Source organism: Haliotis rubra, unplaced genomic scaffold (assembly GCF_003918875.1).
Source record: "Haliotis rubra isolate DU_JTF1 unplaced genomic scaffold, ASM391887v1 Scf288, whole genome shotgun sequence".
NCBI classification, from domain to species: domain Eukaryota; kingdom Metazoa; phylum Mollusca; class Gastropoda; order Lepetellida; family Haliotidae; genus Haliotis; species Haliotis rubra.
Window position 1 is genome coordinate 590,520 of NW_025766955.1, and position 234,219 is coordinate 824,738.

General features: G+C 42.2%; 4 protein-coding genes across 4 annotated transcripts; 3 read left to right on the forward strand and 1 right to left on the reverse strand.

Moving 5' to 3' along the window:
• Positions 1-262: 262 nt before the first annotated feature.
• LOC124281681 lies at positions 263-26,732 on the reverse strand. The gene is made up of 7 exons (XM_046717632.1): positions 26,563-26,732; positions 25,614-25,679; positions 6,112-6,517; positions 5,103-5,282; positions 4,221-4,510; positions 2,332-3,068; positions 263-1,658 (listed from the first exon to the last, which is right to left on the reverse strand). Exons 2-7 carry the CDS (start codon positions 25,658-25,660, stop codon positions 1,375-1,377), a joined length of 1,944 nt encoding a protein of 647 aa, XP_046573588.1. The 5' UTR covers positions 25,661-25,679; positions 26,563-26,732; the 3' UTR covers positions 263-1,374.
• Positions 26,733-48,527: 21,795 nt separating this feature from the next.
• Positions 48,528-64,115, forward strand: LOC124281700 (sodium- and chloride-dependent creatine transporter 1-like). The gene is made up of 7 exons (XM_046717651.1): positions 48,528-48,738; positions 52,644-52,775; positions 52,902-53,181; positions 60,363-60,495; positions 61,628-61,778; positions 62,426-62,529; positions 63,990-64,115. The coding sequence occupies exons 1-7, from the start codon at positions 48,528-48,530 to the stop codon at positions 64,113-64,115; spliced, it is 1,137 nt and encodes a 378-aa protein (XP_046573607.1).
• Positions 64,116-66,549: 2,434 nt separating this feature from the next.
• On the forward strand, positions 66,550-215,869 carry LOC124281701 (sodium- and chloride-dependent betaine transporter-like). Its single transcript, XM_046717652.1, has 7 exons — positions 66,550-67,110; positions 68,416-68,528; positions 69,827-69,958; positions 213,821-213,920; positions 214,034-214,134; positions 215,032-215,169; positions 215,738-215,869. The coding sequence occupies exons 1-7, from the start codon at positions 67,065-67,067 to the stop codon at positions 215,867-215,869; spliced, it is 762 nt and encodes a 253-aa protein (XP_046573608.1). The 5' UTR covers positions 66,550-67,064.
• On the forward strand, positions 75,465-77,094 carry LOC124281686 (sodium- and chloride-dependent glycine transporter 2-like). Its single transcript, XM_046717638.1, has 3 exons — positions 75,465-75,560; positions 76,291-76,464; positions 76,546-77,094. Exons 1-3 carry the CDS (start codon positions 75,471-75,473, stop codon positions 76,678-76,680), a joined length of 399 nt encoding a protein of 132 aa, XP_046573594.1. The 5' UTR covers positions 75,465-75,470; the 3' UTR covers positions 76,681-77,094.
• Positions 215,870-234,219: the final 18,350 nt, after the last annotated feature.

The window sequence follows — 234,219 nt, forward strand, 5'->3', positions numbered from 1 at the left end:
TGTTACATTATTGCATTGAATAAACAGGAGTTTGTTTTCTTTGGACAGAATATATTTTATGTTGCAATGTTAAAAAAATATGAACTGAACCTACCACTCCTTTATCAGACGAGTTCAATTCGCCTCTCATCCCATGCCGGATTACGCAGTGTCTTCCGCAGGACGAGGAAGTTCGATGTTAAATCGGTTATGGTAGAATGGAGATAAACATACTGTGTTTGGAAATTAGATGAATGTTAGACCGAGTTGATAGTCTCTAAATTAATCATTTGAAACCTCACGCTACGCGTTCGGCTTCAAATAAAATTTAGAGACTATCAATTCGGTCTAACATTCATCTAATTTCCAAACACACTACGTTTATCTCCTAACTGAATTACGTCTCTGTCTTTGAAGGTGTCTTTAACGGATCTTCAGCGCACCATGTTTTAACAGCTAAAGATTGGGCGCAGGGAATTGATACTCAGAGAATGGAAGCCTGGTATTTACAATCACGAGAGAATGGAAGCCAGGTTTTTACAATCACGAGACAATGGAAGCCGGGTACTTACAATCACGAGAGAATGGAAGCCGGGTATTTACCCAAACGGGGACGGTGGGGTAGCCTAGTGGTTAAAGCGTCCACACGTCACGCAGAAGACCCGGGTTCGATTCCCCACATGGGCACTATGTGTGAAGCCAATTGGTGGTGTCCCCTGCCGTGATATTGCTGGAATATTTCTTAAAGTGGCGTAAAACCATTTGATCACTCACTCATCTCCGAATGGACGTGGGGTAGTTATTATCACAAAATAGAAGCCGGATAGTTATTATCACAGAATGGACGTCGGATAGTTATTATCACAGTTATATATTTGGATAGTTATACCAATATATAATCACGGAATTAGCGCTTATACAAAATAAAAACAACAAAAACATATTAACCAAAAACAAAAACCAAACCCAACATTAAGGTAACATACATGAGTAATGTTGAAGAGAAGGATCCCCCTTGGCCTTAGACTCAGGTGTCTTTCCTGTTGATGGTAAATATACTTAATTACTGGCTGATTGAAATACATTAAAGCCGAATAAAGCCAGACTCACTGACTTGGTAGAACATGTCATCGTATCCCAATTGCGTAGATTGATGCTCACAATGTTAATGGCTGGAATGTCCACACTCGATTATTTACAGACCGCCGCCGTATGGCTATGATATAACAACAAACAATCGCCACCGAGTTATGTCCCTTGGTATGTACATGTACAAGCTCAAGCAAAACATGCGCCACCTCCTTTACCCTGCTGGGATCACCGCTGTCACCTGTGAGGAGCTTGGTACATGTACATACATACTTCCGGTAGTAGGAGCCACACGGTACTTCATGTCTACATGGCTTTGTTCTTCTTCACCGCCTTCGTGAAGGATTCTACCACTTTCTTCAGTTTGGCCGCCTTCAGAGCAGATGTTAATTCCCCTACAGCCTCGTCTGTTGAGGTCTGTTTCTTCGTCCATTCCTTCAGGAGTTTGAAGACAGCCGCCCTTTGGCTTTGGCTGCCTTGGCTGATAGCATCAAAGTCGTCTGACATGCCCAGGTGGGCTGACAGGCTCATGCCGTCGTCGGCCTGTTTGATCATCTCCGACATGTTGAAGAGACTGCCTTCATTCAGAGCTGAAACAAGGTGACGGTGATTGTGTGAGTGAGTAAGTAGGGTTTAACGCCCTAACAGTATACAAGTTATATCACGGCTTGTCAGCTAGATTTGGGAGGAACGCGACTGTGATGTGTGTAACGACTAGAGGGTTTTCTGATTATGATCAAACTGGAAGAAACTAGTATTGCACTGCTTGTATTGATACATTGTATCATCTGGACCAATGGTTTTACATACTCTGATCCTAGTCTGAGTCCCTTCTCCAAGACAGGGCACTGATACAGGCACTGATATAGGAGACAGCTTTTTGAGAAAGCTGGGGTGCACAGTTTGTTTTCACCCATTCTCACGAGAGTTTAAATGGGTTCAGTTACCTTGGGGTCTGCATCAGTTAAACAGAATATGGGTGGATATGGAGGGTAACGAATTAACGCAACCCTCCCCCACCTTCGACAGACCGTATTTAATGTGTATGTTCTAACTTAGGAAACTAATATTAGTTTCGCCTGAGGAGTTGAGTCGATATTGTCTGACTCCGGAATCAACATTGAAGTAATAGCTCAACAATGATGTCGAGTTTTACCAGACAAACAAATGGTTGACAGCAAGGCCAACAATCTACCCTTCATTAAGTGAGCCATCTTCCAATCTATTCTCAATGCCGTTTCAGTTCCAATATGACCAACCTACCTGGACACAGAGGAGCCTGTGACATCAGAGTGGCTGCAGACCCGATCGAAATATTAGAATTTTGACGCACCAACTCATGTGGTTGGTTTCCATGGTAACCGGAAATTGCAGACGCAGCGTCATTGCCGATGGATGAGTTGGAAGCATGTCCACTGAAGCCAGACATCATGGAGAGTTCATCCCCACCAGAGGCGAGTCTCTTCTGCCTTGGATGCCGTTCATGGTCAGTCCGGTACATTTTATCAAAGCCCACCACAGTGTCCATCTGAACAGAGTGAACACATTGTCGGCGAGGTCCCTTGTCGCAGTAGAAGTTGATGATGCCGATGCTGGTGTGGATTTCGCCTTTTTTCTCCACCGTAAACATTTTGTGATTGTCTTCAGCTACATCCAGATAAGTCAGAAGATAGTAGCTTTTCGGTACATCACGAAGCCCTTTCAGATTGCCGACGATATCAATACGCATTCGGTACCCGTCGAACACCTTGATGTCCTGGGACCGGCTGTTCTCGAGCTCCACAAGCTTCTCCACCTGGGTTCGTTTCTCCACAACCCTATCGACGTTGATCTTGTCCACGATCTCCACCCACAGCTTGGGGAACCCAGTCGGCATGACCTTCCTCTCACGAAATATAAGAATTTTGGCGATGTAGTTCTTCCCAAACAAGAGCCGAATCTCTGACTCAACCGCTTTAGGGTCACCAAGGGCATCGTTTTTCACGTAACTTGCAATATATCTGAAAGTACGTATTGAAAACTCAATGACAGGGAATAACTTCATGACAGTCGCACGTGAAATGCATATTTATAGTCCAAATATACACAGACAGGAATAGGTGCAATAAATGAGCACTACTTAAGGTATTACCTGGTCATTCAGTGCGACCCAAACATCTGTAACATGTTTTATTTGTGATTACTCTTTCCCAGTAAGTTGTTGTGTTGAGTCCGGGATTCGAACCCACACCCTCAGAGTCAGGCACCTAATCGCCAGCACACAAAGTCAGCCGTCTAACCCACGCAGTCAGCGCGGCTTCCACGGCTAACTGGTGGGCGGATAAATACAAATGTCCAGTTATATCCATGCATACCATATTGATGTGGAAGTATTTAGGTATATCGATGCATATCAGTTTATATTGAAAGTATTTCAGTAATATCCCTGCATATCAGTTTAAGTTGAAATTATTTCATTTATATCCCGGCATATCAGTTTAAATTGAAAGTAATTCAGTTCTATCCCGGCATATCAGTTTGCACTGAGAGTATTTCAGTTATATCCCGGCATATCAGTTTGCACTGAAAGTATTTCAGTTATATCCCGGCATATCAGTTTGCACTGAGAGTATTTCAGTTATATCCCGAAATATCAGTTTGCCCTGAGAGTATTTCAGTTATATTCCTGCATATCAGTTTGCACTGAGAGTATTTCAGTTATATCCCGGCATATCAGTTTGCACTGAGAGTATTTCAGTTCTCTCCCGGCATATCAGTTTGCACTGAGAGTATTTCAGTTATTTCCCGGTATGCTTCAGTTTGATCATGGCGTCAGCTTGATGTGGGAAGCCAGTCCAAGTGGTGCAGGCATGAAATATTACTTTGGAGAAACCAACGAACTTGGGGATGGTTCCTACTAACATAGAACCATACTGACGAACCATGATACAGAGATCAGTGGCTTCAGTGATATTCCTGGCCTGTGAACACACATCATGGATATTCCTCTCCATGTTCTGTATTTTCGTATTCTTCATAAATATCATAACTTTTATTTCATGCAATTTTATACTACTCACAGTTACGTTTTCCGTTTGTATATTACTGTACACTCATTTCCACCCACCATTGTATAAATAGGTATGTCCTTTCTACACCTGACAATGACTTACCCACTGAAGGCCGACACTTGCAGGTTACACACGTTGCCTTCATTCATCGCGATCTCCGTACTTCTGTCCATCATCGTAATCTCATTGCCAACCATCCGGAACATAACGAGTGTGACGTCATCATCCACAGGTTTGTTGTCAAATGGGAGTTTGACAGTCACCGGTTTCTTGAAGATGACGGCCTTGGAGCTCTCCCCATACATGCACTCGGTGACCCCTACCACCGATTTACATACTGGGTCCTCACCGGTCAGGTACTTTTCCATGGCTGTCGCGTCTGGGGGGATGATCTGGGGAGACAGAACCCGCCTTAAAGTTTGTGTTACAGTGAGTTACTGCCACTGCTGCTGCAACGGGTGCAACGACCGTCTGATATACTGAAGGCCAGCCACAAGTACACAGTTGCTGCTGCTGCTACAACTACAGCTACTACTTCTACTACTACTACTACTACTATAACTTCTTCTACCACCGCTGCTACTGTTACTACTACTGTTTCTGATTGACAATAACTACTGCTAATATTACCCCAACCTAACCACCCCCACCTAACCACCACCACCACCACCAATCAACCAACAATGATGCAATAATGATTCAACAATGAACCAACAACGATGCAATAATGATTCAACAAGGATTCAACAATAAGCCAACAATGATTCAACAGGAACCAACAATGATGCATCAATGCTACAATAATGATTCAGCAATGAACAAACAGTGATGCAATAATGATTCAACGATAAACCAGCAATGATGCAATAATGATTCAACAATGAACCAACAACGATGCAATAATGATTCAACAGTGAATAACAATGATGCAATAATGATTCAACAATGAACCAGCAATGATGCAATAATGATTCAACAACATACCTGGAAATCTAAGTCTTCATCAGCGTCTACCGCGCCAGCTGGAATTTCGACCTCCATCTTAGAAGATTCATCGACCTTGACCGTCATGCCCTCTGGGGGGACCTTGACCTTCTTCGTCACCACGTCGCCCACAATCACGAAGTCCTGAACTTCAGAGGTTCTAAACTCAGCACAGCCTTTCTGTGAAAAAAACAAAACAGAACATTATCTCCGGGTTTAATTTCGCCTCCTGACCGATTGTTTGACAACTACAACTGCCCTTTTCCTGTTTCCGTCCAACGTACATCTCATGCACAGTGTGCACAGTGTCCATGAGGTGTACGCCGGACGAAAATAGGAAATGCACAGGTGTATTAATTATATGGGTGTTTTCAGAATGTTAAAATATTCCTTCAGGAAAACCCAATGTTAAACCCAGGTTATACTTGAGGATGGAATCCTTCGCAACGGTTGGCAGGAGACAAATAAAAAATAAACACCTCGTGAAACTGTATCAGTAAACTATGCAGCTGTGATAGAGATCACGAAACACTGTGCAGCTGTGATACTGCCCTAGTTTCAAAGCACACTATCATTTATAGCATGTTTCACCAATTTTAGTTTTGCCTGACATTGGCAAAGCGTCAACAATGGCAGTGGAGGAGTTTCCGTGACCTGGCTGCGTGTAGTGTGAGTGGTACTTGTTGTTGCCTTGTCTGACGCTAGAGGATAACACAAGGACTGGGCGGCTAAGTGTCAGTACACATTGTCTAAGTGGGGTAAACTGTGGCCTGGTTTCATAGTGGGTTAGCGTCTTTAAACAGGCCACTACCCGTACCAGGACCCACTCACATATATGGATATGGGAAATACAACGCGACATGAAAGGTGACGTTATCATTTCACCCTTTCTGACAATTCTGTTTCCACTAGAATCTTGACGTATACGTGTACGGGTCACTCTTTCTATCACTCACTCACTCGCTCTTTCCCTACCTTCTTGGAGAAGGTTATTAAGAGCAATACCAACCTTAAATGTTGCTTCTTCGTTGTTCCATGCCCCATTCTTGTGCATCTTGACCTTGACCTTGTGTCTTTTAGAAATATCCTTGCCGAGTTTAACAACAACCGTGACAGTGTCAGTCAAGGTCAGATTCGGCCCCGTCACGTGATAGATGTCGCTGGCGATAAACTCATTCTTCTCCGTCAGTATCTCATCTATCTGCTTGTTTCTCTCATCCATTGTCCATGTTTCGATCTTGCACTCATTTATGGCGAGGGCGTCGTCTTTGTTCACGAAGCTTAATTTTAGGCCAAGACCTTTTAGCTCCTTTTGCTTCCAACTGTTGTCGACCTTGACCTTGACCTTTTTCGGTTTCCTTGTTTCTTCCTCGCTGCTGGAATCCGACTCTTCCTCCGATTCTTCCTCATTGAGCCTGTCGACAGTAAACGGTTGTGTACAGAAGGAATTCACCCAATACATCATACACTGAAGGAAACAAATCTCGGACGTGCTATATTACGCTGTAACAAAGCCTTGATAACAGAGTTGTCTGAAAAACAGTAATAGGAATCTCATCCTTCACACAGTACGGTGCGAAACTAAGCGCCGCAGCATGAACCCAGTCAGTGCTGTATGGATCCAGGCCTGTACTATTCCAGGACTTAAAGAACAGCATATAGAGGGAGAAAGTTTGGCTTACTGGTTTTTAAACTAAAATCAGATTGTTGACTTGAAACTCAAAACAGCCAACACACGTGTTGATGAAAACAAATAAAGGTGTACTACCACAGAAAGCAAATGCGTGTTTTGAAGGAAAGGTATCTTGTCAAAGCAAGGAAATCATATGCGACATCAGGAGACTTCGCTGCTGAAAGGACAGTCAACTATCCAATTTCGACTACGCCATACGGATAGCGATGATACCGGGTGTTCGAGATTGGGTCAGGGTATCCTCGTCCACCCGTCACACAAGTTTCAGTGACAAGAACACGGTTCACCTGAAACCAGACAGACAGACAGGCAGATATACAGACAGACAGGTGGATACACAGACAGACAGACAGGCGGATATACAGATAGACAGGCGGATATACAGACAGACAGACAGGCGGATATACAGACAGACAGACAGACAGACAGGCGGATACACAGACAGACAGACAGGCGGATATACAGACAGACAGGCGGATACACAGACTGACAGACAGGCGGATACACAGACAGACAAACAGGCGGATATACAGACAGACAGACAGACGGACAGGCGGATACACAGACAGACAGACAGGCAGATATACAGACAGACAGACAGGCGGATACACAGACAGACAGACAGACGGATACACAGACAGACAGGTGGATACACAGACAGACAGATAGACAGGCGGATACACAGATAGACAGGCGGATACAAAGACAGACAGTCAGGCGGATACACAGACAGACAGACAGGCGGATACACAGACAGACAGGCAGATATACAGACAGACAGTGAGGCTGATACACAGACAGACAGACAGACAGGCGGATACACAGACAGACAGACAGGCGGAGATACAGGCAGACAGACAGGCGGATATACAGACAGACAGGCGGATACACAGACAGACAGACAGACAGACAGGCGGAGATACAGACAGACAGACAGGCGGATATACAGACAGACAGACGGATACACAGACAGACAGACAGGCGGATATACAGACAGACAGGCGGATACACAGACAGACAGACAGGCGGAGATACAGACAGACAGACAGGCGGATACACAGACAGACAGACAGGCGGATACACAGACAGACAGGCGGATACACAGACAGACAGACAGGCGGAGATACAGACAGACAGACAGGCGGATACACAGACGGACAGGCGGATACACAGACAGACAGACAGGCGGAGATACAGACAGACAGACAGACAGGCGGATACACAGACAGACAGGCGGATACACAGACAGACAGGCGGAGATACAGACAGACAGACAGGCGGATACACAGACGGACAGGCAGATACACAGACAGACAGACAGGCGGAGATACAGACTGACAGACAGGCGGATATACAGACAGACAGGCGGATACACAGACAGACAGACAGGCGGATATACAGACAGACAGACAGGAGGAGATACAGACAGACAGACAGACGGATACACAGACAGACAGGCGGATACACAGACAGACAGACAGGAGGAGATACAGACAGACAGATAGGCGGATACACAGACAGACAGACAGGCGGATACACATACGGACAGGCAGGATACACAGACAGACAGACAGGCGGAGATACAGACAGACAGACAGGCGGATACACAGACGGACAGGCGGATACACAGACAGACAGACAGGCGGAGACACAGACAGACAGACAGGCGGATATACAGACAGACAGGCGGATACACAGACAGACAGACAGGCGAAGATACAGACAGACAGGCGGATACACAGACAGACAGACAGGTGGATACACAGACAGACAGGCGGAGATACAGACAGACAGACAGACAGGCGGATACACAGACAGACAGACAGACAGACAGGCGGAGATACAGACAGACAGACAGACAGGCGGATACACAGACGGACAGGCAGACAGGCGGAGATACAGACAGACAGACAGGTGGATACACAGACAGACAGACAGACAGGCGGAGATACAGACAGACAGACAGACAGACAGGCGGATACACAGACGGACAGGCAGACAGGCGGAGATACAGACAGACAGACAGGTGGATACACAGACAGACAGACAGACAGGCGGAGATACAGACAGACAGACAGGCGGAGATACAGACAGACAGACAGACAGGCGGATACACAGACGGACAGGCAGACAGGCGGAGATACAGACAGACAGACAGGCGGATACACAGACAGACAGACAGACAGGCGGAGATACAGACAGACAGACAGGTGGATACACAGACAGACAGGCGGATACACAGACAGACAGACAGACAGGCGGAGATACAGACAGACAGACAGACAGACAGACAGGCGGATACACAGACAGACAGACAGATACAAAGACAGACAGGCAGATAGACAAACTTGTGTACTTGGTGGTGGTAATACAGTTGGGTTCCATGAATTGAGTATAGCAATAAGCTGAATTTCTAGAAGAACATATGCAGTTACACTTGGTTAGTGCAATAACCTATCTGCCGACGTAGGTACGTACAACACGTACTCACACTAACTTACCCAATGTTTTTTTTCTTTATTGATGTTACACACAAGAATACTCTTCTAAGCGGCGTTATATCAAACACACTCATTATAAAGGTATGATACAGGGATTAGGCAACACACACACACACACACACACACACACACATATATATATATATATATATATATATAAACAAGTGATTTTTGCAGGTGTATAAGCAATAAATATATAAAATATGAGTCCAGATATTTCTTCTTGTCAAATCTCCTTTATATCTGCACAAGATCTTTCGCCGTTCAACGGCCTCTTCAGGTGTTTCGAAAACGAAAATCATATAACCTAATCTATTTATAATTGTTCTAATTGTGATGCGTATAAAATATTGTCCAGAAACCATCCATATATATCTAACCAGGCCTAACCTGTTGTGAGTGAGTGAGTATGGTTTTACGCCTCATTTAGCAATATTCCAGCAATATCATTGCGGGGACACCAGAAATGGGCTTCATACATTGTACCCTTGTGGGGAATCGAACCTGGGTCTTCAGCATAACGAGCGGACGCTTTAACCATTAGGCTACCCCACCGCCCGTTAACTTACCAAAAAACAAGTGAATGTCTGGATGTATCAATGTCACAACACTGATTGTGGACAAGTGAATTGTATCAATGATGTCGGGACCAATGGAAGACATTTGATTACAATTCCAGTGTCCCACACGTCGACAAGGCTGACACATTACTTGTTCCCCGAAGAATGACAATAGAAAACTGAGACATGTCTTGAAACAGGAATCACGTGTTCTGCTGGGAAATGATGGTGTGGCAGCAGAATACATATGTTGTCCTGACCTAAAGTGTGAAACGTATCCAGAGCTTTTTACTGGAGCATTGCTATATACGTGTGTTAGAAAGAACGTTATAAACATCGACGGAATGATTTAATTAACAATATTTTATCATGAATGTATTCTGTAACATATGTTATATTTGGGATTACGCTTTCTTAGTAAAGTACAGATTCTAGTACTTTTGTTTGGTTGAGTCCCATCCGGGATTCGAACCGTAGTCTAGACTACCAGTTGTCCGACTTCCATTTTGTGGAAGTCGCCGAGGCTGAGCGGGGTATGCGGCTGACTTTGTGTGCTGGCGATTTGGTGCCAGACTCTGATGGTGTGGGTTCGCATCCTGGATGGGACTCAACCACTTTCTAAATGGCATAAAATGTTTTGAAGGTTATTTGTTCATATCATTTGATACATATTTGATTGCCTATTTTGTTATCCAAACCGAATTTGAAAAGCTCAGTATAGTTCTGGTTTATTCTGGAGAAACTGTTCTATAATGTAAACAAACACAAATGCATGACGAGGGTGGCTGAACAGTCCAGATCCAACCTGAAGCAGTTACTGTGCGGGCACCAAAGTCACTAGGTATTCTGTTTAGGTGAAAATAGATAGGTTTGGATAACGCACTGTCAGCAACTGGCCTTGGACTCATATTCGACCGCCACCTGACATTCTTACCACACATAAAATATTTGAAAACAAAGTGCTTGAAGGCTCTAGACTTGCTAAAAGTAGTTTCAAATACAGAGTGGGGAGGGGATCAGACCACCCTCCTTCACTTGTACAGATCATTAGTTCGCAGTAAACTAGATTATGGCTCCATTGTCTACGGTGGAGCCTGCAAAAGCAATTTAGAAAAATTAGACTCTATCCACCACCAAGGACTGAGGCTCTGCCTGGGAGCTTTTAGGACCTCTCCGGTAGACAGTCTATATGCAGAGGCCAATGAACCTTCCCTTGAACAACGCCGCATTAAACTCTCACTGCAGTATATCACTAAATTACGTTCAAATGAGTCCAGTCCAGCATACAATTGTGTTTTCAACCCTCTCTATGAAAACTTATTTCCTAAACTGCCAAGCCTGGTTCCACCACTTGGAATCAGGATCAAACCACACATAACTGCAGCTAAAATTGATCTCGACATCATTGCACCATACCGACTTCTATCCTCACCACCATGGCAAATGGTGAAACCACAGGTCGATCTTACCCTCACCAAACTCAAAAAGTCGGAAACAAATCCCCTGGTGTTCCAACAGGAATACAACCAGTTACGTTCTAAGTATAACACTCACAGATCCATTTTCACAGACGGATCCAAGGACGATGGCCAAGTTGCCAGCGCTACAGTCATTGGAGCCAAGACTGTTTCCTCTAGGATCCCCGACAACAGTTCCATTTTCACCGCTGAAGCCAAAGCTATCTTCTCAGCTTTGACCTACATTCAACAGCAAAATCAGTCCAAAAACTTCATCGTATTTACAGATTCATTATCCTGCCTTCAAGCACTTCTAAATGTGACTTCAAGTCACCCAATCATCCTGGACATATTAGAACTGTACAACGACCTTTCTACTGGCCAATATGACATCATCCTCTGCTGGTTGCCGGGTCACGTCGGCATAGCAGGTAACACTAAGGCCGATGCTGCAGCAAAAGCAGCTCTCGAAAAGCCCCTATCTCCACTGCTAATCCCATACAGTGACTTCAAACCCACTATCAAAAGCTATACTCGGGACCTGATGCAAAAAAGGTGGGACACTCAAGTAGGAAGAAACAAACTCCATGAATTGAAGCCAACAATCGGTTATACCTACTTGGGTTGTCAGTCAAGACGCGATGAGGTAATTTTACGACGATGTCGTATTGGCCACAGTCGATTTACACATGACTATCTGCTGAAAACGGATGGAGATGGACCCCCCATGTGTGTCTCTTGCGATGAGGTGTTCACCGTCAAGCATATCCTGCTTGAATGCGTGGACTTATCGCCTGCAAGGGACTCACATTATGATGCAACAAACCTAAAAGATCTGTTCTCACGCGTGAGCGCTCATCTGATACTGAACTACCTGAGGGAAGTTGATCTGTATCATAAATTGTAACTGTGAAATATAACAACCATAAATTGTAACTATGAAATGTAACAATCCGCCTGCTTTTAAATTTGATGCTATGACTTTTTTCTGCTTTTGAATGACAATATAATCAATAAATGTCTTTGAAATAAAACTCATTCCGAGTATGTACTTACAATATTTACTAATGCAAACTTGTTCTCGTCACTATATGGCTGGAAAAATGCCGATGTGACGTAAAGCTCAACTCAACTCAACTCAACTCAACACAACAACTGGCGCCATCTGAGGGACCCCTAAAGGCCAGCCATAAGACATGTTAACAGTGAGTGAGTTGAGTTTAGTTTTACTCCGAACTCAGCAATATTCCAGCTAGACGGCTGTAGTCTGTAAAGAATCGAGTCTGGACCAGACAATGCAGTGATCAACAGCATGAGCATCGGTCTGCGCAATTGGGAACCGATGACAGGTGTCAACTAAGACAGCGAGCCTGACCACACGATCCCGTTTGTCGCCTCTTACGGCAAGCATGGGTTACTGAAGATCAATTCTAACCCGGATCTTCACGGGTTAGACATGGTAACAAGTATACGGGGAAGATGTTCCTCAGCCTTAGGTTCAATATATGTTAAATCATCCTAGACTTGACTAGAACTCCTGTTTAATTTATTCTCTAGGGCCTGGGTGACAAACGAGATTATCGTTGATAGAAGTATGCAGACCTGTTTGGGATTATGTAATTAACAACCAACTCCGTCAAGGCAATCCACCATTGTTTGGATCAGGCTTTACTCTATAGTAAACAAACCCGTTATGCCATAAATGAATAATAATTCGGATAGATACGTTTCGATACAGGTTCTTGTATCTTGTATCGTTTTCAAGTAAGAATCTTACTTGAGAACGATACAAGAACCTGTGTCGTAACATCGTGCTCTAGAATAAAAGAAGTTGTCTTCCATATATACTTGTTCTATCTGACTTTCAACTTCTAAAATGCCACTCAAAGAAATAATAAATCATAACAAACTCATAAATATATATAGATTGGAAGAACTATCTCAAACAGATCATGGTGTCATTGAGAAGGGGCCAGCTTTCGTGTGACGGGAAGATACGAATGGTTTGGAATGCCCCACTGAGTCACGACGAGAGATCAACTGTGTGATTCCTGTGTTCGCTTGTCAGATGTCATTCCTAAAGCAATTGAGCAAACGCCGTTCTACATGCAAGCAGCAGAAATATACTTGAAGGCTATCTTCCGAAGTGTGTTTAAAGTCTGTTGCACTTGTAACACAGAGAAGATTGTTTTGTTTCAAAGCATCTGTATATTTTCCCTTGCGTGTACTTAACTTTGTCAGAGACAGGGATCTATCGCATACTATGTCGAGCTACCGGATACCACTCGATAAGATCAGTGTTCCGGCGCTGCCCGTGAAACAAACACCAGCTATTTTATGCTAGCCCCCACTACAAACGACATGTCTATTAAAGGTCACATGCAAAGGTCACATGCAACGTAAAACACAACTTTGCAGATTCTGATACCTTTCGGTATGGACTTACGGTAACAAATTATCAAAAATGCAAATTCAACTTATAAAGTTGAAAAATAACGCGATGAGCACATGCAATTTGAACTTAACACCTATCAGGCTTTACACCATAAACAAAACGCATTGATTTATGGCTCGTGCGCCTGGGTTCTGTCTGTCACATTATATAATTACACAGAAAGGCAGGTGTGATACTTATACACATGACATGTTATGGTGTCTGTGGTTGAGTCCCATTTCGCCTACATCCCATTTCGCCTACAGTAAACACGTAGGCGAATAGGGAATAGACAATGCACCCCTATTGAGAGAATGGACTTGACTCAATATAATAGATTATTGTATTATATTGTACTATGATTTGCCACGAAAATTAAAATATGGAAGAAGAACAATTTTTTGTATTTTAATGCAAAAAGTCATGTTGTCTACATTGGCCACTAATCAAATTAAAGGAAAACTAAGGGAGATTCCATTTATATCTGAAGGGGGTAAACTTATTACTCATGCATGAAATAACAGTCACCGGACCATGAATTGTTGTTTTAAGACTGTAGGCGAAACCAAACATCTCCACACACACGCACACACACACACGCACGCACACACACACACACACACACACACACACACACACACACACACACACACACACACACACACACACACACAGCCTTGAGTGCATCGGCAAATGAACCAGCCAATGAAAGGCTTCGTTACACTTCGTTCGCGATTGTACGCTTATAACTATTGAATGAGTGAGTTAGTTAAAGGTCACATGCAACGTAAAACACAACTTTGCAGATTCTGATACCTTTCAGTATGGACTTACCGAAACAAATCGTCAAAAATGCAAATTCAACTTATAAAGTTGAAAAATAACGCGACGAAAAAACCCGCGCGAAATCGGAGTTCAAACGTTTCACTAATTTTCCCCCGACTTTTCGGGGGAAAACTGGTTTCAACAGCTGGGCTGCGCTCATAGCACGTGCGCAGTGAAATAGGTTCGCGCAGCTTGGAAGCGGTTTGTCCGGTGAATACTCGGTGAAGGCTTTGGTGTGAGCTATTTTTCTAATGTTTTGTTGATATCTCACAGGCACGAGCTTTTTATATGTTATGACAGTAAATTAACTGTTTATATAATTTCATTTGTCTATTTCACCACACGTTCTTCTTACCGAGTCACTTTCTCAGTTCGATACTTAAAAGCAATGGCATTATTTAGCGTTGACAGAATTTCTAACTGTGATATAGATATGTCGTTGTCACAGACAAAACTCAATGTCTTGTTTTATTGACACCTGTGTGTCTGCCTGCCTGTCTGCTAAAGACAATGTTCAATACACAGCTGCTATCACTGACCACATGCAATTTGAACTTAACACCAATCAGGCTATACACCATAAACAAAATGCATTGATTTATGGCCTGAGTTCGGTCTCTGTCACATTATGTAATTACACAGACAGGCAGGTGTGATACTTGAACACATGACATGTTATGATGTCTGTTGATTGTAAAATGTTATACACAAAAAATGAGCATGTATTTACAAAACCCAACATCTCTATATGTACACACACAATGAGCCGTGAGGGCATCTGCAAATGAACCAGCCGTTACACTTGAGTGCATACCCACCCGCTCTGACTGGGTTCGGTTGTATGGTTACGATGACATGTCAACCAAGTCAGCGAGCCTGACCACCCGATCCCGTTAGTCGCTTCTTACGACAAGCATGGGTTACTGAAGATCAATTCTCACCCGGATCTTCACGGATAAAAAAATGTTGCAGAACCTGATGTTGGCTGTATTCACGTTTGTCTCGAACACCGTTACCTCGATCTATTGTTTAACTCGATATCATACACGGGAGTTCGTAATCAGTGGAATAGTGAGTGAGTGAGTGAATGAGTGAGTTTAGTTTTACGCCGCACTCAGCAATATGCCAGCTATATGGCGGTCTTCTGTAAATAATCGAGTCTGGACCAGACAATCCAGTGATCAATAGCATGAGCATCGATCGGCGCAATTGGGAACCGATGACGTGTGTCAACCAAGTCAGCGAGCCTGACCACCCAATCCCGCTAGTCGCCTCTTACGACATGCATCATTGGGTTACTTACTGAAGGTTCAATCTAACCCGGACCTTCAATGGGTAATCAGTGGAATATTACGGAGAATTCATTCATGTTTCAGTTGTGTAATGTAGCCAGTCAAACATTTCAAACTAGTGGACGACAGCATGAACACCGATCTACCCACATCGCGACGAGCTAGTCCAGTTGAAATGCATTGGAAATGACCTACTCTGATCGGAATGCTTGATTGTATCCGTCGCATTCTGTGCACACGAAGTCAAACTTGCCAAGTCGCTTTTCTCTAAAAACATACCTAAACCATTCGAGGGAATATGCGATGTATTCTGGCTTCGTAAATAGCATTGTATCGTCTGACTGAATTGGGCTGTACACATAAACTTAAAGACGTACCGTCTTGTACCTGAGTACAATAACATTCAATAGGCTGTTAGTGTTGTATTAGTGTTGTATTTATATTGTATCAGTCACGTGAGTCAGTGAGTGAGTGTTACTTCAACCCAGTATTAACGTTATGGCAGAGTATGCCCCATTACTTTGGGAGGATAGTTTATCGACAGATGATTTAACCTAGCAAAAACACTGTGACTCGGGGTGAGAAAGTTAACTCAGTTTATCTTATCTTCCTGTCGACTGACACATGACCAAGAGCATAACAATGAGCGATTCAGGAATTACCGTAAAGCATCTAGATAGTTCAGTAAGGAACAGGTAAATATCAAATAAATGTTTAACAAACAAAGAAGTTGCTATCTGAGTACTCATGTCAACCACAATGTACATCTCATAGCAAACGAGGATGGCTTCTGATATTCAACTGTGACCAAACAATTCCTGAATGTCAGAAGCTTAGTAATACACACACCACCGTATCACATCCTGTACGTGTGTTTCAAGGTGTCAGTGGCATAGAGGCAAAGGAACAGCGTCTCAAGCCCGTAGATTGTGTCCTGTTTTCAATCAACACTTTCCTGGTATGATCTCCTTTACTACTAACGACGGTTATTCTGTAGATCCTCAGGCTGACTACTGCTACACGCATCAGTGCCGACCATTGTAATACAATGCCTGGATGTTTGTTAGAAACACGATATTGCTACACATCATTCATGACAAACAGAGAGAAACATTTTAAGATAAACACTTTAAAATACAAACCCCCACCCCCACCCCCACCCCCCTGAAACGAAATGACAAATAATTCGCGACCACAACTGAAGGCAAACAAGGAGCCATGCAGTTCCATTTTACATCCATTTTATACACCTCAACAGTAAATGCTAACTCCTGATGTTGCCACTAGTTTGTACATACGGGTCACTTGCACAACCGTTTGACCACTGTTTCAAGATAACTGTCGATCGTACAATCAAACACCAAGGTGAGCGCTATACTACTTAGCATCAAAACCATTAATCGATCATTGGAGGAGCATTGTCAGCAGGAATACAGCACCTGAACCAAACCGTCGTTGTGATCTTAGTATATTCAACAATAAACAGACCAGCCTTCTCAAAGATGAACTTGAATCGAGCATTAGCGATCTCCCGCAATCCACCACGGCAAAAAACGAATTCTTTGAAAAACAGATAAAACAATATACTGAAATATTAACAAGTCAAAGAGTGCGTGAATCGGCCGAGGTTACAGGAAACTTTAGCTTGCACAACATTTACAGGTAGCGGATTCCAAAGAGGAGCAGTAGAATTCTCATCCTTCCGTCTAATGGAACCACAGATTCCAAAGAGGAGCAGTGGAATTCTCATCCTTCCGTCACATGGAACCACAGATTCCAAAGAGGAGCAGTAGAATTCTCATCCTTCCGTCACATGGAACCACAGATTCCAAAGAGGAGCAGTAGAATTCTCATCCTTCCGTCACATGGAACCACAGATTCCAAAGAGGAGCAGTAGAATTCTCATCCTTCCGTCACATGGAACCACAGATTCCAAAGAGGAGCAGTAGAATTCTCATCCTTCCGTCACATGGAACCACAGATTCCAAAGAAGAAGGTAGAATTCTCATCTTCCGTCACATGGAACCACAGATTCCAAAGAGGAGCAGTAGAATTCTCATCCTCCCGTCACATGGAACCACAGATTCCAAAGAGGAGCAGTAGAATTCTCATCCTTCCGTCACATGGAACCACAGATTCCAAAGAGGAGCAGTAGAATTCTCATCCTTCCGTCACATGGAACCACAGATTCCAAAGAAGAAGGTAGAATTCTCATCTTCCGTCACATGGAACCACAGATTCCAAAGAGGAGCAGTAGAATTCTCATCCTTCCGTCACATGGAACCACAGATTCCAAAGAGGAGCAGTAGAATTCTCATCCTTCCGTCACATGGAACCACAGATTCCAAAGAAGAAGGTAGAATTCTCATCTTCCGTCACATGGAACCACAGATTCCAAAGAAGAAGGTAGAATTCTCATCCTTCCGTCACATGGAACCACAGATTCCAAAGAGGAGCAGTAGAATTCTCATCCTTCCGTCACATGGAACCACAGATTCCAAAGAGGAGCAGTAGAATTCTCATCCTTCCGTCACATGGAACCACAGATTCCAAAGAGGAGCAGTAGAATTCTCATCCTTCCGTCACATGGAACCACAGATTCCAAAGAGGAGCAGTAGAATTCTCATCCTTCCGTCACATGGAACCACAGATTCCAAAGAGGAGCAGTAGAATTCTCATCCTTCCGTCACATGGAACCACAGATTCCAAAGAGGAGCAGTAGAATTCTCATCCTTCCGTCACATGGAACCACAGATTCCAAAGAGGAGCAGTAGAATTCTCATCCTTCCGTCACATGGAACCACAGATTCCAAAGAGGAGCAGTAGAATTCTCATCCTTCCCGTCACATGGAACCACAGATTCCAAAGAGGAGCAGTAGAATTCTCATCCTTCCGTCACATGGAACCACAGATTCCAAAGAAGAAGGTAGAATTCTCATCTTCCCGTCACATGGAACCACAGATTCCAAAGAGGAGCAGTAGAATTCTCATCCTTCCGTCACATGGAACCACAGATTCCAAAGAGGAGCAGTAGAATTCTCATCCTTCCGTCACATGGAACCACAGATTCCAAAGAAGAAGGTAGAATTCTCATCTTCCGTCACATGGAACCACAGATTCCAAAGAGGAGCAGTAGAATTCTCATCCTTCCGTCACATGGAACCACAGATTCCAAAGAGGAGCAGTAGAATTCTCATCCTTCCGTCACATGGAACCACAGATTCCAAAGAAGAAGGTAGAATTCTCATCTTCCGTCACATGGAACCACAGATTCCAAAGAGGAGCAGTAGGGATTCTCATCCTTCCCGTCACATGGAACCACAGATTCCAAAGAGGAGCAGTAGAATTCTCATCCTTCCGTCACATGGAACCACAGATTCCAAAGAGGAGCAGTAGAATTCTCATCTTCCGTCACATGGAACCACAGATTCCAAAGAGGAGCAGTAGAATTCTCATCCTTCCGTCACATGGAACCACAGATTCCAAAGAAGAAGGTAGAATTCTCATCTCCCGTTACATGGAACCACAGATTCAAAAGAGGAGCAGTAGAATTCTCATCCTTCCGTCACATGGAACCACAGATTCAGGCAACATGAACCTCGTAAGGCACAACAGGAGCATTGTGGGTCTCCATAAAACACCCAAGGTTTGAAAGTAAATGGGACAGGATTCTTCAAATGGTGCTTCACATCGTTGCATAAGATAAGGAATTTCATAACGTCAAGCAGATTGGTCGTGCGATGTAATTTGTAATGCTATTTGTAGCTCAGGCCTAGAAGCAAGATGACCTCCTGAGATAAGTCATAATCACTCTAGGGTGAACTCGTAGTGAGCCCATAGTGATCCCACAGTGATCCATAGTGATCCATAGTGAGCTCATAGTGATCCCATAGTGAGCTCATAGTGATCCCATAGTGATCCATACTGAGCCCAAGTGATCCATAGTGATCCCATAGTGATCCCGTAGTGATCAATGGTGATCCCAAAGTGATCCCATAGTGAACTCATAGTGAGCTAATAGTGATCCCATAGTGATCCATAGTGAACCCAAGTGATCCATAGTGATCCCGTAGTGAGCCCATAGTGATCCTCTAGTGACCTCATAGTGATCCCATAGTGATCCATACTGAGCCCCAGTAATCCATAGTGATCCCATAGTGATCCCGTAGTGATCCATAGTGATCCAATAGTGATCCTATAGTGAACTCATAGTGAGCTCATAGTGATCCCATAGCGATCCATAGTGAGCCCAAGTGATCCATAGTAATCCCGTAGTGAGCCCATAGTGATCCCATAGTGAGCCCATAGTGATCCCATAGTGATCCCGTAGTGATCCCGTAGTGAGCTCACAGTGATCCCATAGAGATCCCATAGTGATCCCGTAGTGATCCCATAGTGAACCCACAGTGAGCCCACAGTGAAGCCATAGTGATCCCGTAGTGATCCCATAGTTATACCATAGTGATCCCGTAGTGATCCCATAGTGATCCCTAGTGAACCGATAGTGATCCCTAGTGATCCCGTAGTGATCCATAGTGAGCCAATAGTGATCCATAGTGATCCATAGTAATCCCATAGTGATCCCGTTGTGACCCCGTAGTGATCCCATAGTGATACCGTAGTGATCCCATAGTGATCCCGTAGTGATACCGTAGTGATCCCGTTGTGAATCCATACTGAGCCCATAGTGAGCCCATAGTGATCCATAGTGAATCGATAATGATTCCATAGTGATCCCGTAGTGATCCCATAGTGATCCCGTAGTGAACCATAGTGAACCCAGAGTGAGCTCATAGTGATCCCATAGAGATCCCATAGTGATCCCATAGTGATCCCGTAGTGATCCCATAGTGATCCCATAGTGAACCAACAGTGAGCCCATAGTGAACCCATAGTGATCCCATAGTGATCCCATAGTGATCCCGTAGTGATCCCATAGTCAACTCGTAGTGATACCGTAGTGTACCCATAGTGATCCCATAGTAAGCCCATAGTGAGCCCATAGTGAACCCATAGTGATCCCATAGTGATCCCATAGTGATCCCATTGTGAACTCAAAGTGAGCCCATAGTGATCCCATAGTGAGCCCATAGTGAGCGCATAGTGAACTCATAGTAAGCTCATAGTGATCTATAATGAGCCCATAGTGAGCCGATAGTGATCCCGTAGTGATCCCATAGTGATCCAGTAGTGAATCCATAGTGAGCCCATAGTGAGCCCATAGTGGCCCATAGTGATACATAGTGAGCCCATAGTGAGCCCATAGTGATCCATAGTGAGCCCATAGTGAGCCCATAGTGAATCCATAGTGATTCCTTAGTGATCCCGTAGTGATTCCATAGTGATCCCATAGTCATCCCTAAGTGAATCCATAGTGAGCCCATTGTGAATCCATAGTGATCCCATAGTGATCCCGAAGTGAATCCATAGTGAGCCTATAGTGGCCCATAGTGATCCATAGTGAGCCCGTAGTGAGCCCATAGTGATCCCGTAGTGATCCCAATAGTGATCCCATAGTGATCCTGAAGTGAATCCATGGTGAGGCCATAGTTAATCAATAGAGATCCCATAGTGATCCTAAAGTGAATCCATAGTGAGCCCATAGTGAGCCCATAGTGGCCCATAGTGATCTATAGTGAGCCGGTAGTGATCCCATAGTGATCCCATTATGCTCCCGTAGTGATACCATAGTGTTCCCATAGTGATCCCGTAGTGAATCCATAGTGATCTCATAGTGATCCCATAGTGAGATCATAGTGATCCCATAGTGAACTCATAGTAAGCTCATAGTGATCTATAATGAGCCCATAGTGATCCCATAGTGATCCTGTAGTGAATCCATAGAGAGCCCATAGTGCGCCCATAGTGGCTCATAGTGATCCATAGTGATTCCATAGTGATACCGTAGTGATTCCGTAGTGATCCCATCGTCATTCCGATGTGAATCCATAGTGAGCCCATTGTGAATCCATAGTGATACCGTAGTGAATCCATAGTGATCCCGTAGTGATCCCATAGTGATCCCATTCTGATCCCGTAGCGATCCCATAGTGAGCGCATAGTGGCCAATAGTGATCCATAGTGAGCCCGAAGTAATCCCATAGTGATCCCATAGTGTTCCCATAGTGATCCCGTAGTGAACCCATAGTGAGCCCAGAGTGATAGTGAGCCCATAGTGAGCCCATAGTGAATCCATAGTGATCCCATAGTGAATCCATAGTGATTCCATAGTGACCCCATGGTGATCCCGTAGTGATCCCATAGTGATCCCGAAGTGAATCCATTGTGAGCCCATAGTGAATCCATAGTGATCCCGTAGTGATCCCATAGTGATCCCATAGTGATCCCGTAGTGAATCCATAGTTAATCATAGTGAATCCAATTATCCCACAGTGAATCCATAGTGATCCCATAGTGATCCCATAGTGATCCCGTAGTGAATCCATAGTGAACCAATAGTGAGCCAATAGTGAGCCAATAGTGAGTCCATAGTGGCCCCATAGTGAACCCATAGTGAGCGAATAGTGAACCCATAGTGAGCCCATAGTGAGTCCATAGTGAACCCATAGTGATCCCATAGTGATTCCATAGTGATCCCATAGTGATGAGGCCCAAGTGAATCCATAGTGAACCAATAGTGAGCCCAGTGAAGTCCATAGTGGCCCCATAGTGAATCTATAGTGAACCATACTGAATCCATAGTCATCCCGTAGTGATCCCGTAGTGAATCCATAGTGAGCCCATGGTGAGCCCATAGTGAATCCTTAGTGATCCCGTAGTGAATCCTTAGTGATCCCATAGTGAGCCCATAGTGATCCCATAGTGAACCCATAGTGATCCTATAGTGAACGCATAGTGAGCCCATAGTGATCCAATAGTGAGCCCATAGTGATCCTAGTGAAGTGAACCCACAGTGAGCCCATAGTGAACCCATAGTGAACCCATAGTGAGCCAATAGTGAGTCCATAGTGGGCCCATAGTGACCCCATAGTGAGCCCATAGTGAGCGAATAGTGAGTCCATAGTGAGCCAATAGTGAACCCATAGTGAACCCTTAGTGATCCCATAGTGAATCCTGAGTGATCCCATAGTGAACCCATAGTGATCCTATGATGAACCCATAGTGATCCAACAGTGAGCCAATAATGATCCAATAGTGAGCCCATAGTGATCCGATAGTGAACCCATAGTGAGCCAATAGTGAGCCCATAGTGATCAAATAGTGAGCCAACAGTGATCCCATAGTGAACCCACAGTGAGCCCATAGTGATCCCATAGTGATCCAATAGTGATCCCGTAGTGATCCCGTAGTGAGCCAATAGTGAGTCCATAGTGGGCCCATAGTGAACCCATAGTGAGCCAATAGTGAGTCCATAGTGAACCAATGGTTAGCCCATAGTGAATCCATAGTGAGCCCATAGTGAACCAATAGTTAGCCAATAGTGAGTCCACAGTGGGACGATAGTGAATCCATTGTGAACCCATAGTGAGCCAATAGTGAACCCAAAGTGGGCCCATAGTGAGCCCATGGTGATCCCGTAGTGAGCCCATAGTGAGCCCATAGTGAGCACATAGTGAACCCACAGTGAGCCCACAGTGAGCCCACAGTGAGCCCACAGTGAGCCCACAGTGAACCCACAGTGAGCCCATAGTGAGCCCACACAGTGAGCCCACAGTGAGCCCATAGTGAACCCACAGTGAGCCCATAGTGAGCCCACAGTGAGCCCACAGTGAGCCCACAGTGAGCCCACAGTGAGCCCATAGTGAGCCCATAGTGAGCCCATAGTGAGCCAATAGTGAACCCATAGTGAGCCAATAGTGAACCCATAGTGGGCTCATAGTGAGCCCATAGTGAGCCCATAGTGAGCCCATAGTGAGTCCATAGTGATCCCATAGTGAACCCATAGTGAGCCAATAGTGAGTCCAAAGTGGGCCCATAGTTAACCCATAGTGAGCCCATAGTGAGCCCATAGTGAACCCATATTGAACCAATAGTGAGCCCATAGTGAGCCCATAGTGAGCCCATAGTGAGCCCATAGTGATCCCATAGTGAGCCCACAGTGAGCCCATAGTGAGCCCATAGTGACCATAGTGAGCCCATAGTGAGCCCATAGTGAGCCCATAGTGATCCCATAGTGAGCCCATAGTGAGCCCATAGTGAGCCCATAGTGATCCCATAGTGAGCCCATAGTGATCACAATAGTGATCCCATAGTGAGCCCATAGTGAGCCCATAGTGAACCCATAGTGAGCCCATAGTGAACCCATAGTGAGCCCATAGTGAGCCAATAGTGAGTCCATAGTGGGCCCATAGTGAACCCATAGTGAGCACATAGTGATCACATAGTGAACCCATAGTGAGCAAATAGTGAGCAAATAGTGATCCCATAGTGATCCCATAGTGATCCCATAGTGAGCCTACAGTGAGCCCATAGTGAACCCACAGTGAGCCCATAGTGAGCCCATAGTGATCCCTAGTGATCCCATAGTGATCCGTTAGTGATCCCGTAGTGATCTCATAGTGATCCCGTAGTGATCCCATAGTGAACCCATAGTGAGCCAATAGTGAGCCCATAGTGAGCCCATAGTGAACCCATAGTGAGCCCATAGTGATCCCATAGTGAACCCATAGTGAGCCCATAGTGAGCCCATAGTGAGCCTATGGTGAGCCCATAGTGAGCCCATAGTGAGCCCATAGTGAACCCACAGTGAGCCCATATAGTGAGCCCATAGTGAACCCATAGTGAGCCCATGAGCCCATAGTGGAACCCATAGTGAACCCAATAGTGAGCCCATAGTGATCACATAGTGAACCCATAGTGAGCAAATAGTGAGCAAATAGTGAGCCCATAGTGATCCCATAGTGAGCCTACAGTGAGCCGATATAGAACCCACAGTGAGCCCATAGTGAGCCCATAGTGAGCCCTAGTGATCCCATAGTGATCCGTTAGTGATCCCGTAGTGATCCCATAGTGATCCCATAGTGATCCCATAGTGATCCCATAGTGATCCCGTAGTGATCCCATAGTGATCCCATAGTGAACCATAGTGATCCCATAGTGAACCCATAGTGAGCCAGTAGTGATCCCATAGTGAACCCACAGTGAGCCCATAGTGAACCCATAGTGAGCCCATAGTGATCCCACAGTGAGCCTGTCACAAACACATGCAATTCAAGTGATCTGCCCAGGTGAACAAAGTAGTGAACACATGGTATAAGTCAAATTACAGAATTTAATCTCATTTCAGCTAGTGATGCGTCAAATTTGAGTGAGTGAGTTAATATTTAACGTCACATCGGCAATATCTCAGCCATATCGTGACGAAAACAATTATACAATAAAAAAGAAAACATTTTGGAGAGTAAAACCTGTCGACGATGGAAAGTAAAAACACTAGAGTATCACAGATATGAACATAAAACTAGCATGTAAAACTAAAAAAAAATAATTTAAGAAGACAATACACTATAAAACACGGACCCTAGCTGGATTTACACCATCTCTTCAGCCGCTGCGACGGTAGGAAGATTAAGCCAAAATTAAAATCACAAAAATACTACGATTAAAAAGTATGGTTGAGCGAAATTGACTTGGAACGTTTTTGGGACTTACGTATGCGTCAAATTTGAAATGTACTATAAATGTCTACAATTGAATGTTGTAGCCCTGATCAAAAACCTCTGGGGAAATCATTATGTAAAGTACAATGCATCAATCAAAGTTTGATGATAAATATAAATGTTACTTACTTTTTCTCGACTTCCAAGACAGGAAGCGCCGAATCGATGTTACCCATGATACAACTGTCTCGTGTGCTGGGAATACAAACGGTGTAATGTACATACACAATATGCATCTACTGTAGATATCTGCGGATATATTTTCAGTTCATATCGCGGAAAGTATACTTATACATACCTCTGGATATATTGTTCTGAACATATCACAAAGTGAATGAAGAAAATAATCTAATTACAATTCATATCATACAATATATTTTCCACACACACCATAAGATATATTTTTAACGTGACTGATATACTTTACATAGTTCATAAGAGATATACTTTGGATGTCCTATGACTGATATCATTTACAATACCTATGACCGATATCCTTTACAATACCTTTGACTGATATCCTTTACAGTACCTATGACTGATATTCTTTACAATACCTATGACTGATATCCTTTACAATACCTATGACTGATATCCTTTACACTACCTATGACTGATATCCTTTACAATACCTTTGACTAATATCCTTTACAACACCTATGACTGATATCCTTTACAATACCTATGACTGATATCCTTTACACATTCTATGAATGATAGCTTACACATGCTATGACATAAGATCTATATATCCTGTGACATATATACTTTACATATTGTACAAGTCATATACTTTACATATTGTACAAGTGATATACTTTACATATTGCACAAGTGATATACTTTACATTTCTTACAAGTGAAATGTTTTACATATCCTATAACCGATATACTTTACATATTACGGAACTTTACATATAACAGTGGTGATTGCAACTTCTAAATGCAATGTGCTGACAATTGTTTAATAAACACATCGCATAATATTAATTGTCTCCTTATATACTCAAAAATAGAACATCGAGGACCTCCACAACCTCAATCATTAGGAATGTAGTGAGACAAAATTTACACTCACCCACCAGCCGCCAATGCGCAGTACTTCAGCCAGACACTGAACACAGTCTCAGCAGGTCTGTCTCACCTGGCCTGTACGTGCACGCAGTTGTATAATAGCTTTCATACGACATTACTGGAATTTGACACTGTTGTGTAACGGGTGGACGTGTTTTGTTGAGCTGGAAGGGGAATACGGGACGTAATCTGTCGTCAATACCCCCGTGAAGAATTCCGATATCGATCTTACCCACAAATCCCTGGCCTTACCCACAAATCCCTGGCGTGTCGCCAGTGACATTATCTTTAAGTCAGAATTGTGAACATATACAGTGCATGTTGGATCAACATTTCAGTAATTGAAACGAAATTCAAAAATGTATCCAAAAGTCAAAGCAAAACAAAACAAGACAAAATCGAACAGAAGAACAAGACCAAAGTATTCACAGTACAATAATAAGGAAAGACAAGTACAAATAATGGACACACATACATATGTTCATGCTCTGGTCTGATGAGTCACATGTCCGACCTTTAACCTCTGTCGACTATTGACACGCGTTCCCTGGCAACCATCCCGGACCTTTAAACCCTCACGGTAGAGGGTATTTTGTAAGTAGGAGTCTCTGTATGTCAACGTAATGTTATAATGAATAAACAATCTACGACGCTTTATTACCAGGGAGAGGACGCGGCTGTTCCTGTCAACAGCACACAACTGCAACCCCAGGCATGCCACGACCTCGTCTGCAGTTCACTTCGTCTACAATGTTATCGAACAAAGTACTGCACCGGTGATTAGAGGGTCGATAAGCTAACCCCTCCACACAAACAGTAGACCAGCTTGTGTAGAATATGAGAAAGTGTGTGAGTGTGTGAGTGAGCGGGTTTAGTTTTAGTTTCGAGTCTGGACCAGACAATCCAGTGATCAACAGCATGAGCATCGATCTACGCAGTTGGCATACGATGACATGTGTCAACCAAGTCAGCGAGCATGACCGCCCGTTCCTGTCAGTCGCCTCTCACGACAAACATGGGTTACTGAAGATCAATTCTAACCCGGATCTTCAAGGGTAAATATGAGAAAGACGAAAGAAAGACGAAAGAGAAAGTTATTCTTAAACACTGGAGTTCTGTAACTGCAGCGGCAAACACTTATTATACAATTATTTTTATTTTATTTTATTTATGAAAATAACAGTTATGATATATAAAGCACTACATCTAATATTGCAGCAGGTGAATAATATGTATAGTTCAGCCAAGTTTTCACTAAATGTCCTGCCACATCTTGGATTTCCAAAGTAGACTTCAAGACTCCCTCTAAGTGTTCTGTCAGCCTCTGACAACCTATGGTCAATTTCCCAGTACGCATCCATCTACGCATTTAGTTTTTGGTGGTACATACTTCACTGATCCAAGAGGATGTTGGTGAAGGGAATTGCCTGTGAGATGTCCGGCGTGCAGTCCATGGCATCCACCCACGTATCTTGAACTTGGTTGAGAGGAAGGAATGACAAAGTAGCAGGAGGCTGGTTGGCTGACTACGATGCTGTCCTTGTAAACGTCACCGTATCTAGATTCTGTACCTTCTTCTAGATGACCTGCGTAAAATGAAAGTAGCAGCCTCGACATAGGACATATATCATTAACGCCAGTGCCAGTTACAGTGTGTCTGAATGACCTGTGGGTGGAGTCGCCTCTGTCAACACAGGATTCCGTCTCTAAAACCACCTCGCTTAGGTTTCATGGCGTTGATTAGGAGGAAGGCAGAATGTCAACTGCGTCACCTTGCATGCTGTAATGCCATGCATTACGTACATATGGTCCCAGAGTAGAAGACAGGAATAAAGAGTTACAGCCATGTAAAGTTCCTCCAACTGAAGCATGTGGCGAACCAGAAACAGCTTGTCATCGACACAGTCAGCCATGCAGAGGAAGCGTTGACCACGTGTAGTGTTGTTCCACATATCGGGCAGATCAACCTGTGACAAGGACTACGACAGGTGTAGTTTTCCAACGACGACGATATAGGATGATTTTGATGATCGGGAAGGATTGGACTATCATTTATTTCTTCAGTGTATATACAACATGTTTGGGATTACAATTTCTCAATGACGTCCAGATTTTAGAACAACTTTAGGTTGAGCCATCCTGGATTCGGATCCACACTCCAAAGGAAATCACATTATCGTCAGTATTAAAAGAGAGCGATCTAACCCACTCAGCCACCCCTATATGAAAGTCTGACAACTGTGCTCCCCTCTTACAATCAATGTACATGGCCCGGACGGCAGTTGTTCTCGCATGGACACGCTCACGGGCAGGTGGGCAGGTGGGCAGGGCAGGTGCCTCGCCTTGCTTCCTGGTCTTGTGTGATGTAATGTTTCTGTTATCAGTACATTCTGTATCTACACACCTCCAGGGCACGGATGTCAGATGCTGATTATTTAGTCAGATGCTTTACTTAGTATAAGCCAGTATGAAAGATTTGGCTTCCTCCACATTGGAACGTAACATACTCTATGTCCCACTCTTACAGATATAAACAGCTACACATCCTCAGTTGTAGTAAGTTAATAACAACACATCTCGTAATATCAGAGCCTGAAGCATGTTTCAGACATACTTTCTATACTAATATATCATATGACAGACTACTCAGGAGGAGGGATAGCTGGGCTTCTTGATCGTTGTTCTTGTCAAGGCCATAGCGACTTCCTTACTGACAGTTGTATAGGCGGGGTGACAACATCTCTACATTATGTAAGCTGACCGAACCGATGTGAAATACTCTTTCCTGTCTTCATTTGTGTCAGATGTGTTCTCATGCTTCAGTTCAACATCTGCAAACGCCTTGTGACGAGAGCAGGATGCGCTAACTCCTCAGCGAACACCCGGTGTCCCTCCAACTGCAAGCGTTACACAAAGTCGGAATCCTTGTGTATCTGTGTCTGTGTATGGGTCTGTGTCTGCACCTGTGTTTCTGTGTCTGTTTCTGTGCTGAGGCTTCCGAGGGTTAGAGGAAGGGTTTAGCTGCTTCTGTTTGTATAGATGTACTCTCTGCCAGAAGTATTGTGTCCTTTCACACTTTCCGTTTACAATTATACACTCCTGCTCCGTACTGTAGTGAAGTAAACTGGACGTATACTGCACCATGGCCGTTTACCGCTGGTACAAACATAGCCCCGTTATTTCACTCCTGTCCCCGGTGTCACGGAAGTAGCCGAGTGTACACGAGCGATTCTAGGCACTGGTTGTTTACGTACGCTTCTATCGATTTGGCTGACGGCTTGGTGAGTGAAGGGAGGCTATTCCCTACATTTACGCCTCCGAACGGACGTCCCGGTGGGTGAGTGGGTCAGGTCGCACACTTCGGGTGTTGGCGATTAAGTATGAGTCTACCTCCTCAGCGAACACCCGGTGTCCCTCCAACTGCAAGCGTTACACAAAGTCGGAATCCTTGTGTATCTGTGTCTGTGTATGGGTCTGTGTCTGCACCTGTGTTTCTGTGTCTGTTTCTGTGCTGAGGCTTCCGAGGGTTAGAGGAAGGGTTTAGCTGCTTCTGTTTGTATAGATGTACTCTCTGCCAGAAGTATTGTGTCCTTTCACACTTTCCGTTTACAATTATACACTCCTGCTCCGTACTGTAGTGAAGTAAACTGGACGTATACTGCACCATGGCCGTTTACCGCTGGTACAAACATAGCCCCGTTATTTCACTCCTGTCCCCGGTGTCACGGAAGTAGCCGAGTGTACACGAGCGATTCTAGGCACTGGTTGTTTACGTACGCTTCTATCGATTTGGCTGACGGCTTGGTGAGTGAAGGGAGGCTATTCCCTACATTTACGCCTCCGAACGGACGTCCCGGTGGGTGAGTGGGTCAGGTCGCACACTTCGGGTGTTGGCGATTAAGTATGAGTCTACCCAAGTAAGTTCTAGAATCTCGTCTTTCCTGAAAAAGTGTAAACCTACACAATATGCACGTTCCGTCGCGTGTCCTGTTGTCCATCCATACTTTGCCAGGTTATGGTTGAAGGTTTTTGCCCCTTCAAGTAGAATGTTTGAACCAACAACTGAACCTCACAACACCAATATCCCTTTCTGGCCCCTTCCTGCACCAATAGTTTCACTGAAGCCACAGCAAGACGACACGGGATTTGTAGAACTCTGTACGTTGTGTGTACGGTGTATTCAGACATGTAACAGGTCGGAGGTTGTTAGGATCAGCTAGGCCACCTTTAATTGGCGGAAGTACTGGTTGGCCTTTGCCCTACCACTACACGTCTCCTGCAGCCACGAAGGAATTGGAACAGTACAGTGATGGTATTGGACGTACGGGATGAACTGTTACCGGTTTCAGGTCCTGTTCGGGTATTAGGGTTGAACGTTTTAATCACAATCAGGTGTAAATAAACACAACAATGGTCAATACACTATCACTGTACTCGTCTACCCATGGTTCCTCGAGGTGGTACTTCCAAAACATTTCACAGGAATACTTTCCTCAACTACTTCAACAGTTTGTGTATGTGTGGTGCAATTCCGTGTGATGTGTGTGTGTGTGGTTTCAATGTGATGTGTGTATGTGGTGTGTGTGTGTGTGGGGGGGGGGGGGCAGTGTGTGGCATTTTTGGTGGGCCATTTTCTTTTATCACGTCACATAGGTGTGACCTTTGTGTGACCTAATCGATTGTTGAACCCTTAAGCCCCACCCTCCTTTGGGAGTCTCCTTTCCGGCCCAGGTGTGTGTGACCTTCAGGTTGACCTTAGTGGTCTGTGATTATTATTCAATTATTTTATGAGTGGTATGAGTTTGCCTACTCGAGTGTTCACACAGCAAAATCTTTTTTCATCGTAGAATTAATATCACACTATGAGGGGGTATTTAGCTGCTATTTATTAGGTCAAATGCTAAATCATTTCATCACTGTAAAACCACTTGACACCCTACTTGAGATATTCAGTGACCATCAGTCCTCAACTGCTTACTATTTCCTGTATTTAATTCCGGTCAGACACATTATCTCCATACATAACGGAAGCTGACCACTTGTGACTATACATTCATTGTAGGCTGTGCGCCATCACGCTGAAAATTATCAACAACCATTTCATGTACACATGATTACAGTCTGACCTTTAAATTACAAAAAAACAATTTCTGGTCAACTTGAACCGGCTAACTTTGCGAGCACACGAAGCCACACACAGGAAGCTGAACACATCAACCCTCCCAGGTCCGCACCAACTGTCACCTACTTGAACATATCTGTACACGCATAAGCATAAGTGATACAAATGGCAGCATTAAATACTTAAAATGGTGGTTAGTTTTAATGACTGGATGGAGGTGCTTTTAACAAACATAACACCTTACACTATTTCATCCAATCACAGCTGTCACATGTCTCTTCAGTTACGCCCCAGCGAGCAAGCGTTTCTGCTATTAGTGCATAGACAGCGCCCCATTCACGCATATCATACACGGGCCCACATGGCGCATGAATTTTAACAGCTACAGCCGTTTATTGTTGACAGATATGTAAAATAAATTCTCAGAACTTCAGAGTTGTTCCTTGTGTACCAAATGACAGCGTATTTTAAACTGGCTAGAGATACCTTTGATTTAACAACATGCGCTCTGATCTAGCATTTGACCTAATAAATAGCAGCTAAATTCCCCCGCATAGTGTGATATTAATTCTACGATGAAAAAAGATTTTGCTGTGTGAACACTCGAGTAGGCAAACTCATACCACTCATAAAATAATTGAATAATAATCACAGACCACTAAGGTCAACCTTAAGGTCACACACACCTGGGCCGGAAAGGGGGACTCCCAAAGGAGGGTTGGGCTTAAGGGTTCAACAATCGATTAGGTCACACAAAGGTCACACCTATGTGACGTCATAAAAAAAAAAATGCCAACCCACCTTTTCAACATTTGTAGTGCGATGTGATGTGTGTGCGTGTGTGTGTATGCTATGGTTGTGTGCTTTTATGTATGCTTACTTGAGTGTATGAATGTGCGCGCGTATGTGTATGCATGAATATGCATGTGTGTGCGCGCGTGCGTTCATGTGTGTATATGTTTGTGTATGCGTGTGTGTGCGCGCGTGTGTGTATGTGCGTGTGTGCATGTTTATGTGTGTGTGCATGCTTGTGTGTGCGCGCGTGCGTGCATGTGTGTATGTGTATATCGTATGTATATGCGTATGTGTGTATGCGAGTGTGTATGTGTGCATGCATGTGCGCGCGCGTGCGTGCGTGCGTGTGTATCTATGTGTTTTTGTATGCATGTTTGTATGTATTTATGTATGCATGTGTACGTGTGTGCATGTATGTTTCTTTATGTATGTTTGTGTGAGTATGTGTGTATGTTTGTAAGTGTGTGTATGTATGTGTGTATGCGTGCATTGTGTGTGTATATGCGTGTGCGTGCGTGAATGTGTGCGTTCGTGTATGTGTGTGTGTATGCGTATGCGTGTATGTATGTGTATGTGTATGTGTGAGCATGTATGTGTGGGCATGTTTGCATGTGTGTTTGTATGTATATGTATTTGTATGTAAATATGTGTATGTTTGTATGTGTGTGTACATATGCGTGTGTTTGTATGCTTATGTGTTTCTTATTTTGTGTGTTTATATATATTTGTGTGTATGTGTTTGTTTATACGTCTGTGTGTTTTATGTATGTGTATGTATGTTTGTGTGTGTGGTTGTATGTATTGTGTGTGTATGCGTTTGTATTTGTATGTATGTGTGCATTTCTGTGTGTGTGTTTTGTATGCATGTGTGTTTGTTCAACGAAGGACAGTAAAATAGCTAGAGGATCACAGATATGGATATAAAACTACTATGGAAAACTTGGAAAACTAAAACTTTAACTGTAGAAGACAATACAATATACAGACAGGCTCTATATCGCCAACAACTGAAGGTAGATCACCATACTAGGGACAGTGGGGACTTAAAGTACCTTTGCTACCTGCATGGACCCAAGCTGGATTTACACCATCCCTTCAGCCTTTAGCAATTCAGTCAGATCTAGCCATACATTAAACATGACACATATTCTACGACTAAAAAGGTGCTAAGAACAATTTTACCTTGAATGTTTTGGGACTTACGCACCCTCTCAGGAGGACAATCTTTGATACTAAATATAGTCACGGACAAAATATTGATCTTGGTTGTAATTACCAGACAGGGTAGAACCCGCTCGAACTTGAAATTGTCTGTCGTTTAAAAAGTTGAATATAAACTGAGGCAAACGGCCTCGCAATCCAAAATCACGAGCATCTTTTAAAATGCCATGTTTCCAGGTAGTGACGTATGCTTTTTCTAAATGCAAAAATATCGACACTGCATGTTGTTTATTAATTACGGCATTTTTTGTAAAAGATTCCAAACACACTAAATGATCGATGGTACTTCTGATTTTACGGAAACCACATTGTATATTAGTAATAAGGTTATTTGTTTCCAAGTACCAAACAAGTCGATTATTTATCATGCGTTCCATGGTCTTGCAAACAGAGCTAGTTAGTGAAATCGGTCGACAATTGGAAGGATCTGTATGATCAGGTTTAGGTACGGGGACAATTATAACATCACACCATGAAGAAGGAATCTATCCAGACGTCCAAATGTCATAAAAAATATTTAAAAGGGTCTCTAAACATGATTCTTGCAAGTGCTTCAGCAGCTGATAATGTTATCAGCTCCTGTAGCAGTATCATGAGCTTGTTCAAGAGCAGTATGAAGCTCATGAATAGAAAATATTTCATTGTAATCTTCCCCATTATCTGAATTGAAAGTTTTCTTTTCCTGATGTGTTTTATATTTTTGAAATTGACGTTGTTCGTTATTACATTTAATTATTGTAGAGATGAGTGTCTGGCCAAGGTTTCTATGAAGTTTATTTGCTTAAATATTATATTTGAAAATGCAAGTTAATAATCCGTCAATCAATTTGAGATGGTTAATGCTATATTGAGAGCCCTTACCTTTTATTTTCTGGATCATATTCTATACCTTTGATATTAATGCATTCTTAAATTTGTTCGCTATATCCGTTTGTTTTAACACATAATTCTCGCCAGGATTGGCGTTTACTTTACTTGCAATATTATAAGTACGCCGTGACTATATTAGCCGTTTACTTTTATTTTCTGGATCATTTGAATGATATATTCAACTTATGCATTGGCGTTTACATAGGATGGCGACAGAATTAATGCTCAGCTTTTTCTGTGCCTTCCTAGCCTGTTTGTACTCATCGTTGAACCATGGTTTGTGTATGTGTGGAATTGCAGAGGATTTTGGGATACACTCATCAGCTGTCAGCAAAATCCTTTATGGCATCAGGAACCTCTATGAAAAGTTCAGGTTAAAGTCTATCGCAATACAGAGTTTGATATAAATACCAGTTTGCTTTTCATATTGAGGATGGGATAATATCAGAAGGGTTCGCAGTGTGTAAGATTGTTGGAAAATGGTTTCCCGCAGACATAAAGCTGATGGTTTAAAGTCCTGGACCAATAATTGAAAATCATTAATAATTGTATATAATCCTCTAAAATTCCATTGAACCAGTGTTTGAGAATGAATGAGTCATCTCTTGACTGGAGATCTAGCTCGCCCATTTCTTGTAGGCACCAAACTAGCAGTTCTGCGATGGATGGTTTCTGAAGCGTCCATCTCCTCGAGTGATCCAAACTTGTTATATACTTTGATTGGATCATCTGAACCTTTAGGTTGTCTAGGTAGATTAGAACGAGAAAATGAATCTGTTTTATACCTTATTTTAACAGTTTGTCCTTTTCCAGAATGTGCTTTTGATGACTGTGATTTTGTTTTAGTTGTAAGAGAGGGTGTTTTATTGTCACAGAAGGTGTTTTATTGTCACAGAAGGTGTTTTATTGTCACAGTAGGTGTTTTATTTGTCACAGAAGGTGTTTTATGTGTCACAGAAGGTGTTTTATTTGTCACAGAAGGTGTTTTATTGTCACAGAAGGTGTTTTATTTTCACAGAAGGTGTTTTATTTGTCACAGAAGGTGTTTTATTGTCACAGAAGGTGTTTTATTGTCACAGTAGGTGTTTTATTTGTCACAGGAAGGTGTTTTATTGTCACAGAAGGTGAAGATTCAGATTTCTGTGTCGCTGGAATTTCAACCGTAGTCTGAGTAGCAGATTCCGATTGCACAATTGGCTGGGGGTTGACAGAAGTCACCCATGTCAAATCTGTCTGACACTGAATTGATGCAGTCGATGTTGACACTGCGTGTGTTTTGGTCACAGATGCGTATGTCTGAGTCTGTTCATTACTTGGCACAAGTTTCTTTGCTTCCATATAAGTGATGTTTCTTGTGCATTTTAGTTTGTTGATGTCCATTTCTCTTTCCCAGACTGAACACGATTTACTGGAGGAAGAATAAAATCCAGAGCAGTTCTTACACGTTTTGACATCTACAATGTGCACGTGTTACATTATTTTTGCTGAAAAGCCATGTTTGTATGAATAAAGTTTCATCATCCCCACCCGCCACCGAGTGCCAAGAAAGACAGATACTAGGGATATAGGGATGATATACACCAGTAGCAAATACTACCAGTTTGGCCCATGAATCATCGCCTTCTGGGACCAGCATTTAGGCAAATTGTATCAAATTTGAAGCTCTATGCATCATAGTACATACACAAAAAACAAAAAGGTAAATAATGTCTTCCAGTGGCATTTAGAAGTTGTACAAAGATGTCCAAATTATTTTTATGGATTAAACTTCTTCTGTATATATACTTCTTCTTTTATATTTCCCTCACGACGTTTCGGGACCATTCCAGAAATTTCATCAGGTGCACTGACTGCGTTATGACGTCACAATACATGTGTCATCACAATACACAAGGAAGAGTACAGTATATGTGAAGTTGAAAACTTGAAGTGTTGATTACATAATGATGATAAACATTATGGTCAGCTAATGATGTAGTTGACCTCTTCACTAACATCCCCTTGCAAGAAGCCCTCAAAATTCTCCGAAACAAGCTCCAGACCCGTATTAAAGAACTTGATACCAGTCTCACGATAGATATCATAATCAACCTTGCTACCACCTGTTTTGATTTCTCTTATTTCACATTTGATGACAAGATATACAGACAGATACATGGTCTACCTATGGGCTCACCATTGTCACCTCTGATCACTGAAATATATATGACCTCCTTTGAAGAAGGATCTGCTCTCTCCACAGCACCCTTTCAACCTTTGTGCTGGTATCGCAAAGTAGATGATACGTTCACAACCATAGACAAGCAAGATGACCCAGCACAGCTACTGCAGCACCTCAACAACCAACATCCGAGGATAAAGTTCACAATGGAGACTGAGTAGAACCGGCAACTTCCTTTCCTAGATGTCGCCCTCCACTCTACGAACAAAGGTCTCGTCACTTCTGTGTACAAGAAAGCCATCTCACACGGATCAGTATATCAATTACAACTCCTGTCATCACCCACAGATCAAACAAGCAATTATTGCCACTCTCAATGCCACTTGATGTAACTTTAAGACACTCCTCCGGCCAAATGGAAGAGGATCTAGCAATGGATGTCCTAGCCCTAGAGGATGTATATAGAGGATCTAGCAATGGAAGTCCCAACCCTAGAGGATGTATATGCCAAATACCATGCAGTTATGGCGATCAATATATTGGCGAGACTCTCAGGCCCATCAACACCCGTGTTGCTGAATACAAGTCGTCAGTATGTAAATAAAATGATAAGTCAGCTATATCGGAGCACAAGGCGAATAACCCAAGTCATGTAATCATGTGGACTGACATCAGGGTGCTTTCGAGCAACAACAACAACTGGCGTCGGATGATACTACAGGAGGCTGTTGAGATAAGAAGACATAAACCTACAATGAATCGTGATCAAGGTGTCTACCTGCCAAGTGCGTGGGACCTCCTGATTAACTTTTGATGAACTTTTGATAAATGCCTATTATCTATTCATTTGAAAACCCTACTATTAATTTTTGAAAGCCTGCTATCAGAACTTTTATTATCATTATGTAATCAACACTTCAAGCTTCCAACTTCACTTATACTGTACTCTTCCTTGTGTATTGTGATGACACATGCATTATGACGTCATAGCGCAGTTATGACGTCATAGTGACGACGTCATAGCTCAACTGTCAGTTCACCTGACGAAGGGACCTGTAATGGTCCCGAAACGTCGTGAGGGAAATAAAAAAGAAGTTTAATCCAGGTCAATAATGTATCCAAAAACCAAGCCAGATATTGACAGAGCAATGAAATTTCAGTGCTCAGAGCTCGGCATGACCAGCTGATTGATAGAACCGGGCCCATTCTAGGTGAAGTAAGGGGCGAAGTGGTGTGTTGGGCAAAAGGACGCTCATCCTAGAACCAGTACCCTCAACCACCAGACTCCCGTCGTCCACCGACCCAGGGGCGCAACCAACGGTAAACAGGTTACCCAATTCGGTATGTCTGTATGTATGTATGTATGTATGTGCGTATGTATGTATGTATGTATGTGTGTATGCGTGTATGTATGCGTATGTATGTATGTATGTATGTATGTATGTATGTATGTATGTATGTATGTATGCATGTATGTAAGCATGTATGTTGAATTCAAGATAAAGGTGGGTGTCATCGGCGTGCACTGGAAGCAGATGGAAACTCGGCGTACAGATGGAAACTGGTCCTTGCAACGTCTTCAACAGGGATAGTGTATACAGTGAAAAGTATTTGGGCCCAGGACAGAACCTTGAGGTACCCCATACCTAACTAGTGGAGACCTCTCCTATCTGTTCCAAGTATCAATATCTTGCATATGCAACACAAATCATACACCTCGTATCTGCACCCATCTTCTAAAAAAAACGAGTAAACAGACAGGCAAAGTATGGAAATTCTCTGTTTTCTGTTAATTGTTGATTAGCAGCGATGTGTGTCATCGTTAATTAAAACGCTTAGAAACTTTCACCAAAACATGCACATTGCATATACGAGGTTTTGCATGGAGGCGGCGAATAAATTATACGTCATACCTCAGTTGTGGAAGTTGAAGAGGAGACCGCGAGACAGACATGCAGAGATAGAGAGACAGACAGATAGACAAAGAGATATAGAGACAGACAGACAAACACACAGAAAGACCGAGAAACAAACAGACAAAGAGATACAGACAGAGAAACAGACAGACGGACAGACAGTTTATTCAGTGTTAATGACCATATGACCTCAGTTCAGTGTTGACGAGATGCTGAACATAAGATAATCATCTCAGTTTACATACATGTTTTCAATACATTGCGATAGATTTAGTAACATCTTCATTGAAATTCAACGACAACATCATAAATTGTATGTCTTTGTGAGTAATATTCAATCGAAAACTTAGAATTTGTTATTTAGACAGAAACATGATACTCGTCTTCAGCTTGGACCAGTTGCTACAGGGTCAATACCTTCTGTTCTACGACCTTTGTTGACATAGAGCGAGCGAATGAGTGAGTATGGTTTTACGCCGCTTTTATTCCAGCAATATCACGGCTGGGGACACCAGAAATGGGCTTCAGACATTGTACCCATGTAGGGAATCGAACTGGGTCTTCGGCGTGACGAGCGAACGCTTTGACCACTATGATACCCCAACGCCCCCTATTGACATGGATGTTTGGGAAAACCGTCATGATGTTATCGTGAACAACAGCTCACACTGGTTCAACGCCAAAATATTTCGCTGTCGTCTGCTGTCCTGATTGAATTAATTAGGATGTAACCATTAAGTCGTAATTTCACATTCAGATTTCACTGTCCATCTGATACCTCCATTGGTATTTGATCAGCAACTCAAATCCCTGTGGTATCAGTGGACCACTGTACAAACGCCCCTCACTAAAGCTCTGTATTTAGTGATATTCTCAGGCGTTAGACCGATGACAGCATGTTCCTTGTATCCCTTACAGATAAGGGATAGAAGAGTGACTTTTAATATCCTGCAAACTGTTGCGTACAAACAATATCGTGTATAAACAGTCGTCACCAGCTGTTGTTGGCGTATCACCTATCACGGGGTATTATATTGATTGAACTATTACTTACAGGATGCGGATGTATTCAAATGTAAAATACAGTCTGAATTGTAATTTTAGAATAGTATGTACCGCACCGTGTCAAAATAATCATGGTGTCATGAACTGTAAAACACCATCCATTTAATTTGATCGACAACTGCAGTGAATATTCACATTGCATATGCACCCATGTGATCAAATTGCACTTAACAAGGTATTACACATGTAAATGAGTTCTGGGAACAGAAAGAATTTATAAATATTGTAATGTTGCCTCGGCTGTTGTTATAATATTTCAGTGTTAAAGTGTTGTTGATCAATACCATTGATAAACATTGGTCACAATTGCGCTTACAGCTTGACATAATGATGATATTAGTATGCAACATGTGGCCTTTGTTAGAAATTTCCACATCAAATCAGTCCTGAGAAATAAACATCACATTTTATCCGCATGAAATCCATGACATAAACCAGATACCGATAACTTTTGCAGCCATATTGTGATGAGAACACACGGTTAATTAGGATTAGCCGACAGTAAAATAGGAGTTCAGTGTCACAGTTTATGTAAAACGAACCATTTCAAATGCTAAAATATTCTACTCAACACATACATCTTTCGAACATTTAATCCTATCAAAATATCATATCTTGACCACCAGCAACCAAAGCTAGTCACCATGTGTGACATTTACAACCCTTCAACTGTGGACACCTTCTCAAGAGTTAGATTGGAGCATGTTGTCTCCACCTCTGCCTACGTGAATGTATTCGCGTGTATAATTAGGTTCTTACCAAATACCGTAGACTGAAACAATATTTGTAACAGCGATCTTTATTCAAAGTCAGAAATGAATGTTACTTTTCAAGGTACTGAAATTGCACAAAATGCCGATGATATTCACATATTGAAACATTTTGTGAATTTTGGAATGTACATAATTACAAATATAACATTCAATATATTAATGATTTGCTCAAAATGACAGTATTTGAGCGGGACATTCAGATATGATTGTAATTCACCTTATTTGTTAATCGCTGTAAATGCAAGTTCACTATTGTACAACGACGAAATAATAATGAACATACAGTTTGTCATTAAGCGGTGTAACGTTACACCTGTCTGAAATAATTTTACACCTGTCTGGAGTAATGTGACACCTGTCAGAAGAAATGTGACACCTGTCTGGAGTAATGTTACACCTGCTGTCTGATGTAATGTCACACCTGTCTGGAGTAATGTCACACCTGTCTGGAGTAATGTCTCACCTGTCTGGAGTAATGTCACACCTACCTGGAGTAATGTCTCACCTGTCAGGAGTAATGTCACACCTATCTGGATTAATGTCACACCTGTCTGGAATAATGTCATACCTATCTGGACTAATGTCACAACTGTCTGGAGTAATATCACACCTATCTGGAGTAATGTCACACCTGTCTGGAGTAATGTCACAACTGTCTGGAGTAATATCACACCTATCTTGAGTAATGTCACACCTGTCGGTAGTAATGTAACAACTGTCTGGAGTAATATCACACCTGTCTGGAGTACTGTCACACCTGTCTGGAGTAATATCACACCTGTCTGGAGTAATGTCACACCTGTCTGGAGTAATATCACACCTGTCTCGAGTAATGTAATGTCACACCTGTCTGGAGTAATGTCTCACCTGTCTGGAGTAATGTCACACCTGTCTGGAGTAATGTCTCACCTGTCTGGAGTAATGTCACACCTGTCTGGAGTAATGTCACACCTGTCTGGAGTAATGTCACACCTATCTGGATTAATGTCACACCTGTCCTGAGTAATGTCACAGCTGTCTGGAGTAATGTCACACGTGTCTGGAGTAATGTCACACCTGTCTGGAGTAATATCACACCTATCTGGAGTAATGTCTCACCTGTCTGGAGTAAAGTCTCACCTGTCTGGAGTAATGTCACACCTGTCTGGAGTAATGTCAAAACTGTCTGGAGTAATGTCACACCTGTCTGGAATAATGTCATACCTATCTGGAGTAATGTCACAACTGTCTGGAGTAATATCACACCTATCTTGAGTAATGTCACACCTGTCGGTAGTAATGTCACAACTGTCTGGAGTAATATCACACCTGTCTGGAGTAATGTCACACCTGTCTGGAGTAATATCACACCTGTCTGGAGTAATGTCACACCTATCTGGAGTAATATCACACCTGTCTGGAGTAATGTCACACCTGTCTGGAGTAATGTCACAACTGTCTGGAGTAATGTCACACCTGTCTGGAGTAATGTCAGTCCTATCTGGAGTAATATCACACCTGTCTGGAGTAATGTCACACCTGTCTGGAGTAATGTCACACCTGTCTGGAGTAATGTCACACCTGTCTGGAGTAATGTCACACCTGTCTGGAGTAATGTCACACCTGTCTGGAGTAATGTCACACCTGTCTTGAGTAATGTCACACCTATCTGGGGTAATGTCACACCTATCTGGAGTAATGTCGTACCTGTCTGGAGTAATGTCACATCTGTCTGGAGTAATGTCACATATGTCTGTAGTAATGTCACACCTGTCTGGAGTAATATCACACCTGTCTGGAGTAATATCACACCTGTCTGGAGTAGTGTCACACCTGTCTGGAGTAATGTCACACGTATCTGTAGTAATGTCTCACCTATCTGTAATAATGTCACACATGTCTGTAGTAATGTCACACATGTCTGTAGTAATGTCACACGTATCTGTAGTAATGTCACTCCTCTCTCTGGATGTAACGTCACGGATCCTATGCTGTTAACAGATTGAGCAACATCTGATTACGTTGGTCAAGGCTGACCAGGAGATGCCATGCAGGTCAGTATTTCACGTGGTACTGACACCGGTAGTTCCCAGTTAATGGTACAGACTGTTCCAGGTTGAAACAGGTTGTCTATTATTGTCCGACATTAGCATCATTTAGCTTCTTTACATCGCGTGCTACAATTGTACTTTTGGTTGATTTACGTGTCATGAAATGTATCTCTTCTCTACGTGTAATTGTATAAACAGATTCACCATGTCCATCCTTACAAGCTGGATAATCACATTGTTGTCACATTCTATTAATTTAAACTTGAATCAGTGAATCTTAGCAGTAACACGTGACCTTAATCTCCCCTTCCTGGTTGGTTGTCTGTATATAGTGGAACATTCCATAGCAATGTATATCTTATCTAATTCACTGAATCAGCACATTGTGGTTTGTGTTTTAGTCTGCAGTCTGTTGTGTTGATGGAGACGCGTACGCGACTGACCACAGCACCAGCTCCTGTCACAGAAACATGTAAGTGCATTACAGCTGATATGACACAAGTCCCTTGACCAGCTCCTTACGCCAGGTGGTGATAAGGTTGTGTCGTGGAGATGACCAATAGACGTCCTCAGTTTCCATACAGCAATGGGCGAGAGGCCTTCTGATTGGACTGTCCAGTTTCATATCCCACTTCACAGCTGGTGTATAACATATTAAAACTAAGTTATGTGGATGTTAGTCGCACAAGGGTAAATTTTCATGTTAACTGCAAAAGCTATTAGTTAAACAAACAAGGGGAAAGGTTCCCATAGTTTGTAACTAAAGTTTACTCTCCCATAGTCATGTGTACGCTCTCATAGTAAGCCGAGCTGTCTCTGTTCCATAATATGCAACGTTCTCATGTTACCAAAACTGATCGCAGAAATACAGCAGATGGAGACAGCACGACGTCATTAAGTAACCAGCTTTTGGTTGGTTGAAAATGGGATCTAACCGTTTTCAACAATTCCTCATTCAGCTGGTTTGGAAAACTAACACATATCAATAAGAACACAAATAACATTATATTTTAATTCAAAATTGAAGAGACAGAGTCACACCATCTTTCAAAACTAGTTGAAGATCTCGCGGGGAAGAAGTTCCATCTTGGATTACAGTAGCATATTCAGTGGCGGGTTCAGTGGCGGATGGAGGGGCGAAGACCGAGAACGTGGGCGACGATGTCGTTGATGTGGCTGTAGCTGCAGCTGTGACAGATGGGCGTTTACTCTGTATTATGTCATCAACCCCGGCCTCCATCTCATATGATGTTCTCTGCGTTAGGAAAACGTGAACAATATTCACAGAAGCATATCATGATCTTATATTAAGGACCTTCTGGTAAATATAATATAGGCAAAGCCTACTATCTGAAATTTAGGCGACAGTTTGAATAAAATAATCTTAGGCAGACGAATTGCTATTTACAAATCGATATGCACAAGGACGTGGCCCAAAAAGTTGAAATGTGGAACATTTGTGCCAACAAATTATATTTAAAGTAGTTACATTATATTTCGCCCAAAAAACTATTGATGTAAAAGGTCTTTTGGGGGCGAGTTTATGATAAAGAATAACTGTATACACACCCTGTAACTCGTAATGGCTACAGATGTATGCCCCGTCCTCTCTGCAATAAGCTGTTCGTCTACACCGGCGTCGTAGAGACGTGTAGCTGTTGTTGCTAGAAGTAGTGGAGTATAATCCTGCAAACCCAGCAAGTTTGCATATTCGCCCGACTGTTCCTCTCAAAGGAGAATAGGACAGTCAGCAAACCACGTGTTATCTTTCACAAACCTGAATGGTCGGAGATAGAAAGCAGAACACTTGCCATCTCTAGGCCTAAAAGAGAAATAAGAATTTGTAATATAGATATCATCTTGCCCATTCAATGACAATTTACAATAATGCCACTACATTTTAACAGTAATTCCAATATTATAAACCAAGACAAAAATAGAATTAATTATTTCTGACAGTCGCACATGTCATGCCTTCTTGTGTATACCAAATATCAGTGAGAGTGAGCTTGGGTTTAACGTACGTTGATAACCAGTCAGGTCTAAGCAGCGAGCGAGACCTAACTCAAGTATTTGAAAACAACATAACAAATCAAACTAAAATATTCACATGTAATATTATGATAGTAATACTATTTATTACTCACCGAAGTGACATGTACTTTTGGTAGAGACGAATTAGGCATCTCTCAGGTCGCTCTCTGTTGACGGATATGCTTATTGATTTCTTTTCCATGCGCCTGTGTTTTATTCCTCCTCTGTTTGTTTTGGAAACATCCTCTGTGTACCTAAGAGTTTTACACCCATCTTCGGTATCGGTCAGGTAGAACTGTGAATTCGGTCCCACCCTTAGATTTATGTGCTCATCCCCAGCTCTTAATGCACAGTGCAAACCAATCAGATACATTAGAGTGTCTAGGAGTTTCTGAGTGGTGTCCTCACCTAAAATTCCCTTTTTTCCACAACACATCCTCCTGTTCAACACTTATCACAGCAGCCTGTCTCTTATCAATCCCAATTCCCTGTCTCGCTAGAGATTTCATTTTGGCGTCCAAAAGAGTTCTAAGTCCGGAGAATAAGAGAGATTCGTAAAAGTTTATTTGAATTCCATTCCGACGAATAAAGTATTGAAGTGAGGCAAAAAATACATTAATGTTTCGTTCAATTCACCTTCATTCACTGCTAATTCCAAAATGTTTGAATTTAAGTCAAAACCACTAGGGCCTTCTCTTGCTTCCTCTCGTCTACCCATGCCTGATAGAGTCTGACAGCCCACATACTTTTGTTTTCAGTATTTGTAGAATAACATGAATTACATAACTTACTGAAGTCAGAATCTGTCAACCGTTTGGCAAAACGGGATCTATTTTCAGCAGTAACTATTTCCGGAACCAATGGCTGCAGTTGCTTCTGTAGAAGGGGCCCAGATGGTTTACGTTTGTTAGACAATGAATTATTATATAAGCTTTCTTCAATAGCCTGACTTGCTTCAAACAAATAATCATCTGAACCAGAAATCGAAACGTGGGGTGTCTTTTGGTTCTGAAATAGTGGTATTAAGTAAATCTTCAAAGTCAGAATTGATTACAACTTCTGAATTTTGAGAAAAAATGTTTTGCGTAATAAAAATGTCCATATCGGAATCAGAGGTTTCCATTATGAACCCAACAAACCAACAGTTCAAGCAAAAATGCATGATGCACGTGCCGTTATCAATTTTCATGCGATTAACACTCCCGTAGTTTTGTTCGTGTTAAGCTGCGTTCAGGCGAGGTGTACACACGTTTCCAGACCATGGCAAGCATTTGATAGTAACATAGACATTAGATGCGTACGAACAAGTAGTCGAACTTTGTTTTAAGTAGGAGAAAGTTCTCAAACTCGCGATTAGTTTCGCACGTGAAGCAGGTCACGTGCGAAACTAATCGCGAGTTTGAACATTCTCCACATATATACTGCTGTCACTGTAAAGCGGAAGGGAGTTGGTTCCAAGGAACATTTAATTTACAGCAGGGTAAGTTTACATCTTGAAGATGGCGTCACGTAATGTGCAGGGCCTAGATTTTCGAAGCTCTCTTAGCGCTAAGATAGTCGTATGTTAATGTTAATGTATGACACTTACGACTATCTTAGCGCTAAGAAAGCTTCGAAAATCTAGGCCCAGGTTATTAGACGTGGCGAACGTGTAAGAAAGAAAATCTTCGACTTCTTAAACCATCGGAACTTGGGGAAAGTAACCATAAATATGTATCCAAACGTCTAACACGTAATGGCTTGTGTGCGTGCAGATTGGCGTGGAGACGGGTGTGCAGATGGGTGTGCGTTTGTCTGATAATTGTCTGAAGTCTGGAACATGCCAATTCATGACCCGGAAAATATTAAGTCCAGACTTGACAATCAGTTTAGACATCTCTGACAATCAATGTCAGGTTGAGATGGAATCGTTCCTGGGTTACATGCTGAGTGAACAAAGCCTACATCGTCGTGTGGTTCACCCGTTGTGACTGTACAGTAATATTCATTCATCGGGTGTGATAGGGAACGTTCCTACTTCTCACTGAGTGTTGGTTATCACGGACTGTGTTGGACTGCATGTGTTGTATGGGGTATAGTTGACCTGCTTTCTTAAAATAAATTTGAAATTCGTCCAGAATATATGTCTATGAGTGACACATGTCCAGAATTAACTCCCCCCATACACGACTCGTAACAGCTGCAAGCATGTCACTGAACAAGGGCAGTCAACTCAACGTGCCAGTGAATAGTTATGGCTCGTGGTTTTCTTTGCGCTGAAATCACGAACGGCAATGTCACAGTTTTCTAGGACAGTGCTTACTTGAGTCCTTTTGCCACAGACATATTGTTCTGGATTTTTTTTATTGCAGTACGTTATGTACGACTGAGTGATAAACGTGAGGATTTCACTTCTCTGTCTGATCTAGAAGCATAGGACAAAGCAGTTGTAGATTTCCCTCCCTTGTGTTCATGCACTCTGCATGATACCTTTTGCATGCATTATATCCCACTGATCTGTAGCACATATGCTGAATCTGCTTGCTCGTATCCTTTTCTTTGCTCTTCAGAAGGGTCGTGGACAGTGCCGCTGCTTTGTCTTGTGCTGGGTGGTTGACAGGTCAACTTTGTGGTAGGGTTACTAAAGTGTGGCGTCGGGCAACAGGCGGTACTTGCTTTTTGTGTAAATAGCCTGGGTGGGACCTCCACGTTAACACCTGGTATCATCGCTGAGTTTCCACGGTTCATTCGCCGGATTGGTTCTGTTCATTTGCGTTTTACACTTATTGGTATGTATCTATATATATATTCTATTTCCATGTCAAATGTTCTCGTCACGATATGGCTGCAATATTGCCGATGTGACGTTAAATAATAACTCACTCACTCACTCAATTATTGGTATGTGAAATATTTCATTCATTTTCTGTTTTTTCCCCCACAGTATTAACAATTGTAACTATGCAAATAATAACTGTTTTACAAACGCCACACACAAAGGAACAAACGCAATGATTTTGATATTAATATGGATGCTTGCCAGTGGGAGGTTGTTTAACTCATGGGTAACAGCATTGCCGAGTTCCTGTAGAGTTGGGGCGATGGGGTAGCCCAGTGATTAAGGCGTTCGCTCGTCACGCCGAAGATCCGGGCTCGATTCCCCACATGGGTACAGCGTGTGAAGCCCATTTCTGGTGTTCCACGCCGTGATATTGCTGGAATATTGCTAAAGGCGGCGTAAAACTAAAGTCACACACTCCTGTAGAGTCGGCGGGTGGAGAAGGCGCGGAGATCTGCAACTCGTGCTACAAGTCTCTGTTAGGGTTGAGGTCTGCTGACTTTGTTGGCAACAGTCATGAAATTCGTATTTTCGTGATTTAGCGATTTTATACGATTTGTGAATGGTGTCCTTCGATAAATGGTAAAAACACGTAAAACAATCCTTCACAAAAAACACTTAGCATTGCATCCCATTATAGCCGTGGGTCTTTTCCAGACGCGAATTATGTAATTTTGAGTATCTCCAACTGCGATTACTGTTTATCAATGACAGTAATAACAGTAATGATTATTCATAATGTGTGAAGCCCATTTCTGGTGTCCCCCGCCGTGATATTGCTGGGATATTGCTAAAAGCGGCGTAAATCTAAAACTCACTCACTCAATGCATAAAAACTACACAATGTTTTAAGAGCCTAGGCGTTGAGACTCTCAATGTACTGGTCACTCAGATGCCTGTCTTGTACCCTTCAGACTCATCTCTGTTTTATAAGAATGTTTTACTTTGTTGCTGTTTCACAGTAGCGCATTTTCACCATGGCTTGAGTTGATATCCGTCAGGCATATACTAGTATATACTTTAAACGCAAAGACTCAGAACGTTAACCTAGGTTTCAGTTTTAACCTTGGCATACATAAAAACTACACAATGTTTCAAGAGCCTACGGGTTGAAACTCTCAATGAACTGGTCACTCCGATGTTGTCTTGTACCCTATAGACTCCATGGTTAAAGGAAGAACCAAGGAAGAAGATGCTGCAGACGCAGGGCTTCCCATGACACAGGTCCAGTCCCCAAGGGGTACAACCACGGATCCCCCACAAGCCAGGGAGTCCTGGGGCAGACATCTGGACTATATGCTCACAATGGTAGGATACAGCGTGGGGCTGGGAAATCTGCTGCGGTTTCCCTACATCTGCAACAGGAACGGTGGAGGTAAGATACCTGTGACACCTCATGTCGAGTCACATCGGCAATATTGCAGCCATATCGTGAATATAATAATACATACTTTAATAATAAATGAAGTTATTTCGTAAACTCTGTCAATAAAGGACAGTAAAACAACTAGGTTATCACAGATAGAAATATAAAACTAGCAGGTAAGCATTAAAACATTCATTACAATACAGCACAATACGATATAAAAGCGGGCTATAGGTCACCAACAACTGAAGGTAGATGACAATACTAGGGGCCATGGGACTTACAGTACCTTTACTACCTGCATGGACAGAAAGCTGTAGTAGAGGTTAGGGCTTCCACGGGTACTCGAGTACTCGAGGACAAGTCGGGTTTAGCTGGACTAGAGTCCATTTTCAAGGACTCGAGGACTCGAAAAGGGGAGATAACTCGAATGATTGACGTTGACGGACTGTCTGCCATGTGCTAAGCATGAGCGGCCGTTAACGTCTAATATTAAGAAAAAGATATAACTTTATTATCCCAGAGGAAATTCTCATATATCCAAACTGTCTCAAAATGAATATATACACAGTTCACAAAAATATACACAATAATTACATGTTCAAAAGGAATGCTATTTACAAATAAAACTGACATGATATAATTCAATTAACCACATAGGTGAAGAGGCTGAATAATTCTAGTTCTAATCACATGATGGTGATTCAAAATATTTGTTGCATTCACGAATACTTGATGGTATGAAAGACTGTCGAGCTCTGTTTTGAGGGAAGGTAATCGACAGCAGCGTCCAGAAGGAAGTAGTTCAAAATGGTGAGATCAAATATGTCATCTATCAAATCAAATTTTAGCTGCCTTTTTGAATATACTCGAAATACACTCTAGAAATTTTGCAAGCAGTATTAACAATTTTGAAAAGTCTGTTTTTGTCGCGATGAGACAGATCCCCATACCAACATAGAAAATTGTAGGTCAACACACTTTGAAAAAAGGTTTGATAAAAAACTGTCATTACGGTTTTGTCAATGCCTTGACGATAATAATGTTCAGAATCAGAAATTAGGCCAGTAACAGTGGCGTCATCTGCAAATTTCACAGTAAACAAGTCATATATTGACAAGTAACAGTCATTGGTATACAAAACAAAGAGTACGGATGAAGTAACACAGCCATGTGGATCTCCAGTAGAGGTTAGGGCTTCAACGAGTCCATATTTTTGGACTCGAGTACTCGAGGGGTGAGACTCGACTCGGACCCGAGTACTCGAAATTCATACCTTTCAAGCAAACGATCAATTGTCAAGATAGTTACCTAATCATTTTAAGAAGTGAAATCTCAATCGATGTATAATATTTACTCTCATCTGCAGACTTGTAACAACTAATACCATACAGCCACACCGTGTGAGGAATAAACTATTTAATGTAGGTGTTAATAAAAACATTATCAGATGGGTTAAAGAATTCAGGGTACATAGAACTCAGTATGTCAGTGTCAATGGCTATCAATCTTCTTTTCTCTCAACCTCTACTGGAGATCCACATGGCTGTGTTACTTCATCCGTACTCTTTGTTTTGTATACCAATGACTGTTACTTGTCAATATATGACTTGTTTACTGTGAAATTTGCAGATGACGCCACTGTTACTGGCCTAATTTCTGATTCTGAACATTATTATCGTCAAGGCATTGACAAAACCGTAATGACAGTTTTTTATCAAACCTTTTTTCAAAGTGTGTTGACCTACAATTTTCTATGTTGGTATGGGGATCTGTCTCATCGCAACAAAAACAAACTTTTCAAAATTGTTAATACTGCTTGCAAAATTTCTAGAGTGTATTTCGAGTATATTCAAAAAGGCAGCTAAAATTTGATTTGATAGTTGACATATTTGATCTCACCATTTTGAACTACTTCCTTCTGGACGCTGCTGTCGATTACCTTCCCTCAAAACAGAGCTCGACAGTCTTTCATACCATCAAGTATTCGTGAATGCAACAAATATTTTGAATCACCATCATGTGATTAGAACTAGAATTATTCAGCCTCTTTACCTATGTGGTTAATTGAATTATATCATGTCAGTTTTATTTGTAAATAGCATTCGTTTTGAACATGTAATTATTGTGTATATTTTTGTGAACTGTGTATATATTCATTTTGAGACAGTTTGGATATATGAGAATTTCCTCTGGGATAATAAAGTTATATCTTTTTCTTAATATTAGACGTTAACGGCCGCTCATGCTTAGCACATGGCAGACAGTCCGTCAACGTCAATCATTCGAGTTATCTCCCCTTTTCGAGTCCTCGAGTCCTTGAAAATGGACTCGAGTCCAGCTAAACCCGACTCGTCCTCGAGTACTCGAGTACCCGTGGAAGCCCTAAGTGACTGTCGGTGACAGGAGGCGGTTTGGTATTCTTGTTTCTAAAAACAAACGAAGGAGTTTAGAAAACTTAAGGCTGGATATGATTGATAGAGGAACTGTGGCTGTCTGTAAGGAGACAATTAGAACTGAGCTGCATGCAATGGGTTGGCAGAAAGGTTGAGGAATTCCATCACCGATCATGAATTCTGAACAAAAGGAACAAAGGTTGAACTGGTGCTTATAGCATAGAAATTTTAACTGGGACAATGTGATTTTCTCAGATGAAAGTTCAATGTGGCTGTTTCCTAATACACTGAAATTCTGGACCAAACAAACTGAAAAACCTTTGTATCAGCGCCCAAAGTACAGTCCGAAATTTAACGTGTGGGATGGCATATCTGTGTTAGGGGCAACGCCCCTCTGTGTATTTGAAGGGAATATGAACAGTGAGCGGTACACAGATATTCTCGAGGGACATTTACCTCCATCTGCTCATGTGTTCTATGGAAATTGTTGGATTTTCCAGCAGGACAACTACCCAAAACATCGATCAAAGCATTGACAGGCCTGGTTTCGGACATTATTAGATTGGCCAAGCTATAGCCCTGACCTAAATCCAATAGAAAATGTTTGGGGACTTATGGAGGAAAGTGTCAATAAGGGAAATCTGACAAATATTGCTGAAATGAAGGAAGAGGTGGTCCGATATTGGGACAGCATGGACCATGACTTTCTAACTTCTTTGATGAGCAGTATGCCCCGCCGCATTGAAGCCTGCATTGCTGCCCATGGTGACTTGACAAAATACTAACTGTTCACCTGTCTTTGAAACTTGAGTTATGTTCTGCTAACATTCACATATAATACGTAAGTAATGAGTGAAAAAAATACAAAAATACAAAATGTACAATCTTTAAATTCTCAATAATTTCTATAAACATACATAAATACATACATACATACATACATACATACATACATACATACATACATACATACATACATACATACATACATACATACATACATACATACATACATACATACATACATACATACATACATACATACATACATACATACATACATACATACATACATGCAATTGTAAAGCGCTAGTATCCAGTGTTAGCTGCTCAAAAGCGCTAGTGTCTGAGATGATTGAGAGGGTCACTGAAATGCCATATTGAAAAATAACGTTTTGAGCTTCATGATTTATGTGCACATCTCTCTCCAACCCATTCCCCCTACCACCCCCACTCCCACCCTTTCTCCAAAATCCTGGATCTGCCCGTGAGTATATAATTGTACACGACTGAGGCAGTAATTGGCCTAGGTGGGAATGGGTGAATAGGCCTTTCCACACACCGAAACTATGTTTCAGTGCAATCAATTGTTTTTCAAATTGCACTGCTGTTGGTAACAATTATCATTCGCAGCGTGAGTCTGGAAATGCAGATCCTGTGATTCAAAGCTCAGAACAACATGTTTCTTGTGCCCTTAGCGATGATTATCATACTTTTATGTCTTTATTTTCCTTTCAGGGGCTTTTGTGATCCCATACATCTTTTGTGTTCTCATTACTGGGTTTCCAATGATGTTCCTCGAGTCATCAATGTCACAGTTCTCGCGAAAGGCTGTCTTGCATGTGTGGAGTTTTTGTCCAATGTTTAAAGGTGAGTACTAAATAGGTGATACATATATCAAAGTAAGAATTTGAAATAAGTTTAGTTAAGAGATGCTTAGTCTCCAACACTAACCGTACGAATTTGTTTACACGAACATTTTCTGTCTCTCAACAGGAATTGGTATTGCAAGTGTGGCAATTACGTTCGTCTACAGCACCTTTTACACTCTGTATCTGGCCTGGCCCATCTACTACTTGGTGAAGTCCTGCTCCAGCGTCCTGCCCTGGACAACTTGCGGCAACGTCTGGAACACCGACCTGTGTGTGGAAGACGTGAATACAATCTACGACAGTAACATTACAGTTGGTGGAGTGAATTCAACAAATACAATCTTTGCTGTCGATCGCTGGGAAAATGTAACCCTGGCTCACACACCTTTCGAGGAATTCTGGCAGTAAGACATCCAACGTCATATACTACCCCCGTCCCCCAATAGATATTTACAGCCTGATGCCGCACCGGAGCACTCCTACCATGTGAAAGTGGCCTGTAATCTTCAGTCAAGTAATCGATAAATCAGAAATTCCAGTTGTTAATTTTGAATTGAATTTTTGAATTATCAGAAAAAAAGATTTGTTATACAACACAATTTGACAAAAATTGTTCCAGACCACAGAACTGTTCCAGACTACAGAATGACAAACCCTAAGGAAGGCTGGCGAAACAATGTAGAAAATAGGTTGTGACAATTTGCGTCCATACAAGCGAAGCTCATTGAAATTGTTTTAAACCGCCTGGAATCTCGTTCTGTATGTTGTTCTGTATATTGTTCTGTATGTTGTTCTGTATGTTGTTCTGTATGTTGTTCTGTATATTGTTCTGTATGTTGTTCTGTATGTTGTTCTGTATGTTGTTCTGTATGTTGTTCTGTATGTTGTTCTGTATGTTGTTCTGTATGTATGCATGTTGTTCTGTATGTATGTTTGTATGTATGTTGTTCTGTATGTTGTTCTATGTTGTTCTGTATGTTGTTGTGTATGTTGTTCTGTATGTCGTTCTGTTCTGTTGTTCTGTATGTTGTTCTGTATGTTATGTTGTTGTTCTGCATGTTGTTCTATGTTGTTCTATGTATGTTGTTCTGTATGTTGTTGTGTATGTATGTTGTTCTTTATGTATGTTGTTCTGTGTGCATGTTGTTCTGTATGTTGTTATGTTTATTGTTATGTTGTTGTTCTGTATGTTGTTCTGTATGTTGTTCTGTATGTTGTTCTGTATATTGTTCTGTATGTTGTTCTGTATGTTGTTCTGTATGTTGTTCTGTATGTTGTTCTGTATGTTGTTCTGTATGTTGTTCTGTATGTTGTTCTGTATGTTGTTCTGTATGTTGTTCTGTATGTTGTTCTGTATGTTGTTCTGTATGTTGTTCTGTATGTTGTTCTGTATGTTGTTCTGTATGTATGTTGTTCTGTATGTTGTTCTGTATGTTGTTCTGTATGTTGTTCTGTATGTTGTTCTGTATGTTGTTCTGTATGTTGTTCTGTATGTTGTTCTGTATGTTGTTCTGTATGTTGTTCTGTATGTTGTTCTGTATGTTGTTCTGTATGTTGTTCTGCATGTATGTTGTTCTGTATGTTGTTCTGTATGTTGTTCTGTATGTTGTTCTGTTATGTTGTTCTGCATGTTGTTCTGTATGTTGTTCTGTATGTTGTTCTGTATGTTGTTCTGTATGTTGTTCTGTATGTTGTTCTGTATGTTGTTCCTGTATGTTGTTCTGTATGTTTGTTGTTCTGTATGTTGTTCTGTATGTTGTTCCAGGTGTTGTTCCTGTATGTTGTTCTGTATTGTTGTTGTTCTGCATGTTGTTCCTGTGTTGTTCTGTATGTTGTTCTGTATGTTGTTCCTGTATGTTGTTCTGCATGTTGTTCTGTATGTTGTTCTGTTCTGTATGTGTTCTGTATGTTGTTCTGTATGTTGTTCTGTATGTTGTTCTGTATGTTGTTCCAGTACGTTGTTGTGTATGTTGTTCTGTATGTTGTTCTGTATGTTGTTCTGCATGTTGTTCTGTATGTTGTTCTGTATGTTGTTCTGTATGTTGTCTGTATATTGTTCTGTATGTTGTTCTGTTATGTTGTTCTGCATGTTCTGTATGTTGTTCTGTATGTTGTTCTGTATGTTGTTCTTGTATGTATGTTGTTCTGTGTTGTTGTTCTGTATGTTGTTCTGTATGTTGTTCTGTATATTGTTCTGTATGTTGTTCTGCATGTTGTTCTGTATGTTGTTCTGTATGTTGTTCTGTATGTTGTTCTGTATGTTGTTCTGTATGTTGTTCTGTATGTTGTTCTGTATGTTGTTCTGTATGTTGTTCTGTATATTGTTCTGTATGTTGTTCTGTATGTTGTTCTGTATGTTGTTCTGTATGTTGTTCTGTATGTTGTTCTGTATGTTGTTCTGTATGTTGTTCTGTATGTTTGTATGTTGTCTGTATGTTGTTCTGTATGTTGTTCTGTATGTTGTTCTGTATGTTGTTCTGTATGTTGTTCTGTATGTTGTTCTGTATGTTGTTCTGTATGTTGTTCTGTATGTTGTTCTGTATGTTGTTCTGTATGTTGTTCTGTATGTATGTTGTTCTGTATGTTGTTCTGTATGTTGTTCTGTATGTTGTTCTGTATGTTGTTCTGTATGTTGTTCTGTATGTTGTTCTGTATGTTGTTCTGTATGTTGTTCTGTATGTTGTTCTGTATGTTGTTCTGTATGTTGTTCTGTATGTTGTTCTGTATGTTGTTCTGTATGTTGTTCTGCATGTTGTTCTGTATGTTGTATGTTGTTTCTGCATTGTATGTTGTTCTGTATGTTGTGTTCTGTATGTTGTTCTGTATGTTGTTCTGTATGTTGTTCTGTATGTTGTTGTTCTGTTCTGTATGTTGTTCTGTATGTTGTTCTGTATGTTGTTCTGTATGTTGTTCTGTATGTTGTTCTGTATGTTGTTCTGTATATTGTTCTGTATGTTGTTCTGCATGTTGTTCTGTATGTTGTTCTGTATGTTGTTCTGTATGTTGTTCTGTATATGTTGTTCTGTATGTTGTTCTGTATGTTGTTCTGTATGTTGTTCTTGTTGTATGTATGTTGTTCTGTATGTTGTTCTGTATGTTGTTCTGTATGTTGTTCTGTATGTTGTTCTGTATGTTGTTCTGTATGTTGTTCTGTATGTTGTTCTGTATGTTGTTCTGTATGTTGTTCTGTATGTTGTTCTGTATGTTGTTCTGTATGTTGTTCTGTATGTTGTTCTGTATGTTGTTCTGTATGTTGTTCTGTATGTTGTTCTGTATGTTGTTCTGTATATGTTGTTCTGTATGTTGTTCTGTATGTTGTTCTGTATGTTGTTCTGTATGTTGTTCTGTATGTTGTCTCTGTTATGTATGTTGTTCTGTATGTTGTGTTGTATGTTGTTCTGTATGTTGTTCTGTATGTTGTTCCTGTATATTTGTTCTGTATGTTGTTCTGTATGTTGTTGTATGTTGTTCTGTATGTTGTTCTGTTGTGTTCTGTTTGTATGTTGTTCTGTATGTTTGTTCTGTATGTTGTTCTGTATGTTGTTGTTCTGTATGTTGTTCTGTATGTTGTTCTGTATGTTGTTCTGTATGTTGTTGTTCTGTATGTTGTTCTGTATGTTGTTCTGCATGTTGTTCTGTATGTTGTTCTGTATGTTGTTCTGTATGTTGTTCTGTATGTTGTTCTGTATGTTGTTCTGTATGTATGTTGTTCTGTATGTTGTTCTGTATGTTGTTCTGTATGTTGTTCTGTATGTTGTTCTGTATGTTGTTCTGTATGTTGTTCTGTATGTTGTTCTGTATGTTGTTCTGTATGTTGTTCTGTATGTTGTTCTGTATGTTGTTCTCTGTATGTATGTTGTTCTGTATGTTGTTCTATGTATGTTGTTCTGTATGTTGTTCTGTATATTGTTCTGTATGTTGTTCTGTATGTTGTTCTGTATGTTGTTCTGTATGTTGTTCTGCATGTTGTTCTGTATGTATGTTGTTCTCTATGCTGTTCTGTATGTATGTTGTTCTGTATGTTGTTCTGTACTCTGTTCTGTATGTTGTTCTGTATGTTGTTCTGTACGTTGTTCTGCATGTTGTTCTGCGTGTTGTTGTGTATGTTGTTCTGGATGTTGTTCTGTATGTTGCTCTGTATGTTGTTGTGTATGTTGTTTTGTAAGTCGTTCTGTATGTATGCTGTTCTGTATGTTGTTCTGTATGTATGTTGTTCTGTATGTATGTTGATCTGCATGTTGTTCTGGATGTATGTTGTTCTGTATGTTGTTGTGTATGTATGTTGTTCTTTATGTATGTTCTGTGTGCATGTTCTGTATGTTGTTCTGTATGTATGTTGTTCTGTATGTTGTTCTGCATGTTGTTCTGCATGTTGTTCTGGATGTATGTTGTTCTGTATGTATGTTGTTCTGTATGTTGTTCTGTATGTATGTTGTTCTGCATGTTGTTCTGCATGTTGTTCTGTATGTTGTTCTGTATGTTGTTCTGTTTGTTGTTCTGTATGTATGTTGTTCTGCATGTTGTTCTGCATGTTGTTCTGTATGTATGTTGTTCTGTATGTTGTTCTGTATGTATGTTGTTCTGCTTGTTGTTCTGTATGTATGTTGTTCCGTATGTATGTTGTTCTGTATGTTGTTCTGTATGTATGTTGTTCCGTATGTATGTTGTTCTGCATGTTGTTCTGTATGTTGTTCCGTATGTATGTTGTTCTGTATGTTGTTCTGTATGTATGTTGTTCTGTATGTTGTTCTGTATGTATGTTGTTCTGTATGTTGTTCTGTATGTATGTTGTTCTGTATGTTGTTCTGTATGTTGTTGTTCTGTATGTTGTTCTGTATGTTGTTCTGTATGTATGTTGTTCTGTATGTATGTTGTTCCGTATGTTGTTCTGTATGTATGTTGTTCCGTATGTATGTTGTTCTGTATGTTGTTCCGTATGTATGTTGTTCTGTATGTTGTTCTGTATGTATGTTGTTCCGTATGTATGTTGTTCTGCATGTTGTTCTGTATGTTGTTCTGTATGTATGTTGTTCCGTATGTTGTATGTATGTTGTTCTGCATGTTGTTCTGTATGTTGTTCTGCTTGTTGTTCTGTATGTATGTTGTTCAGTATGTATGTTGTTCTGTATGTTGTTCTGTATGTATGTTGTTCCGTATGTATGTTGTTCTGTATGTTGTTCCGTATGTATGTTGTTGTGTATGTTGTTCTGTATGTATGTTGTTCTGCATGTTGTTCTGTATGTATGTTGTTCTCCATGTTGTTGTGTATGTATGTTGTTCTTTATGTATGTTCTGTGTGCATGTTCTGTATGTTGTTCTGTTTGTTGTTCTTTATGTATGTTCTGTATGTATGTTCTGTATGTTGTTCTTTTTGTATGTTCTGTATGTTGTTCTTTATGTATGTTGTTCTTTATGTATGTTCTGTATGTATGTTCTGTATGTTGTTCTGTATGTTGTTCTGTATGTTGTTCTGTATGTTGTTCTTTATGCTCTGTTCTGGATGTATGTTGTTCTTTATGTATGTTCTGTATGTTCTGTATGTTGTTGTGCATGTTGTTGTGTATGTTCTGTATGTTGTTCCTCATGTATTTTGTTCTGTATGTTGTTCTGGATGTATGTTGTTCTGTATGTATGTTGTTCTGCATGCTGTTGTGTATGTTGTTCTGTTTGTTGTTCTGTATGTTGTTCTGGATGTTGTTCTGTATGTTGTTCTGTATGTATGTTGTTCTGCATGCTGTTGTGTATGTTGTTCTGTTTGTTGTTCTGTATGTTGTTCTGTATGTATGTTGTTCTGCATGCTGTTGTGTATGTTGTTCTGTTTGTTGTTCTGTATGTTGTTCTGTATGTTGTTCTGTATGTATGTTGTTCTGCATGCTGTTGTGTATGTTGTTCTGTTTGTTGTTCTGTATGTTGTTCTGTATGTATGTTGTTCTGCATGCTGTTGTGTATGTTGTTCTGTTTGTTGTTCTGTATGTTGTTCTGTATGTTGTTCTGTATGTTGTTCTGTATGTTGTTCTTTATGCTCTGTTCTGGATGTATGTTGTTCTTTATGTATGTTCTGTATGTTCTGTATGTTGTTCTGCATGTTGTTCTCGATGTATGTTGTTCTGGATGTTGTTCTGTATGTATGTTGTTCTGTATGTATGTTGTTCTGTATATATGTTGTTCTGGATGTTGTTCTGTATGTATGTTGTTCTGGATGTATGTTGTTCTGTATGTTGTTCTGGATGTTGTTCTGTATGTTGTTCTGCATGTTGTTCTGTATGTTGTTTTGTATGTTGTTTTGTATGTTGTTCTGTATGTATGTTGTTCTGTATATATGTTGTTCTGTATGTTGTTCTGTATGTATGTTGTTCTGTATGTATGTTGTTCTGTATGTATATTGTTCTGTATGTATGTTGTTTTGTATGTGGTCCAACGATTTGCCGAACTGAGCTACAGTGAGCGGCTGGTGAGTGCGGCATCTCCATGGTCTGTGGCGGAGACAGCCAGGGCACGGTGAGAATGAGACATAGTGAGAGTGATCCAAAAGTTGATATCGCTTAGAAGATACAGACAACTGTTGCACAGTTTGTCTACAACACCAATGTCTTGTAATCAATGGTATTCACAAGGTCTATTACGTATGCCATGTTTCGTGGGCGTCGGTTGCCTCTCGGCCTCCTCGAAAGTGTCGGTGGTTAGAAACGCATGGGTTTACATTCAGGCAATGTTTGTTTGTTGTTTCACGTCACATTCGAGCTATCAGAGTAGTCGCTAAACATTCGAGTTATCAGAGAGTAGTCGCTAAACATTCGAGTTATCAGAGAGTAGTCGCTAAACATTCGAGTTATCAGAGAGGAGTCGCTAAAGATTCGAGTTATCAGAGAGGAGTCGCTAAACATTCGAGTTATCAGAGAGTGGCCGCTAAACATTCGAGTTATCAGAGAGTGGTCGCTAAACATTCGAGTTATCTGAGTGTAGTTGCTAAACGTTCGAGTTATCAAAGAGTAGTCGCTAAACATTCGAGTTATCAGAGAGTGGCCGCTAAACATTCGAGTTATCAAAGAGTAGTCGCTAAACATTCGAGTTATCAGAGAGTAGTCGCTAAACATTCGAGTTATCAGAGAGGAGTCGCTAAAGATTCGAGTTATCAGAGAGGAGTCGCTAAACATTCGAGTTATCAGAGAGTGGCCGCTAAACATTCGAGTTATCAGAGAGTGGTCGCTAAACATTCGAGTTATCTGAGTGTAGTTGCTAAACGTTCGAGTTATCAAAGAGTAGTCGCTAAACATTCGAGTTATCAGAGAGTGGTCGCTAAACATTCGAGTTATCTGAGTGTAGTTGCTAAACATTCGAGTTATCAAAGAGTAGTCGCTAAACATTCGAGTTATCAGAGAGTGGCCGCTAAACATTCGAGTTATCAGAGAGTGGTCGCTAAACATTCGAGTTATCTGAGTGTAGTTGCTAAATATTTGAGTACGGATAAGATGTGACCAATCATAATGGCAGCAACTGAACGTCCCGAGATTTGTATGTTAGTCTGTACTTACGAGATATATGAATATCAACTGAGAGACTGTGACTGGTGTTGTTTGCCTTCCAGGTACAACGTCTTGAACGTCTCTACCGGCCTGGAGGACGTTGGGTCTGTACAGTGGGAAATAGTCGGATGCCTGCTCGCCGCAATAACTATCATATTTGTCTGTATCGTCCGTGGTATCAAATCTGCTGGGAAGGTTTGTTAAACTGAAATACAGTCATGGTAATTCCGAACTTCTGAGGTTCCCAGCATGCAATGTGTACCTTGACAGTGTTTCCGTTGCTTCATCGTTACTTCACATAACAAAACACGTTTTGGAGAATTCGGAAAACCGACATAATGTTTCTCAATGAACTCATTTCTGAGATCTGTACACCGGACATATTTGTAAGAAGGGTTTTTCATTTTCTACGTTGTTTAGATTATAAAAAAATGACAAATTCTGTTTCCTCTTAAGATCCACTTACATCTTCCCGTATCTTTCGTTAATGATATTAGAACTTGTTCACTGGTCACGAGGGGTACATGGATTGATGTACCCTCTATGTTTGTTTATGCTCCCGCTCAACCCATGGGCATGGGTACAATGTGTGAAGCCCATTTCTGGTGTCCCCCGCCGTGATGTTGCTGGAATATTGCTAAAAGCGGCGTAAAACCAAACTCAGTCAGTCAGTCAACCCATGGGCCCTGTGGGACCAGTGAACAACGTTTTTATCTTACCGAACACCTCAATGTTAAGTTTGAACTGTTTGAGTATGGAGTGAGTGAGTTAAAATTCCAAGTCACATGGACAGTATTTCAGCCATATCGCAACTATAAAAGTTATAAATGTATAAATGAAATAAAAACAAACTTATATACTTCCCTGTCTGCAAAGAACAGTACAATAACTACTCTATCACAGATTTATTCTTAAAACTAGCATATAACCATGACACACCTTTAACAGTAAAGTATAAGTAATGGGGTATAGACCACCAACAACTTAATGTAGATTGCCATACTTGGGACAATGGGGACTTTCAGTGCTTTGGCTATCCGAGTTTAGAGTTATCTCCTTTCCATCGATTTGCATTCGCAAAACATCGGTAATTTTACATGGCTCAATTATTGGAGATAAAGAGTTACTAACACGAAGTACCAAATGAATTCCCACAGTTCGTCATTCCCAGCGGGTAACGTAGAAAATGTAAGCGGGGTACACAGAAAATAATAGAAGAGCTCTCAGCCAATTTATGTGTAAGGTAAGACAAATGTTACATACGTGAGTTAAGATAAATGGTGTTCTACATAACAAGGGCTACATCCTACTGTTTGCCTGACTGCAGGTGGTGTATGTGACCGCACTACTGCCGTACTTCCTGCTCATCGCCATCTTCATTGCGACGCTGCTGCAGCCGGGAGCCTCAGACGGCCTCCTGTACTACGTCGTTCCGGATTTCCCCAAACTACTGGAAATACAGGTGGTATTCTCGGCTGGTTGGTTGGTTGGTTGTTTAACACCACACTCAGCAATATTCAAGCTATTTAGAGACAGTATATAATTGATCGAGTCTGGACCAGACAATCCGGTGGTACACTCGGTTGACACTCACAATTGTTCCTGTAAATATAACAAAGGGACAGCTTGTGGATAAGGTGAAACCGATGGAAACGTTTCTCTGTGGGTAAATAGCTCTTCCTATACACGTCAGCATCCAACAATGTGCCTGGCGCTGTGTTTAGCGTATTAAAAAAGTCTGCTAGAATATTACACGCGTCTGTTGCTATGACTGCAGGTGCTGTGTGTAGCGTATTACAAAAGTCTGCTAGAATATTACACGCGTCTGTTGCTATGACTGCAGGTGCCGTGTGAAGCGTACTACAAAAGTCTGCTAGAATATTACACGCGTCTGTTGCTATGACTGCAGGTGCTGTGTGTAGCGTACTACAAACGTCTGCTAGAATATTACACCTGGCTGTTGCTATGACTGCAGGTGTTATGTAGCGTACTACAAACGTCTGCTAGAATATTACATCTGTACGATGCTATGACTGCAGGTGCCGTGTGAAGCGTACTACAAATGTCTGCTATGTGTTTCAAAAGTCTGCTAGAATATTACACCTGTCTGTTGCTATGACTGCAGGTGTGGGTGGAGGCATGTCTGCAGGTGTTCTACTCGCTGGGCCCTGGCTGGGGAATGATTGGCACGGCTGCAAGCTACAAACAATTCAATCGACCATGTCTCAAGTGAGCAATAGTTTTGTTTAACTCGCACTTAGCAACACCTCAGACATATTGCGGCGGTCTGTAAATAACCTGGACCAGATAATCCAGTTAGATGCATGTCCCATGCTGGCAGCATTCACTGAGCCGCGTGTACAATGTATATAGGTGTCCATGTCGGGAACACCCGGTGTCGCGTCGTATTTATAGTGATTCATAAGCGCCTGTCCGTGATATGCTCGACGAGAAGAGATTTGCTGTGGATGTAGTGCGGGTGTTTTCGATTATATTTACATTGAAACCCCGGTGTTTCCATGTGTACATATCTGTTCAGATCGTGTTGGTGGGGTTTATGGTTACTATTGATTGTTTACTCTGTACTCTGATAAATATAATAAGTATGTGAAAAGTTGCAGAATGAAGACGAATGAGGTGCAAGACCAACAAATAACAGTAAAATGTGACTTACGTTACTTAAAAATACAATTAATAATAAGTTGTAATAACAAATCAATGTAAATTAGTACGAAGGAATCATCTTGACAGATCAAAATAGCGTGGCAGTATAAATACAATGGAAAGACCATGTACAGAAAAACCAGTGGTTATAGACTCTGTTGATAATATTCACCTAGCTGCAGCAGTGTCCCAGCTCACACAATAGGCTTAATCTGGGCATCCTGGGAGAAACGTGATCGTCACAGTGCTAGTGTTCGTGGAATGTGATGTGAGATGATTGAGGCAAGAGTGACCCATGCATAAAGCTTTCAGGAGTTTCATTTCTGGTACTCTCTCTTAGCCCTTGTCCTGCTACCCTTTTTTGCCTGCTTCTACCTGTTACCCTGGGCCTAGGAAGCCCAGTCACACCCTAAAAGTGTTTACTCCCTAAGCATATTTTCGCACAAGGCCCTATGAACAGTAATTGCTAGTTCACAGAGAGAAGAAACAATGCAGACACTCCAGTCAACAATTAGAGCTCAACAGTAAGTATGTAATAATCACAGTTAAGTTTTATTGATAAAATTATGTTTTCTAGTTTTCTAAATTTTTACGATTTGTGAATACAATAAAATGTCATGTATCATATTTATGAAATTTCTTTTTTCAGTATCGTTACAAATTTCAGATTGTACCATCGCAAAGAACATTCAAACATTTTATATATGTCACGGACTGCTGCAAATGTATCCTTCTGTTTTCGGACTGATTTTGTTTCCTTGTTATCAAATCGCAGTAAATCCTCTAGTTCCTGAAAGCTCCGTTGTGACATTGTGGCTCTGATGAGTGAAATTCCATATTCCTTGACCACAACACAGAAGTATCAATCATGTTTTGCCTTAAGTGACCACATGTGATCATTGGCAGTGCAGTCCCGGAGGGCAAAGCTTGATGCGTCAGGTGAGGTTTCTCCTAGGGTTGTGATCGGCGCCTGGTGTGGCTGTACAACTCAATTCTGGAGTTAATGTTGGATGACTATGTTGCAGTTTGTGCAGACGAAGCAGGACAACTGGGAAGAAGCAGAGACTGCTTTCTGTTGGCGTGCTCGTTTCTCTGCTGCCTGCTGGGTTCTCTCCTCCTCTGCTTGTCTGATTCCACTCTGCACCATTTGACGCCAGCAGCTGTTTCCCAGGCATCAAGGTCAATGTTCACACTTTCATGTCACGTTTGCACACAACATTGAACCTGCGAGTTGGACGTCCTGTGCGTCTGCTACCAGTGGCAAGTAGAGTAGGTTCCTGGGAATCTTCCATGAGTCCAAATTCTTTGCAGGCATATACAACCTTGTCCACCAGTCTCTGCAGGGCCTCTTCAGTGTGTGAGGAGATGGAGAAGGCAGGTGAGCAGGACCCGTAGTATATAACTGTGCTCTTCATGTCCTCGTGGAAGGAAATCACCATGCTGCGTAGCTGAGGAGGACATCCCGTCTTCTCCAGGAGACGGAAGAGGCCCTTTCTGCTGACAAGGTCAAAAGCCTTTGTTAGATCGATGAATTACAGATACAGTGGCTTGCCCTGCTCTCTGCACTTCTCCTGAAGCTGGCGCACTGAATAAATACCGGCCTGAGCTGAAGCTGCACTGCGACTCTGGGTACACTCGGGCAGCCAGTGTCTGGAGCCTGGTGAGGAGGATGCGGGCGTATACCTTCCCGACTATGCTCAGGAGGGAGTTCCCTCTGGAGTCACTGCGGTCGCCGTTGTTCTTGTAGAGAGTCACAATGGAGGCATCACGTATGTGGGACTGCACCTCCCCTGCAGCACAGGCAAAGCAGGTCGAACAGTGGCTGCAGCACTGCTGACTTCCCAGCTCTGAGTAGTGTTCGACCCATCGCTTTATCTGTTGATCACGGTCAGTCATTGTCTCGCCTGTTGCAGACTTTAGAGGAGCAGTTTTCTTCACTTCTGGTCTAACTGCCTTCTTGATCCCATCGAACATACCACGAACATTTCGGCAGTCAGCTGAACGCTGGATGCCCTCTCACAGTTGCAGCCAGTTGTCATTGGTACATCGTCATGCAACCCTCTGTGCGTTGCTCTGTGCAGTTATAAATGCTGCCCAAACAAGTGACTTGGCTACTGTTACAGGATTTGTCAACATCCTCAGCATCTATGCCCTACTCTGAGTAGTCCAGAAGACATATATGACCTTTTCTACGATGAGCTGGACACCCAGGTTGGCAGGGTACCGAAATTGGAGCCGCTGTTCCTTCTTGGCAACTTCAACGCCCGGGTTGGATCTCATCACCAGTCGTGACCATCTTGTATCGGTCACCACGGCGTCAGAAAGATGAACGACAATGGGCAGAAGTTTCTGAAGCCGTGCTCATACCACAGCCTTTGCATCCAGTCCAAGCGTGATGCTATTCTGGTCACATGTGATAAGAATCCCCAATCAGGCATGCATTTCATCAACATCTGTAACTTTCCATGCAGTTTCTGGCTTTCCTTTATCTCTAGCACTTTTCTTTTCTTCAGCGTTTGTAAATGTAGCAATGTCATTTACCATTTCCTCTGAAATATACAGCTGAAACATATGCACTTCATTTGCCACATGATCCACGTGGACAACTTTCTGCAGTGGCCCTTACAAAATGTTTGTCTGTGCAACACGTCCATGTGGTGGTGGATTCAAAGACCAGATCTATGCTGCCATCTTTGCTTGATAGGCTTCTTGATCCACAGTTTTTTAATCAGACACAGAATCTTCACTGTCAAAAGACGTTGATTCAAGATCAGAATCATTTTGTACAGTTTTGTACATAGTAACTGTCCGGAACAACTGTCTTCAGAAATTTGCATGTGAGCATCATCCTCGTGAAGATGTGCTAAAATTGGCCTAAAAGTACCGGTTTTCCATCGCCTTGACGCTAATTCCACAGTGACTGCCTGATAACTGTAGTATATGTTGTCATACCCACATGGACAATTTGATAGCTAAATTGATATATCGGGGGTATGATTGGGCCTTTGAGGCCCATGGTAACAGTTAGTGCATGTAGATTTCAAAATTAATAATCTTTATTAATTTGTTATAAATTGTTGTTTTTAAAATTAACTGATGTGTTCAAGACCTCAAGTGGGAGGATTACATGGAAACACAGCCCTATCCGATGTACAGTTACGTTTTTATGTGTAAGCAAAGTTTCATTCGGGCCTCTCAGGCCCCCGGTAGCAGGACAAGGGTTAGAATATCAGATTTTTTCACGTAAGAACATTCTGAATGCACCAGACTTTCAGATCAATCTTATCTCACATTCTATTATTTCATTTAATAACCAGCACACAACTGCCCTTAGACTAATATCTACTCTCTGAAATGAACATATTTTACTGAAAAAACACTTTCTAAATTATATAATTTCGAAGTTCGAATGAATTAATGCAAATAAGTAAGTAATCGACTCTCGCGCTCTCTACCAACCGAACATTATTTCAAGGTAGGTAGGTAGGTAGGTAGGTAGGTAAGGGTTTATGGCGACCTTGGGCCTCAAAAGGCCTATATGCGCCCAAATTATTTTAAGCGAACTCCATAGAGTTATTTCCCTTAGAGCGCACTTTACGAATATCCTGTAACTCAGCTTGTGATTGAAACCAGTTCGGCAAACACCGACAACACTGCATGCGACAGTTTTCGATGTACGGAGCAATTGTTTACATTCCCTATATGGCAAGTGTTCTCTGTTTGGAAGCTGTTCACCTCAAAGTTCCAGTTATCAATTTCTTTCAAGTCGTATGGGATAATAAGTCTTATATTGCATCAATAGGAAGCTGAAGTGAGTGCATATACCCCAATTTATATAATATAGGCCAAAATATTGTCGAAAATGTGTGACATTGTGTCTTTAATCAAAACAATGTAACGTAATTGCAACACTTTCCCACAATGGCTAACGGTGTCTCCTACCAGTACATGTGTGAAGATACATATCACTGAATGAGTCACATGTAAGTGGTCAAACTCCATGGCAACTTGACCTTCACAGGGACTCCCTCATACTGTCCATAGTGTCCGAGGGCACCAGCGTCTTCTCCGGCCTGGTCACATTCTCCATCCTCGGTGTGATGTCACAGAAAACGGGCGTTCCTATTGCAAACGTGGTTTCGTCAGGTATGTACGTAGTCTGCCATGGTGGCTCCATCTCACGAGCCTGCTCTTGGCTTATAGTGCAACAGTGTCTCCTCGTCATCTTTCCAGGCAGTTGATCTACAGTAATTGTTCTCTGGCCGTGACGTTCTTACAGTATTGTTCTTCTAGTGTAACATGCTAATCTTTGTTTTAACTCTTGAAGATCTCGTTTGTTTACATTTAGTGTTATAGGTAATTGTTAATCTATAACACAGAAGGCAGTCTCCCACCAGGTCAAATTCATACACACGTATATCTGTACCTGTTGTTATTCTGCCTGGAAGGAAGAAACATAGACCGGTCCGCCAGTACTCAGTATATTGGGTCTGATTACGGTGACCATGTTTTTTAATGGCGCTCTGGCATTTCAGTCGGAAAACACTGGAAAACCGGCATCAGTCTCAATGCAAGGGAGGTAACTTCCCACAGATGGCCAGTTTCCACCCTTACCGAACAAACGCACTTACACATCAACATACACACACCAACAGACACGGATTGTGCGGTAGCCTAGTGGTTAAAGCGTTCGCTCGTCACGACGAAGTCCTGGGTTCGATTCCTAACATGGACTCAATGTGGGAAGCCCAGTTCTGGTGTCCCCCGCCGTGATGTTGCGGGAATTTTGCTAAAAGCGGCGTAAAACCAGACTCACTCACCTACAGACATACACACCAATAAACACACTTACATGCAGACACACACCTGCACACACACATTGCCACAATATGGAGTGAGTGAGTAAGTTATTATTTAATGTCACATCAGTACCTTTGCTACCTGCATGGACCCTAGCTGGATTTATCCCTTCATCCCTTCAGCCGCTGGCGATTGTAGGAAAATTTAGCCGAAAGTTAAAAGAACAAAAATTCTACGATTAAAATGTGGTAAATGCACATCTTTACTTTGAAAGTTTTGGGACTTACGTACCCTCTCAGGAGGAGCCAATGATTTTACAGTACTTTACCCCCCTTTGAGGGTACACTTCGATTACAATATGGTAAAGTACATGCGTGGTTTTACGTGTGTGATACCAACACATCACCTTGTCACACAACCTTGATCATAAACTGACCAGGTGCTGTCTATAACGCACATTCATATAGGAACTAAAGTGTTTGGTTCAACATACTACAATCACTTGCGCATCGTCTTAATGTGTTTACAACAAGACGGTTATACGGTTCCCAGTCCTAGCAAACAAAGAGACAAACATGACAGAAACCAACCTATTCAACAATGGCCAGAGATGTGTTATATGGATAAATATATTCGATGTTTCTGTTGAAGGCCCAGGTTTGGGATTTGTAACCTATCCACAAGCTCTGGCCCAACTTCCGTTCCCTCAAGTGTGGTCATTCCTGTTCTTCCTGATGTTGCTGATGATTGGCCTGGACTCACAAGTACGTAAACACTGTGTAAAACTTGTAAACCCTGTACTCACAGGTACGTAAACACAGTGTAAAACTTGTAAAACCCTGGACTCACAAGTACGTAAACACAGTGTAAAACTTGTAAAACCCTGGACTCACAAGTACGTAAACACAGTGTAAAACTTGTAAAACCCTGGACTCACAAGTACGTAAACACAGTGTAAAACTTGTAAAACCCTGGACTCACAGGTACGTAAACACAGTGTAAAACTTGTAAAACCCTGGACTCACAAGTACGTAAAGACAGTGTAAAACTTGTAAAACCCTGGACTCACAAGTACGTAAACACAGTGTAAAACTTGTAAAACCCTGGACTCACAAGTACGTAAACACAGTGTAAAACTTGTAAAACCCTGGACTCACAAGTAGTACGTAAACTCACGTGTAAAACTTGTAAAACCCTGGACTCACAAGTACGTAAACACAGTGTAGAACTTGTAAAACCCTGGACTCACAAGTACGTCAAAACAGTGTAAAACTTGTAAAACCCTGGACTCACATGTACGTAAACACAGTGTAAAACTTGTAAAACCCTGGACTCACAAGTGTAAAACTTGTAAAACCCTGGACTCACAAGTATGTAAACACAGTGTAAAACTTGTAAAACCCTGGACTCACAAGTGTAAAACCCTGGACTCACAAGTACGTCAACACAGTGTAAAACTTGTAAAACCCTGGACTCACAAGTACGTAAACACAGTGTAAAACTTGTAAAACCCTGGACTCACAGGTACGTAAACACAGTGTAAAACTTGTAAAACCCTAGACTGATGTGACGTTCTTGTTTTGGCTTATCTATTAGGGTTTTTTAAGTGCAAGGTGGTTTGTTCTTACAGCTTGTTCAGCTTGATCTGATCAAGTGAATACTAATGCATTGCGTGACCGTGTCACAATTGGTTGGGTCTATTACTGTGAAGGGGTGCACCTTTGTTAGTTGATTGTCAACCTGTCCGAACAGCCGAGACCAGGTCCCCTTTTGACACTCTCTGCTCCCCTATTTAATGAGGTTAACTCGACCTGCCGTTTGTGCCATGTGACCTCCCGGGTCATGCATATGTAGAGTAGCTCAGGTCAAGCTGAACAAGCTGTAGTTATGTATTCCTTTGAGTCCCTGGCAGGGAATGACATATTTCATTTCTTGAGAAACGTTAATACAATTGTTGGTTCAAGTACTGTATTGACAGAGCTGAACAGAAGAGATAGTAAAATGTATATAAAGGGCGTTTAGTCCCTTCGGACTCTATTCTATTCCATTCTCTTCCTTCTAGTTTCTGAGTATGGAGGTAGTCGTGACCGCGATGGTGGACCAGTATCCACAGAGACTCTACAAGTGGAGGTGGCTTGTAACATTAGTCTTTTGTTTGATATCCTATCTTTTGACAATCGGTTTCTGCACACAGGTGAGTTATATCTAAAACTGTATTACATGTATTTCATTGTTGTACAATCATTATATCATACAATACAGTGTATACAATCTATGCCGAATATAGGGATATTTTATTGTCAAAACCAGTTTTCAATGCTCAATCACAGCAAAGTTTCGTGTCCTGTCAATCCGGTATTCTACCAGACTATGTCGACGACATCAGCACTGACCTCATCACAGGTCAAGGCGTCTGACGCCTCAAGTGACAAGGATTAACAAATGACACTCAAATATGGATTTCAGAAGCATTCAGCTTTATGGATAACAGTTTCCTGTTAATTACACAGAGATTCATACCCGGTCATCAAGCTGAAACGTAGAAATAGTAGAATCAGTAGTAGAAATAGTAGAAGTAGTCGTACCAGCAGTAGTAGTAGCAGTAGAAGCAGTAGCAGTAGCAGTAACACTAGCAGTAGCAGTAGTAATAGTAGAGTAGCACCAGCAGCAGTAGTACCAGCAGCAGCAGTAGCAGTAACATGGATGACACCCAAACACATGGATGACACACAAACACATGGATGACACACAACACACATGGATGACACACAAACACATGGATGATACAAACACATGGATGACACCCAAACACATGGATGACACCCAAACACATGGATGACACCCAAACACATGGATGACACCAAACACATGGATGACACCAAACACATGGATGACCCAAACACATGGATGACACACAAACACATGGATGACACACAAACATGGAACAAACATGGATGACACACAAACACATGGATGACACACAAACACATGGATGACACACAAACACATGGATGACACCTTAAACACATGGATGACACATGGATGACACACAAACACATGGATGACACCACAAACACATGGATGACAAACAAACACATGGATGACATAGACAAACACATGGATGACACATGGATGACCAAACACATGGATGACATGGATGACCCAAACACATGGATGATGACACACAAACACATGGATGACATGGATGACACAAACACATGGATGACACACAAACACATGGATGACACCCAAACACATGGATGACACACAAACACATGGATGACACCCAAACACATGGATGACACACAAACACATGGATGACACAAACACATGGATGACACACAAACACATGGATGACACCCAAACACATGGATGACACAAACACATGGATGACACCCAAACACATGGATGACACACAAACACATGGATGACACCCAAACACATGGATGACACACAAACACATGGATGACACACAAACACATGGATGACACCCAAACACATGGATGACACACAAACACATGGATGACACACAAACACATGGATGACACACAAACACATGGATGACACACAAACACATGGATGACACATGGATGACAAACACATGGATGACAAACAAACACATGGATGACACACAAACACATGGATGACACCCAAACACATGGATGACACACAAACACATGGATGACACCCAAACACATGGATGACACACACACAAACACATGGATGACACACCAAACACATGGATGACACACAAACACACATGATGACACAAACACATGGATGACACCCAAACACATGGATGACAAACACAACACATGGATGAACCAAACACATGGATGACACCCAAACACATGGATGACACACAAACACATGGATGACACCCAAACACATGGATGACACACAAACACATGGATGACACCCAAACACAACACATGGATGACACCCAAACACATGGATGACACCCAAACACATGGATGACACACAAACACATGGATGACACCCAAACACATGGATGACACCCAAACACATGGATGACACACAAACACATGGATGAAACACATGGATGAACAAACACATGGATGACACCCAAACACATGGATGACACCCAAACACATGGATGACACCCAAACACATGGATGACACACAAACACATGGATGACACATGGATGACAAACACATGGATGACACCCAAACACATGGATGACACCCAAACACATGGATGACACCCAAACACATGGATGACACACAAACACATGGATGACACATGGATGACACAAACACATGGATGACACACAAAACACATGGATGACACCCAAACACATGGATGACACACAAACACAAACACATGGATGACACCCAAACACATGGATGACACCCAAACACATGGATGATAACACCCAAACACATGGATGACACACAAACACATGGATGACACACACCAAACACATGGACAAACACATGGATGACACAAACAAACACATGGATGACACAAACACATGGATGACACACAAACACATGGATGACACCCAAACACATGGACACACAAACACATGGATGACAACAAACACATGGATGACACACAAACACATGGATGACACAAACACATGGATGACACCCAAACACATGGATGACACCCAAACACATGGATGACACCCAAACACATGGATGACACCAAACACATGGGATGACACCCAAACACATGGATGACACCCCAAACACATGGATGACACATGGATGACACCCAAACACATGGATGACACCCAAACACATGGATGACACCCAAACACATGGATGACACACACAAACACATGGATGACACCCAAACACATGGATGACACACAAAACACATGGATGACACACAAACACATGGATGACACTCCAAACACATGGATGACAACCAAACACATGGATGACACCCAAACACATGGATGACACACCCAAACACATGGATGACACACAAACACATGGATGACACATGGAAACACATGGATGACACACAAACACATGGATGACACCCAAACACATGGATGACACACATGGATGACAACAAACACATGGATGACACCCAAACACATGGATGACACCCAAACACATGGATGACACACAAACACATGGATGACACCCAAACACATGGATGACACAAACACATGGATGACACCCAAACACATGGATGACACAAACACATGGATGATGGATGACACACACAAACACATGGATGACACCCAAACACATGGATGACACCCAAACACATGGATGACACCCAAACACATGGATGACACACAAACAAACACATGGATGACATGGACAAACACATGGATGACACACAAACACATGGATGACACACAAACACATGGATGACACAAACACATGGATGACACAAACACATGGATGAACACATGGATGACACAAACACATGGATGACACCCAAACACATGGATGACACCCAAACACATGGATGACACCCAAACACATGGATGACACCCAAACACATGGATGACACCCAACACATGGATGACACACATGGAACACATGGATGACACCCAAACACATGGATGACACACAAACACATGGATGACACACAAACACATGGATGACACACAAACACATGGATGACACATGGATGAACCAAACATGGATGACACCCAAACACATGGATGACACACAAACACATGGATGACACAAACACATGGATGAACACAAACACATGGATGACACAAACACATGGATGACACACAAACACATGGATGACACAAACCCACACATGGATGACACACAAACACATGGATGACACCCAAACACATGGATGACACCCAAACACATGGATGACACACAAACACATGGATGACATGGATGACACCCAAACACATGGATGACACACAAACACATGGATGACACACAAACACATGGATGACACACAAACACATGGATGACACCCAAACACATGGATGACAACAAACACATGGATGACACCCAAACACATGGATGACACCCAAACACATGGATGACACACAAACACATGGATGACACCCAAACACATGGATGACACACAAACACATGGATGACACACAAACACATGGATGACACACAAACACATGGATGACACCCAAACACATGGATGACACCCAAACACATGGATGACACACAAACACATGGATGACACCCAAACACATGGATGACACCCAAACACATGGATGACACACAAACACATGGATGACACCAAACACATGGATGACACACAAACACATGGATGACACCCAAACACATGGATGACACACAAACACATGGATGACACCCAAACACATGGATGACACCCAAACACATGGATGACACACAAACACATGGATGACACCCAAACACATGGATGACACACAAACACATGGATGACACCCAAACACATGGATGACACCCAAACACATGGATGACACCCAAACACATGGATGACACACAAACACATGGATGACACACAAACACATGGATGACACCCAAACACATGGATGACACCCAAACACATGGATGACACCCAAACACATGGATGACACACAAACACATGGATGACACCCAAACACATGGATGACACCCAAACACATGGATAACACACAAACACATGGATGACACCCAAACACATGGATGACACCCAAACACATGGATGACACACAAACACATGGATGACACCCAAACACATGGATGACACACAAACACATGGATGACCAAACACATGGATGACACCCAAACACATGGATGACACCCAAACACATGGATGACACCCAAACACATGGATGACACCCAAACACATGGATGACACCCAAACACATGGATGACACCCAAACACATGGATGACACACAAACACATGGATGACACCCAAACACATGGATGACACCCAAACACATGGATGACACCCAAACACATGGATAACACACAAACACATGGATAACACCCAAACACATGGATAACACACAACCACATGGATGACACCCAAACACATGGATGACACACCCAAACACATGGATGACACCCAAACACATGGATAACACACAAACACATGGATGACACCCAAACACATGGATAACACCCAAACACATGGATAACACCCAAACACATGGATGACACACAAACACATGGATGACACCCAAACACATGGATGACACCCAAACACATGGATGACACCCAAACACATGGATGACACACAAACACATGGATGACACCCAAACAACACAAACACATGGATGACACAAGATGGACACCCAAACACATGGATGACACACAAACACATGGATGACACACAAACACATGGATGACACACAAACACATGGATGACACACAAACACATGGATGACACCCAAACACATGGATGACACCCAAACACATGGATGACACACAAACACATGGATGACACCCAAACACATGGATGACACACAAACACATGGATGACACACAAACACATGGATGACACACAAACACATGGATGACACACAGATTCTGGCAATGCGATCCACGGTGACCTGTATAACCCAATAATGCTGGATATATTCTAGCCCGGAATCCTTACAGGGGAATTACCCATAGCAAAATCAACCTTCAAACAAATAAAACAAAATAAATAATATATTCGTTCTCCAAGGAGATATTGTTCAGCCAGATTCTGGATATTGTATAGAGATATATGTTGATAACGTCCTGGTCAAATCTTGTCTCAGGTATCAAACAGATGAGTAGAGATGTCGAGATGATGACTGGAAAACCACTGTCCGCCCCAGTGAAGATCCTCTTGACCTGTGTGACGCCGGCTGTTTTGATTGTAAGTAATACAGTTTACAGAGGTCGCGATCCATCTTAGTATTGATGTAATGTGGCCCTGGTGTCCACAACACAGAGATGACCACCCGAGTATCTGCCGGATACCAGGAATGAGTGAGTGAGTTTAGTTTTTCGCCGCACGCAGCAATATTCCAGTTATATATCGTAAACACTCAAGTCTGGACCAGACAATCCAGTGATCAACAGCATGAGCATCGATCTGCGCAATTGGGATACGATGACATGTGTCAACCAAGCCAGCGAGCCTGACCACCCGTTCCTGCTAGTCGCCTCTTACGACAAGCATGGGTTACTGAAAATCAATTCTAACCCGGATCTTCACGGGTAGGATACCAGGAATGACACGGGCATGATCTGAAACGTGTTGTAGCTGTGTGGGATGTATGACAGGCACGAGAAGAGTTACCGCTCCTTACGTTCTCTAACATTGAACAATGTGTCGCATCGAGCCATATATTTTGTGTATTGTTATGATCCCAACGGCTCATTAATACACTATAGTGTATTATCCTGCTGGCTATTCCTACTGAGTGTGACCCTCCCCAGGTTGTTGGTGTGTCTGTTGATTGTCAAAGAAGCCAGGATCAGGCTGTGTCTGTGGATCCCATCGTCTAGCCGCCATGAAAGTTCATTGCCCTGGAAGTTCAACTTGTTTTCTTATCTCCGGTTCTGTACTTTGTCACACTGTGTCCTCGATATTGTTGCATCAGATCGTGTTCATCTTGACCCTTCTCCGCTACCAACCACCGACCTACGGCAAGTACGTGTTTCCCAGCTACGCCCCTGTAATCGGCTGGATCATTGCAGCGCTGCCCCTTCTCCCCATACCTATCTACATGGTGATGACTGTCAGGAGGCACATGGCGACTCGTTCCTTCAAGAAGGTAATGTGCTTTCCTGTGATTCCGATGAAGGTCGAGAGTATTCATTCAGTTATAATGCGAGTGATTTTGTTCCGTTTTCAGAGTGTGAATCTTGCCTTGAGTCCTGCTGATGACTGGCTCCCTGCCGATGTCAGATACAGGGAGGAGTACAGGATGCACCACCTGGCTCGAAGACCAACCTTCAAGTCCAACATCGTGGATATCTATAAACAGTAAACGGATGGCGTAGCATCTTATTGGTAAAACGTTCGCTCATCATGCTGAACTCACGTGTTCGAGTCATTAGATGGCTAAAAACATGTCCACTGCCGTAATATTCCTGGGATATTGCTAAAAGCAACGATAGCTCTATTCAGTCATAGGCATGAATGCTTCAACTTATGGGGTGAAAGTCCGATCATTGGAAACCTTGGAAACATCATCGGATTTAGAACCATTACGACATAGACAGCATTCATTAACCCTTAACTGGTATGTATAAACACGCATCCACACACTGCAAACACACTAGTTAAACACAATTTACAATTTGACTTGTATTATCAGATTGCAGACATATTTTGTTACAACCGGAGAACCGGTATTAAACACAGTATGCTGTACCTGATCTCAAATAAATGAAATATCACATGATTGCGTTTGAAGAACGTCATTGGCTAGCAAGAAACCAGACATTACAGCTATGAACAGTGAGTAGGTGAGATAATATTTAACGTCACATCGGCAATATCTCAGCCATATCGTGACAAAGCCAATTAATAAAATACAAAAATGAAAACATTGTGAAGAGTTAAACCTGTCGACGATGGACAGTAAAAATACTAGAGTATCACATATATTAACATAAAACTAGCATGTAAAACTAAAACAGTGTAATTAAAGAAGACAATACAATATAAAACACGGGCTATAGATCGCCAGCTTCTGAAGGTAGATCACCATACTATGAACCATGGGGACTTACATTACTTTTGCTACCATCATGGACCCTAGTACAGCTGTTGAACTGAAATTGAGTATGAGTGAGTGAGTGAGTTAATATTTATCGTCACATCCGCAATATTCCAGCCATATCGTGAAGAGAACAATTGATAATTATATTATAGGTCAATAAAATTAGAAAATAAAAGCCTGTTGACGAAGAACACTAAAACAACTCTTGTATCACAGATATCCATTTAAAACTAATTATTAAATCTAAAACATTATAAAACAATTAAAGACTTCTTGTACAACTGGCGTTGGACATAATGTATGTTGAAGCCTTGCTAGGCAGCTACAAAAATATTAAAAATCAATATTGGCAGCAAAGAGGGTTCATGTGGTCCTGGCACAGTCAGGTTGGCCAGGGTTATAGTCTAACCCACCTAGAAAGTTTCGGAGAATATGAAGACTCCCCTACTCCACCGCCTTCTGCATTACAGTGAGTGAGTGAGTTAACATATCAGCCATATCGTGACTACGAAATTTGTACATTTGTAAATGTATGCATGAAATAAAAACAAACTTATATACTTACCTGTCTGCGAAGGACAGTAAAATAACTAGTACATCGCAGATTTATACTTAAAACTAGCATAAAACCATAAAGCACTGTTTCTAAGTCAACGGTACAATATACAAATGGGCTATAGACTGCCAACAACTGAAGGTAGATCACCATACTAGTAACCCTTCTGCACTACAAAGAGCGTCAGAAAGGCTGTGCTCCAGTTAGCAACAAACCCAAGTTGTCTCCCAAAGTCAGTAAACAAAAACAATTTCGAGTCGCAAAAACTGTCACTTTAGCAAGCTTGATATTTCGTAAGCAAGGTTCGCGAATTTTCCATGTTATTTCGGAATCTTGTCAAACACGATACTGTGGCACTAGATTTATCAAACATGACAAGATCAGCCTTGTTGGCTTGGGTACGTCTTAGGCTGTACATGGACCGATTCCAAAGGATTTTGTAATTGCCATTTTCCATGACACCTTCCACATATTCTGGGTTCTACCATGCATGGATGGACCTAGGAGTCAAAACCACCTGCATTGCGACGACGGTAGTAACATGATGTGACCACGCTATCATGTCGCTTTAGATACTGTAAACGTTGGGTATCCAATGGCAAGGTGTTGGGCAGTCTCACCATTTGTTTATTTTCTCAACAAGCATTAAGGATTGCTGAAGGCTTCCTAGATCAGAGGCAACATTAGAGCTTTATCCTACAAATTGGTTATCACTTCTGCCGATAGTTGATCAAGTGAAGCAGCGCTGATGGATAAGACAAAGCTCTCCTGCCTGGTGTAGCTGATGTGTCTCCGTGACTTGTGTTGGGGTCGAGTCCCAAGCGGCGAATATCGGGAGTCTGTCGTGATGTCCTGTACATGCAGTGTACTAGTCCCAAATACATATACATCAGGTATTGTCGATTACACGTCAAGTATCATTGGAAGAAAGAAGTCCTAAGATGAACCAGCTGGTTTTCTGTCCTCACTGTTACAGGTGGAAGACGACTCTCTGTTTATCTCTGTAGTGAGCTGGCATTATATATCATGAACACGTTCTGCAGAAAATTGTCAAATCTAGTTTGGAAAATGATTCCCTTGTTCGTATTATGAAATCGGTTCAAACCGTATTTGCATAGATTGTGAACCTACACATATGCGACGGATAGATCGTTTATATGAGTGTGACTCCTGTCGCCATTTTTGATCCTTCATATGCACAAAGGTAACAACGACCCTTTTACGTAAAGGGCGTGGGTTCAAATCCCCGATGGAACTCAGCCAAAATAAATCTGTACTTTACTGGGAATGTGTAATTACAAGTATAACATATAGTAAATTTGACCGCTTTCTAAATGGCATTGTATAGTCCATGGGAGCAGTGCCAATTTACGCTTATCAGCGGGGTACAAAAAGGCCGTGGTCAAGACAATTATTTTCATTTTTGTGGAAATGGCGGTGGCTGAGCGGGTTAGACGACGGCCTTTGCGTGGTGGCAATTAGATGCCTGACTCTGAGGATGTGGATTCGAATTCTCAACTCAACAAATATGCTAGAATCTGTACTTTACTGAGAAAGTGTAATCTCAGATATGACATGCGTTACGTTATGGTTGTTCATGTTTGCCAGTGATGTTTGTATCTGATGTAGAATCTGCGTTACAGAAGCAAATCAATACTTTAGAATCGTGAGGGTCAACAGTACATTTAGACAAAACAGATATTGTAGTATTGAGAAGAGGTGGACCATTGATGAAAAATAGGTGAAAATGTTTTTCAGTTAATTCTGACAGATACCGAGGAATAACTGTGTTATCCACAGGATCTGCTTGCACGAAGCTTCCCAACTTTGGTCGTAGAATTAGAAGGTAATTGTACATGGAGAATGTGGCCGATACCCTTTATGTATAAATGATGTCTGTAGCTGTATAAAATACTGACAAACATATCAAACTACACGATGACAGAACCCTAAGATAGGCTGTGAGATACTTATTTTCTATGATAACTGTGGATATTCAGCCTATGATAAACGTATGTTCTATGATAACTGTGGATATTAGGCCTATGCTATACTTTTGTTCTATGATAACTGTGGATATTAAGCCTGTGATATACTTATGTTCTATGATAATTGTGGATATTAAGCCTATGCATCTGCTGTACACACTTTACTGTTCTCAAATGTATTCGTGTGAATTTCCTAATGTGTTGGCAATAAATTTACTTTTCACAAGCATTTTCAAAAAGTTACAACCGATACGTATCACCAGTCCAGAAAACAGTATAGAAAACAGCTGGAGATACCTGGTGTATAGACAGTTAAAGGCACCTTTGTAGACTCCTGTGCTATGCACATATGCACTTTCCCTGTTTAGGGTTAGGTGTCCATCATAGGAATTATAGGTTTGACTTTGGCTTCAGTACGCGAAATAGCCACTGGCTTGCTAGCCCATGGCTAGTGAATTTTCGTGGGGTCATTTTGTAAAGCTATCACTCTCTCCGACTTGTTAAAGCTTACATTTAACGAAAACCACAATACTTATAAACTGAACGCCAAAAGAATTGTTACACCTCTGAACATAGAATATCCTAAAATGTTATATTGATAGAAGACTTTGGTTTGGTATGTTTTAACAACCAATCGTGTAACTCTATTGAGTCAAAAACATCAGACTGAGGAAGTCATTGATAATTAGGATATCGACATGTTTGTTTAGGTGGGGTCCATTGTCCTATTTTCAATAAGGTAAAAATTCAAATAAAAAGTGTGAAAAACAGTTAAAAATGGGTCCAAATGGTATTGTTTATGATGATAATGCATGCACATTGACAAAGAGTGATAAAGTTGGGTTTTGGATATGAAAGAATGGTTGTTTACCGTAAAAAAAGGACCCAATGCCCAATTTTCTTCTATTTTCATTTAGTTGTATCTTTATTAAGTCTTCAAATTCATCAGCAAGTTAATTTGTCCAGTAAAGTAATTTTTTACATTATTTTTCTAAGTATAAGTTCATATAAGAATATTTATTAATTCTTCATCTTAAGATATTAATATTTTTCTATTTCATTTTAAGTTTGAATAGGTTTGTGCATTTGTTCCTTAAAAGTTATTAGTTAAACGGAGATAATTTCCTATCATTTCATTTTCATTCCATTATTAAGGGAGGTAATTCAGGGTGGATTGTATTTTAGCCCTTGTTTTTAGTTCTGGGAACCCCGGTTATTATCCATATCACATATGACAGAGCACATGGCAGTTTGTCAATGTCCATGAAGTTTGTCAAGTTGAAGTTGAAGTTAAAGTTATCTTTATGGGAATACAGTAATGGTGAGCTATTTCTATTTACTTTGTAATTTATTATTTTATGTATAATAATTTGCTAGGGTATTTTTATGTATGTATATTAAACTGTTTCGCTGTTTGCATTTCTTGGAAGTAACTTTTGATATTACGCTGAAATAGGGTTTTATGTTATAAGTATTAAGCTCAAGTAGCAAGTGTATATTGTCAATCTATTTGTCATAAGTATTATGTTTGCTGTTTAAATATTTTGTCTGTCACTTTTTAAGATAGTTTTACTTTATTGTTTGCAGTTAATCTGCTAGTTCTGACTAAGAAAGAAAAGAAGAGAATAAAGTCAACATTAAGTTTAAGTGGATTTTGTTGGTCCTACACACCACACGTTCTTCACCCGCTCTGACTGGGTTCGGTATCTCGGGTGCTTCGTTTCGAGGGTAGTAAACCCAAGTACAAACTATAGCACTTTTGATTTGCGATTGTACGCTTATACATTTTTTGTTTGTTTGTTTTGTAAATAATCAGCAATGTATATTATATGTCATGAACAAATGATAATTGTGTTTTCATTATGTTTATTTCTTTTGTTGCATCTTAACTTTACGTTATAGCACATTTTTAAAACATGCAAGGTTATGGCCTGATAAAAATGTTCATCATATAAGCAGCTTAATGATGAAACCAGTGTCTTCATTGAAATTTCGGACTAGTGATCATATTTTGTTGGCTACTAACTTTCAGGGATAGCTAGCCGAATAGCTAGCACAATTTGAAAACTATTTCTCACAACGTTTGGCTTAGTGGTCAGTGATGTAAGCAGCTGATAGCAAGGGTCTGAGGTTAGGATAGCTCAGTGATCTAAGCAGCTGATAGCAAGGGTCTGAGGTTAGGATAGCTCAGTGATCTAAGCAGCTGATAGCAAGGGTCTGAGGTTAGGATAGCTCAGTGATCTAAGCAGCTGATAGCAAGGGTCTGAGGTTAGGATAGCTCAGTGATCTAAGCAGCTGATAGCAAGGGTCTGAGGTTAGGATAGCTCAGTGATCTAAGCAGCTGATAGCAAGGGTCTGAGGTTAGGATAGCTCAGTGATCTAAGCAGCTGATAGCAAGGGCTCTGAGGTTAGGATAGCTCAGTGATCTAAGCAGCTGATAGCAAGGGTCTGAGGTTAGATAGTTAGGATAGCTGATCAGTGATCTAAGCAGCTGATAGCAAGGGTCTGAGGTTAGAATAGCTCAGTGATCTAAGCAGCTGATAGCAAGGATAGCTCTGAGGTTAGGATAGCTCAGTGATCTAAGCAGCTGATAGCAAGGGTCTGAGGTTAGATAGTCACTGGATTAAGGTGCTGGATCTCAGTGATCTAAGCAGCTGATAGCAAGGGTCTGAGGTTAGGATAGCTCAGTGATCTAAGCAGCTGATAGCAAGGGTCTGAGGTTAGGATAGCTCAGTGATCTAAGCAGCTGATAGCAAGGGGTCTAAGTTCTAAGATGCAGATAGAGGTTAGGATAGCTCAGTGATCTAAGCAGCTGGATTGTTGCTGGTAGTTTCATGTTCTAAGATGCAGAGAGCTCAGTGGATTAAGTTGCTGGTAGTTTCCTGGTCTAAGATGTAATTTGTTGAGCGGATTACGTTCAGAGCTCTGTAGTTCAGTTGAGGTAATACAATGGCACTGCGCCACTTGGACCACACAGTGGAAGTATTTGAGAACTCTGTTTAATGGTCCACTTCATGCTGATGTTTAAAGAAATTTCTCCAGGTGTAGTGTTTGTATATTTTTAAGGACGCCCTCAACAATATTCTGGCAACATGTAAATAATTGAGTCTGGGCCACCGTGAGCATCGATCTACTAATTACTTGTGATTCGAAGACGTACATAGCCTTCCACCCAATCCCGTTAGCTGCCTGACGACCAGTAGGACCAGGGAGCTAGCGTATCAGTTGGCTTGAATCGGTGGGGCAACACTTGTGACATCCGAGGTAATACAGACTGTCTGCTATTTCATACATGCTATTAATAAATGAAGTTAGAATACCAATTTTCAAAAGGTAAAACTGCAATGGAAACCAACACACATTATATTGTCAGTTTCAGACATGGATGAAAGATATGTCCTTGTAGTTATATCTCGCTTTGCAGGAAACTAAGCAATTAAACAAAAATCATGAATTATGAAAGACATATGTTACTTGCAAACCAATGTTTACAGATGGATCCAAGGAGGGTGACACAGTATCCAGCGCCACCGTTACTGGATCCGGGACTATATCTTCAAGACTTCCTGATAACTGGTACATTTCTACGATCGAAACAATCTAAATATATACAATTTATCATATTTGAAACTGTTTATCTTGTCTTCAGACAATAAAAAATCAGTCTTGTAACCATCCACTTGTAACAGAAAGTATTGAATTATTAAATGTCCTTGCTACTTGCCAATACGACATTATCTTTTGTTGATTACCCAGTCATGGAACCCAATGTCTTGTGTGGCTGCAAAAGCAGCACTCAACAAATTTGTGGCACCACTTCTGACGCCATACACTGATTATAAACTTTTGATAAGATCTTACATCCGGGATCTAATGCAAAAGAAGTGGGTCACCCGAGTCCGTATTAGTCACTCGCGATACCCTCATGAATATAGGTTAAAAGGTGAAGATCGATATCCTCTATTCTGTATCCCTTGTGATGAAACTGAGTGAGTGAGTTAAGATTTTAAGTCACATCGGCAGTATTTCAGCCATATCGTGACTATATCTAGTTATATATATTATAATAATTATAGGTAAAGTATAAAAACCTTTCAACGAAGGAGAGTAAACCTTTTGATGAAAGACACATGCCCTGCTTGATAGTGTGGATTTTTCTATGAAGGCTTTTGTGATATAAATGCTCATTTAATGATTTTTGTTATTATTTTTTTTAACTCATTCACAGAAAAATGTTTTGTCTGTAATATCATTTTTATGATTGGTCGAACGAAAACATTTAATAACTGTGATTGTTTGTGGGCTGTAAAATTATTGTCCCCCTGAGAGGGTACGTCAGACCTCGCCATTCTCAGCATACCTATCCGTACCATGTTTATAATCGTAGTGTATGTGTTCCATTAATACATGGCAAAATTTGTCAAAATCGCAAACATCGGAAGGGATGGTGTAAATCCAGCTAGAGTCAACTCAATAGTGAGTGAGTGAGTTTTGTTTCAACCGCACTCAGCAATATTCCAGCTATATGGCGGCGGTCTGTAAATGATCGAGTCTGGACCAGACACTCCAGTGATCAACAACAGGAGCATCGATATGCGCAATTGGGAACCGATGACATGTGTCAACCAAGCCAGCAAGCCTGACCACCCGATCCCGTTAGTCGCCTCTTACGACTAGCATGGGCTATTACTGAAGGTTCATTCTAACCCGGACCTTCACGGGTGTCAAATCAATAGAATAGTTTATTTCTTCTTCAGTCAGAGTGAGTGAGTGAGTTAATATTTAACGTCACATCGGCAATATTTCAGCCATATCGTGACGAGAACATATTTGACATTGAAATGGAAAATGTGTACATTATAAAAACCTGTCATCAAAGGACAGTAAAACAACTAGAATATCACAATTACAATTAAAACTAGTGTAGAAAGTTAAAACTAATAGCACTACATGTATTAGGACAATACAAGATAAAAACAGGCGATAGATCGCCAACAACCGAAGGTAGATCACCATACTAAGGTCCATGGGGACTTACAGTGCCTTTGCTACCTGCATGGACCCTAGTTGGATATACACCATCCCTTCAGCCGCTGGCGAATGTAGGGACATTTTAGCCGAATTTCAAAGGAACAAATATACTACGTTTAAAAATCGGGTAAGCAAAAATTTAAGTTTGAAAGTTTACGGACGTACGAACCCTCTCAGGAGATCAATAATTTTACGATACTTTAACCCCCTTCCAGGATACAGCCACTAACAATCGCAGTTACTAATTTATACTATCATGTTTAAAATACCATTTATCTATTTACAAATCATTTAATAAATCTAAAACTTTTGAAAATGCAATAATTAAATGAGAACTGACATTACTAAAAAATATCCTTCATAGTTCGTGATTTGAAATAGATGTCCCTTGTGATGGAATATTCAACACAGTCAAGCAGGACATGCTTGACCGTGATTCTCTCATCACAAGGGATACAAAGCGGAGGATCCTCACCTTTTAATAGGTACTCATGAGTATATCTTGTGTGGCCAATACGACATCGTCAAATCTGGACTGACAACCCAAGTAGGTGTAACCAATATAGAGTATAATCTCATGTAATTTATTGATACCTACCTGGGTGTCCCACTTTTTCTGCATCAGATCACGGATATAAGATCTGAGTATGGAATAAGACGTGATGTCACGGATTTGTTGAGTGCTGCCTTAGCAGCAAGATCAGCCATTGTGTTACCAGAAATGCCAACGTGGCTGGGTAACCAAAGAAATACGATGTCGCATTGGCCAGTAGCAAGATCATTACATAATTCTATTATTTCAATTACAAGTGGATGTTTACAAGAAAGATTTTTTATCGCATGAAGGCAAGAAAGAGAGTCAGAAAAGATTATATATTGTTTATTTAAGGCTGTTAAGATGGCGTTGGCTTCTGCTGTGAACATAGAACAGGCAATCGAGAAGATATTGTTTTGGACCCAATGACAGTGGCACAAGGGCACAGCGCCACCATCCTTGGATCCATCTGTAAATAAGGATTTATATGTATTATATTTATTTCTTAATTGAATAAATTCTTGTTTATATTGTAATTCATTAGTTTCTGATTTTTTAAATGTGGTCTATGTTAGGTCAACATGGGGCCTAACCAATTGCCAGGGGGGGGGGGGGGATAAAGAAGACGGGAAGGAGCTATATTGTCCGGCAGCAAAAAGGAAAGGTTTAATTCCTCTTTCTAGAGGCGGAACATGATTTCTTGGTGTATAAATCCTCATAGAGGGGAATGAAGACACAGTTATATGCAGGATTAGATGTGTTAGAGTACAGTTTGGTAATATACTGTAAAGATAGTTTTATACGGCGTTGTGCAAGAGATTACTCATCTGCCTCGACATAGAGACTGTCAACAGGAGAAGTTCGAAAAGACAAAGGCTTAGGCCTTGGTGGTGGATAGAATCAAGTAGTTTTAGGTTGCTTTTGCAGGCTCCACCATATACGATGGAGCCATAATCAAGCTTCGAGCGTACCAGTGATCTATATATAGATGAAGGAGGATAGATTTAAAATGCCATATTTCCACGTAGTGTCAAATGCCTTTCAAGATAAAAAAATATAGACACAGCGTGTAGTTTAATTAGAGCGTCTATAACAGAGGATTCTAAACGTACTAGGTGATCCACAGTACTTCTGTTTTTATGGAAACCACATTGTATATCAGTTAAAAGGTTAAAAGGTTATTTGTTTCCAAGTACCAAACAAGTCGATTATTTATCATTCGTTCCATGGTTTTGCAAACAAAGCTAGTTAGTGATGTTCAGTCAGAGACCACAGACCCATACGGCATGAAATACATGTAACAATAAACAAGAAATAGGTATATAACAAATCACACAGATGTAATACACTAATGATAACCATTGCGCACACACACACACACACACACACACACACACACACACACACACACACACACACACACACACACACACGATATTTGTGTGTATATACTCAAATATCACACACATGTGTGTGTGTGTGTGCAATGGTTATCATTTGTATATTATATATACATATTAAGAATATTATTATATTATTGGTATATATATGAGTCATTCTCAAACTGAAGTCAAAATACTTTTTTTATGGTAACCAATCTTTTCTCAGTTTACTCTACACTTTACAGGAACAAAATTGGGAAAAAATACTTTTATATTTATTCTAAACCCCATTATTTTCTCAATTTTCATGTGTCACAACTCCAGTGGCCGACGTGCATTTTGATTTTGGGGTCTTTTTCATGTTTTTCAAAAGAAATCTTTTAACATATCAATATTAATGATGTTACAGCTACATGCTTGGCGTGGTTAGGCCTTGTTTGTATGGAGTCTGTGAAGGGCATTTAGAAGTGATCACATAAAGGCAAGGCAAGTGATATCGGAGGGTTTTGCATGTCCTAACCGTTACGGTTGTTACCGCTGAAACAAGTTAATTTTGTGACGCCAGAAAATGCCAAGTACCTAGAACAGTAGTGGAAATCATTTAAAACCATGTGCTCAGTAAACTTTGGGGACCAGTTATTGTTTTGAAACTGAAAGTGTTAGTGGCTGTCACTGCCGTTATCATGGGTTTTGTTATGGTAAAGACAGATTTTGTGACGGCAGTGATTTTTTTCTTGTTTAATGTTATTTGTATCGAATTTTCAATTCAAAGATATCAAATGTTTTCGAATCTTATTTAACATAAAACTTTTGTATCCAATGAATAAAATCAATAAGCATATAAGTATGATTTTGTTGTTACGGTAAGGACAGGGTAGTGTAACGGCTGTGACAAAGAAGAACACGGCTTAGATAGGGCCGTTACGGTAGTGTCATTATATACCGTCACAATGGCATACCGTAACATGTAGCCTTTACCTGTTTTTCACATGACAGGGACATCCATCAGTAAATCTTTTTACCAAGATCATATTCTTCAAACATTCTGAAATATCTGACTGACAAATTTCATTAAATTATCTTTTAAAATAAACATACAAAACTGGCTATTAATAAAAATGTCACTACCGTTATTGTGTCACTACCGTAACAATTAATGCCAACATCCATGCCATAACATTATCATTTTCCTTATTTAACTAAAACTGATTTATCTTTTTATGTCTGGAATTTGCAGTGCAGGTATCTCTGGTAGTCAGGTAAGCATAATGTAATTCATATGCTCCTTTTGATTTTTTGCTACATATTACTTTATATTTGCAAATCAGAAAAGAAAGGAACTGATGGCACACTCAAGCGGTAACATTATATATCATGTACCACCTGATTGTCCCATTGGCCATCGCTTTCTTTGCAAATTTAAAACATGCATATTTCCAAATCAACTTCAGTTTGATAATATCAGACTATGCCAAGGCCTAAAGTGAAAAGACAGTTTAGAAAGGCAATATGTGCAAATACAAAATCATGCACAATCTTTGGCATGAGTTGCCGATTGATATAAGCTAGCCCATTATACAACATGTATAGGTGAAGTCAGAGTGAAAGTGGTGTGTTGGGCAAAAATATCACGGTTCCTTTCTTGTATACCCTCATCTACCAGATTCCCCTCATCTACCAGATTCCCCTCATCTACCAGATTCCCCTCATCCACCAGATTCCCCTCATCCACCAGATTCCCCTCATCCTCCAGATTCCCCTCATCTACCAGATTCCCCTCATCTACCGACTCACTGCTGCTTCTTAAAGGTGAAGTCTGGTTTTTCTTCACATGCAGCATGTCAACATCCTGCACACAGTTGCCAAATATAGTTTGGAAATAAAAAACAAATGATTCCGTTCTGTGCGTACTGACGTCCGTTCAAACTGTATTTACATGAACTTTGCACATATATACACACATGATAAGGATACGTTGCTATACTCATTGTAAATAAATGAGGTTTTGATATGGGTACTTCTAGATTTCACAGTGTGTAAGTGATACATGTGCTTTTCATTGGCTGTTGAAAAGGTGTTACCGATATGTACCATCAATCTTGGAACGGAAATACAGAAAACAGCTCAATATCAATGTTTATAGACAGTTTGATAGCTTAATGGAACCCTTTTAACGGATAGAAAATACGTGCAATGCAATATGTTTATAAGACTGAGAACGAGGTTATTACGTTTGAAAGTTAACGAAGGAAGATGGCTGGGATTTGATTTAAGTTTACATTTAAGTCCTCTTTGTAAACTCCTGTACAAGGCACATGTATACTTTCTATGTATATGGTAACATGGTTTAGTGGTCAGTGATCTAAGCTGCTGGTGGCAATGATCAGGGGATTAAGTCGCTGGTTAAAACAGATCTCCAGTGTTTGTATATGTTTTGACAATGACCTCAGCAATATTCTGGCAGCATGTAAATGATTGAGTCTGGGCCACCATGAGCATCGATCTACGTACTATAGTGCCAAGGTTGCTATATTAGGTACAGCTGAGATAATATAAATTGTGCACTGCACCACTTTGGCGTTACAATAGAATCATTGGAGATGATTCATTATACTCTTCAGCATGACATCTGGTTAAAATATATCTCTAGGCGTAGTGTTTGTAGACCCGTGAAGATCCGGGTTAGAACTTGTCGTAAGGGGCCACTAACAGGATCGGGTGGTCAGGCTCGCTGACTTCGCTGACACACCGTATCCCAATTGTGTAGATCGATGCTTATGCTGTTGATCACTGTAAAGTCTGGTCCGGACCCGATTATTTACAGACCGCCGCCATATAGCTAGAATATTGCTGAGTGCGGCGTAAAACTAAACTCACTTTTTGTATATTTTTAACGACGACCTGAGCAATATCCTTGTAGGAGGTAAATAATTGAGTCTGGGCCACCATGAGCATCGATCTAAATAGGGCCGGGGAACTATCTCTTTTATATTTTGCACACAAAGTCGCAGAAAATGGAGTAAGACTTAGGGCATAGATACGAATTATTGTCAAAAGTTGAAACTGCAATTGAAACCATCACATCTTATATTGTCAGTTTCAGACATGGATGAAAGATGTATTTCCATGTACTTATGTGTCGCTTTGCAGCAAACCAATCAGGTGCAGTTAAATGTGTAAAGTTTTGATTTGGTAGGAACAACTGACTGCTTTCTCTGCATATCGACCGCATTAGTCGACGTTGTGGCTGTAAACTCTTTGACATTGACGTCCCACACCGTGGACTGTGTTCCCTGTGGTAATCTCCAGGTACTGGTGAAAATATTCTTACATCACTGTGTTCCCTGTGGTAATCCCCAGGTACTGGTGAAAATATTCTTACATCACTATGTTCCCTGTGGTAATCTCCAGGTACTGGTGAAAATATTCTTACATCACTGTGTTCCCTGTGGTAATCCCCAGGTACCGGTGAAAATATTCTTACATCACTGTGTTCCCTGTGGTAATCCCCAGGTACTGGTGAAAATATTCTTACATCACTGTGTTCCCTGTGGTAATCCCCAGGTACTGGTGAAAATATTCTTACATCACTGTGTTCCCTGTGGTAATCCCCAGGTACTGGTGAAAATATTCTTACATCACTATGTTCCCTGTGGTAATCTCCAGGTACTGGTGAAAATATTCTTACATCACTGTGTTCCCTGTGGTAATCCCCAGGTACCGGTGAAAATATTCTTACATCACTGTGTTCCCTGTTGTCATCCCCAGGTACCGGTGAAAATATTCTTACATCACTGTGTTCCCTGTGGTAATCTCCAGGTACTGGTGAAAATATTCTTACATCACTGTGTTCCCTGTGGTAATCTCCAGGTACTGGTGAAAAAAATATTCTTACATCACTGTGTTCCTGTGGTAATCTCCAGGTACCGGTGAAAATATTCTTACATCACTGTGTTCCTGTGGTAATCCCAGGTACTGGTGAAAATATTCTTACATCACTGTGTTCCCTGTGGTAATCTCCAGGTACTGGAAAATATTCTTACATCACTGTGTTCCCTGTGGTAATCTCCAGGTACTGGTGAAAATATTCTTACATCACTGTGTTCCCTGTGGTAATCCCCAGGTACTGGTGAAAATATTCTTACATCACTGTGTTCCCTGTGGTAATCCCCAGGTACTGGTGAAAATATTCTTACATCACTGTGTTCCCTGTGGTAATCCCCAGGTACTGGTGAAAATATTCTTACATCACTGTGTTCCCTGTGGTAATCCCCAGGTACTGGTGAAAATATTCTTACATCACTGTGTTCCCTGTGGTAATCCCCAGGTACTGGTGAAAATATTCTTACATCACTGTGTTCCCTGTGGTAATCCCCAGGTACCGGTGAAAATATTCTTACATCACTGTGTTCCCTGTGGTAATCCCCAGGTACTGGTGAAAATATTCCTACATCACTGTGTTCCCTGTGGTAATCCCCAGGTACCGGTGAAAATATTCTTACATCACTGTGTTCCCTGTGGTAATCCCCAGGTACTGGTGAAAATATTCTTACATCACTGTGTTCCCTGTGGTAATCCCCAGGTACTGGTGAAAATATTCTTACATCACTGTGTTCCCTGTGGTAATCCCCAGGTACTGGTGAAAATATTCTTACATCACTGTGTTCCCTGTGGTAATCCCCAGGTGGAAAATATTCTTACATCACTGTGTTCCCCCAGGTACCCCAGGTGAAAATATTCTTACATCACTGTGTTCCCTGTGGTAATCCCCAGGTACTGGTGAAAATATTCTTACATCACTGTGTTCCTGTGGTAATCTTACATCACTGTGTTCCCTGTGGTAATCCCCAGGTACTGGTGAAAATATTCTTACATCACTGTGTTCCCTGTGGTAATCTCCAGGTACTGGTGAAAATATTCTTACATCACTGTGTTCCCTGTGGTAATCCCCAGGTACTGGTGAAAATATTCTTACATCACTGTGTTCCCTGTGGTAATCCCCAGGTACTGGTGAAAATATTCTTACATCACTGTGTTCCCTGTGGTAATCCCCAGGTACTGGTGAAAATATTCTTACATCACTGTGGTTCCCTACTGGTGAAAATATGGTTACATCACAGGTTCCTGTGGTAATCCCCAGGTACTGGTGAAAATATTCTTACATCACTGTGTTCCTGTGTGGTAATCCCCAGGTACTGGTGAAAATATTCTTACATCACTGTGTTCCCTGTGGTAATCCCCAGGTACTGGTGAAAATATTCTTACATCACTGTGTTCCCTGTGGTAATCTCCAGGTACTGGTGAAAATATTCTTACATCACTGTGTTCCCTGTGGTAATCTCCAGGTACTGGTGAAAATATTCTTACATCACTGTGTTCCTGTGGTAATCCAGGTACCGGTGAAAATATTCTTACATCACTGTGTTCCCTGGTCCAGGTACTGGTGAAAATATTCTTACATGTTCCTGTGGTAACTCCAGGTACTGTGAAAATATTCTTACATCCTGTGTAACCCACACATTGGTGAAAACAGTCTTGTGCGCAATAATAAATAATGAGAGAGGAAATGTCATTATCAGACGTTTGAAGCTTCATGCGTCCTTTTCCACGGCAGTCGTTTATTAATAATAATAAGATATGCTTCAAGGCGCAACAATGACAACAATTAAAAGAGTCTCCTACATTTATACAGCAATATGTACACGTCCAAAATAGAGTTCCTAATAATACATTGAAAACAGGTATGTTTTGAGTCCTGACTTGAATGTGGCAATACTATCAGAAACTTTCAGATTGTATGGGAGTGAATTCCACAAGGTTGGGGCTGCATATAAAAAAAGTCCGGTTTCCAAAAGTTTTAAGCTTGAAGTTTGGCACTAACAGAAACTCCTGATTGGATGATCGAAGGCAGCGCTTGTTTGAGTAAGGAGTAAGCATGTCAGAGAGATATGGGGGAGCAAGTCCGTGACGGGCCATGTAGGTCAAGCAGAGGATTTTGTAGTCGCTTCTTGCCTTGATGGGGAGCCAGTGCAACTGTTTAAGAACAGGTGTGATGTGGCCATGTTTGGGAATGCGACTGATAATACGTGCGGACGTGTTCTGCACCTTCTGTAACTTATCCAATAGCCTCTGACTGATCCCAAACAACAAGCTGTTGCAGTAGTCGAGCCTTGAAATCACAAGCGCCCGGACTAAGGCATGGGTGGCTTCAGCTGTAAGATATTGACGGATGTTGCTGATGGAGCGAAGATGGAAATAGCAAGTCTTACAGATGTTGTTCACCTGTGTTTCCATTGACAGTGATGTATCAAAGTATATGCCTAGATCTTTGAGTAGAGCTTTAGGACAAGCATCGGCGATGGAGGTTCTTATGAAATTTGGGAACAACTCAGTCATCATTGAGGCGAGTTGTCATCCAGGACTTGATTTCCCTGAGATCTGAAGATCTGAATTAAGATCTGAATCAAGGAAGACCAAGACGGAGGAAGGATTTGTCAGTCTTCCAAGGAACCATCCCGATGTAAGTAAAGGAAACCCTGTACAAAATCTCTACCAACGCCAAGCTCGATCCCGAGTAATCTAAGTGTTTAGAATTTGACATATGGATGATATCAGGTGTTTTTGTCATTGTTAACCTGAAGGTTCATGATAACATAAAGTCAGTGAAACTCCCTCGTGTTGAAATTTCCACTCTGACAAGACATTCTTTTGTGAAAAGAGAAACACGAGCAAAGAGGGAAAGACAATCAGTGCTTAAAGGCCACGTCCATTTCTAGGTTAAATATTCTATCCGTGTATGAAGCAATTCTAGCTACGTCACGAGTTAAACAGGTGCAACATTATGATCGTGATACATGAGGTATAAATAAAAACATAACATACGATTTCTTTCTCCTGTTTGGAGGTACCGACTGGTTCCTGTGCATCCAGGATGTGCAGTGTTGGGCAACGATGTTTGAAGACTCGATCTGGAAAATCTGTCTGTGTGCAAGGTAACGTGCGGTATTTTAAGCATTTCTCTGGGCTAGGTTTGACAGCACTCGATATTGTATGTACGGACATCACTGTCGTGGCAATCTCTGTCCTAACCAAAGAATCTTATAGCATAATATTGTCAAACTAACGCTGAAAATAAGTTGTTGGATTTTAACCTTATATCTGAGAGCAACGCTAAATATTGGGAGTTTCAAGGTTACCTTACACCTACTGGGTGCTTCGTTGTCACTTTCCACCTGAGACCAACGCTCAATATAACTACACTCGATCTACAATCCACGCCGGGGAGGAGTGAGTGAGTGAGTTTGGTTTTACGCCGCTTTTAGCAATATTCCAGCAATATTACGGCGGGGGACACCAGAAATGGGCTTAACACATTGCACCCATGTGGGGAATCGAACCCGGGTCTTCGGCGTGACGAGCCAACGCCTTAACCACTAGGCTAGCCCACCGCCCCACGCCGGGGAGGAACACCACATGTATATATATACAGAGATCAATGCTTCCTCTTGCCAATATAACTACACTCGATCTACAATCCACGCCCGGGAGGAACACTACGTGTAGGGAGCTACAAGATCAACTTACACTGAGATCAATGCTTCCTACTGTCAATATAACTACACTCGATCTACAATCCACGCCGGGGAAGAACACTACATATATGGAGCTACAAGATCAACTTACATCTGGATAAGTTCACCTTTTCGCTCACCTGCTATCGTGGCTTTTTGATACTGATTCATAAATACATGCTCATGGGACACTCGGAACTGTACAGTCAAGATTATCTTAGAGATATCTCATGGATATGGAGTGAGTGAGTGAGTTAAGATCTACAGTCACATCAGCATTTACTCAGCCGTATCGTGACTAAAACAAATAAAAAATTCACCATAAATACATATGAATTATTAAATGCCTGTCAACGAAGGACAGTAAAACAACTAGAATATCACAGAGTGAGTGAGTTAGTATGGTTTAACGCCGTTTTTTGCAATATTCCAGCAATATCACGGCGGGGAACACCAGAAATGGGTTTCACACATTGTACCCATGTGGGGAATCGAACCCGGGTCTTCGGCGTGACGAGCCAACGCTTTAACCACTAGGCTAGCCCACCGTCCAAGAATATCACAGATATGAATATATACATAGTATATAAATAAAAACAGTTTAACTATAGAAGACGGTACAACTTAAAAACAGGTTATAGATGGCCAATATCTGAAGGTAGATCACCATACTAGTGACCATACTAGTGACCATACTAGTGACCATAGGCTTACGGTACATTTGCTTCCTGCATGGGCCCCAGCTGGATTTACACCACCCGTTCAGCTGTCAGCAAGTTTAGACAATTTAGCCATAAATAAAAATAACATATATACTACAGCTAAAAATAATGGTATGTTTAAATTTACTTTGAGTGCTTTGGGACGTACCCCCTCGTGGATGTGGAAGGGGCAACAGGAAAGTGTGCAGACTGTGTAGTTATGAACAATACGTCTGAAGTGTACATAGCATACACATGGACATACCACCAAGATTCTCTTAAGCGTCCATAACACCAGATATGATTTGTTATGATAATTGTAAATGGTTTCAAATATCTACAATCAGAAAACCAGTGTTCAAGTTTCAATAAACACCACCAGTGCCATTGTTCAGAATGTATTTCGGCTGCAATACGAGAGATATTCATCAGATGTAAAAGGCAGACTTTGCATGGGAACTTCCAATTTCCAGCTGATGTTCATGAGTTGCTGCTTACTTTAGTTCTAGCTAATATTATGGCCCAGAATAGTGAGTGAGATTAGTTTTACGCCGCACTCAGCACTACTCCAGCTATATGGCGGCTGTCTGTAAATAATCGAGTCTGGACCAGACAATCCAATGATCAAAAACATGAGCATCGATCTACGCAACTAGGATACAATGACATGTGTCAACCAAGTCAGCGAGCCTGACCACCCGATCCTGCTAGTCGCCTCCTACGACTAGCATGGGTTACTGAAGGTCAATTCTATCCCGGATCTTCACGGGTTGGCCAGAATAAAGTGGAGTAGTTATGATGCGCCAGGGCGTCCAGTCCTTTACTCTACAAAGCCTCCATGTCAGATTTTAGCTTCTAAGCTCAATTAAAAGGAAACGCTGGCACACAAATTATGTTTGTGGGAGCAACTTTTTTTCCTGCACATTATGCACAGGTGGGTTTTTATTCTAATTCTGTTATATCTTACAACAAAAGTTGCTACCGAATTGACGTCATTGTATCATTATCATACATACCTTCACAGATGAGAAGAACTACCCTGAGAAATCTCCTCAGCATGAAGTTGACGAGGAGGATACAATAGCGAGCAGTCCACTGCAAAAGGCCTACAGGAAGGGGAACCTGACTCGAGTGCATCCTGACCCAGGGTTTGGTCGACATCAACAGTAGAGACGGAAATCACGGAAAAACACCACTCATGGTAGCAGTACAGGAGGGACACTGCATAATAGTGTCTTGTCTTATTAGAAAAGGGGCTAACATGACACAAGTGAATAATGTTGGGAAGAACTTCCTTCACTGGGCCTGCAAGGGTGGCCATGTGGGTATGGTGGAGTGTTTACTCCCACAATATCGTCTTGACATTAACAATAAGCAAGTATCCCCACTTCTGCAGGCTGCATGGCGGTGATCCAAAGATGTTTTTGAGTTTCTCGTGTGTATGGGAGCTAATGTGTCACAAGTTGATGATAGCGGGGACAACGTCCTACACTGGGGCTGCATAGGTGGACATCTGGATGCGGTGAAGTATCTACTGTCCCAGTGCAGTGTCGATATCAACAATAGGGGGACATATGGCAAGACCCCTGTGATGGCCGCTGCAGTGTGGGAACACACAGACATTAGTCAGCTCCTCGTGAGTAGGGTAGCTCGTGAGTAGGGTAGCTAATGTGTCACAACTTGATAATAATAGAGACAACGTCCTGCACATAGCCTGCAAATTCGGTCGATTAGGTCTGACGAAGAGTCTTCTCTCACAAGGCAGTGTTGATATAAACACTAGGGGAAAATATGGAAGGACGCATTAATGAATGCAGCGTATTATGGTAAAAGAAAAGTGTTTTACCTACTTGTGAGTGAAGGTGGTCTAACTCATCTAGTGGATGATCAGGGTCACAACATCCGTCATCTGGTCTCTATAGGTGGACGTCGAGAGATGGTGAAGCACATAATCTCACAGAACATGGCCGACGTTAACGCCCGAGACAAGAATGGGAAAACAGCAGCCATGATAGCAAAGCGTACAGGAAAGAATTACGTGTATAATCTTCTTGTTTCGCGGGTCTGTCCAGTGAAGTAGGTTCTGTTTGTGTGTTTATGCCATACATCATGACACGTTAGCGCTTACCAATAGCAGAATGTGGCAATAACCTTATTATTATCTTAGGCTTAGTCGTTCTGAGCAATGAGTGAAAGATGCCATGCTGTTTTTGGACAGAAAAATTAGATAGAAATTCTCACTTGAAACTAGATGATTTCGGTTGTTTTCGGATTCTTTTGTCCAATGAGTGAAGAATACCTTGCAGGGAATGAGGAGCAGATGGCATTTGTGTTAGCTTACTTGTTGTTTTCTGCCAGATGTGAAGGATACATTGCAGTTTATGTCAAACAGCCAACAGATATTGATAACTTGGGTAAGTTTAGTAACGCATATTGATGACGTCACAAGACACAGTTTCATACACACGTTTCATCGTAAAAATCAGCGTAAGTGAAATACATTGACACAGGTGCAGATTGACAGAAGGTTCGGGTGTACGTCACTGACGGTATCCAGGCTTCTGCAACGTTACCGGCAGACAGGAAGGACTGAGAACAGGAAGACCACCAGTTACAACCCCACAGGAGGACCGACGAATACGAACCATCCACGTAACGTAAGGAACAGATTTGTGACGGCGACGGTAGCGGCTGCAACAGCACTTGGACACCGCATTGGTCAGCGTACAGTACTACGCTCATTTCGTAGACTTCATGCTGCTGGAATTAGAGCCTACCGTCCGGGGGGATGTTCTTGACACCGACTCCTTCGACTTCGATGGGCAAGGCGAGTTCTGGCAGGTGGCGCCGAGTGTTGTTCACAGACGAGAGTCGTTTTAAATTGTTTCAGAAAGATGGCAGAGAACGTATCGACGTAGAGGTGAACGACTAGCTCCTCCATGCATTCGACAGGTCCATCCTTTCGGTGAGGGAGGCGTCATGGTGTTGGGAACAGAACCCTGATCTCGTTATTGTGCAGGGAAACCTGAATGCTGTGCAATATAGAGACCGGGTGCTACAACAAGTTGTTCTCCAATTCATTCAGAACCAACCACAGGAAACAGTGTTTCAGTACGACAAAGCCAGACCCAATACAGCAAGACTGGAACCTGATCTTCTCAACCATCAAAACATTGATGTTCTTCCATGGCCTGCCAACTAACCGGATATGAATCCGATAGAGCATATGTGGGAGAATCTAAAGAGACATATAAGAAATCGTCAACAACCTATTGAGACCAGACAAGAGCTGGTGCGTGCCCTGATGGAGGAGTGGCAAAGGATTCCACGAAACGTCACCACACGTCTGACCTCATCGATAAGTCGACGAGTTACGGCATGCATTGAGGCACGTGGGGGTCATACTAAGACTGTAATTGTTTCTTACATGAACTTCTAGCGAACGTGACAATCATGTTTGACTGTTTACATATCGCAGGAAAACAACATTTTCGAACCCACAAATGTTCAACTACTACTTACAAGTCACGTGTTGTCAGTACCTCGTTCAAAATGTCAGTGAATGGTCATCCGTAACAATTCTCCATGTTATATTATGCTTGAACCCAACGTCTTGTCTTTTGTCTTTTTACGGATCATCAAACTGGACCTATGCTTTCTTTTGCCGCCTAGTTTATATATATTTTGAGGCTATGGATAAAATCCAGGGGATGCTATAAAATTTCAACTCGGAATGGTTCATCTAGCTTTGACTTTTGATTGCCTTTAAACATGACACACCAACAGACAATATGATGAAAGCCATGATGCCTTTGGATGACCTATGAATGCATTGCAAAGCTGATACTAGAGCCTGAGCTACAGTCGTAAGAATGGAGCTTCCATCAGTTAGTCAGGAGTGAGTGAGTGAGAAGTTTGCGTCACATCAGCAATACTTGAACCACACCAGGACGACAGAAAGTGAGTGAGTGAGTTTTAGTTTTACACCACTTTTAGTAATATTCCAGCAATATCACGGTGGGGGGATACCTGAAATGGGCTTCGCACATTTTACCCATGTGGGAATCGAACCCGGGTCTTCGGCGTGACGAGCGAACGCTTTAACCACTAGGCTACCCTACCGCCCCCGACCACAGAGAGTAAAACTACCATGAAATCATTTTAAAATGCTGAATTATTGTTCAACAAAACAATATTAAATCGGATTGAAGATTGCCAGTAGCCAGCGACAACAGAGATTTACTATTGAAATCACTAAGGACGGAGATTGCCAGCGACACATCCGAGATGTTTCAGTGATACTTGGACAGCATGGCCAAGGTGGTGCTTGACTCATAAGCCATGTTGGCGAACCTCTCGGTGGACTATAGATTACTATCAACCAAAGTAAGGCTAGTTTACTGGGGACAATGGGAACTTTAAATATACTCTCACAAAAAAAGGAAACGCAATGGTGATATTGATGTATGAATTTCCAAATATCTTTCAACATTGGTGAGTGGTTGAGTTACGATTTATCGTCATATCGGCAATATTTCAGCTATATCGTGACGTTAGAACCTCATACATCAATAACAAGTGTATGAAATACAGTCGAGCACCGTCTTGTCGAACTCTGACAACTCGATATTTGGGTTGTCTCGATATAACATCTTGGTCCCGGCAAAATCCTTCATAATTTATAATTATTCAAGCACTACGGTTTTAACTACGGATGTCTCGATATTTCGGATATCTCGATATAATTCCATGGTCCCAACAAGCAAAATTACCCTATTAACCCGATATTTGCAAAGAAACTCGATATTAACCTACTTTTCATGGGCAAGTATCCCTCAGCTGAGGTTGTTTCCACACTTTTCCACACGGTGCGGCTTGAATCAAAGGGATGCGGAATTATAAACTAATTAGGCATAATTGTGTTGAAGGTGTCACTTGTCTGTTATTTAATTAGGATTAATTAAGAAGTAATTAATTAGGAAGTACTCACTGTTACGAGTAACGGATTATAGTTTCGAATCAAAACATACTTAGAAGCGTTTTGTTTTCTTTCATAGTGATATGTCATGATATGCCCTGGTCGGATGTCTCGAAGTTCGGATAACTAAATAATTTTTCTTAGTCCCATGAATATCGAGATAACGATACCCGACTGTATATCCAAACGGTTTAAAATCCTGTCGTCAAAGGAGAACTATTTATTTGAATACTAAACACACAGAACACGGGGATCACGCACACCACACACACAACACGGGGAACATGCACGCCACACTTACAATACGGGGAACAGGAACGCCACACACACAACACGGGGAACAAGCACGCCACACATACAACACGGGGAACATGGACGCCAGACAAACAGCACGGGGATCATGCACGCCACACATACAATACGGGGAACACGAATGCCACACCCACAATACAGGGAACACGCACGCCACACCCACAACACGGGGAACACGCACGCCACACCCACAAGACGGGAAACACGCATGCCACACACACAACACGGAGAAGATGTACGCCACACATACAACATGGGGAACACGCACGCCACACATACAACACGGGGATCATGCATGCCACACACACAGCACGGGGAACATGCATGCCACACACACAACACAGGGAACATGCATGCCACACACACAACACGGGGAACATGCACGCCACACTCACAACACGGGGAACATGCATGCCACACACACAACACGGGGAACATGCATGCCACACACAACACGGGGAACATGCATGCCACACACACAACACGGGGAACATGCACGCCACACACACAACACGGGGAACATGCATGCCACACATAATAACAACAGGGAACATGCATGCCACACACACACACACGGGAACATGCACACACACACAACACGGGGAACATGCATGCCACACACACAACACGGGGAACATGCATGCCACACACACAACACAGGGAACATGCATGCCACACCCACGACACGGGGAACACGCACGCCACACTCACAACACGGGGAACATGCATGCCACACAACACGGGGACACACATGGGAACATGCATGCCACACACACACACACAACACAGGGAACATGCACGCCACACACACAACAACACGGGATCATGCACGCCACACATACAATACGGGGAACACGCATGCCACACACACAATACGGGGACACGCACGCCATACCCACAATACGGGAAACACGCACGCCACACATACAACACGGAGAAGATGTACGCCACACATACAACACGGAGAAGATGTACGCCACACATACAACACGGGGAACACGCATGCCTCACCCACAACACGGGGAACATGCACGCCACACATACAACACGGAGAAGATGTACGCCACACAAAAACACGGGGAACATGCATGCCTCACCCACAACACGGGGAACACGCACGCCACACTCACAACACCGGGAACACGCATGCCACACCCACAACAAGGGGAACATGCACGCCACACACACAACACAAGAAACAAGCACGCCACACACACAAAACGCGGAACATGAACGCCACACACACAACACGGGGATCATGCACGCCACACACACAACACGGGGATCATGCACGCCACACACACAACACGGGGGTCATGCACGCCACACACACAACTCAGTATATGTAGTATTTAATAAGGGAAACACACGGATGCATTACACGCCATCACACAAAACACATGTCAACACACACACCTCACCTGTCAACACACACTGAAGACAAGACAAGACAATCGGTTTGTTTGTATTTTAGGTCACCGGCCCTGATACAAGCGAGTTACATATATTAAGACATGGTTAATTGTAAGTGCTCGTTACGACGGATAAAATATATTTCTGTTACACTTAAGAGTAAGTTTAGGTCGTAATAGAGTTTTAAATGTTCTATATAATTCGTAACGAGAGCTACTTTCTAAAGTGAAATACCATTCCTGATAAAACATATTTACCGCTCGATCACGAAATGCTTTCTTCAACACACACAACACCTATGAACACACACACCACACCTGTCAACACATACATCACACCTGTCAACACACACATCACGCCTGTCAACACACATACATCACACCTGTCAACACACACATCACACCTGTCATCACACACACCACACCTCTCAACACACACACACACACACACACACACCACACTTGTCAACACACACACAGCACATGTCAATACACACATCACGGCTGTCATGACACACACACCTGTCAACACACCACACATCACACACACACACACACCTGTCACACACACACACACACACCACACCTGTCAACACACACCACACCTGTTAACACACACACGGCACCTGTCAACACATACATCACGGCTGTCATGACACACCACACCTGTCAACACACACCACACCTGTCAACACACACACCACACCTGTCAACACACATCACACCTGTTAACACTCATCACACCTGTCAATACACATCACAACTGTCAACACACATCACACCTGTCAACACACAGATCACAACTGTCAACACATATCAAACCGTGCCACATACTTGCCACATACTTGCCACACACGGACAACACCCAAAACGATAAAATAACCTTCATGGTGCATAAGACCATATATTTAGATCAGCCCGATGTTTCAGATCCCATTGTCAAAATATATTTAAGTGACATACTGCATAATATCCACCCTCCTTGAAAAAACAACCATTATGACTGGAATAAGACGAATCATCAGAAGATGACAAGTCCCGTCCTTTCCTCACGGCCCAAACAAATGTGAAAGAACAAATCATTTTATTCCATTTTAATGAGATGAGTTCTAATGTTTGTGTGCAAGATTTATTCATCTATCAAGCCAATACCTTGGACTTCTTAGAAGATACACATGGTTTAAACATATTTATTTCAAAGATAAGTACAGATATATTATAGATATAAATCGTACGGAGAAAACATGATTAAACAATAGCTTTCCGGAAACGTAACAATCACGGAAAATTTTAACGTTAGAACCATTAGTGTTACCATAAGATACACATGAACATAAGTCACAAGCAAAATTGATTGACACGAAAAAACGTATACATTTCAGAAGGCCCTAATTATTAAAAAGCACCAGTCTTAAACCTGTTCTTTGTGCTCAGCTTCATGAAAGAAGACATATTAGTTTCAGAGACATGGTCTTTACGACAACACACGACTATGAACACAGTTAAAGTCAAACTCAATGCCATGGGCACATCAAACAATTCCTCAGCAGTAAATGGCTCCTCTTCAGCCCTTTATAAATACATGCCCCGAGTGTGAATGAAAAGTGTTGGATAGTTTCAGTTCTGCTCAAGAAACGACATCTAACTCCTTCTGATTTAAATCAAAGCTGCTTCCATGGAAACAGGAACACAAAACAATGTAAATTCCCAAAATAGCAAAAATTCATTATCTGTTTGAAATATCCACCACGTTTTCACGAACTGATGCTCCGGAAACGAAACTTATTACGGACGGACGGACGGACGGACAATGTGTCGACTATATCCAACCGCATGTTATGCCTGTACTGATAATAAGACGATACCATCAATGTGTGTTACCTGCGCGTCATGAAAGTAGATTGTCTGCTATTGGTAATTGCTGACAGCATGGCACATGACATTAACCCTCAATCGTCACCTATTTCACTGGACAGCCCCGCGAGACAAGAAAGTTTTCGACGCGACGTTTTCCGAAAAGCTTCGCTAACATGGCTGCTGTTGCCCGAAACTTGTTCCTGGCGTTAATGTTGACCATGTTCTGTCTGATGATGTACTTCACTATCTCCAATTTGCCAGCCACTGAGGCCTTGTGAAGGATGTTGTTTCTCATAACATCAACTTGTGACAAATTAGCTCCCTTTCTCACGAGGAATTGAAAAATGTCTCTGTACCCTTTCCTTGCAGCCATCATCAAGGGGGTCATAGCTCCCTTTCCGCTACTGTTAATATCAACACTGCGTAGTGAAAGTAGATACTTTACCATACCCAGATGTCCCCCTCTGCAGCCCCAGTGTAGGACGTTGTTTCCGTCATCATCAACTTGTGACACATTAGCTCCCATACACACGAGGAACTCACAAACGTCTCTCTGCCCTCGCCATGCAGCCTGCAGAAGTAGGGACTTTTGCTTATTGTTAATGTCAAGACGATATTGTGGGAGTACACACTCTACCATACCCTCATGGCCACCCTTGCAGGTCCAGTGAAGGAAGTTCTTCCCATCATTATCCACTTGTGACATGTTAGCACCTTTACTGATAAGAAAAGAGAATATTCTGCAATGTCCCTCCTGTGCTGCCACCATGAGTGGCGTTTTTCCGTGATTCCCGTCTCTACTGTTGATTTCGAGCAGACCCTGGGACAGGATGCTTTTCACCCGATTCAGGTTCCCCTCCCTGCAGGCATCATGAAGTGGGCTGTTCACAAATGTTTCTTCCTTGTCAACTTCATGCTGAGGAGATCCCTCGGGGTAGTTCTTCTTCTGACCTGTGGATGTTAAATGACAATGACACAATGACGTCAGATTGTTAGCATTGATTACAGTAGTTACTAGTTAGTAATTAATCTAATGAATACCCCTCGTATTACAATCCATTCTGAACGGCACTGTTGCTGTTTAATGAAAATTGTCGTTTCCTGATTTGAGATGTTTGAAACAACTATCAGGATAATGAATGATTCTGGTGTTATGTTAAGGATAACACCCTCACCCTCGGGCGTTCTAGTAAAGAGAGGCCCTTGACCTAGGGAAGAAAGGACGCGTTAGCGCTCGGAGGTCTATCCGTAGGCAAAGGCCTCTCTTTACTAGAACGCCCGAGGGTGAGGGTGTTATCCATTTGATATACCGAAACCAATCACTGATGATGCCTTCGTTGATGATTTTGGTTCAAAATTGTCTGTCGCTCGGACTCTATTCAATCCCGTCTGAAATCCATACCCCTCCTTAGAAATGACCATGCCAGGTTGCATGTGCATGTGAGGTCGGTATATCCTTGGCTGGCGAGCGCATGCGGTCCATTAAGGCGGTGCATCCAAGCGCATCTAGTATAACAGGGTAAAACGAGCTGTTCAATTTCGTCAGCTCGGTAGCACAGAGATAGAGTGCAGGATGTATGATGAGATACAGGCATTTAGTGGTTCGATCCGACCACTTGATAAAGAGCTTTTCAGTTGAGAAATAAATTCTACAGATATTTTACAGGGGGGCTTCTAAGCTTACAACATTGAAAGTTATCGAGTTAGTGGAAAAGTTAATTAAACAGCCAAAACGAGGCAGGGCCTTCCAACAACCAGATGACAGCCTGCTGGGATTGTATTACAAAATCTGTAATGAATGTTGTAACCCATATATTTTCCCAGTGCACATCAGATCACACTTGCTTCAGTTCTAAACGACCTGGCCCTGTATGAGGGAATTTTATACTTTTTGCCTTAAGTAAACCAGCATGGTTATGATTGCATTAATTATTTCAAACACGTACTGTGAAGATAACGAAAGTCCTTTCGTCACTAGACCTGACAATATATATTTCCTTGGACCAATCTTACGAAGCTTGGCACACCAGTACAAAAGTGAGGAGCTCCTAAAGAACTGGCGTTGATTGTAGATTGGGTGTGGTCATACTGACAACAGAAAACGTTGATCTCAGATGTAAGGTGAACTTGGAGCTCCCTATATTTAGGGGCTGTAAGGTTACAACCCAGCACTTTATTGTGGGCGTTGGTCTAACATATGCTATAAGATGATATGGTTATGACAAAGATTGTCACTACAGTGACGTACGTACATAAAAGATCCATTGCTGTCCAACCCATTCCAGGGAGTGAAAAAGAGAAATACGAAAAATAGCGACCACTACCTTGCACACAGACAGACTCTCCAGATCGAGTCTTCAAACATCGTTGCCCGAAACTGCACATCTTGGACGAACATGAATCAGGTACCTTCAAACAGGAGAAAGAAACCTTATGTTATGTTTTTATGTAATATAATTATTTGCACTTCATGTATCAACAATATTTTTTCCTGTTTTTGTTTTGTTCAAACACAATATTTTTTTAAATAATCTTTCACGTAGCTGAAATTGTTTATTAATGATATATGCACAACGGACTTAGCGATTTCTCTTTCTCAAAAACGTTTTGCCAAAACAAGAGGGTGTCACTAAGATGTTCTACTTGTTTAAGCCTGTGGTTGGCATGTGAAGGATACTAATACAAAAGCAACAGTAACTACGATTGCCTCCTGGGCAATACTGACGGTCTTCAGACTTCCCCATACACTCCCCGTGGCTCCCTTTACTTATCCTGTTTCTTTGGACACCAACTGGATCGCCCATTACAGTATTTCTGAGATAGAATTACCAAGAAAATATATATTAGTTAATGTGAAATGTTGACGCCGATTCAATTTGGCGCTGATTGAATGCAGCTGACACAAAATGCAGAAAAACAAACAGGAACGCACAGCCAAGCACAGCAAAGGAAATGAGCAATATATACAGACATATACTAAAAGTGAGATTACTGGCAAAAGTTGCCGATTTTGTTGTTATGAAAATGTCAAGTATGATCCTGTCACAGTAACTCAACTCAACTCAGGCTGGCAAACAAACTGCTGGAGAGATTAGATCCTGGCAATTCCAGAACACTAACTCTTTTGACTGTAGACCTAAGAAGAACGGAGCTACGGCCTGTTAAAGAGGGAACTATTTCTTTGGGCATTGGAAAGCCAGGAAGTGGTGATTGTTGCTAGAATTTACTGGCGGTTCCTTCACCTATCTAACCAGCTATCTCACCACTAACAAAATGCGACAAATCCGAATGTTCGTGTTTGTGTCGTAATAGTGACGTAATTATTGACTTTTACATGACAATAATGTGAAGCAAAATTGTTCCCCTTTCAATTATCTACAGTTTGAAGGACGAAATCCATTTGTGTTTTCGCAGAGCTGTGACATTTTTATGAACCCTTTGAACATGCGTCTTAGAAGCATCCACCAACTTCCAAGGGCGATAACTCCGAAACCATTCAAGATATCGATATTCCTTGTGCAAAATGTGTAGTCCGGAGTGTGGGCTTTCCAAAGACGTATCGAACACGATTGTACTATTTGCCGTTCTGGAGGAGAAGATTTTTAAACGTGAAAATCGGCAAAAAAATACGTTTTTGCAAATTTGCGGAAAACTTCAAATAAAGGATAAAAAAGGATGATGATGTCTACATCGAGTGAAAATTTAGTCAACTTAACTCTTTTAGTTTTGGAGATGTTGGGGGTCAAAGATTTTGACGTTTTGGGTTATCTGAGTAGTGTGCAACGTCTCCCTGGCCCCTTTTTTCAAGATGGCGGCGCCCATAGGGCGCGGCCATCTTGGATCCGGTCACTTCCGGTCAGGGGGAGATCACTCGGGTTCCGGTTCCGGTGGTTCCGGTTCCGGTGGACGCGCACGTATGGCGATGACGTCACGTCCGGTTCCGGTGGGTGCGCGCGCATGACGATGACGTCACCTCCGGGCCAAGATGGCGGACGCGTTTCAAGAGGGCGTCCCATCCGGTGGGATCGCGTGAGATCTCGCGGGATCTCGTGGATTCTCGCGGGATCTCGCGAGCGTAGACGCCTTTCAAGATGGCGGAACGGACGAGCGGCGGACGGGACAGGACGGAGAGGGAAGGGAAGGGGAGGAGAGGAAAGGAGAGGGAAGGAGGGAGAGAGGGGGTGAGGCGGACGATGGCGTGGCTAGACAAGTGTGTGTGTGTGTGTGTGTGGGGGGGGGGGGGGTTAAAACACATTGGATGTAGCATTCTTTCGAGCCATGTGGGTGGCCCTGAAAAGGGCCGTTGGTATGTGAACCAGGCAGGTTAGCATTCACAGAGGAGCTGGAGACCCCCGAAAAATAAATTTTCCGGGGCACACATCATCGTGTTGTTGCTGACCTCTCTTGATGATGCCTTCCCCACAGTAGAGGCATATGTAGAAGTCTGCTCCTGGCACGACATCAAAGCGATTTGAAGGATACGCTTTAAAACAGGTAGGGCAGATAATGAGTCGCCATTGGGATGACCATTTTGGTAATGTTGTTGTTGTTGTTGTTGGTGGTAGTGGTGGCGCTACCGTGTCTCCTGTCGTAGGTGGTGGTGGGGCTGCCGCTGCTTCTGTTACCGTTGTGGGTATCGGTTCTGCAGGTGTTGTTGCTGCCTCTTCCCTTTTGATGTCAGCCTTCCCTTGTAAGGTAGGGCTGCATCGCAAGCATTGCCGTCTACCACAATCTTTCCGGTAAGGCACCGGTCGCATGACTTTCACTTTTCTTGTATCCATGTTGCATCAAGATAGCCCTCACTGATCCATGCTGGAGTTTATATATGGGCGACCAGACAGCGATGACGTGTCGTCGATGACGTGGTATCGATGACGTCATGGTCGCGCGTGAGGGTAATGACGTGGTATCGATGACGTCATGGTCGCGCGTGAGGGTAATGACGTGGTATCGATGACGTCATGGTCGCGCGTGAGGGTAATGACGTGGCACCGCTGACGTCATGATCGTGAGCTCTCACCATATAGGATGAGCGGGGGATGATCGAAGCAGTGTTACAACCAGCAATCATGTCTGGAGAAAACTGGGATCTGGAACTCATGTCGTTGGAGACACCATCGCCACCCCCCTTGCCGGCATGGCAGTGTCAACGATGTCATGGCTGCCTGCCTGTTTACGCCAATGGGACTGATGACTATCGTGGTACCTTTCAATGTGTCTACTGTGGCACTGTCTTGAAGGACACATACATCAGGCGCTTGACTCATGGGAGCAAGTGCCCCGTCAAGACAAAGATGGCCATTCATCCCTGCCAATGTAGGTGCCAGCTCTGGTCCCTGGAGTGAGGTACACTCCGAAAAAACGGCCCTTTTCAGGGCCATCCATCTCTCCCAAAAGAAAGGTTCGTTTCAATGCCAACAACAATAACAACAACACTAGGTTGACATTTTTTCAAACGTTTTATTTCCCCCGCTAACAAGAACACTTTGACAAAAGAGACAGGATTAGGGGCGTCCCTGATCTTTTGTTTACAAACGGTATGAACTGTAACATTAGAACTGTAACATCAGAACTGTAACATCATCACATCAGAACGATAAGGTTGTGTCCTTTGGCAGGGGTGTGGATCATGGTCAGCGTTGTTGTTGTCTGTCAGGCGTGTGGGTTGAAACCAACGTCTTACACGTTCTTCATTGACGAGGGTATCGTAGGGATCAAACTGTTCCATCACTTCGTCAAAAGACCATCCACGGGCACGATGAGCCAGTACATACAAACAGTACATTCCACAAGAGGCACTGAACCAGGGTTGAAGTGACTGGCCATTCCACTGTTGTTGGAGCCATCCGCGAAGGTCATGACATTCCGAAAGTCTGGATGCTGTTGATAGGGATGGAGTCCATAACTGTCAAAGTAGTCCATGGCACCTGGTACTGGACGATACACGCACACTTAGTGTTGTCCTGGGAGATGGCTAGGGTCCGTGTTGACAATGTAGGCTTTAGGATAATGTCCCTCCTGCTGTTCACACAGCACGGTGGTGGCAAAGTGATCTCGGGCAAAGGTACCTTGGTAGAGGGGTCGCAGCAGGGGATCCTGTTGTACGTAGGCGTTCAAGTGTCTGGTCGTCAAGCCACTGTCGCCGTCGTCCATCCTTAGACCATCAGGCGTTGCGGAACCGATCAATTTCAAAAGCGGCTTTCAGTATTCCTCGTAGCAGACGAGCGTGACGGGACGTGGTAGGGTTCTGCAAACTGAAGTTCAAGTCCCAACTTGCCCGTCTGTCGTGGGTAGTTATACCCTTCATCTGCGCCCAGATCCGCCGTCAGATCCACCACCCACCACGGTGAATCCGTTCCTGAATTCGTCCAGGGTGAGGTTGCAGGGATGTTCTTGCCACAGGTGTCCCGTGTTGCGGAACAGGTTCATGTACAACTGTTTGGCGAGGCACTGTTGTTCTGAAAGTCGCTTTTGATTTCGGTGCCATGCACTTCTTGCCCATTGAGTTTCAGCTTGAGGCTGGTCACGTTGTTGTGCTTGAAATGGTAAGGGTTCTTTTCCTTGCTGCCGGCAAAAGCATCATTGTCCACCAATCCCAACACCACTCGTTTGGGCAGTTGGCCTCCAATCAGTTGATCTTTGTGGAAATCGCGTCCTCCTCCTGAGATGTGTCGTGGGCTGTGACTTGGACTCGGGTCAAAGGATATTTGGCCGTGACTCCTGGTGACATGTGTTTCGCGTGTTGTTCCCCGTATGGCAGGATCAATGTTGACTTGGCGACGTAAAACTTCGGCTTTGGTCAGTTCAAATCGGCACTTTCGGCGTCTCCAGCACTCATCAAGTAGAAATCACTTCGGGCTGCGAATCAGTTCTAGTTTCATGGGGACTCCATCCACCAGGTACCGGTCTTGGAGAAACAGGTCACAGTGGAGACGTCCTGTCAGTTCCACGTCTCGGGTGGGTAGAATGGCCCTCGTCGTGCGACAAGTCCGGCGTTGGCATTCTGAAGCCAGCATTAAAGTGATCCATTTTTCCAGCTTCATCGGTGTACCATCCTGGACACTGGAGATGGGTCCCTTTGGCTGCCTTCCCATAACTCAGCAACGTTTCCAAATAGGCTCGGTAGGGATAGGTACCCATGGAAGGAGTAATTTCCAGCTGGTTGTGTCCCACTTGTACACGCACTTCACGAAAGAGGGAATGCATCATGTTGTTCACCGTGGACACGGCGAGTGCGTCATCGCCATCATGAACTGCATTCGTACCATCTGTATTCTTGATTTTGAGGCAGATGCGGAGGTAACACTGGCTCAAATCGATGTAGGCATTGACAGGGTTAGCAATGTTAAATTGGAGGGGACCCGCGACCGAAGGGGGTGCCAGAGGGCTGTATCGAATCCACTGACCTTCTTGGACGGACGTCACCACAGGGGGCACAGAAAAGAGATCCAGTTGGGCCTTGGAGCATTCACAGGCATCTCGGCGCATCATCTTGACCGCTGATCTGGACCGCTGATCTGGACCGCAGGTCTGCACAACAGGTCTTGACCCTACGGTGTCTGGTGTTGAACTGAACTCCTTTCCCATCGGGGTGGGCCTTTATCTCTTTCTCTCAAAACAAGGGTTTACGTTTCTTGGTGGATCCCACGGGCTGTTTCCGTTTTCGTTTGCGAGCAGGTGATCCTGGTGGTGGGTGCTGTCACAAGGTGGCGAGTAAGGCTTGTTTCCCATGATGTTTCAAACTGTCCCCCACACTTCGGTGTCCTGAACGGATATCTTGCACCAATCCCGGCAACATCTTGACGCCTGATTTGAGAGCTGATTTTCCCACCGTCTTGAGGATGGAGAGCGCTGAACGTCCCAAGTTTCCCAAGATGTTACCGAAACCTCTCCCTCGTTGATGAATCGTCCTCGGTACACGGTTAAGCCACCTCCTCCTCGCTGCTGTCCACCCAAGCGCTGCCGCTGCGAGTCTGATACACTGGTGTCCTACCATGCTGATTCTCAGTGCACGTACCCAGACGGCGAGGGGACGGTAATGAAGTGTCACGATGGTCTTCCCACTCTGGAATGGCACGAGGCGTCCCTCGTCATCCGTTAAATAGATTCGAATGGCATCCGTGGTTCCCTGGCGCAATCCCATGTAGCGTAGGTGCTGAGGGGTTTTGATCACGGCGCTGTCTTCCATCATCTGGCGCGACACGGGACATACATCAGTAAAGGGAGCCATGGTATCCCCACGATTTGATCTTCCACTGCATCCGAGTAGAAGCATTACGGTATCAAAACCAGCCAGATGGTGTGCTTCCTGTTCACCCACGACGAGAGGTCGGTCAAACACAGCCACTTGCACAGGCTGAGCAGAGACTTGGCTTATTTCTTCTGCTTCGTCCACCATGGGGAGCTGTATGAATCCCAGCATACGTACTAAAGGAGCAGGCAACACCAATCGGGTGGTGTAGGCAGACCTGATGGCATCATGGTCAGGTTGACTTGCGGTTCTGCAGGAGGAACCCGTGATGGCTCTGCACATGTCTTTCGGGGTGGGAGCATAAAAGTTGACATGCGTTTTGCCACGCATTTCAAATCGGAGGTCTTCTTTGGGGTAGTTCACGGTGGCGGTGAAAGCGAGCTCTGGCATCCGCTTGGTAAACATCTTGCGTATGCTTATCCAACAGCCGTGCACAGGTGTGTTGAAGCAGGATGTTCAGTCTCTGGACCAGTTGGCGACAGGAATACACTCCTTCTGGAATAATGACCTTTTAAGCTGGCGGCTCTGATGATGCCTGGGTTCTCTTCTATCGCGGTCGCATCGCGTTCTGCTGAACTGTAAGTCCGGTCGATGCGTTCCAAGTTCACATGAAGGACAAACCAGTTGAAGGGGTATGACACATTGTACCATGTCATGGGGAAATGAAGTTCACTGACGCCGACTTCCCACTCCTGACGATTCACTTGAATGGGAAAGGGTAGTTTGACTTCGTAATGATTCACTCTGTTGTCGGGATGAACATCCATGGACGCATCGCTGGGTAAGGTCACATAAAAGTCCCGCTTGGAAAACACAGACACCGACATCTTTCTCTCTCTCTCTTAGGGAACCAGGCTGGATACAGAGGGGGTTGGAGATGCAGTCGAGGAAGGTGGCAACGTGGATGATGACGACGACGACGACACCAACGTGGGTTGTGGGAGCAAGTACCCCAAGCTACTGGCCAACAAAGCTGTCCACAACTGTTTCTCACCGTGGTCCAATGCCAACTGAACCATGCTCATGATGACCACGCCATATATCAGAAACACTTGGGAGAAAAACACCACTTCACTTCGTGGCAAGTCCATGCCAAAGCAACACCAGCGTGGGGATGGCTTGCCGCCCTCCTTGCACCTTGAGATCGGTTCACTCTGCATGATGGTGGAGGCTCCACTGACGCTGGGAAACTGGAGGCCACGCTATTTAAAGACCAGATGAGCCGCAGGGATCCATGAATCAAAGCTGGCAGGGTATCCTGACCATCTCACCAGCACTTCATCCTTTTTTTGACGACGTCGTCGTTCCAGGACCCGATTCCACTGTGTACACGTCATCCGTTTTCTGAATGGGTTGCAGTTCTTGCGGGTAAAAGGTGCCTTGCAGCACTTCTCAATGATCATCTTTCACTTGGTAGACAGGAGGAACACGCCCTTTCACCACCCGATCCACTGTGAACAGTTCGGTGGTCCAGTTGGGAAGGTACCCTTTGTCAAACGTGCCCTTGGTCTTGTTCAAACGGACACGGGTCCCGGGTAACAAGAGAGGGTGTTTCTTCTTCTTCTTCTTCTTTGTCTTGAGTTGGCGCTGCTTCTGCTTCTTCTGTCGTTCCATGTGATCCAACACCCGAATTTCATCATAGGGAGCGTTAGGACGTACATCCACGGGGCGTTGTCCAATCGTACGATGGACGCGATGATTGTAGGAATGCAACAGTTGGGGTAATGCCTTCAGGTAGTGGCGTGTTCCCTGTTGGGTGAAGTAACGCCACATACGGTTTTTCAACGTCCTTTGAAAACGTTCCACCACAGGGGCTTTGGTTTCTGGGTTTTGACTGGTGTAGAAATGAATACCCCGTTTCTTGAGGAAGGCTTGAAAAGGTGCATTGACAAATTCAGTCCCTTTGTCTGTCTGTAACTGGGATGGTACACGTCCTTTGGCTTGTTTCAGGATCCGTTGAAAGGCCTCTATCAAAGTGGCACCGGTCTTGGCTTTCATGGGCTGCACCCAAGCCATTTTGGAGAAAACATCGATGACACACAGCAAATACCGGTTGCCTTGGTTCTCTTTCTGATACGCAAGGAGATCGCTCAGATCGGCTTGCCACAATTCATCCACACCACCCACACAGTAATGATCCCTGGGAAACGAGCGTCGGGCTGGTTTGTGCAAGGTGTACGTGTCCTGGGTTTTCAACCATTGGCGCACCTGGCGTTGGGTGGGCCTTGGCCCCGTTTTGCTTCCCCCCTTCCTGGGTCCTGCTTTGGCTTGATGTCCTGCTGCTTGCCACAAGGCAAGCCACCCTCCATAGCCTGCTGGGTGTTTGGGACCGTAATAGGTGTGGTGGAGCCATCGTGTCCATGCAGGTGACAAAGACGATGATGATGCTTTGCTGATGTTGTTGTTGTTTCTCTTTGGACGTCTCATGATGACACTGTCGTTGGCATCACCCTCTGCTCCCTTTTATTTAAAAGTGAATCCACTGACGAACTCGGTTGAGAGGGGAGGAGGGGGTCTCTGCAGCCTTTTTCTTCTTCTGGGGTTCCAGAGGAAGGTTGGATGCGGGGGGTGTCAAAAACAAGTCAGTGGGTGGAGGGTGTGGACGCTTCACGGGGGGTGTCAGGAGGCTGGGTGGATGACCCTTTGGTTTTCATCATCCAGGACCAACGTAGAGGGTTACCAATCAGTTCATGGGGTACGTTGCTGGAAGCGAGATACTGACCCAGAATATTCCAACCCCGTGGAGGGCCTAATTTGGTACGTTGTCGAACAAGATCATTGATGAGATCCACCATGTGCGTCCCAGGCATGGGTTCCCCTTCCACCACGAATTGACCCGTCTCATTCGAACCCAAGTCGGGATGAGCACGAATACGGGCCATCAACTGCCTGGCCTTGGCTTGTAGCGTTTTGGGAACCGTTTGCACGACTTCATTCAGAATGGCTTCGACATCATCGGGTTCTGAAACAAAAAAGAACAAACAAACCATGAGCCACTGCTCTACGACCGGCTTCGCGGACTCCTTCTTAGGAAGGCGACCTCTACGCGGGACGAACACGAGTGTGACTCAGTAAGTAAACTGTACTTACGGTGAGGAGATCCATCCCTGGGTGTTCCAACCCTGGGGGTGCCCCGTCCTGGGGGTGCCCGTGGCCTCTAAAGGTCGTGGTTTGACAGCGGCTCGGTCTTGAAACGCCAAGGTGTGTTGCAACAAGGTGTTATACTGCTGCTCTCGGTCACTAAAGGGAACCGTGTCATCACGGACGAGGGTATCCATATCGTGAAGCGTGTGCACACGTTTCTGTTCCAACAGGTTGGACTTGAGCAAATGCCGTTGACGTTTTTCTTCTTGCAGACTTTGCCATACCTCTTCTGGGACCATCACCATCTTCCGTGCATGCTTCATCTTGGTGGTAGGACGGTGCAGATGCAACTAACCCCAATCTAGGATGTGTCCTCTATTTATGATCTTCCTTGAGGATCATCTACCCAACAGGCCAGACACCAAGGGACCCACCACCGATGCCAAGGCAGACAAGAGACCCAATCCCCTTCCTTTCTGCTGTAAAAGTTGACGTTTCTTGGACACAGACACCTTCTTTTTCATCAGTGACCCATGCTTTTGTAAACGTTGACGTTGCTGTGGTGTCATAGGAATGTTGCCTCCATACAAATTCACAACGCATTCACAGATGGCTTGAATCAGTTCCGATGGGGCCTGTTTCAAAATAGCCTGTCGCATGGTTGGTGTCGCAGAAGGACTACACACATGACAGAGCGCTTCTTTGTGACGTTTTAAACGTGCCGACATGATGATGGTGTCGTCCCTGCAGCTGCTACCGTTGAACTGACCAGGATGGGGGTGGGAGGCCTCTATTTATGGTAATGTCGCTGGAGGGAGTGGGGGTAATGCTGCTGTTGTCTTCTTCTTCTTCTTTTGACTTCGTAACACCATCCGGGTCAAGGCTGCACCTGGGGCTGAGGGTGAAGTGACCCTTTTCTTCTTCTTCTTCTTCTTGTTCTCTTGTCGGGTGGGTGACTTGCGACGCTGGGGTTGCTTAGAGGCACGGCGGCGAGGGCGAGGTGCTGAGGGCTTCTGCTGTTTTTTCCTGTAGGTAGGACTGCCAGTTCAGCAAGATACGGGTCAACACACCAGCCAACGTACCACTTCCACTGCGTTTCATCAGGTAAGTCAGGCGTTCATCCATAGGTAGCCGTGGATTCGCAATCTTGGTCAGCACGTCTTGGTGCCTCAACAGCCAGGTCTTGTGCTGCGTCTTCAAAGGAACACGTCCTGCTCGCAGATTTCTCACGGCAATGACAAACCATTGCAACAGTCGATGACGTCCTTTGACAGCCACGCTCGTTTCTTCACGATGATGGGTTTGACTTTTCTGCGGGCGGGCATGCTTCTGTGGCTTCCTTTGCGTGGGGTGCCCGGGCTGGGGCGTTTAGCACCCGTGCGTTTCTTGCTGGTGCGTTTGGTGCTGGTGGTACGAGGTTGGGTCAAGGGTTGAAAGGGTTGGATCATGGTGGGAGAGAGGGGAGACGATGGAAATGAAGGGGGAGAGGCCGGAAAAGAAGAAGGGGGGAGAGAAGGCAGCAGGAGAGGCACGATACGTACTGACAGGGACAAACGTGTTCATGGTGGGTGCTGTGGGGTACAACTGCTTTAAGGAACGTCTTTGTTTGGAGGAGGAGGAAGCAGAGGTAGGAGGAGCACTTAGACTTTCGTACAGCCGTTGCACACCTGACCGATGTTGTTCGGTGGGATCACGACCCAAGGTGGTCAGGAGTGTTTTATGGATCGGTTTAAACAACCCTGTGGCAACAGCACGTTTCGCGGGGCTGGGTCTGTTTCCGTCTGTCTCCCATGGCAGCTCTGGGTCAACTGACCGTGGGGTAGACGATCATCTCTATTTATCACGACTTGGGAATGTAAAGGGTGGTGGGGTTACGAAGAGATGGGACCGTTACACGGTGCTCTTTGGCCGTGGTCGGTTTCAAGTCCAGAAACAAATAGGAATAAGGAGCCAAAGTGGCATCCTCATAGGCTTCCCGAAGGAAGGCCGTGTGTCCTGGAAAGATTTGTCTGGCCAAGTGATCCATTTGCGAGGCGTCCCTCGGGTTTTTAAACAGCACCATGTAGTGGGCATTTAAACTAATGGTGCGATGATGAGGCGATGAAGCAAAGAGGTTTTGCGTCAAGTACAACACGGACATGTTGCGATGATGACTCTTCTTGGTAAACCATCGCAGGACTTCGGCTTCTTCCTCTTTGGTATTGTCGCCCAGCAAATCATCAATGATCAACCAATGGGCGTAGGCAAACCCTTCTCGGCCTTACCCCAGACCCTGCAGGTAACTGCGTGTTGGCTTCCCCATGGTTTGCACAAACGTCAGGGGTATCCCTAACCTCGAAGTCAGAACTTCCAAGTCCTCATGCATGGGTTGCCATTCACTGTACACCCACACGATGCCCTGAGGTGGAAGATCAAGGATCCCCGGTTGAAACACATGTTCCATGAAGGCTTTGACAAACGATGTTTTACCTGACCCTGTAGGGCCTGCAATTAACATGGTAAAGGGATGACGTAACGTGAGTGGGGTGACCATGGCCTCCACCAGGTCTGAGTCTAACACTGTCCCTGATAGTGTCCCTGACATACTGACACATGCGTCTTACCACCCTGCGGGTTGCACCGGAAATGACCTCTAAGAGCTAAGATCCCTGAAGATATAGAAGACACAACCCTTTGAAATGGAATTCACATTTTATTGAGGAACAACATCAACATGGCAAACAGATCAACAATAATGATGCATTAACAGATCAACAACAACAGGTCATCCACAGATCACCACCAGTTCAGGTGATCCTCGGGATTGCAGGTCGAACACCGTAAAAAGTCCATTTGTCCGGGATGAAAATGATTTTCATCGTTAAACATGGGGATGTCGGCAAAAGTCTCTGGCTCCTCCTCTGGAGCCGTCACTGAAGCCATCACCAGATCCGTCTCTGGAGCCCTCACTGGAGTCGTCTCTGGAGCCCTCTCTGGAGTTGTCTGCTCTGCTTCCATGGTGACAGCCATCGGGAGTAGATCATACAAGTCTTGAAGATCTGGAGGTAACTCTGCCGGGGGGATCTCTTGGGGGCTAGCAGGACTGATCCCTTGACCCTTCTCGCTATCCCACAAGTCAGTCATCTCCAACTGTTTCTTCGGAGTCTGGGGTGCTTTGAGACTCTTAGGCTTTGGGGGTGCCTTCTTGGTGAGTGTCTTGGGAGGTGACGTCTTCTTGGTAGGTGTCTTGGTGGGGGCCTCCTTGTTTGACTTCTTCTTCTGTTTCTTTGGAGAAGTCGTGGCCAGGGTCCCCTGGGGAGGTGACGTCATCTTGGTTGGTGCCTTGGGAAGGGGCGGGGTGGAGACCTTCTTCTTCTTCTTCTTTGGAGAAGTCTTGGCAGGAGTGGTCTTGGGAGGTATTCTTTTTCGAGGGACGGGCTTGGGCGTCATGTCCGTGACCTCTGGATCGTTGGAGAACAAAGGTAGAGTGCAGGTGGCATATCGAAGACTATAGCTGGGTGGGTGAGGCCAGAGTTTCACCTGGAGTTTGTCCAGCAGCTTGCTGTACAGCACACCATGGTCATAGGTCATAGGACGCCCATTCCTCAACTTGAACACGATGTGGAACAGCTTGTTGAGGAAGGTCTCCCCTGCATTTTCCTTGGCATAAGCATCGTTGATACCGATGAGGATCAAGCAAACAGAGTTGTTGGCGCTGTCGGAGAGGATACGCAAGTGGTCTTGGTGATACGCCATCCAGTAATAGTCTTCCTCAGTCAACTCACAGAAGCGACCCATCATTCCATACAGTGTTTCTCTTTTTGGGATGAATATCTGCCAGCTTGCGGATGATCGACGGCAACTTTTTGTTCCATCACGCGCTTAACCGGTCCTGGAGATCCATGTAGTTGGTCTTGTATAACTGGCTTTGAGTCATCATGGTGTTGTGGAGATGGGCCATGTCAGGAGCGAGGTCCTTTGCCTGCGAAGCCAAGTTGACGAAAGAAGAAGGGAGGTTGCCTGGAGATGCCATCTTCAACGACTGAGCTGATGCAACTGATGACCCGCTCGATCGATCCTGCGTTTTTATAGGCAACACCAGCAGCGCGAGCTATGACGTCACTTCAAATGACGTCACGATCGTGTTGTTTCTGGATGGCCTCTTGCACTGCTTTTCTGAACTGTTCTATAAAGTGTCTCTCTTCTAGATAGGTGGCAAGCACAAAGAGCAGCGTGAACAGCATGATGACGAATACCGATGGGGTCAGAGTCTTTTTATAGAGATACACAGGATGACGTCACGTGGCTCGTGCATGGATGACGTTACGTGGCTCGTGCATGGATGACGTCATTGGAGTTTGCCCATGGATGACGGCACTCACAACAACAACAGCGTGTCACGAAGATGCATGAGCGCTTTTCCCAACTTGTTTTTCCCCGACCATGTCCAGGGTTTGTCAATATTCGGATGAGAAACACCCATTCCTATTCCCCATCTTTGATCATAGGGGCTAGCTTCAGCTAACGACTTAGGGTAGGATTGAATCAATCTCTGTTTCAAGTCCTTGTTCTGGGAAAATTTAGCCGTGATCGCCTTGGTCATCACCTCAAGACTGACCCGTGTCCCACACTGTTTGAGTGAAACCTTTCACACATCGCCCCAGACGTTTTGCTTTGCTGGAACAGTCTCTTGCAGAATCACGCGATCGCACTGTCGTCATCTCCAAAGTACATGGCTTTAGAGTACATGTAACACTGTTCAACACAATTAAATGTAACACCATCCAAGGTAAACACAGCTGGATGAAAGTTGCTGAACGGTGACTGGATTCCATAGAAGAATAGCCAGTGGACTGTCACTTGTGACTGTGCCTTGTCCGTTGGAGTCTTGAGACCCAGCAAGGTCATGGCTTCTGTTTCTCCACATTCCTCCAAAGCTTTGCAGAAGAGGGAGTAAGCTTGGGGTCCACGTCGGGGAAGCATGTCTAACAATTCTCTGACACGGTCAAAGGAGGTCCGAGGTTTTTCGATAATCTCTGCCTTCATGAGGATGGTCAGGACTTTAAACATCATCAGTTTGTCGACCACGGCTTCGACCTGCTTGATAGCGAGCACGAGACCACAACGATTCTCCCTAAGTCTATCGCGGTGAACGGGTTCCATCCTTCTCTTTTCTTAGACAGCAGAATCTGTAATGACTCTGACAGAAACGTCTCTTTATATATATATAGACACAGGGTCGTGATGACGTCATAGGGTGTGTGACGTCAACCCCCACTTCAAGGGGGTTGTATTCCCAAGAAAGAAAAAAAAGAAATACAGAGCAGAGCGTGGTTTCGATCCACGGGCCTCTGGGTTATGAGCCCAGCACGCTTCCACTGCGCCACTCTGCTCTCCCTTCCCTTTTTTTGTGACAGTACCTATGACATGGTAAACATGACCGTGGCCTCCACCAGGTCTGAGTCTAAGAACAGGGGACAACAGGGTTGAGGGTGACCATGGACTCCACCAGGTCTCGCCCTGAAGAGAGAGAGAGACGACATAACACAAGAGTACAATACAATCACAATTTATTGAATGATAGAACAACAAATGAACAAGGCAATCACATTTTATGGGTTAAACATCAATACATCAGAGCATGTCTGCATCAAAGTCCATGGGAGGGATGGGTTCACTCTTTATAGCCATAGGGGAGAGTTTCCCTGGGGACACCTTGGGGGTCGTACTGCACTCGGCGTTTGGTGTAGACCAAGCGATAGGTTTTGGTGGTGTCCTTGGACAGCAACACGTTGCCCTGACGAAGTCCTCCGCGAATGATACGGTGTGGGTACGGGACCGTGATGTTGGCTTGATCCCTCTGACAGACGAGGTTCTTCATGCTGTCAAAGTGGACATGCTGGCTCGCCCTGTGATTTAAAGTAAATCCCCGGACCTTGCTGATGCCCACACTACCGTCAGATTGAGGATGGCGTGGCTTGTAGCCATAATTCTTGGGTCCTGCGAGACAAAGGTTTGAATGCTGTTGCCCCCTCCCAGTTCATCAGTCAGCTCCCCAAGGTATCTCCCAGTGGCGGGTTGTAACCGTGGGACGGTGAATGTAGATGATACTGTCCGTATCAAAATAGAGGACCACGACGATCCAGCGGTTGCAAATAAGAATACAACTTGAGACGGGCTTGCGCTGTCACCCAGGCTGCAATGGCCACATTGTGGGCTGGATGAGGGTCATGAAAGTCTGCCTGAGGTTCGTGTGTGACACAGATGAGGTCTTCATTGATGATGTTAATGTCTTTCACCACACGGCGCTCATCCCGGAGGAGGGCAAAGTACCTCTCAGGGGAACTGATATATTCCGTCTTGGCAAACCCAGCGTTGACCAAACTTGCCCCAGTGATTGTTCAGGCAGGCCTTGGCTAAGGCACGTAGTCCTGGGTTTTCGCGAATCGCGAGCAGGATCCAAGGTGACTCCCTCTTTCTGCTGTATCTCGTGGATGTAGGCGCTTGGGTCTGGACAACCTTCGGGTAGCCACTGGCCTCTTGCTTGATCTTGAAGAAATTGTTGACATACTTGGCAAACAGTCCTCCCTCTTGGGTGTCAGGGTCGTAGGTGGCGAGCGTGTCAAAGTGCCAAGCCTCAAAGATGTGAAGCACTTGATAGCGCGCTTTTCAACAGCAAACTGAAGCTCTTTGCTCACGTAGGTACCGATCCATGCCCGGTCTTCATCCCGTGGGGCAGGGGAGCATCCAACTGCTCTTCAGCACACGTCACGGCACAGAGGAAAGAGCAGTTTGCCTTGACACTTGTAAGGAAGAACAGGATGATAGAGGTCGGTGGGCGGCAAGACTCGGCACTGGATCAGGCCGTGGAGCTCAAACAAGTCAGACACGGGAGGATGATCTTTGATCTCGGGATGTCCCACGGGAAAAGTACCATACTTGCAGATGTAAGGGTACAGCGAGCAAACGTCCACATATTTGATTTCTTCATCTTCTTTGGCTTCGTAGTACAGTTTGGTGGCGTTGGTACGACCTCCAAAGAAAGCATCTCTAGGATCTAATGGGTCAGGCATGTAGGCATGGGGTCCTTGCAGGGTAGTCAGGAAGGCTCTCAGATCACCGTTGTCTTTCTGTTGTTTCAGAAAATCGCATTCCCAGAGGGTCACCACTTGGTCGATGTCGGGATGTTGGCGTAACACACCCAGTCGGTACATGGTATGATGGTATCGTACATCCATGCCAGAAACAGCCCAAATATTCATACACGGTGCGTGTCTTGGCGTCGTAACCATCCACCATGTAGCGGCTACCGTCAGCACTGTCAAAACCTACTTCTCCACCATTCCGAGCATGTTGGATGTGGACCCCAGGGTGTTGATGCATGACCCAGTTGAGCCAGTGGAGACACTGAAGCGAGTAGCGACGCTGGGAGCGATAACCTTGAGTAGGTAGGATGGCGATGGTACGGGGTTCCAAAAACTGTTTTTGGAAGGTGAGCATGCAAGCCATGGGTAGAGTCACTGCTTCATAGAAAGGGTCCACGTTGCTCTGTTGAATGAATATGTTTCGGAATGCAGCACAGCCTCGACGCAAAATGTCCACATCACTCTGACAGTAGGTCAACAATTCTTCATCCAGATCAAAGACAGTCCCTTCAGCCACCCGTGCATCGTACCAGGCCAAGAAAGCTTTACGTTCGGCAGGAAACATGCTGTCAGGATCGTAGGTAGACACGGGAGGATAAGGACCCATATAGCCTTGGTGAGCTTCGGTGTTGAAGAAGTGAGGGAAGTAACCTTTCTTGAGTTCCGTCAATGCAAACGTTTTTGGAAACTGCTTCAGAGCCATCGTGAGGAAGTTGAGGGAATCCTTGAAAACAAGACGTCCCACGGTCATCTGCAAGATGTGATTCCCTCGAAGTGTGACCTGGGGTGCTTCCACGAGATGTTGATGAAAGTACTGTTGGAGCAAGTGTCCATCATACCCACGGTAGTTGTGAGCAATGACCAACACGTCGTCATCATCAATGGTAGGAGAAATGTCGTCTTCGTCGTCTTGTTCTTTGTCGTCATCTTGTTGTTCTGCATCATCATCGGGTTCTGGTGATACCAGTTTGGGTTGTTTCGAGGCACGGCCTGACGACTGCTGCTGGGATGCCTTACGTTTCTTCTTCTGCTTCTCTTTCTTTTCCGCCAGGGACATCAGCCAGTCGCCCATGTCCTTCAAGGTCGTAGATCCCCGAAACACTTTGATGCGACTAGGCCCTTCTCCTTCTTTACGCCAGGGGCACTTGTCACACAACTGATCCGAAGCCTCGGAAATACATTTTCCACATCCTAGATGCACCACGCACAAGTTGGGAACATGAGTTCCTTGATCTTGAGTACATTCAAAGTCGTAGAAGATGAACTGACGCTGTTGTCGTTCTTTGTCTTCATCCTTGTTTTCACCGTCTTCATTTTGTTTCGGTGGTTCGATGACGGACATGTAACACTGGTGGTTGGGTTTCAAGGGTTCTTTGCAGATCTTGCAGTCCCAATTCGTGCCACACTGGTGGTTGACCATGCCCTGGATTTTTCTCACGTTGACTTTGGCATAGCAACGGTGACAGGTGTGAATGGTGGAACAAGTGCTGGGATGCTTGGCGGAGGCCATCCGATGCCGTTCAAAGCAGTACGAGTTTCGGAACCACCCGCCACATTGGAGACAGGAGAGCCCTCCCCTGACCACGTCGCCACAGTATCCAAGACATTGGCACCAGTAACATCGAAAGTCTCGGGTGCAGCGATGATCTTCAGCGTGGGCGTATCCTTGGTCACACGTTTCACAATAGTAGGGATACCCTGTAAAAGCTGGCATGGATGTAATGACATCATAATGCTGATGGTGATGATACCAGTGAAGGATCTTGGTGGGTTGAGCCACTTCACTCTTGTACAGGAGACGATTCATCACCTCTTGGGAGTAGACTTTGAGCTGATAGTAAGGTGCCAAACGTTGACTGAACAGTTCCCACGTGGCATGTCCTGTACAAGGACCTTCGGGGATCTTGAGTTGACGAAATAAACCCTTGGCAGCCTTCAACTGCGCTGGTCTTTCTTCCTTACGTATGTATTTCCATTCCTTCGTCCATTCCTTGGTCACAGGATCGGGTTTGTGTGAATGGTGACTGGCAACGACCAGGGCACGGGCAAAGCAGAGCTGATCCTCATTCTTGATTTGAACAATGCATTGTTTCTTTTCCAGGAAAGCGTTTAAGCCAACGAGGTGTGTTGCCCGGCCGTGCCCCTCACCGATACGATCAGGATCCTCTACATGCAGTAAGAAAATGTCCATGGTGTCATCGATATGTAAGTCGTGGTTGCTTTGTTGTACTTTTTCCACTTCGGCCATGATGTGTTCCCCCTGGAGGTCACCCATCCGCCGAAACGTGATTCGAATGTCTGTATCCAGGGCGGGGTGTTCCAGGGCCAATCCCACGCGATCACCATCCTGGCCACCCACATCGTCTCTCAAATCTGCTAACACGGCATCAAACTGTTCTCTGAGAACGACGGGAAGGTCTTCAGGCTGTTGACGCTGCAGCCAAACAGGGTTGAACTTCAGGTTGTAGCGCTGGGTACCAGTCCGGAATTTCTTGGTGGTTTTTTGGGTCGTCCGCTCCAACTCGTAGGACACAGGCTCCTCTTCAAGTTCATCTTCGTTCATTCGTGGTGACGGCATGGTGAGAACTGGTAAGACCCACGCTGAGCCTGGTTTATATACATCACTTCACCCTATGACGTCACAATAGGTTGTCCTAAGCGTAGCAGTGCGCACCATGAGCTCATGTGTTATTTATAGGAATGATGTCATACCCCATGACGTCACACTAGCCTGTTGGGTCAGGATGAGAGTGGTGCGAACCGGATGCAACCGGTGCGAACCGGATGCGTCAAAGTGACGTCATCAACCCCAGCTATATAAATTCAAGGTTTTCCAGCACTCCTCATCAGTTGCTCACTGAAACTGGAAGCAAGCAGTCGTCTCCCGCCTCCGCCTCCGCCTCCTTCCGTTGCCGCCTGTGCGAAACAGATGACCACAGTTATCTACACTGTCCCAAGGTGACCTGTACCGAGTGTGGTGCTCAAGGTCATCGCTATTACGTATGTCCCAAGAAGACCAAGGACAACAACAAGCACGATAACAACACCTGCTACAACTGTGGAAAAAATGAAGGTCATCTCAGTTACGCCTGTCCACATCCCTGTCGCCACTGTGGTCAAGAGGACCATAAGAGTATGAACTGCTCTAACAAGGGTCAGAAACGTCCGGCATCAACCTACCAGCCAAGTGAACCGCCAAAGAAAGTGAGTAAACGTGAAAGTCAACATTTACTGGCTCTACTCCATGACAAGGTTCTCCTCGTTCAAGATCACATAGACACCATGTACTCTCTACTTCAACGCATCTTGGAGTTTGTCGAACCCATGGACGATTCCAGCAGCACGGCCTCCAGTGCACCACCATCACCACAATAGATACCACGGTGATCTCTCACCCACCCATACCAACGGCCCTTTTCAGGGCCACCCACCTGGCTCGAAAGAATGCTACATCCAATGTTTTTTAACCACCCACACACACACACACACACACACACACACACTTGTCTAGCCACGCCATCGTCCGCCTCACCCCCTCTCTCCCTCCTTCCCTCTCCGTTCCTCTCCTCCCCTTCCCTTCCCTCTCCGTCCTGTCCCGTCCGCCGCTCGTCCGTTCCGCCATCTTGAAAGGCGTCTACGCTCGCGAGATCCCGCGAGAATCCACGAGATCCCGCGAGATCTCACGCGATCTCACCGGATGGGACGCCCTCTTGAAACGCGTCCGCCATCTTGGCCCGGAGGTGACGTCATCGTCATGCGCGCGCACCCACCGGAACCGGACGTGACGTCATCGCCATGCGTGCGCGTCCACCGGAACCGGAACCCGAGTGATCTCCCCCTGACCGGAAGTGACCGGATCCAAGATGGCCGCGCCCTATGGGCGCCGCCATCTTGAAAAAGGGGCCAGGGAGACGTTGCACACTACTTATCTGCCCTTACTTGAAGCAGTAAGTCGGGATTTTTTCAACATTGAATCAATTTCAGTCTACAGGCTATCATCCCTGAAAGTTTCATAGAAATCGACCAAGGGGTTAGTTCAGGAGAGCTGGTACAAAAAACGTACAAATAATAAGAATAAGAATATTCGGATAAGAACAGTAGGTCTTCCAGACTGTCGTCTGAAGACCTAATTAAACCTATGTTATTATTATTATTATTATAGGATATTTATATAGCGCAAACCTGAACTTTTAGGCTTAGAATATATTTCCTTTGCACCTGTTCAAAAACACGTGATATCAGTATTTGACATTCATAAACACTTACTAAAGTTTAGTCCAGAATGCCGTAGAGTAGAAATGTTATATAATTATGGACAGGGTTTTTACGCCTTTACTTACATCTGAATGACTCCTTGCAAGATTGACATATCCTTCCTTCGTCTTGGTCTTCCTTGATTCAGCACTTAATAAACGACAGGTCAAAGTGTCACTACTGTATTGAATGCTCAAACATTGACCATTTTCAGCACATTTCAGCTGGCACAACTTGATGCCAACGTTCCTGATAATGACAAAACCATCCCTCTCAGTCGTCGTAGGTTTACACTGCTTCGAGTGTGGTGTTGGCAATAAGAACATCAGCATAACCATTACTTGTAGGAGCAGTTTCACACAGTCTCTCACATACCTAGGTATCATGTTGGAGTGCTAACAGACGGTCGGATGTTGTGTCGGATGGTGAACAACTACTACGCAGGGCAATACGTTTTCACCGATGTGTAGTGGCTACCTCTGAACAGATTCCGCAGAGAGAACACAGTGACAACTGTGATCAATATGCAGAGAAAGTCAGTCAGTTGTTCCTAACATTCCAGGACTTAGTTTGCAGCCAAACGGCACATAACTACAAGGACATAAATCTTTCATCCATGTCTGAAACTGACAATATAATGTGTGTTGGTTTCCATTGCAGTTTTACCTTTTGACAATAATTTTCATACTCCATTTTCAGTTTGCATAAATATTGAAAATATAAATAAAACAGCAGATAAATGTCGCAAGTGATGCACCACCCTTTCAAATCCACTGATGTCACAAGAGCTAGTTCCCCGGGTATTACGAGCTGTATTGGGAAGATATTTGACAAATGCGAATTCAAATATGTTTTTCCTTTTTAAGGGACAATAATGGCTTAATAAATTTGCAATTAGGATTGTTTGCCAGGCGATTGTACTGGATCCAGATTTTATCAAATATTCCATGCTCGCCATGAACGCTCATTGTTTTCTTGGACATATTTCAAATATTCTGAAATGAGCATGTGGGTATCCATGGGAAGATTCTATCCATTACTTCTTTTTCTAGCCCAGTTATAACTTAATAAGATCGGATAAATATTTCTATACAAATGGTGTCCCACTTCTTTTGCATCAGATCACGGATGTAAGTTCTAATGCTAGCTTTGTAATCAGAGTATGGAATAAGAAGTGGTGTCACATATTTGTTGAGTGCTACCTTAGTCGCAAGATCAGCCATTGTGTTCCCAGAAATGCCAACATGTCTTGGTAACCAACAAAAGACGATGTCGCATTGGCCACTAGCAAGATCATTATATAAGTCAATAATTTCAATTAAAAGTGGATGTTTGCAAGAATGATTTTGAATAGCCTGAAGGCAAGACAGAGAGTCTGAAAATATGATATATTGTTCATATTTAGGATGTTTTGTTTAATATCTTTAAGAGCTGTTAATATGGCGTTAGCTTCTGCTGTGAAAATAGAGCTGTTTTTTGGTAATCGAGAAGATATTGTTCTGAATCCAATGACACTTCTAGCAACAGAATTAATCAGCTAATTGTTGACTTTGTTCATAAATACATACTATTTCTATGAATCATTGAATGTAGTTTTGTAGATATTTTACTATTATCATCCGTTTCTTTCCTTTAGTTAATTATTGATTGCATTCTGTCTTGTTCATGTCTTTCTAGTCGTCAGGGCAACTAACGGGATTGGGTGAAAGGCTCGCATCCTTGGCCTCTGTACGTCATCGTACCACAAGTGCATAGATCGATGCTTTTTGGTGGCCAAGACACAATTATTTAAATTCTGCTACAATATTGCTGAGGTCGTCCTTCAGGAATATGCAAACACTACGTCTAGAGATCTATTTTTACCAAATGTCATCCTGTAGAGCATAATGAAACACCTCCAGTGATTCTATTGTAACGCCAAAGTGGTGCAGTGCCCAATTTATATTATCTCAGCTGTACCTAATATAGCAACCTTGGCACTACAGTACGTAGATCGATGCTCATGGTGGCCCAGACTCAATCATTTACATGCTGCCAGAATATTGCTGAGGTCATTGTCAAAACATATACAAACACTAGAGATGTGTTTTAACCAGAGACTTAATCCCTGATCATTGCCATCAGCAGCTTAGATCACTGACCACTCACCCAGTTTACCATATACGTAAAAAAGTATACATGTGCCTAGTACAGGGGTTTACAAAGAGGACTTAACTGTAAACTTAAATCAAATCCCAGCCATCTTCCTTCGTTAACTTTCAAACGTAATGACCTCGTTCTCAGTCTTATAAACATATTGTATTCCATTTATTTTCTATCCGTCAAAGGGGTTCCATTAAGCTATTAAACTGTCTCTATATATTGATCTCGAGCTGTTTTCTGTATTACTGTTCCAAGATTGATAGTACATATAGGTAGCACCTCTCAAACAGCCAATGAAAAGCACATTTATTACCAACACACTGAAATCTAGATGAGTATAGGCCTTTGAGTGAGTGAGTTAAAATCTATCGTCACATCAGCAATAATTCAGCCATATCGAAACATGAAACAAAACAAAAAAGAAACACCCCAAAACAAATGCTCATAATATAGTCGGATCGTTTACTATCGACGCTGCTTTTCCATTCTATGGGATTCCTTGTCTATTTTTAAAAACTCAAGTCAATATCGTGTTTTGTAGTCAATCATGTGACGGTCTTTTGACCAATCGTGGTACAGGAAAAATACTACCTATATAATAATACCTTATATTAGACAGGTTCTTCGCCTGTGTTTCTGGCATACTTTGTAATGGGTATCAGTTTGATATTTGCCATGAAACACTACAGACCAAACACAATTATGATATCAGGGATTCATATGACTCTGGTCCGAAGACTTGTGACATGTTGAAAATGAGGCAAAGGGCCTCGCTTTGATCAACGTGATTGTTCAAATTACTTCGATTTGAGACTCTATAAATAGACTTTAGGTAGGTAGGTATATATAAATAGATATAAGTACAATTCGGGATACATGTGTGACGTTTAAGTTGTTTTGGATGGGTCCGAGCCGGATATGTTGTGAATGGAGAGGGAAACGGTCTTCACGTTCACGGGCCAGTTACCTTTACATGTGTCATTTTGATATTTAAAAAAGATATTTAGGTAGATATAATACTAATCTATGGATTTAAACATAATTCAAGATACATGTGTGAGTCCTGGGCTGCTTTTGACAGCCCAGGCCAAACCGAACCAAACAATTGTGACAGTGTTGGAAAAGGACCGTTCATTTAACTGTGGGCATGCTTTAAATACGATGAACAGTGAACTTCTCAGGTAGTAGTTGGTTGGATATATATATATATATTTGCTTGGACCTTTCCGGGCCGACAGAAATGTATATCAGGATTTACTGAAGTATTTAGTCCTTTGAATCCTGTTTCGTTTAGCGATTTCTGTTCTAGACGTAACCTTTCTTAGTCACTTTCACAGGCTGCTCGTCTTCCTGAGTTTTATGCGATTTACTCGTAATAAGTTTATTATAATACGCGTGTGTGGATTCTTGCTACCCATATTGTCATGGGTGTATGCTGGATTAATTAATTGTAGACATGGCTTTCGATAATGGATGTAGTAGCCAATTATATACTTGGCTCGCCATGACCCGGCTCGGGCGGCCCGAGTTTTAGGCCATCCCCTTCTCGTTGTTTCGAGAATTTTTCTAGTTCCTTCAACTTTCTGTCAGAAACTTGAAGTAACGAGTAAATACTTGGAACTTCAAGTTTTGTAAAGAAAATTGAAGCAACGAGAAAATACTCGAAATTTCATGTTTTTGAAAAGAATTGAAACGACGAGAAAATAGTGGAAGCAACGAAAATATAATTGAAGAAACGAATATATACTCGAAATTTCAAGTTTTTCACAAAAATTTGAAGTAACGAGAAAAAACTCGAAGCAACGAAAAAGTAATTGAAATAACGCGAAAATATTCGAAGCAACGAGTAAATACTTGAAATTCCAAGTTATGAAAGAAACTTGAAACAGCGAGAAAACACTCGAAGCAACGAAAAATTAATCGAAGCAATGAAAAATAATTGACGTTACGAGAAAATAGACGAAGCAACGAGTAAATAGTGGAAATTTCAAATTTTTCACTGAAACTTGAAGTAACGAGAAATTATTTGAAATTTCAAGTTTTTGAAAGAAACTTGAAACAGCGAGAAAATATTGGAAGCAAAGAGAAATTAATTGACGTAACGAGAAAATACTCGAAGCAATGAGTAAATACTGGAAATTTCAAGTTTTTCACAGAAACTTGAAGTAACGAGAATATTTGAAATTTCAAGGTTTTGAAAGAAACTTGAAGCAACGAAATAATACTCGAAGCAACGAGAAAAGAACTTGAAGGGACGAGAAAAAAACTGAAGCAATGATAACATACTCGAAGTAACAAGTAAATATTCGAAGCAACGAGAATAGTAGCATAAAAAAAATATTTATACTACAATAGTGGCAGCATTAGTCTTTCGTAGCATCGGTATATTTGCCTCAGATGCTTCGGTAAAACTGCTCTAAATACGCCCACGTCAAGTACAGCGTCCCGCTCCTGATATTTACTCAGTTTATTGATTTATTGTTTCAAAAGCAAAGTTTTCCTGCCAACTTTATCAATACCTACTAAGAAAAATTAACAAACGTCTTAAGACTCAGGTCTTACAACATTGATTAACATCTGGACACAATCATTTCTTATATCCCATGTCACAATAACTTCAGCTTCTGAGTATACTTACTCCTGAAAGAGCCCTGGCGCTTTTGGGCTTTTTTGTCTTCTTTGGGTCATTTCTTGACAAACGACAAGGTAAATGTTTACCATTGTATTTAAAGTTAGAAAATAGAATGTTTTCATTACATTACAGCTGGCACAACTTGATACCAAGGTTCGGGATATTCTTCGGTTCACACTGTGTCATGCCTGATGTGGAAAATACACAGATGAGAATAATGGGCGATCTCTTTGAATTTATCTTCCCTTCACTAATCCGCTAGGTGCGCTGATCCGGACGGTCCAACCTTAAACTCACAGCGTATGTCGTATGCGCGATGGGAGCTGTTCGTGTTACTATTACACTTAGAGACAGTTAACCAGTATAACCTTCACCTTCACAGGTAACGTTCACGCTGGTGCATGGACAGTATGTCTTTTCCCTTTTACGATGACATATCAAGCGTTATGTCCTTAAATATTTATTCCACGATTCTATGATAAACCTGGGATAGCCCTGGTTGCTTATATTGCAATAATAAATCGCGAAATGGCCGTTCGAAGCGAGGCGGTGGAATCAGCTGATCGTTTTCAGGTCATGTTTGTTGACGCTTTGCAATCGGTAATTTAAGTCTGGCACTAGATGTATGAACATCCCACTTTTTAACCTGTAGTGTATTTTCATTGTATATGTACTCAAATCTCTTTCGTATGACGGCCGATTAGGCTGCATTCATGTAATTCAGTACGACAGGGAGCTGATGTGAAAGTCTTGTTATGCAACGTGTGATTTTCGTCGGGTATTTAGCAGGTACAGGACGTGAGAAACAATGGTCATGTAATTGTAAAATAACAGTAACGAACATATTGTGTCAATCATCACCTACATGTAGCCAATGTTCAAATACGATAAACATGGGCATAACTGAAATTGTAGTGCATGGAATATAAAATACTGTATGGATAAATGGTGGATATATATATATATATATATATATATATTATATATATATATACATGTATATATATTGCAAATTTCTACAATGTCTGCATTTTAATTATCCTGAATTAAGGATATACATTAAAATGTTTTGTTTAATTAATTTTGAATAGAAGGATAATGATATTAAAATATTCGTTTATACAATGTAATATTTCAGGCACAGAAGAAGCAATACTACTACTAGGAAAAGTACATATTCCAGGGCTCTTTTCAAATTCAATGTTCCATTATATAAATAAAAAAAACCAACATATTCATATTAATTCGAATTTATGTCATAAAAATATATTTGATTTTAAACACATTTTCTATGTTAATTCCTAACAAACAGACATAACCTAAAGTTTTCTTGGAGAACTGTTGAATGAAAATCAGAATATAAAGCTATAGTTAGATAGTATATGGTCTGTCATGTTAAATACTTTGTCAACATAATGTTACCAAAACAAGATAGAATACACGTCCTCTTGGGTGGTCAGAGTTATCTGTTTGTTGAAACAAATCTCTGCTAATTACTATTTATTTTAAGAGCTTTAAGTGGTAGTAAACTTTTGTACGAAATGAATCAATAAATCAACATATATAATGACTCATAACACTGACTGATGGACATATTTTATAAGTGATACATCTTCTATTTCAAGCTATGAAGACTGGTATTTCTGCTACAACAGACTAACTGCTTGGATAGTAGGTGTGTGGTACTTAAGTAAGCATAAAAAATATAGTGTCAGAATTTAAAAACAAAATGAAATCAGATGTGTGAAGAACTGCTGAGGAAAACGTAATTGATATATTTATACCTAAATGTTACATTCTACACGGACTTTCTTCAATCATCAGGGATGTGTAATAATCACAAAGACCTTCAAGGGGATACCCGTTGGTTGGAGGCTTATCTCGAATTTTATCACAATCCATGGGTGGTAGCATGAGAACTATTTGTAATTTGAACTATTGAATGCGGCAATAGCTGACGAATTGCCGTTGGAAATAGCATAAGGGTTTGATAATATATATAGTGAGTTTTCATTATTTCATAGCTGCTATTAAACAAACGATGCTTTTCTAAACTAAAAATCACCGCAAGACATGTGTCAGTTAACGGTTTTTCGTCGTAAACGATCGTTTTTTCAATGAAGGTGCAACAGGGCAACGCGTATGCTGGGCTCTATCTTTACATTAGCAAGTTGTTGCGGCGCACATTGAGTCGGGAGCCAGACCGGAAGCGAGAAGTTGGACCATCGCTTATATCATTTCAAAAAGAGAGTTATCGCCCCTCGCAACAAAAAAATCGCCCATTGGTGATTCCAGGAGTAAGTTCACAGAGTAACTCGAATCATCTTGAGTGTTCCAGGAAAAGGATGATGGTGAACTACCTGAGTCACCAAAACATGTAGACGGTGATCACACAAGTATCAATACCAACACCTGGAGCTCAAAACAACGTAGACGGTTGTTATGACCCTACGGCTACTTTAATCGTGAACTGACAACAGGTAGACCATAGAAGACTTGAGGCAATGAATCACTACCGCCAAGTCGATAAACCGACCGAAACCGGTACAACCAGAATATCCCGGTGTGGAGCAAACACAGCGACTGCTGTCATAGATATGGGACAAACACAGTTTGCAACTTCTGACATATACTGGAATCGAATGTTTGACATTGACATCTTCTTAAATCTTTCCACAATGTCTTCGTATTAATACCGATAATACATGAGCCATACCTTTAAAACTACTTCTAACACATGCGTCAGCTTTTCGAGTCTTACTTGTCGTCAGAGACAACTAACGGGATTGGAGCAAAAGCTCGCTTTCCTGGGCGATGCATGTCAAATAATACTGTGCTGACCGCACCTTAACTCACATACCTACCTTCCTCCACCTCAGCCCGCTGAGCTACTTGCACCTGATAGCACTCAGTATCCGAACCTAGAAAAATGCGCTACCTGTTGCTTCCGCGACCCATGCGTTTCTTACATTAACAGTTACCTCACAACATTGAGGGGTAGGTCCATAGATCCCCGGGACATTCACGTCAAAACTGAGACGTAGAAATCTCAGTGAATCACCATATAACCAGTCAATATTGCTTTCAAATGTAGCATGGCACCCGTGAAGAGCCATCTCGTCGTGGTGGGTACTGGGTAACGCTAAGAGATCTTCAAACTCCCGTGTGGACCCGGGGGCATATTTGGTCCACAGCACCCCATTGCTGGTCGTAAGACCGAATTGGGCAACCCGTTTGCCGTGGGTTGCGCCCCGGTGTCGGTAGAGGACGGAATTCTGGTGGTTGAGGGCACTGGTTCCAGGAACAGTGTTCCTTTGCCCAACACACCACTTCGCCCCTACTTCACCTAGACGGGTGGTTGAAATTTCATTGCTCTATCATTATTTGGCTTGGTTATATATGAACACAATATTGACATGTTTTGTTTTGTATATATATATTATGATACGTAGATTTTCAAATTTGAGACACTTTGCCTAGATGCCAGTGCCAGAAGGCGGTGGCTCATGGGCCAATCCGGCAGAATAATTAATCTTAATTTTTCTGCTGGATTATATCATCCTGGTATCCCTTGTGCTGCAAGTCCGAGATCCACTTGTTTTTAGCACCGTGTTTATGACACTCCGTGGTGAGTGGGGAGCTCGGATGATGAACAAATATGAACTAAACATGGCGTACCAACAAAAACCAAAAACCAAAACGTCGACTCGACATTGATGAGGAACAGCGACCTTGTAATTCGAGTTTTGATTATGGAAACTCCGGATAAGACTCCCTTGAAATTTAATCCTTTTGCGATTTCTAAAGGTGTCAACGGAATAGCAGGAGAGGTAAAAAAAACCTCAAAAGCTTGCGTTCAGGGTCCCTTTTAATTGAATGTAACGAAAAACAGCAAGCATCCAACCTGCTATCGTGTATGCCCATAGAACACTAAGTACCGGTGAAGGTATAATCAGAGACAGAGATCGACTGTTGGCTGATATGTCTGAAGTAGGGGCGGTGGGGTAGCCTAATGGTTAAAGCGTTGGCTCGTCACGCCGAAGGCCCGGGTTCGAATCCCCACATGGGTACAATGTGTGAAGCCCATTTCTGGTGTCCCCCCGCCGTGATGTTGCTGGAATATTGCTAAAAGCGGCGAAAAACCAAACTCAGTCAGTCAGTCAGTCTGAAGTAGACATTGTTTCTGAAATGAAAGACCAGAGAGTACTATGTGAAATGGTTTGACGACGCGTAGAAACAATGAAACCATTCCAACCGTTACCTACCTCTTTATCATTCTCTTATCATCTATACTACCCATCAAAGGTTTAGACTCACTAGTTTAAATGTAGCCACTTACTTCAGTCAACTGTTCTAAACTAGATTTTGTAAAATATTCCATACTGTTTAGAGGTACTGTCTACACTTGAACTGATTTATAGTGAAACAAATTCGTAACATTGAAAAGATTATTGTCATGGCTTCAATAAATGATGAAACTCAGTGAAAATTGGTGAATTCTTAACAAAACTTTACACCAAAACGCAGATGTTCACATGCATGATATTTGCACATGCTTTTCAGCAATTTGATGCATGATCCTCATGCAATTCATCTGCATAACGTTTGCAGTTGGTTCCCCCAAGTTAGGGGAGAAATTCATCCTCGATGTAACCATGGATATATACATAACACATAGTGAGTGTTTTAAGTGAGTCTAAACTTTTGATGGGTAGTATATATCCCAAATCCTTTGAGATGTTTTAGATGTCAAAAATATGGCCACAGTGTAAAACAAAACCCACTGCAGTGAGACTACCCATGTTACAAAAGACTGTACTAGTAACCAAAAACAAAAAGTGCACAAACTGTACAGGAAGTCATTCTTCTCAAAGGACTGCCCAGTTTAGAAAAAAAACAAATGGAAATTACTAGAATTAAATTTACCCCAAACATTAGCTTTGCTGATGCCAAAAAAATCGTTGAATCAACAGCACCAGGTGATTCGTATGCATCAGTTGTAAGGACGTCTTCGGACACCACCCCAACAGTAAACATTTTATCAGTAACCACACTGTCAAACAGACTGGACGTGGGTCAAAACCAACAAGCCTCAGTTTGTCACACCTGTACAGTCAACTCAGACTTTGAACTCTGGAAATAACGTGGAGATCCTGTCTGACGTTCCATCACAGACATCTAGTCAGGATTCATCTGTATTCGGGGAACATTAATCATCTCAATAAGCCCAACAAACTCAAACAAAGCAAATTCAAAAGGATACTTTTCAAAGTACTACTAAACCAAGAACAGAATCATTGAAAAATGTGGCAGACCCCCAAAGGTTTCAGAAAAACAGATCGCTTGAGGATATGGAAATGTCCCAAACTCCCATCCCAGGGCACATAGCCCCCGAAGAAAGTGAGGGGTAGATATTCTATCAATCCACCTAAAAGATAGGCCTTTTTACCAATATCGTGCAGTGGAATTGTAGAGGTCTGAGGACTAATTTGAATGAAGTACAGCTATTACTCAAGGATCTAACACCATCGGCATTCTGTCTGCAAGAAACGTATCTGAAACAGACGGATAATTTTACTTTACGCCAGTTTACAGCCCATCATTATTTTTCTCCTCTGGGTGATAGGGCCACTGGAGGATCTTCTATTATTGTACGGCAGCTCTCTTACACTAAACACTGATCTCTAAGGTGGAGCCTGCAAAGGCAACCTTAAACAACCTTAGATTCTGTCCACCACCAAGGTCTAAGACTCTGTCTGATGCCGGCATTGAACTGTAAAATACAGCTCCTTTCCGTCATCTTTCTTCTCCTCCTCGGCAACTGGAGAGGCCAGTGGTTGACATATCACAGACAAGGTTTAAGATATCAGAAACTAATGAATTACAATATAGACAAGAATATAATTAATTAAAAAGAAACTACAATACATACACATCCATATTTTCAGATGAGTCCAGGGATGGTGGCGCAGTGGCTTGTGTCACTGTCATTGGATCCAGACCACTATCTTCTAGATTACCCGGTAATTGCTCTATTTCTACAGCAGAAGCAAACTGTATTAACGGCTCTTAAATATATTTATAGACATCCTAAAGATAAACAATGTAATCTTTTCTGACTCTCTTTCTTGCCTTCATGCTTTAAACAAATCTCTCTTGCAAATATCCACTTTTAATAGAAATAATCGAATTATGTAATGATCTTGCTACAGGCCAATACGACATCGTCTTCTGTTGGTTACCCAGCCACGTTGGCATTTCCTGGGAACGCAATGGCCGATCTTGCTGCCAAGACAGCAAATCTGTGATCCCACGTCTTATTCCATACTCTGATTACAAAGCTAGCATTAGAACTTACATCCGTCATCTGATGCAGAAGAAGTGGGACACACAAATAAATTACATGCAATAAAACCCTATATTGGTTACACCTACTTGGGTTGTCAGTCCAGATTTGAGGAGGTCGTCATGCGATGATGTCGTATAGGCCATACTAAATATACTCATGAATACTTGTTAAAAGGTGAGGATCCTCCATTTTGTGTCCCTTGTGATGAAAGAATCACGGCCAAGCATGTCCTGCTTGTCTGTATTGGATATTCCGTCACAAGGGATAACTATTTGAAATCACGAACTATGAAGGATCTTTTTTAATAATATCACTTATCATTTAGTTATAGCATTTTAAAAATAATAGATTTGTTAAATGATTTGTAAAAAGTTAAATATTTTATGATTGGAAGTTTGATTTAGTAACTCAGCTTGATAGTGGCTGCATCCTCAAAGGGGGTAAAAGTATTGTAAAATTATTGTCCTCCTGAGAGGGTACGTAAGTCCACAAACATTCAAAGTAAAATAGAACTCTCCACTATTTTTAATCGTAGAATATGTGTGTTTTTAAATGTATGGCTAGATTTGTCTACGTTGCTAACGGCTGAAGGGATGGTGTAAATCCAGTTAGGGTCCATGCAGGAAGCAAATGTACTTTAATACATAATATTGTGATCTACCTTCAGTTGTTGGCAATCTATAGCCTGTTTTTTTCATTGTCTTGTCATTTCTAGTAAAAATGTTTTATATTTAATTACTAGTTTTAAATGGATATCTGTGATACACTAGCAGTCTTTCTGTTCATCGTCAACAGGCTTTTATTTTCTAATTGTATTGATCTCTAATATAATTATTAATTGTTCTCGTCACGATATGGCTCAAATATTGCCGATGTGACGATAAATATTAACTCACTCACTCAAATGTAGTACAGATTTGCGTTCATCATATTTTCTCACCGGAGACAAATCGCCTGTCACAATATCTGCGTTGTATGTTACAAATAATGAAAACAGACAATGTCATCGAAAGCCACAGCGACCTAGGTTCATGTCTGACACTAACATAATTTTCCAATGAGTCTGTAACAATTATTTCCTTACGTGTATCAGTGTCAGAAGCTCAACCGTTTCCTGACAGCTGCATTCAATATGCATGGAAACGTGTGCTGCATTAACGTGGACCAGATCACTTGCAGTGTATGCTTCGTCTTCTGAAAAGACGATTTATTACAAGAGAAAAACCATATTCCTTTCCTTTCTGCCACGTTCTGTGTTTGTGGCGAACATGTGATTTCTTGTAACGAATACGCCATTCTTTCTTGATTATTTAAGAATCCGATGCTCTGTGTCCATCCTTGTCTCACAACTAACAGTTACCCGTACCTCACAACACTTAGACATAGTTCCACTGAGATACTGCCAAGCACTGAACAACATACCGTATAATAAGCTTGACACCCAGGTCAACACTGAGAAACGAAATGGAAAATGTATGTTGAAACAGACTGCAATCCATGTGTGTTATTAGCAAAATGACATTGTAACAATAAACAGCGATGTAGTGATGACCACTGCAGACGGTTCCTACGATGCTCGAAGGTCAAGGCCATTCCACGCAGCGGTCGGTAGGCCAATACATGCCAGCAGGACGAAGTCGTCTTGTCATTGTGAATCGGCTTACGCGATGACCCAATGATGTGACTGCTGATGACGTCACCGTCAACATCCGGTTGAGTAGGTGAATAACCCACAGATAGCGATCCTGTTGGGGTGTTGAGGCTCTGGGACGTCCACTTCTAGGTCGATCACATGTCTGGCCTGTCATATTGAAACGGTTAAACAGCCGAATTATGGCTTGTCTTGTGCAACCCAATGTCCATGCAATATGGCTGTTGGAAGCACACGTTGGTGACATTCCTGTGGCCCATTCTCAATGCGCCGACTTCCATCTCGGCATTTTCTCGTGAGATTTTTGTCAAGTGACTGTTCAGTCTTCATGACAAACAGGTTTTGTACCCTATTTACGTGCATAAAGTGCTCGTGCATAAAAAAAAATAATTACAATTTTGCGAAAATTCGAGCAAAACACGTACAGATGTTTTTGGTTGCATTTTGGCACATGAAGCATGATGGTTGCGTTCTATTCAATCAGTGTTCTCCTATAATTTCACAGGTTAGAACGCACATTTTGGATTGCAGCATCAATTACACATGTGTACTTTCTTTTCCTCGTCAGCTTATCTGCGTTGTATGTTACCAATAAAAGCAATGAAAGCAAAAAATAATGTCGAAAGCAAATGCAACTTGGGTCCAACTTTTACACGTTCATGCTTTCAAATTTGACTGTAAAGATGATTTCTTTAAGTTGTATCAGTGTCAGAAGCTCAGCTGTTTCTAGGCAACTGAATTCAATATATATGGAAGCTGCACGTCTTCGGAAAAGATGATTTATGATAAGAAAAAAACCCCACACATTCAATTCCTTTCTGTGGTTGTGTTATGGCGTATATGTGATAACTGACTAATAGGCTATTTCTTTCTTCCGATGTCTTCAATGATCTCAGATGTCAGAAATGGAAAAACGTCTCCTTGAGATATAGCATGCATTTGATAGCTGAAAGCTTGGAATCTCTTATTTCCCTTCACAAAGAACACTAGTGTTATATACTAAGCAGCAAAAGAAACGTCAGTTTGGAATTTTCCTTCGCAGAAACGGATGACTGTAAACTCATTTAATGTTTTGATTGTAAATTGTTGACATCTCCAAGTTTACCTGAGCAAAGACATTCCTTCCCAAACTCAGAATGGAACCCAGGAAATGGTCTCAAAAACGCAACCTGATCTCGGAGATGGTATGGTGTTCTCCACGTTTTTCATGCAACTCATGCTGCACGTGCTATTCACAAGGGCCAACCCTATAAAATGCACCCCCAACCCTGGTTGAAACATTCACATTAGAACGTCACTAACGACAGCTCAGAGGAACCAGGTGCTAGGAACACTTGAAGCTCGCCACACTTCACAAGCCGTTGCCAATCACTTTCAGGTCAACGTTCAGACCATCTACAGGCTGCAGCAACGTTTCCGAGCCACCATGCTGGAAGTACACCACAAATGATCGCCCCCATACTGGCAGGCCAAGGGTGACCACAAGACGACAAGACCGACATGTTGTGCGACAGCGTGTACAGAATCCCTTCATGCAGGCATCCAAAACAGCACTCCAGACGGTGGGAACACACGGAAGACCAATCAGTACTGATAGAGTGCGTCGACGTCTTAACAGTGGGAACCTCCATTGCCGTAGAACTTACCGTGGACCTATCCTCACACCTCGGCGGTAACGTCTACAGTTTGCCCTACAACACCAAAACTGGCGATACAGGAAATGGAGAACTGTTCTGTTCATAGATGAGAGTCGGTACTGCATATAGACTGCAGAACAAGAATATGGCGATGACTTGGCCAGCTTTACTCAGACCAATGTGTTATGGAAAGAGACTCATGGGGAGGGACAAGTATCATCGTATGGGGTGGAATAGGCCTGAAACAGAGAGTGGGTCCTGTGGTGTTCCAGAACCTTGGTCCAGGGAGAGGAGGCGGTATCACAGCGTTGCGCTACATCGACCAAGCTCTCAGACCCCACGTCATACCACATTTCGCTGGTCACTGGAACAACATTTTCCAGCACGATAACGCCTGGGCCCATACTGCCAGAGCTACACGGGACTTCCTACAGCAGAACGGTGTCAACATTATGCAGTGGCCAGCCCTTACTCCCAACTGAACATCTTTCGGATGAAATTGAGCGGAGACTGAATAATGTCATACCAAGGCCGAACACAGTCGATTTATTGCGCTAGGCCTTTCTGTGGTTCAAGGTGCCAATGGCCTTCATCAATCGATTGGTGCACTCCATGCATAGACGCTGTGCTGCAGTTATTGCCGCTGGTGGTGGTCACACTAGATACTGAAGTCATGGGTCTGAATGGACTGCAAACGTTCACGTAATGTCTTAAAATTGTGCTGAGTTATCCCATTATGTGTCAAGGTATTGTGCACAAAAAATGTATTTGATCCGCTTATTATGATTTGATTACAGTGCCTATCTAATTTTGAATTCGTACTGACGTTTTCTTTTGCTGCTGAATATATATTGAGGGATAAATCTTCACTATGAACTGAGGCGGAAGACCAAGAATCGATTCCCCACTGGGTACAATGCGTGAAACCCAAATATGGTGTCCCCTTCCATGCTAAAAGCGGCGTAAAACCATACTCACTCACTCACTATGAACATATACTTTATAACTTTGGAGAATGCATGTGTTAATGTACTGCTCCACCGTAACACGGTCAAAGTTCAAGGTCACAGCAATCGGATTTGTTAATATTATTGCATCAAATTCTGGTTTATCCCGTATCGTAACTGGTCAGTGTTATTAAACAATATTTGTCCTCAATTATTTTCAGTAACATTAAATTCACAAAGCGCAGTAATACAAAGCGAATGTGTACCCATCCAACCCCAAACGAACACGTGTACTGAATGTATCAAAAATAGTCTTCAGAATAATCTACATTCATGAAAAGAGACAAAAGACACATATAAGGTTATCAAATGAGCATTTCTTTTTCGTCATAATGAGAAAGGAAAAGGTTGTTTTTACCATTTACTATAAGTTACAAGTTTATTCTTGCAGAACATTCCAAGTATACAATGTGTTTTATACATATTTTTCTCCTCTTTACTGTGAGTTTTAAATTGTTTTACAGGAATGCAATAACTCATGCTTTTTTGTCGCTAGACATTGCTTTCCAAGAATATTGACAGGTGCCATCCCGCATTCTGCATAATGAATACGTCGGCTACTACAGAAGACAGCTCTGTAGTAACTGTAATATCGTTATAAATGCATGGATCATTATTTGGGATGAAATCGTCCAGTAATTTACCTTTGTCGGTGATCTGCCTTCAGTTGTTGGCGATCAGTAGCGCGTTTTTATAATGTATCGTCTTCTACAGTTAAAATGTTTTTGATTTAAGTACTAGTTTAATTTTATACCTGTGACAGTCTGGTTGTTTTACTGTCCTTCGTTAACAGGTGTTACTTTGAGTGAGTGAGTGAGTTAATATTTAACGTCACATCGGCAATATTTCAGCCTTATCGTGACGAGAACACTTTACATTGTAATGGAATATGTATATATTATAAAACCTGTCATCGAAGGACAGTAAAACAACTAGAATATCACACTTAGATTTAAAACTGGTGTGGAAGGTTAAAATTAATAGCACTATTAGGACAATACAAGATAAAAACAGGCTATAGATCGCCAACAACTGAAGGTCGATCACCATACTAGGGACCATGGGGATTTACAGTACCTTGGCTACCTGCATTGATGGACCCTAGTTGGATTTACACCATCCCTTCAGCTGCTGGCGATTGTAAGAAATGTTAGCTACAATTAAAATGACAAAAATGCTACGTTTAAAAATCCTGGTAAGTTTAAATTGACTTTCGAAATTTTGGGACTTACGTACCCTCTCAGGGGGACAATATTTTTACGATACTTCAACCCCCCTTGAGAGTACAGCCACTAACAATCTAAGTTACTAATCAAACTACCAATTATTCAAACACAGCTATATACAGAACATATTAATCAAAATTCATTAAGGAAATCAATTTCTTTTAAAAAACCAAGAATTAAATGAAGATGAACAGAATTAAAAAGATCCTTAACAGTTTTAACATTGAAATATTTATCCCTTATGATGGAGAATTCAACACAGTCAAGCAGGAGATGCTTGACTGTGACTCTCTCATCACAAGGGATACAAAACGGAGGATCTTCACCATTTAACAAATATTTGTGAGTGTACCTTGTATGGCCAATACGACATCGTCGCATGATGACCTCTTCAAATCTGGACTGACAACCCAAGTAAGTGTAACCGACATAGGGTTTTATTTCATGTAATTTATTGATTCCTACTTGGGTGTCCCACTTCTTCTGCATCAGATCACGAATGTAGGTTCTAATGCAAGCTTTGTAATCAGAGTAAGGAATAAGAAGTGATGTCACAGATTTATTGAGTGCTGCCTTGGCAGCAAGATCGGCCATTGTATTCCCAGAAATGCCAACGTGGCTAGGTAACCAACAGAAGACGATGTCGCATTGGCCAGTAGCAAGATCATTATATAATTCGATTATTTCAATTAAAAGTGGATGTTTGCAAGAGAGATTTTTAATAGCCTGAAGGCAAGAAAGAGAGTCAGAAAAAATTATATACTGGTTATGTTTTGGATGTCTTTGAATATATGTAGGAGCTGTTAAGATGGCGTTTGCTTCTGCTGTAAATATAGAGCTGTTATCGGGTATTCTAGAAGATATTGTTCTGGCTCCAATGACAGTGGCACATGCCACTGCGCCACCGTCCTTGGACCCATCTGTAAATAAGGATTTGTATGTATTATATTTGATTTTTAATTGATTATATTCTTGTTTATACTGTAATTCATTAGTTTCAGATTTCTTAAATTTTGTCAGAGTTAGGTCAATTTCAGGCCTCACCAGTTGACAAGGAGGAGAAGAAAGAAGACGAGAAGGAGCTATATTCTCCAGCCCAATGCCGGCAGCAGTAATGAATGGCTTCATTCTGAGCCCCAAGGGCGGAACAAGAGAAGATTTCTTGTTGTACAAATCCTCATAAAGAGGGTTAAAGATACAATGAAATGCAGGATTCGATTCGTTAGAATATAGTTTTGTAAGATATTGTAAAGATAATGTTATACGTCGATGGGAAAGAGAAGGCTCGTCTGCTTCGACGTAGAGACTGTCAACAGGAGAAGTTCTAAAAGATCCAAGACAAAGTCTCAGACCTTGGTGGTTGACAGAATCAAGTAGTTTTAGATTGCTTTTGCAAGCTCCACCATATACGATGGAGCCATAATCAAGTTTCAAGCGGACTAATGAGCGATATAGGTGGAGGAGGGTAGCTTGATCCCCTCCCCACTTTGTGTTGGAAACAACTTTCAACAAGTCAAGTGCCTTCAGGCATTTAGTTTTGAGGGATTTAATATGTGGCAGAAACGTTAAGTGCGAGTCAAAAATAATACCCAAGAACTTGGCCTCCTTCACAACTTTAATGGGTGTGCCATTTAGAGAGAGTTCAGGGTCTTTATGCGGTTTGTATTTACGGCAGAAATGTATACAATTAGTTTTGGATTTTGAAAATTTAAAGCCGTTTTCAAGACACCATTTATTTATCTTGTTTAAACACAACTGCAGTTGCCGTTCAATAGTATGCATTTTCTTACTGCGACATGAAATATTAAAATCATCCACAAAAAGTGATCCATCAATTGAATCGTTTAAACTCTTGGATAAACTGTTGATCTTTACGCTAAATAAAGTGACAGACAAAATACTGCCTTGTTGGACACCCTGATCCTGATTGTAATGGTCAGACAGGGTTGAACCCACTCGGACTTGAAAGTGCCTGTCTTTTAAAAATTGTGAGATAAAATGAGGCAAACGACCTCTTAAACCGAAATCATGCAAATCTTTCAAAATGCCATGCTTCCAAGTAGTATCATATGCTTTCTCCAGATCGAAGAAAATTGATACTACGTGTTGTTTATTTACAATTGCATTTTTTACATAGGATTCTAATCGTACCAAATGGTCGATAGTACTTCGTTTTTTCCGGAAACCACATTGAATATTAGTAATGATATTATTGGTTTCCAAATACCACACTAAACGATTATTTATCATTCGTTCCATAGTTTTGCAAACACAGCTAGTCAAGGATATAGGTCGATAATTAGATGCATCTGAATGGTCTTTGCCAGGTTTAGGTATAGGAACAACAATAGCATTTCGCCAAGAAGGAGGGGAATTTCCCTGAAGTCCAAATTTCATCAAAAATGTCTAAAAGCACTTCAAGACATGATGCATGCAAGTGTTTTAGGAGCTGATAGTGAATATTATCAGCCCCTGTTGCTGTATTATGAGCCTGCCCAAGGGCAGCTTGTAGCTCATGTAGTGAAAATACTTCGTTGTAATCTTCTCCGTTTTCGGAGTGGAAATTATTATTTTTTCTTTTCCTCAGTTTTCTGATATTTCTGAAATTCGGGAAGATAGTTTGATGAAGCCGAGTGTTGAGCTAATGTTTCGCCAAGTTTGTTTGCAATATCGGAAGTATCTTCCAGAAAGTGATCTCCTTCCTTAATATGTTTAACACTCTGTTTGGAACCTTTGCCTTTGATCGTTTGGACCATATTCCACACCTTTGATATAGGTGTGCGGGAATTAATCTTGGAGACGTAGGTTCTCCATGATTGACGTTTATTTTGTTTAAAGGTACGGCGAGCTTTAGCTCTGGTTACCTTAACGTTATTCAAATTGTGTACAGTTGGATGCTTGCGGAAATATTTTCCCGCTTTTTTCCTATTTTTTCTAGCCTGTTTGCAGTCGTCATGGCTTACGAATGTGTGGATTTGCAGAGGACTTAGGAATGGAATCGGTAGCTATAGCATTCAGTTCATCTGAAAACAACTGAATGGGGTCAGCAATATTCTGGAACTTTTCATGTTTCAATTTCTCAGTACATAATGAACTGAAGTGAGACCAGTTAGCCTTTGAAAAATTCCACCTTGATAAGGGTGGAACGCCAGATGGGTTATTTACTGTTAGAAATGTAGGAAAGTGGTCACTTCAACATAAATCATCATGAACTGACCACGAAAATTCATGTAGAAGGGTCGCAACTGTGAGTGTAAGGTCCAAGGCAGAATAGCTACCCGTCGCAGGGTGTAAATATGTATGAGTACCATCATTAAAAATGCAAAGACTTTCGTCAGAAATGAAATCCTCCAATACTTTACCCTTGGTATTAATACCATTACCTCCCCATAAAGGATTATGTCCATTCAAATCTCCCATGAGTATGCAGGGCTGAGGGAGCTGGTCATATAGAGACTGAAGTTCAGATTTCTGGAGGTTTGAAGATGGAGGGATATACAAAGAGCATACAGTAAATACAATGTGTAAAGTTAGTCGGACTGCAACAGCCTGAAGATTCGTAGTAAGTTGAACAGGGCTGTGTATTATGCCCTGCCTCACAAAGATAGAAGAGCCTCCATTGGCTTTGCCACCCGGGGGTGAAAAGGAATGATGACAATTGTATTGACGTAAGTCAAATGTATCTGTCTGTTTAAGGTATGTTTCTTGGAGACAGAAAATTGATGGCTGAAAATCTTGTACTAATAATTGTAGCTCAGTTGAATTGGATCTAAGTCCTCTGCAGTTCCACTGGATAAGTGTATTACCCTGACTCATGTTATATTAGGTGGTAGTACAGGGGATCTGTTCCTCGACCGTGGCGAATGACTATTGTGACGCACACGGTGGTGTGCAGTGACATCCATATCCTCCAGAAGTTGATATTTGTTGAATATTTGTACCGGATCCCGTTGACCTTTCGGTACTCGATCCGATTTTTTAGAATAGTTGACTGACTTGCTGGCATTTACTATTACAGGTGATGGTGAACGAGATTGTTGACGCGATGGTGATTTTGTTTGCGTTGATGCAACAGTTTGCGTTTCACGTATTGAATATTTCACAGACTTCACCCAGGTGATATCGGTCTGGCACTCTACTGATTTAACAGTCTTAGTAGGCTAACGGTTAACTACTGCAGAGTTTGATACAGATGCCGTTTGAGTGTTAGCAGATGTTACCAAGCGTTTAGCCTCTGCAAAAGATTTTTTTTTCATGCTTCAGTTTAACAATCTGATGTTGTAGTTGCCAGATTGGGCAGGATTTTGATGAAGCAGCGTGGTCCCCAGAACAATTAGCACACTTAGGACTGTTTGGGCAGTCTAAAGTGTCATGCGCAGGTTCTCCACAACGGTGACATTTCTTGCTATTGGTACATGATTGGGCACCATGACCAAACTGTTGACATGAGTAACACCGAAGTGGGTTTGGTATGTACTTGTCTACACCGATATTACAGTAACCTGCTTTGATGGATGGTGGTGGAACTGGAACAGCAAAGGTAAACAGATAAGTATTCAACTTAATAGTTTGACCATTCTGCCTGCTTGTAAAACGTTTTACAAACGTTACACCCTGGTCGTTCAGTTCAGAAGCTATCTCATCCTCAGACATGTCTGCAAGACAACGTTCTCTATCTCTGACAATGCCCTTGGAACTATTGAGAGTTTTGTGTGGTGACACAGTAACTGAAACGGAAACAAGATGTTTGACAACCAATAGTGTAGCTGATTGAAAGGCTGATTTACATTCTAGTAAGATACAGCCAGATCGCACCCTTTTCATAGACACAACATCACCAGCGATACCATAAATTGCTTTTGATAGAGCAAACGGATTCAATTTCAATGGACCATCATCCGGAGAAGAAATAACCAAAAATCGAGACCAATGGTCAGATTTGTTTTTTGAGACGGTGTCATCATCAGAAGATGTGCTATCCTCTAAAGTACGTTTGAGTTGTTTTGGAGGTATCATGGTAAGTTAATAAAGGTTCATCATCCCAGCTCCCCACCCACCACGGAGTATCATTAAGACAATGCCATATGCCAGTGGGTATCCAACTAGCAGCACCAAGGATACTGGGATGATATACTCCAGCAGAAGTATCAATTCAAGATCAATAAATCCACCAGATTGACCCATGAGCCATCGCCTTCTGGGCATTAAGACTCTAGGTAATTACATTTTGTTCTATGTAGAATCAATATATACATTGCAGGTCTGTAAGTGAATTGACCAAGACCCCATGGCAAGCACTAGAAAATATCCATGTTGTGCAAAAACAAGTAACATGCACAGGGCTCGGCATGACCAGCCGTTTGGTAGAACCGGGCCCATTCTACCACCCGTCTAGGTGAAGTAAGGGGCGAAGTGGTGTGTTGGGCAAAGGAACACTTTTCCTGGAACCAGTGCCCTCAACAACCAGACTCCCTTCCTCCACCGACACAGGGGCGCAACCCACGGCAAACGGGTTGGTGGACCAAATATGCCCCCGGGTCCACAACGGGGGGTTGAAGGGCGCTTAGCGTTACCCAGCACCCACCACGAGGAGGTGGCCGTTCATGGGTGCCTGTGTTACTTTGAATTATTATGGATTCTGTAACTTGATTTACTCACGATATGGCTGACATATTGCCGATTTGACTTTAAATCTCAACTTATTCACTCACTTTGTTGTAGTAGTGTCACCCCAGAGTGGGTTGTGGCCATTTAAATCACCCACGATTTGACTTCTTAAAGCGGCGTAAACCTATATTCACTTATTTGAAACAAAAGGATAAGTTCGAATTGCGTCAGTACCATTCTTATCATTCTTTTTCACATCCTGGTGAGGAGTGAGTGAGTATAGGTTTACGCCGCTTTTAGGAGTATTCCAGCAATATCATGGCGAGAGACACCAGAAATGGGCTTCACAACCCTCTTCGAACAATAAAATGTTCGACAATGATAACACACAAACGGGTTATTAATTGTTTACTAAGTATTACATATAAAGACACACTCACTAACATCTAAATTTTTCATAATTTACACAAAATATATTTGTTAAGGATTCATACCAATGACAATTAACAGCGGCTTATACAGCTATCTTTGAATGCCATGTAGATCATAAACGATCGTACCATTCCTGATAACATTACTTCTTCTGCACCGATTAACTTCAATTAGAGTTTCCAGATATTTTGAGGTTTACCATATCCACAAAATTAATTCGGAATCACCGCCAATGAGGACAAGATCCCTTTTCCTTCCATGTACGTTTAATACTCCATGAAAACGCATCGGAAACCATAAACCGGAACAACCGGGTAATACAAAAACAGAACTCAAAAACAGCATCAAAAATGAAAAGAAACTCATATAATGGCGCAACCAGTTTTTCTTCTCAGATTGAGAATAGTCACTGAAAAGATAAATGGTAAGCTGTATGCTACACAGATTCAAACAATAATGAGATTGAGTTCAGTTCATGATCCAGTCTCCAGAGGTACGCCATGCCGGGGCTCTGCGAGGACGGGATGACACCCTGAGGGGCGTATCGATATCCGGGGCAGTGTTGTCAGGTTGTTGAGTAGGCTCAGCTGCAATTGATGGTTCATCTTCATGAACCTCAGTGTCACAGGGTTCATCATAATGACAGTTTGAATCAAAGTCTCTTTCTAGTGTTTGTAAGCTAGGTAGAGGTAGTCTTCTCTAGTCGGGTATTTTCGTTCAATACCTCTGACGGGTCCAGTAGTCGATATAGTGGTAGGTTTCACATGATAGCAATCTGATGGTCGAACAGTGTACAGCTTGGAACGAAACTGTGACCTAACGAACTTCCTGAGCAGGCATTTGTCTTCTGAAACTCCAGTGACCAAATATTTGTCACTGACATGTATCTTTTGTCTCTCTCCTTTGAGGAAAACCAGGTCACCAACTTAAAATCTAGTACCATCCAGGTGGGTGTTCCCGTAAGCTTGAGATTTACTGCTATGTGGGTGGTTCAATGTTCTGGCGAGATTCTGTTGTAGGATGAATTGCCTGTCTATGATGGGTAACTGTTCTCCAGGTAATTGATCACGTTGTGTGACCACTTCTCGGGATGTCAATCCGCCCTTTCGGATTCTGGAATTCAAATTGCCAGTGGCCAAGGCGAGGTTAACTGAAGACAAAGGACCACCTTCTGGACACAGATGTAAGCATTCAATGCCAGGTTCCTCAATGGCACGTTCTGCGACTGGGTTTTTGTTGACATTCTTTGGAGAACCAATTTCCAAGTAAATAGCATATGCCTTCAAGATGGAGTCATTTGCGAGAGAAGCAAAGCCTGGTGCCGGATCAACTCTTATTGTTGTACCAGAGTCACCAAGATGTCTGATGCCAACACAGAGTGAGATGATGGCATGGCGCAGGTCTCCACGTCTTTCACTGTCGATAAGACATGTCAGTGTGAATGATGACATCGTTTTGCGTAGAACAAACACAAGTTGACCATAACGTTTCATAACGTCAGCTGCAAAGGCTGTGCCTACAGACACAGGAAGGGGGGTTGCTGGATTGTGGGTAGACCTGGTTAGGCACGGATCTCAACGATACGCAGTGATGACAAGATGAGTCAACAGCTTTCAGGCATTTGTCCAAGTCCAAAGTGAAGAAGTAACGATTGTCTGGTTTGAAACGCTGATGGAGGATTGAATCTGATGTGAAATGCTGTTAGGAGACCAACCAAAACAGCCCTGGGAACCACAATGCGCTCACGCACAGACTGGAATGGTTGACTGTCCACTGAGTAACGTCCCTTGGTAACGACAACACGAGCTCAATGCTGAGGACAATTTACGAAAAATATATTCTCATATATGATTTATGAAGACTGAAACTGAAGACAAAGTTGCTCTTGGTGCACAGTGAACATTCTTTGTGCAAAAATGGTGTCTATTGATGTCTATCGGGCCAGAATTGGATCTTTCTCCCACCCCAGGGGAACTCGACAAGTAATGCTACAACATGAGAGTGAGTACTTGCCTTTCGTGTCGGGGACAGATGTCCACTTCAGAATACTCATTTGTGCATTTCTGTTTTCTATACATCTTTTGACATCATATGCTGTAATTGACTGTCTTGAAAAAAGTGAACTTTGGCAGTTTTTTACCCAAAGAAAATATCCTTTTGTGTACCCCACTTCTACCTGTGACCCGGTTTTGTCTATACACCAGACTCGGATTGCACTTGGAATGTGTCTCCTCGGAGGTGACACGCGACCAGGGAGTGTTGTAACACAGATTATCATGTGTGCAAACGATGTTGAGTCGAACCCCGGGCCTACCTCACTTGAAGAAGTTAGGGACGCTATCTTGTCAGAATTACGTGACGTTAAATCAGATCTATCCTCGCAAATGAACGATTTGAAATGTGAAGTGAAAACTATAGGATCGAGATGTGACAGGTTGGAAGATTCTGTGAAAGAACTAAAAACAACTGTTGAAACAACCAAACATGACTATGACGTTATGTACGATGATCTCGATGCTGTCTCGGAAAGAGTTGAGAGTTTTCAGGAACGTCTATCCAAGATGGATGATGAAATTGATAAACTCGAATCTTTGAGTCGTCGTGACAACATTGTAATACACGGTGTTCCTGAAGCAGAAGGCGAAAAGTCGATGGCGTGTAAGGACACAATTATGTCTTTATTTACTAAGTACTTGACCTTTAAAACCTGGCAAACTTCTGACGTCATTAGAGCCCACCGCCTTGGAATTAAGCGACATGGTGCGACAAAGCCACGCCCTATTATCGTTAAACTGCAAGTTTCCGAGGACAAGGTTCGAGCCCTCAAAGCCAGACCGGTGCTAAGGGAGATTGGGTACGGCATATCAAGCGAGCTTACAATTCGCCAACGCCAACAACTTCAAGCCCTTAAGGAGACAGGACAATTCGGCTATTTTAAGAATGGAAAGCTTGTGACAGTTCAAAGTGATAATAACCAGGGTTCAGTCCGTCCCCCACTTAGAACGACACAACGTCGACCCCAAAAAGAAACTGGCACTAGCATGAACTGGACTCAATAGGATAGCGGCCAAGGCCCGGATAATTTTCGAACGCCCGAACGCGAACACCGGTATCACTGGCTATAGTTCGGATGATGATAACGACTCAAGCTTCACGTTTTTGTTTTGGAATATCAATGGGTTATCTGATAAAATCGATGACACTGATTTTATTTCATATCTTCGCAAGTTTCATATTATTTGTCTCATGGAGACATTTGTCCAGGATAAGTTAAATATTAATTGGTTAGATGGTTATGATATATTTTATAGCCCTGCAATCAAATTGTCTAAATATGGACGTCTTTCAGGTGGCGTATGTATATGTATTCATAAACGTTTTAGAAAGATGTACAAACAAATGACATGTGACGTAGATAATTTTATTTGGTTAAAACTGTCAAAACAATTGTTTTCCACTAACAAAGATGTCAATCTATTTTGCACCTATATCCCACCAACAGGTTCAAAGTATTATAAGAACAAAACTTCCAAATGTAACATCCAACAGCTTGAACAATTCTTTTTAGACAATATACAAGAACTATCTTATTCATATAACGTTTTATGTGGAGATATGAATGCACGTACGGGTGAGTTGAACAATGTACCTGTCACAGTTGATGATGATGATGATAACACAAACAATAACATGCATTTTATTGATGAAGAATATTATCCCATTGATGATCGTAAATCTCATGACACTGTTGTTAACAGCTTTGGTCAAATGCTATTAGATGTGTGTTATGCACTCCAGTTGTATATAGTGAATGGTAGAGTATACGGTGATATTAGTGGTGAATTTACATATTGTGGCCAACAAGGGTCTAGTGTGAATGATTATTTTATTTGTTCACCAGATTTTTTCCAATTTATAAACATGTTTAATGTTGGAGATCGAGTAGATTCTGATCATTTTCCTTTGGAAATGACTTGTCAATTCAGTAATGTCAACTCTAAAGTCAATGATTCAGTCAACAATGTCAAAGAAATACTTTTTGGAACGATTCATTTTCAACAACATTTTTGAGTAACCTAAAGAAACTGATAACTCCTTGCTATGAACATATCCTCGAGAAACTTGATTTTGATGTTAATGGAGCTATTGATGATCTTGTTCGTGTGTTATTAGACTCAGCAGATTGTATGAAGAAACAACTCAGGTCATCTCAGCACCCAAGTAAAATACAATTAAGTAAGGAATGTAAAACTGCCAGGAGAGACGCCCGTAAAACCTTGAGGGTTTTTCGGTGTAGACGAACAGACCATAACAGAAAATATTTTTGCAAAATGAGAAACAAGTATAAAGCTTGTTACAGAAAATATAAGACTGATATTTCTATACAAAAGGTGCAAAAACTTACTGACTCCATACACTCTCCTTCTAAATTTTGGAAATTGCTTCGGACATTTCGAAAAACGTCAAGTCCAAGATCAAACATTTCGAAAACAGAATGGCTTACTCATTTCAAGAATGTTTTCTCGAATGAATCAGTTTTTAATGGCATTGATACACAGCATGATTTTATGGACGATTTGCCTGACCCCGATAATGATTTAGATATGCATATTTTAGACACCCCCATTTCAGAAATCGAAATAAGGGAAGCTATATCTAACTTAAAGAATGGTAAATCGCCAGGTCCTGATCAAATTATAATTGAAATGATAAAATGTTCGACGACAGAGCTTTTACCTTTTCTCCAAAAATGTTATAATACCATATTCGAAAGTTGCATATTTCCAAAAAGCTGGTCGTGCTCAATTATAATTCCAATACACAAGAAAGGCTGTTTTGATAATCCAGATAATTATAGAGGAATCTCCTTAATGAGCATCCTTGGAAAAATATTTACATCAATATTGAATACAAGAATTACAAAATGGTCTAATCTGCATGATCTAATTCCAGAGGCTCAAGCTGGCTTCAGAAAAAAATATTCTACTTGTGACCATATATTCACCTTATACGCAATTATCCAAAAATGCTTAACGCGCCGTAAACATAAATTGTATGTGGCTTTTGTTGATTTTAAAAAGGCGTTTGATTCTGTTTATCGGCATAAATTATGGTTATGTTTACGAAAGGCTGGTTTTAAAGGCAAAATGTATAATATTCTAAAATCTATGTATTCCAATATAAAATCACGTGTACGTTGTGGGGATGATACCACCGACTATTTTGATTGCCCAGTTGGACTTCGACAAGGCTGTATTTTAAGTCCAATTTTGTTCTCTTTCTTTATAAGTGAATTGTTTTTGAAATTACAAATTGCGGTAAACATGGAATACAAATGTTTCCTGACATGATTGAAATATTAATTTTGCTATTTGCCGACGATATTATCCTAGTATCAGATACTATTGTTGGACTACAAAATCAACTTAACATCTTAGAACGTTATACACATGATTGGAAACTGTCAGTTAATTATGACAAAACAAATGTTGTCATTTTTAGAAGAGGAGGCCCTGTTGCAAAAAAATGAGAAATGGTCCCTAAATGGAAAGTTGATTACTATTGCTAATCACTATACTTATCTTGGTGTACTGTTTACCCATACAATGAATTTCAAGAAAAGTGTTACTGATTTGACATCACGAGCCAAGAAAGCATTAATCAGATCTCATGACTGTATCCCAGAACTTAGGCGTTTTAACACATAGTATATACTTTAAATTGTTTGATTCTCAAATTCAACCCATAATGCTATATGCCTCAGAAATTTGGGGGTTCCAAAAAACATGATTGTATTGAAAAATTGTATCTTTTAGCTTGTAAAAGATTTTTATCCGTTGGTAAATCAACGCCAAATTGCATGATATATGGCGAGTGTGGTAGATACCCTCTTTTTATCAACTCAAAAATAAGATGCTTAAAGTATTGGTTTAAGATTCTCGGAATGCACGAACGACGAATTCCAAAATTAGCTTATAATATGCTTCTCAATCTAGATAATATTGGTAAAACAACATGGGCGTCACATATAAGAAACCTTTTATTTTCTCACGGTTTTGGGTTTGTCTGGTTAAATCAAACAGTTGGCAATGTTGCCCTATTTCTTAACCAATTTCGAGAACAATCAATCAACATGTATCATCAAGAATGGCATTTCACATTAGAAACAAGTTCACGTTATGATCTATATAGATCCTTCAAGAGTCTCATACAACCAGAAAAATACTTATCGGTGCTAACATCCAAAAATCTCAGGCGCAATTTTATTCAGTATCGACTTGGTCTTTCAGACCTATTTGTAAATAAGGGTAGAAGATTGTCAATAGAGAAATGTTTGAGATTATGTCCTTTATGTCATTCAGCCATTGAAAATGAAATCCATTTTACATTTGTCTGTCCATTTTATGTTGATCTAAGAACCAAATATATACCAGTGCAATATCAGTCAAAATATCCCGAAACTGCCTTTGTGTCAATTTTATCCTCAAATAATGAAAACGTTATACTCCAACTTGCCTTATATGTAAAACATGCGTTATCTTTAAGAAATGAACTGCTAAGCATGGATTAACTTTATTCCTTTCATCCTTGTATTATTGTGATCATTAATATATGAATATCATGTATTCTCCTTGTATGTGGGCCGGAGGCCTTAAATACAATAAACACTTTAACTTGACTTGACTTGACTACCAGCACTACCAGCACTACCAGCAAACCATCCGAAGCAATGCAGACCTCTCTTAGATACCGCTTGACATCCGGAACATCGGTGTGCTTCTTTGAGGGACGAGTTCCCTGGTAAAGGTGGGAGTGTGAGATCTGAACATTCATGTTGAGTCGCTTGCCATGCTGCACTCAAACTGCGAATAACTGATTCTGTATCACCCTGGATGAATATGCATATCTGGCAACTCTGACCCGAGCATGAACTCGGGTGACGGCTACAGTAGTCTGTCGGGATATTGTTCACTCCAGATATGTGGATCACAGAGACGTTGTACCGACTGATTGTTGCCAGAAATGTCGTGACTCGAGAGCTTGCAGAGAACTCACCTCTGTTGAGTTTGTTGTAAGCCTGCACACGAGGACGGCTATCAGTGAGCCTTTGGAGTTGAAGCAGTGATGAATGGAGAAAAATGTTTTACGGATGATCCGATAGCAAGAGCCTCCAGCTCACAAGGAAGCCATGCAACTTGATAAGTCTCCAGTTTGGCATTGAAGAAGCCGGCCAATAATGGTTTGGTATCAAGACAAGCATATAATATTCCCGCTAAGCCATGATTCTTTGATGATGCATCTGTGACGATGCACAGAGTATCACTTGGTCTCGGAATAGTGCTTGTCTTGTTGTCCGACAAATTTTGTCTTTGGACTCTTTTCCGGCCGTGGCCTTGTCTAAAGGTTGGAGGAGATCTGCATATCCATGGAGGACACGACTGAGTGTCTTATAGGCACCAACAAAGGACCCAAATCCCTGTACTGTCGGTGGTGGTGAGACAGAGGACAGTGATGCAATGCGATGTTTACTGGCTGTAAGGGTTCCGTTGGACCATATCCAACCTAATATTGTTGTGGATTTGGGGCAGATGACAGTTTTGGGGCCTGAAAGTATCTCAGATTGTTTTCTCTTAAGGCGCACAATACGCGGCGCCATTTGTGTAAGACATGGTCAAGGTTGTCCCCACCACAGAAATGATAATCGGCCAATTTTGCAACACAACCTTCTTGAATGAGTGTGCCAAGAACTTGAGACATGAGTTCCTCCAGGTATGTTTCAGATGCAGGCCTACCCATGGCACAGCGGGTGTATACTCTGATGCCTTTGTATGGAGCCAAGACTCTACAGTCCTTCATTGAAGCCCGAGACAAAGGAATTTGGTAGAAGGACTTCAGCAAGTCTGTTTTGATGATGTATTTCCAGTTTCCAAAGGCTCGCAACACATTGTCCACATTTGGCTTGAGAGATGGCTGAGGCTTACAATATTGTCCTACCTCGCCAAATGAGGTTACCAATCGAAATCCGACTGCAGGCTTGCGAACCAGAAAAGAGAGATTCCGGTATTCTACAGTAATGTTCATTTGTTCTGGTATAGCAAAGACGCCCATGTCCTCCAGTTCATCAAGTTTCTTTTGAAGCTCTGTCAACATCTCTCTGTTGTAGTGGGGTAAGCGTCCTTTCCTCTGAGGGGGAGTGTAGGACCCATGTTCACCACAGATTCGAGAGGCCCACTGGATCTGTTGTACTTGGATACACGTGGGTTGAAAACGTCTTCAAATTCTTCAAGCAATTCTCTGAAAGCGGCACTGAAATCTGGCGGCAGAATGTTGTGAGGGTCGATTGTTACTGTGGCTGAGTAGGTGTCTTGTAACGGGTCCCCAAGCCTCCTGTATCATTTTCCAGCTGACTTGGTGCTGAATCAACAGCAGAGATGCTTCGGATTTGACAGATATGTTCATTCCTTTTCAACAATAAGGGCTCGTCAGTTGTGTTAGTAGCCTTGATGATATTGGCAACTGATGACACCTCCTGTACACGTGGCCAGGCCATTTCCAGTTTTAACCGCATGTTGCTAGGGGAATCAAATCGTGGTTCAAATGCCCATGATGCATCTTGTTGGAGCACGTCGGGGGTAACAAGTTCAACATAATCCCAGGGTAGCACTGGTTTTTGATATGGAGGACCACGTAGAACAAAATCCTGGGCCCGTCTCGCTGTAGCATTACTGCAAGGTTGTTGTCCGTAATAGACGATAGTTCTACCACCAATTACAATCTGCTTCTTAGCAGGGCGAGTTGCAATGTCGTTACTAACGAGGAAGGGGTTCCCGGCTAACATGTCGATGTCAAGTTGTTTCACGACCAAAGCGTCAAGCTGAAATGTGTTGTTGTCCCTGGTCAACTGACAATGGACTTCCCCAACTACGTCTAGGGGTGTTATGCCATCTGCCTGACGAGCCATCTGTGAAGCCGGGCGTATTAGTAGTTTGATAGCCTGAGCAAAGGAAGCCCTGACCATGTTTGTTGTAGCAGCACCTGTATCTAAAGTCAGTCTCACAGGGTGTTCGTGATAGAATGTATTGAGGAACGGCGACTGGATGACGTCAACGCGGCCAATAACGGCCATACATCTGCCGTCTGTCAATCTCAGGTACCCTGTGCCGACATCCATCATCCTTGATAACATTGATCTTTTAATTCCGACTCTTACAAAAATCATCAACATTAGTCTTGAATATGGAATTATGCCGTCTTCCTTTAAGTCAGCTCTAGTGAAGCCACTCCTGAAAAGGCCAAACTTAGACTTTGATCTGCTTGGCAACTACCGGCCGGTATCCAATCTCAGTTATCTTTCCAAGTTAGTTGAGCGTGCTGTATGCACACGACTTTCTGAACATCTTGATAAACATGACCTTCATGATCATCTACAGTCCGCCTACCGTAGCCATCATAGCACCGAGACTGCATTGCTGAAAGTGATCAGTGACATTCGGCTTGGCATCGATAACAAGAATCTCGCAGTCTTGGCACTTCTTGACCTAAGCAGTGCATTTGACACCATCGATCACTGCAAACTCCTGGAACGTCTGAGGTTGGAATTTCTCATCGATGGAACAGCTTTAGAGTGGTTTAAATCATACCTGTCCGATAGAAGTCAGTGTGTAATCATTGACAAGTTGTCATCTGACCCATCATATCTTACGTGTGGGGTTCCACAAGGATCCGTCTTAGGACCGGTTGTTTTCACCTTTTATATAAAGGAGCTTGGAAGTGTCGTGGAAAGACATGAAGCTGACAGACATCTCTATGCTGATGACTCTCAAGTCTACAGATCCATGGAGTCAAGGCCACTTCAGGCGCACAGGGCTTTGAGTGAATTGAGCACTTGTTGTGAAGACATCAAGGCGTGGATGCATTACAACAAACTAAAACTGAATAGTGACAAGACGGAATGCATTGTCCTAGGGCCACAGAAAAGGAGATCACAGTGTGGTCTTACATGTTTTAGGTTTGATAATACAAACATCCAAATCGCAGACAAGGTCAAAGACCTTGGTGTGATTATCGACCTAGATTTGTCACTGGACGATCACGTTTCCCATCTAGTCCAGAGCTGCTTTGCTCAGTTGCGTACTATTGGACATATCCGACCATATCTCACCACCGAATCTGCCACCACTCTTGTCCTGTCTCTAGTTATGAGCAGGATTGATCACTGTAGCTCCCTTTTCGCTGGTGCCACTAAGACACAGATAAGGAAACTTCAGCGTGTTCAAAACGCTGCTGCACGTAAAGTGACCCAGTCACGTAAATCTGATGACGCTCTGAAACTCCTACATTCTTTGCACTGGCTGCCCATTCACTATAGGATTCAATTCAAGCTTCTGTGCCTCACTTTCCGCTGTCTGTCTGGATCTGCCCCTTCGTATCTGGCCCAGTCCCTCACACAGCACCGCCCATGTCGCTCTCTCCGTTCACGGGATAAACGTTTCCTCGTTATCCCCACTGTTAGGACTACTACGTATGGTGAAAGGTCCTTTTCGTATGCAGCCTCTACAGCCTGGAATCAACTACCTCAATATCTACGTGACTGTACAGAACTTTCTAATTTTAAATCTTTACTAAAGACTCACTTTTTCAGATTAGCTTATGAGTGTAAACGAAAAATTCATTGCATTGTTTCCATGTATCTCTCTAATCTTTTATTCTCTCCTATAGTCTATTTGTATGTACATCTATGTCTTGCGCTTTGAGCATGTTGTACATGGAAAACAGCGCATTACAAGCATGCTATTATTATATCTACAGTCCTTTAAGTAATGAGTATTGTATGCTTGTCTCCCTGCTGACTTGCACAAGACACACTTTTTGTTGACGACGAGGCTTGAAATTGTTACTTTTAGGTATGTCACTAGAAAATGCTGCGGCTCTCGTAGCTTTCGTGTCCTCAATGCTGTGAAGCTCATCCATCAATGGAGAGATAGCCTGGGAGATTTCTGGTTTCAGAGATGCAAGCGTCTGATTTTTCAATTCAGCTCCATATTTTTGCTCTCTAACTGGGGGAGTTGAGGATGGATAAGCTGTAGCCATAACACAACGACCATGTTTTCTAGTGTTGGGGTGAGGTCTTCATCTTGGTCAACTTCATCACCACGGTGAGTGATACCAGAACGGTTAGTAAGTAAATTATCTTCTGTAAAAATGCCATCAGATGCTGATAGAGATCTTCATAGCGCTCATTAGGCTGCATCTTGATGTCAACAAGGATGAGAAAATAAGCTCCCGTTGACTGGAATCAGTAGTGGAGTCTAATCGTTTGCCAGATATCTTGAACAGATGTTGAATTCTTGATTATGGAGTTCCTGCTAATGATAGTACAGTAATTAGCTATCTGCCCTAGCATAAGTTCGAGGTGTATCTTTTTCTGTTCAGCCGTTTTGCGCTGATTTTGCTGTACATCTTCACCATCATTCTGCAAACCTCTCAATGGGTTAGCTGCAGTTTTCTTCAGCCATGCGCTGCCGTCAGCGAGGAAGGGAGCAAAATGTGCATCTAAAGATAAGATGTACACTAAATTCTGCCTCCAGTTTTCAAAGGAGTTAATTGTCTCATTCTTTGTGAGTTGCCACTGCTTCGGGGCTCGGACGTTAGCCATGATGGCAAGATTTTACTAGAGCTTCTATTAGTAAGGTAACGATACACGTGGCTAGAGTGACTGATGCGTTGTTAATGGTTAAATTCGAGGTTTACACACCTGTACCTGAAATGAGAGGATAAGCGAACTTGTATTGTGATCTCTGTGTGTTGAAATATGTACTAGCGTAGGTTTAAACCGCTGCCAGCACGCCAATGAGGACAAGATCCCTTTCTCTTCCATGTACGTTTAATACTCCATGAAGTCGCATCAAAACCATAAACCGGAACAACTGGGTAATACAAAAACAGAACTCAAAAACACCACTGTTACGATAAGACCCTGGCTGAGATGGTAGACTATTCAACGATCCGTTTACTAAAACACTTGAAATTTTACTTGAAAATGAGCGAATATATTGCTTCTTCTAACAATGTTTTTCAAATTACAGGGCAGAATGGAAATATTTGCAGCAGCACATTTGTTAAGTAGAGTGTAACATGTTTTTATTGTGCCCGTAAAACAGTGACCTCCGCCTCAGCAATAGCCGAAACAACTTTCTCACAGTCGCCTTGGAAGTAGGTCATTATGTCAAGCTTAAATGTGATAGCCTCGCTTTAATAGCGTGAGAGCTTTACGAACAAGACCGTGTTGCTTTCAGTTCTCTTTCAGTGGTGAAGATATCACAGCGCTCTCTGTTCGTTCTTTCCTGATATCCCTCCAGTACTAACATGGCTGCTGTAGTACCCAAGTACACCGTGAAGAAAGCAACCCGAGCTGACATTGGTACAATTAAAACCCTGACTGACGCAGAGGGGTGGGAAATACCACTTGGCTTATTGTATTGCGTGTTTGATATGGATTCAAGGGCTTGGTTCGTAGCTGAATCGGACACGGGCGAGATAATCGGTGAGTGACACACTGATATGATTCCTTGGATTTTTGTAATGAGACATGTACACTGTAATAGTTACATGTGGTAACTATATAGCGGTATACGTCTCGGGGTTTTGGTATTAGCAGAAGACTGTGTGTGCTGTGCTGTGCATCACTCTTGTGTTAACATTAAACACGGGACAACTAGGCGCTGCCAACAGATCACGACTCCTGATCTTAAGGATTTTACCCTTTGTGGAATGCTGCCACATGACAGTGGGTTACAGCAGCATCATACCAACACGTGTTGCACGATTTGGTACAAACATTTAAGGCAGCATAACATGTCTACTCTGCCTTGCGGGCCGCAGCTGTTTCCCCACATGAGATGACATACAGCGACTCCGACAACATGATCTGAACCAGCTGGTAAGCTGGCCCAACATAGCCAATCATGTTACCTGTAGACTGACAATCAGGCTGGTTTCAGTTACGTGCTAAAATATATGCGTTAAATCAGCCTAGGCTGTATCAACGCCAAAAGAGGTCAGCTATGTACATCGTTTTTCGAACCGTTAAACCTACGCCCTCATTGTGTAGGGTGTATCTCTCTGCCTACTGGTAGTATATATTATTGTTGCCAATTAACATTTTCTGAAGAGAGGCCAGATATCAGAACGTTATGTTCAATTAAATAATATATGTATGTGCAGAGTTATCTTGTTCCGTCAGTACATTCCACAGCAATGTCTTTCCTGCACGTAACAGTAACATCTATAAAGCTTGCACAGTACACTACAGCTTAATACTGTGTTCACAGTCTTGGTGCCCGACAAGCAGTTAGTGCAGCCAGACTATGTTAGTTCTCTGCACACTCTTGGCTTATGGGAGCTGATCTACCTGTTCTGGGTCGTTCCAACCTGGTTCTTCTAGTTGTGGTGCTTCATCCAACCCCCGCCTGGGATGCTGTGCTTCTCATTGATGGATATATTTTGTTGTGGAATGTTATTCATATGTATTCCATAGCATGCAACGATTCTTGCTTCTGTCACTTGATACTTGACATATATCTAGTAGAAAACCTCTCCAGTTTGTCTATAGATGAGGACCAATTGGTCATGGCGGTAGTACGGTGCAATCAGTTAACAATATATTGGGGCTAGCTGCTATTTAACAGGAGTAAGGTGTATGTTTTCACGAGCGATGTTTTGACGACCATAGAGCAACAAATGCCACAATTATACTCTAGGCTAGTAACCCCTTTAGATCCTTATACCGTAGATCAACAGCTGGTTTTGACATATCGGGTTTAATTTATAAAATCGCGTGTTATGGCTCATTCTAAGATACTTCGCTAAAAGATCAAAGGCGCTGACAGTACTTTATCAGGCGATAAGTATACATTTTTGTATTACGTTACACTGTATTGACGTCACTACGCTATTGTCTGCCCCCTCGTAATGAAACGTACTCTTGGTAGCTGACGTCACGATGCATGTCAAATGCCATCGCCTAGTACAGTCTTCTGCGGTAAGCTATTCCGTACCATCCCGTTTCTTGGGTAGCAGTTGCTTCTCTCGGCAAACATCACTGGTGGAAACATAATGTTTAACCTTTTTCAACGGATAAATGTCTAAGCTCGAATCTATCTAACAGCAACACGGTAATGTTCGCTGACTGAGCCTATGTCCACAGTCCAACAATGCATCCGTGGAATGTGACGTGACGCCAACCTCATGTGGATTTACTGTTGAAACCAACCGTTGGTAGTAGAAGTGCGACCGTAACATTTTCTAGTGTGGTTTACGATAAACACAGTCGTAACTAACATATTATGGAGAACATATTTAACCCGAACGAAATCCGTCCGCAAACTTATCAAATGTATTCACGGTAACGTGCGTCTTAGCGTGTTTGTCTCTGTGTGTGTGTGTGTGTGTGTGCGCGCGTACGTGTGCGTGTGTGTGTGTGTGTGTATGGAACAGGAGTGGGGGGGGGGGGGGACTGGCGCAGATATTGTTGATTCAGGTCACCAACAGGTCGCTCTTCTGTTGGTTTCTGCCTAGAATAATTCCTGTTTCTATTAAATTTGGCAGATTACATTAGAAGTACAGTTTGCTCTAGCCCCAGGTATAGTGTAATAAAGTACACTTTTGCCCTGGACCATTATAGTTAAAGTACGAGGTCGCTGGTAGTAGAAATGCGACGCTCATTACAACATACATAGGGGTAGAACGAACTGTATTTCTTAATTATACCCATCATGTTTATAATAATGACTATCCTCTTCTCTCGTCAGCTCTCCGAGTCTTTGTGTACTTTAACGAAGAGGCAGCGGAAGGCGGCCTCTATATCGTCAGGAAAGATCTCAGAGGCAAAGGTATCGGACGAGACGTGAACTGCCATGGTCTCGCAGCAGTTGGTGACGCAAACATCACCCTCTCGGCAGGCGTGGTCAGCCTTTACGACAGCAATGACTTCACGTTCTACTATGACGTACACCTAAGGCGTGGACCAGCGGAAGTCATCTTGGAGACCATTCCTAAAGCAGGAACGACCTCGGGTGTCACTACAGTCCCCTATGAAGATGCCATGTATACGGAGCTGAGGGCGTACGATGAGAAAGTATGTGAAAGCCAGAGGGATTACTTCTTCAGAAACTGGATCATCAGCCATGCAAAATACGTTCTTTTAGCTCGCTCACGTGCAGGACGTGTAGTCGGATATGGGTGTTAGCGGGTGACAGAATACTGCAATGAGATTGCACCGTTGTATGCTGATAGCGACATCATTGCGTGGGCACTCTTGAAACAACTCTTGCAATACCTGGACCCAAAGGAATCTGTTCAGATGTTTATCGTCTCAGAAAACAAAACAATGATGGAGAATATCGGCAAAGCTCCCCTGACAAACGCTGTTACCCTTCACAAAATGTACACTAAAACACAGGTGCCCCAAAAACTGGAGCAGTTGTATTCGTTATCCGCCATTTCATTATCTGTTGCATGATGTATTTCCACTCCTAAACAGATCTGTGTAGCTACACGCTCTTTGAACCAATAAATGTATGTAAATCAAAAGGGTTTGACCTTAAGGTAGATGTTATGCGGTGATTGCATGTTTATGATTGGTAAAACAAACGGCAACGTGTAGACATTTTGTAGGTATTTCTTTGCATTATTTTCATTTGAAAATCATTCTCATGTGTTAATATAGCTTATTCCTTTCCATAATGAGTTAACCACGACTGGATTCAGTGTTAAGTCAACAAACATATATGATACAGTGGTACATATTTATAGTCTTCTACAGTTATGTTTGCTAATAATAACATGATCTAAATCGATACACTGTCGATATTAAAATTTAAAACCTACAGGTCAATTTCTTTCAAACCCCACCCAACTAAACTCTGAAATAGTTACCATGTGTGATGGAAACTCAGCACAGTCAACACAACATTATTCTGTCATCTCGGGGAATACAAAACAGAGGATCAGCACATTCTAACAGGTATTCAGGAGTACATCGAGTATGAAATCATCGGTTTGTGAATGCATTATAGCAGAATCGGAGATTTTCTAATTCCCTTGGTATTAATGTGTTTGATCATGTGGACAAAGAACCAAGGCGCATTCAACAAATTTCAAAACAAAATATACACACATCGTATTACAGTTACATAGGTCGATTATTATGGGTTTCTGGAGTCGTATCATGATCCTATCAATAATAAGAGGACGACAATCTCCCTTACATACTTTGTATTGTTCTATTTCTTGAATATTTCTACAATATCTTGTGCAAACTGAAACATGAGTCTCATTAACATATTCAGACAATGACCTACTTTCCAGCCGATCCGAATTTTCCCGTGTGAAAGTGAAAACAGACATCACAAACAACTATGGTTACACTGGATTCCAATTCCTTGTTTCATAAGAAAATGGTATATAAAAATGATTTTTAATTTTAAAATTTAATAACATCGTATTTCTATATTTTATGGCGAGGTGTAGGCAGCATGACCTTAACTAAGACGTCACAGACTGCCCCTGTTTGATGAGGTCGTAAAATGATTCACAATGCATCTAGCTCACTGGTTACACCTGTTTTGTGTTTTTTGCGCTTATTCAGTGTAGTTCTGAAACGCACAATCTGGTTGATTTAATATAAATTCCCTACCAGACCGCCAAACTGTTCTAGCGGCAGAGTCACGTTTTGAGATTTCCACGATTTCCAGGTTTCCGTTTGTCAGAGCCCGCTGTACAACAGAGCACGCTGCATGACGTGTTTGCAAGGATTAGAAGGAGCGTAGTGTTGCAATACACAAGTGCTTAGATGTATCAAATAATACTGATTAATATTTATGTATCCGGCTAAATGAATTGGTCTCAATTCGGGACTGGTTATTGTACTAAGTTGCGCAATTGGACGGAACCCAGTCAATAGGAAACTAGACTGTTGAGTAATCAATGTTTTGACTTGCGCGCTCGTGCGCGTGGGAGTGGGAGTGAGAAGAGTGATTGACTGCAATAACAACAGAAAGAGTACGATAAACAACTGAAGCAATGTACATCATATAGCAGGAAATTAACATGAATTACTTGTCTTAACTAAGTTAAGCATATATAAAATGACACTTCCATAAATTGGGATAGTTACCGTTTGATAACCTCTATGTGTGGCATTCTTCATTAGTGAGCACGCTAAGGCTACAAAGGGCTAGAGTTACTTCCCTTTCTTTTTGGAAAGTACCAAAATACAAAACGACATTTTTCTGATCTTAAGATATAAAAAAACACCCACACCTCAAAAAGAAACGAAAACAAAACAAAACAAATCAAACCAAACAAAACCAAACAAACAAAACAAAACACAAACACAAACACAAAAAAAAAGGAAAGAACGAAAACAAAAAAAACATTACAAAAAACCCATAAAAACAGCCTCAACGCTGAATCTGTATATTGCACCTATTGCGTGGAATGAGATCCCCCCGCCTGACACATGGAACATACCAGCACATGATGGCCTTTTGGATAAAATGCTTAATTTCGTTGTTTAACACAACTATCACTATAGAAACAGATGGTACCAGTGGTTGTGCTATGTTACATTAACCAGAGAATATGCAAGCTGCTGTAAAGATTTTAATTTATTGGATAAAAGTTTGTCAAAGGGTTCATTCAAATAGCATTCTGCAATTTGCATCGTACAGTGAATTATATACTGGAGGACTGCATAAAGCTGTGATACTTCAGTGAATATTCAGTAGAGTGGAGTTGAGATGAGTTGAGCTTTACGTCACATCGGCATTATTCCAGCCATATGGTGACGAGAATGAGTCTGCATTAATACACAATGTAAGTACAAAGTCAAAATTAGTTTTATTTCAAAGATATATATTCATTACACTGTCATTTAAAAACAGAGAATGTCATAGCACTAAATTTACAAGCAGGCAATTCGTTAGTCACATTACACAGTTACAATTTATTATATAGATCAACTACCCTCAGGTATTTCACTATCAGATGAGCACTCACGCGGGAGAACAGATCCTGCAGATTTGTTGCATGATAATGTGATTCCCTTGCAGACGATAAGTCCACACAGTCAAGCAGAATATGCTTCATGGTGAAAACATCGCAAGAGACACATATCGGGGGTCCATCCCCATCCGTTTTCAGCAGATAGTCATGTGTAAACCGACTGTGGCCAATACGACATCTTGACTGACAACCCAAGTAGGTATAACCACTTGTTGGCTTCAATTCATGAAGTTTGTTTTTCCTATTTGAGTGTCCCACCTTTTTTGCATGAGGTCCCGAGTATAACTTTTGATAGTGGGTTTGAAATCACTGTACCGGATTAGCAGTGGAGATAAGGACTTGTCAAGAGCTGCTTTAGCTGCAGCATCGGCCTTTGTGTTACCTGCTAAGTCCTGTAAGTCCACACAGTCAAGCAGAACACTCGTGTAACACTGACACCATGTCGATAGTGCCTTGGCATCGAACTGGAAATAATGTCGTGACAAAGCAAAACAAACTAAGACTTAGGGATCTACCTTCAGTTACTGGCGATCTACAGCCCGTTTTAAGATTGTATTATTATGTAGAGTAATATAATCTTATCGAGTTAGTCTAGCTTTTAGAGGCAGTCTGTGATAATCGAATGAGTTCACTTTCTTTCGCTGACAGGTATTCATTGCATCTGAATTTGTTTTTATATTCACGATTTGGCTGAAATGCTGTTGATATGACTTTAAATATTGACTCCGTCAATTAAAAGAAATTAATATAAGTGTACAACCGGATTTATCTTTTAAACGTTTGTTCCATTCGTTTGTGAGACACAGACATGTCACGTTCACTGACGACCAGAGATTCCGTCACCAAAGTAGGTCAGTTAGACATCGGGCTTACCAAGTTCGGAATTACGAAGCAGCGGTCTTTAGAAGTCATGCCATTATCCGGGGCTGTTTAGAGGGGATAACTGTCTCTTCGAATACAGGAATCCATCAGTGGGTCCACAACTCTTTATTCATGATTCAGTGTGTATATCTACATGGCGGCATCCGGGAGGATATGGTCACCCAATCTGCCTAGCGGCTGTCTCAGGGTCAAGTCCCGACTAACACAAAGCATTCTCAATTTATGTCGTATTTGCGACAGATGTGTGGTCAGCCTACAGTATCCTGCATCTCATTCACAATGTGACAATTTACTGCGGCATATATACTGTCGTTGAATGATATGTAGATCATGATTATCTACACATTTCTCATTTCTCCTGATAAAATCCTATCTACTGCACCGATTAACTTCAGTTAAAGTTTTCAGATATATGAGCTTAACCATATCCACAAAAGTACTTCGGAATCACCATATTACGGAGTAGGGTAAAACTATCCCTCGGAGGTTGACCATCCTAGTAAGCTATAGTAATATATAGTGGAGAGTTATCGTAACGTATACCCTGGAGATTATCAAGGATTGAAGTTGACAGGCTGCTTGTAGTTCAGGGCAGATAACCTGTCACGGTATGGTCCTGGCTGGGCTTCTAGACGGCACTGACTGTTCACCGATGCATTTACAAAAACCTTTGAAAATGAGCGAATATATTTCTTCTTCTAGCAATGTTTTTTAAATTACATGAGAGAAAGGAATATTTGCAGCAAGACATGTATTCAATACAAGGTAACATGTTTTTTTTATAGATATAACACGTATGTATGGATGACAACTTCTTTTATTCTAGAGCACGACATTTCGATACAGGTTCTTGTATCGTTTTCAAGTATGAATGGTACAGGGAGAGAACTGGTGATATACATACAACAAGACGGCAAGGCCAGACGGAATAACACTGGTGATATACATACAACAAGACGGCAAGGCCAGACGGAATAACAATGTGATGATAACAAATGAACATGTTTTCATTGTGCACGCAAAATTGTGACCTCCGCCTCGGCAGAAGTCGAAATAACTGTCGCCAAGAAAGAAGGACATGTCAACCTGAAATAGGATAGCCTAGTTTTGATAGCGTGTGAGCGTTAATAAAACATCGACACGGCCTCCGTGCTTTCTGTTTACCATCAGTCGTGAAGGTATCACAGCGCTCTCCGTTCGTTCTCTCTTGACAAACCTCCAGAAGAGACATGGCTGCTGTTGTTCCCAAGTACACCGTGAGGAAGGCAACCCGAGCTGACATTCTATGATCCACATGGGTCCAATATGTGAAGCCCATTTCTGGTGTCCCCGCAGTGATATTACTGGTTTACTGCTAAAAGCGGCCTAAAACCCAACCCTTTGACTGTACATTTCCAGAGAAAGTACTCTTCCAGAGCAATATACTTGTACATGTAGTTGTAACGTCTTGTAGTATCCTGACAAACAGTTAGTGAAGCCAGACTACATTAGTTCTCTATCAGCACACTCCTGGTTTACGGGAGTCTGATCCCCCTGTCTTGGATCAGTCCCTTTCGTCATGGAGGTTCATCCACTGGTCAAAGAGCTCCCTGCAACAACCCTGGGATGCTGTGCTTCTCACTATAAGAAGATGAAATATTTTGTTTTAGAATGAATCAAATGTCTTCCCTTGTATACAAACTGTTTTAGCACGATTCAAGTGTCCTCCCTTGCATTCAAAGATATTCTGGCACCCATGAAGGGCCACCTCCTCGTGGTGGGTGCTGGGTAACGCTAAGCGCCCTTCAACCCCCCGTTGTGGACCTGGGGGTATATTTGGTCCACCAACCCGTTTGCCGTGGGTTGCGCCCCTGTGTCGGTGGAGGAAGGGAGGCTGGTGGTTGAGGGCACTGGTTCCAGGAACAGCGTTCCTTTGCCCAACACAACACTTCGCCCCTTACTTCACCTAGACGGGTGGTAGAACTGGCCCGGTTCTATCAATCGGCTGGTCACGTCAAGCCCAATGCATGGTAAGTATTTTTGCACACTTTTGACTTTTCGAAATTTTATTGTTTGGTCTTGGCAATTTCCTATTTGCTAAAAGCACAAGTTATTACTTTTGTAATTTGCCTAGAGTCCTATGCCAGAAGGCGGTGGCTCATGGGCCAATCTGGTAGGATCTATCTTTTCAAGGTATTTTCCTGCTTGAGTATACCCTCCTAGTATCTTTGGTGCCGTCTGTAGGAGATCCACAGACGTACGGCATCGTCCTCGTTGATACTCCATGGTGGGTGGGGAGCTAGGAGAGTGAATCATATTCAATACAATCATGGCACCACCACTTAAAAAACGTTCACATGAATCAGATGACTCATTCTCGTCGGAGGACGAGGCTGCTACAGCTCTCACAAATCCTGCAAATTGCTCTCGCTTTCTTGTAATGTCTGATCCAAATGATGATCCCCTTAAATGTAATCCTTTTGCTTTTGCGAAAGGCTTAGAAGGTTTGGCTGGCGAAGTCAAAGAAGTTAAAAAATTACGATCTGGATATCTTCTTATTGAATGCAAGAAACAAATACAATCACAAATTCTGCTTTCAACTAACTCTCTGGCCAATGTTCCTGTAAAGGTTTCATCTCACAGGACACTCAACAATAGCTAAGGCATCGTCCGTGATGTAGGACGTTGCTTATCTGACATGACTGAAGCAGACATTGTTTCAGAGTTGCACTCTCAAGGAGTCACTGCTGTACAACGGTTTACGTATAAAAGAGAAAATGAAATTCTAAAAAGCAATACATACTTGTTTACTTTCTGTTTTCCGTCACGCCCTAACTCACTTAAAGCTGGTTATTGTCACCTAAGGGTCGATGCCTACATTCCGAATCCCCTGAGGTGTTACAATTGCCAAAAGTATGGCCATGGCTCCAAATCCTGCCATAATCCAGCTGCCTGCAACCGATGTGGAGGGCAATGTGAAGACAATACCCTCTGCAACAACCCGGCTGCTTGTGTAAACTGTTCTGGAAGTCATTCCTCGTCTTCCAGAGAATGCCCGACATGGAAACTCCAGTCAAACATTTCAAACATGACCGAAATATCACCTTTTTTGAGGCTAAGAAATATATCATGGCTCTGGAAACTCCTGGCCCGTCTTATGCCGCCGCAACTGCTTCAACTTCTGCTTCAACTTCAACACCCAGATCTATTCAATGTAAATCGGTTGCTTGCCAGACTGAATACACTTGGGCAAAATCTTCTGCTCCAACTTTGATATCTGCCACAGTCCATGCGAAACCTACACAAACATCCAGTTCACAAACATCAAATCAGTCTACGACATCTAGCGATAAGGATTCGTCCTCATCTCACACAAAAACATCATCTGCAAAATCAAAATCAGACAACAATGAAAAACAAATTGAAAAAATCAAATCCAGATCTAGAGCTGAAACAATTAAAGAGAATCAAAGTGGTAGAACCCCGAAAGGGGCTAATAATCCGGTCCAACTATTTAACAAGTTTGGATCACTCGAGGACATGGATGTGTCCGACCACAACCATGGTAGGACACATAGCTTGTCACCTTCGAGGAAAGTAAGGGGTCGATCTCCTGTTAATCCCCCGAAGAGATAGTTTCTTCACCTCTAATACAGTGGAACTGTAGAGGACTCAGGACGAATTTGAATGATTTACATCTTTTAGTTCAAGATTTTAAACCGTCAGTATTCTGCTTACAAGAGACATATCTAAAGCAGACTGATCATTTTTACTTACGTCAGTATAATGCATATCATTGTTTTTCTCCTCTGGGCGATAGAGCCACTGGAGGATCTTCAATCATTGCCACAGCCCGGTTGTACTTAAAACAAGTCTCCAGGCCATTGGAGTAAGACTTACTTTGCATGTTGCAGTTACTCTGTGCTCTCTGTACATTTCGCCTTCATCATCTGTTCAGCAGGTTGATCTTCAGGCTCTGTATGATAAACTCCCTAAACCTTGTATAATCATGGGCGATTTAAATGGGCACAATCCACTCTGTGGCAGTACTAATACAAACACCAAAGGTAAATTACTGGAGGATTTCATTTCAAATAACGATTTATGCATTTACAATGACGGTTCAACTACGTATTTACATCCTGGCACAGGAACATATTCAGCTCTTGATTTATCTATTACTGACTCCAACCTATTGAGGGAATTCGAATGGTCAGTCCACGACGACCTTTGTGGAAGTGACCATTTCCCAACGATACTAAAACCTGTGAATCAATCTGACGTTCCTCCATCATCGAGATGGAATTTTAAAAAGGCTAACTGGCCTTTATACGAATTTTTCTGTGCTGACAGACTCAAGCCTGAACCTTTCACTGATATTCCTGATGCCATACAATGTTTTTCAGATGAACTAAATACCATAGCTGACGAGTGTATCCAAAAGTCCTCTGCAATTCCACACGTACGAAAACCACGCAACGAATGCAAACAGGCAAGGAAGGCAAGGAAGAAAGCTGAGCATTATTTCCGTCGCCATCCTATGGTCCACAATTTAGACAAATTTAGAATTTTAAATGCTAAAGCACGACGTACTTTCAAGCAAAATAAACGCCACTCTTGGCGTAACTATGTCTCAAAAATCAGTTCGCACACACCTATATCAAAGGTGTGGAATATGATCCAGAAAATCAAGGGTAAGGGCTCTAAATCTAGCATTCACCATCTCAAAGATGGGAATCAGTTATTGACTGATAAATCAGATATTGCAAATAAACTTGGTGGGACGTTGGCCAAACATTCTTCCTCATCTAATTATGTACCTGAATTCCAAAAATATCAAAAACAGCAAGAAAAGAAAGCTATTAATTTCAATTCAGATAATGGGGAAGACTACAATGAAACATTTTCGATACATGAGCTACATACTGCTCTTGACCAGGCTCACGATACTGCTTCAGGGGCTGTTAACATACATTATCAACTCCTGAAGCACTTACCGGAATCATGTTTAGAGACGCTCTTATCTATTTTTGATGACATTTGGACATCTGGACAATTTCCTTCGTCGTGGCGTGATGCTATAATTGTGCCCATCACTAAACCTGGACGTGATCATACTGATCCTTCCAATTATAGGCCAATTTCATTAACTAGCTGTGTTTGCAAGACCATGGAACGCATGATAAATAATCGACTTGTTTGGTACTTGGAAACCAATAACCGTATAACTAATATACAATGTGGTTTCCGTAAAAACCGTAGTACCATCAATCATTTAGTGCGCTTAGAATCTTTTGTGAAAAAATGCCATAATTAATAAACAGCATGCAGTGTCGATCTTTTTCGATTAGGAAAAGCATACGACACGACATGGAAACATGGGATTTTAAAAGATTTACATGATTTTGGATTACGAGGCCGTTTGCCTCAATTTATATCCAACTTTTTAAATGACAGGCAATTTCAAGTCCGAGTGGGTTCAACCCTGTCTGACCATTACAATCAGGATCAGGGTGTCCCGCAAGGCAGTATTTTATCTGTAACATTGTTTAGTATCAAGATCAACAGTTTATCAAAGGTTTTAAATGATTCAATTGATGGATCACTTTTTGTGGATGATTTTAATATTTCTTGTGGTAAAAAACATGCATACTACTGAACGGCAATTGCAGTTGTGTTTAGGGGCGGTGGGGTAGCCTAGTGGTTAAAGCGTTGGCTCGTCACGCCGAAGACCCGGCTTCGATTCCCCACATGGGCACAATGTGTTAAGCCCATTCCTGGTGTCCTCCGCCGTGATATTGCTGGAATATTGCTAAAAGCGGCGTAAAACTAAACTCAGTCAGTCAGTCAGTGCAGTTGTGTTTAAATAAAATAAATAAATGGTGTCTTGAAAACGGCTTTAAATTTTCCAAGTCTAAAACTAATTGTCTACACTTTTGTAGAAAATATAAGCCTCATAAAGATCCAGAACTGTCTTTAAATGGTACTCCCATCAAAGTTGTTGAGGAGGCCAAATTCGTGGGTCTAATTTTCGACTCCCATTTAACCTTTTTGCCACATTAAATCACTTAAAGCAAAATGCATGAAGGCACTCGATTTGTTGAAAGTTGTTTCCAACTCAAAGTGGGGAGGGGATCAAGCTACCCTCCTCCACCTATATCGATCATTGGTCCGCTCGAAACTTGATTATGGCTCCATCGTATATGGTGGAGCCTGCAAAAGCAACCTACAACATTTGTAGAGAATGCCTCATCTCTTCTCCAATCTCAGAGCAACCTTCACAATCAAAGGACCAACACAGTCTATTCCAGTGGAATAAAATGCTGGCTTGAATAATCGAAGTCGTGCTGACGGTAAATCAGCCATCTTGGGAGCCTCTGGCTTGGCTCTCCATTTCTGGCATGTACTGCACTTGCGCTGATACTTGCGAATTGCCTCTCTTCCATGAATGACCCAGAATGTTCTCATTTCTGCAAGCACCCACTCTGGCCCATAGTGTTTAAGACGTTCATCATACTCCTTTATAAGAAGCTTGGTTATGGTATGCTTTGGATCTAACACTACAGGGTGTTTCAAGTCACCAGGTATGTCTTCAGATCGGTTCAGTCTTCCGCCAACACGGATAACCTTGTGTGTTGAATCATATACAGGATCAAGCTTCAACAACCTACTACTGGAAGGTAAGTGGTTCCCAGATTCCAATGCAGTAAATTCATCTGGAAAGCACTGTCGCTGAGCAAGGCTGTAAAGATGCATTTCAGTTTGTGTCCTAGTCTCAGCATTATCAGCCGCCCCATGAAGCACCTCCATAGTTTTGGTGACGAGATCGTTCCAATCTGTACAACTGTTAGGATCAACAGGCAGATCAACATTCAATCCATTCAGTTTTGACATCAAGCACCTTGTTTTCAATTCGCTTTCATCTAAAGTGTCCGGCTGAAATTCATTCGGCCACTGGTCATGAGGTAGATGCAAGAAAGTTGGACCATTTCTCCATCTAGATTGTTCATCAGTTATGTCTATTAATTTCCTGCCTTTCAAGTCATCTGCCGGATTGGATGCAGTGTTGATATAACACCACTGATAGGATTCAGTGAGGGTTTGTATCTCAGCAATACGTGTTCCCACAAACACTTTGAAACGACAAGAGTCAGATTTGATCCATGTTAATACTTTTGTTGAATCACTCCAAAGAAAGATTCTTTGATTGGCAATGTAAGTTCACTAGACAATACATCTGACAATTGAGCTCCAGCAAGAGCTGCACATAACTCCAACCTAGGCATGGACAATTGACGCTTAGGTGCAACTCGCATACGTGCTTGCAGAAATCCGACTTGAATATAGTCACCATCAACAGTTCTCATATATGCAACAGCTCCATATGTCCGCTCGGACGCGTCACAGAAGATATGAATTTCCCGCGTTGTTCCTTTGGGATCAGTGGTCAATGTAGAAAAACAACGTGGAAGTCGCACATCACTGACATTTGGAAGCTGCAACTCCCAAGTCATCCATCTGTCATATATCGCACCTTGTTCAATACTTGCATCCCAGTCTCTCTTGACTGCCCATAGGTCCTGAACAATACACTTAGCTACAACTAAGAAGGGCGCCAAAAATCCAGTAGGATCATACTGTCCTGCAAGTATGCGATAAATCACTCTCAAGGTAAGTGAGGCATATTCTGTTAGCTTCTGCTTGTAACCAAGCTCATCAGTATTGATGTACCACAACAAACCTAAAGTTCTCTCAGACTGATCATCTTCACTTCTGTTCAACCACATCTCGCATGAATCTGAACGGTCCTCGGATGGGACATCTCGCACAACCGAAGCATCATTACTGGTCTATTGTCTGACATGAAATCCTCCATCATCCAATAGTTCCCCAATATCATGAAGCAAGGTTCTAGCATCTTCACTAGTTGGCACACTGTCTAGGCAGTTGTCGACATAGAAAGCCTCCATAACAGATCTCTTGACATGTTCTTTCCCAGAGCTGTGATCCTTCATATGCCTCTGTAACGCATAAGTAGCACAAACTGGACTGCATGTTGTTCCAAATGGCAGTACCTGCCATTCATAAATATCCGGTTCACCATAGCATCTCATGTCACGCCACAGAAAACGAAGAAGTGATCTGTCCCTTGGCAAAAGTCTCACCTGATGGAACAAAGCCTTTATGTCCCATGCCGTATAAAATTATCTTTACAATACATTACTTAACTATATTTTAGCGATTCTAACCCTGCATATAACTGTGGCTTCAATCCCCTCTATGAGGATTTATACAACAAAAAACCTTCTCTTGTTCCGCCGCTTGGTCACAGAATTAAGCCCTTCCTGTCTGCTGCCGGCATTGAGCTGGAAAATATAGCTCCTTCCCGTCTTCTTTCTTCTCCTCCTTGGAAACTGGTTAGGCCTGAAGTTGACCTAACTCTGACAAAGTTTAAGAAATCTGAAACTAATGAATTACAATATAAACAAGAATATAATCAACTAAAAACTAAATATAATACACACAAATCCTTATTTGCAGATGGGTCCAAGGACGGTGGCGCGGTGTCATGTGCCACTGTCATTGGATCCAGAACAATATATTCTAGAATACCAGATAACAGCTCCATTTTTACAACAGAAGCAAACGCCATCTTAACAGCTCTTAAATATATTCAAAGACATCCCAAACATAAACAATATATAATATTTTCTGACTCTCTTTCTTGCCATCAGGCTATTACAAATCTCTCTTGCAAACATCCACTTTTAATGACGGCATGACGACATCGAGTCTTTCGTGACGTCACGTGGTCCAATGCCTCTTATTGGATGGAATTATATTCAAAAACCAATCGCTACAAACCCCCTCACCCACGCAACCGTTTTGGACCAATCGGCTTATGCCAAGTTTTCAATCGAATCATCCTACTGGACACATGACGCGATCGATTTCTATGTGACGTCATCAGATGAAATCATACGATACCAATTGAACCAATCAACGAATACCAAATATCGAATTCAATGATCTGAGGTTAACCGTTAATTTCAAAAAAGAGAATAGCCACCGTTCTGGGCCATGCTAGGCTGGTGATAATCCTATACATTTTATAATTAGCCTCATGAATTAGCCTCACTGACGTACCAGGGGAATTCCCCGAGTAGGTGTCCCTGTTTACACTGTTTACATGGTTATAACTAGAGCTAGCTGCTTGAACTGTCAATACTTAATTAATACATATTTTTACCACCTAAGACCGATTCTCTCATCCATCATACCAATACTATATATACATGAGCTCATTAACCATTACGAAATAGTCCAATAGACACGTTTTCTAACTGTAGCGGCAAAGCTGTAACAACACAGAGCTCGAGTGAATAAAGGTCAGGCGAGTTGAGAATGAAATTATTCAAATATGGTTCACCTGCATAGTTTATTCACATGATATATATTTCAGCCATATCGTGACTAAAACTTGTCATATGTTAATAATAGATGATGTTATGTCATAAAATCAAAGGACAGTCGGACATCTAGAGTATCATTGTTAGAGATAGAAAACTAGCATGTAACTCAAACATTGTATCACTTTTTAGGACAATACAACATATAAACGGGCTATAGATCGCCAGCAACTGAAGGTAGATCATCACACAAGGGGCTACTACTTACAGTACTTTGCTTCATGTACGGACCCCTGCTCCCCACCCATCACGGGATGTCACAAGAACAGTGTCAATATGCACCGAATATCCAAGACGGTAACACCAGGAATACAGGGATGTTCTATTCAAGAAAATGTAACACAAATATATGCATTTGTCTAGTACCATCTCAATGCCAGACTGGCTCAACACATTACAAGAAATATTTGACAAATACAGCAGTACAAAACAACAGTCTTTAATCAGTGCACCTCCGTCAGTGTGCAATATTTGTCTTAACTGAATATTTTGCATACGTCACGTGGTCTCGCCTTAAATCCAGGAATCCATGTGATGGAGGCGGGAAGATAGGTGAACGATAGCGATGTTTTGTAACAATCTGTACGAAGCTCCCTACAATCACCCTGGCCACCTCTGTTGCTTGTCTGCTCTCTTGAACTGGGCTGGAATGAACAGAGCTACCTCACTTACGTTTTGCTCACTCTGTCCACTGCTATAGTTGTCTCCAATGACATCATGTTTTGGTCTGAATTACTGAAGAGGGCGACAGATTCGATACAGACGAGGACCAACATGTGTCAACCCAGTCTGATCCCGTTAGTCGTCTCTTACAACAGGAATGGGTTACTGAAGACCAATTCTAACCCGGATCTTACACATATTATACACAAAACAGTAAAGGACCTTCTTAATAATGTTTATTCTCGTATAATTTGTTTTTTGTTTAAAGAAATAGGTCTCATTCATAAATTTTGATGTACAAAATGACGTATCTTATAACTTGGTAGAATATAATCATTAATATATATTGATGGTGGCCGTGCCCTCGACGTAATATTATTGTCCCCTTCAAAGGGTATATAAGTCCCATTTCATTCAAGTATTTTTATATCTACCATTGTTTTTTAATAGAGTATGTCTTCTTTTAACGTTCGGCTGAATGTCTCAGTAATCGCTAAAAACCTGAAGGGATGGGGTGAATTACCTAATGGTCCATAGTATGGTGATGTGTCGTCAGTTGGTGGCGATCTGTAGCCTGTTATTATACCGTACTCTCTAATGATATCTTTTCAGGATAACATGCTAGTTGTAAGCCAACTCTTTGATAATATGGTAGTTTTTAGGGGCGGATACAGCTTTTTGAGAAAGGGGTGGATGAACAGTTCACCCGTTTTCAAGGGTCATTTATGAAAATTTCAGGACAAAATTTGGGTGCATTCGTTCGAGGCTGGAGAATAACTCGTTGAACAGTGGGAGCGTTACGTGAAGTAATTGTGACAATCAATAAGAACGCGTTTAACACACGTGACATTGTGAGCTCAACGGGCTACCCACTTATACAGGTGCAGGTGCATACAGGTGCAACGTGTGTGCCACTGACCGGTAATCACCAGTCCATGAACCTGCCAACTCGAAAAGTAGTTCGGTTTAAATACCTCGGTGGTGATGGTTTTTTGACGTTATCTGTTTGAGAGAAAAGTTGTCATTAAGTACACTGGCAAACACGGGTAGTATATATAGAGATTACAACACGAGTGGGTGTTGAATATGGAAAGTGTTATAAATATTGAATTGGAATATTTTCCATATTCAACATCAACGAGTTTTGGGATCTATTTATTACACACAGGGCGGTAAAACAGTGTATTCAAAGAACCCAACACAAAACGTTGAGTGACATTACCGCGCAATAATACAAGGTAACAGAGGCGTACATTGGCCCCTTTGTCTCAAGAATGTGCATAAAAGATAGGTGAAAGCAACAGAAAAGTCCATAATGAGTATAATTTAAATTTGTATTTTCAAAAAGATTGGCGTACATCATAGATCGCAACGTATTTACATTTCTCACTGAACACTGAACACTGAACTCCATCACTCAAACACTGGACGTGTGTCACTGCTAGACAACGACGACTAGCTGTGAATAAAACAACACCGACTTAGTCGACTTATATTTAAGAGAAGTTAATTGTCATCAAGTCTCATCAAGTTTACATTAATGGTACCTGCATAGATAGGGGCGGAGAAGATGGACTGCCCCAACTCGTTACTCCTGTAGCTTGTTGTCTGATTGCTCGGAGTTGTCAAGTCCACAACAGCGGTGGAAGGGAGGCTACTCTCTTTTTGACGTGATCTACCAAGTGCGAGAGAATGTTCAGAAGTGGATTGGTGGTTCCACATTTGACTCAAGTCCTTGTGGCGGTTCATGGACAACGAACTGTAATTGTTGATACTCTGGACGTTTCTGTGCCCTGATTTTTGCATAATATCAGTTGGGGGTATGTTACCATCAGCGAGGTTTTGAACGAGATACTTTCCAGCTGAGTGATTAGTAAACGTTGGTTTTCTAATCCGCCATTTTTGGCCATTCGTCTCATGATGGAGCCCAGCTTGTTAACTCCAACTGGTTGTCGCTTAAACCAAGTATGTATGGTGGACGCTTGTCTGGTGTTGGAGGCGAGATAAAACGGCGAGTCAGAAAGTGAATATTCAGCTGGTCGGAGTTGGCTATATCGCTTGAACAGTGCAACCGGACAACGTTCATCACCAGTAGCCCAAGCTTTGGGATTTACGTTTCGAACACCATCTGTCACCCTGGCAAGTTTTGGACTGTCTTTCCTGAAATTCAAGAAATTCAGTTCACCAGGTGTTCGAGAACGAATGGAGACGGCACAGCACAGGTTAATGAATAAATAACTTTGTCTGTGAACGTGCCTCTCGAACACCTGGCTGTCCCTTTCTCTGCACTCCTCCCTCGTAACAAACAGTGAACTGTGTCAATATTTTAATGATAGCTTGTTAAACAACTTTTTTATTTTTAGGACAAAAATTCTGCAAAAACCTCACAGAGTGGGTATGATGTTTTGATTATGATCAGTGTTTCATTGAGTATTTTATGTTTATTAGTTTTCGAGTTAGATTGCAATTCATCGGTCCTCTTTTGAGCCAAACGGACTGTAGTATGGAACCACCAAGGTGAATTCAAAATAGCTTCAGGATTGCTCACTCCAAGTTGTCCGGTTTGCCCACATCTTCATCAGACAGGGCTTCTTAACGCTTGGTTAAGTTGCCTTTTCCGTCTCTCTTGAGAACCTTCTGTTTTGTTTTCAAAACATCAGCCAGCTTAGAAAATGCAGCGTCACTGAACAGCGATGCACCGTAGTTCTTTAATTTCAGGTGTCTGTCAAAGCTTGAAATCATCGCATTCAAAAATGACGGCTCGTATATTGTGCCGTCAGTTTTAGTTACAACAATGACGAAAGAGCATTTGTCGCATTTTGTTTGGTTTTTGAATGTATTCACGTTTCTGTTGTATAAGTATGTATGACGGATCACACGTGACCAGACTGCACTGGGATCACAGAACGTGCAAGGAGTGCCGATGTCGCGCATGTAGCTGAACTGGCCCTCCCCGACGTCGCATTCTGCATCAGCGCAAGGTAAGTCTGCTTGTTGGTGGGGATAGGTTGATATTGAATCTTTATTTGGAAATATCTAAGTTGCGTGTCTTTCAGGATATTCATATACTGTGTGAAATGTACCGTATGTTCATGAGCATAGTGCTCGCAGAAGTTAACGTGCAAGAAAATGAGTACAATCCAAAAATATATTTCAACTGATTCAGGACGTCACTTCAATTGTATGTATACACGTTCATAATGAAGCAAAGGAATTAATGGATAGCAACTTGTTTATTGTTTAACCTGTTAATTGCAAAGAGGGACGTTTCGGTGTAGGTTTTAGCTTGAAAACGGTGTAAAAATCTACACCGAAACGTCGCTCTTTGCAATAAACAAGAAGTTGTTATCCATGAAGATGCATATTTACTCACCAACTTCTGGAATGCCGGTCCCCCTGAGAGGGTACGCAAGTCCCAATACATTCATGGTAAATTTAAACCTACTACTGTTTTAATCGTAATATATATGTTATTTTAATGTATAGCTAGATTTTTATATATGGCTAACAGCTGAAGGGATGGTGCAAATCCAGCTAGGGTCCGTGCATGAAGCAAAAGTACTATAGGTCTCCAGGGTCCCTAGTATGGTGATCTACCTTCTGTTGTTAGCAATCTATAGCCTGTTTTTATATTTTCTTGCCATCTATAGTTAAAATATTTTATTGTTAATTACTAGTTTTAAATTGAAATCGGTGATAAACTAGTTGTTTACTGTCCTTCGTTGACAGTGTTGATAAATATTTTTAATCATTAAATATCTATAACTTGTTTTAGTCAAGATACAGCTAAAATATTGCCGATGTGACTTAAAATCTTAACTCACTCACTCACTCACTCTGGAATGCCGATCACACAATGTTTTCAAGTTCGTTATTACCTTTTTGAAATGTTGATGCCGTGTCGCTCATTCTGTGTTAAGAGTCGGACTGATCCGGCGATAATTCCGATGTACGTCCGATACTGTCTGTGCACAGAACGGAAGCCCATTCCTGTTCTCCGGTTGAAATATATATCTAAAAGCGGAGCAACCGGACCCCTTATCGGGATCACTTAAGTTGTTATAAATGACCTTCCTCGATGGGTTTGTGCATCTATAATAATTTCGACATCTTGCATCTCTGGCCAGCTCTATAGGGATAAATATTTCAATGTGTCAAAACAGTTAAGGATCTTTTTTATAATGTTAATTATCATTGAATTGAAGTTTTAAAGGAAATATAATTATTACATAATTTTTAACAATATGCATTGGAAATAAATGAATGATATTTTAAACGCGGTAGTATAAATTAGTAACTGCAATAGTTAGTGGTTGTATCCTCAAAGGGGTTAAAGTATCGTAAAATTATTGCCCCCCCGCCCCTGAGAGGGTACGTAATTCTCAAAACATTCAAAGTTAAATTAAGCTTACCATATTTTTTTAACCGTAGTATTTGTGTTCTTTTAAATTTCAGCGAAAGTTTTCATCCAATCGCCAGCGGCTGAAGGGATGGTGTAAATCCAACTAGGGTCCATGCAGTTAGTAAAGGCACTGTAAGTCCCCATGGTCCCTAGTATAGTAATTTACCTTCAGTTGCTGGCGATCTATAGCCCATTTTTATACTGTATTGTCCTAATTCCAATTCCAATTTTAGAGGGAGATGCTAGTTTTTTTTTGTGCCTTGATACTGTGATATTCTAGTTGGTTTTACTGTCCTTCGATGACAGGTATTTATAATTTACATGTATTTATGGAGTATTCTATACTTGTTTTAGTCACGATATGGCTGAAATATTGCCGATGTGACGGTAAATCTTACCTCACTCACTCACCCAATAACAGAAGGAGGTGGCTCATGGGCCAATCTGGTGATGTTGACCTCCAAGAGATCATACAGATCCTTCCAATTACAGACCAATATCTTCAACGAGTTATGTCTGTAAAACCATGGAACGAATGATAAATAATAGATTAATGTGGCATCTGGAAACCAATAACTAAATAACAAATATACAATGTGGTTTCCGGAAAAATCGAAATACTATTGCTCATTTAGTACTATTGGATTCCTGTGGTAAGAATGCTCTTGTAACTATACAACTTGCTTTGATCTGGATAAAGCATACGATTCTACTCAAAGGATTTCAATGATTTTGGTTTGCGAGGTCGTATATCAAAGTTATTAACAGACAGGCAATTTCAAGTCCGAGTGAGTTAGGATCAGTGATTGAGTTAAGATTTCTAGTCACATCGACAGTATTTCAGCCATATAGTGACCAAAACACGTTGAACAATCAGGATCATGGTATGATGGATTTGTATAATAAATAGAGGACATAATTGCAGTCGGGCTGTAACACTGCTCATTTTCAGTCAATGCATGCTAATCTGGCTACTAGCCAGGCTCATTTACATTTATATGTTGATCATGCTCAGTCCCGTTGTTTATGACACTGACACTGAGTGCGATCTGAAACCAGCCACACAGTAACAACCGAGATAAGGCACGTGTAGCAGCAAGGTAGGAGTCCTTGGAATTGTGTTTCAAACTTAAAATGACAGCGAAGTACAGACAGAAAATTTAAATGTACCTTAGTTTTGTTTACTATTCACTTACACATTTTAATAGGGACTCAATTTCGTGATTAATGACATTTTGTGTGTGAACGTCACTGAATATCTCAAAATATAGTTTTCATAAAGCGGGTTTCTGTGTGAAATAACAGAGGTCGTGTACGTTTATCATTTTGTGGATATGGTATGTTTTGGGTCCTGACTTGAATGTTGTAATACTCTCAGAAACTTTCAGAGTGTATGGGAGTGAATTCCACCAGGTTGGGCCTGCACGTGAAAAAGTCCGGTTTTCAAAAGTTTTAGGCCTGACGTTTGGCACAAACAGAAGCTCTTGATTAGATGATCGAAGGCTGCGTTTGTTTCAGAAAGGAGTAAGCAGGTCAGAGATATATTAGGGAGCAAGACAGTGACGGGCCATTTAGGTCAAGCAGAGGATTTTGTAGTCACTTCTTGCCTTTACTAGGCACTTAAAACATTAGAAGTAATGCCATGGAACAAGTTACCTAACTACAGTATGACGTGATGTTGCATAGTAGATGATTTGAGAATACAGAAGCACTGAAAAGCATCGTTTTTTACCACCAAGGGCATAACACTGGTGAACGAGTTCAGGATGGAGTGATGACTGAAAATATTGTCAGAAATGCAACAATCTGCGAATGAGTTCTATCATTTTTATGTGATATGGCTTCATAGAACAAGAACACATATACTATAGTTTGGTATGAAATGCATGTGGACCCATTTTTTTGTAAATATCTCTTCATCCAATGATCCAATCGATCTCAAACTGTGCAAGTGGATGTTTTGTCAGACAACCTAATCACATTGTAAATCACCGATTTTATGCATTTGTATTAACGAATCTGTCTATGTAAGTGTCAAGAAAATAAACAGCAGAACGCAGACGGCTTGTAGAGGGAGGGAGCCAATGACCTGTAACAGCGGCAGTGTTGGGTCATAACGTTCGTAAATATAGGTCAGCTATGCACGTGACAGGTATGAAGAGGTGTCACTAGGGTAAGGTTACTACCCCAAAATACAAAACAACAACAACAACTGAGTATTAAGGGAATTTTAAATGGGAGGCCGAATTATAAAGGTAAAAAATATGAAATAGGTAAGGAGTAATAGAGATTTGGAATTTAATATAGATGTAGTATAATACATGGTTATTGTTATTGCTTAAAAACATATTTATTAAGTGAATAATGATGAACGTATAAAAAGTTAAACGATGACGTTGATTAAAGAGATAACTCTTTTGAAATGTTACAAGAACATATATACATTTTTATAACAATTTTTAAAATTGTAAAAAGTGGAATTATTGTATTATTGGTTTTGTTGCTAGATTGTTTGGTATAATTTTGTATGAATGAGATATTTAGTCAGTGGTTTAATTAATTTGGGGTTGGTTAGAATGTGCTTGAGATCAGAAGAGTTAGCATCATTGAGGTATTGTTTTAAAGCAATGGTAAATGGGGTTAATTTATTAGGCAGCCCAAACTGTGTAATTAAGGAAAGAAGTCAATATACTGTCACTTCTTGCCCAGGACGTCACACTTCACCACTCACGAGCTAAGGGCCTTGTCAAACCTTCTCAAAAAAGGAAACACAGAGCATCAAAACTGTGTTTTTATTCTACGTGACACTCGGTATGTCGTCAGTAGTGAACAACGTCTCCCTGGCGGGGTTTCAAAGATGGCGGCGATCACGTGAATCAAGATGGCGGCACTTACGATTCGCGCGATCCAAGATGGCGTCACTTCCGGTAAGGCGGGGGTCTGGTTCCGGTGTATGCACACGCTTCGCGATGACGTCACATCCGGTTCCGGTGCGCGCGCGCATCGCAATGACGTCACATCCGGGCCAAGATGATCTCGCAAGGTAACAAGGGGATCGAACACGTCACCCCAGTGAGCTTCACGGCTCATTGGTCCAATTCCCGTGCGTCTCATTGGTCAAAAAGCCTTACGTCTCATTGGTCAAATCGGTGTCAATCTACCCGTCTCATTGGTCAAAAAGCCTCACGTCTCATTGGTCAAATCGGTGCCAATCTATCCGTCTCATTGGTCCAATTCCCGTGCATCTCATTGGTCAAATCGGGTCTCAATCCACACACTGCATTGGTCCAATTCCCGTGCGTCTCATTGTCTGAACTCTCCTATATGATGAGGGAGAGACAGGGGGATGCTATCACTTCACCATAGAGTAAATCATTACGAAGACAAACAAATCATGGCAGAAAACCGGGAGTCAGAGCTGATGTCTTTGGACACACCATCACCCTCACCATCGCCACCCTTGCCGGCATGGCAATGTCACCAATGCCGGGGGTGTCTTCCTGTCTACGCCAACGGGACTATACTGAACAATGGCACATTTCAATGCGTCTATTGCGGTACAGTATTGAAGGACACCTACATGCGACGGCTGACTCATGGTAGCAAGTGCGTCGTGAAAACAAAGATGGCCATCCACGCCATCAATGCATGTGTCAGCTGTGGACACTGTGATCGAGGTACACTCTACAAAACGGCCATTTTCAGGGCCATCCATCTCTCTCAAAAGAATGCTACATTCAATGCCAACAACACTAAAAACAACGATAGGTTGACATTTTTTCAAACGTTTTATTTTCCACACTAACAAGAACACTTTGACAAAAGATGCAGGATAAGGTGCGTCCCTGATCTTTTGTTTACAAACGGTATGAACTGTAACATCAGAACATCATCACATCAGAATGATAAGGTTGTGTCCTTTGGCAGGGTTGTGGATCATGGGTGTTGTTGTCTGTCAGGCGTGTGGGTTGAAACCAACGTCTTACACGTTCTTCATTGCCATGGGTATCGTAGGGATCAAAGTGTTCCATCACTTCGTCAAAAGACCATCCACAGGCACGATAAGCCAGTACATACAAACAGTACATCCCACAAGAGGCACTGAACCAGGGTTGAAGTGATTCACCATTCCACTGTTGTTGGAGCCATCCGGTGAAGGTCATGACGTTCCGAAAGTCTGGATGCTGTTGGTAGGGATTGAGTCCATAACTGTCAAAGCAGTCAATGGCACCTGGTACTGCACGATACACGCACACCCAGTGCTGTCCTGGAAGATGACAGGGGTCCGTGTTGACAATGTAGGCTTTAGGATAATGTCCCTGCTGTTCACACTGTATGCTGGTTGCGAAGTGATCTCGGGCAAAGGTACCTTGGTAGAGGGGTCGCAGCAGGGGATCCTGTTGTACATAGGCGTTCAAGTGTTTGGTCTTCAAGCCACTGTCGTCTATCCTTAGACCATCAGAGCATTGCGGAACCGATCAATTTCCAAAACGCTTTCCTATTTCTCGTAGCAGACGAGGGTGACGGCACGTGGCAGCGGTTCTGCAAACTGAAGTTCAAGTCCCAACTTGCCCGTCTGTCGTGGGTAGTTATACCATTCATCTGCACCCAGATCCGCCGTCAGATCCACCACCCACACAGTGAATCTATTCCTGAATTCGTCCAGGGTGAGGTTGCAGGGGTGTTCTTGCCACAGGTGCCCCGTGTTGCGGAACAGGTTCATGTACAACTGTTTGAGCGAGGCACTGTTGTTCTGAAAGTCGCTTTTGATTTCAGTGCCATGCACTTCTTGCCCATTGAGTTTCATCTTGAGGCTGGTCATGCTGTTGTGCTTGAAATGGAAGGGGTTCTTTTCCTTGCTGCTAGCAAAAGCATCATTGTCCACCAATCCAAACACCACTCGTTTGGGTAGCTGACCTCCTATCAGTTGATCTTTGTGGAAATCGCGTCCTCCTCCTGAAATGTCGTGGGCTGTGACTTGGACTCCTGGTGACATGTGTTTCACGTGTTGTTCCCGTATGGCAGGATCGATGTTGACTTGGCGCACGCAAAACTCGGCTTTGGTCAGTTCAAATCGACACTTGGCATCTCCAGCACTCATCAAGAAGAAATCACTGGGGCTGCGAATCAGTTCTAGTTACATGGCGACTTTATCCACCAGGTACCGGTCTTGAAGAAACAGGTCACAGTGGAGATGCCCTGTCAGTTCCACTTCTCGGGTGGGCAGAATGACCCGTCGTCGTGCGACAAGTCCTGCATTGGCATTCTGGGCGACAGCATTAAAGACCACCATTTTTCCAGCTTCATCTGTGTACCATCCTGGGCACTGAAGATGGGTCCCTTTGGCTGCCTTCTCATAACTCAGACACGTTTCCGAATAGGCTCGGTAGGGATAGGTACCCATGGAAGGAGTAATTTCCAGCTGGCTGTGTCCCACTTGCACACACACTTCACGAAAGAGGGAATGCATCATGTTGTTCGCCGTGGACACGATGAGTGCCCTATCGCCATCATGAACTGCTTTCGTACCTGTTTCTGTATTCTTGATTTTGAGACAGATGCGGAGGTAACACTGGCTCAAATTGATGTAGGCATTCACAGGGTTAGCAATGTTAAATTGGAGGGGACCCGCAACTGAAGCGGGTGCAAGAGGACTGTATTGAATCCACTGACCTTCTTGGACCGAGGTCACCACAGGGGGCACAGAAAAGAGATCCAATTGTGCCTTGGAACATTCGCAGGCATCCCGGCGCATCATCTTGACAGCTGATCTTGACAACAGGTCTGTACAACAGGTCTGCACTTGACCATACGGTGTCTGGTGTTGAACTGAACCCCTTTTCCATCTGGACGGTCCTTTATGCTGACTGATCAGTGCACTGCCCGACGAGTTGAAGCCAAATGCCGGCTTCTCTCAATGCTTTACGTTTCTTGGTGAATCCCACGGCCTGTTTCCGTTTTCAATTGCGCACTGGTGATCTTGGTCGGTGCTGTCGCATGGTGGTGAGTAAGGCTTGTTTCCCATGATGTTTCAAACTGTCCCACACACTTCGGTGTCCAGAACTGATATCTTGCACTAATCCCGGCACCATCTTGACACCTGTTTTGAGAGATGTTTCCGAAACCTCTCCCTCATTGATGAATGCGTCCTCGGTACACGGTTAAGCCGTCTCCTCGCTGTTGTCCACCTGTGGTGTCTGATACACTGGTGTCCTACCATGTTGATTCTCAGTACGTACCCAGACGACGGGGACGGAAATGAAGTGTTACGATGGTCTTCCCACTCTAGAATGGCACCAGACGTCCTACGTCATCCATTAAATAGATTCGAATTGCATCCGTGGTTCCCTGACGCAATCCCATGTAGTGTAGGTGCTGAGGGGTTTTGATCACGATGCTGTCTTCAATCATCTGGCGGACACAGGGACATACATCAGTAAGGGAGCCATGGTATCAAAACCAGCCGGATGGTGTGCTTCCTGTTCACCCACGACGAGAGGACGGTCAAACACATCCACCTGGACAGGGTGAGCAGAGACCTGGCTTATTTCTTGTGCTTCATCCGCCATGGGGAGCTGTATGAATCCCAGCATACGTACTAAAGGAGCAGGCAACACCAATCGGGTGGTGTAGGCGGACCTGATGCTATCGTGGTCAGGTTGGGTTGCTGTTCTGCAGGAGGAACCCATGATGGCTCTGCACATGTCTTTCGGGGTGGGAGCATAAAAGTTGACATGCGTTTTGTCACGCATTGCAAATCGGATGTCTTCTTAGCGGTAGTTCACGGCGATGGTGTAATATCCTCTAGAATCCGATTGGTACACATCGACTGTATGCTTTTCAACAGCTGTGCACAGGTGTGTTGAAGCATGATGTTCAGTCCCTGGACGAGTTGTCGACTTCAATACACTCCTTCTGGAATAATGACCTTTTCGCTGATTGCTCTGATGATGCCTGGGTTCTCTTCTGCCATGATCACATCTAGTGGTGCTGAACTGTCAGTCCTGGTCATGCGTTCCAAGTTCATATGAAGGACAAACCAGTTGAAGGGGAATGACACATTGCACCATGTCATGGGAAAATGAAGTTCACTGACGCTGAATTCCCACTCATGGCGATTTCCTTGAATGGGAAAGGGTAGTTTGACTTCGTAATGATTCACTCTGTTGTTGGGATGAACATCCATAGAAGCATCGTGGGGTAAGGTCACATAAAAGTCCCGCTTGGACACCGACATCTTTCTCTCTCTCAAAGGGGAACCAGACTGGATACAGAGGGGGTTGGGGATGCAGCAGAGGGAGGAGGCAACGACAACGGCACCAACGTGGGTTGTGGGAGCATGTACCCCAAGCAACTAGCCAACAAGGCAGTCCACAGCTGTTTCTCACCATGGTCCAAAGCCAACTGAACCATGCTCATGATGACCACGCCATATATCAGAAACACTTAGAAGAAAAACACCACTTCACTTCGTGGCAAGTCCATGCCAAAGCAACACCAACGTGAGGTACCAGGGGGTGATGGCTTGCCACCCTCCTTGGACCTAAGCCTTGAGATCGGTTCACTCTGCATGATGGGGGATGTCCAACTGACGGTGGGAGACTGGAGGCCACGCTATTTAAAGACCAGATGAGCAGCAGGGATCCATGAATCAAAGCTGGCAGGGTATCCTGACCATCTCACCAACACTTCATCCTTCTTTTGACGACGTCGCTGTTTCAGGACCTGATCCACTGTGTACAGGTCATCCGTCTTCTGAATGGGTTGCAGTTCTTCCAGGTAAAAGGTGCCTTGCAGCACTTCTCCATGATCATCTTTCCCTCAGTAGACAGGAGGAACACGACCTTTCATGACCCGATCCACTGTGAACAGTTCGGTGGTCAAGTTGGGAAGGTACCCTTTGTCAAAAGTGCCCTTGGTCTTGTTCAAACGGACACGGGTCCCAGGTAACAAGAGATGCAGTTGTTGCTTCTTCTTTGTCTTGAGTTGGCGCTGCTTCTGCTTCTTCTTCTTCTGACGTTCCATGTCATCCAACACCCGTATTTCATCGTAGGACGTACATCCACGGGTCGTTGTCCAATCGTACGATGGACGCGATGATTGTAGGAATGCAGCAGTTGGGGTAATGGCTCAAGGTAGTACCGTGTTCCATGTTGGGTGAAGTAACGCCACATACGGTTTTTCAACGTCCTTTGAAAACGTTCCACCACAGAGGCTTTGGTTTCTGGGTTTTGACTGGTGTAGAAATGAATGCTACGTTTCTTGAGGAAGGCTTGAAAAGACTTATTGACAAATTCAGTCCCTTTGTCTGTCTGTAACTGGGACGCCACATGTCCTTTGGCTTGTTTCAGGATCCGTTGAAAGGCCTCTATCAAAGTGGTTCCCGTCTTGGCTTCGATGGGCTGCACCCGAGCCATTTTGGAGAAGACATCCATGACACACAGAAAATACTGGTAGCCTTGGTTCTCTTTCTGATATGCAAGGAGATCGCTCAGATCGGCTTGCCACAATTCATCGACCCTACCCACACAGTAATGATCCCTGGAAAACGAGCGTCGGGCTGATTTGTGCAAGGTGTACGTGTCCTGGGTTTTCAACCATTGGTGAAACTGACGTTTTGACCCCGTTTTGCATTCTGCTGCTGCTTGCCACAAGGCAAGCCGCCCTCCATAGCCTGCCGGGTGCTTGGGATCGTAATAGGTGTTGTGGAGCCATCGTGTCCATGCAGGAGACAAAGAGGACTCTTTGTTGTTGTTGTTTCTCTTTGGGCGTCTCATGTTGACACTGTCGTTGACATCACCCTCTTCTCCCTTTTATTAAAAGTGAATCCACTGACGAACCCGGTTGAGAGGGGAGGAGGAGGGGGTCTCTGCTGCAGCTTTCTTCTTCTTGGGTTCCAGAGGAAGGTTGGATGGGGGTGGTGTAAAAAACAAGGCACCTTCCCCTGAGGGGTGTTGATGCTTCGCAGGGGTGGCAGCTGGCTGGGTGGATGACCCTTTGTTTTTCATCATCCAGGACCAACGTAGAGGGTTGCCAATCAGTTCATGGGGTACGTTGCTGGAAGCGAGATACTGAACCAGAATTTTCCAACCACGTGGAGGGTCTGATTTGGTACATTGTCGAACAAGATCATTGATGAGATCCACCATGTGAGTCCCAGGCATGGGTTCCCCTTCCACCACGAATTGACTGTTCCCATTCCAACCCATTCCCATGGCAGGTCTTGGTCATCTGACCGTAGGGTAGAAGATCATCTCAATTTATCACTACTTGGGAATGTAAAGGGTGCTGGGGTTACGAAAGAGATGGGTACGTACACGGTGCTCTTTGGCCGTGGTAGGTTTCAAGTCCAGAAACAAATAGTAATAAGGAGCCAAAGTGGCATCCTCATAGGCTTCCCGAAGGAAGGCTGTCTGTCCTGAAAAGTTTTGTCTGTCCAATTGATCCATTTGAGAGGCGTCCCTCAGGTTTTTAAACAACACCATGTAGTGGGCATTTAAACTAATGGTTCGGTGATGAGGCGATGAAGCAAAGAGGTTTTGCGTCAAGTACAACACGGACGTGTTGCAATGATGGCTTTTCTTTGTAAACCATCGGAAGACATCAGCCTCTTCCTCTCACCCAGCAAATTATCAATGATCAACAATGGGGCGTAGGCAAACCCTATGTCTTACCCCCAGACCCTGCAGGTAACTGAGTGTTGGCTTCCCCCATGGTTTGTACAAACGTCAAGGGTATCCCTAACCTCGAGGTAAGAACTTCCAAGTCCTCATGCATGGGTTGCCATTCACTATACACCCACACGATGCCCTGGGGTGGAAGATCACGGATCCCCGGTTGAAACACACATTCCGTGAAGGCTTTGACAAACGATGTTTTACCCGACCCTGTAGGGCCTGCAATCAACATGGTAAAAGGATGACGTAACGTGAGTGGGGTGACCATGACATCCACCAGGTCTGTCCCTGTCCCAAACAGTGTCCCTGACATAGTCCCTGACACACGTCTTACCACCCTGCAGTATACACCGGAAATGACCACCAGGTCACCAGAACAACACATGGCGAACAGATCAACAATGATGCATCAACAACAGTACATCAACAGATCAACACTAAATCATCATGACCGTCATCAAACCACCAGATCCCCAAAGAGGTACCCTGGAGGTAACACTTCCTGGTGGTTACTATTCCTGGACGATCATGGAGTCCTGGCACTTCATTTTCGAGGGACGGGCTTTGGCGTCATGTCTGTGGCCTCTGGATTGGGGGTATAATAGCCCATTTGACCATCTGCTCCTGGATGAAAATGATTTTCATCGATAAACACGGGAATGTTGCAAAAAGTCTCTGCCCCCTCTGGAGCCATCTCTGGAGTCATCACTAGATCCGTCTGCAGAGTCATCACTGGAGTCGACTCTGGAGCCATCTGTGGAGCCATCTCTGGAGTCATCTCTGGAGCTGCCTGCTCTGCTTCCATTGTGACAGGCATTGGGAGTAGGTCATACAGTTGTTGAAGATCTGGAGGTAACTCTTCCTGGACTTCACTTCACTTCATTCAACCCATTGGGGGCATAAGCAGGAGGGGGCACCCATTCAGGTCCATAGGATGGATAGTAGAATGGATGACACTCCATCAGCTCAGGATTCTTTGGCTGAATCTTTGGGGTTGCCGCCTTGGTGGGTGTCTTGGGAGACGCTGTCTTGGTGGAGACCTTGGTGGGCGCCTCTTTCTTCTGCTTCTTCTTTGGAGAAGTCATGGCAGGAGTGACCTTGGGAGGTATTCTTTTTCAACTGACAGGCCTTGCCATCATGGTTGTGACCTCTTGATCTTTCGATTTTGGCTTACGAATTTCGTAAGTGATACAAAAGTCCCCATCGTAGATGTCTACGTCCTCCACCCGATAACGTTCTTCCTGGAGGATGGCAAAGAACCTATGAGAGGAATCCGTGTATTCCATCAACATGATGTTGTGGAGATTGTCGGTGATAGAAGTCAGGTACTCTGGCTGCGAAGCCATGTTGGCGGAAGAAGAAGGGAGGTTGCCTGGAGATGTCATCTGCAACGACTGAGTTGGTGCGACAGATGACCCACTTGACTGATCCTGAGTTTTTATAGGCAGCAGCTGCAGTGCGAGCTATGACATCACTTCAAATTCCGTCACAATCACATTGCTTCTGCACAGCGTCTTGCACCGCTTCTCTGAACTGTTCTAAAAAGTATCTCTCTTCTAGATACGTTGTGTCCACAAAGAGCAGAGTGAACAACATGACTGATCATGACTCGGTCAGAAACGCCTCTTTTATATACAGGGTGATGATGACTCCATAGTGTGTGTGACATGGGTTTTTCCATGGTCACTTGGTCATAGGAAAGTGTTTCAATGCAATCAATGACTGATATTGATTAAGTTCTAATGCTGAACCATAAAGAGCAACATCAGGGGGCTGTATTCGCAACATAGAAGGAAAAGAAAAAGTATTTTTAACCTTTTCTTTATTTCGCTAGAAAAGAAGTCGTTAGCAGAGCGTGGTTTCCATCCAAAGACCTCTGGGTTATGAGCCCAGCACCCTTCCCACTGTGCCACTCTGCTCTCCCTTCTCCTCCCTTATATTACAGCACGTATATTACGTGACCGGTGAACATGGCATCCACTAGGTCTGAGTGTAGCAGGGTACAACAGGGTTGAGGGTGACCATGGACTCCACCAGGTCTGGCCCCTGAAGAGAGACGACACAACACATTTCATTTGAATTCACGTGTTAATGGATGAACAAGGCAATCCCATTGAATGAATGAACAAGGCAATCCCATTGAATGAATGAACAAGGCAAACATTGAATGAATGAACAATGATACATCGATTAAACATCAACAACAGTACATCAACAGAGGATGTCAGCAACAAAAGTCCATGGGTATTTATTCACTCTTTATAGCCATAGGGAAGAGTTTCAACGGGGACGCCTTGTGGGTCATTCTGGACTCGCCGTTTGGTGTAGACCGGGCGATACACTTTGGTGGTGTCTTTGGACAGCAACGCATTGCCCTGGCGAAGTCCTCCGCGAATGATTTTGTGCGGGTACGGTATCACCCAGTGGAGGCTTGTAGTTTAGTGGACGGTGAATGTAGATGATACTGTCCATGTCAAAATAGAGGACGCGCCGATCCAAGGGTTTCAAGTAGGAATACAGCTTGAGACCAGCTTGTGCTGTCACCCAGGCTGCAATGGCCACATTTTGGGCGGGATGCGGGTCGTGAAATTCTGTCTGAGGTTCGTAAATGACACACGCGAGATCCTCGTTGACAAGTGCATATCCTTTACCTCACAGTGTTCATCCTGGAACAGGGCAAAGAACCTCTCAGGGGAACTGATGTAGTCCGTTTTGTCAAACCCAACGCGGTGGCCAAACTTGCCCCTGTGGCTGTTCAGGCAACCTTTAGCCATGACACGTAGTCATAGGTTTTTGCGGATGTGAGCAGGATCAAAGGTGACTCCTTCTTTTCGCTGAATCTCCCTGATGTTAGCGTCTGAGTCTGAACAGCCTTCTGGATATCTGCTGGCCTCTTGCTTGATCTTGAAAAAATTGTTCACATACTTGGCAAACAGGCCTCCCTCTTGAGTGTCAGGGTCGTAGGTGGTGAGCGTGTCAAAGCGGTCTTCATCCCCGTGGGGGCAGGAACCATCCCACTGTGCTTCAGCACAAGCACGACACAGAGAAAATATCAACTTGTCCTGGCTGTGGTAAGTAAGAACGGGATGGTAGAGGTCGGTGGGTGGCAAGACTCAGCACCGGATGAGGCCGTGGAGCTCGAACAAGTCAGACATGGGAGGATGATCTTTGATCTCGGGATGCCCCATGGGGTAAGTGCCATACTTGCAGATGTAAGGGTACAGAGAACAAACGTCCACATATTTGATTTCTTCATCTTCTTTGGCTTTGTAGTACAACTTGGTCGATGTCGGGATGTCGGCGTAACACTGCCAGTCGGTACATCGTATGATGATATCGTTCCCAAGGGGCTGTACCGATGGTCCTGTGGGTCCTCGACTGGTCTTGTAACAGCAAGTACATCCATGCCAGAAACAACCTAAGTATTCGTACACGGTGCATGTCTCAGCGTCGTAGCTGTCCACCATGTAGTGACTACCATCAGCACAGTCTAAGCCTACTTTCTGCCATTACAAGCATGCTGGATGTGGAGGCCAGGTTGTTGGTGCATGACCCAGTTGAGCCAGTGGAGGCACTGCAGAGAGTAGCGGCGCTGGGTACAGTAACCTTGAGGAGGTATGATGGCGATGCTGCGGGGTTCCAAAAACAGTTTTCAGAAGGTGTGCATGCAAGCCATGGGTAGAGTCATTGCTTCATAGAAAGGGTCCACATCGTTTTGTTGGATGAACATGTTGCAGAATGCAGCACAGCCTGGACGCAAAATGTTCACATCACTCTGGCAGTAAGTCAACAATTCCTCATCCAGATCAAAGACAGCTCCTTCAGCCACGCGTGCATCATACCAGGCCAAGAAAGCTTTGCGTTCGGCAGGAAACATACCGTCAGGATCGTAGGTAGAAACGGGAGGATAAGGACCAACATAGCCTTGGTGAGCATCGGTGTTGAAGAAGTGAGGGAAGTAACCTTTCTTGAGTTCTGTCAAGGCAAACGTTTTTGGAAACTCCTCCAGAGCCATTGTGAGGAAATTGAGTGAATCTTTGAAAACGAGACGCCCCACGGTCATATGAAAGATGATATTCCCTCGAAGCATGATCTGGGGTGGTTTCACCAAATGTTGATGGAGGTACTGTAGGAGCAAGTGCCCATCATAGCCACGGTAGTTGTGTGCAGTGACCAACACGAAGTCATCATCAATGATAGGGGAAGTGTCGTCTTCGCCGTCTTGTTCCTCGTCATCTTGTTCTAGTTCTACATCATCATCAACGGGTTCTAGTGATGGTTTGGATTGTTCGGAGGCGTGGCCCGACAACGATGGCTGGCGTGGTGCCTTACGTTTTGTCTCTTTCTTTTCTGCCAGACGCATTAGCCAGTCGCCCAACCACGCACAAGTTGGGAACATGAGTTCCTTGATCTTGGGTACATTCAAAATCGTAGAAGATGAACTGACGCTGTTGTCGCTCTTTGTCTTCCTCCTTGTTTTTACCGTCTTCATCTTGTGTGGGTGGTTTGATGACGGTCATGTAGCACTGATGGCTGTGTTCCAAAGGTTCTTTGCAGTTCTTGCAGTTACGATTCGTGCTGCACTAGTGGTTGGCCATGCCCTGGATTTTTCTCACGTTGACTTTGGTCATGCATCGATGACAAGTGTGGATTGTGGAGCAGGTGCTAGGTTGCTTGCCGGAGGCTGTCCGATGGCGTTGAAAGCAGTAAGGGTTTCGGAACCACCCTCAACATTGGAGACAGGAGAGTCCTTCACTGACCACGTCGCCACAGAATCCAGGACATTGACACCAGTAGCATCGAAATTCTCGGGTGCAGCAGCAATGATCTTCACCTGTAAAAGCTGGCATGGAGGTAATGACATCGTAATGCTGATGGTGATGATACAGGTGAAGGATCTTGGTGGGTTGAGGCACTTTATTCGTGTACAGGAGCCGATTCATGACATCTTGGGAATAGATTTTGAGTTGGTAGTAAGGCGCCAAACGTTGACTGAACAACTCCCATGTGGCACGGCCTGTACAAGGCCCTTCGGGAATCTTGAGTTGACGAAATAAGCCCTTGGCGGCCTTCAGTTGAACTGGACTGCGACTGTCACAAAGCCGTTTCCATTCCTGTGCCATTCCTTGGTCACAGGATCGGGTTTGTGTTCGTGGTGACTGGCCACGACCAGGGCATGGGCAAAGCAGAGTTGATCCTCATTTTGATTTGTACGACGCATTGCTTGTTTTCCATGAAGGTGTTTAAGCCAACAATGTGTGATGCCCGTCCGTGTCCCTGGCCTATACATTTAGGATCGTCTAAATGCAGTAAGGATATTTCCATGGTCTCATCGATATGCAACTCGCGGTTACTTTGCTGTACTTTTTCCACTTTGGCCAGGATGTGTTTGCTCTGGAGGTACTCCATGCGCTGTAACGTGATGGGGATGGGTGAATCCAGGGCTGGATGATCCAGGATCGATCCCACGCGATCACCATCCTGGCCGCTCACATTGTTTCTCAGGTCTAACAAGAGAGCATCAAACTGCTCTCTGAGAAGGACGGGAGGTCTTCAGGTTGTTGACGCTGCAACCAAGCCGGATTGAACTTCAGCTTATAGAGATGAGTGTTGCCCTGGAACGTCCTGACATTTATTTGGGACATCGGCTCCAAACGATAGGGCACAGGCGCCTCTTCTTCCTCTGCTTCGTTCGTTCGTGGTGACGACATGGTGAGAACTGACAAGACTCACGCTGTGCCTGGTTTATATACACAACGTCATGGGTTTTTCCTATGGGTTTTTCCTAAGGGTTTTTCCCATGAGTTTTGCCCATGACGTCACACACCCTATGACGTCACACACCCTATGACGTCACGCCACACTAACCCAGCGGTCCAAAGTGACGTCATGAGATCTCCATCGTTTTCCACGCACGCCATCGTCCTCTCACCACCCACCCTCCCTCCCTCTCTCCCCTTCCCTCCCTCTCCTTCCCCGTCTGCCGCTCGTCCGCCATCTTGCCACGAGATCCCCCACGAGATCCCACCGGATGGGTCGCCATCTTGAATAGGGCGGCCGTCATCTTGGCCCGGAGGTGACGTCATCGAGGTGCGCGCGCACACCGGAACCGGACGTGACGTCATCGCGATGCGTGCGCACACACCGGAACCGGAACCCCCCTTACCGGAAGTGCCGCCATCTTGGATCGCGTGGTCGCCGCCATCTTGGAAACCCCGCCAGGGAGACGTTGTTCACTACTGTCGTCATAGTATTGTTGAATAAATTCTACCGTGGGCAAAACCCCACACTTGCGAGGTGTACCTACCCAGGTTCGCACGTTTCGTTTTAATATTTTGCAGTCCTCATGTACATCCTGTATATATAAGCAGGTCGGGTTTTTTATTTAGTATTTATTATTGCCAAACACACATTTAACCGAGATAAACAAGGGGGTCTCCCATCGCCTATTCGCTGCTTTAAAAACTTGCATATTTATACTAGCCCAGACTTTAAGGTCACATGCAACGTAAAACACAACTTTGCAGATTCTGATACCTTTCGGAATGGACTTACAGATACAAATCATCAAAAATGCAAATTCAACTTATAAAGCTGAAAAATAACGCGAGGAAAACCCCCCAGCGAAATCAGAGTTTAAACGATATTCACTAAATTCGTCCCAGCGCTTGGGGTGTAAAGGGGTTTCAACAGCTGGGCTGCACTGCGCTGGGCTGCGCTCAGAGCACATGCGCAGTGAAATAGGTTCACGCAGCTTGGAAGCGGGATGTCCGGATTTAATATAAGGTCGTGAGCAGGAGTAGTCTAATCAAAAGAAATAGTAAATAATCTACTCATTACATAAAAGAACCTTGTTAGGATCTAGATCTACTCAGCTATGTGTTAACCAGTGAGGCGTTTGACATTTCAAGACGGAAAACCGTCGCTGGCGGTGAATACTCGGTGAAGGCTTGGATGTGAGCTATTTTTCTAATGTTTTGTTGATATTTCACAGGCGCGAGCTTTTTATATGTTATGACAGTAGATTACCGATTTAACTGTTTCTATAATTTCATTTGTCTATTTCACCACACGTTCTTCTTACCGAGTCACTTTCTCAGTTCGATACTCAAAAGCGATGTCATTATTTAGCGTTGACAGAATTTCTAACTGTGATATACATATGTCATTGTCTCAGACAAAACTCAATGTCTTGTTTTATTGACACCTATGTGTCTGCCTGCCTGTCTGCTAATGACAAGATTCAATACACACCTTCGAACACTGACCACATGAAATTTGAACTTAACATCTATCAGGCTATACACCATAAACAAAACGCATTGATTTATGGCCCGAGTTCGGTCTCTGTCACATTATGTAATTACACAGACAGGCAGGTGTGATACTTGTACACATGACGTGTTATGATGTCTGTTGATTGCAAACTGTTATACACAAAAAATGAGCATGTATTTTACAAACCCAACATCTCTATATACACACACACACAATGAGCCATGAGGGCATCGGCAAATGAACCAGCCAATGAAGCCCTCGTTACACTTGAGTGCACACCCACCCGCTCTGACTGGGTTCGGTACCCCAGTGCTTCGTTTCGAGGGAAGTAAACCCAAGTACAAAATATTGCACTTTTGATTTGCGATTGTACGCTTATAATTTTGTTTATATGTTTTTTTCATAATCAGCAATGTATATTATATGTCATGAATAAGTGATAATTGTGTTTTAATTATGTTTGATTTTTTGGTTGCATGTGACCTTTAAGCTGTTTTTATAGTGCTAGCCCACTGAGACACCACGCCACAGTGAAGCATGAATACGGGCCCCACTCAGACGTATTACACTGACTCCGAGCCGACCAGTCCTTGTTGTACCCATTAATGCCGAGCGCCAGGCAGGGACCAACAAGTACCGTATTTTAACGTCTTTTGGTATGACGCGGTCGGGGATCGAACTCACGACCTTCCGCTCTCCGGGCGGACACTCTAACCACTACACCACGGAGGCGGTCTTCTCTCAGAGGAACAGAGATGGCTACGACGGGCTGCTGTGCTTCCTCTGCTCCTCTTATGAATAACTGACAAGAAACTTGAAACCAAGATCGAGTAAACAAATACAACATAAACTCAATGAAGCTGCAAGTCTGCACCTAAACAATTAAAAAAATCAAACAACACAACTATTTAATAAGAATAAATAACCATCACTAAACTATCGATAGTCACACATACTATCGATGCATCGATAGTTTTTCATTTCCACCATCGATTAATTGCTCAACAATTGCAATCCATCGATAGCTCGATGTATCATTACAGCCCTATTAATTATGTAGCTTAATATATTCTTATACATATATGGCTTATTGTTCTGAATAAGATCATGTGTGTACTGCTAAACATCCTTGTTAAATAATCTTAATTAATGTTGTATATATGCTGTATATAAGTCATTATCCATAACTTTGGATCAATCAATTACTTAATAAAGGTAACAGTGCAGTGTACCTGAGTGCAACCAACCATAACTTTTGTTGTTTTAACGTGTCTGACAAATGGGACGTCTAACTGAAGGGAGGACACCAGAGAGTAAGATACATGCAATATTATTAATAATGTCCTTGAAGATTTCAGTTATGATTTGCACACATTATGTTTTGCACACAGTATTATTGTTATGGGGCGGCATTGATATGCATGTTTATGCTTGTTTGCTAATCCCGTCATGATTACTTGAAGAAAATATGTTTAAACTATACATTAAAATAGCCATAGTATTAATATGTAATCTTTATATTAGGCTATGAGGAATACACAATAGAAAGTGCCCACAGTGCGGAGAGTTTCTGGATTTTTGTGAGTCCAGAATTAAATTGTGACGTGTTATTCGGAGATTTCAGTAGATTTAAAAGGATGCTGTGGTCCATAGTAGCAAATGCTGAGGAGAGGTCTAAAGGGACCAATGCTGCTATGTCACCTCAATCTACACTCCGTCTCAACTCGTCGCTAACTAAATCTGTTTCAGTACTATGACACCGTCGGTATGCAGACTGATGGTTGTCCAAGTCTTCCTTTAGCCTGATACTGACAGCCTTTTCCACAACTTTTGAAAGAGAGATTCGATACCGGGCGGAAATTTTTGAATTCATTACTGTCCAAATTAGGTTTCTTTAGTAATGGTTTAACAAAAGAGAATGTGTGTGATACTTGGCAAAAACAGATCAAGATTTTCTGGAAGGAACTTGGTGGGAACTGGATCAGACGGAGAGAATGTTGGTTTTGATTTGGTCACAATAGTTCTGATCTCGTCCTCGGAAAAAGGATCAAACTTCTCGTCTCTCACCTGTGAAATGTGGAATTTCGACAGAAGGTGTTGTTCCATGCCAGCTGACAGTCCTTCACGAATTTATTTATTGAATCTGCCATATTTGTGTTGTTTTGTACAACTTCATCATTCGGTGATGTTCATGCAGCTGTCTGATAAACTTGTAAAGACGAGCTGGTTTGCCTGCACAATTCTCTATCTCCCCTAGCTTTATCAATTGCAAACGTAGTTTGATTTCTGCTAGCCCGAAATTGACGCTCTGCCCGTCGTCGTGTCCGTTTGGCTGTTAATACCTCCTTACTGTACCAAGGGACATTTGGAAGCTGTCTTTTCTTCTCCACCGACGGAGCATGTTTATCCAGAAGTGATGCTAAGGTATTGTTGTAAAATGTCACATGATCACCAACAGATGACAGGGATGAAGGTAGCTGGTCAGAATCTTTCAGATCTTCTCCGAAGGCCTCAGAGTGAATATCTTTCAGATTCCTACACTTGACGATTGTTGGCTGAATTGGTGATTTCATCAGAGACAGAGTAAGGGCAACCACAGAGTGGTCTGACATCTGCCTATACTGAACAATCCTTGATGATACCGCTGCTAGGTGAGGAAATAATCCAGTCCAAAATGTTCCCAGTCGACTGGCCAGATGTGACAAGGACATCCAGATATTCAAAAGACGTGAGACTGTTCCTGTTGACATGCAGAGCAAGAGGTGATCTGTGTATGATGGCCACTCCGCCGCCTGTAGTGCCGTGTCTGGGGCAGTGTACGATTCGATGTGAGGGCGGGGTCATCTCAGCTATCTTGGCCTCATCCCCTGTTGGATGCAGCCAGGACTCTGCAATAATCAGAATGTCGAGGTTCTCCTCAACACTCAAGTCATAAATGTCAAGTGTTTTCTTCCGGCGTGACTGCGCATTCAATAAATTCGCTTTGATATGTGATGATGGAGTGAGAGGGTGAACCTTGATTAAATTGTCAAAACATACACCACTTACTTGACCTACACTTGGTTTTCTGTTCAATACATTTTAGATAATTTTTATTTTCCTTAGTATTTACCTGTCCCCGATGACCCTCTCACAGTTTTTTCCTAGTAGAACTCCCATGATTACATAATGATGTCCAGAGATCTGGGTCAATCAGTGATTGTGTTACATCCAAACTTACATTGGTTCCTGGGCTGTAGTCCCGGCTGTAGGTGAGGCGCTGATTGGTTCCCATTGTTACATGTTTCATAGCTTGGGCTAGCTTGGCTGTTGATTGGGTCGAGACAAATAGTCTTCCAAATATTTATCAAATGTCCTATAGGAAATTGCAAATATTTCCACATTCCTTGAATGAAATATGAGCATTTTCACACAGCAGGTTCTTCAGGGTGATAGCCACATCCAAGACAAGCTGTAGTCACTCTGTGTTGTAACGTATCACAAAAGGATGGAGAGCTCTTTACATGTGTGCTGCTCCTGCCAAGTGCAACTCTGTTTAGGATTGCAAGTAAACCGATTCTTCATCAACCTTTGTCCGTCCTAAAAGGCAACTATATGGAGTGCATAGTTCCTGTTTGGTCACTGAATGATGGGGCGGTTGGGTAGTTTATTCGTTGAATCGTTCGCTTGTCACACGGAAGATTCGGTTTCGATTCCCCACAAAAGTACAATGTGTGAAGCCCATTTCTGGTATCCCTCGCCGGATATTGCCTGAAAATATGCTAAAAGCAACGTAAAACTAATCATATTTACTCACTCACAGAATCCGTATTAAACAACAAGTGACGAAATCATATGCATTGAGGAAGTTGAGTCCAACAGTTCCATGTTCAAGGGGCGGAATCAAAAGTGTGGTCAGGATGATTCAATAGCTTTCAGGTGATTTGGGAAATTTCCAAGTGTGTCCAAAAAGCCTCAAATGTATCGTCATCACTCAACCCAACGAGTGTGAGCGAGTTATGACTGACTGTTACTGCAGATAAATGTACAATAGTCTCCTCTATAACATCAAAAACGTTTAAGGAAAAGGATTTCAAATCTAAGAATGCCTGAATATATCATTTCTGTGATCTCATAGAACGTGTATGGTTTCAGATCAATCTAAATTATCATGGCCAACAACGAGGAAGACGAATCCCATGAAGCATTCCCTATGACTCAGATGCATTCTGATGGGGAGAGACATGAAGTTGTACATCAAAGACAGTCATGGAGTAGACATCTAGATTACGTGTTAACTATGGTGGGCTACTGTGTTGGATTAGGTAACCTGTTGAGGTTCCCATACATCTGCAGCAGGAACGGTGGAGGTAAGAATCCTATACTAAAATCTATCCTACAATATGACTATGAGAACCACTGACGGTTAGATATTGCCGAGGGCTTATTTGACACAATCCGAATATCTAATTAACGCAGTAATTTTCGAGTACCTGCGATATATCATAAGGTCACATTAATATTGGTGTATAGGAAATATATATGGGAGTACATACGTAGCCTGTGTTGTTTGTGTTCTACTGAATAATCACGAGTGTTTGTACATTTTGCCATAAACTGACTGTTGATGAGTGCGATTTACTTTAATATCACAGTGTGCACATTCAAATTTAAACGCGGCTAAAGAACAAAGTGTCGGGGTGAAAGGCGAAGGGATACTGTTTCAGGGAAACAAACTGTTATAATGTTTTTCTTCAAAATGTACACGTTCACTTTTTTTCGACTTTTGATTAAATAGAAATAATGAACTCTCTTCATGATCACTAGTATATACAGCATGCTAAGTGCACATTATTGTGCATGTTTTGAACTGTGTCTTGACTTCCAACTTATTTTTGCTGAAACCCTCGAGTACAGGCATGGATGTTGCTTGGCTAGGATCTTAATAAAGTTACGAATCCACGGGCACAGGATCCTCAAGACAAGACACGTACTTTGTATTATACTTCATGTATCTTGTCAAACTGTTCATACTTTCCCTCAAATATTTTATATACAATTTCCTAAATTTGAGCCAAGAGATGACCAAATGGAACATATTGGTGTTCTTTCAGGAGCATTCTTGTTACCTTTCATCCTTTGTCTTCTGATCACCGGGTTTCCAATGTTCTTCCTGGAGTCAGCACTCTCTCAGTTCTCGGGAAAGGCCTCGCAGCAAGTCTGGAGCTTTTGCCCTCTGTTTAAAGGCCAGTATACATTACTGTACATAAAATACATATATTTATTACCTACAAGGGCGAAAATATCGGGGTTCATATTTCTCATACGATGCCCTAGGGCAAAATACACTCTGTCATGTTGACGTGACGTCATGAACAATGCTATGACTTCAAGTTCCTTTTATGACGTTGCGTCCTACGTGCGGCGACGGCGGGTAGCCAGCCTATGTTTGAAAGTAGTCTTGGGGTTATTTTCCTCAATATGACGACTTCGGTAATAAATAGAATAATATATTCGTGCCCATATCATACTATGTTTACGACACTCGTACCTAAATATCGGTATATCCCTCGCTCTCGCTCGGGAAATACCAACATTTAGGCACTCGTGTCGTAAACATAGTATGAAATGGCCACTCATATAATATCCTCTATATAATAATGAGTATAGACGCTGCCAACATGTATGTTATACAATACTTGCAATATTTGTTAACCGATATTGAGAAGATTTCGTCTGTTTTGTAAATCATGTTGGTGACATTGATTTGAATGCTTGGGGATTTGTTTGATTGTGTTTTCGACATGCACATATGTCGTGATATTGTAATACAACACTAAGATGCTGTTCGTCATAAATAACGTTAATGTGTTGATTATTAAATATGTATGTTTGTTTGCGATGAGCAGGGGTTGGTATTGGGGGTGTTGTACTTACATCCATCTTCACGTCCTATTACAACCTATATTTGGCCTGGCCCATCTACTACTTGGTGAAGTCCTGCTCAAGCGTCCTGCCCTGGACAACCTGTGGCAACAGCTGGAACACCGACCTGTGTGTGGAAACTGTGACTACAGCATACACAACTAATGTGACGGCTCTGTCAGACAATGCATCCGATACAATCACAACAGCTGAGTTGTGGGAAAATGTGACTTTGGCTCACACACCAGCAGAGGAATTTTGGCAGTGAGATATCAACCATGATGCATTGCATCCCGACAAGGAGTCGTATGTACAAGATATATCCACGTGGATACACATGTACATTACATCCAGACAAGGGGTCGTATGTACAAGTAATATCCATGTGGATACACGTATACATTACATCCCGACAAGGAGTCGTATGTGCAAGTAATATCAATGTAGATACACGTATACATTAAGTCCCGACAAGGAGTCGTATGTACAAGTAATATCCATGTGGATACACGTATACATTATACTAGTTATCGAAACAAGAAAGTCAATAACATCTGCTTCAGGAAATGGATCAAAATCTTAAGTCGGCAGTTACATTTCTGAAACATGAATATGCACGACCTTGTTTTGTAATGAGACTGGTCCCCTTGACTGTTCCCCTGTTTACCAAATGGACAGTCGTTTGGAATGTCCACTAACGAAAACATGAGGTACATTCCTACATTTCAATATTCTTTCGCTCGGTTGACTAGTTTTGAAATGCACTGGTTGTCTTAACAATCGATATGGGACTCGGAGTCTGTATAGCTATCACTTGATCGAGAACAGTACAATACCCTGTTGAGAGTTTCACTGTTTTCTTGCCTTGCAGGTACAATGTACTCAGTGTCTCGCCCGGACTAGAGGATGTCGGGTTTGTGCAGTGGCATATAGTCGGATGTTTGTTTGGGTCAATTGCTATCATCTTCCTGTGCCTTCTCCGTGGAGTCAAGTCTTCAGGCAAAGTAAGTTGCCCAAAAAGGTGACAAATAAGAAAACAGCTAACTAAACAAAATGACAGATAAAATCTTGTGTAACAAATATTTACGCATGCGGGAATTTTCTTATTCACATGTCATAACGAATTTGCTATTTTTTGGTTATTTCCAAGACTTTCTCATTGTATGTTATAAATAAATAACGGCCATACTACTTTCAAAAGATCGTCAGTATTTTGAGCAATGCACATATTTCTGGAAGGAACTTTATCTTATCAGAAAATAGTAATGTCATATGAGTTGTCAGGTATGCATTAGTCACATGGTCTTACTGAGTTAATTGAAGACCTAGATAATGCCCTGAAAAACAGCGTTACTCCTGTAGTACTTGGACTGTTTAATGATATGTGTGAGAGAAGCTAATACCGCATAAGCTTCTGCAGTGAATATGAAGCTCTTATTTGGTAATCTAGAAGATAAGTTTCTGGATCCAATGACAGTCACTAGCAACTCCGCCACCCTTCTTGGATCCATCTACCTCTGGCTTGACCATTTGCCAAGGAGGCGATGACAAAAGGTTAATGGGAGCAAATTTGATCCCTATTGCAAGTGATGGAGTAAGAGTTCTTACTGTAATTAGTTTCGTCAAGATGACTAAATACGCATTCGAAAGTTGGATTTCACTGGTAAGAATATAATTTTGTGACACGTTCTAAGAATAATTTCAGGCAGCGTTGCTCTAGGGAAGGCTCCTCTGCCTCCACATCCAAACTATGACTAGGGGATGTTCTAAACGTTCGAAGTTGTATGATTAGATTGTATTTTCCCAACAACAGGTTGTGTATGTGACCGCACTTCTGCCGTACGTTCTCCTCATCTCCATCTTCATAGTCACCCTGTTTCAACCAGGTGCTCTGGATGGAATAATCTTCTACGTCGTACCTGACTTCACAAAACTACTTGACTTACAGGTGCGAAAATGATGACATTTCTTAAATCGATTCAAACAGGTACTTCCGTTAATTCACTTCTTAAATATGTGACATTCAATTTGTTTGGTGTGAATCCTGTAAATATTAACATTATAAATACTTATATTACAAAAATAACCATACATTCAAATCAATGCAATATAGTGTCAATTCAATATACTCTTCACCAATAGAAACGCATAAGCCACTTTTAGAAGAATTTATTGCGTTAGTTTAAGAGCAATTATTTCATGTCATTTAAATGGTAAAATTGTGATAATTCACACGTCTATATACAAAGAGTCCGCCAACACAACAGCAGCCTTTATTGTGATAGTTCTGTTTACCTGAGTCCACTAGATAGCATCAAAGTCAGTTCTTTGTATGGCCACCATTGGCAGCAATCACCGCTCTGCGCCAGCTCGGCACTTGCTGGACAGGTCAACGAAGTCGCTTTTCATCCTATAGGTGTTCTATCTGGTTTAGGACTAGTGCTCGGGAAAGCCACCACAAGACATTGATGTTAGAATTGGCAAGGTAACGGATCATGACGCGTGATGTATGTGAAGTAACATTGTCATGCTGGAACAACTCCCTCTGTCGTTCCATAATCGGAAGCATGTGATGTGCAAGGACCTCGTTGATGTACAGATTTGCTGTCAAATTCCCCTGAACCTCCTCTAAATGAGATTTTTGTATGCTGGGTATCGCACTCCACACTATGACACTGCCTCCACCGAATCTGTCGACCTGTCGAATGTAATTAGGGGCAAAACGTTCATGTCTCCGACGGTAGACACGATGTCTCCCATCTCGCCGGTGAAAAGGAAGTCATGATTCACCAATGAACCAGACTCGCCTCCAGTTTTGAAGGTACCAGTTCCGTACTGTACAACGCAAGCGATGGCGCTGATGGAAGTCTCTCAAAACAGAGGCGACAACTGGCCTTCTTGGTCGACTCCCCACTGCACGCAATCCATTCCTTACGGTTTGGTCGGAAATTCAACAAGGGATGCGCTTTGCAGTCTCGACGACTCTTGCAAGACGATGACGTAAGTGAGCAGCCCGGATCTAGCAGTCATAGTTGGTAACTCTTGGACGGCCGCTTCTCGGGCGATCTTGGGCAGAATTGGTTTGCAGGAAACGATCCCAAAGGCGAGATATGGTGCTCTGATGAACGTTGAAATCCAGCAGCAAGGCGGCCTTTAGCGATATTTCGATTGGCGGCACTCTGTCGTGGCATGAGGGTTTCTCTTTTCCAGGCAAAAGCATGACCAAACACAATGCTGGCCTTTTCACAGTGACCAATACCGCATGCCTTTCCGCCTACTTGCATGTGCATGTATTTTTGCTTTGCATGTATTCTAGCTGACTTTGGCGAATATTTCTTCAAACGCTTCTAAAACAAGTGAGAAACTTAAAATTGTCGCGTTTTTGGCGCTGAAGCTGTCTACAATCACACAAAGATGACGTTTTGAAAAGAAATAGTATACATTTATTTGAATTATTTTTGCCGCAGCTACATGAGTCCAATATTCTCAAACTTACCGATGCATTTATTTTAAGAGTGTACCATCGGCCAAACAAAATTGAGTGGTAATAACAAATTAAATCACAGTACAAGTATAACGGCAGTATGAAAGAGATCCCAACACTGCTTCATGTGAGAAGTCGAAGTCGCCGTCAGATGGCATCAGATAGTAATGAGATTAACCAGCTTGTACCAGGATCACTCGAACCCTCACCTGGTACTGCCTCACGGTTCAGTAACATCTTAGGTAAAGTAAAGCTCACTTGTCGCCGCTGCTTCTCAGTGATCCATACCTATATTTTTCACAGCTACTTTTACTCCCTTTACATCAGGGAGAATCCAGTTGGTCATAATTGGGTGATACTCAATTCAGGTATGGATAGAAGCGTGTCTGCAGGTGTTCTACTCCCTTGGACCTGGCTACGGGGCAGTTGGAACAGCAGCAAGCTACAAAACGTTCCATCTACCATGTCTTAGGTGAATATTGGAGTGTGTGAGAGAGCTACTGAATGCTGTCTCCCGTCACGTCAAACATTTGCTAGTTATATCATATGGCTGCCATGTATGGGCCTGTGCATTTATAGTTTTAGTCAGAACGGCAGTAACAATAACAAGTTTAGGTTTAAGTTCGTCAAGACATAAAGTGTCATACAGAGACAATATGTAAAATTCGATCCTGATGATGGACGGACACAGGTTATCGTTTTGTTGGGAAATGGTGACCTCCACAGATGTTGTCGTGGACTGACCATTAACATCCATTCGCTAGGTTTAAGTTTGTAAGTTACAATGACGAACTGAGTAGTTCCAGTGCCAGCATGTAAATATGTGTAGGAGCCATTATTATTACCCACGTGGTAGTTCGTAAAGGGTTTCAAAGAAACTCTTATGACACATCATAACACATGTGTGTCATAACACCTTCGAGTGATTTGACTGGCTAATACGTGAACTTTGACATTACCGGTACTACTTTCATCACTCATTCCATTCATGATTTTCATTCAGAAGTTTTCACACATTTTGAGAGCATGTAACACGAGAACACTCCTATGAAATTAAATAAAATTTACTGTTAGTGTGGTTACAAGCATAGGTTTTCAATCCTTTAATAACTCAAGTTTCTGTACGTGAAAACGAAAATAAAACAATCAAAATAAGTAAACAAATACGTCTACTATGTTCATCGTGAGTGTAAGAAATATGGCGTCGCCCGTATTTAAATAAGTGAATTTTTTTGGTCAAAATTGACGGACAACAGTGGAAGAGTTGAATATTATCAGGCCATTGAATACCTTCAGCGTGTATGTTGTCAGGACTGCACAGGGAGTTTTTAACACACATCAAACGATGAGCGGCGCTCTTGCATCTCGATCACTGCCACTGTCAGCCGCGTCCATTTGTTCTCCCGCACAAATTATGTGTTTTTAGTATAAGAATACGCTAAAGATATTTTCGTACTAAAGACAGTATCTGAAGGCCTTTTTTTGTTTTCAATTATGTTGAAATTTAACATGCTATATTTGGGATTACACTTTCTCAATAAATATGATATATTTTATTTATATTTTGATTCATTATGTATATTCACAGAGATTGCTTGATATTGTCCATAATATCAGAGGGAACCAGCATCTTTTCTGGCCTGGTAACGTTTGCTGTTCTCGGGTCGATGGCACAGAAAATTGGTGTTCCTATTGCCAAGGTAGTTTCAACAGGTAGGGGATTCGTAGTCATGATATAAAGTTAGTTAGTCACTGCAATGATAGCATGGGAGCACATCCTTAGTCCATGCAGACCAAACAAATTATGAACCGCCTCCCCCCAAAAAGCAAAAAACCTTGTCCTTTATCGTATTAAACAGTACAAAATGACAAAAACGTCCCAAGCAGAGGTTGCACAACAAACAAACTAGAATGCCAATAAGCCACGTAAATGTTCAAATTACATTACAAAATTTCAGCTAAAAGGAGATGATCAGTTTCACAATTGTTGAATGTTTGAGAGCAGGGTAGTTTTTCCTTTTAACGATTTTCTTTTGGAAAGTCTCAGTCTATGCCATGCTTTAGGAGTGAATACGACGATTTTTCCGCTGGTGGAAATGTACAGTCAAAGGAACCAAGCTGCCATTACTCTGACGCTGGGGTACATAGCCTTAAAAGGATAAGGCGTTGGTTCAGAAACTGATTCTATCCACTTGCAAGTTGTTTGCGAGCAAATACCCTCAGCAAACACACCTGTTCGACATTGTGAGACATGTGATTATGTGCATGAATATGATAGATGTTATTCTTGTAGGTCCAGGTTTAGGATTTGTAACGTATCCAGAAGCTCTGGCCCAACTTCCGCTTCCTCAGCTGTGGTCGTTCTTGTTCTTTCTGATGTTGCTGATGGTTGGTTTGGATTCGCAGGTACGTATTCAAGTATTCAACGTAATCACAGGGACGAGATTGCATTTTAAAACTGTTTACTTCACTGACCGTTGCCACATATTTTCGATTCACGTTTATGAAGTAACTATGTAGTAAACGCAGAGTGTAACCATATCTTCTGAGTGCAAATCATGTAATTAGTTCACTTCGTACTGTACAATACTGGATTGATCAAATATGAAGAACACAACCTCTTTTTAAGAGAACATAAATATGCTTACTAGAATGTAAAGTATACTGCATTGATCAGTCTCTCCATTACGATAATTCCGACATTTTACTTGCTCCAGTTCCTGGGGATGGAAGTAGTCATAACTGCTCTGGTAGACGAGTATCCACGGCAGCTGGGAAAGAGGAGGCTGCTTGTAACAGGAGGATGTTGCCTGATACTCTTTCTTTTTGGAATCGTCTTCTGCACGCAGGTGATCTTTAGACAACACTCATTTTTCACAAATCGGACCAGGAATGTGCGGGATACATAAAATGAAATGAAACTATTAATGGAAATGTTATTAATCACAGTCAGGTATCAATGTCCACGTGTTGGCACTTTACTAGTTGAAGGTTTTTCTCAAAGTGCAAGTGTTATTGTATTGTAGTGTAACGATAACCATTGTATACCACTCCCAGCAGTAGGAAACAAAACAAAACAAGCAGTCACAATGATAAATACTGATAGTAGTACCAGCAGTGATAACACAGAAGGCTGTCTAGGTATTAGATACGACAGTAATAGCAATTGTAAAGTAATACTGTTTTTGTCAGTCATTCTCAGTAAAAGTGGACAATTGCGGTCATCGAGTTCGCAAGATGCGATGCATGAAAAAAACAACACATTCTGATCTTTAAATACATTAATAATGACAAATAAAGTATAGGAAACACGAAAAGCAAGAAAACTAACAAGTAATTTAAACAATGGTTTAGCATTGATTGACATACATGGGTAGGGTGTACGGTTTTTCTGGTGTCGGTAGGTGACGTACAATAAAAGCTGCGTCTAAGATGACCACCGCTATCACGAGTACAATATAGTTAAGTTTTGGAAGCAATCAGGAACTGTTGATAAAAAAACCCCATCAAATACGCATGTGAAAACATACACAATTGCAATGTATGCAATAAACAATTGTCGACAGCACGCGTGCAATTTACGTTATGTCAGATTGTATTACTCATACCTAAAAACTGTTGCAATATCAAAAGGCGTTATGTAGGGCATGAAATGATATAGTTTAAATAGCATGCATGTTATGTCTACAGAAGATACAGGTTAGTTGAACACAGACCAATAATGTTCGTTCTAGAGACCAATTTGTTTTTGAGAACGTAATCATACGTGACGGTGATGATAGAATGGTCCAGAGCGTTACATGGGAAACCCCAAGGACACCAAAAAAATCACGTGTTAGTACCCGTTTGAATGTCTGCATGCGAGCAGAGCAATGCTCATTCTATGGATTCCATTGTCGATCATGCCACTTTCTCACCCAAAAGAAAGTTACTATAAAGGTGTTACGTAAATTTCGTACGAATATTTCTTACGGAATCATTAATTAAGATAATAAAACGATTTAATATATTGATGAAATTGAAGTGTACGTTTTGTCAACTATACAGATTGTTCTTTAACTTGCTCAAAATAAGTATGAATTCAAAAGTAAACACGTTTTATCCCAATATCTCATTCTGTGTATGTCAGTGCTGCGCGATGTTAAGGCCATGTTTCCAGAATAAATTTCACATTTCTTTTGATTACATATCTGGTGGAAAGATTTTACTGTGTTTTTTTCATCTTTGGCGTTTAATAAAAATTCAGTCTTTGGATTTAACAAGAACGTAAGTTACAACGTAATATACGTCACGCTGTGGAACTGTAAGATGGTAAAGGTGTGTAACAGTTAAAGCCAAAATATATTCATTCCCATTTTGTGTGATTCCATGGCGTTTTCGTGACATGGAACGTTATATTTTCAAGTTTCTGATTTTATACTTTGATACACAATAAATGTGGTATGCGTGGTTCCGTCAGTTCTGGATTTTGAACAGGTATTATGTGGCGTCATCAGTGTGAAACATGCTTTACTGAGTACACATTCTTTTTGATATTCAGATTAATTAATTGTTTCCTTATTCGATGTTTGAATCAAAACAAGAACAAAAGAGATTTCTCGCTGTTTATATTGATACAACTAGTTACCCAGGAACGTAAATTACTTGGGTGTTCATGGGTACCTTACTTTAAACCAGTGCTGCAGGTTTAATACTGTTCACTGAGTGCTGAAAAACTCATGTTGTAGTTTGGGAAAATAAATATTTTTCTTGGACTGACGTGATTTTGTTTTTCTGCACTGTCCTCTCTGAATTGTGCAGTTTCGTTGAGAATGACTGTTGGTATCGTGGCAGTGGTATCAGTGTTTGCGATGGTAGTCCATCTTCTCTGTATTGCAGGGAGGCCCGTACATGTTCCAGCTGGTAGACTGGTATGTAGCTTCTCTGGGACCTTTGGTGTTTTGCACACTGGAGTGTGTTGCCGTCATGTGGATATATGGTTGGTATATACAGCTTCAACCTATAAAGTCTCTATTTCAAACTGCAAAATCGTTACTTCAAATACAGCATCTCTGAGAAATCAATGTAAAGGTGCATATCATGTTGTTTCAGGGGCAAAACGATTCAGTAGTGACGTAGAGATGATGACTGGAAAACATCTTTCACCGGCAGTTAAGGTTCTCTTGGCGTTTGTTACTCCGGCAATCTTGTTGGTAAGAACACTAGTATAGAGGAGGCGTAATTCTTATATTGGTGAATGGCAACATACTACTGTCTGCAACACTTTCCAAAACGTGAGTGCGGCTTAATGCCATTTTAGCAACATTTCTGCAATATCTCTGCATGGACACCAGAAACGGGTTTTACACATGGTACCAATGATAGGCTCTGGTACTGTTGTGCGGAAATAAAGGATCATTTTGAAGAAGTTGGAACAACATCAACGTCAACGTCATGGAACAATTATTTTGTAATTTTGACATTACAAGGACGTAACAGAAAGAATTATGTTGATTGATTCGAAGTGTTTTTATTAAGGATAGGGCCCTGAACGGTGACGGATTCAAAGCCACACTATTTAGTTTGTTCACATGACGGCTCTCATGAGTCCAGTTGTGTTTCCTCCGACGATCTTGCAGACTGACTTTCCACATTATACGCGCGCTTTCCACAATCGTAATGTCAATTATAAATAGTTACCAGTTTCAAAACAATATATTGAGATATGACGTTTTTACTGATTACCCTTGATTAGATCGTACACCAGTGATCTAATACAAAATTCTAGAATTTGTGCTATGTTAATTTGGCTAAATTTGTTGATAATCGCCAGCTGCTGGAGGGATGGTGTAAATCCATGCGGGTAAACGTAATGTAAGTACCCCTGGACCAAAAAATAAGGTGGTCCAGCTTTGGTTGCTGTCGACCTATTGCCTGTATTTTTCTATTTTAATGTTCAGTATGGATACATATTTTTATGGTCACATGCTAGATTTAAATAATATCTGTGGTAGTCATTTACACTGATAAAAAGCACCCACAAAAATGTTTACTTAGGATTATAAATAACGTCACACAATATAATTGTGAATTTGGTATTTGTGTTCTAGATAGTTTTCATCCTTACAACTATCAGCTACCAGCCACCGACCTACGGCAAGTACGAGTTTCCCAGCTACGCCAATATAATCGGTTGGTGTTTCGCCGTGTTGCCGCTTCTCCCTCTGCCGGTCTTCTTGATCACTGCTGTCAGAAAACATTGGGCGACGGGTTCTCTTAAGATGGTACAATGTGGTATTACGTCATCAGCACCAAACACTAACATGCATTCCATTGCGTGTTGGCAATGTCACGTGTTGATGCCACAATTGATTGTTTGGAATAGTTTCCTCATTTGCACGAGCAGACTGGCCTTTTGCTTAGATGACAGATGACCTAACTATACATCTGAGTCAGCACAAAGTTCCGAGTTCAAACTAGCACAGTGAGCAATTCCGTCCAAGTTACTTTTTATCACTTCAAATTTGAGATGATAGACACAATTCTTAACCCGAGTTGTGCCTAGAACTGATGCAAAGCCTTATTGAAAACATGTCATTGGTGACCAGATCTGACTGAATATACCCAGAACTTTACAAAGGTGAAGACAGTAACCTGAGGGTGGATTTCTCTGCATGTACTAATTACCTGTAATTAATGATGACCCTGCTGGAATAGTTTCAAATGGGATATTTTCGTTAGGTTTGCCTGCCATTAACCAGTTTCCTCATGAAAACACTATCTTTGAAATACTAGCAAACGTGTTCCATTTTTCAGAGAGTGAAACTGGCCTTGCAGCCTGATAAGAACTGGTGCCCGGCAAATGCCAACTACAAGGAGGCCCACATGATAAATCAACAGACACAAAGACACACCTTCAAGGAAAACATCTTTGATGTGTTTAAGTAACGCGCTGTGAAAGTGTGTGTGTGTGAGTGTGTGTGTGTGTGTGTGTGAGCCTGCGATATCCTGGTAGCACACACTCTTTTCAAGTTAATAACCCCAGATTGTAATCTTTGTACGAGTATTATTGATTAGACAAGTGTGATCTCGATTAGTGATATTGACATGGTTATCGACAATGTATAACAGTAAAGGTAATAGTTTACATGTGTGAGAAATGTATAACAGTAAAGGTAATAGTTTACATGTGTGAGAAATGTATAACAGTAAAGGTAATAGTTTACATGTGTGAGAAATGTATAACAGTAAAGGTAATAGTTTACATGTGTGAGAAATGTATAACAGTAAAGGTAATACTGTAGTTTACATATGTGAGAAATGTATAACAGTAAAGGTAATAGTTGACATGTGTGAGAAATGTATAACAGTAAAGGTAATAGTTTACATGTGTGAAAAATTTAATTTACATACGAGTTTGTAGTTGTCATCGGTGTTGAATCCAATGTATCCTTTATTATTACTAAAATATATACACATTTTATAATTGAGATATATTGGTGGAATCCGACATTAAGAGTTCAAAGTTGCAATAACTATCGGTACTGTTCTTACGAGATCGAAAGACTGACAGACAGACGCACATTGAAACCCGGAGTCCAGTAGAGTGACTGTAGCATGACATATATGATATAATGTATCAAAGTTTGCATTACAACGGGTGAATAAAACAAGTACTCAAACTCGTATAACATCTTTACAGCAAACATGTCCCTGAAGCCGTTGTACTTTGTATAATCCCCAGGGAGATGAAAATGAAAGAGTGAGTGAGTTTAGGATTTACGCTGCGTTTAACAATATTCCAGATATGACGGACACCAGAAAGGGGCTTCACACATTGTACCCTTGTGGGGAATCGAAACCGGGTGTTCGGCATGACGAGCGAACGCTTTAACCACTAGGCTACCTCCCGTTGACGTGCTATGATCACAAACACCATGTTTGTAGGCTGTGGCCACGTTCTTTATATTGTGTGATGAATTCTGCTGGGAGTATATATGTTGTAGTCTATAATTTGACGAACACCATTCACTGAACCACGTTGTAATGAATACGGTTCCTCGATTCTGTTGCTGTGGTGTGGTGACCATTGTATTACAAGCACCATACAATCAAACAAGCACCATGCAATCAAACAAGCACAATACAATCAAACAAGCACCATACAGTCAAACAAGCACAATACAATCGAACAAGCACCAAACAGTCAAACAAGCACAATACAATCAAACAAGCACCATACAATCAATCAAGCACCATGCAATCAAACAAGCACAATACAATCAAACAAGCATCATACAATCAAACAAGCACCATACAATCAATCAAGCATCATACAATCAAACAAGCATCATACAATCAATCAAGCATCATACAATCAAACAAGCACCATACAGTCAAACAAGCACCATACAATCAAACAAGCATCATACAATCAAACAAACACCATACAATCAAACACACACCATACAGTCAAACAAGCACAATTCAATCAAACAAGCACCATACAATCAAACAAGCACCATACAATCAAACAAGCATCATGCAATCAAACAAGCACCATACAATCAAACAAGCACCATACAGTCAAACAAGCACAATACAATCAAACAAACACCATGCAATCAAACAAGCACTCCTCTAAAATATTTGATCTGTTCGTATTGTACATGTATATATTTAAATATTTGACCTAGGTAAAAGCTGACTAATCAAAAGACACGTGTCATGTCAACCCATAATAACACGACTCTTCACAAGCATTCAATATTATTGCCATACACTCAAGAGAATGGTCTATAAGAATGAGGCCTGTTTCAAAAGACAATGAAATGTTCATGATTTTCCAATCTGATTTCTAACGTAAATATTTTAGTACGTACGATATTTGAATAAACATAGCAAATTGCTAATTTAGATACGTTTTTCTGTTTCTTTTCATGTCTAATCATAAAGACTTTATTAAATATGTTCATACCAAAAGATCGGATATTGCATACCATCCAAGAACCGAACCATACGAGATCGTAAGATTCGGAAATGTACACTTGGTGAAAGAGGCCGAACTGCGTCATTCGAAATTCTGAACAGTTTGATCGGGTGAGGTGAGGTGAATTGGGTTTAACGTCGTGCTTGAGAATATTTCGCTCATATGACGAGTTTTGATCGGGTATATGTATGTATATCAAATTTACACTGAACAAACTGATCACTGAAATCTGTCCACAATACATAACTGACCACTGTGGACAAGGAGCGAGAATGGGGTCTCAGTGGCCCGAAGTAGACAGATATAGACCCTCCTTTAAGTAGTTTGGTCGTGTGTGCGTATGTGTGTGCGCTCTTGTGTGCGCTCTTTTGTGTGTGGCACCCATGAAGGGCCACCTCCTCGTGGTGGGTGCTGGGTCACGCTAAACGCCCTTCAACCCCTCGTTGTGGACCCGGGGGGATATTTGGTCCACCAACCCGTTTGCCGTGGGTTGCGCCCCTGTGTCGGTGGAGGACGGGATTCTGGTGGTTGAGGGCACTGGTTCCAGGATCAGTGTTCCTTTGCCTAACACACCACTTCGGCCCTGACTTCACCTAGACGGGTGGTAGAACTGGCCCGGTTCTATCAATCGGCTGGTCATGCCAAGCCCTGTGTATGTATATTTTGATACACACGTTTTAGACAATTTGGAAAATGTTTTCTGAAATGACTTGGCTTCATGTTTATGTTTTTGAATTTGTAAATATTTCACTTTTGTAATTTGCCTAGAGTACTATACCCAGAAGGCGGTGGCTCATGGGCCAATCTGGTGGAAAAATTAATCTTTTAGTTTTTCTGCTTGAGTATATCATCCGAGTATCCTTGGTGCTACAAGTTGGAGATCCACTTGTGTTTAGCATTGTCCTTGTGATACTCCGTGGTGGGTGGGGAGCTCGGATGATGAACCATTAAAAACTTACCATGGCTTATCAAACTCCAAACAAAAAAAAACCAAACGTCCTCTTGACAATGACCCTGTTGACAACGAACTTAGACTGCCCAAACCAACTGATTACTGGCCACGTTTTGTTGTAATTCAGACCAAAGATGATACACCATTAAAATTAAATCCTTTTGCTGTGTCTAAAGGTATCCAAGGCATTGCTGGCGATGTGAAGAATGTTAAAAGATTACGTTCTGGTGCGTTGTTAATTGAGTGTGGCAAGAGGCACCAATCAAACAACCTACTGAACACTGAAACTTTTGTCGGCATTCCCGTCACCGTTACGGCTCACAAGACCCTTAACACGAGCAAGGGAATCGTAAGAGATCGTGAGCGATTGCTGGCTGACATGTCGGAACTAGATATCGTTTCCGAAATGAAGGATCAGGGTGTACTCTATGTTAAACGTTTTTCTACACGTAAAAACGATACAACCATCAAAACCAATACTTATCTGTTTTCTTTTTCTTTACCCATTGCTCCAAAATCTCTCAAGGCAGGTTATTGTAACCTCAATGTGGAGACTTACATTCCAAACCCTCTCAGGTGCTTTAAATGTCAGAAGTTTGGACACGGCGTAAATACTTGTACATTGTCTGTTGTGTGTGCTCACTGTGGTGAAAAGACACACACAACAGAAGATTGTAACAGTACTGTCAAAAAGTGCATCAACTGTGCAGGGAACCACCCAGCTTACTCTAAGGACTGTCCCGTATGGAAACAGCAAATGGCAATCAATCAAATAAAATTCACGCAAAACATTAGTTTTGCAGATGCCAAGAAACTAGTCCACGGCTCAGAACAGACAGACAGTTATGCTTCCATTGCCAGAACAACGGCTGGGGCAACATCTAGAGTAACTAAAGTATCTGCTAGTTGTCAGACAGACTTAACCTGGGTCAAAACAGAATCTCCTAAACCTGTCTCGCCTGCTACGTCTACACAAACTGTAAACTCACTTCCCGGTACATCTCGAACCCAATCAGAGACATCCCCTGATCATGAACCATCTTCTCAGTTGTCAACAAAGTCTCAACAAGGTCTCGTTAAAAGCAAAACTAAAAAGCCAGATGTTTCCAAAAAAACTCAGTGGCAGAGCCCCAAAGGGGTCAGAAAATCAAATTCAATTATTCAACAAATATGGATCTCTTGAGGATATGGACGTGTCTGAAAACGTCCGTAGTAGGGCACATAGCTTGTCGCCCACCAAACAAGTGCGGGGAAGATCCCCAATAAATCCCCCTAAAAGATAGGTTATCAGAATAATATCCTACAGTGGAATTGCAGAGGACTAAGGACTAATTTCAATGAATTGCAGCTTTTAGTCCAGGATTTAACACCATCAGCGTTCTGTCTGCAGGAGACCTATTTAAAACAGACAGATGATTTTGTCCTGCGTTCTTTCAATGCATACCATTGTTTTTCGCCTCCTGGTGACAGGGCCACAGGCGGATCTTCAATCTTAGTCAAACAGAATGTTATCCATAGCCCAGTTTCACTAACTACTCATCTGCAGGCTGTTGCAGTGCGAATTACTTTACATGTTGCGTTTACATTGTGTTCTGTATATATCTCTCCGTCTTCAACGTTTCACAAAACTGATCTTCAAGCTCTATATGACCAACTCCCGAAGCCCTGTATTATTATGGGAGATTTAAATGGGCACAACCCACTCTGGGGTAGTGTCAATACAAACGCTAAAGGTAAACTACTGGAGGAGTTTTGTTCAGACAATGATTTATGTATTTATAATGATGGTTCCAACACATATTTACACCCTGGTACAGGAACCTATTCTGCTCTCGACTTATCAATCACGAATTCAGAATTACTAAATGAATTTGAATGGTCAGTCCATGATGACCTATGTGGAAGTGACCATTTTCCTACTATATTAAAACCTGTAAACCCAACTGATATTACTCCATATTCGAGATGGAACTTTAAAAAATCTAACTGGCCTTTGTATCAAGCTCTGTGTTGTAGCAGACTTAAACCCGAACTCTTTATGGAATGTACTGATCCTATAAAGGATTTCTCTGATGAACTAATTAATATTGCTGATGAGTGTATCCCCAAATCCTCTGCACTTCCACACATACGAAAACCATGGTTCAAAGATGAGTGCAAACAGGCTAGGAAGGCACGGAAGAAAGCTGAGAAGTATTTCCGTCGCCATCCTATGGTCCATAATTTGAATACATTTAAAATTTTAAATGCTAAGGCACGGCGTGCCTTCAAGCAAAATAAACGTCAATCCTGGCGAAATTACGTATCAAAAATAAATTCTCGAACGCCGATATCAAAAGTATGAAATATGATCCAGAAAATAAAAGGTAAGGGTTCTAAATCTAGCATTAAGCATCTTAAAGATGGAGACGAATTATTAACTAGTAAATCTGATATTGCAAATAAACTTGGAGACACTCTTCCTCATCGAATTATTTACCTCAATTCCAAAATTATAAAAAGCAACAGGAAAAGAAAACTATTAATTTCATTTCAGATAATGGGGAAGATTACAATGAACTAGTTTCTATTCATAAGCTTCATACTGCTCTTGATCAAGCTCATGATACGGCTACAGGTGCTGATAACATACATTATCAGCTCCTGAAACACTTACCGGATTCATGCTTAGAAACCCTTTTAAACATTTTTGATGATATTTGGACTTCTGGACAATTTCCTTCTTCATGGCGCGATGCTATTATTGTACCCATCCCTAAACCTGGACGTGATCATACTGATCCTTCGAATTATCGACCAATCTCCTTAACTAGCTGCGTTTGCAAGACCATGGAGCGCATGATAAATAATCGACTTGTCTGGTACTTGGAAACTAATAACCTTTTAACAGACATTCAATGTGGTTTCCGTAAAAACAGAAGTACTATCGATCATTTAGTGCGTTTAGAATCCTTTATTAAAAATGCCATTATTAAAAAACAACATGCAGTGTCGATCTTTTTCGATTTAGAAAAAGCATATGACACCACATGGAAACATGGTATTTTAAGCGATTTACACGATTTTGGATTGAGAGGCCGTTTGCCTCTTTTTATATCACAGTTTTTAACGGACAGGCAATTTCAAGTTCGCGTGGGTTCTACCCTGTCTGATCATTACAATCAGGACCAGGGTGTCCCACAAGGCAGTATTTTATCTGTCACACTCTTTAGCATTAAAATAAATAGTCTGTCAAAGGTTTTAAGTGATTCAATCGATGGATCTCTTTTCGTGGATGATTTTAATATTTCTTGCCGTGGTAAAAACATGCGAACTATTGAGAGACAAATACAAATTTGTCTCAACAAAATTCATAAATGGTGTCTTGAAAACGGCTTTAAATTTTCGAAATCCAAAACCAATTGTCTACATTTTTGTAGGAAATACAAACCCCATAAAGATCCTGAATTATCATTAAATGGCACACCCATCAAAGTTGTCAAGGAAGCTAAATTCCTTGGTCTCATCTTTGATTCGCATTTAACCTTTCTGCCACATATAAAAAATCTAAAAGCCAAATGCCTGAAGGCACTCGACTTGTTGAAAGTCGTTTCCAGTTCAAAGTGGGGAGGGGACCAAACCACCCTCCTTCATTTCTATAGATCACTGGTCCGATCGAAACTTGATTACGGCTCTATCGTATATGGTGGGGCCTGTAAAAGTAACCTCAAACTACTTGATTCTATCCATCACCAGGGTCTAAGACTTTGTCTTGGGTCTTTCAGAACCTCTCCCATTGACAGTCTCTACGTTGAGGCCGATGAGCCATCTTTAAAACTTCGCCGTATCAAATTGTCCCTACAATATATCACAAAGTTATATTCTAATGAATCCAATCCTGCTCACACTTGCGTTTTTAATCCTCTTTATGAGGACTTGTATAATAAAAAAACCTTCACTTGTTCCACCTCTTGGGATAAGAATCCAACAATATATTTCTGCTGCTGGCATTGAGTTGGAGAATATATCTCCTTCCCGTCTTCTTTCTTCTCCTCCTTGGCAATTAGTGAGGCCACAAGTTGACCTAACACTGACAAAGTTTAAAAAATCCGAAACTAACGAATTACAGTATAAACAAGAATATAATCAATTAAAGAATAACTATAATACATACAAATCCTTATTTACAGATGGGTCCAAATGGTGGCGCAGTGGCATGTGCCACTGTCATTGGGATCCAGAACAATATCTTCTAGAATACCAGATAACAGCTCTATATTTACAGCAGAAGCAAACGCCATCTTAACTGCTCTTAAATATATTCAAAGACATCCCAAACATAAACAATATATAATATTTTCTGACTCTCTTTCTTGCCTTCAGGCGATTAAAAATCTCTCTTGCAAACATCCACTTTTAATTGAAATAATCGAATTATATAATGATCTTGCTACTGGCCAATGCGACATCGTCTTTTGTTGGTTACCCAGCCACGTTGGCATTTCTGGGAACACAATGGCTGATCTTGCTGCTAAGGCAGCACTCAACAAATCTGTGACACCACTTCTTATTCCATATTCTGATTATAAAGCCAGCATTAGAACATACATCCGCGATCTAATGCAGAAGAAGTGGGACACCCAAGTAGGTATTAATAAATTACATGCAATAAAACCCTACATTGGTTACACCTACTTGGGTTGTCAGTCCAGATTTGAAGAGGTCATTATGCGACGATGTCGCATTGGCCACACAAGATATACTCATGAATATTTACTGAAAGGCGAAGATCCTCCGTTTTGCATCCCTTGTGATGAAAGAATCACGGTCAAGCATGTCCTGCTTGACTGTGTTGAATATTCCATCACAAGGGATAAGTATTTTAATGTCACATCATTGAAGGATCTTTTTTATAATGTTAGTTCTCATTTAATTATTGCATTTTTAAAAGAATTAGATTTGTTAAGTGATTTGTAAATAGATAAATATTTTATTATTGGTAATTAAATTAGTAACTGAGATTGTTAGTGGCTGTACCCTCAAAGGGGGTTGACGTAGCGTAAAATTATTGTCCTCCTGAGAGGGTACGTAAGTCCCAAACATTTCAAGTCAGTTTAAGTGTACCAGGTTTTTAATCGTAGTATATTTGTGTTTTTAATGTATGGCTAAATCTCAGCATCAACGCCAATGGCTGAAGGGATGGTGTAAATCCAGCTAGGGTCCATGCAGGTAGCAAAAGTAATGTAAGTCCCCATGGGCCTTAGTATGGTGATCTACCTTCAGTTGTTGGCGCTCTATAGCCCGTATTTTATATTGTATTGTCTTCTTTAATTGGAATATTTTAACTTTGCGCTAGTTTTATATTTATAACTGTGATTCTCTAGTCTTTTTACTGTCCATCGTCGACAGGTTTTAATCTTTAAAATGTTTCTACTTTTCATTGTATGGCTTGTTTTCGTCACGATATGGCTGCAATATTGCCGATGTGACGTTAAATCTTAACTCACTCACTCACTCTTTTGTGTGTGTGTGTGTGTGTGTGTGTGTGTGTGTGTGTGTTGTAAATCTGCTTTCCACTGCTATTTAATAACCACGTGTATCTTTCTTTCACATCTGATAATAGCCGATAATAGGGTTTGTTACAAAATGGAACAAATCATATCCGATGAATGTCTGCGCTTCCTCGAACCATCAAACTACAAGCCATCTTGTAATGGTGATGTATTTGTACATTGACATGAAGACTAGTGAGTGACTATGAAAGTTGTACATTCTTTAATTAATAGATGAATAAACACAAGCTTCGGACAATAAAATAATAGTGTACCACAGATTTCCAAGTAAAACTAGCATATAACCAATACAATATAAATGGGCTATACGATGCCTACAACTGAAGATAGATCACCATACTAGAGACCAGGGGAAGTGACAGTACTTTTGCTACCTGCATGGAACCTATCTGGAATAAAACCATCCCTTCATCTGTTGGCAACTTAGACACATTTAGCCAATAATTTAAACGACGATATGTACTACGATAAAAAATGGTGTAAAATTAAATATACGTCGTCAACATACCCTCTAAGGGGGATAATTCTTGCAATTCTTGAACCCGATTTGAGGCTATAACCACTAACAATCTCAGTTGCTAATTTAAAAAACAAGTTTTAAAATGGCAGAGAACTACTTCCGCCATCACCCAACTGTCCATAATTTAAAATATCCAAAACACTAAAAGCCAAAGCTCGTCGTACTTTCAAACGACACAAGGGGCGGTGGGGTGGCCTAATGATTAAAACGTTGGCTCGCTACGTCGAAGACCTGGGTTCAAATCCCCACATGGGTACAGTGCGTGAAGCCCCTCTTGTGTCCCCGCCGTGATATTGCTGGAATATTGCTTTTAGCGGCGTAAACCTAAACTCACTCACTCCCCATGTCTTCCTTTATATGAGATCATTTACCTATTTCATTTTATACGAGAGCCGTCGTAGGTTTATTCGATGTCGTCATTACCTTACCTACATAACACCCCAAATATCAACAGTTTCTAATATTTTCAATCTCCCTCTCTTGCATTCAGGCAGTTACAAACTTATCCAGCGAACATCCACTTCTGAGAAAGAGAAAGACCTATTAACATTACCAACATTCCAGCAATATCACGGCTCAGAAATGGGCTTCACACATTGTACCCATGAGGGGAATCGAACCCGGGTCTTCGGCGTGACGAGCGAATGCGTTAACCACTATGCTACCCCACCACCCCAGTCGAAGAAAATAGACCTTTTCTATGGTAATTGAATAATATTTGGGTAAAATCGTTTCATATTTTTGTACAAAGCCATATACAACTATCAGCAACAATTATCAGAAGCCCTGCTGTAGTGCGCCAAATGCTTACTGGACTGGTGCTACCGGTGGAGCGGACATACCTACCCTTTCTGCCAACACTGTTTTTCAGTGGTCTTTTTATATGTTTTTTCACAGGCAGCTCGTTTGAGTGTGCGAGTTTTCTTTTACGCTGCTCTCAGCAATACTCAGGCTATATGGTGGCGTTCTTTAGATAATCGAGTCTGGACCACACAGTCCACGGATCAAGAGCATGAGCATCGATCTACGTAGTTGAGAGCCGATGTCATGTGTCAACTAAGTCAGCGAGCCTGACCACCCGATCCCGTTACTCGCCTCTTACGACAGGCATGGGTTATTGAAGATCAATTCTATCCCGAGGTCGCAGCTCTGTTGTGCTTTACATTATACATAATGCATTACAACCCATTATGCATTATGCATCACAACCCATTTAGATATATGTGATATTGGGACCTGAATGATAAAAGCAAAATTGCAGGCTGTTTTGCATGCAGTTGTTGAGATGGACTGGTTTTATGGTTTGTCACGAGCGAGGAAAGTTGGATTTCGGACGTGAGTTGTATACTCCATCGCAGGCTTTTGTCCAGTCAGTCACTAACAACGGAGGTACACAATGGTGAAATTCAAATTCGAACAAAACATTCAGATGAGGCAGCTGGAAATTAAAGCTTAGAGGAAGAAGATTTGAAATTGAAAAAATAACAAAACAATCCTTCTCAGAGGACCTCGATAGGTGATCGATCTTATGATCTATTGAGGCAGACTAGATCTCTCTGAACGTGACGTTAGAAATGTTTTCCTTGGCCAGTAACAAGATCATGATATATGTCAATGATTTCGATTAAGAATGCATGTTTGCAAGACAAATTATTAATAGCCTGAGTCGGAAGAGATTACATATTGTTTATATTTTGGGTGTTTTTTAATATATTTCAGAGCCGTTAATACTGAATTTGCTTCTGTTGTAAATATAGAGCTATTATACGGTATTCTGGAAGATATTGGTCTGGATCCAGTGGCACTGGCACAAACCACTACGCGACCATCCTTGGACCCAACTGTAAATAAGGATTTGTATGTATTATATTTACTTTTTACTTGATTAAACTCTTGTTTATACTGTAGTTCATTAGTTTCTGATTTACAAAATGTTGGGTCAAATGGTGGCCTCACTAATTGCCAAGGAGGAGAAGAAAGCATGCGGGAAGGAGATATATTATTCAAGCTCAATGCCAGCAGCAGACAGGAAAGGTTTGATTCCTATTCCTAAAGGCGGAATAAGAGACGATTTCTTCTTGTAAAGATCCTCATATAAAGGATTAAAACACAGTTAAATGCAGGGTTAGACTCGTTAGAATATAGTTTTGTAATATAAGGATAATGTTAAACGGCGTTTGTTAAGAGGAGGCCCATCAGCCTCGACATAAAGGCTGTCAACAGGAGAAGCGCTGAAGGACCAAAGACAAAACCTTGGTGGTGGATAGAATGTAATAGTTTTAGGTTGCTTTTGCAGGCTCCACCATATACGATGGAGCCACAATCAAGTTTACAGCGAAAGAGTGATCTATTTAAGTGTAGGAGGGTAGTGGGTCACCTCCCCACTTATAACTGGAAACGACTTTTAACAGATCAAGTGCTTTCAGGCATTTAGTTTTAAGGGATTTAATATGTGACAGAAAGGTAAAATGTGAGTCGAATATAAGACCCAAGAGCTTGGCCTCCTTGACAACTTTGATTGAGGTGTTGTTTAAAAATAATTCTGGGTCTTTCTGCGGTTTATATTGTCGGCAGAAATGTATACAATTATTTGTTTTAGAAAATTTAAACCCGTTTTCAAGTGAATATTTTTAACAAAATTATTGAGACAAATTTGTAACTAGCTTGTCTATTGTATGCGTATTTTTACCTCTACAAGAAACATTAAAACTATCCAAATGGTGATCTATCAACTGAATTACTTAACACCTTTGAAAGACTGTTGAATTTAATACTAAATACTGTCACAGACAAGGTACTGCCCTGTGGAACACCCTGATCCTGATTTTAATGATCAGACAGGGTTGACCTCAGTCGGACATGTAATTGCCTGTCTGTTAAAAGCTGTGATATATACACAAACGACATATCAAATCAAAATCACGTAAATCCTTCAAAACGCCATGTTTCCAGGTCGAATCATAAGCTTTCGTAAGATCAAAGAAAATTTAAACTGCATGCTGATTATTTACTATTGCATTTTTAGAAAAGGATTCTAATCCTAACAGTTGCTCAACAGTATTTCAGCGTTTTCGGAAACCACATTAAATGTTTCTAATTAGGTTATTGGTTTCCAGATCACATATTGGTGCATTGTTTAACATTCGTTTCATGGCTTTACAGACACAGCTGGTTAGAGGCATGGGTCTGTAATTAGATGGATTGGTATAATCCCGGCAAGGCTTGGGTATAGGGACTACAATGGCATTATGCCATGAATTCCCTGTAGGCCATATTATATGAAATACAGTGATGTGCCATAATTATGTCATAAAATGGCCGCCATGTTTAGGGGCAAAACTTATAGAGGGTCACTGAGAAAAGTAGAGACTAAAGCTTACTTACCCCTAAAATAAACTTTGGATGACTAATACTTTGTGATGTGACCTATATTTATCCTCACAGCTCTTATTCTTCTTGGAATAGATGAGTATAGCGCCTGAATATGATTCAGAGGTATTAATTGCCAAATCCTGATAATCTGCTGAAAAAGTTCCTCCTTGGATTTGATGGTGTGTGTAACTCTCTGTGGCCTGATTTTTATCAGCAACCAGATATTTTCAATGATGTTCAAGTCTGGTGATTGTGATGGCCATGATAAACATTTAATTTCATTCGTAGTTTTCCAATCTTTTGTAAAACGAGTCTCATGGCATGGGGCATTATCATCTTGGAAAAGATAATCACCATTTGTGAAGTGTTTGGCAATGACAGGAAACAGATTTTCGTCCAAAATAGATACATACTTCTCACTGTTGATGTGGCCATCAACTTGGATCAGTGTACCAGCTCCATGGTAGGAAATGCACCCCAAATCATCACAGATTGTCCTCCCCTTTGCTGAAAATCAGGGCACCTGCTGACAACACAATATGGCCTGTACTCCTCACCAGGCATTCTCCGAACATAAACTTTGTTATTTTTCCAAAGAACAATTTGACTCTCATCACGAAATATCACTTTGGACCAATTAGTTTGAGTTTTCCAAATGTGTCCTACACCATGACATTCTTTTGTATCTGTTCATAGCACTTACTGTCGATTTCTTCCTCACTAATCTTTTCCTGTAATTCAGCTTGTGGAGGTGTCTTTGAACAGTCCTATTACTTACTTTAGTTGGTAATGCCTCATTTACAATACATGTAATATCCCAAAGTGTTTTTGACAGTTCTCAAAAGTGTCCTGTCTCCCCTCTCTGTCAAAACTGACGGCCTACCACGTCTGGGCATGTTCTCGACATTATTTTCCACTCTCTTTAAAACTTGGAAATCGTGCGTTGATCCCTCTTTACGGCATCTGCAATGTCTACCTGTTTAAATCCAGCTTAATTCATCTCAAGAATGATTTTCCTGACCTCCTCTGACAAGCTTTTCCTTCTCTTCCCCATTTTGAGAAGTTAACCTTGAACTTGTTTACAAAAGGGTAACAAAGGGTAAGATCACCACGCTCGGGAGTATAGTGTGCTAAGGAAAGCAATGGTAGTTTTGTTTGTTGAGTTTGCTAGGGAGAGTGGCAGTTTGTTTGAAAGGCAGTGTACTTCAAAACACACAAATGGTAATTTGGATAGTTTGAGGCAGTTGGCTTTACTTGAGCATTACTTACAGCAGGGACACTCTGGTGTTATACTCAAGTGAATATGACGCAAATAGCAGTATTGTATACCAAATTCAATATCAGGCTGTTCTGACCATGGCCGATACATACAGACTTTGGAGGTCAGCATCACCAAGTTGGCCCATGAGCCACCGCCTTGTGGCATAGGACTCTGGGCAATTTATCACATGGATAATATTTTAATTGGAAATAGAAATGGCCAAGACCCAATAATGACTTCAATGTGCACAAATATTCACCATGCACAGGACTTTGCGTGACGAGGCGATTGATTGAACCGGGCCCATTCTACTCCCATGTTGCTCTTCCACAACGACTTAAAGGGTCATATCCCTTCTGGATTATGACACTTCGGATTCTTTTGGGGAATGATTGGTACAAAATTCGAATACTTGTGGGAGTGGACCATATCAAATCTTCTCAGGAATTGATGTTTTCATAGTCTTTTTGAAGTTACGTCTCCACACATTTTCTGTGAGGTTAATGTCTGGGGATCGTGCAGGCCAGTTCATTCCTGGGATATTATTATTGGTTTTCCAGGACGTGGTCTCCCGAGACCGGTGTAAAGGCGCATTGTCATCCTGAAATATATCCAGGGGTTGTTCCCAAATTCCTTGGCTACAACAGGCCACAAACTGGTATCAAGTACATCAATGTACTGAGTTAATAGTGCCTTCAACTGGAACCACTACACCTATACCATTGTAGCTAACACATCCCCAAAGCATTCCGTGACAGGATGTTTCAGTACATTCAGACATTCCAGTCTCCAGTTTTCGTCAGTCTTTCTCCAAACAGAAATGTTTTTATTTTTTTCCAAACACAACTTGAGTGTCATCAGTAAACAACACTTTCTCCCACCTATTAAGTCCCCATGTCACTTTCCCCCTACATCACCTAACACGCTTCTGACACGCTTCTGACGGTTAACGCTTCTGACGGTCGTCTGCTAGGCACGCGTCAGATGTAAACTCAATCAATGACGTCATAACCGTTGTCATATGAAGAAGCATGCTCTACAAAATTTCACTAGCAACTGTTGGACGTTTCTTGGAAAGAGAGACTTTTGTTTACAGTAAACGCCGTGAGACATAGAGCAAACAAGTTTGTTGCAATAATTTTGTCACGTCACTGTGATAGATGAACGTGGTGTCTGGAAACCAATAACTTAATAGCAAATGTGGTTTCCGGAAAAGATCGAAGTACTATTAATCATTTAGTACTATAGGACCATGTGTTAAGAATGCTATTGTGACTAAACAACACGTAGTATCAATTTTCTTTGATCCAGAAAGAGCATTACTTAAATGATTAAAATGATTTGGCTTAAGAGGTCGTTTACGTTATCTTATATGCAGGCAATTTCAAGTCCGAGTGAGTACAACCCTGTCATTACAATCAGGATCATCCAATCCTTCGCTCCGCTGCATTTTGATCACCCTTCTGGAGATCGGTACAACAAAATGCCTTCTTTAATTACGCTTCAAGGCGGGTTAAAGCTTTCATTACTGCTGTAAATACCGACCTTGAAAATATATCCCCTTTCCGCCTGCGTTCTTCTCCTCCTTGGCAATTGGTAAAGTCGCAGGTATATCTTACAAAACTTAATAAATCAGAAACCAATAGACTAATCTACCAGCGGGAATATACAGAAACACAAATGACACTTATACATCAATATTTACAGATGGATCGAAGGATGGTGGCACAGTTGCTTGTACCACTGAACTTTATGTTCCAAGATTGCCAGACGACAGCTCCATTGTCACAGCCGCAGTAAACGCCATTTTAACCACTCTAATAATTAATACATATTTTGCAGTTTCTCTTTCATGTCTTCAGAAGAGAAAAGCGAAAAGAAGTGAGACGCCCAAGTCGGTATCAATAAAGTACACTAAATAAAAACAACTATTGGTTACACCTACTTGGGGCGTCAGGCCAGATTTGAAAAGGTGATTTTACGACGATGTCAAATTGGTCATTCAAGATATTCCCATGGATATATGCTGAAAGGTGGGGAACCACCGTTCCCTGTCCCTTGGGATCACTGTTAAGCATGTGCTGCTTGACTGTATTCATGTTTCCATTACAAGGGGTCAATGTTTTAAATCAGCATCTATGAGGGATCTTTTTACTAATACTAGCTGTAATTTAATGATTGGATTTTAAAAAGAAAATCATTAAATTGATATTTTTTTTATTATGCTATGTAATAAATAACTTAATTTAAAATTTGGTCAAATGAACAAATAAATTTGATTGTTAGTGGTTTTACCTTCAAAAGGGGTTGAAGTATCACCTGAGAGTCCATGTGAGGGATTATGTCCATCTTATTTTTAAGGATGCATGCTGGGTAATTCATGAGTGTAGACGTGTTTACCACTGCTCCGCAATGGGCATAAGTTTACAACAATACAGGCTTAAAATCGGATGTTTTGTGCAACCGTGTAAGTGTCACACATCTGTACGTGGCATTTCACTGGAAAAACGAAGTGTTTGTTTAATGTTGAGACTTACATTACTAACGCTCACCCTGTTAGTGGTGAGCGGCGATGTCGAGTCAAATCCGGGACCCCATACACGACAGTCAACATTATCGGTGGAAGCCAGTGGCAGTGGAACTTCACAACAATGTAAATACACGAATGACGACTTAATGAACGTTCTAGTTGGACTAAAAGCTGATATAAAGGAAGTAAATGACAAATTTAGTGACCTAGATCAGAAGGTAAACAATATGGCGTCGGATATGAACACTGAAATCACGCGGCTACGTGTCGAAAACAACAACCTTCATGATCGTCTAGATGACTATGAATCTCGCTCCAGACGTAACAACTTGTTGTTTCACGGTATACCGGAGGAAAAGGGTGAAACCTGGGACCAAACAGACGAAAAAGTACGTGACTTCATGAAAACCATGCTTCACATGACAGACACCGAAAATGTGCTGATTACTCAGGGCGCATCGCCTGCGAAGTGGAAAGACTAACTCGCCTGTCATTGCGAATTTTGTACTAACAAAAGATAGAAACAACATACTACAAGCTGCAAGAGGAAATCGAAATGAAGATAGACAACGGATCCGTGTCACCGAGGATCTAACAAAACGAGTGAGAGAAGCCAGACGCTCACTCAGTAAAATATTCACGGAGGCTCTACAAGCTGGAAAATCCCCGAAGATCCGACATGACAAGCTCTATGTCGACGGAAACGTTTATGCTTTCGATAGGATTAAAGCCTAGAATGTGTGCATATCAGATCGACAAGGCATTAGCCAAGCTAACGGTCGATCTTGGAGCAACGTGATGACAGGAGACAACCACGTGAGTTTGTTTACATCTGGACCCGGAAGTAACACTAATCCAAGGGAGAGCACTCCACATGTAAACAAAGAACGCGAATGAAAAGATGGCCGAGCCCAATCGTGTCGTATCCTATCCTGGAATATAGAGGGACTATATAAATATGTAAGTTCTTCTGAATATACTGGTCTTAAACTGTATTGCTCCGTATTTCACATCATTGCCTTTTGTGAATCCTTTGTGAGAAGTGAACAAGATTTTGAAAACTTTCTGTCCGGTTTTAGATCATATAACTGTGTTAGACCCAAGGCTAAAACTCTTGGTAGATATAGCGGGGGTGTCACAGTGTTTGTACGTGAATGGCTAGTGGAAAGTAACATTATCAAGCGCTTGTTTAGTTCATTCGAGGATACGATCGTGCTTTTCTTTAGAACAACAAAACTTGGTTTTATAAAAGATACCATTCTAATCTTCACCTACATTTCACTTGAAAATTCGCCTGTCTTCCAGGCATTGGACTACGATGGTATGGATCGCTTAGCTACGTATCTTGAAACAATTGTGAGCTCACATAATGACCATCACTATCTTTTATCTGGAGATCTTAATGCTAGAATGAGCAACTTTCTCGATTACATACCTCATGATAACCTTGCTTATATACAAGAAAACAGTGATGACTATCCTAGTGATAACTTTGACCTACCAAGATGTCCCAGAGATAATGATAGATATAACAATTATGGAAGAAAACTTGCTGAACTATGCTCAATATTTGGTATTCACACCCTAAATGGTCGCTTATCTGGTGATATAGATGGTAACTTCACATGTGTCAAACATAATGGATCAAGCATTGTGGATTATATGTTAGCATCCACTGATCTTTTCCCACATATAAGCCATTTTGAGGTTCTTGATAGAGATGATTCATGTCACTTCCCTTTGTGTTGTACTCTCAACTTCAATGAACGCGATGAAACCTCAAAGGCAACCGACAATATGCCTCTCAATGATCAATTTCTGCCTAAAAATCAAGACGTGCCAGTTGAGAAATGGTTGAAATTTACTTGGTGTGAAGAAAACTGCACTTTTTCTCAAGAAATTTCAAGAGGCCTTTCTTGAAAAATGTGATCAAATCTTCTCATTAATAGACTCAAATGTTGATGATGCAATTGAGAATATTGTTAATCTCTATCACAGAGCGGGTAATGATTGTGTTAAGCTATACAAGAAATATTCATTCACTGATAAGCAGCAGCCCCCCTGGTGGGATGAGGACCTAGAACACCTTAAACACCTGAAATATGCAGCATTAAGGAATCAC

Bases quoted from the DNA above. Each gene is read 5' to 3' on its own strand.
- LOC124281681 (XM_046717632.1), bottom strand. From the start codon at position 25,660: ATGGGTAACATCGATTCGGCGCTTCCTGTCTTGGAAGTCGAGAAAAA. The intron at 5,283-6,111 runs GTTGGTATTGCT...TTTTTTTCACAG, and splicing joins ACGAAGAAGCAACATTTAAG to AAAGGCTGTGCTGAGTTTAG. The intron at 4,511-5,102 runs GTATGTTGTTGA...CTGTCTCCCCAG, and splicing joins ATGAAGACTTAGATTTCCAG to ATCATCCCCCCAGACGCGAC.
- LOC124281700 (XM_046717651.1), top strand. From the start codon at position 48,528: ATGGTTAAAGGAAGAACCAAGGAAGAAGATGCTGCAGACGCAGGGCTT. The intron at 60,496-61,627 runs GTTTGTTAAACT...GCCTGACTGCAG, and splicing joins GTATCAAATCTGCTGGGAAG to GTGGTGTATGTGACCGCACT. The intron at 62,530-63,989 runs GTGAGCAATAGT...ACTATGTTGCAG, and splicing joins TTCAATCGACCATGTCTCAA to TTTGTGCAGACGAAGCAGGA.
- LOC124281701 (XM_046717652.1), top strand. From the start codon at position 67,065: ATGTCACAGAAAACGGGCGTTCCTATTGCAAACGTGGTTTCGTCAG. The intron at 67,111-68,415 runs GTATGTACGTAG...TTTCTGTTGAAG, and splicing joins TGCAAACGTGGTTTCGTCAG to GCCCAGGTTTGGGATTTGTA. The intron at 213,921-214,033 runs GTTGGTATATAC...ATGTTGTTTCAG, and splicing joins TGCCGTCATGTGGATATATG to GGGCAAAACGATTCAGTAGT.
- LOC124281686 (XM_046717638.1), top strand. From the start codon at position 75,471: ATGAGTAGAGATGTCGAGATGATGACTGGAAAACCACTGTCCGCCCCA. The intron at 75,561-76,290 runs GTAAGTAATACA...TTGTTGCATCAG, and splicing joins TGACGCCGGCTGTTTTGATT to ATCGTGTTCATCTTGACCCT. The intron at 76,465-76,545 runs GTAATGTGCTTT...TTCCGTTTTCAG, and splicing joins CGACTCGTTCCTTCAAGAAG to AGTGTGAATCTTGCCTTGAG.